Source organism: Vulpes vulpes, chromosome 6, assembly GCF_048418805.1.
Source record: "Vulpes vulpes isolate BD-2025 chromosome 6, VulVul3, whole genome shotgun sequence".
Classification (NCBI taxonomy): domain Eukaryota; kingdom Metazoa; phylum Chordata; class Mammalia; order Carnivora; family Canidae; genus Vulpes; species Vulpes vulpes.
The window spans coordinates 8,597,946-8,823,018 of NC_132785.1; the positions used below are offsets into that span (position 1 = coordinate 8,597,946).

General features: G+C 39.1%; 1 protein-coding gene and 1 long non-coding RNA gene across 7 annotated transcripts; one reads left to right on the plus strand and one right to left on the minus strand.

The window, feature by feature from the left end:
- Window positions 1-30,118: 30,118 nt before the first annotated feature.
- DGKH (diacylglycerol kinase eta) lies at window positions 30,119-207,020 on the minus strand. Of its 5 annotated transcripts, none has more exons than XM_072760621.1 (31): window positions 206,857-207,020; window positions 200,081-200,272; window positions 127,140-127,250; window positions 124,208-124,288; window positions 100,598-100,702; window positions 100,183-100,315; window positions 92,197-92,303; window positions 91,187-91,312; window positions 89,065-89,167; window positions 87,847-88,006; window positions 85,481-85,589; window positions 85,215-85,354; window positions 81,224-81,308; window positions 74,440-74,525; window positions 68,254-68,353; window positions 65,962-66,235; window positions 64,940-65,062; window positions 61,139-61,270; window positions 54,995-55,112; window positions 53,876-53,986; window positions 53,637-53,733; window positions 50,830-50,937; window positions 48,916-49,029; window positions 48,543-48,677; window positions 46,750-46,913; window positions 43,027-43,132; window positions 41,859-41,951; window positions 38,972-39,091; window positions 38,535-38,643; window positions 36,897-37,027; window positions 30,119-31,971 (listed from the first exon to the last, which is right to left on the minus strand). In XM_072760621.1, exons 1-31 carry the CDS (start codon window positions 206,914-206,916, stop codon window positions 31,882-31,884), a joined length of 3,723 nt encoding a protein of 1,240 aa, XP_072616722.1. In that variant the 5' UTR covers window positions 206,917-207,020; the 3' UTR covers window positions 30,119-31,881. The 5 variants fall into 5 exon arrangements, with proteins under 5 accessions (XP_072616722.1, XP_072616724.1, XP_072616721.1 ...); XM_072760623.1 differs by lacking the exon at window positions 206,857-207,020 and adding an exon at window positions 200,844-200,990; XM_072760620.1 differs by lacking the exon at window positions 36,897-37,027 and having other exon boundaries at window positions 206,857-206,996.
- Window positions 207,021-208,481: 1,461 nt separating this feature from the next.
- On the plus strand, window positions 208,482-224,477 carry LOC112928059 (uncharacterized). 2 transcript variants are annotated; one of them, XR_003236680.2, is made up of 4 exons: window positions 208,482-209,363; window positions 209,951-210,029; window positions 212,911-213,098; window positions 221,894-224,477. It is a non-coding gene; the product is annotated as an uncharacterized lncRNA (long non-coding RNA). The 2 variants fall into 2 exon arrangements; XR_003236678.2 differs by lacking the exon at window positions 221,894-224,477 and adding an exon at window positions 214,997-215,598.
- The last annotated feature ends 596 nt before the right edge of the window (window positions 224,478-225,073 follow it).

Below are 225,073 nucleotides of genomic sequence, written 5' to 3' on the forward strand. Positions count from 1 at the left end.
CGGGACTCCAGGACCAGGCCCTAGAATTCTAAAGAGGGGAGGGGCACCTATGCTGTACCTTTTTTGTCTCTAAAGCTCTTCCCTGCAGAGAATGGATTTTTTTTTTTTTAAGGAGGTCACAGAGGAAGCAAGGAGATCGAGACTAGTAGTCCCAACGCGGACACAAACCTGAAAGGCCTAATTTTCCAATGACCTTGACATTCCTTTATCTTAGAATCCATTAGGTCAGAGCCATGGTGCCTGGCTGCTGCCTTTTGTTAAAAGCATCTGGATACATCTTCAGTTACTGCTGTTTAATAAGAGAAATGAGTGGAAACGTTTTTGTTACTTGGGAAAATGAATGTCCCAAAAGGAAAGTCATTATTTTTTTTTCTCTCTCTCTATGGACACCACACAGATAACTACCTCTTCTATCTATTCCTAAAGTCAGTTCTATGAAAAAACAACAACAACAACAACATAAAGTCATGTTCGGTGCAGATATTTATTTCCTAATTATAATTATTTCCTACTTATAAGATGTGAAAAGAGGTTGAAGGCTTAGGATATGAAAATGTTTCACTAAAAGAAGCAGAAATCAGGAGACAGTATTGCCACCGGAAGATCTCTCATTAACTGGTAAAGCGACCAAATCAAGGTTCCTTATCATTCCTGAGTGTCAGCTTCCTTCATACATAAAACAAGACAATCTAACTAGCTTACACACAGAGTGGTTAAGCCTGAATTACACTTTGGCATGCACGCATCAGTAAGACGGAAGCTGGAAAGGGAAATGAAATTTTTGTAAAATCTAAGAGTCAGCAGCGCAAGCCAAATGAAATTGGAGGCCCCTACTCTTGCGTGTGTGCGCGCGCGCACACACACACACACACACACACACACCAGCTGAGGAACTATGAAGCTGGTTCATACAGATACCAGGAATGCTTCCCTAAGAAACCTTGGCCTTCTCAGAGTGTGAAAACGGAAGCATTGCCACCTGTTCAACTTCATATTCCCTGTAGCTATTTTGAACCCACGTAGTATTTAATAATGGTTCACATGTTCCTGATCAAGATTTAAGAAATAGAAAATCTTTTAAGAGATCCGAGGCGACATTTTAAAGTTAAGCTAACACTTTAATGTTAATGAAAATAAGATTTCAAATAAGCATTACTTTTTAAAGGGGAAAAAAATGCTAAAAGGAGAAAAGGCATTATTTTAGCAAATTAAGACTATTCTTTTAAAATGCTGAAAAAAAATGGAGCGCTCTCTTTTGCGTGCTGTTTGCAGTCCTCGTAATGATTAACTGAAACAGCTGCTTGGTACTGCTAATGTAGTTGAACAATGGACTCAACTCCACCACTCGTACATATATTAATAGAGCCATAAATCCTCCCAACTCACCCTAGCAAGACAGACCTTGGTCTCTTTTGCTAGCTACAATTATTTGGAGTACAACGAATGTGAAGTGAGAAAAAAATTGAAGATCAAGATCCATTTCTGTGGATGTCCCTAGTTCTGGATTCTTTTAAAATTATTTTCTGTCTTAACAGTTTTATTTAAATATAATCCACATACCATACAATTCACCCATTTTAAAGTGTATAGTTAAATCCGTTTTGGTATATTCCCGGAGTAGCAATCGTCACCAAGATTTAATTTTAGGACAGTTTTGTCCCCCCCCCCCCAAAAGAAACTCCATACCCATTAGCAGTCAATCCCCCACCTCATCCCCAGCCCTAAGCAACCACTAATCTACTTTATGTCTCTACATTTGCCTATTCTGGGTATTTCATATAAATGGAATTATACAATATGTGGTCGTTGGTGTCTCCATTCACTTATAATGTTTTCAAGGGTCATTCTTTGAAACCCTTGTGTTTCAAGGGTTTGTACAAACCCATCCTTTGTGTTGTAGCTTCTGTCAGCATTTCATTTCTTTTTATTGCCAAATGATGATTCCACTGTATAAACATAGCAGTTTATTTCTCATTTTATCACTTAGTAGACATGTGGATTGTTTCCCCTTTCTGGCTCTTATGAAAATAATGCTTTGAGCATTTGTGGCCAGGTTTTGTGTAGATGTTGATCATTCTCTTTCAATACTCAATAAAATTTATCCTGTTTACAAAGTCCATATTTCCTTGCCTAGCACAGTTACTTTGCTCCTACCTTTGCCCTTCTCACCTGCTGTTTGAAGTAAGTGCTCTTCTACCCTACAGGGCTGGCACTTCTACTGAGGCAGCTCACTCCTCTGCTTAAAAAGCCTACAGTGGCTTCATATGATTCCACCCATGATCTACCTTACTCTCTTCTGCTATTATTTCTCCCTCTCAGAAAGTCTTTCTTACAGGTCCTTAAAGTAGGGCCAGATCCTCAACGCTTTGGAGACTTCCCACACACTTTGCAGACTTCCTTCAGCATCAGGTGTTTTTCTCTATCCGCCCCCTTAGCCTCTGAATGCCCATGAATCCTTCAGCATTCAGCTGTACTCTCATTTCCTTAAGAACCCTTGTCCTAAAAAAAAAAAAAAAAAAAACCCTTGTCCTAACTTCCCAGATGAGGTAAACTCCTCCCTATCTGGACTCTTTTTTTTTTTTTCCCAATGCATTTAGCAACATATGATTTTTATTTGATTATTTGGTCTTTCTCCTCTAACAGACGAAGAATGTATAAGTAGGAACCACATCTGTTATTAATTACATATGCCTGGCACATAGTGTTATTAGTTACTCAATACCTATTAATTGGAAGGAAGGGGAGTAGGAAGGAAGGAAGACAGGAAAAAAAGACGAGGGAATGGGGGAAGGAAGGTATCGTCACAGCTTATTCTGTGTTCTATTTTTCTCTCCCTTATTCTGTGTTCTATTTTTCTCTCCCTTATAGTGTTGAAATAAATTTCTAGGCCCAAGATGAAACTGCTCCTGCACAAGGTGCCACCTCACCAAACCAAAACTTAAATAACTTTTCTGTCTGTGTGAAGGTTCCACTAGATCAAAACTGCAGTATATCCGGTCAGCCAGTCCCCCAAAACCAAGCCAGCTTGGGGCTCTATACTTATTTCTTTGTTCTTTCTCCCTCCAAACAAAGTTGACTATGTGGCCCCAGCCAATCAGATATTTTCTATTTTTCTTTTCCTTGTTCTTTTTTTCTTTATTCTATAAAAGCCTCCTGATTGCTGCCCCACTTTGCAATTCTCCAAAGGAGGCTTTCCACTTAATGAAATACAAAATAAAGTTCATTTGTATCCCCTAAATTGTTTAATCATTTTTTTAACACTAGGAATCTTCAGTAAAGGCTTGATAAGCGTTATAAACCAAATCTGCCCTGTGGTAAGGGGAATTAATGGAAGGCCCATTCTATGCCTGAGAGGGTGTAGGAGGGGACACAAGTATCCCCTGTCCGTCCTCCCTATAGAAAGGGGTGTGGAGAGGGGAAGACCAGTGGTGTACTAAGGAGCCAAGGCAGCAGTGTGATAAGTCAGAGAACACAAGCTCTAGGTGCACCTAAAATTGAATTGAGGAATGTCTCACATGTCCCCAGGGAACATTTTAGTGAGCTAATTTCCAGGAATCAAGTTGGTAGAGTCTCCTCTGATGTAATTTTGCGATTTAATGGAAATGTTAACTTTCATTTGTTTACATAGTCTAATGGAGCCAAGACATTTAGGTTCTATGCACATGAAAGAATTATAAGCCAAGCAAGTTGGAATGATTTGTTCTAGATCACAAAGGGGCACTAAATACCATAGTTCAGACTAAATTTAGCTGGTCGCCTGGTTCTACCTATCAATGGAACTAAGCAGACTACACAAAGCTAGCCTCTCAACTTAATCCCCCTAATGACCTTTCGACTACAAAGGCAGGCATCATCTTTCCCCAGGAGCTTTACCCTAGCAATCTCTGACAGCCAGAAGCAGATTCCATGTCGCTTCCTGTTTGAAAACTTGAGTCTCCCTTTGGCCCACTTGCTGAATTCCTGTTTCCTGCCTGAGTGATGGCCCCAGCTGGCAGTTCTTGTAAGAGACAGGAGTCCTTTTTTTCACATTGCTCAGTTTTGGGATTTTGTTTTTTTGATGATAAATTACACACTCCTTATGCAGAACACCGGAAAATACAGGAAAAGGTAATGGAGCAGGTCACCTCCTGGTGGATGCTTTACATTCATTATTTAATAAGTCAATGTAAAATATTCTGAAAGTGGAAAAGTGGGGGGCATTATAATTTCATTAGCCATTTAAACAGGTAAAAGTGCTCTTTTAATTTAAAAGATAAAGCATCTCATCATGTCTTTCTCTTAAAAGCACGTGTATTATACCACAGTCTGATATACTTCCTAACTTACATACTTTACCAAATTCTGTTGTAGTGAATCTCTTGAAGGACAGAAACACATCTCAACCATTGTAACATGATACCAAGTCATGGCTTCATAAATTGTAGGCTTTCATTAAATGCTCAATGACTTCCAAACTCATGACTGTAATTATTAACAAATAGTACAGATGATAATTCAGAAGTGCCACTCCAAATTAAAGACTTCTGAATTAGCAAAATAAATTTGAGGGCTATTATATATCATATTCAAATACAATGAGTCTTCTGATTTTTTTTTAAGATTTTATTTATTCATGATAGTCACACACAGAGAGAGAGAGAGGCAGAGACACAGGCAGAGGGAGAAGCAGGCTCCATGCACCGGGAGCCCGACGTGGGATTCGACCCCGGGTCTCCAGGATCGCGCCCGGGCCAAAGGCAGGCGCCAAACCGCTGCGCCACCCAGGGATCCCTGAGTCTTCTGATTTTTTAAAAAAGATTTTATTGTATTTATTTGACACACAGAGAGCCCGTGCACAAGCAGGGGGAGTGGCAGGCAGAGGGAGAAGCAGACTCCTCGATGAACAGAGAGCCCCACATGGGGCTCTATCCCAGGACCCCGGGACCATGACCTGAGCCCGAGGCAGATGCTGAACTGACTGAGCTACCCAGCCACCCTGAGTCTTTTGATTTAAATCATAATCACCATAGCTAAAATTACTGACTTAACTTCCAATAAATAAAATACAGATGTATTTAAGGAAAATGTAATATATAATTGTCTGAAATTCAAAAACAATCATTCATAAATGTATCCATAAGACATTCTTAATGATACCATTGCCCTTCTGGTTTTAAACGGTTGGTACAGAGTTAATTATAAAAAAGAAGCACAAAGTTTTATAAAAAGCTTATGTTTATAGAGGTACCTGGCTGAGTCAGTAAGAGGGGCATGTGACTCTTGATCTTGGGGTCATGAGTTCCAACCCCACATTAAATGTCGAGATCACTTAAATAAACTTAAAAACCTTATGTTACAGACATTTCTAATTCAGAGAAGCACACATGTAATTGAGCATTTCAAAAGCACTTAGTATAAGTAAATGGAAAAATGCTCTAACTTACAAAAGAAATATTTTACACAACTTTTCAGAAGTGTATTTTGCAAAGGCGAAAGACACTTTCTTTTTGTGTGAGCCAATAGCATGCATGCTTACTACTTAAAAAAAGATATTAGATAACTTCCCCTGGATTAGGTATCTAAAGGACAAGGGAAGTCCTTTGAATATTGTCGCAAATTTATGACCAGTAAAACAGATCCTAGAATGAGTTGTTTCCAGGTCTGTCGTTCCTTGTTGCTTGGCTGCTTTGCTTTTCAAATGAAACATTAACGTGCAGATAAAAACATCTTTATTTATTAGTTAACTCACATGAAATTCAACAGAAATGTCCTTATGTGATTAGATCTTTAAAAGTAAGTCATACTCAAGCATGACTATTGCATGCCTACTTATGGTCCGGGAAGCATTAAACATTGTGGTAAAAATCTAGGCTATGAAGTAGCAGAACTTTGAAGATACCTTTCTGCCTAGGTTTTAGGAAATCGCTCTTCCTTTTGGGATTTTAATTTGTATCACCTAAATTGTTTAATCTTTTTTTGTTGTTGTTTAACACTAGGAATCTTCAGTAAAGTCTTGATTAAGCTACCCTAGAGATGTCTAGTCTGGCCTCAGACTAATGTTGATTCCTATTTGTTTTATATTTCCTGGGATCATCGTTAAACAAATTGGCTCCCCTTCCCCACAATGGAACTTGTGACACCAGCAGGCAACCTTCTGCAGGACAGACTAGGATTCCTCAGAGCTGGTCCTCATGAACTCTGACTCACTCTGGTTGCTGCTTTCCTGGCCTACATCATTTCCCAGTTAGAACCATCCTCCTCCTCTGTAGGATGTGGCTATCAGTATAGCAAATGCAACCTTATGCCACATGAAAGCGAGGATGATACGCGGAATGAACTACGTGGTGGCCCTACTCTAAAGCTTGTTTAGTCCACGTCTGCATTAACTGAGTGAAATGTGATCAGAGGGTGACAGGACTAGAAAATAGACAATATGTAAAATTTAACCTGTCTGATTTCCCCCCAGGGAAGGGAAAACTCACAGGGCTATAGTAAACTCAAGTTGAAAGGCTACAAAAAAAAAAAAAAAAATCTTAGACTCTTCCGTTCTTCCAGAGGGAAGGGTATGGATTTGGGTTCAAGTATAAGGGAGGAAATAGTCAGCACTGTCTTAAAATGGAAAAGTTTATAAACTGTGGGTATCAAATTGCTTAGCATCTATACAATTTATTTTTAAAATACCCTTCTGAGAGCCCAAATTTATAAGGTCCTAATCTCTTACTTTTTCATATTCTCTGCTTACTTCTCAATTGATTTTGAAATTCTTCTTTTGAAAGTGTGTCCTTATCTCACATTTGATTATACAGGTTGCTATCCTTATCAGTTCCTGTAATAAGATTCTTACAAAGATCTTGTTATCTTGAAACATCATGCCTAGAGGCAGGGTATAATGGGTGTAACAAGATTCCTACAGAGCTCCTGTTTAATGGTTTGATGGCCTATAATTTTCTCTTTCTTTCAGCTGCTCAGTAGCTATTTTGAAATTGCCATATAAACTCCTGATGAAAATAGGTGTGCGATAAAATGAAGTCTGATAAATTTTTGTGTATGGCTTGAGGAAATGTCATTCTTTTATGGGAAACAGAAGTCAACATTTTACAAGGTGCTGCTTGGGCTTTAGTTTCAAACCCTGTGTCATTCAAACTTTAATATTTGCCTGCACTTTTTCATAACTTTTAAAATTATCATGAACATTTCTTGTTCCACTGTACCCTTTATGTAATTCTTAAGACTCTCAACTAAGTTCCAGGAGGAACAAAAGTCCTCAGTTGAAGGCTGCTGAAATGCCCATTATGCTATCCAATTTTTAAAGCTGATTATTATTATTATTATTATTATTATTATTATTATTATTATTTAGTAATCTCTACACTCAACTTGGGACTCAAACTTGTGACAGCAAGATCAAGAGTTGCATGCTCTTCCAACTGAGCCAGTCAGGCACCCCATTCAACTGATTCTTAATCATCCTTACTTCCCACACCAGTCAAGTGTCTGCATTTTTACCTAGTCTCCATAAGGTCACTGCTGCTTCCTGCTACAGCAGCCTCTCATTAAAACATGACTGGGCAATGCCATTTTGCAAACAGACCATTCTTTCTGCAGAAATAACACTTGCTTCTTAGATACTATTCAGAATCCAAATATCAGTCCCATCTGCTAGGACATGACAAATGCTTCCTCTGCTTGTTTTCAATAATCTGATTCAGCATCTCTGTCGGGGCCAAGGTTCTGTGACACCACAAGGTTCCATCCTGTTCCAGCTTGTATTGGACCGCTTGTCCCTCATCCTGAAATGGCAAATAATATAAGAAAAGACCAAGTAAATACTCTACTGGCCCTCAGAGAGAAAAGTCTCTTCTCAAATCACTTGCATGTCATAGAAGATTATCATGAACTTTGCCCTCTGTTCATTTGTTCACTTTGGCCAACTTAAGGTTCTATTTTCCTTGGCTCACGACTTTTTTTTTAAGATTTATTTATTTTAGAAAGAGAGAGAGAGAAGTGGGGAGAGAGTGCAGAAGGAGAGGGAGGGAGAGAATCCCAAGCAGACTCCCAACTGAGTCGGGAGCCTGACATGGGACTTAATCCTACAACTTTGAGAACAAAATCCAAACTCAAATCAAGTGTCAGACATTCAACCAACTGAGCGACCCAGGTGCCCCCCATTCCTTGACTCATGACTTTTGATAACTGTAGGTCAAAAATGGAAAGTAATGGAATATAATGATATACAAGTATATGCAGAACAAATACCTGCTACTTGTCAGAAGCCAAAGGCTTTCTGTGCCCCCTGCCAAGCATTCAGTTTCTCTGGCCACTTTCATAATGGATTTCCTCACTAAGCTCCCTGCCTTTCAGTAATATAAAACCAACTTCATGGTAGTTCCAACAACAAGTGGCTGGCTCATTTCCACCTATGCCAGGAGCCACTGGAATATTCAAGTTGGTCATCTTTTACCTCCACAAATGCATCAACAAGATTGCTCTGGACTGGAGATTCCCCTGTATTTATATTCAGGGTGACTTTATATCCTATTTTTACCTGGTATACTCATACAATTCTGGTACACTCACGCTTTTGCCTATTATTAGCACCTCTTTTCTTTCTCAAAAATATGTTTGGAAAATAAATTATAATGACACCTTACTTATAACCTGCCTTAGACAGAATCTCTTCTTCATCTGCCGAGTCAAAATGGACCTGGGCCTACATACCTCCCAGACTGTTAGTTGGACAGAAATAACCAACCAAACCCTAAAGCTATATCTTGGGCTCCACTCTTCCCACTACCAAGATAACCAGTTGGTTGTTTCTCTTTCCCACCATCTAACTCATTTCTTTAAATGTCACCCATCCTTATCTCAGAACACCAAATGGGCATGAGCTACATTTTCTGAGGAACCCAAGGACTTTTCTTGGGTTATTTCTCTTCACCAGTGTTTGTGGTTGCAGAATATGTGAAGGAATTCTAAGTCACAAAGGATAGCTGACAGGCTTTCTCAAGGAAGAAGCCAAAGTGACCCTGGAAAGACATGTCAGCCCTGGAAAGCCCCAGGAAAACCCTATAGCATGTTATTAGTCTCAATAACACCTTAGTAACTTCTCTCCTTACAACTTTCACCAAGCTGCTTAGCACCCTTCTTACCTATTCAGCATTACAGCTATCCTATTGGTGACCTATAACTGTAGGTCCTAAATGCTCTCGGATTACTGCTCTCAAATTCATAAAACTCCTTCACTTTGCCCAGTTCGACTCCTACCCTTCATACTAACAAAGGATACTTAGAAATATATAGTTCGTGTCACACTAAATTCATGGATGTGCTGGAAAAAAAAACTGGCAACCGTACTTCAGAACAATGAAATACAAGCAGAAGAACCTGCCACTTCACCCCTGCTTGACATCTGGAGATCACGGCCACTACCCAACAGAGATGATGCAGAGACTGATAATGCTGGGATTTCTACAACCATCTGGTCCCTGGAAAACTTCAGTCCACTTAAAAGAGGAAGCGTCATCCCCTATCCCCAAGGATCTGACTCCCCCTGAGAATTCTTGAAACACCATTTGGCAGGAAGCCCACATAAGATAAATTCTCTAGACTGACTCTGCCTGGCTCCTGCCTCACCTATCATTTTTGCTTCTATACAACCAATTTGACAGCTGTGCCACTTGCAGACAGGCAGGTACGACCTCTTGTTTATTGCTGCCTTTTCCCATCTGTCACAGAGAGAGTCTGTCACAGAATTGGGCAATAAGCATCAACTGGGCAACAAACACATCTCTACTGCTCCACTATATCTTTTAACTCTCTCTTTTCAAAAAACAAAACAAAACAAAACAAAAAACTCTCTCTTTTCATAAGCCTGCCTGAAAATAGGGACACGATAGTAGTAGAGATCTGGGATCAGAGTCCATAGATGGGACGATAATGGGGCTTCAGGTTGGGTGTGGTCCATTTGCTAAAGAAGCTGAAACAGATATGAGCTGTAGTTGTCTCTAAAAGGACAATAAGCAGAGGGGTCTTGGGGTGGGGGTGGAGCAAGAAGCCCACCTAAGTAGAACCAGAGGGAAATCTAACAGAACAGCCAAGCTGTTCAAGGCAGAGCTATTCAGGACACCTAAGGCAAAGGAGTGCTTACAGATATTATATTTTACAAGGTAAGTAGCTTGGAAGAACGCCTTCCTGGTGCACACTTAAAGGACTCACGATGCCCCAGTCATCTCTAAGGTAGAAGGTTATATTTCCAAGAAGTACTTTATCTCTAGGCTGAGGAGTGAGGGAAAGGGAAGAGAGACAGCTGTGCTCTAATAAATGGGTTACTATTTTGAGGGTCTGGATCTCACGAGTGTTTAATTTGATCCGTCTGACACAGGTTAGGAAGGAAGTCTGAAAGCTTAGCAAGTGCTGAGAGCTGTAAATTTTCATCACTCTTAGCTGTGCTATCCATTACACTTGTCCACTGGATTGGGACAGGTTTTAGGTGGCAGAGCTGGGTGGAAATCCAGCCTGGAGCTCAGTTTCATAGCCAAAAAAATAGTTCATGAATTCAGCAGGTGTCAATAAATCCAATGCCAAGTAGAAGAGGTGATCCAAAAAGCAGACAAAATACAGCATCAGGGAATGCAGGCTCAAGAGACACTCAACAATCCAAGCTGACAACTGGCAAGCACTAAGCAAATGTATCTAACAAATGAAATGGCCTCTATCCATATGGATGCAGAAATGGGACATCAGTTGGGGAAGAAAAATGGCCAAAACAAGGGAGACCTCCAATCCTCCCCAATACCTTAGTTACCAAGAACCTCAGGTCCAAGAAAGGAGAATTATGCCATATGAATAAGAAAACCAAGTTTTTAGATATGGGGCATAAGATCAGAGTCAACACTAGGAAGTTTTGAAGTAAGGATCAGTATGAAAGCCTGGTTCAGGGAAGTTCTGCAGAGAGGCATAGTGTGGGAACTAAGTGGAATAGAGTTTTAAACTACAAAACATATAAAACAAACTGAAAATAATATAACAGATTGTTTTTGAAGAAGCAAAATGTTCCAGTTACAGCTAAAGCTTTATCTTTTCTCCTTTCTCTCCATAGGAAACCACCATCTTGAAATTGATGCATGTCATTACTATTAGCATTTTTATACTTTTGCTATGTATATATGAATCCATAAATAATATATACTGAGTGTTTAAAGTTTTTACATAAATGGTATCATGTGGTGTATACATTTGACAACTTGCTTATTCTTTTATTCAACATTGAAAATCCAACATTCTGACTGATGCATTCATATGATCCAGTCAATTGTATTAATAAATGAGCTTATTTGTCCACTTTTCTACTATTAAATGTCTCTATTTTTATTGCTATAATCTTGCAACAAATATTCCCATATATACCTCTTTGGGCCCATATGTATATATCCAGGAGTGGAACTGTTAGATCATACATCAGATATATCTTCAACTTATTAGATATTAACAAATAGGTATCAAAGTGGTTGTACTGATTTATACCCCCACCTGTAGAGGGCACAAATTCCCATTTCCTTTCAGCCTTGCTAAAAACTATCTCATCACACAGTTTTGCCAATCTGAGAGATCAAAATGACATTTTCTGCCCCTGAATTTCTCTGGCTACACTACTGCGGAACACACATTTTTAGGCATTTATTGGCACTGATTATTCTGAAGTCCTGTGATGGAAATTGCCTGTTCATTTAATTTGCCTATTTTTCTGATGATTGTTTGGTTTTTCAAAATTGATTTGTATGAATTTATACAGATGGCCAAGAAGCACACGAAAAGATGCTTAATATCATTCGTCATTAAGGAAATTCTAAGTAAAACCATAGTAAGATAACTTGACCTACTAGAACTTACCTATTAGAATTGCCTTAAAAACTGACAATACCAAGTATGGCAAGGGTGGGAGCAACAGGAACAAATACTCATACATCAATGATGGTAATGAAAATGCCACAGCAGTTTGGAAAGGAGTTTGGCAGTTTCTTATAAAGTAAATATATAAGCCTATATCTACCATATGACCCAGCAATCCTGTGGTGTTTACCCGAAAAGAAAACACATATTTATATTAAGACCTATATGCAAATTTTTATAATAGTTGTATTCATAATACTCCAAACTGAAAACATCCCAATGTCCTTCAACTGGCAAAAGTATAAACAAACTGGAATATCCATATAGTGGAATTCTTCTCAGCAACAAAGAGGAAAAACTAGTGATATAAGCAATGGGATGGATAGTTCCACATTTTTTAATGGTAAGTGAAAGAAGCCAGACTTAAGGGATGTCTGGGTAGCTCAGTGGTTGAGTGTCTGCCTTTGGCCCTGGGGATGATCCTGGCTGGAGTCCTGGGATCGAGTCCTGCATCAGGCTCCCCACAGAGAGTCTGCTTCTCCCTCTGCCTGTGTCTCTGCCTCTCTCTCTGTATGTGTCTCTCATGAATAAATAAATAAAATCTTAAAGAAAAAAAGAAGCCAGACTTAAACATCTGTATATGTATAATCCATTTTAATGACATTTTGGAAAAGGCAAAAACAGAAATAGAAAATAGATTGATGATTGTCAAGAGCTGGGTTGTCGTGGAGAGAGGGGTTAATTAGAGAGAGGCTCTACAGAACTTTTCTTAGATAAAGTGGATATTCTATATCCTAATTGCAGTGCTGATTGCACAGCTCTATGCAGTTATCTAAATGTATAGAACTATACTAAAAGAGATGAATTTCCCTGCTCATGGATTGTGTCTCAATAAACCTGACTTTAGAAAATAAGTGATTGTATATAAGTCTATGTCAAGATAATTTATCCTGATGCAAAGAGAAACTGAATTTTACTTTTAAATATAAGAATTGCTTCAGGCCGGGCAGCCCGGGTGGCTCAGCGGTTTAACGCCTCCTTCAGCCCAGGGCGTGATCCTGGAGACCCGGGATCGAGTCCCATGTCAGGCTCCCTGCATGGAGCCTGCTCCTCCCTCTGCCTGTGTCTCTGCCCCTCTCTCTCTCTCTCTCTCTGTCTCTCATGAATAAATAAATAAAATCTTAAAAAAAAAATTGCTTCTGGCCAAAAAATGTAAAACATTGCCAGCATGCTATAATCCCTTTCAAATCAGCTGATGTGCTTTAGTAATTCGATTTCCAGCCGAAATTGTGTAGCTCATCAAATTATAATTAGGCTAATTAGAATGTTACATATTAGTGTTTCTTATTGGTTGAAAAACTGTCATCATGGAGTAATGTGCTTTTAGCCATGTATGCTTTCGGGCTGAATAAACTTTTATGGCAGCCTTGAGATGTCTGATATTCTTATTATCAGTTTAATTGGCATTGGCTTTTATCCTTTAATTGGTTATCAGTGTGGCTGGATTTCTGCAGGGATATGCACTGAACAAATTATAAGAGATACACTTTATGTCCTGTTTCAGATTTCTTATTAATTTCCCACTTAACTGCAGGGGGTGGGTCCCAGATTTATAGGACCTGGGTTCTTGAAATTTGTTGACAATTGCTTGGAGCCCAGAACTTGGCCTTCCCAGCTCCAGTTTACTTTTGTTAGATGGGCACCGTGGTGAACAGAGAGGTGGGACCAGATCGGTGATTCCTAAACTGGGTGCAGGTAAGAATCACCCATGGAGGGTGATCAGGGGGGTGCCCTGACCCCTTCCTCAGAGACTGTAGGGCTGTAGGGCTGGGGGAGGTCTGGACATGGTGTAATATGTCTTCCAGATGATTCTCAGGGCAGCTGAGCATCAGAAACTGCTGAACTAGTGCTGCATTTTAAAACTCTGGAGCCATGGGCTCAGTCTGCCCCAGTAGGGCAGGGGTTGGGCTGCTGTTTCTGTAAATAAGATTTTATTGGGACACAGCCGTGCTCATCATTTATGCGTCACCTATGGCTGCTTTCCCACTACGGGGGCAGACTCAAGTAGACCTGACCGAGACCACATGCCCCACAAAGCCAAAAATACTGCCTGACCCTTAACAGAAAAACTTTGCTTGTCCTTTCACTCATGGGTTGCAAAATCATTTCAATAGGTGGCAATCAGTATTTTAAAAAACAAAACAGAAAATATTCAAGTGCCTTGCAGGAAGATAAGTGCTGTTACATTAAGTTTACTCATGTATATGCATAAGTTTATATGTGTCTGTGTATATACATGTGTGTATATATGTAAACATAACTTTATGCATAAGGGGGAATATGTATTTCTTACTGTAGGTAGCAACCCAAAATATTTGAAAAAATTAAACTGTATGATGTGAGGTTGCTTTCATCTGCAGACTTTCTCTCAGTGGCCAGGGGGCTTTGGCCACATGGATGTGAGTGTGTGTGGGGGGGTTCTGGGTGGGACAGGAGATGTGTACAGAACATGCTTTGCCCGACTCCCTGTGCTTTTGGGGCCTGCTTCCTTCTTGGTAAGTCAGCGTCACCCCTTTGAGGAAGGGGAAAGTGCTCAAGGTCCACCTTTGTTCAAAACGTCATTGCTAGAAGTAGAACCAACTGGAGTTGTGTGCAGTGTGTAGGTATTCATCCCAGTGGGGGTGAATACTAAATTTATGGGGTTTTTGTGAGGATTAAATGCACATAGAGTCCCTCAAACTAAGAGGTACTATCCAGTGCTAGGATGTTAGTATTTTTTATCTGCAGCCTCTCATTCCTGTGGTTGGTACCCACATCCCAGCAGTAAGACTAGCTCCTCAACGTTACCAACCATAGCACTGATTGCCACATTTTGTGAAGGCACCAGGGGTGGCAGGGGGACTTAGGGAGACGAACACCAGGGCCAGAGCTAGGGAACGGAAAGATGGGGTTCAAATTCTTGGACTACCAGGACAACTTCCATTTCTGAAGTTAATGATAATACAGAAAAATATATTGTTTAGATTTCCTGGCGGAAATTCTAATTTGCTGGCACTATGCTGTGGTCTGAGCTTTGAAATCCTAACCCCCAATAGTATTAGGAGGTGGGGACTTTTGGAGGTGACTAGGTCCTGAGAGCACAGCCCTCATGAATGGGATTAGAGCTCTTAGAAAAGAGACACCAGAGCTCTCTGGCCCTTCCTGCCATGTGGCCAGAAAGTGGGCTTTCCCCAGACACAGATTCCCCAGGGCCTCAGTCTTGGCACTTCCTGGCCTCCAGAACAGTAAGAAATACATTTCTGTTGTTTAAAGTCCAAGCACTCTGTTATAGCAGCCTGGAGGGACTAAGACAGACTATAAACCATTGGCTGCCAAGAGTAGAAACAGGCTTTCTGATTAATCAAGAATTATAGGTATGTAACACATCACTTCTTTAAAAAGCATTAGTATAGGGGCCCCTTAGTCAGCTAAGGCTCAGGACCCTGGGATGGAGCCCCACCTTGAGCTCCCTGCTCAGTGGGGAGCCTGCTTCTCCCTCTCCCTTGCTACTACCCTGGTTTGTGCCCTCTCTGTCAAATAAATAAATACATAAGACAAATTGTTAAAAAAGAGAGAATGAGTATATAGTAAAATATAATTTGCATTTTATTTTTTTAAAGATTTTATTTATTTATTCATGAGAGACATGGAGAGAGAGAGAGAGAGGCAGACACACAGGCAGAGGGAGAAGCAGGCTCCCTGCAGAGATCCCAATGTGGGACTTGATCCCAGGTCTCCAGGATCATGCCCTGGGCCAAAGGCAGGCGCCAACCCCAGAGCCACCCGGGGATCCATAATTTGCATTTTAAAGTGAAAGCAATTTAGTCTGATGATTCAGAAAGCCAGTTCTTAGGATCTAGCTATGCCTCAGGGTCACCATGGAGATGCATACAAATTTGGGCTGCTTTGAAAGGGGTGCGAATAAAAAAAAAAATTAAAAAAAGGGATCCCTGGGTGGCGCAGCGGTTTGGCGCCTGCCTTTGGCCCAGGGCGTGATCCTGGAGACCCGGGATCGAATCCCACATCGGGCTCCGGTGCATGGAGCCTTCTTCTCCCTCTGCCTATGTCTCTGCCTCTCTCTCTCTCTCTGTGACTATCATAAATAAAAAAAAAAAAAAAAAAAAAAAAAAAGAAAGGGGTGCTAGATGACACGCTTTTTTGGAGTTTAGCCTCTGGTTCCTTTGTTTCCTAATTTCGTCAGGACCCTTTCTGCATAATCATTTGCAGGATTGATATTTCCCTTTCTGTAGAGTCACTTGCAGGACTGAAGGGGTCCCCACGGTGTCCCGGTCCTCTGAGCTGCTGTTTGAATTACTTCTGACTTAGTCAACCAGTAGCTGTTGTGCGCACACCACGTGCCAAGGGCTGTTCCACGCACGGAGTCACACTAGGGAAAACATTTTCTCCCTAAGTGGAGGGACCCACTCCTGGGACCTGATGTTTGAACCCTTCCCTCAAAAGGGCACACGTTCTGTGAGACGGTCCAGTGCCCCTCTAGACGTGGCAGGTTTTCCTCAATCTCACTTGCTTCTCTCATTTAGGATGAAGGCAAATCCCATCTCTCTTGCCGGGCCTTCAAAGATTTGAAGACAGTTCTTACATCCCACCTCACATCCGCCTACGTCTACCCCGCTCCCCACCCCTGAATTTTCCCTTTTTCATACTAAGAATCCTCCAGCTTCTTGTCCCACCAAATGTGGTAAGAGTTTTTTTTTTTTTTTTTAAGGTTTTATTTATTCATTTGAGAGAGAATGAGCAAGAGAGAGAGAGCATGAGAAGGGGGAAGGGGAGAAGTAGTCCCCCTTGCTGAGCAGGGAGCCCCAGGTGGGGCTTGATCCCAGGACCCCAGAACCACAACCTGAGCTGAAGGCAGCTGCTTGACCGACTGAGCCACCCAGGTGTCCCAAGAGTGTTGTTCCTGAAGAAGAGTCCCTAATAAGCTCTAGTGGCCACTCTGGGCTGTCACCTCCCAGCTCCGAATGTACCTTTGATGCCATGCCCTGTGATGCTGGTTTGGGGCCCACAATACAGACGGCACATTTGTCAGCTAGTTTCCTACCCATTCTGCCAATGGAGGTTGCAGGAGGGCAACTGAAGGCAGGAGGAAGGACCCCCTCTTCTTGTTTGACTCACTGTTGCTGCTGCTGTGGCCTGGACACTGGCCGTCTGCCAGGTGGAGGCGGCTGGCCACATTCTCCAGCTTCCTCTCCTGGCCTGCCCAGGGCCAGTTCCACCAAACCCATCTTCGAGAGGCACCATCTGAAGGACAGAGCTCCCTCCTCGGAGGCCTGAGTCCCACACCAGATGGGGGAGGCCTCTGAGTTCCTGAGGATCTTGCAGGGCATCATCTTCTCCAACAGCTTCCACCTACCTGACGAGGGCTCCGGGTCTGTATTTGCCTCCCACACCCCTCTCTAACATTGTCATGCGTCGTGATAGCCAACCTCCAGGCATCTCAAACCCATGATGTCTGAGTCTGAATCTGTCCTTGGTGCTTTCCTGTCCCATTAGTAGAAACCTGGGTTCCTTCCCTCCTTCTCCTTCATCCACAGCCAGGCTCCCAGGGCAGGCCACTGACGCATTTGTATTTCTGATATGTTCCTTCCCTTTTTAATTTTTTTCTTTTAGAAAGATTTTTATTTATTCATGAGGAACACAGAGCCACAGGCAGAGGGAGAAGGAGGCTCCCCATGGGGAGCCCAATGCAGGACTGGATCCCAGGACCCTGGGATCATGACCTGAGCTGAAGGCAGACGCTCAACCCCTGAGCCACCCAGGTGCCCAGATCTATTCCCTCCTCTCCAGCTCCACTAAAGCTGCCCTAAAGAATCCCTCACCACATCTTGCCCAGCCCTTTGCTCCAACCTCTCACTCATCTCCATCCTCAGCCCTCGGCAAGCCGGTCCCACCCACAGAGGTCGCTCATCTGTCCAGGGCATAAATTCAGTAGCATCACCCCCCTCCCTTCCTGCTCAAGTTTCATCTTCTGTCTCTTGCTATAGTTAAAACCCAACTCAATGCCACCTTTTCAAGAAGGTGCCCCGAGGCCCCCACTACACGTTCCCTTCCTCCGTGCTCCCCAAATCCTTGGTGGTGTATTTTTATTTTTTATCCGTGCACATCACTTTGTTATCATAAACCTTCTTCCTCACTAGCCCGAAATCTCAAAGGGCTATTCAGAGATCATTACCACTGGAGATAACACCCATCATGCATTTGGTTAACAAGTGCTTATGAGTGACCTTCAAGGACTCATTTGCCCTAGAAGTAAATTTTTTAAATTAATTAATTAATTAATTAATTAACTTTTAACTTAACTTTTAACTTTAATTTAGTTTTTATGAGGAGTATGTATTTATTTTATTTTTTATTTATTTTTATTCTTTTATATGTATATTTTTTATTGGAATTTGATTTGCCAACATATAGTATAACAACCCTAAGGGTACATTTAATTGTGTTTTGCCATTAAGAATTCCCACACCACATGGACATTACTCAACAACGAGAGAAATGAACTACTGTTACATGCAACTCTTTGGATGACTCTCCAGGGAATTAAGCTGAGTGAAAAAACAGTCGTATACTGCATGATTCCACTACTATGAAATGAAATGACAAAATTATAGAAGTGGAGGTAGATGAGGGGTTGCTGGGGTTAAGGAGAGGATGAAGGCTGGGAGGAAGTAGGCGTGGCTGTAAAGGGCAATGTGATGGATCCTTGTGTGGCTTTAGGGGAGAGAACTGTCCAGCAACTGCACCGTGTCAAGGTCAACATCTTGGCTGTGATATTGTACTTCATGTTTGCTGGATGTCACCGTGGGGAGGAAAGGGGTAAAAGGTGCCCATGATCTCCTTCTGTATTATTTCGTACAACTGTACGCGAATCTACGCTGATCTCAAAATAGAAAGTTCAATTAAAAACAAAAAACAAAAAAAAAGATTTCCCACCACAAAGAAAGTAGGCTTCACACATTTTTCCAAATGCATTCTTTTTATTTGAGAAGGACGATCTCAAGGCAGTGGCCTTTGGGAAAGGCATCTCTCATCATCGTGTACATCGAGATCAACCGTTACTCTCAGCAAAGTACAAAAATACACACATCAGTGACTTCCGTACAATAAATACATAATCATGCATCCCACAATAAAAGGCACGGAAAACTGGTCACTTAGTAGTCATAAAAATTACTAGCTACATTAACAAAGCCACCCAAATTATCTGTATAAGTAACTGTAACAATATATTCCAAAGGTGAAAACACATAAAACATCTTTAAAATAGTATGCAATAAATATCTCAATCGTATATATTTAAAAAATTATGCCATTGTAAACAGCATGTAAACAAACAAAACACATTTTCTTACCATTATTAAAAGGTTCGAACTAGAGCCAAAGTTATAACCTCTGCTCTGTCGGGTGTATTTCACTGGCAAGTGTGCTAAGCAGTTAAAAGTTCCACTCTTTTCTGCAGCAAACAGAGCCCATTGTGTAATAAATAGACATGATCTGCATCTTTCAGATACAAGTAAAAATTTCAAAACAGACTACCAAAATGTAGTAAATCCTCAACTATAAATAATATGGCAAAGGCTAGATTAAAACTATCTTTTGCAATGTAAGGGACGACAGGGACTATGTTGTTAGGTTTTCAACACGATGGTAAACAGGAGACAAATAATTACTGATTATCTTCACTGAAAGGTAAAATAATAAGGGCCGAGTCTTCTGAGCCTCCTTCTTTTGTGGCCCTTTTACGGAACAGAGAGTGAAGTTGCATCAAACTAAGAATTTCCTTCTGCTAGAGAACGAAGAAATGGTTGATGACTTTATACTGATGGGAAAGAAGGACTCCGAGATATGCCTACCAAAATGTAAATATACATACAAGTAAGGTTTTTTCCATACTTACTTACAGTAAAGACCTTTTTTTTCCCTTCCTATAAAGGAACCCTATTGCCTAACCATCAATAAATATTCAGAGAATTTAATTGTTTATAACTCAAATGTTTTGTTTTCTTTCCTCTACACCAGTGCATTGTGGCATACAAATACTAGCAGTGTATTTGCTATATGCTCAGATATAATGCTACCTGTTAAATATTATTACTCCCTACTCCCTATTAAAAATAACTGAGGTGGAAATATCAACCTATTACTTCAAACGGAGTCTTTGAAGTATACCAGAAAGCACGACTTCATAATTTTTCCCCTCTGCTGTGGGTTTACAACGCATACCTCATATATTTTGGTGTATGTGCCATGAATAGGGATATACGCCTTCCTCAAAAGTACTTGAAATTTAACCCTTGTTTGACAAATCTATTAGTCTCTTGGATCACACATGGCATCTACAGTTGTAGAACTGGGGCTCTATAGGACCGATGGAAGACGTACTTGACAAGTGATGGCCAAACGTTATTTGTGGCTGTACAAACACTGGACATAAAAATGGGATTAGTTCTTTATGACATAGAATTTGGTTATTTTTTTGGGGGGGTGGAACAAGACTACTCTGAAATCGCCTGAGAAATATTCAGTGAAAAACCTGTCCTCCCATATTCTTAGGCTGTAGAAAATAATTGTGAAGACAAACTATTTTATTATATTCCCAGTGTCTAATCGAGGGCCAAGTATACAGCAGGTACAAAAAATGTCTCTCGAGTAAAGGAAGAAAGCATTTAATTTAAAGACATGCATTTTTAATTTTTAATTACTATTTAATTTTAGAAATTGTTAACTATAAGGAACTTTTTGTGTTGATCTTTATCATGATTTGGGAACATGGTAGAAAGGTTTTATAGGATCATAAAAGAAAAACAGGCCATTAGGTTACAGATGTTAGTCTCTGTGTTCTAGAAGGGGTGATAATAGCAACAGACAGCTATAAATGACCTGAAATCACACAAATTCAGCCTATATCTCTGGCAGACTATTCCTTTTGAGAAAATTTCCCCTTCACTATTGGCTTTGATTCTTTCTTAAATCTTATAATTTTGCATAGATGAGCAATATATGTGTTCATATAGATTGTACACTGTGTCTGCAAAGGAGAAAGGTCATCTTTAGGGCATATTTAGGAATTACAAGCAAGAAATTGACAGTTATGGGAAAATTCTATAAGCCTCGTTTTTAGAAATAAGAATTCAGATTTGGTAAATCTTTCTGATTTAAAGCTAACAAATGATTACCCTTTTTCAAAATAATCCCTCTCCCTTCATGTTTATCGTCTGTTGGCTTGCCCAGCATGCATGCGTGCTCACCTGCTCATGAGTACTGGCACCCCTCACGTGACTCAGGGAAGTCTAAGCTTTCATTTGTCAAAGTATAAGAATAGAGAGAAGTTTGGGTTCTATATAACCTTCGCTCCTTCAAAAACAATTATTCAACCCCTATTATGTGCTAGCTCCACAGAGACTACAAAGAGAAATTCCAGGGGTCGGGGGGAGCTATATTGAAACATGATGTTATTTTAACAGAGAAAGTTTAAAGATGCTTTGGAGCATGGATGAAATACTTAACTCTGGCTGGGAAAGCCAGGTAGAGCTTCACAGAAAGTTAAAATCTGAACTGAGTCTTGAAAAGCATCGATCTCTAGCAAGTGGTTATGCCAAGGCAGTGAACTGCAAGTAGCTCCAAATTCCTGAATTACAAAAGGTCTCTAGGGGAATCAGCGGCTGAGGATGCTACAAAGGGTAGGCCGAGGCAAAGCCACAGAGCCCCTTACCTGTCACACCAAGAAGTTAGGTTGCTCTACAAAAAGGAGAACCTATGTAAGTACTTTTCGCAAAGGAATGACAAAGCAAATGTGCATTTTAGAAAGATCACTCCGTTGACCACATACAAGATGGTCATATAGAGGTAGGAGAGAATGGATGTAGGAAAACTGGTTGCTGGAAAACAATGGTAAGAGCACAGGAGAGAAGAACCACGAAGGTTTGTACTGGTAGAAGGCTGACTAATGCGATGGAACTATTGCTTTACTGCAACCAGAAATAGAACAGAAAATGCCAATTCAACTTTTGAGGTGGACAAAAACTGAAATACGCCACCGAATAAACACTGAGAAAGCTTTGATGTTTGAAAGGCTTTTGCTTATACAATCCAAAACCAAGGTTGGGGTGAAGCAATGGTTCTGTTCCATATTTTAGTTTGTGAGTTTCTTGGCAGAAGCACAAAATCACGTCATGTTGCTATGAAAACGGTGTCATCTCTCAAAAGCTTTTCAAGTGAAAGGAGGAGAGGAAACAAAAGAACTGCTCCAGTTTGCAACTCTTCCATCCTCATCATTACATATATTAAAAAGCTGCTGCACAACGGAGATGTGCAAACAGGGTAGGTTCTAAAAAAATTTATAATTACCCTTAATTATCCTAGGGTCATCTGTATACCAGGTATCGTGAGAGGCAAATACCCAGAAAAATAATTCCTTCTTGTCACTGTACCAAATCATTCTGGAATCACCATCTAAAGACCCGTCTTCTTGACAACTAGGTTGTATCACTACACAGATTAAAATCCCACGCAGAATTCTGATTCTACCTTTTCCCTCTTTCCTGTAGCTTTCACCCTCTTGTAATTTCAACATTTTTAGGAGGAGGGGAAGTAACAGGAGCTTCAAGTTATCCTATTATGCTACAATAAATACCAGATTTAGGAACAAAATTTTAAGTATCAGTTAGTGACTGAATTCAAATGTCTGGTAAAGATAGAAGTCAATATTAATTTACCCTCCCTTTCATTTAGTGATTTTAACAACAACTGAACTCAGATTTCCATTATGGTAACAATGGTAACAATCTCTAGTTTCGTTTCTTTACAGGAAGTTTCTAAGGTACTTCGCATGACGGAGCACCATCCCACAGCCAGAGAATGTAGCTAGTGCCCCAGCTTCCGAGTAAGTGGCATCACAGGATAAAACAAGATAGGAAAAGTCCCCAACAAAAATTGTATTTTTCTAACCACTGATTTAAAGAGACAGTTTCCTCTTTGGGGAGTTAATCCTTTTTTTTGGATTTTATTTATTTATTTGAGAGAGAAAGAGAGAGCACACAGAGAGAGAGAGAAGCTGCCTCCCCATGTAACAGAGAGCCTGATGCACATGGTACTCGATCCCAGGACCCTAAGATCCTGACCTGACCCAAAGGCAGACAGTTAACTGACTGAGCCACCCAGGTGCCCCTGGGGAGTTAATTTAAGAAAAGACATGAAGATATTAATTTTTTTAAAAGTATCTATCTAGGGATCCCTGGGTGGCGCAGCGGTTTAGCGCCTGCCTTTGGCCCAGGGCGCGATCCTGGAGACCCGGGATCGAATCCCACATCAGGCTCCCGGTGCATGGAGCCTGCTTCTCCCTCTGCCTGTGTCTCTGTGCCTCTCTCTCTCTCTCTCTCTCTCTCTCTCTGTGTGTGACTATAATAAAAAAATAAAAATAAAAAAAAATAAAAGTATCTATCTATATACTACTATGATGTGACTGTTTGGGGGGAGTGTAGAAAAAAATAAAATTACTAAATTTCTAAAGATTCTGAAGTGAGAGTAAATGAAAATATGGACCTGTAATACACAGGTGAAAATATCCATAACCTACTCTGGTACAGACAGTAGTCCTGCAGCTTCACCCTCATGTCAAACTGAACATCAGGGCTATTGATTTGGACTTTTAATTTTCATGCTATAGTTTTGGAAGTCTTTCTCTGTATATCAAATGGCAATGGGAAAGAATTGGTCAAACTCAGTATGATTCACACTTACATAATTTCTGCTGTAAAAGAAAAATTACCAAGTACTTATAATTGGTAATACTGCGTGCCACTTCCAAATGGGAAAACAGAAACACCAAAACATCCACAGTCTGTAGAAAAGACACAGTGAGCCAGTGCCAGAGTCAGTTATAGAACCAAATAAATCTAAACCACATTTCCAACTCCAGAATCATGTAATTCGGCTATTTACAATATTGTAAATTTTGACAATCTTTCATTGTTGCAAATGAAAGGAAAATCTATCACTGCTAACAAATCTCAAAGCTTAGCAAGTTCATGAAAATCTCTTTAGTCTGCATGGTACAGGCTGATCCACCTTTACAAGGATTTTTTTTTTTTAACGTGTTATTTATTCATGAGAGACACACAGAGAGAGGCAGAGACAGAGGCAGAGGAAGAAGAAGGCTCCCAGCAGGGAACCCAATGCAGAACTTGATCCCAGGACCCTGGGATCATGACCTGAGCCAAAGGCAGACGCTCAACCACTGAGCCACGCAGGTGACCCTATGAGGATTCTTCTGTAGGAACTGGCTAAGTCCTCGTGTCTCATTCTCCCTCAGTCAATCACTAAGTTGACAAAACACAGACATCTGCTCATGTCAAAAACACAAATGAGGTCATCCCAACTACCTGCTTACCTGACTTCGAAATTGCAACAGTAGAATGAGCTCCCTGAATTCACTGGCTATTCTGATACCAAACAGATCCAGTCTCAGACGTCACCAGTGTGACGTTTTTCTTGGGTTTTTGTGGTATTGAACATCTCACACATGTTTTGTGTTTCTATAAGGTGAAAGTTATCTATGTTCTAACTATTCATCTCCAAATCTTCACCTAATTACCAGCTCGAGCTCCTTTTTCTTTCTACTGTTTCCATATATTTCAATATATTTCTCATATATTTTCCTGCCTTCCATAATCGCTTGTGCAACAGTGAAATTAATACAAAACTCTCTTTAAAATTTTAGTAAATTAATTCTCATCTCCTACTATACTTCTTAAACAGTTCACAATTCACCTACAGCTCACACTGCAAAACAATAAAATGGTTGAATGTTGGACTTGTTAAATCGGTTTCTTCGGCATACAACATTGGCTCACATTAAGTCAGAACATTTTTTTTTTCTTCCTCAAAAACACCTAATTTTGTTCTCTGTGGTAGGTTATGCCATTATGTTTTAAATTTCTAGTTTTTTAAAGAGTTGAACAAAGAATACTTTTTTTAAACAAAGGTAACTCAAAACTCAATTAAAATCCCACTGACTTAATTGACAGAAACAAATAGAGCATTATCCATCAAGGTTACTATTTGTAAAGCAGGCCAGTCAAATGCAAACTTGTATTAAAAATACACACCCTTGAATCTAAAGCTGGCCCCCCGGAAGTATGTGATATTTTTTGGGTTCAAGAATGTCAATGTTCAGCTGAGTGTTATACTGACATACAAGCGCTGAGATCTCTTTTATAAGAAAAGCAGAAAGTTTATCACAGAGAAGAAGTCCTAACTTGAAGATAAAATACATATTGAGAAAAGACAGCACAGTGAATCCCTTGGTTACATTAAATTCTTAATATTGATGATTTCATTTTGGCTTTATGCCTTTTTCCATATTTATTTTAAATAGGCAAGTTATTTTTTTTTAACAAATTTCTATTACTGTTTACCAATAATGGTAAAAAAATACCATTTTTTAACGAGAAAAAAAACGGGCATCTGTTTGACAGAAATGAGTACTTCAAGTACATAAGTAAATCATTAACAGACCTATTACGCTCTAAGCAACAGCAGTAACAAAGCTAGAATATGCGTTTTGTAAAAAGATTAAATTTCACAACATAATAAATAAATGCACTGATTTATACAACTTGAGAAAACCTTCTACTGATGATCACAAATAATACTGTCTTATCAGCGACTTTGTTGATATCAGCACTGCCTCACATAGAGATTCAAAGGTAAAATTCTTGCCCCCAAAGCCACAAAATATACAAAGCTGGTTTGTTATTAAATATTTTATCTGCCAAAATTCCTGCAAACTAAAATACATCTTGGCAGTTTGAATTACCAGCGTGATAATTATTTTGGTATCAAAAGATAAGAAAAATTTTAATATGAAAATTAATAAAACCAGTAAAAGGAGAAACTTGTTGTATAAATAGACATTTTAACATAAAAGTGAGACTTTTATCTCACTTGAGAGGAAGAAACAAATTCCATACAACTTACTTGAAGATTTGAAAATAATTATCATATTTTCCCAGCTCTAGATAAATATATTACTCCAATTTATTAGTCATCTTCAATATACAATATATAACTCACAAAACTGGGAAGGTTACAATACCAAAATCTTTCACAGCACTAATTACCAGTTACCAGAACTGTAAGAAATCATTAGCTACATATCAGCTTAATACTTAGAATATACAAATAGATATGGCTAAGCTGTGGTAAACAATAGTGCAAACAGTAAGGACCACAAAATATATTCTTTTTTCTCTTTAGCTTGTTTATCTAATTGCATTATCCTACTTCAATAGCATCATCAACTGAATATGGAACTTATCTTAATGCATTTAAAAAGTATCCCTATGTTCTTTTAGATACGGTTAATTTACTCTTGAAATGCAGCTCCTATGAAATACCCAGACTATTTATAAATTCCTATGCAATGAATAACTTGTAGCTAAAACGAAATATTTTATGTGGAGCTTTTATAGCTTTTAAGTAGTGGCTTGGTTTCTGTTTTTCCAACTTAAACTTGGATGTGCATCAAAAATGAAGAGAGAAGATATATAAATATGTGTAAATAGACTATCTTAGTTACATGAGGGGATCGATCTGTTCATCTACAGTAGTAATATGGGTTTTTATTATCAACACTGTTACTGAGTTTAGTGCAGTTTCAGTTACCATTAAACTTATATTCCCGAAAGTAACGGAAAAAGTATACAAATAGGTACAGTCCAGCTGTCTTTTATCTCTCTGTTCTCTGTAAGGATAAACTTTTATAGTTTTTTCTGCTAACAGAAATGTCTCTAAACGAAATTTGGAGACAATAATAAAAAGAAGCAATAATAAAGGTAAAGAATGCTTTGGGTATTATAAAAACCAATAATCATTGCCTTTTTAAAATGTTGGTTGTTTCTTTAGGAAGGCCTGCTACTGCAAAGGCATCGTCTTACCATCTGACACAGAGATTGCTATACAAAAGTCACTGGAAAGATGCCATAGCAGAGATAAACAAATCCCAGGCCCCCACGGCACTCTGTGAGGGGAGGCCAAAGAGGAAGAGGCAAGGCTGCCAAGCACCATGGGAACTGCCTGGGGAGGTTATTCCATTGACCAATAGATAGTATTTGAAGAACCTTCACTGTTCACTCTTTCCAACTGATTTTTAAAACCTGGGTGTTTTAAAACTGCCACTTGTATTATTATCAAACTCTGAACCCAGTGTTCTACCCAACTTGCATCTGAAAAATGCAGGATGAGTTCATTCTGAGGGGAGAGGGCAGGAGAGATCTTAAACATCAAAGCTGAGAGATGTATCATTTATGGAGCTTAGTGAAAAACTATACCCTCGAAGAATTTGCATCTATATGACACGAAAGTCCGTTGTGTTGTCATCCTAGTCTGAGAGAATAGATAATTTACTTTAAAAATGATGTTTATAGAGGTTTCCACTGTAATGTTCTAAGCCATAGCTCTGCATGAATATTTTCTTTCTCGAATCCTGTTAAAAGTAACTTCTATTATGACTAAAGCAGTGCCCTCTTTATTTCTTAAAATTAGCTAAAGAATCTCTAGGCAGTAATGTTTTAGTTAATGATAGCAATATGTAAAAATTATTAAGTGAAGGATTATTGGCAATAAATCATTGGGAAAGATCTTAATATAGAATTAAATAATTTGTATTTTAAGGATCAAAAATATGATATATCTCAGGAACTACTTTAAGGAATTATTAACTATCTGAAAAATCAAGATAAGTTAGCATAACAAGAAAAACAAAGTCCAGCAAAACATGCCTTCTTTGAGGGCTTTAACGACACATTCGGTTTACTTGGAGTCATTTTGGTTCTTTTTTTTTTCCCCATGCCTAGTGATTCATTACATGTGCTTGCACTGTTTGTATCCTCAAGCATGAACTATGTCAACAAGATAATCTAGTGATAAGAGAAAGTGAAAAGTACAAGTTGTAGGAGACTGGCCCAGCCTTTACTTATCTCAGTACATATTCTTCTGAAATGTTCCTTGTGACTTAAGTTGTGAACAAATGAGAATGCCACATGAGCAACAAACTCAGCAAATGCGGATTGTTAGTGACTTGGACATGACGTGGGAGCTGGGAGAGGCCAGCTGCATTCGTCAGCCAATCTTGCTTTATCTTCGCTACCAAAATATAACCCCTGGGTAGGCAGGGCATATCCAGAACTAGAATTAGGGATAAGCATTGAGAAGAAATTGTGAGAGTGATGGATGGGGTTAAAGCTCATTTCTGGTTCAAGGAAGTAGTGGGTTGGGTAAGCTACTCAGAGGGTTTTTTTTTTGAGAACTCAAATCCTCAATGTCTGGGAGGGATAAAAATGTGGCTAGGCCAGTGTTAACCACTGACAAATCTTGTTTAAGAGGAAGATTGAGATTTGGTAGGTCTGGAGGGGACCTGAGAGTCTGCATTTCTATGAACTCTCTCAGGTGGCATGGATACTGTTGGTCCATGGACCACATTTGATTCATGACGATCTAGACCAATGCTGTCCGATAGAATTTTTGCCATGATGGAAATGTTCAACATCTGTAGTTTCTACTATAGTTACTGAGCACTTGAAATGTGGCTAGTGCCCTTGGGAAACTAACTTTATAATTAATTCAATGGAAATCTAAACAGCCACATGTGGCTAGTGCCTACAACATTGGACAGCACGGGTCTAGACGTTCACAGGTCGTCTCTTCTTAGCCAGAGCGATCTATATCATGGTCTCCAAATCATCGAACTCATTGATTCATTTAGATGAGCAAGTTTCCTCTTATAAAACACAAACTGTAAAACTAGTTTCTTTAAATTGTTTTCCTCCTGACACTTTGCTTAGATGACCCACAATGGACACTTAAGTGGGGAGAGGTGAAAGGAGTCATTCTGTAGTGGGAGAGTTGATGTAGAGAGGGTACATGGCAGTGAGGAATTGAGCAACGGTGACAGTAATGGGCATGTGGGAGATAGGAAGCTGGGAGGTGGGAAGGGAACTCAGAAAGAGAGGTGGAATTAACACTGAAGGGGAAAATGGAGTACTTTAAAATTTTACTTAGGTCTGTCGCCTCCCTTCTTGAAAAGCAAGTTCTGGGGGGCCTGGCTGGCTCAGTCAGTAGAGCATGGGACTCTTGGTCTTGGGATTGTAAGTTCAAGCCCCACTCTGGGTATGGAGATTGCTTAAAAATAAAATAAAAAATGTACATATAAAAGCAAGCTCTTCAGGAAAATGAAACTGGCAGGGAATGGGTGCCGGCTGGGCTGTGATTTCCCTTCACCCTTCCCATATTATCCAGGCATGGGAGAGCCTGGCAGGGAGGATAGGTGGCGATTACAGCTGGCAATCGGGAGCAGGTTTAAGCTTCTCACCTCAGCTGATAAATGGACCAAGGTACAGAGGCCCCACCTGCATTCCCCTGAGCTGTGACCAGATTTCAGAAAGAAGTTCTTCCTACTTTTTATTTGTAGCCCCATCTACTGTAAGAAGCTGGCTCCTCTGTGATGCTGTAAGGGGCTCTGAGGACACCATCTTGGCAAACGGATGTGAGTAAAAAGTCATCTGGGTCCTGTGCCATGCACAGATAAAGCATACACAAAAAGGATACCAAAAGTGTCATTTTAAGGGATTTCCCTCATCCAAAAGCCATCTGCAAGAAAATTCTAGTTAACTAAAGAGCCCATAATTGAGGTTTTACAGCATAGATAAGAGCTATCACCTACGAGTAAGAAGATCACCATCAAACAAAAAAAATTAATCATTTATATCTTACACTAGAATTTGAACATGTAATATAGCTTAAATCTTTTCTATTGGCAAATGGGTATTTTGGGTGAGAGAAAATCAATAAAGATGTTTATATCAATTCATTTTTCTCTAGGGTTCCTTGCCTCTTTGCCTCTACCTTTCTTTTTTTGGTGGAGCTGGACAGGGATCTGTGATCTCACAGCTGAGTTCAGAGACTCTGGCATCTCTATTTTAATTTCACAGGGAAATGCCTGGAAAAGCAGGACACCTTGCAAGGGGATGGGGAGATGAGCACTATAAAGGAACTGGAAGAGAAGCCCTTGAATTTCATAAGAGTGGGTAACATGACAATATTGAGCAGCTTTTGATTATTTCACACTACTTGATATAATTCCCTTTGGAAAATTAATATTTATTCACAACTTAGGTAAAATATATAGTCAGACACATTTGGTCAGGAGCCCATCAGGCTCATTTATTTTTAAGATATCCAAATTTTGTGATTTCACTAGTAGTTAAATACCTGATTTATAAATAAGAATAAAGTATCAGATATTTAAAATTCTTGGCTATCATTAAATTATATGTCTGACAGTGTTCATTTTAAATGTTTTCCCATTAATTTCTCTCATTAGGCATTTGGCAAATAATTGTCTAGAAAATATCAATGAGAGTATATTTCAAGATTATGCATATGTAAGTTGAATTTACATATAAATGTGTATGTGTATAGAAACATATATGTGTAGATGTATATATGTGTGTATGTATATTTATTGAGCACCTACTTAGAAGGCTACTTCATGAAAATTGTCACCACTGGGTCAATACCCTGTTTACTTCTCTTATATAGAAGATTTTTAAATATTATAATTAATTTTTGGTATATAACGTCTAAAGAAAGATAGTTTAAGGATATTTTTGTGACTTTTTGACACTTATGCTTTTGGCTTTCAAAGATTTGATAATTTGCAATGTTGACTCCTAGTAAGCTACACTGAAGTCTAGTGGGTTAGAAAAAGGAAAATAATATCTACTTGATATAAGAATTAAGTGAGATAATAATAATTAATAATATAAAGCCCTTAAGAAAAAATTTAAAAATTTAAATCTCTTGTTGAGAAGTTGTGTCAGTAGTCACTCTAGTCAGTGGGTAAGTCTGCGTGACCGATCAGTATACAAATCCCACTTGAGACCTTGGGGAAACTCCTGGATGTCAACAGCCCACTACATTTATAAAGGCAAAGAGTATTAAATAAATACTAAATTAACACAAAAAATAACAAAATGTGGGAATTTTGGTTTGGGAAGCTATAATAAGTTTTGTTCAACAACAGAACATGTAATTTTATGAAAATATCCAGAGATTTTCTTAATGTGCATATCTACTGTTGATAATAGAGTGACATCAAATTGGCTTGCATAAAATGTGTATCATTTGTTGATTATGGCACAGACACATGTTCACAAAATCTTAGATACAGAATATTTATCCAAAATCCCACATCAAAGAACAGAAAAGTGCCTTGAACCAACAAAAGGTTCTTCGGTAGTAATAAATTAAATTACATTAAAACTGACATTAAAGCTAAGTTTTACGATATTACATGTGACATGCAAGAAAAAGAAAAACAATTCAGGCAGGAATGTCGTGCATTAAGATTTGCATTCATTCATAACATCTGAAGGGTTTCAACCATATTCTACCACCACTGAATGCTAGGAATCTGAGGTCATACCCAATCTAACATTCAAAACACAACTTAATTTATATCTTAGTCTCCTAACCAATGATTTTAAGGAAGAAGCCAATGCCTCCAATAACGAAACCTAAGAAGTTTTAGCCACATATTGTTATGCAGTCACATAGTAAGAACATTCCATCTGACCAGGTTTGAGGAAAGTAAACATTTCCACCTTTTAGACAATGCAATTGTCTCAAATTCCTCCTACCTTCTTACTAATATGAGCATATTTGAACGTGTCAAGTTTGCACAATAAGAAAATGGCTTTGTGGAATGTATTTTTTGGCACAAAAATATTTTCTAATACCTCAAATCAAAATTTTTACCCACAGCAACATATCAAGCCATAGAGGTGCTTCCATGGTGCTTGCTTTTCTAGGCAGAAAAGTACAGAAACAGACAATTGCTTCTAAGAGCTTTGTATTACGTAGCAATTACTTCCCTTCCAAGGAATAGCACCAAAATGATTACACCTCAGACTGGGGAGTGCTCCTTCCAAACTCTTTAATTCCCTGGAGAATTCGCTTCATATGACCCACTTTCGTTATCCCCAGGTCCTAAAAACAAACAAACAAATAAATAAATAAACAAACAAATAAATAAACAAATAAAAAAAAGAAAAAAGAAGGAAAACAAGTTTATTGACAAGAGAAAACTGGGGATTAAATATTTTACTAGCTTAGAGTATAATTAGCATTTAATTCATTTACTTTAGTTTATACTCAATGATTTATGAAGTAAGAGCTATGAAATCAGTTTATAAAGTTTATAAAGCAAAACAAACCTGATATTGAAAAATTACCAACCAGTAGAAAAAAAAATCACATCCTACACAAACTCTTAAATGTAACGTTCTCAGAAATTATACACAATGGCAGTAATTCGAGTCAAAATTAGTTTCTCCTTTTTCTTCCTCTTTTTTAAAACACAGGTTCTTTTGGTATCTCTGATTAAAGTGACATGTGACATCTGGGCAGCCACAAGCAGTCTTAAGCAGCCATACACTTCCTTCCTAGAACAGGGGACTGGAAAGTAAAGCCTAATCCTAAAGAAAGATATCAGGGGCCACCAGCCTAAATTTGGAATGTAAATGTATTTACAGTCATCTTTAGAGCCTTTGATTTGAATGGATTGTTTAAATATTCTACTTTGTAACGTGGAAGTATAAAAAATTGCTTAAACTTAGCTATCTGTGGGTTGATGCTTCTCCTCACAACACTTGTGGCTCCCTTCCCTCAGAACTTTCCTGGTTTCTTACAGAACTGTCTTCTTTTAAAGAGCCAAGAATTCAATATTTAGCTTTCAGAAATGGAGGATGATTCCAGAGTGTGCAGTGCACAACAGGCACTTGACAAATAAATACTTGTTGCACGAATGAAGGAGATACATACAAGACAGCCGTGATATTCACTACCTGAAAAGCTAAAAAAAAAAAAAAAAAAAAAAAAAAGAGTGATGGCCTCCAAACCCTCTGGTTTCTCTAAGTATACTGGGCACAATCAATGTGAAGTCAAACCCATTCTGTATAAAAAACAGAAGACTTAGAAATATTTGAAAATTAGCAAAAAAGATGGCTTCCAAAGCAGCCTAGAAAACAGGATTATGAGGGACCACAAAATTATGTGTCTGAGATGATAAAGATTCCAAATATCCATTCTATTTTGTAGGCTAGGAGCACTATTTATTTTTAAGCTTTAAACGAAATAGATCAGACTACTGTAAACACGCACACACACGTGCTCTCTCTTCCATTTACTTTTTGGGCTCTTTGAATTGCATAGCAGCAATGCTACTGACAATTTTTTATCTATGGATAATTTTGAATCTTTCTGGAAAATACTCTTTTTACAGCAAGTGCTCATTTCAAGCTTGAGATAATTTCTGGGTCACATTTTTACAGTATGTAACCAACCCTGAAAAAGACATTCTCATAAGACGCCAGGTCATTCACAACCAGTCTTAAGAAACTATATGTTTTCTGAGTGTGTGCTAAAATAGCAAACTTAAAAGCAAGGCCAAATCCTAAAGGTAGATAGTTAGTGCCTGCTACCTAACTCTGAAATATAAATGCATTTACAGTTGTGTTGAGATTCTTTGGGTGGGATATTTAAATACTCTTTCTGCTTTGTGATAACATAATTATCTGATTAAGAAATACATTTAATATTAAATATTTTGGGATGCCTGGGTGGCTCAGTGGTTGAGTGTCTGCCTTTGGCTCAGGGCGTGATCCTCAGTCTAGGGGTCAAGTCCCACATCGGGCTCCCTGCGAGGATCCTGCTTCTCCCTCTGCCTGTGTCTCTGCCTCTCTCTCTGTTTCTCATGAATAAATAAATAAAATCTTTAAAAAATAATAATATTAAATATTTTATCTCAGGCCATATGCACACTGTATTCTCCAGAATAAAAACTTCTTTGAGAGAGGCAGGCTCTGCTCAGAATTACCATTTGGGTGTAATGAGATGAATGTTTCCCACAGAGTTAGACTAACTTATAGCTAAATTTTCTTTGAGTTCAATACTTTCATGTCTTCTAGGAGTTAGGCTATGATAAAGTTGTGCCATGACATCTGTTATATCTTTCTTAATTTATTTTATCACAGTCTTTATTATGGGCCTTTTCTTTCTCTGGATGAATAGGCCTAATTTTGCAGAAATATGCTTTGTATATATTCAGCGATCTCTCTAGTGATCTCTCCAGCCACACGTATGCAAACTTTCCAAATGGAAAAAAATAAAAAACCAACCATACGAATAAAACCATTGTGTCTTTACCATGGTCTCTAGTGCCCCTCACTTTTGCCTACTGTCTTCCTGGAGGGAGAATAATGGATCAGTTTATTTATCTGCTAAAGCACCTCAGAAATATTTTTCTTTTCCCATCTTTACAATGACACATTGCTATCTCTTGTCTTGCTGATAAGAAAGTAACACCTGAGCCAAGATCTGAGTGGGAGTTAGCCATGTGACGGGTAGCAGGAGAAGCATACTGTAGCAGGGTGCACCCCGAAAGGTGAGAAAGAGTTTAGTATTTTTAAGTGAATGGAATATAGCCAGGCTGGATGGGGCATAGACCAGCAAGGCCAGTGATTCACCAGCAGGTTAAATAAATGGGCAGAATAGTGTAGGCCTCACAAAAATGTGAGGCTTTATTCCAAGAGAAGTGGGAAGTCATTGAAAGGTGACCCATCTGATGTTAAGCTATCACTCAGAGTTGCTAAGAACTCTGGCCTCACACAGGCCAGTGGTGAGGTGGCATGGAGTAGGAGTGGGGGAAGCAGGAAGAGAAATGGGCCGAGTTTAGAAACCTGACTGGGTGATGCCCTTCATGAGTAAGGGGAAAACGATAAAGATGAGGAAGGTGCTGAGAATGGCGGTGGGTTTCTCCTGCTCGAGCACCTGGAGGGAGAGAGGGGTGATTCACTAAGATGTAGAGTCATAGAGCAGCACAGCAGAGTAGATGTTTGGTTTTTGACATGTTAAGACTGACCCCCCTGTGTGATAGGCGAGTATCAAGTCGAGTCGGCAATATAATCCTAAAGCTCACAAATGATGTCAGGGCTGGAGCTACAAACCCATGAACCACTCACATATTCATGGACCATATCTGAAGCAACGGGAGTGGATAAGTGGGTAATCCATTACCGACATTCAACGGCTTTACTCTGAAGAGTCTGCTCCCTCTTATAGCTACGACCAGAGAGCATGGGGAGCTCAATTTCTACCATCATGGCTTTGTACTAGAGTAGGCTCTTTCCAAAAAATTATTTTCCTTTTGTTATTCCCCCCCCCACCCTGTTTTAGAACCAAAAGAGGTAAAAAGGACTATAACAATACAAATTTCTGAAAGAAGTGTTCTGCGGGAAAGAATGTAATTTGCATTAAAAATAAAAACACAACAGAACAAAAAGTCCCATGAAAAGCTAAAGAGAGTTCATAAAAATAATTCTTAATCATTTCCTTTTTACTCATATTCCTTCTTCCAGCCAGGTCCTATCATTCTAAATTTGACTTTGTATGTGTATGAGTTCTGTTTTTCCATTCTGCAAATATCTGCTTTACTCACTGTGTGTGTATAGATGTATTTGTATGTTATAGTCACATGTACATATATATAACATATACATATATAATTATATATACAGTCTTTTCCTTAAATATATGCTTATTCATGGCAGATGAAATGTAAGCTCCTGGAGAGGCTGGCATAATATATCAATCAGTAGCTATTCGATAAATATTGCTGCCTGCCAAGAATATAAGAAGCTACATAAATATGTTGGATATAATGATCCCCTATGTTTATTTTTTTATGCACTCATTCCAAGTTTCGCAGTCAACCTTTACTCTATGGACTCTAGCTTCATATATTTTGCTATTTTCCATATTTGGGACTCTCAACTGTGGTAATTAAACTATTATTTTATTATTATTATGGTTAAAAATGTTTAAGTATATGTAGCATTCACTTTTAATGCATTAAAGCTGCTTTATAAAATCCTATATGCTACCCATTAATCGTTCAAAGGTCTCTGCTAACATGTTTGTAGATAAAGGCACGACAGTTTATGAATTTGTTAGGAATTCCCTGTATCATAATTCTATGCAATTCAGAACTTGTTCTATAGGAAAGGGATCACTGAAACATATGTTAAAAGCTTTATCACTTGTTTATTATTCAAGCTTGGAATTTTATTTTTTGTTTTTATTTTTTTCAATCTTGGAATTTTAAAATGGCAGTGTTTGGTAAGAAAATCTAACATGACAAAATTCTCCTCCTAACCTTAAGATACAACAGTCTACTTTGGCCACTTTGAATCTCCACCCCAAAAAATAAAAGGGAATTGCTGGAGACCATGAAGTAATGATTTTCTTTTCTTTGAAATAAATGACAAACAGACTTTAAGCTGCATTCTCGGAAAAGTGAAGCATAATTTTTACTTCATTTACTAAAGAAGATAATAAATTTATTTTTGAGAATAATACAATCATAACAGTAAGTCACTAAGTAGCCACTGCTGTAAGTCTCTTACCTAGTTCCAGATATTAGGAAGACTTTGTTTTTGGTATTTTGACTCATTTTTTAGTTGTTAACCTTTTATTAAGAGTTTTAAGGGTTATTTTCAGCAATAATTACCACCTTGGACGCTGATCCAATAAAATGAACTGACGGAAACATGAGCTATTTGGAAATATTAGCACAGGAACAGCCATATGAATGGATGCAGAGAAAAAAATCATTAACTTCATGCTAAGCTTTAGCTACAATAACCAGAGAATGATACCTGATAGGACAATATTGCTGACATTCTTGTTTAAAAAGCATACAAGGAACTCCAACCACAGGACAATGCATATTAGATTATTGCACATTTGCATGACATAAGCCAAGCTAGAAGCACAGAACGAAAGAGGTGCAGGAGAAAGGATTCTGTTTTGCAGGGGAAATATTCAAAAGCAGAAAAGAAGCACAAAGGAAATACCTTCAGATCTCGCCTTTCCAGATGCAAAAGTTCAGCCCCTCTGATGTCATGACGGATGAAGATTTCTTTGTACTCTCCCAAATTGAGCAGATCCAGCCAAGCAGCAACTTCCTCTGTGCCCCATTTTTGAACTACCAAAGTTAAGAGCAAAACCCCCTTAATTTCTACATGCTTAATGCAGTACAAAGCAAAGGTTGGCCAAAGAAGATGCAAGACAGAGTACAGCGGCAGTGCTAGCAAAGGGAAAGGGCAAAGGTGTCGTGTTTCGACAAAACTCCCATTTTGTTTCTCCCCCATGCAGGTTACAGACTGTCAACGAACGCAAAGATCTGACTATGCAAAGACATTCATGGCTGTGCACCGATGCCTTTAGCTTTAGCTCAATTTCCTCTCAAAGTCGCCCAAACTACACATTCTAAGTAAAAGCTGTCTTTCTCATGATTAGGATCAATAGTACAAGATCCAAATAAACTCTGATGACTCTCCTTAAGGCCATATATGAAACTAGTCAGAATTTAATTAGCTATAAGCAATTTTAATTTTCAATTAAAATTGAAAATCTGACATGGGGTTCTGATTTTTACAACAGACTTCTGCTCCACGTCTTGCTGAATTCAAGTATTGCCTTTAGTAATTCTCTTACTGTTCATAATTCTAATTATTGACAATGATAGCACTAAATGTGTTGTTAGATCGCTTAACGTCCTCTGAAAACTGTCAATACTGCTAAGATTAGTTGTATTGTTATTTTTCAACACGTATTACCATTATTTTGTGCATGTTATTCAACAGCGATTAGCTTAATTCAAGTGTATCTATTTGCCATATTTGGTTTTAAAATGCTCTTCTATAGCTGCTCTCCAATTGTCAAAAAATAAGGCCATGTATCATTTTTTAAAAGGAGATAGCTCACTTGGAAGAATTATTAAATGATTTGACTGTGATAGGCACCTACTGCCATATACACGGAACTTGAAGGTGCTTCAGCACTAATGCAGCATTAAAATTAATTTCTAGGGGAAGATGAAAGGAACCAGACAGACAACATCAAAGACAGTTTAATCTTCACTTGAGAATGTGAGTGTCACGGTAGACTGTCATCACCGAGGGATCGAAATGGTGTAGTAAGTTCTTGAAACAGGAGAAAGAGAATACATAACTTTAGATGGAAAACAGATTTAGCAAGTTAAAGGAGTGAATGTAAGTTTCCTACATTCCATTAATCAAAATATCTAAATTTTGAACTTTGAAGAAGAAAAACAAATCATACACCGATGCCTTGAATTGTTGTCATGCAAGACAAAGGGCCATCTAAACGGATGCACTGACGTCCACTGAACAGAGCATATCAGCGACCACCTCGTTTTCTCGTGTGCTTCATAGCTACAGACTCCTACCGTTTTGGGAACTTACTTTAGGTGTGATATGATTTACTGTATTGCGGTAAAAGGAACATAAAATAAAATTCACCATTTTTACCATACTAATGGTGTACAATTCGGTGGCATTTAGTACATTCATAATGTGCAATGGTCACCACAAATAGTTCCAGAACATCTTTATCGCCTGGATGGCATTGCTGTAATAAGCTATCTTTTCCATAATGTTATACTTTCCCTTCCGGTGCGGATCACCTACCAGGCTGTGAACTTGTCTTCTGCTTCTGAACTTTCTCCTTTTTAAATTTTGGCACGATACGAAATACCGTGCTTCTGCTGTTTCTCTTGGTGCAATCCATGGGGGGCTCCTGTTCGAATAGAGCAAGAAGAGAATTTTCTCAGGACATTAAGAGGAGAAGAACTCACTCCAGTATCAAAGACAACGCAGGAATAGATTATAAACACAAAACACTGTTGAAGTGATGCCTTCTTAAAAGTGTGTGATGTTATGTACTCCTGAAAATGTGCTGATTCCTTTTCTTCACATAGAAGCCTTTTCTTGCTCATTTAAGAGCAGCACATGTGAAAGTAGTATTCAAAATTTATTATCCCTTGACCATCTCTTTTTCAAAAGACGACTCCAAACTATTGTCATAAAGTCTACCTTGATAAAGAAACAGGCCAAATTTTACATACCTCATCTTCATTTGGGTGTAGGATATAATAAAGCCAAGGAATCTCAGTTAATTTCTGCAGCTCCACCTCCACAGAATGTAAGGCGTTGGATACCCGCTCTTCGTGTGGGGATTCTAACTGCTATTTACCAGCATATTAAAAAAACAAAATGAAACAAGTCTCAATGACCCATCTCAAACAGAATAAATTCATTTTATTTTGACAACGAACATTCTCATCTCTTATTAGGGTAGGCGCAGTTATTGTTGTTGGTAATAAAAAGGAATATAGGAAAAAAGGAGCCAATTATTCTATATTGAGCTCATTTTTAAAAAATCTGGATAGATATATCTGTACTTCCCAAAGATAATATAAATCGTTAGTGTGATTTTAATAATGTCACAGGAAAAAATTATCGCTTTTGGTGGTTTTCTTTTTATTTTTTTCTGAAAATTCTTTCCTCTCTCCTTCCCTCCCAATCCATGCATTCATCCACCCACTCCACTAGCTCGCTTGCTAATAAGTAATCTCACTGCTCTACTTATTTGTGGCAAAAATCCTTCTGATTTCCAGCAAAAAATCCTCTGATTTCCAGTAAGCAAGTAATACTATTCTTAAAAATTGGTCAAAAACATGTCACATAATAAGAACTGCTTGGCACAGAAATCTCCTGGAGAATTAAAATAGTAAGTTTAAGGAAAAAAAAAAAAAAACCCCTCCACGAATCTCAGAAAATTTTGTGATGAAAAGCTGTTGCAAAAATCAGGGAAAAGCAAAATGCTAAAATGGTTTGCAATTTGGAAGAGAGTTTGGAAACTTTAAAGAGAATTTAACTGGTCACTTATCCACCTATTTGAAGCAACTATTAAAAATCACTTAGAAATTCAATAGTAAAGGTGAAATAAACACTGTTATGTGTAGAACAGGAAGGGAGGTGACTGCCTTCTGGTCCTGGCTTTGTTACTAACTATGCAACCAAGGGGAGGCTGACTGATGGTAAGAGTCTTAGTTTCTTCCTTAATAAATAGTAGAAAATGACTCAATTATTTCTAAGGTCTACTCCCGCTAACCAATTCTTTCATAAATTACTTTAAAACTGTAGAGGATACACATATAGGTTCCCAGAATTTTAAACTGAAAGTTCAGCGAAACTGTTCCTGTTATTTATTACAGTCATTCTTTTTTCCTCTCGGTTATTTAAGGCATCTACCCTTTCTAGTAGTTCGTAAGAATATGGAGATTCTCCACCTTGTCATGTAAGATGTACCACTTTCGAAGAATGAACACCTTATAAAATTGATAAAATGGTATTGCATATTCATTCCAGAAGCAAAATAAAGTGTAAACCTTAGCTGAACTCAAATATGATTGATTCTGTATTTTGACATCAAGATTGCCGAAGGTTTTAAAAAAATTCACTGGTATATGTTTTAAACCAAACACCCATATTTGACAACGAGAGAGGTAGATCGAAATGATTAAAAGTCTGTGGGGTTAGTGCTTCCATATTAACATAATATAATTGATAAATATTAACCAACTAACACTCAGTGGGTGCTTGCAGTAGAGAGAGCTAAAACATAGAATAAGTTCTGCTTCTAGAGGTTGTCAGTCAAGAGTTTTCTATTTCAAATAAGACAGAAAAATACATGTCCTTCACCTAAAAATTGGGACCAAAGTCACAGCTCCCTGGATTTCACTGGGATCATTTTAGAAGAGGAGCAAGACGCCTCTGGTTAATAACAGAAGTGCCAAGAATTGGCAAAATGTTCCATTGGTTTTATCAAAAAAGATAACCAATGTGTCTTCCTAAAAGTCTTTCTTCACGGCCACTGCATAGGGAGCCATGCCTGGCCCCAAGGAAGGTGTATGTATCCCTTCCTCTAGAGGTGGGGAAGAGCAGCGGATGTCATTCATCCTTGAAGCTTCTCTTCTCACAGTAAAAGACGCTCCAAGGACGGTACTCTTCTGGACCCCAATCAAACAGAAATCCTAACCACAGTCACACAGTTAACCAGACTGTGACACACCTTCCATTTTCCCACTATGCCAGATACTATGACTTTTACTACCACTTTCCTTTAGGTATACATTTTCCAGAGCAAGAGGTAAAACTACCGTCAAGAGAAATGTTTTAAGATCATCACAGAACAGTTCATCAGAATTGTTCCAAGGAAGAAAAAATGGGCCAATGCATTAGGCTTTCTACAGTTACAACAGCATGTGTGAATAACCCACAGTCAAACACTAGGGGGCGAGAAGACCCAATATTCTAGAATATTTGAAAATGGTGAGAGTAAATAAAAGGCTGACAAGGTCAACTCTGGGGAAATCCAACAGGACATCTGTGGGCTTTCAGGACTTATGCTTGAGGTCCAGGGACCGTGGGCAGATTCAGACCTGCCCTAACCTTGGTTTCCAGCACCAATCTAAGCGAATCTAGAGACAGGGCTAGTTCCTGAAATTAGTTCTCGAAGCATCGAGTCTATAAAGTGTTACCCTTTCAGCAAATCTAAAAACCAAACCGATCATATCGCAGACGTTAATTTCGGGAACAAAACCAATGGTTTCCTCTATTTTACTGCAATAAGGAATTCATGAGTACCAAGAAATGCCTGCTACGTTTCATAAGGGCTCAAGTCTCTTCAAAACTGACTGGGGAGAGCAGTGCTGTATAAAAACATGTTGGCATATGTGAATGGAGACTTCTACTCCTGTTAGCCTGAATCATAACCCCCCGAGGTAGCCATATATTTCCTTGAAGGCAAAAGCCAGGTAAAAGGGAAGCTCTGAGGATGGAGGCCAGAGGCAGGTTCGGCATTAGAATTTGATGAATGCATGTTCCCTAATAAAGGTGAGGCCCACACATTGATCATCATTCTTGTGTTACCAGTCATCTCTTCCTTACCAAAGGAACCCTGCCCACTAGCAAAGATTCTGTTTCATTATATAGTGCCTTCACATTGATGGCTATTTCAGTGGCAGTGTCTCTCGTAAGACTCTAGAAGAAAAAACAACACATCAAACACAAGTAGTTCTATATGAAGGTGGGATTCAATCATCAGCAAATACTTTAAATTTTATTCTTCCCATAAATTCACATCACAAATATTTGGAAAAACCTACCCAAATTCTATTACAATTGAACAATTTCACCCTCGTATTTGTTCGTATGATTACTTCTTCTAATCCTTACCTCGCAGAACCAAATGAATGCACTGACTATGGTTACACTTAACACCACATCTCCTGCGTACAAACATGCGTCTGCTCGCAACATATACATCTTCCCACAAAAAAAGTTAAGTCAAAGAAAACGATGCCTTAAAGAGGTCATTATCAGATCATAATCAGTTTTATCCCCTGACTTTCACTCTCAGAAGTAGGAATCAGGTTGTTTTTTAGGCTTTTAACTTGAGGACTAGCATTTATCTGTACATCAATTTAGGTAACTTCCAAGGAATAATTAAAAGAATATGATAATGCTATCAATTTTCTCTATGCTACAACTTGTACCATGTACGGCATTCCAAGAGCACAGTATTCTTTTCCTTCTCTAACTTCTATGTTAAAAAAATGATAGAAGTTACAAATTAAAAAAAGAAGTTACAGATTCCAGCATCTACATGAAAAAGTTTACCAACTTTACCAGTTTAATGGAACAACATGAGGTGAGGACAACTTCTGCACAGAACTTCGACAATGAATGAACATCTTTAATAAAAAAATGCGCGGTATGTAGGTTTGTCCTACGCCAAAGTGCAGGGAGAAGGTGAAAGAACGAACAGGGAGGAATGACTGTAGCTCAAAGGAGAACGAGTGCAAGGAAGATGGCAAGGACAAGTGATTGAAAGAGAAATGGGGGGAAAGTGAAGGAAATTTAAGAGCAGGAATGGGAAAAATGCCAGGAAAAGAAGAATAAAAAAACGTGGCCACACATTTACCATAAGCCTCTGGCAGACAATCCTATAGACCGGCTAATACTTTTTTAAAGGGCACGGCCCATTTTCTGGCATCAGAATATATGTGTAATACATAACAATCTGTGGAATGAGAATTTACCATTAGCTCCTCACCTCTGGGAACCGTGGGTTGGCTTTATTCAGTGCATGGGAGCACGCATTTACGGCATGGGCCAGTTCTTGCTCCAAAAGACAATGGATTGTGGCTGCATCACAGATCCTGAAAGCAAAAACGAGGTAGGTGAACAAAAAAAAATTTGAGCATTGGTGATTTCTTTGAAGTTACAGAAATGGTAGATTAAGACAAGTCAAAAAAAAGAATTAGGGAATTTTTTTAAAAAGTGAGTTCAGCTCAACTATGAATAAAAAGGGTAGACTTAACAAAATTCAAACCCTACTGCAATAAGGAATATGAAACCAAAAATCTTTATGGGAAAAGTTAGGCTTAGACTCACAGACAAACACACTGAGGTATAATTTAGAAGAACAAAATATAGTAACATTTCGTTTTGAAGTATCCCTGGCAAGTGAGATAGGTCCCAAATGTAGGGAGCAAAAATTTAATCTTTTATTCATTGCAACTTCAACCAGGAACATGTAAAACAGATTAGGGGAAGAACATTGCCATATTTATCATCTATACACTAAGTGCTCTACATGCATTATCTAATTTAATATTCACAACTTAAAAAGTAGCTGTGATTAATTTTCTCCACTTTATAGATGAAGACCTGGAGGGTGTGCAGAGAGTCAGTGTGTATACAAAGCTAAAAAGTAACAGGGCCAGGACTTGAATCTATGTCTATTAGTTCCAAAGCCTGTTGTACCACAGTCCTCTGGAATCTAAACCTTCAAGAATATCCTGAACAGACAAGATCCTGGAGGGTATTAAGGCCAAAGAAAAAAGAGGAAAAGTTCAGCCAAGGGCTAGAAAGCCATATAAAGTTTGCAGATGAGCAAGAAAGCAAAACTACGCAAATCTTTTGCTTCTGGCAACTATGAGGAGAATGACCTTCACACTAGAAAGAGTAAAACAAGAGAAGACACTAGAAAGGGTACAATAAGAGAAGAGACTGGGTTTATAGAGTTGAGTCAAGAGTAAAGGAAAAGAGCTTAATTCTTAAAGATCAGACTATTGATATCCATGGCACAAAGGAATTTGCAAATGTCATCTCAATATTTCTGAGAAATCATGAAGAATGGGTTCTTTATCAGAAGCATAGAGGTGGGTAAATGTTACTCTAATTTTCGAAAAAAGGAAGAGATGAACCAATTTCAGATCAATATTTCCAACTGCCTACTCAAATTTCCTCCTAGATATTTCTTGAAAAAAATTTATTTTATTTATTTGACAGAGAGAGCACCCAAGAGAGCATGTGTGAGCGAGTGCGAGGTGATGGGGCAGAGGGAGAGAGAGAATCTTCAAGCAGACTCCCCGTTGCACATGGAGCTGGACATGGGGCACCATCTCACGACCCAAAGATCATGACCTGAGCCCAAATCAGGAGACAGACGCTTAACTGACTGAGCCATCCAAGCGCCCCTCCTTCTGGATATTTCTAATATAGTTTGAATTCTGGAAGACCCTGTCATTTTTCCCTCTCAAATCTATTTTTCCTCCTGAATCCTATGGTTCCATCAAAGGTTCCACAATCCATCCAGCCATTCGTCCTTTCTCCTAATTCAGGCCATATAGCAATTTTAGATCATAATCTATCTTAAGTCTCTCTACTTCTTTCCATCTCTAATACCTCAATCCATTGTTTCCTGTCAGGACCACTCTAAGAGTGTTCACCTTGCTCTTGCTTTGCTGTCTTGCAAACGATGCTACACATTGTTTCCAGAAACTTCCTGATAAGACCTGGCCTCTTTTCACTCCTCCATCCACATTTTCTATCTCTCACATATACCATGTCACCCTCCATTCCCTGAAATTTCCTAAAAGTACTGTTCCCTCACACTCCTCTGGGCCTCTGCCCAGGCTTGTTCCCATGTTTCGAATGTTCCTTCTCTTCCTCTTCCATCAAGACTTGGCAGAAGATCACTTCTTCTAGGCAACCCTCCCTTACTTTCTTGGCCTCCTGTGTGTATCCACAGTGCCCCACTGAGCCTGTGATAGCACTTTGGCCACACTTTTCCCTCCTGCTCTCCTGCCAGCAAATTAAGAAGAGAGGACCACAACACAGCCATTCTGGCATCCCCACTGCTTAATATGGTGGTTGGCATGCAGAAGAACAGACTCAAAACTATTTGTTGAATACTGAATGAGTAAGTTCTGAAAATAGATGAGTGGGCCTGATTTTTATCTTTTGCAAAATTTAAAAAAACATATGGGGAACCAAATTAGGTTGACCAAAAGCAAGTCTGGCCAACCTTCCTTCACTTTCCTTTTTCTGATAAGGTTATTTGGTTAGTTGACAGGAAGTTATTTCAGAAAGTATATTTGATTTCAAAGGAGATAATACAGAAAGTATATTTTGGTTTCAAGAAATTGTTTCAGTTCTATTTTTAATTTCCTGAAAGACCTCCATGCTATTAGCCATAATTTGTTAATTAGCTTAATTATGGTAATTGCTTTACAATGTATATATGTATCAAATTATCATGTGTACACCATTTATGTATAAATGATTTTTACTTGTCAATTATTCCTCAGTAAATCTGGAAAAGAAGCAAAAAAACCCTACTGTAAATTGGACTTCACAGAAGTGGTTTGTAATACCCTAAAACGAGGCTCTTTGTGGGTAAGAAACTGAGATATAGAATAACGAAGTTCTCTGTGCATTTAGCTAACTAAATACTCATTTTCTCTTACATTGCTTCTAAGCTACTCAATATCTTGCAGTTATCATACTTTATTCTAATTCTGAATGTTGGTCTCTAGCAGTAGGGAGTTCATATCTTTTCTCTTATATCTCTAGCAGCTAGTGCATTCTAGCTTTCCCACAAATATTTAAAGAGCTTTGTTTTCTTTCTTTTTTTCCACAACATTCTTATCAGTGATCAGATGAAGATGTGGTAAGAATATAATAGCTACCATTCACAGAACAGCAAATATGCCAGATATGATGTGCTAATAAGCTCTTTACTTGGTGGGTCTCAGCCTTCACATTGACCTGCAAAGTTAGCTCATATTATCCCCATTTGGTAGAGAAGAGGGGATAAGAAATTTTTCCATGGTTCCCTTCCCTTCCCCCAATAAAATTCACTCCTGGTCATAGTGATTTTTATCTCTTTTACACTCCTGGAATTTGTGCTTTCATCTCTTCCCTTTCGTCTACTAAAATTAATTCCTAGGTGGTCTCCCAATCTCTGGATACGTCTTTGGAAACTGATTCTCAGGCTTTTCCCCACTCCCCCACCCCCCACCCAAATTTCTATGGAAGCAGGGTTAATGTTTATGTTTCCTTCTACATTCCACATTCTACAATTCCTTCTACATTAAATGCTTATGCATTTAATCAATAATTGTAAAGTAATATATAAGTAAGTAGTAGAGTGTAAAGATTGTGTAAAACTGAGGAAATCAACAATAACAGAAAGAGCACCGTGTGGTAGGGTGAGTTAGGCCAGCTTTCCACTGTGTTTCAGGAAGTCCAAGGTCTGTTCTGCAGAGAACACAGGTAGCGGGGTGTGTGTGTGTGTGTGTGTGTGTGTGTGTGTGTGTGTGTGTTGGAGAGGGTTTACTTGAGGCATAAATGAGGCAGCAAATGAGAAAGGAGGGTAAATGCATTTCTTTTAGATACCCCCAAAGAGCTAAAATTATGTATCAAAACTAAAAAACAAAATTGGCCAAGCCAGAGTTCTCCTCACCTAGAGCATGCAGGACCACCATACCTAGTAATGAGCTCCTCTGCAGCCTGGGAGCATAGCTGCATCTGGGACACCTCTTCTGTGGCCAGGTCAACGGCATGCTGGATGTACAAATGGGTTCGAAGAACTGGCTTACCGGAATCACACTTCTGTTTATCTTCCCAAGATTTCAGAGTGCTTTCAAAAGCCTATTTAAGATCAATATGGAAAGGAATTGTTAGTTTGGAGCTCTGAGACCCACACAAGTGTGTATTTAGGTGTTACACGAATGACTTTGAAACTATTGCTTTTTTCCCAATCTAGAGTTTCATTAAAGGAATTGTAAATCACAAAATAGATGTTTTAAACTTTTTCAGTGTTATCATAACAGATAAGTAATGTAATCTGCGATGAGGAGTGTATCACTGAAGAGTTTCAAAAAGGACTTCCAATTGAGGCTTCAACCTGTACTTTATGTGCATAAAAGACACAGGCTGGATTTTGGCAGTCTTATTTGTTACAAGTATGACCTTAATTAAAACATATTCTAGAAAAGGTAAAACTATGAAGACGGGCTGAGGTAAGGGAGGGAGTGATGGATAGGTTGAGCACAAGGAACTTTTAGGGTAGTGAAACTATCCTGTACGATACTATGATGGTGGATAGAAGTGATCATATATTTCTCAAAAACCATAAAATGTACAACATGAAGAGTAAACTATGAACTTTAATAATCAATATTGGCTCATCAACTATAATAAATGTACCACACTGATACAAGATGTTAATAATAAGGGACTGTATGTCAGTGAGGTAAGGAGGTATGTGGGAATACAATTAGAATTCTCTACATTTTCTGCTCAATTTCTCTGTGAATCTAAAAAAATAATAAAAATATAGTCTGTTAACTTTTTTTTTGAGACAGAGAGAATGCACACATATGCACATATATGAGCCAGGGTTGGGGGAGAAGGAGAGGGAGAGAAAGAGAGAGAATCCTAGGAGGCTGAGCAGGGAGCAGTATGGGAAGCTTGATCTAACAACCCTGAGATCATGACTTAGACCAAAATCAAGAGTCAGTTGCTTAACCAAATAAGTCACCCAGGTGCCCCTAGTCATCTATTAACTTTTTTTTTTTAACATTGTATTTATTTGAGAGAGACCGAGCATGCATGCATGCACACAAGAGGGGAGAGGGTGGGTGCAGAGGGAGAGGGAGAAGCAGACTCCCCGCTGAGCTGGGAGCCCCTATGTGGGGCTCGATCTCAGGACCCTGGGACCATGACCTGAGCTGAAGGTAGATGCTTAAACAACTGAGCCACCCAGGCACCCCTCTATTCACTTTTTAAAAAAAATAAATACTTATTCATATTTAAAACCACAATGACCTAAATGTAAGGTTAAGAGACAATTTAGGGGAAGCCTGGGTGGCTCAGCTGTTGAGTGTCTGCCTTCAGCCCAGGGCATTATCCCGGGTCCAGGGATAGAGTCCCACATCAGGCTCCCTGTGAGGAGCCTGCTTCTCCCGCTGTCTACGTCTCTGCCTCTCTCTCTGTGTCTCTCAGGAATAAATAAATAAAATCTTTAAAAAGAGAGAGAGAGACAGAGACAATTTAAATATTTTTCCTTGGTTTCTATTCTTCCTAACAACTTTCTTCAAGTAGACTCCACATCCAGCATGGAGCCCAACTCCAGGTTTGAACTCATGACCCTGAGATCAAGACCTGAGCCGAGATCAAGAGTCAGACACTTAATCGACAGAGCCACCCAGGCACCCCTCACAATTTAATATTGTTAAAAGGCTTGATAAAAATCTAGAAGAATTTTTTTTTACATACCCTGTCCCTTGTTAGCATCTGAGCTCTGTTTTTGTGCACAATTTTGATAATTCCTGGAGGCTGAACCCATGCTTCACCATCCACCTGCACTGGGACGCCCTCATCACCAAATATAGTGATTTTTACTGTACGGCACTGAAATAAAACAAGTTATTTTAGAGAACAAATTGTCTTGAGAAACTGATACTCAATCTGCATTCAGCCTTCATTCCGTGGAATGGAATGTATGTTTTTCCACTTCTCATGACACAGTAACAGCTGACGTGACAAGAAAGTTAACATCTTATAGATGAACAGACAGCATAGGAGTCATTTGGAATAGCTTCCCCAGTGGCCCAAGTCATGAGGTCAGGTTTGATCAGAGAAAACCAACCTGAGCTATTCGATGATGCTGCAGTTTAATGACCCTTGAAACTGCCATTTGCATGCTATCAAATATTGCAACGACTTCCAGGATCTTGTCATCAAATGATGGTGCGGCAAATATCTGAAAGGAAAAACTACATTATTACAGTTCCCCTGATAGGTTAAGGTTTAGATGTAGTGATACATCAGCAACATAAAACTCAGCAGTATACATATTAAAAAAAAACTTATGAAAATAGTAAGGAGAAAAGTAAGTAAACATTATTAGGAAATGATAATCTAAGGACAAAAAAACCCCCACTGAAGATGATTTAATGTAAACAAACCTCATAAGAAAGGTTTAAAATCCACACGGATAAAATGTTCATGTCTCTCATAAAGCACTCTTTGAACCGGTGAACTATTATATTTCTAAATAATCCATCATGGAAAAAAAAATAAATACGTAATCCATCTTGATATAAAATATATTAAATATCTGTTCACACATAACTCAGGTGTCTTTACATTTTAAAAAATGGTGCATGTGATTTTAGGAAACCTAAAATACCCAGTTCCCTTGGTATGTTCTAAGGGGAATCTTCCAATGTGTTACAAGCAATATGTATGTATAATGTCCTTTGTATCTTAATACAACAACTTTTTTAGGGCATTTGAGAAGATGGCGACAGACATCTCAAAGAATAAAAATAACGCAGGCTTACTTTGTTTTGATGTTAAGTGCATGTTCACAAAGTTAATTTAATCAAACAATTGAAATTCTGGCTGTAATAATTTGTTCCTTTTATTCTCCCTTTGAGTATAGGATACACAATTATGCCTCTGAAAAAAATTTATTCAGCATAAAGTAGTATCCTAAGCAAAACTTCCGTTGAAAATATCAGGATATGAATTTGCAAACCTTGATGATTCCTTATCATTTTTGTTAGCAGGCTGCATGGTTTTAAATCCTGTCTCTGCTACTTCCTGTCTGAATTTAGTGTCAGTTTCTTCATTGGTAAAATTTAGATAAAAATTGTGGTTGTTAATAATGAATGTGAAGTTCTCAGAACACTATCTGATTACCTAGTGGGCGTCGTGAGCTTTATTTATCTTTATCTCACTGATTTCTTCCCTTTAAAATATTTAAGAGTAGTTACAGGCTGACAAAAAAATTAACAGCTAATGTAAATTTTATAGTTCAATAGGATTGGAATATAATCATATAATGAAAATCACAAGTACATTCCAATTTATTTTATACTTTAATCCCTGTCAGCTCATTTAAGAGCCGTGCAAAAATGGGTTAGTGAGAACTCTTATATTATAAACCTCAAATAAAAGGGGCTATCGTTCCATACATGTGATTCTTCAAAGACCGTGATGACCCCTCTTTATTGTGATGTATATCTTAATAATTGTTCTTTCTCTTTCATTTTATTATTTTTAAAACATTAATTAATTACATTTGTTAAGTGTGTTTTCTTCTTTTTACACTCTCCTGCCTAAACATAGCCCTAAACATCAAAGGCCAAATGAACCCTCTTAACATTTCTAAAAATAAAAATAATAGCCACATAAATTTAGAAAGTAAAAAGTAGAAAAGGTATTTTGGTAAGCGGAATAAGGTCCCTCCACCTTCTCATCCCCAGAATGTCCATGTTCTAACCTGGGGAAGTTGTGAATGTTACTTTACATGGCAAAACAGACTTTTATAGGAGGGACCTTGAGAAGGGAAGATTATCCTGGATGATGCAGTGGGATGATACATACTCTTCAATGTAATCACAAAAGTCATTGAAAGTGGAAGAGAAAGGCAGTAGGAGATCAGAAAGGGCAGACTCTCAGCCTGCCCCTGTGGGCTCTGGCGACCGAGGAAGGGGCCACAAGCCAAGGAATGTGGGCAGCCTCTGGAATCTGGAAGGCACAAGAAAATACTTACATCATCCTCTTTAGTTCCACCCCAAAAGTTAGTGCCTCCTGCATAGCTGGGAATGTTCAACACTGCTATTCCTTGCAGACTGGGGAGAGGAATATACTGACCATCACACTGTAAGGTAAAAGCTTAGAGGTTAGATAAAAAATGCAAACTTGGGCAGCCCCCGTGGCTCAGCAGTTTAGCGCCACCTTTGTTTGGCCCAGAGTGGGATCCTGGAGACCCAGGATCGAGTCCCACGTTGGCCTCCCTGGATGGAGCCTTCTTCTCTCTTCCTCTCTCTCTCTCTCTCTCTGTCTCTCATGAATGAATAAATAAAAAAAATTTTTTTTTTAAAAGAGCAAACCTGCTAGTTAGGAAGCCACTACAATATACCAAAGACAGAGGGTGCTGGAGGGAAGTGGTCATGCTTGCTCTCCTGTAAATATATTCCTACAGATTACCTTTATCTTATAAAATATAAATCACTATAGCAGACGTTGTTATAGAAAACTAACTTAAAATATGTTTTATCTCTTCTTCCTGCCAAAATCAGGCAGTACTTTTCTGGAGTCTTTTCCAGGTCACTTATACTATTCTCACTCGCTTTTTTTTTCTTTTAAGGTTTTATTTATCTATTCGTAAGAGACACACAGAGAGAGGCAGAGACATAGGCAGAGGGAGAAGCAGGCTCCCTATGGGGAGCCCGGTGTGGGACTCGATCCCAGGACCTCAGGATCTCATCCCGAGCCAAAGACAGATGCTCAACAACTGAGCCACCCAGGCGTCCCGCTATTCTCACTTGTATTATAGTCATCTTAGTGCTTATGTTAAGCATTTTTTTTGAAAACAGGTTCAGGGAGGGCCTCTGGGTCCTAGCCACCTTATCTACCGGTGGCTGGTCAGAGTCAAAGCTGAGTTTCTCAAGTAGTCAGAACCAAAACCAAAGAAAGAAAAACCATGCATGTCAGGAATATCAGGAAGATACTTCTTATACTCTGTGTCTTCTACTTAATCACTTAAATGGAAATTAAAATTAACTTTTAAATAGGGAAAAAATATCATACGGCTGGTGAGTAATTATACATGACATGTAAGTAAATTCTTACTGAATAGAAGGTTTAGTCCTTTGTTTTAAAAGAGAAGAGCTTGCAGATGTCATGCTTATGATAGATACTATATTTTCATTAATTCTTACAATAAAAGTAATTAATAAAACTTTATAAAACTTGCATTTACTGCCCAATCGAAATGATCTCCAATTTTTTGAACAAATGAAAATCCAATTTCAATCCACTTTTCAAACATTTTAAATAACTGAGAATATTTTATACTTGATTGCATTCCTACATGCATTTTTTACATTTTATTTTCTTTTTCATAGAAATACATTCAAGAGTATAGATAGAGTACCCCAGCATCTAGGGCCATTTCTGGTACACAGTTAGTGCTCAATGTCTATTTGTTAAAATGAGCAAACACTGAGTCCCTGGGTGGCTCAGTTGGTTGAGCATCTGCCTTCGACTTGGGTCATGATCCCAGGGTCCTAGGATCAATCGAGCCCCATGTTGAACTCCCTGTCAGTGGGAAGTCTGCTTCTCTCACTCCCCCTCCCACTCATGCTCTCTCTCAAATAAATAAAATCATTTTTAAATAAATAAATAAAATGAACAAACATTTTTAGTAGAATAATAAACTTTTTCTGAATCCAATAAATTGAATGGGTATCTTCGTGTGCTTTAGAACAAGCTGTTTAAGTCATATAACTAACTTAAAGGAGATGGGAAAAATGCCAGTAACATCCATCTTAATTTCATAGCAATGATAAATGAAACCAGCTGATCATGTGGCTGTGCTCTAGAGTGGAAGGTATAATGAGTTTATTTTTACTAGGCCATTTAGTTGATAATGAATGAGCCAGGCACTTCTGTAGCCCACATTCCAGTGTTAAGATAACACCTAAAATAATAACGTTCTGTTTAATTCTGTGAGCTATAGACTTAAGATTTGCACACTTTTCTGAACATAGGCCACACCTTAATTTAAAATATCTGGTTATAAAAAAAAATCTGGTTATATAAAGATACAAGATAGAAAGACATGTGTATTAGCATAAACTGTGAATACTGGACCAAGGGTGAAAGAAAATAAAATTCACAGAAGTTAGTAGACTTTTCAGAGCCATGTCCCCAACCTTCTTTTTCCGGTTAGTGGAAAAGATTAAATACCTTTTGCTGTCCTTAATTTCCCCTTTAAATTAGTAAAAGCTACTAAAAATGTAAATCTCTTTTAATTTTACTATTGTTAGAAATAATTGGAATAAATATACATCTAAATTAAGTTAGATGTATCTTTTTAAATTTTACTATTGTTGGAAATAATTGGAACAAATATACATCTAAATTAAGAGTCTGTTTACTATGAATGTTTTCAGGGATTTATGAAACCTCAGGCATTATAAAATTGGGTCAGAATTTGTAAACTTTAATGAGAGAATCTGAGAATTCATTCCTAATGCTCTCCTATAAATGTCCTCCCATAACTCTACCTTCTGATAGAGCACCATGATACCACAGAACCATCCAAATTTCTGGAGCTAATGATACTGCTAATGAAGTGTGTTGTTCATATCCAATGTCTATGCCATCATTTATATAAAGTTGATAATTTACCATATAAAGTTGATAATTACCATTGAGTGTTCAAACATTTAAAGAGGCATTGAGGCTCTACAAATTAGCTCTACATACAAAAAAATTATTTTTCTAAGTAAGATCATCTGAAATAAAAAAAAAAAGATCATCGGAAATATCTTGACTTCGAGATGAACTTACCTCAAGTTGAACCCTCTGTTCTAAGTTCTTATACGATCTCTGTAATAACTCCCGGGTTCCAAGGACTCCATACCACATCAAATTTTTAGTTCGGCTCCTGAAATAAATATTGTCAGACAATTCAATCAATAGCTATTATTGATTTACTCTTTAAAGGCAGAGCGAGCAAAAGAGCTAATAAATGAAATTAAAGTGAAATTACCTTCATGTAATAACATTATTACTATTACCAAAATTACCTGCATTTTTCAGGATGCTCTTCTCTCTTATTATTAAATTCTAATGAAATTTTTGCATCTAATCCAATCCCAAAGTAATTGTTCATGACACATTTTTCTGAATATCCATCTCTGTGATAATAAAGAAAAGTATATAAAAGTCAACTTCATATTCATAACAACAATTACTATTTGCACACAAAATGGCACTTAAAAGCATTTAAGCTTCTATGCCTTATAGATGAGATAAAATTTATTCCTGTTCATATGCCATGTGCACAAGCCCAGTACGTATATGTCATTTTTGGTACATATGATATAAAGCGATAGTCAGTAAGGCAAAGCGGAGACAGAGTCATGGTAATGCTTTTCTATTAATTGTAATAAAACCTCAGTCCTACTTCCTACATAAGCCCCTCACTACACACACAAATGGGAAGGCCTTACAGTCAGGTGCCAATGCTCTTTTTCTGATCACTAGAAAGTCTTCTTCACTTTTACTCTTATCAATGGATAAATATTTATTGCGCAGAAAATGACTAGGTCCAGTCCACTCCTCTGGGTGCTTTGGAAAGTACAAAGAAGTTAAAAATATGGTACTGTCTCTGAGGAGTGTCATCAGAGAGATGAGATACGAGATATAACAAAAGCAAAATTAAATATGTAAGTAAGAGTTCATATGGAACTGCCAAAAAAAAAACCCTGTAGTTTTAAGAAGGGAAGAAATCAATGTGGGCCAGAAGCTTCCTGAAATAAATAAACCTAGAAACTGGATGGGGAAAGATGAGAGATTTGGCAAGCCTGAGAAGAAAGGGGGAAAATGGAAGAGCAAAAGTATGGCTATGAAGGTGCCGATGAATACAGCATTCCAGGGGAGAGTGAACACAGCTATGCCTCATTTTGCCAGAGGGTTGTTATCACACACAATGGGCTGGACAGGGCCTAGCTCAGGAACAGATCCTGAAAACCACTGGGTTTCAAGTGCACCAATGTACTCATCATTACCAACTTTTGGAATTTTCTGATGACGCCTTTTGTATGGGGAACCGTATTTCTTGTAAGGCATTGACAATGTTACCATTAGTATAAAGTAGAAACTAGAAAAGCCAAAACAAGGTATTTAGAAAAGTATTTTCTTACACTGAATCTGGGTCTGGGTCAATAAATGGCGTTGCACCAAAAGGATCAATATTTGCTAGCAACATTTTGTTGATAATAGAACTCCCAGCAATCGAGGCAGCGAGTCCTGCTCTTAAACCTGGCCAGAAAAATAAATACACAGAGGATCACATGTTAAGAAAAAAGACGAGAAAAAGCCAGTGCATTGTTTTCAGCCCCAATCTCAGACACTTTTCCCCAAAGCATGGTTTTCAGTGTCTGCTCTTTCCATTAGTCAAAACTAAGAACTATGTCATTGGTAGTTACAAGGGTTTTGATGCTTCTTAGGATCTATATGTTGTTATAAAAAAAATGCAGCAGATAAAGACCCAAATAAGAGTCTATTTGTGACAGTTTCTCATTTACCATTCTGATGATTCTATAACTTAAACAAGTAAATATTACTTCCTTTTTTAAGCAAATAAGGTGGTAAGTCTGTAAGGAATTTATAATAAAGCCTGATTACCAAGAATGTCATGGAGTTACCACTTCTAAACTCTTGAAGCATAGATAATAACAATTAAAAATATTAACAGAAAAAAACAACAAAAAACAAACAAACAAAAAAACCCACAAAATATTAACAGAAGGGTGTCTGAGTAGCTCAGTTGGTTAAGCATCTGACTTTCATTCAGGTCATGATCTCAAGGTCCTGGGATCCAGCCCTACATTGGGCTCCCTGCTCAGCGGGGAGTCTGCTTGTCACTCTCCCTTTTTCTCTGGTCTCCCTCTCATGCTCTCTCTGTCTCTCTCTTAAATAATAAACAAAATCTTTGGAAAAAAATTTAATGGGTATACTAGGTGAAAACCCAGTGTCGGTATCAAGAATAACTATGAAAATATTAAACACAGGCATTTATGAATTTTAGAATATTGAACATAAAAAATGAAGCATTTATCTTACCTCTAAAAATGTAAAACTTCAAATTTATTTCAACAACTAGTTAGCTTTCTACTAAGTAGTTACAATATTCAAAGTTAATTAATTTTATGATCTACCCAACCGATTATTGAGGCTAGAAGCATTAAACTCTGGAAAGAAGACAAAGTAATAGGGGCCTAAGGGAACAAACAAAAAAGGAAAGAGTGAAGAAAAATGTATCATGGAATTGAGAAACACTAGGAAATTAGGAAAAAAGTCCTTCTTGAGCAAACATTCCTTTCCTCAACTGTGTGCTCTTCTTAGAAGATTATTATTTATTATTTTAGCTACAAAGTTTAGCTGGGTATCAAGTCATCAAGATGAATTTTATTCCTTCATTTAGTTTCATAGTGTTGAATAGGCTATGGCATACTTAGTTATGCCAGTTTCTTTTATGTCTGAATAAGTAAACAAAACAGCTCTTTTTAATGGCTAACAAAACCACCATTCTGGGGACACCTGGGTGGCTCAGCGGTTGAGCGTGTCTGCCTTTGGCTCAGGGCATGATCCCGGGGTCCTGGGATCGAGTCCTGTATCAGGGTCCCTGCAGGAAGCCTGCTTCTCCCTCTGCCTATGTCTCTGCCTCTCTGTGTGTCTCTCATGAATAAATAAATAAAATCTTAAAAAAACAAAAACAAAACACACAAAACAACCATTCTGGTGAGAATAAAAAGAACAGTTTGCAGAAGTGAAGAATCAGACTCCAGCTGCCCTATGGAAAAGTATACAATTTTATGTTTTAAAGCTTTTATTTTCATTTATTTTAGAAAGAGAGAGAGCACATGGGGAAGGGGCAGGGGAGAGGGAGAAAGAGTCCCAAGGAGACTCTGCACTAGGCATGGAGCCTATCCTGGGGCTCGATCCCATGACCCTGAGATCACGCCCTTAACCAAAACCAAGAGTTGGATGCCTGACTGCTCCACCCAGGTCTCCCAAAAGTATATTTTCTAAAATGTTTTAAGGTTAGCCACATTCACAGCTTTAACCCAAGAAGGTCAACCCACTATTCCAGGTTTAAATAGAGATATAACCCCTAGACATGGAGTACTCCAGACCTGTTCTAGATTTATCCTTTATTATTTTAGTATTTCATTAAGATACAATTCACATACCATAAGATTCACCTTTTAAGTGAGTGTATAATTCAGTTGTTTGTAGCATATACACAAAGTGTGCAATGATCACTATCACCTAATTTAGGACATTTTTTTTATTAGCCCCAAAAGAAATCCCATTCCCGTTAGTAATCATTTTCCTTTCCCTCCATTCCCCACATCCCCAGACCCTGGAAACCACTAACCTACTTTCTTTCTTTACAGATATGACTCCTCTGTACATTTCATATAAATCTAATCACATAATATGTGGTTTTTTTCTCAAGCTTCTTTCACTTGGCATAACATGTTCACAGGTAATCATGTTGTAGCAGTTATCGGCACTTTGCTCTTTTTATTTTTTTTTTATTTTTTTATTTTTTTACTTTGCTCTTTTTAATGGCTAAATAATAGTCCACTGTATGGATATTGCACATTTTGTTTTTCCATTCATCAACTGGTGATTATTTGGGTTGTTTCTTCTATTTTGCTATTATGAATGTGGCTATAAAGTCATGTACAAGGTTTTGTGTAGACATATATTTTTAATTCTCATGGATCTATAAACTAGCAGTTGGTTTTTGGGTTATATGTTAACCCTGTGTTTAATTCTTTGCAAAACTGCCAAACTTCTTCAAAATGGCTATACCATTTTATATTCTGATCAGCAATATATGAAAGTTGCAATTTTTCCATGCCCTTGACAATATTTGTTATTATCTGTCTTTTTTTGATCATAGCCATTCCGGTAAGGTAAAGTGGTATCTCATTGTGGTTTTGATTTGCATTACTCTGATGACGAATGATGGTGAGCATCTTTTCCTGTGCTTATTGGCCATTTGTATATCTTTCTGGAGAAGTGTCTACTCAGATCCTTTGCCCATTTTTAAGTTGAGGTATTCATCTTTTCATTAAGATGAATTTTAAGAGTTCTTTATATATTCTGAATACTAGTTCCTTATCAGGTAACTATTTACAACTATTTTCTCCTGTCCTGTGCATTGTCTTTTTCTTTCTTTTCTTTTCTTTTCTTTTCTTTTCTTTTCAAAATTTTTTCTTTCTTTCTTTCTTTCTTTCTTTCTTTCTTTCTTTCTTTCTTTCTTTCTCTCTCTCTCTCTCTCTCTCTCTCTTTCATTTTGATTTTTGAGAGAACAAAGTTTTTGTTTTTTTGCATGTTTAGACTAGAGAGAACATGTAGGGGGGGAGGGCCCATCTATGGAACCAAATGCAAGGCTCCATCTCACAACCCTAAGATCATGACCTAAGCCAAAATCAAGAGTTGGACATTCAACTGAGCCACCTAGGCACCCCAAAACAGGCACCAAAAACAAAGTTTTATAGAAAGCCACAACAACCCACAATTTGCAAAAAACTGAATGTATTTTGGATGATGGCAGATTAAAAGTTCATCAGACCAACTACCTCACCTCACTTTGAGGGCAAATAGAAAAGCTAAGCAAAATGTAAAATGAATTCATTTAAAGATCATTAAAGAGGTAGACCAATGACAGGAGCTTACCAGCCAACTATTAGAAAAGGAAAATGACTTAGGTGAGCCCAGGACTTTTGAGGTAGGGTTTTTTGTTTTGTTTTTTAACTTTTTCTTTATTTTACTGTGAAAACTTCAGAACACTTAACATGAGATCTACCCTCTTAACAAATTTTTAAGTGTACAAGGCAGTATGTTAACTATGGGAACAATGTTGGACAACAGATCTTTAGAACTTATTCCCCTTCCTTAACTGAAAATTTATGCATGTTGATTAGCAATTCCCCATTTCCTCCTCCCTCCAGATGCTGGAAACCACCATTCCACTCTATGATTTTATGAATTTGACTATTTTAGATATGTCATATAAGCAAAATCACCTAGTACTTGTTCTTTTGCAACTGGATTATTTCTCTTATCATAATGTCCTCCAGGTTCATCCACGTTATGATAAATTGCAGATTTTTTTTAAAGCTGAATAATATTCCATTGTATGTATATACCATATTTTCCTTATCCATTCATCCCTCAATGGACATTTAGGACATTTAGGTTGCTAACATGTCTTGGCTATTATGAATAATGCTGCAGTAAACATGGGAGTGGGAGTGCTAGTATCTCTTCAAAATTCTGATTTCAATTCTTTCGATAAATACCCAGAGTGGGACTGCAGGATGATACAGTAGTCCTAGTTTTAGTTTTGAGGAACCTCTGTACTGTTTTCCATGGCAGATACACCATTTTGCATTCCTACCAGCAGTATACAAGGTTTCCAATTTCTCACATCCTCCCCAACACTTGTCTTTTGATTTTTTTTTATAATAATCATCCTGAGTGGTGTAAAGTGACAGCTCATTATAGTTTTTAATTGGTATTTCCTTGATGATTAGTGACATTGAACACTTTTAACTAGTTTGGTGTCAGGGTAATATTGGCCTCATAAGTGAGGTGGGGAGTGTTCCTTCCTCTTCTAGTTTTTGGGAGAGTTTCTGAAGCATTAATGCTAATTCTTCTTTAAACAACTGGCAGAATTCATTAGTGAAGCAAACTGGAACTGGCCTTTTCTTTGTACAAAGTTTTGTTATAGGTCTAGTTGGATTTTCTATTCTTGAATCAGTTTCAGTAGTTTACATGTTTCTAGGAGTTAGTCCATTTCGTTGAAGTCATCTAATTTGTTGGCATGTAATATTTGATAGTTTCCCCTTATAATCCCTTCTCTATCTGTAAGGTGGTTAGTGATGTCTGTCTTCTTTCATTCCTGATTTCAGTAATTCAAATCTTCTCTTTTATTTTCTCAGTCACTCTAGCTAAAGGCTTGTCAATTTGTTAAACTATCCACAGAACCAACTTTTGGTTTCATTGATTTACTGTATTGTTTTCTATTCTCTATGTCATTTATTTCTGATTGCTTTGGGTATATTTGCTCTTCTTTTTCCAGCTTATTAAGGTGGAGAACTAGGTTTTGAGATCTTTCTACCTGTTTAATATAGGCATTTACAACTATAGATTTCACTCCAAGCACTTCCTTAGCTGCATCAAGTAAGTTCCAGTATGGTGTATCTTTGTTTTCATTCATACCAAAGGATTTAGAAATTCTCTTGTGATTTTTTTTTGACCCACATATTTCCAAATTATTTGTACACTTCCAAAATTTTCTTTTGCTATGGATTTCTAAATTCATTCCATTGTGGTCATATTCCTTTGTATAATTTCAATCCTTTTAAATTTACTGAGAATTATTTTATGGCCTAATATATGACCTGTCCTGGAAAACATTACATGTGCATTAGACAAGAATGTATATTCTGCTGTTGTGAGGTGGAATGTTCTATAGACACCTGTTAGGTCTACTTGTTTTATATGTTTTTCAAATTTTTTATTTCCTTGTTGATTTTTGTCTAGTTGTTCTACCCACTATTGAAAGAGCAATAATAAAGTCTCCAACTATTATTATTGAATTGTGATTTACCTTTAAAAAGAGCTTGTAGAACAAACTGGTTTTCAGGGTATAATCTGGGATTCAATCTACTCTGGAATAGATCTGGAGAGTTTTCACTAAGTCAAACAACTGGTGCTTAAGGAGACATCTGAGACATCTATATTTTCCTCTTTCCCTGCTGCACATGTTCTTTGTACTTCCACTAGTACTAACCAAATCCCAAGGGCAACTCATCTCAGCAGAGCTGGAACAGATGCCTCAGATGTTCCAAAATTAAGCAATGTTACTATCCAAAAAATGAAAGACTTGTGGCTTTCAACTAAGAGAAAAGCTGTGGAGACACTTAACAGGCAGTGAAATAGAGGATCAGTTTTAACCCTGGGTGCTTAATAAATGCAGATTCCTGGGCTGCATCCTATTCTCAGAGCAGGCCCCCAAAACATGTATTTGAGTGCTTCCTAGACAATTCTTACACACACACACATACACACACACACACACACACACACACACACACACAGAAGTCTAAAGCTGAGGAGGCTGGTTGATAAGAGTGATAAGTACATTCTCCCAAAGGGATATTTATCTCTAAGAACATATTTCTATAGTTCATGGAAATGAGTACTTAATTCGTGTTCACAGAAATACTTACAAATACACCATGTTTCAGAATCTATACTACCTGGGCAGATTATTCTGGTGTTGAGCACAGGGAGGTTTTCTTTGCCGGCTGCCACAGCTGGACCAGGGCCAGAGTCAGTCTGGAAACGAGTTGTCCGGCCATCTGGAGACCGAGGGGCAGGTGCAGTTTTAACTGTTGGCAAAATGTCCCAATTATAAAAAAAGAAAGTAATGATAAAGTTATAAAAATAAGCAAACCCTCATAAATTCAGGACACAAAATAATTTAATACACATTTAGGTCAATTAACAGAACTGAAAATATTATGTTGTGTTTACCTATTTTTTTTTTTTTTTTACCATTGTTTTCACTTCGTTGAGATTTACTGTATGGAGGGATTTGGCCACAGGTAGATGTCCTGATAACTCATTTCAAACAGACGGAGATCAGTAGAAAATACAGGCCTAGCATAATTAAAGGTCAGTAATACTCCCAATTTGAATGTGGCTAACCCACATTCAAGGATAAAAAGAAATGTTGAAGCCTGATGATTTTTTAACTTGGCATGTATGTGTTATAATGTATACCGCCAATGCAATCCTTTTGTCATAAATGTTGGGTGAATGATCGAATTTAATTAATGTAATTCCCAGAGCTAATATGTGAAACATTGTCTTCCATACATGAAAGGAAAAGTTTTTTTTTTTTCTGAATGAAGCCAATGTTTCCTGCACTTCTCAATTAATTATATATTCAAAACAAAGATTTGCCCAAAACAGTTCTATCATATTCTTATAAATGTTCAGTACATTTAAAAAATTATTCCAAAACAAAATTACTTTCAAAGCAAACAACAAAAAAAGAGATTTAATTTTGTCTAAACTAGGGCAATTTAATGGAGAGCAAATAGTATCTTTAACTAATTTAGGAACTATTGGCAGGTGTTTAAAAAAAAGTATTCCTCAAACTCAATTTAAAAATACTCAAAAATTTAATTATCTTTACTCTCCCTAAGACTAATTACAGACTAATCTTATTAATCTTACACTCTCTTCTCTCTCTTCAAAACAGTCCAGTTGCACTAAAGAAAAGCAGCAGAACAGCCATTTTTTTTTTTTTTTTGGACAGATGGGAGACCTGGGGCTAATTTCTAATAAAAACAACTTTTGATATTCATCTCTGATAAAAACCAGAGAGCGTCCTAGTGACTAAGATTGATGTAACATTGTAGGTAACTAAATTAATGTTTCATGGTTCTTTTTTAAACATAACATCTCATTGATCATATTAATATACTGTATTGTACATCTCAGGCATATGAATTATTGCATAATTTAATAATATTACGAATGCTCTTCAAAAAGTAATGATTATTTAATACAGAAGTACTTCTATTGCTACTGATTCCCACTAAATTGGATTACTAGCTAGAAAATAAGATCAAATATTGCAACATTAAGGTATCAAATGTTGTAACACGTGTAAATTTATGTCTATTTCAAGATCAATATTTATAGCTGCATACCTTTCTTTTTTAGTTTTCTTTGCAGACTACAATGGAAGTGTTCAGTTCATGAAAATATACTAAGATGGATGGTAGCTGGTTGGAAAACCATTAGCAATGAGCACTAGAAAACCAATCCTCCAAAGAGATCATTCCTTATCTTAAGGGAAATTATTAAGCAGCATACTGTAAGAATGCCATTGTCAGCTCTACTAAGTCAGCTTTATTAATGAAGGCATACAAGTCCTACTTATTAAACTCTAGATAAAGTAAATTTGAGATGATATAATCAAGCTTTGAAAGATTTTGACGGGATGCAATGATAGTTCCAAATTGAAAAGATAAAAATTCATAAGGATGAGCATGTATGACTCTAATCAGGTTTAAAAAGTCACTCGCACAAAATAGGAGACCAGGTTTATATAGTATTACAGTACAATACTTCATGCCAAGAAGAAATCCTGGGTAGCCCTTATAACATAAAAAAAATGTGCAGAAAGAGTAGTGTATGGCTATCAATTTGTTATACACTACAGAAATATTTGGAGGATTGTGTTCAAAATGGGGGATCATATTGACCAATTGAATGCAACCAGAAAAACTAAAAAGTTTGAAATCAAGTTAAAAATTGGTAAAAGAATTTAGGAGATAATGTGAAAAAGATAGAAGGTGTGGGAAGAGGATATGATGCCATGAAAGCTGTTTTCAGAATCATTTAAGGGCTGTCATGTGGCAGATTTATCTTCAATACTGTGAAGAGATATATGAAATTGCTTTGAAGCTACCCATAAAGCACCAAATGTCAGCAGTTGTTACTGTTAACATTATCATACATGAAACATTATCAATTAGTGTGCTGATGGGTAGAAATTTAAGGAAGAAAATATAAAGCCAAATATAAAGAAAAGCTTTCTAACAAATAAAAGCTGATCTTAAGAATGGGATGTATTGAAAGTGAGTGGTGGGGTGCCTGGCTGGCTCAGTCCGTAGAGCTTGCGACTCTTGATCCTGGGGTCGTGGGTTCGAGCTCCACGTTGGATGTAGAGATTACTTAAAAAAGAAAAATAAAATATTTAAAACAAACCGAAAAAAAGAAAGTGAGTAGTCCAAAGGCTCAATGCCCATCTGTCAAGACGATTATCAAGTATGTCTGTACTGGATTATATGCTGCAACAGGGACCTTTAAGGTCTATGAGGTGTAAGGTTAGAGAGCTAGGTTGTGTGCAGGAAAAGGCACATATGAAGCCTAAAAGGGCTCAGGGTTTAGAATATGCATGCATTGGTTGTATGCCAGACAGGTGAGGTCTATAAGGTCTACTTCCAAAGTTTTTAAGAGTTTTACAGACAGTAAGGAGTACTCTTTCAAAGCTAATGTAATTATAGCAGCAGCAGTGGAGGGAGTAGTTAATAATAGTGAGAAAGACAGCAAACACTCCTTCACAGCACTACGCACCACACACTATTCTAGGTGCTCCACATACATCAACTTCTCTAACCTTCACAACCAGTGGGCACGTCATTATCACTATTTTACAAACGACGAAACTACAGAGAAATTAAGCAATCTGCCCAATTGCATTTGTAACGAAAGTAAAGGAAAAGCTTAATGATTGCTGTTCTGATTTAACAGTGTTGACTTTTCACTAGGACTATGCAGTTATTTTCATATTATCTTCTCGGCCTCATTAATATTTTAATTTCTGCTTTGCTCTATTCTAGTCAATTAATAAGTATTGCCTTATACCATGTGCAATATTAAAAGTATAAATTTATCTTCAAACTTAAAAGGTAGAGGCATAATTAATCTTCTTCAAGTGACTACATGTTAATTTCCTGGCAAAAATAATTTCAGTAGAGACAGGGCTGTAATTAGATGTCCAGTGATATTGTAGATTAATTTAGCAATTAAGAATTAGCAAACTGTCCAGGCTGATCAATGGGATCCCAGGGACTGGGACTGCTAAAATTATTTAAGTGGCAAATTTTGTGCATGTGCAACCTGCAGCTTTCACGTAATTCTCAAAGGCCCTGTGGGCTAAAAACAGGTTAAAATCTGTTGATTTAGGTGTTTCTTCCTTTTTCCTCAGGAAAGTTAAGATATTTAGCCATTTTGGTACCATAATCCTTAGTTTATTATGACAATCTCCAGGTTATAAGATAAAAAGGGATGAGAGTGTACTTGACAATCACCAAAATTTTATCTTTATAATTTTAGTATTCATGAATATCTAAGCTTTAACTTCTGAAAATCCTTGTTAAAAATAAAAATACAAAGCTTATTTCAAACCAATAAGCCTTTTGAAAACTAAAAGCAGAATGGGATTCTATTTAATTGTGAAATAATTATAGTTTTCTTACCAGTTAATGACTCTTTTGCATCATCATCTTTAGATTCTTCTTTAGATTCATCTGTTTCTGTACTATCGTTATCAAATGACTGGTTAACTGGTTCACAGGGATGAACGGTCTGGTCATCCATAACTTTAAGTAGTAAGTAGGGAAATATGTTTGCACAAGTAAAAATAAAATCCATAAATATTAATATATGCTTAAAAAGTAAAATGAAACATAAAGCAAAAGAAATTCCATATTCACAAATAAACACTAATAAATCCAACTATAAGTTACAACCTGTAGTGTTTTCAAATATTAGTTTTTTATATTAAAGTTAACTTGAGCCCACTACTAAAATTCTAAGAGAAGTATATACAATATATTAATACAAAAAATTAAAATATAGGCAGAATCTTTATAGGCTCTTTTTTTTATGATTGTATTTATTTATTCATGAGAGACACAGAGAGAGAGAGAGAGAGAGAGAGAGAGAGAGGAAGAGACACAGGCAGAAGCAGGCTCCATGTAGGAAACCCAACGCGGGACTCAATCCCAGGTCTTCAGGATCCCACCCTGGGCTGAAGGCGGCACTAAACTGCTGGGCTACCCGGCAGCTTAGCAGTTTAGTGCCGCCTTCAGCCCAGGGCATGATACTGGAGTCCTGGGATCGAGTCCCATGTCAGGCTCCCTGCTTGGGGCCTGCTTCTCCCTCTGCCTGTGTCTCTCATAAATAAATAAATAAAATCTTAAAAAAAAAAAGATTCCAATTAGGTGAAAGATATTTAAAATTTTTTAATTATTAAAGTAATTTTCAATGTTTCCAGTGTATTTTTATCCTTGAGATGTTAGTTTCTATATCATTACTGTACTGATCCCACTAAAGCAAGAAATAGTATAAATTTCATTCTAATGGTTTCATCTTCTGTCCTGCTTAAAAATTGTGTGTGTGTGTGTGTGTGTGCACAGTCTGACCAACATGGAAATTCCATTGTGCTTACAATATAGGGATGATGCTAACTTCAAAAGCTAATTTTGTTCATGTGTACCTTTGCCGGCTTCTTCAATGACTTGCCTCACTGCTTTCTTTAAACTGTTTGCCCGCAACATTATTTCCTTTGGTTTGACAGCTTTCTGGGACGGAGGTTTCGCAGGGTCATCCACGAGTTGTTCTTTGCTTTCACACAAGGATTCTTCACTGGAAGATTCCACGGTATCTTCTTCTACAATGACAGAGCGGATGCCTGGGACAACGGGGGTGGCCTGGGAATCTGTGTGCAAGGCTTGAAGCAGTTGTTCAAGCTTTTCATTTAGGACTGAACACTATGAAAACAAAAATACGGTAATGAATTTTCATTTGGTGGAAATGGAAAAGGACAATTTGAGTGAATCAGTTCTGATTTTAGAGGAAAGATGCCTATATTAATATTTACCAATTAATTGGCTATCCATTATACATGATACAGCTTATAGATGAAATAATTTATCATTTAAAAACAAGAGCACAATTATGTAAATTTTTAGGTGTGCTTCTGGAATATCCCAACTCTACCGTCTTTGTATCAGTAGTTTTCCTTATAAGAAAATCTCTATCATCATTATACAGGTATTTTTCCTTGAAAAGAACAAACATTTCACTACAAAGTGACACATTTCACAAAAAAATTATGTTATCTTACAAAACACTGTGTAAGCTTTTTTTTTTTTTTAATTAATTTTTATTGGTGTTCAATTTACCAACATACAGAAAAACACCCAGTGCTCATCCCGTCAAGTGTCCACCTCAGTGCCCGTCACCCATTCCCCTCCAACACCCGCCCTCCTCCCCCCTTCCACCACCCCTAGTTCGTTTCCCCGAGTTAGGAGTCTTTATGTTCTGTCTCCCTTCCTGATATTTCCCAAAATTTCTTCTCCCTTCCTTTATATTCCCTTTCACTATTATTTATATTCCCCAAATGAATGAGAACATACACTGTTTGTCCTTCTCCGATTGTGTGTAAGCTTTTTTTAAAGTGATTGATGAATGGTACCATTTTGATCATCACAAACTGCAGGTCTGGCTGAGTCTTGGTAAGCTCTCCTTCAAAGCTTTGCTTGTGAAAAGGGTGAAAGGTGCCTATGGGATTACTGGCTCAAAAAAAAAAAAAAGAGCAAAAAGGAAAATGCACAAGGATAAAGAAGAAAAAGAAGATGGAGAAAGCAAAAACCAGCACTCTGCCCTTGTTTCTGTCTGCTTCTCTCGAGTGACGAAGGGTAAAGAAACACGAAGGCCTGAAGATGTTGCTACAACTCTCCTAATATAGCTTTTCTCACCACATAGATTCCTGTCCTTTCCTTCTCCATTTATTTGTCTTTGATGTCATGCTAAGACAAGGCTACGGCAGAAACTGTTAAGAGAAAAAAATATGGAGGCACCTGGATGGCTCAGCGGTTGAGCATCTGTCTTTGACTCAGGTCATGATCCCGGAGTCCTGGGATCGAGTCCCATATCAGGCTCCCCGCAGGGAGCCACCTTCTCCCTCTGCTTATTTGTCTGCCTCTCTTTCTCGTGTCTCTCATGAATAAATAAATAAAATCTTTCAAAAAGAGAGAGAAAAAAATACAGCCAGAGAGGTATTCTATTTTCTGAAGCTCTCCATTGAATAGAAAAACAAGAAAGAGGCTGAAAATATCAAATGTTATGCTTCTTTCTATTTCCTTTTCCTTTCACTCCATGGAATTACCATCTACAGCATAAATCTGGAGATCATTCCTTTGCAAGCCCAAGAAAGCCAAACCTTTTGTAAGAATGCCCGGCCTTGAACATATGAAAGCAAAGAGAGTAGCTTTTAATCTTCTTACTTTAGCCTCAGAAAGCTTATAAAGGGGGGAAAAATCTATAAAGAAAAAGGCAAAGCAAGAAAAAGAACCCACAAAGAGGCCAAGGACCATAATGTCTGGGGATTCCAAGGAACCATGCTAAGAGTGAGCCTGATGATCAGTTGGCCTGGAATCAGAAAGCCATCCCTCTCCACACTGGAACACCACCTGCCCAGCATTATCCCCTCTGTGACCCCACTGTGGGGCATTTCTCCTTGGGGATGCCAATCTGTGGGGCAAAGGGAGCTGAGTTACAAAATTCAGGATGTCGGATGGTCTTCAGCAATGCAGGTTCCCCACATATTCAAGGGTAACCATAAAATAGAATATGTTTTCGTCCCTCAAATCTGATTCAAAAGTAGTTTTTCTCTTGATTTAAGATGTTTTGGCAAGAAAGCCACTTAATCAATTTAGCTGTGAAACACAGTTCAATGTTAATGTTGTCAGCAAAAAACTTTCATGCCCTGAGGTGACCCGCTTACTTTATTGGCCATGGCATCGGCTGCAACGGTGTTTTCCAACGTTTTTTCATATGACTTCTCTACTTTAGCAACAAAGTCCTTTACAGTTTCACATAGTATCCTTTAAGGAAAAGAAATTGTGCAATTCAGTAAACCCTGTAGGTGGATTCAGTTTGATGTACAAACATATTTAACAACAGGCACAAACAGGTAAATTGCCAAAGCACAGGGACCGTTTGTGTATAAAACCCATACTTCTATCTGCTGTGTAACACATACTAGATAAGCTCAAGACATACTGAGTGATAAGCGGAAATGCACACGAATAAAGTGTATACATTGTAGTAAGGTCATAACAAGCCTTTCTCAAATATTTAAATTAAATTATTGAGAAGAGTATTTATAGATCTCATTTTAATAAATTAGCATTATCCCCAGCACCTTACATATTTTCATAATAGAACTTGCGATGTTAAAAAAAAAAAAAAGAGGATTAATTTGTCACTTAATGTTGTTACTGTCACTCTCCTATTCATGATCTGTTATCTCAAAAGTATATTGTTCCTGAAGAAGAGATTGTGTAACCAACCTGGCACTTGAATTGAGTTATATTCTCCTTAAATCCATTTGTTTTTTTCCCTTAAGATAACCAGCAGTCACATGCAAGACTAATTTAATTTAGAGCTTGTTAGTGTCAACAATATACGGTTTACTTGTTTGTCGCTTTTAATTACATTCAATTTCTTTGCAATAGAAGTAGATTAAAAGAAAAAAATAATATGAAACCTTAACACTAACTAAAATATGTCTTTCAAAAGTCTTTGGGACTGGTGCTGGATTAAAAACAACCCAACAGAACAGTATGTGACTAGCTTTTTGTAGCAAGAACTAATAGTGATTCTGAAAACAAAATCAGACTATTTTAAAATAATAATATTTCCCTTTATTATGGATATAGATTGAAAAATTTGAAGGGAAAAAAAGCAGGCTCTGGCAATTATTTTTTTCTATTACACTCAACAATTTTCTCTGGTATGTGAGTGACATAACGATTATGTTTCCAGATATTTTAAGTATCATGACATCAAGCCATTCCATGGATATAGTACACCCACACCCACTCCAAACCTTCACATTTATCATCTCAAAAAGAATTGAATTATTCCTAATAATTTTTGTTTTCTTTGTTTTTTGGCAACCATTTCTAGCTTTTACTTGGACAAAAAGTAATATTTCCTAACCTTACATCTCTTTGTTGGCTTTTTAAATTCACATATATTCAGAGACTCTAGCTTACTATTAGAGATGCATTCATGTGCTTCACATCAATTTTGGTCTTCTTTGTTCATGTACAGTACTTTTATGGAACATTTTGGAATGTTAAGGCAGGCTGTCATGAAATTCCTTCTATGAACCTTACTGAAAGTTTCTCCAAGATGTCCCATCCCTAAGGAGAGGAGACACTGACAGTTCTCCCTCTTTATTTAACTCCGAAATAGAGGTTTTCATTGCTGTTATTACAACTGTCTTGATTTATCAAGACAGTTTTATTTATTTATTTTCTCCTGTTAAATGTGTGAAATTGCATATGTCATAACATTACCATAGCCACTTTTGCTGGTATTTTGCTAACTCTTAGGGACAGAGCCTGTTGGTCCATCAGCCTACGAATGAAAGTGGCAACAATAGGGTCATGTTGGAGATGGAGGCTGAAGGAAGAGAGTATGACTGTGTTAGAAAATACTTGTCAAGTAAGTGGTGGTCTATCTTAGGATCCAATAAGTTTCATATTCCAGAGGCATAAAATATTTATACTTGTAATAAAAATTAACTTGCTATTACACCTAAATAATGAATGTAGAATTCTTAAAACTGAAATAAAATGGACACCTAAACATGGCATGATTCAAAATCATACCACCTGTGAACCGGCAAATTGGAGAAAAACAATTTTAAGATGTATTTGCCATAGTAACAGGAAAGACATTCTCCACATGATACAGTTTTCTATTTTGATGCATAAAGATTTCTGGAAAACGTGCAAAAATCAAATAAGTGAGAGTGGAATGTGGATTTTCCCATAGAACTATAAAATTATATCTTAAATCATCGTTAGTCATAATTTTGACAAGATAATTTCCAAGCATTTTAATTCTTTTAGTTTTGTTCTCTTCCTTCCAAGTTGAGCACAAATATGCAGTTGCTATTGCACCAAATAGTCAGTTGAAGCTAACAACAGTCCATATTTAGCATGCTGGATGATTTCCACTCTCATCACAACTATATTATTCATGAGATCTATACTTTTTATTACCAGTGTCAGTATCATCATTTATCATTTTACCACTTATTTTTTTAATAGGGATAAATGACATTATATTATGCAAACACTACAGTAAGAAAAATATGGCAATGATGCCCAAACAGATGCAAATATTGGCAGGCAGGGGTCATCCTCTGAGAATCTGAAAAATTAATTTTCCATCTTTTGTAAAAAAGTTCCAATCAGAAATTAAAGATGATTTACAAGTATCAGTGCATAATCTATAAAAACCCTTAGCTATCTCTGTGTTCCGAGGAAAGATTCTAACAACTGTGTATCTTACCTCATCTATTCAATGACAGAGGTTGCCTAAATTATCTCTAAATAGATACCAGATCTGAAATTCTGTGGTTCTATGGCAATAGTTCCAACCTTATTATTTTTTCTGGCTAATGATCCCATTTTTTTTTCTTTTCTTTTCTTTTCTTTTCTTTTTTTGATCCCATTTTCTAAGAAGTTTTGTCTACAGAGAAAATTGGATTATTATTTTTATTATTTTTTTATTAATAAATGACACCCATAATTGCTAATTAATCCTTCTGATTCTCTGAAGGTAACCCATGTTACCATACCAAACTGACAAAATTTCAAAATCAAAGAAATCTTAACATTTTGTTGGTTAACCCATAGTAACTACATTAGTTAACCTACACGCTAGCTATGTTAATGGATTATAGCTTTTCCATCAGTATTTTCAGCATTTTAAAAATAGTTCAAACAGCTTGGGCTCCTGGGAATTACCATTTCATAAAACAAATATAAATATGCACAAGATTGTTAAAACATCCTGCCTTAATATTGTATCATTTAACAAGTAGATGGCATTAACAAAGGAAGGGAATTCCATGTTATCTAGGTGGTGGTTACAAGAATGTGTATGTGAACATATGTACGTTTATTCCTCTTTCTCATCACTAAATTATACCCTTATGATTTGGGCACTTTACTGTGTATATGTCATACCTTGATAACAACAAAAAAAATTTTTTTAAGAAGGGAAAACTATTATAGACTTTATAAGTCTTAAAGGGACATACAACCCAAATGCAATATGTGAATCTTGTTTGGATTTTGATTTGAACAACTCAACTATTTAAAAATAACTTTGAAATAATTAGGGGAAATGGTATATGGGTTGAGTAATATATATGCTCTTAGAGAAGTATGACTAATTTTATTAGACTTTTTAATAAGATTATTAGGTATATACAGTGAAAGCAGAATAAAATAATTTCTGGGATTTGCTTAGAGATTGTAGCAAAGGAAAGTGGGAGTAGATGACAAAATTTTGATAAATACTGCCATATGATGGGTATGGTGGGAAACCATTATACCAGTCTCTCTACTTTTATGTTTGTTTGACGATGTTCATAACAAAAATTAAATTTAAAATATATCACTGATAAAAATTTACTACATTTTGTCCTTTCTTTTCTCTCTTGAACCTCTTTATGGAAAATCCTGTAAAATTTTAATCCGGGGTTATAAAGGCAGGTTGCTGGGCAGCCTGGGAGCACAGATGAATGACAAGAGGGGGCCAGGGTTGGAACAAAATCTGTTTAGAGGCAAATGAGCTAGTCAGAGAGAAATCCAGAGCTAAAGCTAATAGTAGAGCCTAGACAAAGAGCCAGCCCTAGGTCAAAGAAAAAATTTGAATGTAATTGATTAAAACATGAGATGACGATACTATAATTTAATATAGCACTCTGTAGTTTACAAGCTCTATATTTATTTCATTACTCAACTTAATTCTCCCAACAGTTCATGACGGAGACAGGACAGGCACTCTTTCCATTCTTATGCTTGATAAAACAGACATAGGCCACAAAGCTACCAAATGGTCAAATCTCAACTAGGACCTTAGATTTACTTCTACTTGGTCCAACCCTGTGATTTACAGTGGTTTTCAAGCTGTTTCCCAGAAATACTTCAAAGATTCTGCAAATACTTCATTCAGATTTCATTTAGAAATATAAAATATAATTTTTTACATGTTCAGTCATTGGAGATCTTAGACAAATAATATGCTAGCTTCAACATTAGAATTCATTTTTTTGTGCAAATCTTAGACTATATTTGATACAGTTTCCAGTTATTCCTATGTTTTATTTCAGTTACATGGTAATAAGGAAATTGTCTTCAATAGTCAAAATAAGATACAGAAATAACTAGAAACTGGATCAAATACAAAATTATAACTGTCATCTATAATCTTATTGTTTAATTTTTCTCATAAATGATTAATAATTTAATCCTGTCCAATTTATTAATGATAAAAATAGAATTTTAATTTTTTAAATATTGGAATTCTATGTAAGATTTTATTTAACAAAAGACAATGTTATAATAAATCATGTCTCAATTAAAAATATGTAAGATGTATAGAAGGCACTAATTAAACACATCAAACACATGAAGGCTAAAATTAATGAATGCTAACTATGAAAGATGGCCATCTAAACTATGAAATGTGGCCAGATAAAATATTTACTTGAGTGCATCAAAGAATAATCATTTTATAACTTGTTATACTTTTTCAAAGTTTCTATTTCAGCTTTCCATCTTTTCTAGCTATATCTTCTAAATGTCCTATTGAAAAAAAAAGCATTTGGTTCATAGACCAAGGGTGGCAAATGCAAATGTCTTCCTCATAGAAATAACTTAAGAAGCACTTAAGGAACAACTTTAGTATATAAATTTGTCCCAAGAGGGGGAATACAATAGGGAGTGCTGAGGCCTGGGGCAAACATGACATATCTACATTTCACCATAAGGCAATCCACTTCATCAGAAAACGCCCAACCAAATGACAGCGACAGAAATCCAGCAGCAAACACAAGAGTCTGCAGCCCACCTCTCTGCACAACCAGTGTGCTCTCCTGCCTTAAGCTGTTCAACTCCTCTTCTATCACTCAGCCCTGTTTCCTATTCCTGGGGTTTATGGCATCCACAGTAAGTGTCACTACATTTATACTGTCACACACAAATTTGTTTGAAATGATTTAGCTTATCTTCCCTTGATCCTGTGCAAAGGAAGTATATAACATACACTAAAGTTGGTGTATTTTGCCTCCACCAATTCCCTAATCCCTCACTCTCCTTCTTCTTCTTTTTCTCCTCTCTCTATGTAACAGTAGTATTTCCTAGCCCAGCCAAAATCCTAAAGTATACTTTTACCTTTGGCTTATCGGTTGAAAATTTCAGTGGGTTTCACCCTTTTCTCTAGTTGACTTTCTTGATTTCAGGACATCAGTATAGGATGCTTCAAAACTGAATTCTAAATTCCAGGCAGGCAGCATTTGGGATAATAAAATCAAGTAGCTCTGGCTCCATGTACAGAATCAACTTAACTAAAATCTGATAACTTTGAATTAAAATATAATTATGTAATTTAAACATGCTGATAAATGTCATTTTGAAAAATCTCTTCAATATCTTCCCTTTCCTGATGTAAACAGTTCCTAAAGAGTAGTGTTTATGGAAATAATAAACTGTAGTGAAATGTGTTTTCCATAGTATATTTAATCATCAATGCTTCTTTCTTATTTTTTATTTTATTTATTTAATTTTTTAATGGAAATTCTATTTAGTTTACATATGAGTGTTCTTTAAATACGAGCTTGGGCTAATTAAACTCTAAACACTTACCACACCATTCTGATAAAAAAATGTTTCAGCCTAGGCAGCCAAAAAAATCCCTCTAAATATATACTCTACTGCAAATAAGACGGTAAAGTGATTTTTTTAAAAACCAAATGCAAGTTTAGTATATCTAATTCTGTAAGCTACTTCATAGGTTTTTTGGGGGAAAAAATTACAAAGTGACATAAATGGTAGGAATGAGCGTTTTCACCATACAACTATTTCATGGCTTCATCACTCACTTGGCAGATGATATGATCACTGCATGTTCATCAGAATTGAGGATTTTTGTAAGATGAGCTGCAACTGAGTCCTCATAAATTGTCATCTGAAAACATAAAAAACCTACACTGTATTATCGTTGCTGACATTCATACAGCTCAGTTACTATTTCTTCCAAAATGGGACCACTCAGGACACACATGACACAAGGCAATGACTATAATGAAATATATAAAAGAGTCATCATATGAAATAAATACTTCCTTTCAGTATAAGGCTTTTAGTTTCTGAAATTCCTTAATCTGAATTAAGTAGTCTTTAAAAAATCCATAAAATCCATTAAATTAAAAAAATGTTGAATAGCTGAATACATAAAGAACTCCTCCGAGTCGGCACAAAAAAGCAAGCACCAGATGACCCGATGAAAAATGGGCAAAAGCCTAGAAGCTTAAAGAGGAAGGTATACCAATGGTCCACAACCGATGAAAGGTGATCAACCTCATCGAGCATCAGGCAAACACAAACTAAAACCACCATGCGGTTCCACTGTATCTGCCAGCAGAGCTAAAATGAAAACAGAAGCAGCAACCACACCTGGAAAGTGCCAAGTATTGGCATGGTTGTGGAGCAAGAGAACTCTCAGTCACTGTTGGTGGGAGAGCAGGAGTTGATACAAACACTCCAGAAAACTGCTGGGTGTCTATCAAAGCTGAACATGTGCATATACCATAGGACCCAGCAATTCAATTTCTACATATGTATATGCCCCAAAGAAATGTGATGTGCATTCAGCAAAAGACACGTGATAGAAAACATTCACACAACATTCATTCGATAGTAGCATGGATAACAGATTGTAGCACATCTGGGCAATGGGATACCAGGGGGCAATGAGAATGTGTGATTTACAGCTCTGCTGCAATATGGGTGAACGTTAGACATCATGTTGAATGGAAAGATTCAGAGAAGGGCTGCTTACAAAATGATTCATTTTATAAACACAGAAACAGACAAAAATAATCTATGCTTTTAGAAGCCAGGAGAGAAGTTCTTGGGGTGGGAGATGGGGGTGATGAATGGAAGGGGTGCTGGTGATGTTGCCTTGCCTCGTGATCTGGGTTCATTTAGCTTGTGGAAACTTACCAATGGTACATTTATGATCTGTGCACTTTCCTGTATGTATAGTTCAATAAAAAGTTTTTTAGAATGTTGAGTGCACTGTCATACAACCATGTATATAAACATATCTCTCGGGCATAATCAAAATGCTCAGGGAGCCCTATATCCCCCTTTCTGTTTGACTCAAAATTTAACATTCTATTGAAAGAACATACCTTCCCAATAAATAAAAATGTGCACAATATTTAAATAGCTTCAATTGAGAACCTTCCATACAAATTTTTGCCTCAAATATACACCACCTCATATGGTTCAAAAATTCCCAGTGTAGGGCAGCCTGGGTGGCTCCGCGGTTTAGCGCTGCCTTCAGCCCAGGGCGTGATCCTGGAGACCCGGGATCGAGTCCCACGTCGGGCTCCCTGCATGGAGCTTGCTTCTCCCTCTGCTTGTGTCTCTGCCTCTCTCTCTCTCTCTCATGAATAAATAAATAAAATCTTTTTAAAAAAATTCCCAGTGTAAATCACATGCTGTGTTCCAGCTGGTCTCCTATGCTCTTCTGCTCTACTCAAATATCCTTCCATTGCTTCTTACCCATCAGTACCAGTTTACTTAGACTTAAAGGAAGATCCAATTACCACCCCTCCCTCCGCAAAGCCTTCCTGACTAGCGTCTTCCCAAACAGATCTCATTCCCGATTTCCATTTAATTCCACCAGTGGCTAATCAGTATGTTACTCTTTTGAATTTCCACCTTACTTTTTTGACAGGCAGAAAGATGGAAGGGGAGGAGCCTCAAAGCCTCACACAATATTGTGTTCACTGGCAAATCCACTTCACTCATCTTCCAGTCTAAGCATTAAAAGCTGCAACTTGATAGTCAAGATCAGAAAAATGAAAATACGACATTTTAAAAAGCAATGAGGAAAAATATTTTTCAAAAAAGATTAGTTTTAATTTCTTTTCCCTACAGGACAGATAATCATAAAGCCTAAGAACGTAAGGGAAATATTTTAAACTCTCATTAATTCCATTTGAATGGACATGTAAAAACCCAAGCGTTTGTCTGTCAAAAATAATCAAAGGCAAAAAAGACAACCACTTCCAGGGGAAAACGAAACAACCTCTCTGTCCAAAGATAAAATTATTGATGTCACTTATTAACCTACTGTGTAGTCACTTAGAGTCAGGAAGTTAAGGTAATAATAATTATTATTTTTATTCTATATCAGGCACTGTGATTAAGTATTCTGTATGTATTTATCCCATTAATTGTCCTGTTTTACAGCCAAGGAGCTTCAGGCTCTGTTGAGTTGAGCAATTTGCCCAAGACCTATAGCTAATGGAGAAAAAACCAACTATGGGACCATGTCCATGGCTTACCTACCATATTGCCCACCCGCCTCCAAGCAAGCCTTGGTCTTTATTTAATGGCATTTACTGAACATAAATTTTGTCATTTCTTAAGTGTATTGTAACAGCATAGTTGGGATCTCTATATCTCTCCTACTCCTTTCAAACCATTCTCCACTTCATGACACAGTGATTTTTTTCTAAAGCACAAATCTGATCATGCTACATTTCTCCTTAACACGTTTGAGGGGATTAGTCAAAACTCTTCAGCTAACATGCAAGACCTTCCAGGGGCACCTGGGTGACTCAATCTGTTGGACGTCTGCCTTCAGCTCAGGTCAAGGTCCTGGAGTCCTGGGATTGAGCCCAGTGTTGGGATCCCTGCTCAGAGGGGAGTCTGCTTCTCCCTGTCCCTCTGCCCCTCCCCTCACTTGTGTTTTCTCTCTCGTTCACTCACTCAGTCTCTCTCTCTCTCTCAAATAAATAAATAAAATATTTTTTAAAAAAACATGCAAGACCTTCTATAATTCCCCGGATTCTCCATGATCCAAACCCTCCTTCCTTCCTCTGTCATGTCTTTTGATGCTCTTCCCTTGCACAACATGCTCTAACTCAATGGTATCACTTGCAGTGCCCCAAATGTACCAAGGTCCTTACTATCAGGTTCTACGTCATGCTCTTTTTCAACTGGCTAATTCCCACTTCTCTTCTTTTGTGCTGAAAATCCAGTATAGGTACAACCTCCTCTGTAGAGACTTCCCTGAACTTGCCAGACTAAGAATCCTCTCTTATGTGCAACCATTATACCCTGAAAATAACTTAAACATAGCTAATCCTTTATTGTCTGTCCCTCCCACTGGAACCGAGATTCTCCAACTTTCTGGCCTCACAGCATCTTTAAACGTCTGAACGATTTTGTCACAATATCCCTAGGCCAAGAGGAATCCCTAACAGTAGGTAAATACAAACAACTTAATAAGTTCTTATGTCCTAACAACTTACTAGCCATTTGAAAAAACAGAGAGTATAATTTAAAAGAAACAACAGTATCTCATTGCTTTCTTAAACAACTAGCTGTGAGCCTGGGGGCACTGTATACACCTTAAGCCTTGAAATCAGATTGGACAGTAACAACCTCATTTCCTACTCAACACTAATTTGTGTGGTGTTTGCTTTTTATCACAGTGACTACTAAAAACCTAAGCTTCACAAAAATATGCTGTCATCAGAAGAAAAGGAGTGCAACCTAATGTTTAAACTGTCCAGTACTTCAAGCTAGTAGTCTGTATGGTGTCTGACAGATGTTGAGTATTACAATTAAATTTTCTTTGAAATTTAAAACTATCTCACGGGAGCCCTCTGAGCTCACCGCAGTGCCCTGAGGCCACTATGGTGCACACAGTTTGGGAACTACCATTTCTAAACTAACTGAAGCAATAGGGCAAGTCTTCTATGTCCACTCCCAGATACCCACGGGCATTTAATATTGTTAAATTAATGAAAAAATAAAGTTATAATATCTTACCATGCTGTTACAAAGCAGTGAAGAAACAGAACTGGGGGAGAGAAGCTTTCAATAAGAGTAAATTTAAAAACAAATTAATAGGAAGAATTTCATTTCCAGAGAGTTGAGGAAACTCTCTCCTGTTTTAGGGGAGTCGGTGGAGATACAGCAGCTCACACCTTCTTTTTGATGACTTATCATTAATAAATAAGCATCTATTGACTAGTGTGATTGGGGTATGATACAAAACAGATTAAAACTATGACTCCTGAAAAAAAAAAAAAAACTATGACTCCTGTATCAAAAAAGGTTTTAATCCAATTGGAAAGCAATAAGAATCTGGTTTCTAAGAAATAGATGAAGCCAGAGGGCTTTGATGCCAAGATGACCATAGTTCCAAAAGTGTTTGGTATTTAGACCAAAAATTAACAATAAGAATTTTTTTTATTAACTGTCCACTTTGTGCCAGTCACGACACCAGATGACAAAACAATGGTGAATGAATAACACATTGCCTGGTCTTGACAGTACAACAGCACCAAGATAATGGAAGGTGACAATGGAAGGGGGCTTTGGAACTCGTGAGGAAGGAAGTGGTATGAGGGCATAGGGGATGAGGGATGGCTTCTTAGAGCAAGTGATACCTGAGGTGAGGATAGACATGAACTGAGCCTAATGTCACTGGGGGGATACATACTCATTCACAAAGGGGTAGAGGAGAAAAGAACATGATGGCAAGGGGACTTCACGTTAAATGTAAATAATATGTTTTCCAACATGGAGTATTAACAGAATCATTGTTATTGAAGGAAATCATGGAATTGTTGTTTTTGCTATGTTTAAAAATACAACAGCAAACAGAATTACTAAATTATGGCCATAAGGAATTAATCAATAAAACTGTCACAATTCTTTAAGCTCTGCAATTCTACGATGCCAGCGGAATGCTGAGTTAATAAGATAATTAGGAAGTTCAACCACATTTGTGCCCTTTTTAGGAAAACTGGAAAAATAATAATTTCACAATCATGCATAAAGGAATTTAAAATGAATACTTAAAAAAATATAAGCTGGGAAATTAGGTTAAGCCCAAGAAGGAAGGTTCAGCTTGCTTTTATTACAGTTTTAAGGGAAAAAAGTCACATGGTGACTAGTCGGGGGTGATATAGAACACTCATTTAACTTTAATCTTAAGGCATGCTATCCTTTTGTTATGAAATATTTTAATAAAAAAACAAAATAAGTTTCAATTAAAACCTTTTTAGACTAAAAAAAGATTTTTTCCATGTAGTTAGCAACCATATCGCATATTTAGCAACTATATATATGTAATAAAAATAAACTGTGACCTTTATTTTATGTGCTAGGAAATAGACAACTCTAAATAGAACAAAATAATTTTTCCTTTTGTCCCTTTGGGGATAAAATTAATAAGATTACAAAAATACTAAAGAAAAAAGACTGGTTTCTATAAAAACACGATCATTTTATAGTTAGATAAAATAATACTCTAAAAATGCTGCTGAAAATAAAATAGTAAACATATTAATCTTTAATGGTAATTATCTTTGAGTGTCAGGGCTATAAGTAAGGTTATTTTTTCATATATTTTTGTCTTTCTGTATTTTTTAGAGGCAATTTTTGCTACCTTTAGATCAGAAAAAGGTGTTAAATTACAACTAGCTCCTTTAAGGAACAGCTCCATGTATCTAGTTATCATTCCTTTCCTTAGTTTTGACAAGTTCATAATTTTCTTAATGAAAAAACAAAAACTTCAACTGTGAAATAAACAGATGAATTTTCCTAGGAGGAAAAGTAAATTATTATGGATTAAATGGTCTTGTCAGTCAGAAAATAATCCTTTGAAAATTGAGATCTGTTTCAATTCTCTAGTGCTTTGAGGTTTAATCAGAACCCTGAATCTTGGGATCCCTGGGTGGCGCAGCGGTTTGGCGCCTGCCTTTGGCCCAGGGCGCGATCCTGGAAACCCGGGATCGAATCCCACGTCAGGCTCCCGGTGCATGGAGCCTGCTTCTCCCTCTGCCTGTGTCTCTGCCTCTCTCTCTCTCTCTCTGTGACTATCATAAATAATAAAATAAAAATTAAAAAAAAAAAAAAAGAACCCTGAATCTTTAATAACATCTAAAACTATAGTTATTACTGATCTGTAGCAGACATGGAATGAAGGGAGCTGTCTTTCTTCTTCTGTTTTATCTTGATCAACAGGCTTAACCTGGAAACTTGTAATGGTGAACCCTCAATGAGGCAGGCAAAGAAGGAAGAGAGAAATTATATAATACCCTGCTCGCAAGTATCGGTGTGTTTGAAAATTGCTGAATTAACACCTAGTCAGATAGGTGTCCATTGCCAAAGCAGCAGATGTGTAAAAGCTAAATGGGAACCTGTCATTGGCTGGTCTTCCTGGGAGCCCTGCTGGTAAAAGGAGGCAGGCAGGTGGAATAAATACTCAGGGAAAACTATCGGGGTGTGGAAAGGGAACTTGCATGCCTGGTGCTCTACACACATTCCTTAGTTTCCTCCTCCCAACACTGGGACCTTGCTCTACAGATAAAGTAGTGGCGGCCCATGACAGTGAGTGATGTGGCTAAGTTCACAGTTCCAGGATAGTGGTCATGGAAGGATTCGATCCTAGATCATAAGGATTCCTTCTTCTGGGGCAGGGGGACTAGAAGTAGTCAACGAGCCCACACCCAAAATAATAAAAAATAAAATCAAGTAAATGTGCTACTATATCTTATAAAGTTTTCTATTTTGTTCAAGATATTTACCCGTTTCTCCAAATGATAAATAGGCAAAGGGTTAAAGTCTTACATAAAATTCTTCGGATGCTTCTGGAGGTTCTGGAAGTAGAGAAGCCTTTGGTGGCAATTTGAGTTCATAGGTCATTATACTCCACCTGAAGAGAGAAAAATCTTTGGTCTAAAATTCATTTAAAATTTCATAAACTGCCTTTGTTCTCACCTCATATGTATACATATGCACATATATGTGCGAACTATTGTCTCTGAAACAACCAAATATTTCTCCGAGACCATATAATGAAATAAGTCAATCGGAGAAGGACAAACAGTGTATGTTCTCACTCATCTGGGGAATATAAATAATAGTGAAAGGGAATAGAGGGGAAGGGAGAAGAAATGGGTAGGAAATATCAGAAAGGGAGACAGAACATGAGAGACTCCTAACTCTGGGAAACAAACTAGGGGTGGTGGAAGGGGAGGAGGGCGGGGGATGAGGGTGACTGGGTGGCGGGCACTTAGCGGAGCACTTGGCAGGATGAGCACTGGGTGTTGCTCTGTATGTTGGCAAATTGAACACCAATAAAAAATAAATTTATTATTAAAAAAATGAAACAACCAAATATTAGAAATTTGGTAATCTCATAAAATGCTGAATTCATACTTTATGATTTCCATATCTTACCAAATCTCTGATGAGTGACTTCCGAACTTTTTAAAGGCCATGACCCACAGTAAGAAATGCACATATGTAACAAAACTTCCTCTTCTTTACTAGTGCAATGCATTCTGACTTTTCTCTTCTTTTCTGTTTCACTTTTTAAATAATGTTTGCTGCAATTTACTAACTGGATCACACAAATTAGTAATGGGTCACAACCCAAAGTTTTAAAACAATGTCCCAGATTAAATAAGTGCATAGAGCAATGAAAAATAAATCATCCTCTCTGTGCCAACCAGTCTTGCCACATCTGCTTATACATACATGAAATGAAAAGTAACTAAATATCCTTTCTTAAGAAAGAAAGCATGGGGTTGAGAAGAAAATATTAATAGAAATAATAATTTCTTAATACTTGAAGCAAATTTATTTCATGAGCTGTAAATATTAATTTCAAACTCAACACTGAATCGTTTGGTATTAATGAAAAGCAATCAACTCCAGATAAATCCAGTCATCATCTAAATAATTTCAAAATTTGGGGTGTGTTATACTATATGTTGGCAAATTGGATTTAAATAAACATTTTTTTTTTTAATGTGGGAAGAACAGTAGGGTAGGCACATTACTGTTGTCAGTAACAGGATGTGAAATCAAGACTTTACAAAGACACAAAGCACTGTAAAAGCATGAATCTTAAGAGAAGCATATCATGGCTGAAGCTAGTAATAGAATGTAGAGGAAAATAATCCCAAGATTAGCATCAGTATTTAAACAGAGCTTAATACATCATTCAAACTAACAAGTCTTGGCATAAAAATCCAAATTCCCAGAAAATCCACCCCCCCCCCCAAAGACATAGTTTGTATGTTAGGATATATAAACCACATACTTGTAGCTACTCTTCATCTCTTGACATGAATATACTATCAAGGAATATATATTTGGGCACACAAAGCCATTCATTCATTCATCCATGCAACTGACATCTATTGAACATTTCAAAATGACAGACAGCATTCCTTGGTCTGGAAACACAATGCTGATTAAGACTTTCCAAATGAAGTTTATATTCAGGTGCAGAGAACACATAAAATAATTAAACTCAGTGGATATCCAAAGAGGGAAAACCACAATTGGAAACATGAAAGTCAAGTTCCCTATAGTTGGAAATACTCCTCTGGTCAAAGGGCAGTTAAAGAGATGGGAAAGAGATGGGAAATCCACCTAAATGTCTGAAGTTTGCTGCACCTTCCATGCTGTACCTTCTCCCTTGTTAGAAAATGGTTGGAGCTGAAGAAACAGGAGAAAGTGACGGTAAAGTCAGGGAAGGATGCATACTGGTACAAGCCAATCAGTTAGAGGCCAGGTCAGGCCCTATCTGGTGCATCCATGCATTAGAGAGGACAGAGTGTGATGCTGAGGAAAGATCTTGAGAACTAGAGTCTGGGTTCCAGTTTAGAATGCCACTTCTACTACTTGCTATCTATGTGACACTGATACTATGAAGACCTCCTGAGCCATTTCACCAGTAAGATGGAGATTATAATATGAGTCTTCTTTAGGTGTGTAGTGATGATTAAATGAGATAATACTTTATCAAGTAAAGCAACTAGAAGTACCAGGCAGACCAAAAAAAATATTCTTCTATCTCCACACACCTCGACTTTCAAATTTGCAAAACAGCCCTAAATAATGTTATTCTTAGCCACCTCACAGTGTTGTTTAGAGGATCAAATTTATTGAGAAAAACAAAAAGCTTGTGTAATTCGAATATTTCTCAAACAGTGGCTTTTTCCACCTGTTCTTCACCAACAGTATTCTTAAATTAGTAAAGAAAACGGGGGCAGCCCGGGTGGCTCGGCGGTTTAGTGCCTGCCTTTGGCCCCGGGCCTGATCCTGGAGTCCCGGGATCGAGTCCCATGTTGGGCATCCTGCATGGAGCCTGCTTTTCCCTCTGCCTGTGTCTCTGCCTCTCTCTGTCTCTCAAGAATGAATGAATGAATGAATGAATGAATGAATAAATAAATAAATAAATAAATAAATAAATATAATCTTTAAAAGAAAACGGAATGAAATATTCTTAAATTTCTAATAATGGTTGAAGGTTCTTGAGTCCCTTTCGATGTCTCTCTTCTTTTGTTGTCTGCAGGTCTGTATCAAAGACTTCCACCACGGGGCCACTGTTTCTCTGCAAACCACCTGGAGAAGCTAATTTTTCTAACATACGAAGGAAAAGCACACACCCAGGGTAGAGGAAATGTCTAGGAGCATTTCCTGGGATGCAGCGAGAATGGTGTTTAAATTTGCAGCAAAAAGGCATTTAAAATACCTTGTGTGGTGTGGTAAGCACAGAATTGGGAAATCACCTCCAGGTTCTTTTAAGGACTGGAGACGGAATCCACTTTACACACCCAAACTACGGGGGCATCCCTCTTGTGAATAGTTTTGGATACCCATAGACAAATGCTCTACAGCCCAGCTCTCTTTTTAAATATCCTGTCAGCAAAAGAATCAACCATTACATTACCTTATGACAGGCGAGGTTACAATTAATTAGGTTATAGCTCATTTTAGAGTAATTACATTTTAGATTGGTGGCTCCCTGATGAGATTTTGTTATTTTCGGGAACAGTTCCACAGATGGCTAATCCTATCAAAGTTGTTTTGATTCATGCTAGCTTAAGTTTATAATGATATTTTGACATTTGTCTTCTACTTAGGGTGGGGAGGGGTGGTTACTGCTTCCTGAGTCCTGTTGTTCCTAAATAATACCCAATCCTACCCACCTCCTCTGTAATACTCAGGGTACATACACTGTGATTCCTTTCTGGTACATGGGGCATTCAGAGAGAAAGAAGTTGAGATGCGATCAAGGATACTATAAACCCAGTGAAAATTCCTTGATGTGGTCTTCCTAATCTTTCCCAGTGACTGGGAAAGCATTATCTTTTTTCGTATTTGGTTTTTGGTGGTTCAATTCATTTTTGATATGCATAATTAAGAAGAGATATTATAACAAATCTCAAGTTTATATGTCTTCCTTAGCTTTAATGAAGCCACACGAGGATGGGGCCTAAACAAAATGAACTACTTAAGCTTTCTGACCTGAACAATGATGAAACATAATTGCCGTACCAACATAGCGCTCTATTTTTAAAATAGCAGGTTCATTAGACTACTTTTCTCAGTTTTTGCTACAATTCATTCATTTACTCAAAAAATAGATATACTGAGTGCCTACTCTACACGGGGCTCTGTTCTAGACCTGAGGTGTGAAAAGGGTGGGTAAGACCAGGAAGTTTCTGTCCTCATGGGGCTTGTAGTTTGTAAAATTTAAACTGCCAAAAATGATTTCAGTATGCCATTTTTAGTTTAGTTTCAGAAGAAAATTCACTTTTACCTGTCTAGCATTTTGGTACTGGCTCGTTCCAGCTTCTCTAGAATCTGTGGAAGTTGGGTGTCATCATCATAGGAACCTCCCCAGCCTAGAACCCGGGCAAGATCATTTCCTGTACCCAAAGGCAATACTCCCAGCTGACACTGAAAGAGAACACAACAGGGAGACCTCAAGCAAGCTGAGAAACAGGAGCTCTGATACTTCTGCACTTCTCTGGTCAGCAGACACTACATGCATGTTAATGACTCATGAAAAGATTGAGTACTTGCCTGTTTATTCAAGTTGAGCTTATCAATTTCTGACAAAACCCAACCTACACTTCCATCTCCTCCACACACAAGAATTCGGAAATTGTCAAACTTCTGGAATAATCTTAAACTGAAAGCAAAAAGTATTTTATTTTAATATAAATAAGTAAAAATCACATTCCCCAATTTTTTGTTATTCTATACATATATATATGTATATATATCCATGTTCAGATCAAATATAAGAACTCTTACTTACATATTAATTATGCTACAAAAATTAAGGTACAATTTTTAACTCAATAAAACTTCTTAATCATACAGAGGAAAGGGGATTATAAGTACAAATGTAGATATAATGAGGAAAAAGGAGTGTGAAATGAGAAAATAAAAAAGCAGAACCCAGGAAAGAGAATGAAAGGTAAGTGGTACAACATGGTAAAATTAGTGATTTTTTTTCCCATTACAAGGATATGTTACTTCCTGAAGAATAGCATATTACAAACCAGTGGCGGTGACTCTAGGGCACTGATGTTACTGACACTCGAGTCAGCTCCTAATTTTTTTTTAATTTTTTTATGACAGTCACACACACACACACACACACACACACACACACAGAGAGAGAGAGAGGGAGAGAGAGAGTGAGAGAGGCAGAGACACAGGCAGAGGGATAAGCAGGCTCCATGCACCGGTAGCCCGACGTGGGATTCGATCCCGGGTCTCCAGGATCGCGCCCTGGGCCAAAGGCAGGCGCCAAACCGCTGCGCCACCCAGGGATCCCCTCGAGTCAGCTCCTAAAGGGACCCACCAAACCTTAAAGACATATCACTTTTCAGACACCCACTTGCTCTTCCTCTCTCTCCCCCCCTAGTCTGGGGTCAGTCTTTTTATTTGTCTTCCTTCACCTTAACTTTTGACCCACCCCCACCTCCCAAATGGACCTATGTACCCCTAGAGTACTGTGGAAACTCTCAAATATATGTGATAGAGACAATCTCAAGAAGTTTCACAAAGGGCCTTCCTTGGAATCATAAAGGATGGGTGGGAAAAGTAAATGTTAAGAATATAAGATACTGGAAAGATGAAGGATTATAAAACAGATGTGCTAGAAAAGGAGACACACCCAACCAGCAATGGAAGGGAGACAGGTGAGCAGAGAAGCCAGTTGAGGGAATGCCAGGACCCAAATGGGTGGAAGGAACATACAAAGAGACAGTGGTGGTGGTGGTGGTGGTGGTGGTGGTGGCGGTGGCGGCGGCTGGGGACAGATGATGAAGACCAACACCTATGGGACCAGAGGGCTGGAGACTTGGCAAGACGGCAATAGAAACAAGGAGAAAGAAACCCGAAGAGGGAAGTGAACAGAGGCACATACAAAGACTAAGGCAGGAGAAAGAAAAGGCGGGAAAATGTTACATTAAAAACAGAGGGCCTTGTCAGGCTAAGATCTCCATTGCTACGTCCATGTTCATGCTTTAAGGTGACAGTGGAAGCCAGGAGAAAAGTGGAGTTGGCAGAAATAAGTCACGAAGAGGTTTCTGGAACCCTGTTTCAGGTGATATGGTATCACCTCTTCAACAAAATCACATACACCTGCTATATAAATGTATTAACAGTACCCCAAGGCATATTTTCCCTCACTGAAAATACATTTAGTTTTGTTTTCAGATTGTGAGAGGACATTCCAGAAAGTGGAGAAGGACCATCAACAACAGTGGTTTTTTGTGTCATTTACATAGGAATGGAGTCTCAAATCCTCAAGAAGCTGTCCTTGTGACCCACAGTAGTGCACTGGTTAAATAACTGATGATCTGGGATCCCTGGGTGGCACAGCGGTTTGGCACCTGCCTTTGGCCCAGGGCACAATCCTGGAGACCCGGGATCGAATCCCACATCGGGCTCCCAGTGCTTGGAGCCTGCTTCTCCCTCTGCCTATGTCTCTACCTCTCTCTCTCTCTCTCTCTCTCTCTCTGTGACTATCATAAATAAATAAATAAAAATTAAAAAAAAATTGATGATCTGTATTGCATAAAAACCAATGCTAGGCACCCATGCAGATCATTTTCTAGAGTCACTGTGTATTTCTATATTTACACAAGTTGATCTCTCTTAGAACGAAGGAAACCGTTAGTATTGTTTGTTGCAAGACATATTCTAAAATATTTTCTAAACAAATTTGGGGATTTTCAGCACATAAGGAAGTTATATAAGTATCAGAAAGGTGAAAGTAAAACTTGGAATGAGAGCTTTAAAAAAGGGAAGAGTGGGAAGATTGACACAGAGATGTCTAGATGATCGACAATCTTCACGAACTGAAAAAATCAAACATATTTCATGCTCAGTGCTATATTTCATTCTAATGAGATTTATCAATAATCGATTACCCTAAATGAGGACCTCCGTTCATTAAATCAAACACCTGAGCCGGATTTAGCAACTGTTTAAATCGACGAAGGAACTTTACTCCCTGATTATCTCCACTCTTAGAATTGACAAAAACCAATAGAGGACTAACACAGAATGAAAATGTCGCTCTACAGAAACCTGTAAAAAAACACAGTACAGGATCAATATGAACAGATGTCTCTTTTAAACTATTGATGAAACTTCAGAGAAAAGAACATAAATTCATAAAGAACCTTGTTTACTACATGAACAATAAATGATCATTTAACCCCCCAAATGGAGATAGATTATTTACATACTAAGACTATAGAACTTATCTTTCAAAATATGGTCTACAATGAAAAATCCTACCAAAGAAAGTAAAAGTATTAGTGATAATTGAAGATACACTATCTACCTTAACAACACTTAAATTATAAGACACCGATGACAATCTATAAATTCACATTTGTCAAAGAATTCATGTTCATATTCAGTATTACAAAATGTTTTAACTTCTCTTTGATGAGGCATTAGAAAATACTTTAAAATTTACCATAAATAATAGAAACTTGATTTATCAAGGCTTGTGGGGAGAGTTGTTAGCAGCAAAGGTTTAAATCTCATCTTTTGCAGGTTACAGCCTTATATGTATAATATCTATTGGCATAATTTATGCAAAAAGTAGGAAAATCATAAAGCACTTTATCAATGCAAAACATTAATAACAGTATATGGTAAAAGCCTTTTGTAATATGGTTTGCTTAGAAGGAAGACAGGTTGTTTAGCACTTACAACAAAGTTGAAAGATTCCAGAAAAACTTATAGGAATCTAAGTTCCTCCAAGGAAATTATAGGAAAACAAATTTCAGTAAGAGTCATGCTGGCAATTTCAATAATAGAAGGGAAGAAAGCACATAAAAATTAACCTTTTTGGATCTCATTTTGTTACAGAATAATGATCTTATTTTATTTGCTGAAATGTCAAATCTACAAGTTTTATATGTAATAATTTCACCAGTGTATTAATAGCTATGTTAAATTTTAATTTTAAAATGTTATTTTAAAAGTGAGATGTACTGTTCTGCAATTTTACTGGACTCCTATAAAAACTGACCAGAATAACCAATTACAGTTCCCTTTATTCTAGGAAAGTAAATGTACATATCAACATCTAATATACCAGGAACATACATATTTACACTACTGATACATACCATCAGAATCAGTGCTATTCAGTGCAATTGGAGGTATGACGGACACTTTACATTGGCCAAGGGGACACACAGGATGGTATAAATCTTTGCAGGCAGTGTGTACCTAATAACAAACAAATAAACCTTCAAGAATCATAAAAATATATCTATGTTTTATTATGGCATAAATTACATCTAAGGAACTAGTCATTGAGGATCAAGTATGTGAATTACTTTCATGGCACAGTATTTATAATTCTAAGGAATGGGCTAATTATCTTAGAGATGGGAATTTGATTTGGTCTGTGTAGCCTACTTTTGTGATTGTCTCAGGCAAAAAGCGTATAACAAGAAATTCCTGGTGAGTGGAAACTGGCTGGCTCATTGGTAGAGCATGCAACTCTTGATCTTGGGGCCGTAAGTTCGAGCTCTACATTGGGTGTAGATATTAACTAAAAAAAAAAAAAAGGAAAGAAAAGAAATGTCTGAGGAAGGCAAGAAGAGAGGAAGAGAAGAGAACAGAGTACAGGGGAAGAGAGGGGAGAGAAGAGAGCAGGAATAAATGGAAAGAGGGAGGGAGAGAAAGGAGGAAAGCTAACTACCTGTCACTATCATCGTCCATAAAAAACCTGTGACCTCTACTGTAACATTCTAAGAGAATTTAATGAAAATAAAATCTGTAATGTGTCTGCTCTTTCTACAGTGGTCCTAAAATTTTCTATTGACATGGGTTTTTTTTCTATAGAACATTTTCATGTTATTATAGGTATAAGTACATCTGCACCTATTTTCTCAGCTAGACTTCTGGCTCTGTCAAGAAAAGGAAAATGTGCTAGTATTGCACACTTATCTTGGAAAGTGATACATATCATAGGCGCTCAGTAAACATGTAAACCCTGGAGAAACAAAAAGTTTCAAGGTCAGTCAAGATATTATTGTGAACGAGAGCAGGGCTAATTTGTTAAGACGAACGCAGGGAATTTACAATAATTTATGTACTCACCTAGAGAGCCTTGAACCATTTTGAGCAGTAAAAGCAGACACTTCATAGAGTATTCATTTAATAAAGTTTATTTCATTAGTCCTTTTAGAAGACTGGTATATTAATTAAACATATTTATCAAGACTTTTGAGAAAATAACTGAAATTAAATAGTGATTCTTGTTTGCTGATGACCTAATTTTGGATAGTTCCCTATTATAATTTATAATAATTAATGTCTCAAGTGGATTTCAGAGAAAAACAAGCATGCACAGATAGTTTTAGAAGGAATTTTTTAAAGTATGATAATCATAGAGCAAAACATAAAAATATTTATGCCAATGTTAAATGAAAAGAGCAGAAGATAAAGTTGCATCTTCACTATTTTTACAAAGAAGGTAAAATTGTGTCCAGAGACTGGACAACTGAAAAAATTAGCAGTTGACTCAGAGCTGTGGAACTGTGGTCTTACTTTATTTTGTTTAAACTACATGACTGTTTTACAAACTAGATACTCCGTCAGAAACTCATTATTTTGAACACAAAATAATATGTAAAGAGGCACATGACAGTGTATAGGAAGTACAAGACCAAGGAGGAGGTAACGAGGTGATGCATGTCCACCAGTCCTCATGCAGTCTGGCATGGAAGGACCTTCCTTGCTGTTGGCTCCACGTTATGCCATGCATACTTCTCACTGCTTTCTTACTTGTGTGAGAAAGTTTTCAAATATTTATTGATATAATATAAACGTATATAACTTAAATTAAACCAGTGCATGGCTGACTGAACTTGGCGTTCTATCCGAGAACATGCACAAGGTTGTACTAGAATTGTACTTCACATGTCAATCAGAATTTGGTGGCTTTCAATGTGTAATACGTGGTACCACAGGACTGAAAATAGCAAACCATTAAATGTGGCTAAAGCATAATGAAAAACAACAAAACTGTGGGAAAGAAATCTTTGGACAAAGAAAATATACAATAGCATGACAAAAAGGATATTTAAAAAGGAACCAGACTGGAAGGAATATATCTTGAAAAAGATGAATGTTACAATGGGCATGTGTGTTACCACACGCTGTTATACTGTAAATTCTTTGCCCCTAAATCACATAGATAAAAAAAAAATTATGAAAAGAATTAAAGAGGACTCTCACCATTGTTTTACACCAAAGGCATTTCCAATCTTGTAGACGCAGAACACTCCCACACGTTTTGTCACAGACAGCACATTTAGCACTCACCGGCAAGTTGCCCTCGAGCCACTGGTGAGGCATAGCTACCTGTGCAGCAAGAAGAAAGAGCAGTCAAATTACAGACTGGAGGACACCATTCTTACCCCAGGGAAGATCTATAATTATTTCTCACTCTATGGAATCAATACATGTATCACTCGTGGCACCCTTTCATTTAGTCCACAGTTACTGAGCATCTATTATGCCCTGAGCACCGTAGGGATACAAAAATGAATAAGACTAAATCCCTGACAGTCAGGATTTGTAGTCTAATTGAGGAGCAATGAATGCAATGGCATTATTATTAAATGATTACAAAGTGCTATCAGAGATTCGTATGGAAGGTGCAATGGAGACAAGGTTTCAAAGGTGGTAGACACTGTTGAAAGGAGGCCCCGATGTCTAAGGAGTAAACATCTGATTAGACACCTGAGCTAAGCCTTAAAGAACATCTTACTTGTCAGGAAAGGGTCTACAACCCCAGTCTAGCACAGCAACGACTTCTAAGCCCTATTCACATTTCCCTCAAAATTTAAGAGCTGAGGGCAGCCCAGGTGGCTCAGCAGTTTAGCGCCACCTTTGGCCCAGGGCGTGATCCTGGAGACCCAGGATCAAGTCCCACGTCAGGCTCCCTGCATGGAGCCTGCTTTTCCCTCTGCCTCTCTCTTTCTCTCTCTCTCTCTCCTCTTTGTCTCTCTCTCTCTCTCCCCTCTCTGTGTCTCTCATGAATAAATAAATAAAATCTTTTTTAAAAAATTTAAGAGCTGAAGGAAACTATGAAGGATCTAACTGGAAATAAAACTCATAATTAATCAAAGCCTTCCATTTAATCCTACTAGAAAATACTCGCACTCAACTCTGCCATTTCCCACAGGGCAAACAATAAAAGGGAGGTGGTGCTAGGAAGAAATCAGAGACAGAACTGAACTTACTCCATCTTCGTCCTCTATGATGTCCTTCCCAATGGATGCCAGAGTTGTCCATTTGCAATTATTTGTCGCCCTCACTGCACATCTTTTGTGAGCCTTGAATTTACACACTAAAAAAAAAAAAAAAAAAAGTCAACCATTTCTAGATGAATATATACTTTTGGAACAATGATTAGAAGAAATCACAGCATGAAATTTCAAAGAGAAGTAGAAGAAACACAATAATTTTAAAAGCTTAAATTGGGGTGCTTGGGTGGGCTCAGTCGGTTAAGCATCTGCCTTCAGCTCAAATCATGATCCCAGGGTCCTGGGAAGTCCTGGGATCAGGCCCTGCGTCAGCTCCCTGCACAGCGGGGAGTCTGCTTCTCCCTCTCCCGCTCCCCCTCCTGGTGCTCTCTCTTTTTCTCTGTCAAATAAATAAATAAAATCTTTTAAAAAGATAAAAAGTTTAAATTATTCTTTAACAATAGGAAAGGTATTCTGAAAATACCTTTTCAGAAGACATTAATTTATTTATGATACATATGACTTTGTATTTAGGAAGCACTTTTATCAATCCATAGATTGCTACTTAGATTCCACTCACAAATAAAACAGAAAGGCAATAAATTCAAAAGAACTAGTTTTTTTAGGAGAAAGGAGGCAACACACACACACAAACACACAGAATGAAATAAAATTCAGTAATACAGAGATGCTGGAAACACTCTATTTCTTAATCTGGGTATTGATTACATAAATGTGTTAAATTTGTGAAAAATTCTTTGGGTTGTACTCCTCTGGCATTTGTATTTTTCTGTATATATATTTAAAATTAAAAGTTTGAAAAGATCAGTAAGATAAAGAACAGGATAATTCAGAGGAGTTTTAAAGTGCAAGTATGTAAAGAAAATATCCAGTCACGCGAAATAGGTTGATAAAGATCACAAAGACGACACCGTCTTTTAAAAGTATCATTGTTGGGGGGCATCTGGGTGGCTCAGTTGGTTAAGTGTCTGCCTTTAGCTCAGGTCATGATCCCAGGGTCCTGGGATAGAGCCCCACATCGGGTTCCCTATTCAGCAGGGAGTCTGCTTCTCCCTCTCCCTCCCTCTCCCTCTGCCGGCCGCTCCCCCTGCTTGTGCTCTCTCTCTCTCTCTCTCCCCCTCTCTCTCTCTCTCTCTGTCAAATAAATAAAATCTTTAAAAAAAATAAAAGTATTATTGTTGGGATTACTACATTATAACATAGAAGAAAATAATGATGAAGTGCACTACTTCATCAGAAGTCCATCACTCATTCTGTCCAGCCCTATTATCAAAAAGGAGCCTATACAAGAGACATGAGACACTGAAACTTACAAGACATTAATAAAAAAAAAAAATTAAAGACACAAATAAGTGGGAAAAATATCCCATGCTCATGTATTGCAAGAATTAATATTGTGAAAGTGCCCATAGTACCCAAAACAATATACAGATTCAATGCAATCCCTGTCAAAATTCCAATGGCATTTTTCAAAGAACTAAAACAAATCATTCTAAAGTTTTCATGGAACCACAAAAGACTGTGAACAGCCAACGCAGTCTTGAGAAAGAACAAAGTGGAAGGTATCCTACTCTCTGATTTGAAACTACATTATAAAGCTATAGTAATCAAAACAGCATGGTGCTGACATAGAAACAGACACATAGATCAAAGGAACAGAAGAGAGAGCCCAGAAATAAATCCACACATATATGGCCAATTAATTTATGACAAAGAGCCCAAGAACACATAATGAGGAAAGAAGTCTCTTCAATAAATGGTGCTGGGAAAACTGCACAGTTACATACAAAAGGATAAAACTGGTGCATCTCTTACATCATACACAAAAGTTGACTCAAAATGGATTAAAGACTTGAATGTAAGACCTGAAACCATAAGATTCTTAGAAGAAAACTCCCTAACAGCTAATTCCTTGACATCAATCTTGGTGATGATTTTTTTTTTTGGGGGGGGGGGGGTCTGACACCAAAAGCAAAGGCGACAAAGCAAAAATAAACAAACAGGACTACATTAAACTAAAATGTTACTATGCAGCAAAGGATGCCATCAACAAAATGAAAGGCAACATACTGAACAGGAGAAAATATTTGTAAATCATGTATCTGATAAGGGGTTAACATTCAAATTTTATAAAGAAGTTCTATAAGTCAATAGCAAAAACCAAATAATCTGCTTAAAAACTGGGCAGTGGATCTGAGTAGACATTTTTCTAAGTAAGACATACAGAGAGCCAACAGACACATGAGAAGATCATCAGTGTCACTAATTATCAGGAGAATGCAAATCAAACCCAGAATGAGATATCACCTCACACCTGTTAGGATGGCTATTATCAAAAAGACAAGAAAGTACAAGTGATTTGAAAAAAAGGGAACCCTTGTGCACTTTTGGTAGGAATGCAAATTGGTGCAGCCACTGTGGAAAACATTATCAAATATCCTCAAGAGATTAAAACTAGAACTATCATATGATCCAGCATTTCCACTTCTGGGTATTAATCCAAAGAAAATGAAATCACTAATTTGAAAAGGTATTTGCACCCTCATGTTCATTATAGTATTATCCATAATATCCAAGATATGAAACAATCGAAGTGTCCCTCAATGGATAAATGGATAAAGAAAATGCGGTATCTGTATGAGTATTTCCACAGTGGACTATCATTCAGCCACATAAATGAATCAAATCTTGCCATTTGAGACAAAATGAAAGGACTTAAAGGATATTTTGCTAAGTTGTAATAAGTCAGAGAAAGACAGATACCTTATGACTTATATGCGGATGCTAAAAACGACAACAACAAATCCACAAAAAACCAAGCTCACAGAAACAGAACACACTAGTGGTTGCCAGAGGCAGGAGAAGGGAGGTAAACTAAGTGGGTGAAGGGAGTCAAAAAGGTACAAATCTTCAGTTATAAAATAAGCAAGTCATGGGGATGTAATGAATGTACACTATGGTGAACATACTTAGATATACTGTGCTGAATATATGAAAGTTGCTGTGAGAGTAAATCTTAAAAGTTCTCATCAGAAGGAAAAAAAGTCTGTAACTACAGCTGGTGACAGATGTTCTCTAGACTTATTTGAGTAATCATTTTACAATATATACAAATATCAAGTCAAAAACACAAGAGAGAGAGAAAAAAAGAGGAAATACCCAGGGAAGAAGCAGCTCATATATGAAAAACAAGTATACCACAGATTATTTGAGAAAATAACCCTGACTTATGAAAATCAGAACTTGAGTACTACTAAACATTATTTATCCTTTTAAGGATACAAATTCTCCAAGTATTAGTGGATAAGGATGTTATGCCAGTTTCTGACTTTTCAGATAAATACTTAAAAGCAGAGATCACTTCAGTGGATATGTAATTAGGTAACTGTTGCTAAATGCTATATGAAAAGGGGCTCCTTTTCACGTGATTTTTGAATTTCTAACTGTAAACCATTAACAATTTGGAAATGATGGGTTGGATGCCATTGTTTTAAAAAATTCCTAATTTAACATAGCATGCAAATGAAAGAGTCTGGTAAAGTCACTGAGTGTCTATAACCAAATGTTCAAAATGCTTCAGGATGTCATACATAGACCATATATAAAAGGTCACTTCAGCTGAGCTGGTTTTTCCTTGAAAAATATTAGTCTAGACATTGAAATGTTTCATTTATCTGGTCTTTCGTGTACATTGACAAACACTTTCCCGGAAATCATACTCTTTTTGTTATAAAGGACTTTGTGACTCGAGCACAGACTTCCTAGAGAATAAACCAGTTTTTTAATGGTGTCTGATAAACAATAGTGTAAGGAAAGAGCACCATAGGAAGTAAGATGAATTTGAGTGACAATTTTAGCATGACCTGCTCCCTTTTGCTCCCATGCAAGTGACTATTTTAAAATTGAGGTTAATTAGTAATTCCAGGTTTTTCATCTCTTACGGTATTTCTCAAAAGTCTGGTCCCAGTTTTAGTTTTATCTGCAACATAATTCCCAGGCTGCTTTTTAAGTAAAACTAAGTATTTGATATTGACAGTCAATAACTGTTTTTTAAGAGGCAAAGAAGGAAGTAAAAGAGAGCAACAGCAAATGATTTCGTGGCTTTTTGAAAATTTTTCTATTAAAAATCAAACAGCTCATTAAAAATAAAAATCACACTTGTAACAATAAAGAACTTCACGCAATGAGCCCTGAAAATTGGAAAGTTGCTTCATGTAGTACACAATAGTAATAAAATAAACCAAACTGAGATTATAGTCACTAAGGAATGGAAATGATTAATAGGCACCTTAATTTTGTTAGGCGACAATTAGATTTCTCCAAATGAGTTATTCTGAAATAAAGCACTTTTCCCTGACCTATAAAGCCATTATTTTAAAACCACAGAATTTAAAAAAATATATACTGACATGTCACAAAATTATGGTTTTTTTATTGCAATTTTTCAGCCTACCACACTGAATCTTTGTAAATGTTCCACAGTGGCTAAGATAAAAATTCATAGGTACCTATGTTAACATATTTAATGCTGTTGATTCAAAAGAAAAAAATCACCATTTAACATTTTTTGTTTAATTACTGTTTAAATAACTGTGAAGAACAATTATGCTCTGATATTAAAATTAACATTCTCAATTGATTTAGGGAATTATTTATGAAAAGTATTTTCCATCTTCTCCATTCATATATTTTACTATGCAAGGCTTTAAAATAACAATTTTAGTAATTCTTCAACACAAACCCAGAAGACAAATCAGTACAGGCTTGTTTTACTGTGAAAAATTAGGGCAGAAAGATTAATTTAGTGATGGCTTCACACACGAAACTGAATTCCATTCCAATACCAAGTTACTCATTGTCACTGTTGAACAAATTTTTCTTGTATTTGCATCTCTGTTTTATCTTTTAAAGCCTTTTGTATCCTGTGTCTTTTGCTTTTATCAAGCAAGCAGTTTATTCAGATTTGGGGGGGCGCGTTTCTAAAGTTTAAGTCTAACTCGGATTACAAGAAAATGATCCTAAATAACCACATTCTCCTAAAGTAAAAAAGTAACTCCTTTATACATTCATAAAACCCTTGGGATTTTTAAAACCTTCTGCTACAGTTCTAACAATACCAATGGGCAAGACGCCACAGATTTAAAATTTTTATTAGCAGAGAAAGTGATAAAATTTTTATCATTTTTCTTTTAAAAGTACTGGAAAAATACTTAGTCATCCCAGTTTAAACTCAATACACAAACAATTAAATATATTTAATCCCACATAATGCTCAACTCAGAAGGGTACCACAGAGTATCTCAGACCTGACATCTTTTAGCATTCTGGGGATGAGACGCTAGGAGGCAACAGCTTAATTATCTTCAAAGTAACTCCTCAGGGGTGCCTGGGTGGCACAGTTGGTTAAGTGTCTGTTTGGCTCAGGTCATGATCCCAGGGCCCCTGCATCAGTCTTCCTGCTCAGTAAGGGGTCTGCTTCTCCCTCTGCCCCTACCCCCTGCTTGTGATCTCTCTCTCTCTCTCAAATGAATAAAGATCTTTAAACACACACACACACACACACACACACACACACACACACACACACACACAAAATAACCCCAGAATGTTACTGACCTGGTAAGAGTAACTCAGAGCAACAGAAACCCTTATAGATGACTAAAGTCATAAAGAGCAATCACACCTTGTTTGCAACCATTCTTTAAATCTTAAAAAAGAAAAAATGTGTAACGCCTCTTCCAAATGTTTGTCTTCATGAACTTTAGTGCCTCAGGCCATGATGCAATCTGCAATCATTTACTTGGTGGGTTTCTCACAAAGAACAGTTACAAATTTCCACAATTTATTTGACTAGAAAATCCACTTTCTTGTGTATATTTTTGCATTTAATTTTCATAGTGTCTGGAAGATATAAATGACTATTATCCCCGTTTTGCAGATGAGGAAACCAAAGTCAAAAAGAGTAGAGCTGGGCAGTCCAGGTGGCTCAGCGGTTTAGCGCCGCCTGTAGCCCAGTGTGTGATCCTGGAGACCTGGGATTGAGTCCCACGTCAGGCTCCCTGCATGGAGCCTGCTTCTTCCTCTGCCTGTGTCTCTGCCTGCCTCTCTCTCTCTCTCTCTCTCTCTCTGTCTCTCAGGAATAAATAAATAAAATCTTAAAAAAAAAAAAAAAAAGAGTAGAGCTACTTCCCTTGGTCACCATTTATAACACTGGGAGTGGGACTCGAACCCAGTGCCGGGTGGGGGTAGGGGCGGTGGTAACTGAGGAACTCTCTTCTTCACCTCTGTGATATATCATATTAAATAGCTGAAACTGGGACACCTGGGTGGCTCAGTGGTTGAGCGGCTGCCTTTGGCCCAGGGCATGATCCTGGAGACCCGGGATCGAGTCCCATGTCCAGCTCCCTGCATGGAGCCTGCTTCTCCTTCTGCCTGTGTCTCTGCCTCTCTCTGTCTGTGTCTCTCATGAATAAATAAGATCTTTTAAAAATAAATAAATAGGGATCCCTGGGTGGCGCAGCGGTTTGGCGCCTGCCTTTGGCCCGGGGCGTGATCCTGGAGACCCGGGATCGAATCCCACATCAGGCTCCCGGTGCATGGAGCCTGCTTCTCCCTCTGCCTGTGTCTCTGCCTCTCTCTCTCTCTCTCTCTCTGTGACTATCATAAATAAATAAATAAATATAAATAAATAAATAAATAAATAAATAGCTGAAATTATGACATATCACAGATTTGATATCTTAAAATGAATGAAAACTGTAATTCTATTTTACTATTTCATTATTTAAGTAAAATAAAGTTATGTTCAAATTAAGACGTTTTTGTATTAATCTTAGACATAGTGGGATCCCTGGGTGGCGCAGCGGTTTGGCGCCTGCCTTTGGCCCAGGGCGCGATCCTGGAGACCCGGGATCGAATCCCACGTGGGGCTCCCGGTGCATGGAGCCTGCTTCTCCCTCTGCCTGTGTCTCTGCCTCTCTCTCTCTCTCTCTCTCTCTCTCTGTGACTATCATAAATAAATAAAAAATTTAAAAAAAAATCTTAGACATAGTTCAGAAAGTAGTACACAGTAGTGTGATCACTGAAGCATGAAATTAAACAAATCTGAAGAAGTTATGAATATTCTCTTGGTAATAACTAGTGTATCTGCTTCCACTGATCACTGCTTTTTTATTTTATTTTATTTTATTTTTTAAAGATTTTATTTATTTATTCATGACAGACAGAGAGAGGCAGAGACACAGGCAGAGGGAGAAGCAGGCTCCCTGCTGGGAGCCCGACGTGGGACTCGATCCCAGGTCTCCAGGATCACACTCCAGGCTGAAGGCAGTGCCAAACCGCTGGGCCACCCAGGCTGCCCATGTTTTTTTATTAAAAAAACAAAAACAAAACACAATCCCATAATGAAAACAAAAGCATGCCCTTGTGTTGAGAAAACCTTAAAGAAATGAGAAAGGATGGCATCCATTTAAATTAAGCAGAGTGAAGGAAAAGAAAGCACTTAAAACAATGAAATATAAATAGCAATTAGAGATTCTGTAGAAGAGCCCAGTGCTGTCCTCACTGCAAGTTTTGTTCTGGGTAATCAGTCAGGACAGAAAAAGAATACTGGCAAACCAGAGAGGCAGACGAAGTGTAAAGACGTTCTTTAAACAGTAGGGGCTCCTTCCTCAGGAGTGAACGTGCTACATTTTGATTTATACTTCCTCCCCAATGATTTGCATCATCTTCCCTTTGCAAAAACGTTTTCCAAGCTAGTCCTATGTGTGCAGAGCTCCACTCCAAGCTGCAGCAGAATTTAACCCCCGCATCCCCACTGTCACTGAGGAGCTTCCCCACCCAAGGGACGTGCTCTCCTGTGCTGACGTTCCTTCGTCTGTTCCCTGCACAGAAGCACTGAGGGCAGCGGGTCTGCAGCTCAGGGCCGGGCTGGGGGAGGATGCGGGCTGAGTGCTACAGTACCTTCGCAGGACAGGCCATGGGAGGTGACTCCAGAAAGACTTTCTCTGCACACGTTACAGAAAGTGGGGCGGGCATGGGAGCAGGCGTACCAGTTATGCATCCCTGAGAAATGTTCCACGTTAAACTGGGCCACCTAGAAACGAGAGGTGAGCACAGATGGGCTGAACAAGAGAACAAGACTACAGGGACTTATTAACCCGGGGAATGCATGCAGTTAGGATTAAAATTTCAAATCTGTAATTTTTAAAATGAAAACACTTTAAGTAAAAAAACAAAAACAAAATAAAGGTCCATATCTGATTTAAGCAACTTGCTTAATGAAACTATACCTACTTTTCTTGGCAGAATATAGCTCTAGCTTTTCGGATGACAGTTCTCTAAAGGACAGGAGGTGCCGGGAAAGATGCTACTGTACCTCGTAAGGTTCTCTGGTCTGTACAGACTTCAGTGAGCTCATCCAATCCTCCATCTCCTTCCTGTTCTCAGCACACAGCATTAGTCTTCTGAATGGAGTGATTATCTGAAAGGGGTAATTCAATCTAATGATTGTTAATAACCAACAAGACAGATTACTGCAAAACCTAGCAATTGTACAAGGAAATTCCATTTTTTAGCCTTGTAGTCTTTACTTCCCTGATGAAGACAGTAAGAGTCTCTGTAACATAAATGAATTTAGTTCTCTGAGTACGATACAATGGGGTCTCGGAAAGAAAAATTCTAAGGAGGTGTTTCTTGTCTTTAATCTCGTTGCTACTTACTTGGGTCTTTTTTAGCCCCTTACCAAAGGCTAACCCAAATAAACAACGTATTCCTGTATCTTGGAATGTTTCTTGAAAATTGATTTTAAATATACTTCAGAATAATTCATCGTAAGCTTAGAATTAATACATAGTTTTCAATATGGAAATTCAGAAAGTTAAAAACCAAAGGAATGCAATACTGAATGATTCGTTATTGGCTCATGAAAACATCAGGAATATTCTGTTATTAAATAATGTTGGATTTACATATCATTTTCATTGTCTATTTTAATATGATTACAATATGAAGGGTACTTTCCCCCTTGTACAGAACTCAACTAATACTACTTTTTAATGAGAGCAGGACAGAAGAATTAACATAGAAGTCCTTTAATTGGCTTTAAGGGAAGGAAATAATTGTGACTTTTATCTTTTTTTCATGTCACTAAGGAACGCAAATTATATTAAGAGTCTTAAGGCAAGTGAAATGAAGACTTTGTACTGTTACAGCACCAAAAGCGATTCAAAGTAAGATTCTGAAATGACCTGAAAGAAGCCCCTATTTATGTGTGAATACAGCATTCTAGTTGTAATCTTGAAGTTGCTAAGTCCTAAGTGGTCACTGCAAAGAAGGGACCATTTACTTACTTGTGAAAGAAGAGCAAACTTCACACGCATTCCTCGAAACTACCTCCAAATAACAAGGTATATACTTAGATGGCCAATGAGAAATTTTCTCAAGTTAGAAGCCACTTGATCAAGTGATAATCTGCATATTGCATTAAGAAGCAGATTTCTGAAGTCATGAAAAAGCAATAATCATCTAAAAACAAAAGAAACCCTTCCCCCACGGAGTAAAACAGCAAGCCCCGGTCACTACTGTTCATCTCAGGAAATAAGTCCATTATTCAAAACTGTAGAGACGAGCCCAATCTTAGCTACTCACCACTCATTGCTTCCTTTCTTTCGTCTTTAGAGTGCACGATCCTTCCTTAAACCAAAGGCCCTTTCATGCATCTCACAGGCACTCACGCTTAAATACAGCCTTCCAGAAGTCACATGGAGGAGGAGCACCAACCATTCAGCTTTGGGTATTTGTTAATTGCATATGAAATTGAACAGAACCTCACTTCTGCATTTTCTTCTGTTTTCCACCACCCTCTATGGATAAAGCTTATTAGCAGTTGGTCACTTGTCTTCCTGAATAAATAGTTAATGAAAGAGCACTGCCTCCCTCATTACTTAGGAGCCAAATGGATGCTTTATTGCTTCAAAATGTTTTTCTAGGGCAGCTCATCAAATGCAGCAGAAAAGATACCATTAAATCATAATATTCTCCTGGCTCTGACGATTGGCCCAGCAGTCCAGAAATCTCCCAGTTTCACTGGACTGACTGAATAAATCTGATTTATCTGAATAAATATCACTGCTAGCGTATTTGTTTATTTATTTGCTATACTATACGATGTAACTCGAAGGATTCCCTCACTTTCATTATGATCTTATAGTGAGACAAATATTATTCAGATAAATAAATCTGGCTTGTTATTTTATCCTTTTTATTTTTTGCTGAAGTCGAAGTAAAGCAGGATGTCTGATGGTTTTAACTATCTTTAATGCCTTTGAATTCTTTAAAAGTCACTGTGAATTCAATAAAAAGGGAAGAAAAAAGAAAAGAGAAATAGCTTCAAATTTTTCTCTTTTTTAAAGATTTTATTTATTTATTCATGAGAGACACAGAGAGAGAGGCAGAGACACAGGAAGAAAAAGAAGCAGGCTCCCTGCAAGGAGCCCAATGTGGGAATTGATCCCAGAACCCTGGGATCACCCCCTGAGCCAAAGGCTCAACTGCTGAGCCACCCAAGTGCCCTAGCTTCAAATTTTTCTTATAGCTTTTGTAACTGTATAGAGGCCTCAATCTTTAAAAAAAAAAAATTTCAGCAACATAAATCATACATGTACCTTACATGCTAATGGAGCAAAATGTGTACTTGGGCAATTTCCCCTTTTTAACAAAAATATGTTTAAAAATGGTCAAAAAAAGCAAATAAAGATCATAACACAAAAGTTGTTTTCAAGTGCCAAAAAGAACTTACGCAATTTTGATTTATAGGCCTTGTGATTAAGAAATCTACTGATTAAAAAAAAAAAAAAAAAAGAAAAGAAATCTACTGATTATAGTTACATTATAAGATGTCTGTATGGAAAAGAAAATCCTTTGTAAATCATGTGTCATGCAGAGATGTCTGGCTTTGTGCCTTCTGTATCAAAAACATCTCCTCAAAAAAAATTAAAAATTAAAAATTAAAAAAAAAACACCTCCTCAAGCAGCCTGGAGTTGCTTGGGCCTAACTCATGACCAGCCTGGCTTCCCAAGCAAACCTGTATGGTCCCCCAGATTGGCCCTTCCTCTTCTGCTGTAACCTCTCACCAGCCCACCAAAGCTGAGTCCTCCCCCCACCTTTTATCTACATTCTTCCTCATCCTCCACCCCTGTAGGAAAGAAATGGGACAGTCACAGTTGTCTGACAGGCTTTGGTCATATCCTAACTGAACCTCATCACACTATAGTGGTCTCCCCTCTAAATCTTCACTAGGAAGTATTTAGGAAGCAGCAAACTCTGAAAATTATTTTGTTCTTACTCGGAAAGTCAACATACTCAGCCTTTTTATTATGACAGGGTGTGGAGATGGAAAGGTAGAGGTGTGGGGAGGGGGCTAACCCAGGGAGGTCTGTCTGAGACTGGGGGGGCATGGAGGGTACCCCAGGCCAGGAAGTCTAGAGGACTTTTTTACTGTTCTTGAAGGACCTGCAGCTTACCTCTCCTAAACTGTCCTCTAGTCCAGTCCTTATCTCAACTTTACTCTTTACCCTTTCTCCTCACCACCCCAACATCCCCAAATAATTCTTTTCAGGCACATCTGAACTTATTTCACTAATTGGCTTTCTGACTATAACCACCACGCCTGCCTCAGAACACTTTGCCTGTTCATCCACCCCAGCATTTACTGAGCATGTACTGCATGCCAGAGACCAGGGGCTTTGCCTTAATAATCTAGAACGGAGACAAGTAAGTAAGTCAAGGGCTATTTCTCTGAAAAATAGCTGTATAAGATGGACACAAAGGAGAGACATCTAAATCAGTCTCCTAGGGCACCTGGGCGACTCAGTGGTTGAGCGTTTGATCCTGGGTCCTGGGATCAAGTCCCACACCAGGGAGCCTGCTTGTCCCTCTGCCTGTGTCTCTACCTCTCTCTGTGTGTCACTCATGAATAAATAAATAAACATCTTTTTAAAAAATCAGTTTCCTAAATGCTACCTCAAATAATATACAAATTCTCCATTAATAGAGATATTGCTCCATTTGGAGAGTCAGTGGCCTATAAGTATTAATCCAACAACACTATTATGGGTGTGTAAGAATTGAGAATTTCTCAGTCCAATAAAGCATATAAATACATAAAACAGGAGACACTCTAGCATTAAATATATAAAATTCTATAGATGAGTAACATTTTAGTTAAGACTTTAAATACATAAACATGCACAGGAAATAAACCCCACAAATATTGTACTGGTCATCTTTCAGTGAAGGGATTACAGATGATTTAATTGTAATTTTTTTGGCTTGTCTATGGTTTCCAAAGCAAATATTTTGTACTTTTATAATAAAAGTATTATGTAATCTTTCTTTCTTTCTTTCTTTCTTTCTTTCTTTCTTTCTTTCTTTCTTTTTTACTAACGGAAGGATGGGAATTCAGAATTTAAAACTCTGCATTGTTCTTAAAGTTGGCTGGGGTTCTTAAAGGAGGAGTTCTTAAAGTTGGCTTTAAGAAACCAAGGTGTTTCCATTAGAAACACCTGGGAGAATTTTTAAAATCCCAATGTCCAGGCCACACTCCATACTAATTAACTGAGAACGTACTGAGGGTGAGGCCCAGCCACCGTTTGTTTGTGTTTTTTTTTTTTAACTTCCAAATATTTGCAAAGTTCAGGTATGTGTGAGAACCAGTGCCCTAGAGATATTTTACTATTCCCCACAACATTGTCAGAACGTAAAAAATGATAGAAGTTTGTGTAGACAAGTGAATTACAGGGAATTGCTAATCTGCAAATTCCCACCTGGAAGCCACTCATGTAACAGCAAAGTGATTCAGTGCCTACATTCTGGAGTGTGGCCCACTTTGAATAAAGACCAACAGCAACCTTTCTTACTTCTGTGGCTGTGAACAATGTTTCCTCCACTCTATGAGCTTTGGTGTGGTACCTGCTAAGGGAGGGTAAAAGCATTAACTCCCAGCTCTACAGAGTGTGGGGGGTGTTAGTGAGGCAATCCAAGTAAAGCATTCAGCACAGTGTCTGTGAGGAAGCCAAAGCTCAGTCAATATTAGCATCCCAGTTCTTGGCGTGGAGAGAAATTATGTATACACGTGCAGATTTCTTCTATTTTATATAAATATATATATATTACATATATATATATATTTCTTTTGTGTCCACAGTCAAAAATAACATGAACTGGAGGCATTTTGCCAACAAAACAGTCACTGACTAGAAACCACCAAAATGAGAATAATGACAATGAGCTGCTCTTTAGAAGATATTGGGAAAATATTAACAAACGATCAGGAAAAAACGGTCCCCCCCTTAACTGCACTGCATCTCACCTTACCCACAGCAGAAATATCAGATGGCAAAAGGCTTACCAAAGTGAGGCTCATCAGATCCCTGTACGATACTATAAGAGTTCGACATGCCATCTCTAGGGACTTAAACTATTTTAGCAGAGTTTCTTCTTTTAACTCAGATTTTTGATTCCATGATGAAGGAAACTCTGCAAACTTCTGTGGCAATTTTAAATGTCCAAAAACTTCTTTCATTAGGAAATTTGTATTTCTAATCTAAAGCTCTTTACAACAAACTGATCATATTGGCCCTATTGCAGTCCTTTTTTAAAAAAAAAAAAAAACTATATATGTTTTATTTCACTTGTTTATCTTTTAATACCAGATATATTATTGATATTTATTGAGATATAATTCACAATACCATTCAATTCATCTGCTTAAATGGTACAATTCGAAGGTTCTTAGTGTATTTAAGGTATTAACAGTAACTCCCATTTCCTCCAAAGCTGGCTCCACCCCCAGGCCTAGGCAACAACAAATCTACTTTATCTCTAGTTATGGAATGAGCAAATCATGGGAAAAAAAGGCGCAGCATAAGGAATATAGTCAATGATATTGTAATCGTGCTGTATGGTGGCAGATGGTAGCTACACTTGGGGTGAGCACAGCATAATGTTTAAACTTGTCCAATCACTAGTCTGTACACTTGAAACTATTGTAACATTGTGTGTCAACTACACCTAGATTTAAAAAATTCATCCAATTTTTTAATTAAAAAAATAAAATGAGGTCTGACATAAAAAAAATTGATGCCATGTTTGATAACTACATAATTAAATTCTTTAAATCAAATCAGTTTCATAACCCAAATTCATTTATAAAGTTAACCTGATATCCCAATTTGATATTCAAAACCAGTATCACTTTCTAGAGATATAACTGCAAAAGTAAAAAAGGAAAAATTTAAATAAACACACAGAATAAAAAAAAGACTGACAGCACTGCAACATCATTACATTAAATGAGAGGAGCCAAAAGACCCCATATTGTGTGATTCCATCTACATGAAATGCAGTGTTTATTTTCTTTTATCTTTAGTGATTAATCCTGAACTGTCTGATTGAAATAATTCATATGCAGTAAGAAACCTTTCTTGGACAGCAGAACAAAGAGAAAGTTTAATTGAACTCATAACAGTTTTTTATTGCCTGTGTTTATTATGACTTACGGGATTGAATTTGACTTTTGTCAAAGCCAGATCAGGGGTAATTATGTCTCTTCAACACTAGTTTGCTATACTTGGAAGTTGCCAACTGCTCAGTCTTAATATACCTACCTCTTCATCCTCCCTCAAATGTCTATAACTAACTCTTAAATTATGTATGTTGCATTTTTTCATTCTTCTTTTATGAAACGAAATAATTCACTCTGACAACTTAAATGTGCCAAACTATAGTGTAGTCCTTCATCTTAAGTGACTATTATGATCGTAAAGATACTCCCACATTTCAGACAGCAACCTGGGAACCTCTATATCCAAGAGCATAGATCCTCAACTACATGTGTGCACCTGAATCAAGCAAAGAGTTCTTCCAAAAGATATCCAACCACACCCCAAACCAGACTTGGTAAATCAAAATCTTATTTTGGTGGGAGGTATGGATAATTTCAGATGTAATCTGTAGTTTGACAAAGCTATACAGGTGATTTTGATGCACACCACTGTTTATCAGCCGTGAAGGGCAGTAGAAGCAACCAACTTTTCCATTAATCAAGTCAGAATCTGGTCTAAGGAATGTAAAGAAAGTGCAATCTTTGGCTCCCAATCTCCCTTTTCAGTACCCTCCTGCTCCCAAATTTCCAGTGTTCTCATCTGTCCCTAATTGCATTCCTTTGTATGGGATCAATCTGAAATAGCCTACCACCTACAGTACCCATGTGACATAACAGAGGTCCCAAAACAGTGATCTCTGATGCTTTTTTCCGGCCATTCTGTTTGAACCCTGAAGGGCTGTGTTGTAAAACAACAACAATGACAAGAAGTTAAAATCTATCATTTTAGACATGTACTTTGCTCTTCACAGTAAGAGCAGCTTAAACCTATTTTCTTCAGCTGGCCACTTCATACACTTATATTACCAAGTAGCCCCTGGAGGCATTTGAGTTTGCAAGTCTTGCAGAGATGGACTCCTCTTCCTTCTGGGGTTAATACTTCCCTATTTCATCATCCAGTTGCCTCAAGTCCCATCTGTTTTCTAAGATGACAACTGCTGACCTAAAAATAATTTTTTCTGAGGTTGTTATAGATGATAAAGGTTCAGTGCATATTTTCTCCCAGTGGTGCTTGAATTTTAATGGAAGACTAAGAAAAATACAATGTCACAACAAATGCATTTTTGGCACCAAGACCAACGAGAGAGCCAGAAAGCACAATTTAAGTCAACAAAATAACAGAATTTTAGATTAAAAAGAGACACTATCATACTGATGTAATGCCATAAACATTCATTAAATAGCTATAAACACTGTGGAATCTGCATTAAGTGCCCATGAAGAGAGTAGTTCCATAAAATCTTGGAGCACAGATTTAACAATATCTCGAATGATGTAAAATAACATATAAAGATGTAATGGACTAACGATAAGACTGAGGTTGATGGGTAATTGCCATACACTCAAGAAACTCATTAGTAACCTACCGATGGAATTTATAAAGACATTCTGCTTTGTAGTCAATGCACCATGTCAACAGGATCCTACATCATATTGCTTGGGAATTGAGCTAAGGTCTTCCTCTTTCCTTTCAGAAAGATCTACACATCTTTTCAGATGTCTATGTACAGCCATGTTTAGATTTGTGCACAAATACGCTAAACACTATTACTGAGAGTTAGAGGATCTTTGAAAGTCATTCCACCCCTCTGGTTTTGGCTGGCTGATCATCTTTCCAATGAATGAGTCATTCTAGCTGAATAACAACTTACTAATCTTTGTGGGCATTCCTATAACGTAGGCTAGGAAGTATCAAGCATCTCCATAGGCTCTCAGAATAAAGAGGGAGGCATTACTTATGAACACAGGGAAGTCCACCCCAGTGCTGCTTATTTTCCTATCAAAAGAGAAGCTGTCATCTGTAGACATAATATTGATTTCAAAAATCAAACTAGAAATCCAGTAATTACCTAAACTTTCATATAAATGATTGAGAATTCTGTACTATAATATGAAATATAACTTACTTGTGACAAGATTCTACAAAAGAAGCGCAAGTATTGACAAAATAGATACTGACGGAAGTTTTTTTGTAAAAATGTAAACTATTGTTCTGAGAAATGTACTCACTATAGAAACGAAAAAGACCTCTGGACAAGAGCAGAATCTCTTTGCCAAGAGGACGTCTGTCTTCTTATCTACAGGAATACTTGACTACAAATTTATGGCAAAAAGGCAGTATCTCATTGATTCTTCAGTCATCTCTGTAAATTACAGAATTAATTTTGTTACAACACATTGAAGGGGAAAAAAAAACAAATGTAGAAGCTAAATGAGTTGTCTACAGTAAGTTAATACATTTCTTGTAAGAGGAGTTACTAAAGTAGTAACAGCACTATTATAGCAAGTAAAATAAAAATAAAAGATTATTCCTTCACTGTAAAATACCGAATTGAATAACTACAAGCAACTCAAGAAATCTTTCTCGTTCACCAGCTTTGTTTAGGAAGAACAATGGAAAAGAAGTAGAGTTAAAAACTGGCAATGATATTTTTAGGGAAGCCCACTGAAGAATGAGGGGTCAAGTAAAATGAGGCAAAAGATTTTCTTTAAAGTACTCTGGATGAAATAGGGAAAAAAGAGACTAGATGAAGCAAGTGTTGGCAACATCTAGGTAATAGTAGGAGCTGGGCAATGGGGATGTAAGGCTTCACAACAACCCTGAGTTTGTGTGTTTTTGAAATGTTTCACAATTAAAAAAAAAAAACCTATACCCAAGCACTGGGAATAAGCAAAACTCTTCAAGGAGCTAAGGACAGAGGTGAGGGACCTGGGTGTCTTAGTCTTATGTACAGACACTATTAAATGCTTGGCCGTGAACTCAGCTTACAGACCACACCACACCTATCTAGACCCAAGTTTCTGACCTATAACTGTCTTCTCCTGTATCAGGTTCAAATTAGGTGAGTAATGTGGTCCCCTCACTCAAATGGCCTAAAATGTCCAAAGAAACTAATAAACTCTGTCTTCTGTCCCTGGGTGAGGTAGGGTGGGATGGTCTGAGCTGAAGAGAACTTTGCAAATCTTACTTCCAGAATTCTTGAGCTTCAATGACTCTGCTTAAGATTAAGTTGGCAGGCCACAAAACCTACTTCTTGACTAAGGAATAATGGCTTCATAACAAAGTCATTTTCCAAGTTAATTCGATTTCCCTCTATAACCCAATGTTGGTTTTTTTATTGCCTCAGAGTATTAAATATAAATAAAACATAAATTCTGATATATTTCCATGAAAAAAGGAACCACAGATTTCAATGCTGTCGAGTACCAATCCCCTCACTACATACACAATATTTCCATAGGATCTCACATTCTGAAAAGTAAATTTTTCCTTCATTTCAATCTAAAAATCCAAAATACTCTAAAATCAAAATTTTACTGAAAAAGCATTTAATAAAATATTAACAAAATAAAATAGAGGCATGTAAGCTAGCAGAATCCAGTTTTCAAAGAAGCAGCCGAATTCAACATCGTATAATTCATATAGTCTTAGAACCTACACAAAAAATGTTAAAGAAAGCAATCGATTTAACATCTTCTGAAACTATTTTGTCTTTGAGACTTTGTTTCAGAGTAATCGGCCTAAATGTGACTTCCCAGAGTCTCTGGTTTACTGGAGAACATAAGGTAGGAGGATATAGTGAAACCATAGAAGGTAAAGACCATCCCTCTCAAAGGTGTGCTCCCCAATCCTGCTCTCACTGGGCAAAGGACCCAGCAGAGGCCTCAGGGAGTCTACCAAGAATGGCTTTCTGTGTTGCTTACTGGGGTATCTTATAGATAAATTACATGTATGATAATAATAAACCACTGTTTCTCTGAAGACTAATGAAGTTTGGACTCAACTCAGTATTAAAAGTTTCTAAGGGGACGCCTGGGTGGCTCAGCAGCTGAATGCCTGCCTTCGGCCCAGGGCGTGATCCTCAAGTCCCACAGTGGGCTCCCTGCAGGGAGCCTGCTTCTCCCTCTGCCTATGTCTCTACCTCTCTGTGTGTGTGTCTCTCATGAATAAATAAATAAATAATCTTTTTAAAAAAATAAATAAAAGTTTCTTAAAATTCAAACAAACTGTGGTTATTAATGTTTGGTCAAGTCTCTATAGTATTAGTTTCCTATTGCTGCTACAAATCATTCTCTCATAGTTGTGGCAGTCAAAAGTTTAGGATCAAGGTGTCCAAAGGGCTGAATTCATTTTGGAGGCTATAGGGGAGAATCTATTTGCTTGCTTTTTCCCCCTACTAGACACTGCCCGCATGCCCTAGGGCTCATGGTCCCTTCCTTGCATCAAGCCAACCTTCTGCTGCCACAGTCACATCTTTCTTGATTCCTCCTGCCTCCTTCTTATAAGGGCCCCTGTGATTACACTGGGCCCATTCGATAACCCAGGATAATCTCATCCCAAGATCCTTAACATAATCAAAACAATAGGGTCCTTTTTGCCACATAAAGTAACATTCACAGCTTAGAGACATTAGGATGAAAATGTCTTTGTGGTTCATCATTCAGCCTACCACACCCATATAATAAATAATACAAAATTAGAACTTTCAATATTGTAATAGTGAACAGGTAAATCAATGATACTGTCATCTATTTTATTATACTCATAATTTCAATTCATATCCATGGATACAAACGACTTTTCTTCAAAAGAATGAATAGTTAAGGTCTTGAAAAATAGGATAGATACTTAGGAGGCTCTAATGTTGATAAATAAGCAGAATGACTGCTCCAGTGGCATCTCATGCTTTTAAAGTGCTTTGCTGTCAATAAGGTCACATATATTATCTCATTTAATCTTCCAGATAACTGGCCTACTTGATATGTAAAAAGAAATTTAACTTGTTTAAAATTGCAAAGTCATTAAGTAGGAGAATGGAAGTATACAGTCAGGTCTTTTGGATGCAAATCACACCTATCTTCCCGGTTTCTCAGCTGCCTTTATGTGGATCACAGGACCCGGTCAAAAATGAAATCGATTGTGCTATCATTTGATATGTGTAACTCTAAGAAATCAATTGGCATCAAAACAATCTGTCAAGATAAAACAAATGCATTAAGATATACAAAGTTTCAAATTAGCAATAGCAAAATAATATTTCCTATAAAAATTTTTAAAATAATTAAGCTGTAACTTCCTTTCCCTATATATGTAATAATAGTTACACCTATCCCTTCCATCCCTTATTACTAAACACATACTTGAGTCACCAAAATTGGTATTTAAAAAGAGCCTAAAAATTACTGATCATCACTCTAAGAGCAGACCAAAAACCCATGAATATTTAGAATTCTGATATAAAGCAAGTATGTTTCACAACTACCGAAGGTACATAAAAGAATTCAAAACTGAAAGGCAGGCTGCACAAAGCACCTGCATTACTCTATGCAGTGCACTCCGTGTTCACAAGGTTGCAAGCTTCTCTTCAGGTTCCGCACTCACCTATTTGAAAACCCGTTTACTGCCCTTCCCCAATTACCTCACCGAAGCTTGCCACTTTCCACTGCAACATGCTATTCGTACCTCGACAGCACTTTTGTCCACTTACACATTAGCACTGGGTCCTTTCCTGACTTCACCCGCTTCACATGTGCTTCACAACCACATTGTAAAGGGCAAGTGGGATGCTCGCCCAGAGCATGTTAGGTGATGGGCAAAGATGATGGGGTACATGAGCTATCACGTTGTGAGGAAGGTGCAGAAGGACACCTACTGTGGTAGTTTAAGACTCACACTCTTTGACTCCAATGCCAAATTTTCATTCTTTCACTAGAAAACGTAGAGTGCCTTGTTTTATGTCAGGTGACGTCGCAGCTCAGGGACAGAAAGACCCGGTCCCTGGATTCCTGGAGCTTGCCGCTCACTGAGGAGCACAGATAAGGAAACCGAATTCCAATACAGTGGGTTCCTGCCAGCTTCCAAACCACTCAGCTTAGCTTCCAAGATCCTTCAAGATCCAGACCCTTATGTGTGCTGTGAGCACCCAGGGTGCAACTAGAATACAGTGGAAGGCAGCTGACCAAGACCAAAGACTCAGGCAAAGCTTTCTTGGTGGGGGGGAGTGATAGTCAAGCAAGTAAGGGTGAGAGGCAGGTAAGCCTGGGAGCATATTTCTGTGGGGAGGGAACCAGGGGAAGGAAGGGGGGGCATGCTGCAGACCAAGGGGCATACAAACTCATAACGAAGAAAGGTCAAGATAAGGGTTGGGTATGATGAATAGTGTAAGATGGCAACCATGGGTAGAAGAATAAGGCAAAGTTAGAGAGGTCATCACAAAAAACCTTTTACGGTACTAAAGGGTGTGGATTTGAACCTTAAAGTGACAGAGCATGCCCTAACAGGCTTTAAGCCAGGAGGAACCAGGAAACATATGTTCTAGAAAGATGGCTGGCAGCCATAGAGAGGGTCAGCTTGGTGGTTGGTCACAGGGGAGAAGATTCTTTTTTTTTTTTTTTTTTTTTTTAGATTGGTTAATTTATTTGAGAGAGAGAGCAAGCTCAAGTAAGGGGAGGGGCAGAAGGAGAGGGAGAGGGAGAGAATCCCCAAGCTGACTCCCCACTGAGGTAGAACCCTTCGAGGGGCTAAATCCCAGGGACTCTCAGATGACGACCTGGGCTGAAATCAAGAGTCCAACACTTAACTGACTGGTGCCCTCGAGAAGACTCATTAACCTTTGGAAAAGGCCTGACAGGACATGAGGTCAGGGTGGCAGTGGGCTGCGGTGTAGGGGAGCATGCCATGAAGATGTGAGCACATAGGAGACAGGCGAAAGAGTTAACAGCTTTTTCGGAGACAGAATGAATGGGACTTGGTGATTAGCAGGTCGTGAGGTGTGACAATGACGGAGCAGTTTAGATGATTCCAGCTTCCACATATGAAAAGGAAATAGCTTGCAAGTCCAAAATAATCAGAATTACCACTTACGGAGTAATTCAAACAGGCCAGGACCCGTGTGTGCTAAATATAAAACATTATTTATATAAGATAAATAAGATTTAGATAAGATACTTATCTACACAACCCCAAAACTAGCATTTGAGGAATCTCAGAAAGGAGGCTTGACACTTGCCCGAGGTGACAAGTACATTTAGGATTTGAAACAAAATTCTGTCTGCCTTCCTAGCCACCTACTAGAGAATGAAAGGATAGCAAAAAATTTACTGATGGTACCCTAGAAGAATAAGCAGAAAAGACTTGACGCGCTGCTCACTTTTTCTCCTCTTAAAAATAATCAGGGAAACTGTACAGTTATATTTTAATCCTATACATACTTGCATATACTTTAAAGATGGGCAATAAAATTACTATGATGAGCTGGTAAATGAATAACAACAACAACAACAACAACAATAGTAAATGTGCTAGCATAGATAGGTCTCTGCAAACCAGGCACCTCTAGAAAAAAAAATATTAACAGGATATATAATCATATAAAGCATCTTATTTGAGAGGGGTTTTTTTAGTATTAATTGCAATAACAAGGGTCACGGTGATTTTAGAAATTATTTATGTAGGCTGTCACATACACTTCTACTGCAAATTACCAGTGAGTATTAGTTAATGGACACAGTAAAAGTTTTACCACTCATTTAATATTTTCAGAATGTACCAGAGATTGGAACAGAGCATTAGCCTCATTCCCTTGGCACAAGCTCTATTGGTTTATAACCGTAAATTGCTTTGTACGGAACACATATGTGATGGGAAAGTTCAAAGCAAAGTAATTATCTTGTTTGTACCAGTCACCACAAAACTAAAACATTTCTAAAGCCTAAATTTTCCATTACACCATAATCACACTTAAGGAATAGAGAAGACATTAGAATATGCTAGAAACTTAAAAAAAGAACCATGCCAATGATACCAAAGGAGCACTTTAAAGCCATTTCAAAGCATCTCTCAATTGCCTACTAGCAGCACCAGGATGTCTTCCCATCATTTCAAATTCATAGTGTCTAATTCACAATGTCTTCTTTTTACAACCAATAAACCTACTTGTGTTTTCATTTTCTACCCTTAATTAAAGGCATCATTTATATAGCAATCCTTCCAAACTCTACGTTAGTTTCCTCCTCTCTTGTCCCCCTTCCTGCTGGCCACAGCTCTCCAGTCTTTCCCACAAGATCGCTCATACATTGCTTCCTTCCCTCCCGTTACAGATGGTCTGATATGTACCCTTATCATGTTTCCTTGGACACTGTAGCAGCGTCCAAATTGAGCTTCCTGCAAAGCCCATCACTCTTGTCAAAGGCATCTGATAGGAAGCTGCCAGAAAGGGCTTCCATGAAGCATTTAGAATTTCCTCTGAATAAGTAAGAAGCATTTGTGAAACAAAAAAATTCAAAATGTATTGAGGATGAAAAGCCCATCTCTCTCCCAAATCTGCCCCCCCAGCCACCATGTCTCCTTCCTAAAGGCAAGTATGTCAGCTTCTATGTATCTCTCCAGAGAGATTCTCTGCATAGACAACAAATATGTGCTCTTTCAAGGTTTAAATACATGGCTGTGGGCCCATACACACAAACCCCACCTGTACAGAGTAACAAACACAGCGTAACATTTTATACACGCACATTGTTCCACATCTGGCTTTTCACACTGAATAATACTTGGAGCTCAGTGAGTATTTTTATTACATACAGAACTGATTCCTTCTTCCTCGTGGTTGCAAACATTGTACTATGGGAAATATGTCATAATTCATTTCAACCAGTCTAACTGGCACATTTGGGTTATTTCCAATCTCGTGCTATTACAATGGGTGAGTAGCCTGGTACGTATGCCTTGGCACACATAAACAGTACTTTTCTCTACCTCTGCTAATTCTGGATAATATGGGCAGTGAAGGCACTGATGAAACCAAGGACTTAAAAAAAAAAAAAAACTTTCTTTACCACCTATGCTGTAAAGTGTGAATCTTGGTCATATTATAGTTAACCTTAGGTTAAAATCTTTTAGAAATTTTTCAACAGCACTTTTGAGTATAGTCCTGTCAGTCATTGCTGGGGGACATGCTTTTATCCATCCAACCTAAAACATACTCACATAAACAACACTTTACTAAAAAAAAAAATAAAAAAAAAAAAAAACACTTTACTTGTACAAAACAGCAACTCTAAATTCCTACGAACCTTTCCAAAAGGGGACACCTGGGTGGCTCAGTGGTTTAGCACCTGCCTTCGGCTCAGGGCGTGATCCCGGGGTCCTCACATTGGGCTCCCTGCATGGACCCTGCTTCTCCCTCTGCCTATGTATGTCTCTGCCTCTCTCTCTCTCTCTCTCTCTGTGTCTCTCAAAAAAAAAAAAAAAAAAAAAAAAAAAGGTTTCCAAAGGGAGAAGGATTAGCTGATTTGTTCTCATACCTTTTCTTACATTATGAGCCTAGCAAATAGAGTACTCCAAGATTTTTTAGTCTAGCTACAAAAGGACCAACGGTTTCTTGTTTCCTGGGACTCTGGTCTGAGGAAGCTCATGATAACATTAAGAAGTATTTCTCTGGGTGAGACTCTTGGAAAAGATTCTGTATCATTAAATGAAAAGATAAACATGATACCCCTACAGAAACAATGATAAGATAATTCATTTCTAAAAGTCTGATGTCCAAGTTAGAGGAAAAAAGAATGCAAATTTCAAACTCCACTTGTAAATATTCAGCTTTCATAGAATAAAGCCCTCTACACTACAAATAAGTCCACGTTAAGAGGCAAAACAACCACTCAAATTGCATTAATGTGGTATCATTTTAGAGTGCTATAAAATAGTTCAGCCAATATAGGTATAAAAAATATGTGGTTTGCCACTATCATGCATCGAATAATCAGGAGACCACCACAATCATTAATCACAGCAAGAATCATGTTTATAAGACTTATTGTTGATAAAAAATCATCTGAGTCACGATGTAGAGTTCAACTAGAATACAAATACTTGTGGGCATATTATAATCCAACCTCACTGGGGAAATCAGGGAACTTTGCTCTCTAGCTAAATCTTGAAATGACACATTTCTCCCAAAGGAAAACTAGAGTTTACAAGTATCATTCAACATTCATTCAACAAGACACATTCTTTCATTCCTTAGGCAAATATTTATTGTCTTTCCCCTCTGTGCCAGGTCTGGTGTTAGCCCTGGGGATCCAGTGGTGAGGAAGACAGTCTTTGTTTCTGCAAGGAAATTTCAGTGTCTACCATCCCCTCTCCCTCCCTCCCACATACACATGCCATGCAAAGATCTCTCCAACAGCGCTCTTGAAGGATGGTCACTCAGCTCTTGCTGGGTGGTATAATGAGACAGTGTGTGTCAAGTGCCCGGCAATCTCTAAATCCACTCCTCCTTGTCTACTCTCAACAAACTCCACGAGCTGGGAGCTCTGAATTCCACACTAGCTGTGCATAGCTATTAGTCATCCAACCTTGAGAAATTCATTTCAGCTCTCTGAACCTGAGTCTGCTCTGAGAACTCTGTTCTTGAAGACCCCTTCCAGTTCACAGGGGATGAGAGGACTAGAGATTTCTAATAATGGACAGAGCCATTACATCACAAGAGGCCTGTTCTATCAGATGACTCAAGTTAGAAAGTTCTCTTTTAAGTAGAGTTAAAATTGTCCCTCTGTGAATTCAACTGTGAATCTTTGTCCTGCACACTGCAGTAACACAAAACCTGTCAACTGCCTCTTATGCATGATAATCCCTCGAACATTAAAAAGATGTCACATGTTCCCAAATCTTTAAGATAAAGAGTGGCCTCTAATGGCAATCCCATGATTTCCCAGACCTTTGTATAAAATTGGTCACATTCCTCTGTGAGCTCTTTATCAACATTTCTATTTAAAATACAGTGCCCAAAATAAAATGTAGTATTCTAAATTGGCAGTAGGACCAGCAAGTGCTAGCTATATAGCTGGTAATGCAATATAAGACTCTATGATTGACCTGGAGGAGAAAAGACAACTGAAACATAAAAAACAATTAGAGGAATACTATCTGAACCATACTTCTTGAAAGTTCCACAATAAAGATAGCAGAGAGGTCAAGAGTACAGAGTGACGTCAGGTGACCCAAATGGGTTCAGATTCTAGTTATTACACGTGTTAGGTGCTCACTTCTCTGTTTCAGGTGTCTCATCTAAAATGGAGAGCACAATGGCATCTACCTTACAGGATTTATTTAAAGAATTGAAAGGATTATCAGCATTTAGAAGAGGCACATAATAGTTACAAATAAATATCATCATCAGAGTAGGCAACTTATTTGTCTAAGTGATTACTTAAATGATTATTTAAACACCTGTTTTGTGATGTGTATTCACAAATGACATAAAAATAACATTTCATCCCTTCCTTTGTAACTAAAGATTGAGATACTAATGGATAAAAGTAAACTGATACTTAGGTTCAAAGGATGTGGTATCTCTCTTAAGAGAGAAGATGAACTGGATTATAATAACAGAGGAAGCTAAGGGAAAAACAAAATAAAGTACACATTAAAGAAACACATTTTCCCCCTCCCATTAAAACACAGCCTGCTCATTTCAACTACATCACGAATGTATAATTTTTGGCATTTTACGTGCCTTATATTCTCATTATTGGCTTGTTTTTCATGCATACTTTCTAAAACTTCTTTGGAGGCATCAACTCTAATCAACCTTCAGTCATGTTGGCTGTGGCAAGTGACCCCTAAACTAATAGGACTCTGTTCCAGGGCTTGGTTAGTTCTAAAAATAAGTGCTACCACATGGTATCCGTGGTTCACACAACCGAGTAAGCCAGCATGGATGTGCAGTCACCCTGACATTCCAAGCACACTCATAGATCACTCACTAGAAATGTTAAGAGTATTAAATAAATCAAATAAATTACCTCTGCATTTCTTCCTAGTTAAAAAAAAAATGTTTTCTTCATAAACTTCCAAAATAAGTTTTAACAATGTCAATACAATAATTTCTTTTAAAATGATGATTCATGTATTTAACATTTAGCCTGTCATTAAAATTGAAAGAAAATGGTCATTTGAATTGTACATTTTGAAAGTCTAATGTACAGATGCCTTGGTGGCTCAGTGGTTGAGCCTCCGCCTTTGGCCCAGGTTGTGATCCCGGGGTCCTGGGATCAAGTCTTGCATAGGTCTCCCTGCGGGGAGCCTGCTTCTTCCTCTGCCTATGTCTCTGCCTCTCTCTGTGTGTCTCTCATGAGTAAATAAATAAAATCTTAAAAAAGAAAATAAAGTCTAATGTCTTCCATGTGATCGCAATGACTCTCAAATCATTAAGAAGCTCTTCTTTAGCATATCCATATAGCTAACAAGGAATGGTTGAGATTTCATTCATTACAGAATGGTTGCTTTTCCCAATAACATCTATTAATATAAGATAAAAGTGGAAATAAATCTTCACCACACCTCTGAAAGAGAGGCAGGTGGATTTTTTTCTCCAGATAAAGTTCATCCATGTTCTCCTTCAGAATTCCCAAACTTGTTAGGAATTGGCAACACACTATTGCTTGTGAAAGGAACAGGTGGGATTGCAACTCCAGGATAATAACAGCCCCTAGCACTTAGTATACTGTATGTGCTCATCACTCTGCTGGGGATTGTAGGGCATTATCACATTTCATTTAATCCTCATAACCCCACTGCTATCCTCTGTTACAGGTGAGAACACAGATTCACAGGGGTTAAGTAATTTGTCCAAAGTCACATAACGAGAGAGGGCCAAGGCAGGACACAAACCCATGTTGTCTGACTTCACAGTCTAAGGTCTGCCACTGAGTAAGCCACCATAAGCTGGGATATACACATCATGACTAGTGAGAAAGAGACAGAGAGCAGCGGGTGTGAGAAGAGAGAAAACAGAGGCAAAGACTAACCAGATGGAAAGAACCCTATGTGAAAAGGGAGAGTCCTGGATTAAAGCTCGGGAGGGCTGGGACCCTTTCTAAGGATGCACCAGTGTGACCCAGGGTTGGCAGGGGAGTCAATTCTTCTCTCCAGTCTAGTAGAAGAACACGTTTGCTACAGTACAGAAGTGTGTGAAACATAAAAATGTTCAAATGAAAATAAAACTCCTGAATGCCATGCAGAAGTCAATAAAATCAAAAGGGAAATGAATAATTTAAAAAATGAACGAAAAAATTGGGAATGTGTTATAGATGCCATAGTCATAGAAGTGCTATGGGAGGGCACATGGGTGGCTCAGTCGATTTGAGCCTCTGCCTCCGGCTCAGGTCATGATCCTGGAGTTCTGGGATCGAGCCGTGCATCAGGCTCCCTGCTCTGTGGGGAGCCTGCTTCTCCCTCTATCTCTTCCCCCTGCTTGTGTGCTCTCTCTTTCTCTCTTTCTCTCTCTCTTTCATGCTCTCTGTCAAATAAACAGAATCTTAAAAAAAAAAGAGAGAGAGAGAGAAAATGCTATTGTAGAAGTTAAACTACACATAAATTAATGATGAACATTAATGAATCCTGAAGGCCTATGAAAGGCGAATAAGGCTGTCAGGGACTGTCCTTTTCCATTCCCTGATCACATCACTGACACCTAATGTTGTGAAAAATGCTTTCAGGGTTTTATTGTCACCATCAGTGGTGTCTATTGCAAAGACACCTGTGAAACCCAAAACTCCAACCAAGGTCAAAATGATCCAATTTAATATAATTAAATATGCGTGTGTGTGTGTGTACATATCTATATATATATATATATCTAAAAATCTCTTAATTTCAACATTGTCAGATCTGGAGGAGAGGCATCTGGCTATGCTGAGAAACAGATAAATGGATATTGCATTAAGCCACTAAGTTGGTCATTTGTCACAAAGCAATAGAAAACCAATGTGTGCCTGAGGTGACTTAGACAACCAAAAAATTTAGACAACCAAAAAAGACAATTGTTAACTCTGGGGACGGAAGCACAGGTCTGTGCAAGGATGGAAAAGGGAAAAGTAACCATTGAGGAGGTAGGTCTGAACTATGCCTACATATCCTCTCACTCTCACAGTGTCTATGTCCCCATCCCATGAAGCTCGGCCAACCTCAGTGACTCACTCATAACCGACAAAATGCTGCAGAAACGATGCTGAGTAACTTCCCACGTGAGGTCAGTTTCTGTAGAGCTCTCTAGAACAGTTGCTCTCAAACCCATTGTACTAGAGAGTTTGGCATCAGGTTTTCAGGCAAAGCACAGCTTTTCCATTTTCCATTTGCTGATCACAGATTTTCCATTTCCTATTATCCCTTGTCAATATATCATTCTTAGGGACTTCAAAGCATTGCTGCAGTGAAGCTGAATTTGGCCATTCCTGCATTCTTCAGCCGTAGCACCACCAAACTACACATTAACCTTTGACATGAACTAGCCAAAATAACATCATCAATACCAATCCATGCAATCCAGAAAGGTAGGATATTTAAATATTTAAAGATAGGGAAGACTGTCAATTACTGGTTAGAAACCTATCCCTTATTATATTTTATGCCCTAGAAAGTTCTACCAAACTCATTTGCCGTAAAACTCTAACCATTAAATGTCCACATTTCTAGCCCAACAAACTTCAGAAATAGCATTTGGTCGAGTGGATAAATCCCTTGAAAATATTTCAACAAAACGTCTTCTCATGTGTAAAATCAACTTTCATCTTATTAATTAAATCAACAAAGACTTAACGGAGAAGATACCATGAGGTAAAATGATATGACAGCCTGTCCCTGGGGAGATTATAATAAACATAAGCACCTAATTAAACATAAAGCAGAATACAGTGAGTTCCATAGTAAGAAAGGCACTAGAGGAGAGACCCAGAGGTTCAAGAAAGAGTTCTACGAAAGATAACCTCTCTCAAATCAAAGCTTTTCACTTCCTTTTACCTTTATCTAAATCAACATTCTAGACACCTTGTCTTTACCTGAGATTGTTCCATTCTTCAAATATTAAATTTTGGGACCTTCTTTCGGACTAAACTCTAGATCCCTGTTGAGGGAAAACCCTTACTGCCCACTCCCCCATGAGTATCCACAGAGGGAAGAAGACTACCGTTCACTCCCTAGGGAAGGCAAGTGGTTCATCACCTTATCCCACCTTTATTTGAGAGGAAGGAAAAAGAAGCAACAATTTATCAGAAGCTCTGAATTTAGTGGTTGTTGGATCCTGTTTGGCCGTGAATAAGCTGTCCCTCACTCCCTATGTTTTATTCTCAGGAACTAAGAACACAGGGGAAGATGGATGAGTTATTGATCCCTCAAGTATCCAACAATGCCTTTATCTTTCTGTCCAATATGCCTATAAACATCAACCCTGGACGAACCTTGTTGCTCTCTCTCCCCACCTTGAAGAAAATGTGACAGGCATAGGAGGTAGGTACATTACTTAACTTGATCTCTGTCTTCGTTAGACACTATTTACTATCTCAGAGTCTTCTCCAGGTCCCCGTTCAATTTTCAACTCTCATTTTCTACAGAAGCTTCTCCAAACCCACGTAAACTCTGACTCACAGCAGATGACCTCGTCTTCAATTTTATTGAGAGAACGGTAGTATCAGGGTCTGGAATAAACGAACTTCCTGCACACACCTACCTCCATAAGCTTTCTGTCTCCCAGTCAACGCTAGTCTCTAAGTGGGCTCTGGCTCCCACGCCCTTCCATGCACTCAGCAGGCATCCTTCCATCCATTCTCCCCTCTCTCTCCTGATGCTTCAACTTTCGAGTCCAACAATTCTCTCCTCTCTTCATACAGACACACTCAAAACCCATTTTAAAAATGAAGCAAAAGAACAAGAACAACAAAACTCTTTAAGCCTGAACAGTCTTCTAGTTATCTTTGATCTCCTTCTTACAGCCGAGCTTTTCAAAAAAGCAATCCATCCAGGCTTCTTGGCCTTGCCACCTGTTCCACAGTGCAGCCTGATGCAAGCCACCCTCTCCGGGAAGTCATTCCCATTAATGTGACCCAACGACCTCCAAGTTAACAAATTCCACAGACACTTCTCATTTCTTCTCTGACTTGACCTCCCTACAGTACTGGATGTTTAACAACTTCCATCCTAAAACGATCTTCCCCAGGCTTTTCCTAACATCATCACCTCCTAAGACTCCTTCCATACTTCAGAACGCTCTGTCTTCATTGGTCAAACTTTAAATTTTAACATTTTCCCAGGATTCTATTCTTGGCTTTCCTCTCGTCAAACTCAACTCTCCCTGGGGAGGTGGGAAGGGGGGCAGGAATATTTTACACCATGGATTATCCCACGTGCCCGTAAATCCATATGGCTGAATCTGAATGCATTTGCTTCCTCCCCCACCCCTGCCCCCACCAGGGCCTACCTCTATCATGGCACTGCTCTCTATTTGTCCATCTGTCTGTCTTCCCTGCCCTGGCAAACCCGGGAGATGGACACAGCACAACACTGTCAGTAGCGGTAGCTTCCTGAGCAGGGGCTGGGAGTGTGGATGGGGGCAACACCACAGCAAGAGCAATGCATCTCACAGGACCCAGGAATATATAGTTATAAAAACCACCCCGGAGGAGCATCACTGAGCTCTACTGTGAATATTGTGAGGGATGTAACAATATATGTATTCATCTCTGAATCTCTGTTGCTTAGCCCAAGTGCTTAACATGTGGTGTGTATTCAAGTCATGTTTTTTGCACGAAAGAAGTAGAAGGAGGAGATCTCTGAGATAAACTGGTAGAATTTTAACAGCTACAGATGGAGGAGAACTCATTCAAGCCAGGAGGAATGGGAAAAGTCCAGGCACAGATGGAAATGCCGGACCGGTGGGATGCAGGAGGACAGAGTCTCAGTAACGCTAGAATGCAGAGGTATGATTTTACAAAGCTTGAGGATGGAGCTGCAGATGAAACCTGACAGGCAACAGTGAGCCAGTGAGTTCTTTCAAGCAATGTGATTTGTAACTGGAACAGAGGATACCTCGTAAGTAGCTATCAAACGAATTACTTACATGAGAATAAATGAAGACCTGACCTATAGCAGCTGCCTGAACGACAGAAATAGAGTAAAACGCAGAAGAGAAGGGAAAAATATTATTTTTAATATCAAAGGTAAGAAACAGATTTTCTGAATATTCCAAAACAATGGAATTAGCTGAAGTATTAAATTTAAAAGGAGTGAAAAATTTAAAGCACTAAAATTAGAAGGCCTAAAATGGAAAACATTGTAAATACTTTCAAAAAACACATTTAATACATTGGTTTATTGACCCAAACAATCATGAATAGTACTGGGTACACAACGTACTTTCAACTTTATTGGGTTGGCAGGAGCTCCAACACGGGTAAGTTGACACACAGTTGGTAACGGAAGAGGACATTCTGTACATGCTCAGGAAAGTCATTCTATAACTTTTGAGAAGGAAGTCAGCAGAATATAGCCATACCGTGAAACTGTTGTTAGCATTTTTTGTGCTTGCTTCAGCTACACTGGCATCTGAGAGGTCAACTTCATCGAATATCAGAGACTGTTAATGAAAAAAAACACAAACACATTCAATGAAAACCTAACTCAATACTCGTCAATAATTTTATTTATTTATTTATTTATTTATTTATTTATTATTTTTTGCTATCAGGTCATGACTACGAAGCTATGTTAAGGATTAGGAATAGAAAATGAAAAAAAAGTCATTAGTGGTTCTTTGCAATTTCTTCTTAGAGTAAAGCCACAAAGTAAAACTAACTCATAAATCCCAAACTGAAAAGGTCTTTAAAGAACCCTGTGGCACAGAGTTTCTATGCAAAATGTTCTGTGTTTTCTAGAAGTATAATTTATGGGGAACTCAGTGTGTCATGCACTCGTTCACACATGTGCGTGTACTATCTCTCTCTCTCTCTCTCTCTCTCTCTCACACACACACACACACACACACACACACAGCAATGCCTCTTGACAGGCAACAGCCTGAAACAACTTTGCCAGGAAGGCAGAGGCAGCATTATCATTCCCACATTTGCTAAGTGAGGTGAGAACTAGTCCTGGCTTGGATCATGGTGAGTTACTGAACTTTCAGAAACTTATTTTCCTCATCCAAAAATGGGTTTGAATGAGAGGTGAATGCACTCTGCAAATATAAAATGATGTTTCTTTTGCACTTTTAAAAGTGGTTTTAATCAGAAAGTTTCAATGATAAAAACTCCACAGAAATGGAATCTTTAACAATGTTCAATTTAGAGATTAGGAAATTCTGTGAAATAAACATATCCTTCTGACTTTCAGTCAGCTGGTCATTGTTCATACTCTTTCAATGTTCTTGCAGCAAGGCAAGTATAACAGAGCACCTCCAGAATAGCAGTAAAAGGGCCCCTTCCACCTGCACCCCAATGTTGATAGCAGCATTACCCACAATAGTCAAGCTATGGAAAGAGCCCAGATGTCCATCGACAGTTGAATGGATAAAGATGTGGGATATATATACATGGAATACTACTTAGCCATCAAAAAGAATGAAATCTTGCCATTTGTAATGACGTCGATGGAACAAGCGGGTATTATGCTAAGTGAAATAAGTCAGAGAAAGACAATTATCACATACATGATTTCACTCCGACGTGGAATTTAAGAAACAAAACAGAGGATCACAGGGGAAGGGGGGAAAAAGTTGAAAACAGAGAGGGAGACAAACCATAAGAGACTCTTAACTCTAGGAAACAAACTAAGAGTTGCTGGAGGGGAGGTGGGTAGTGGATGGGGTAATTGGGTGATGGGCATTAAGGAGGGCACTGGATGGAATGAGCGCTGGGTATTATATGCAACTGATGAATCACTAAATTCTACCCCTGAAACTAATAACACAGTATGTGTTAACTGAACTGAATTTAAATTAAAAATTCAAAAAAATAAAAAAATTTCAAAAAAATAAAATTACATTTAAAAGAAAGAAAGAAGAAAAAAAAATAAAAAAAATAAAAGAAAGAAAGAAGAAAGAAAAGAAAGAAAGAAAGAAAGAAAGAAAGAAAAGAAAAGAAAGAAAGAAAGAAAGAAAGAAAGAAAGAAAGAAAGAAAAATGGCCCCTCATCTGATAGCTTCCACCATCATTCCAAGATCCCTAAAGGGTACGCAAGTCCACTTCACTCCAACCAATCTATTAGACTTGTTCCCTGACCAGAAAGAATTTATAATCTAGCACAGGAGAAGAAACAGACACAACTAATTGTAATATAAGATGGCCTATTGAAAATGCAAGAGAAGAAATAGTACAGAATGCTATGGAAGGTCACAGGTCATTTCTCCAGAAGAAAACATTTAAACTCTTGCTCTTGTGAATGGTGGAATAAAGACTATTTGAGGGGATCTTAGAGAAAACAGGGAATTTCATCAAGTGGAGACAGAGGGAAAGTCATCTGTGGGTGGTAAACATGGGGCAGGGCCAAAGGCTATCAAGTGCTCAGTGCTGCCTAGAGATGAATGTGGAAAGGCAGCATGGAGCCAAGTCAGGGACAACCTCGAACATAACGACTTTTAAAATAAGATTACTTTATTTGGTTATTACTTGTACAGCTGCATAGACTAAGAATTACATTTGTTTGCATATTTGATTTTACCTCCCAGGGTATAACTCTACTAATTATATCAGGAACATTACTTTTTTACTATGGAAATTATCAATTGTTCAACTGACTCAGTAGCAAGAAATCTCCGTATTTTCAAGGAACACTAAAAGATCAGCTTTAAATGGAAACTCCTCATTACTAAGTTTCCTCTTCCCAAACCACATCATTCTTATTTTCTTGGACTGTCATATAAAAATTATGTAAAGCCTAGATTTCATTTCACTATGGTTTTTATTCTTAACTGCTAGCATAATTGAGGGATTGTTTTGTATCAGGCACCACGTATATTATCTCATTTAAGCCTCCTCAAAACAAGGCATGCAGCCCGCAGCCACTCTATTGGAATGTGCTGGAAGTGGGACACAAACTCTTGTCTAAAACCAGAGGATGGATTCTTAGCAATTATAGCAATTTTCTCTCTCCTGGTCAAAGGTAGCAACGGAGGCAGGGGGGACCCAAAATTTTGAGCCGATTACCTTTAATAAGGTTACATTTAATGTTTTACTTTCATTTAAGGAAAGAGGATAGGAAGAAAGTAAACTATACTAGAACCTTCCCATAAGGCTGTCCTCCATAGACACGCCATGAAACTTGACTTCAATAGACTCCCTTGGGATTTGGTCCAAGACGGATCACACTCATCCGTCTGAATTCACAGAACAGTAAGGCTCTAGTGAGCACCAAGACAAAAAGTTCATAGAACCAACATTTTTAATCCATCCATAACCTCAGGTGCTTGCAAGTAATATTCTTCCAAATTACCTTGGAGTCCTTTGCGTAATAAAGCGTACGGCCTCGAAGCTTGAAGTAACGCTTTTTCCACCTTTGGAAGGAACTGGTTTGCTTCAACAGTTGTCCCTCTTTAATACTGGTCTGGGGAGAGACAGAAGCACAACAATATGATTAAAATGAAATTCCAAACCAAATAAAGTTCAGAATTAATGACACACTATCACTGATATTTTAAATATTATTTCCCAGGTCCTATAAATTAAAGGAGAGAGTAGTTTCTTCTTTCTGACCAACCAAGGGAGCCTATGTGTAAAGCCCCAAAGAGCAAAGGTAAATCTGACATGGTTCCCTGTCCTCCAAGTAGTCACAGATAATAGAGGAGACACAAGCACCAAACTAATACTTACGATTCAGTGTGATGTGCACACTGCCTCGTATATAGTAAGTGTTCAATAATGGTGGAAAACGTAAAGGGGCAATTTCAGGTAATAATTAAGAGCATGGACTCTAGAGCCAGAAACTTTCTATTTACCTCCTGATGCCAACACTTAGTGACTGGATATTCTTAGGAAAGTTATTGAACTTCTTCACACCTTTATTATTCATCTGGAAAATGGGACAACACCATGACATACCTTACAGGGTTGTTGTGAGGAATATGTTAAAAACATATGGGATCCCTGGGTGGCGCAGCGGTTTGGCGCCCTGCCTTTGGCCCAGGGCGCGATCCTGGAGACCCAGGATCGAATCCCACATCAGGCTCCCGGTGCATGGAGCCTGCTTCTTCCTCTGCCTGTCTCTGCCTCTCTCTCTCTCTCTCTGTGACTAACATAAATAAATAAAAAAATTTTTTTAAAAAAAAAGTAAAAACATATAAAGGACTTACTGCATGGCATGTAGTAAGTGCTCATTAAATGTTATCATTAACTATGTATTATTGTAACAAACAGAGTCAAAGCACTATGCGTGGTGGTCCGGCACAGTGGAAGCATCAGCTCCTTCAGAGGGAGTCGAAGAAGTCTTCCCAGAGGAGAGCCCGGGGTATGTCTTAAAGGAGTTGATCAGAATGACAAGAGATGGAGAAGCCTATTTTAAATGTGTACAAAAGTAGAAAGACTTAAAACAGCATGCATATTTGGGGAATCTTCAAAGAATTTTCGTTTATAAAGACAGAGTAGGGTTGGCGGTGAGGGAGCAACAGGAGACGTGGCTGGAGAAGGCAGGTAGGGGCTCTGTGGCTCTGAGCCAGACCCTGTGCTGAGTCTGACCCCATACTTCGTGTATGAAGTTCATTTCATTATCACCAACAAGATACTTAGAACCCTCCGGCATCCTCTAGTACCGCTCCCTCCCTTTGTCCACAATGATGGTTTGCTTTTCAGTGGCCATGCATGTTCCTCTTGGGTCTGGACACCACGTACTCTCTCCTCCTAGGCATGGGGCAGGGCCAAAGGCTATATCCTCAGATATCCATCTGACCAACTCCTCGCCTCCTTCAAGTCTCTGACCTTCTCAGTGAGACCCACAACCCTGACTTCTTATCAATACCACAATGCGATCTCCATATTTTCCCTCATCTTACTTACTCCCTCACACAAAGCCCTTACTATCCTCTTCTAATGTATGATGCAATTTGCCGATTGATTATGTTTATTGTGCTACCCCTTTTAGAATAGAATTTACCTGAGTTTATTATATCGAATAAAGTTAAATTCAATGCTTCATTTTAATTGGAAGGAAAGACGGAAGGAAGAAGGAAAATACACTTATAGCAAACTAAACTTACAGTCCTCCTCTGAGAGTGTCCTTGGGAAACATGTCATGGGACTGACTCAATAGCCCCCCATTGGGATGGGGTCCAAGAGGGGGTCAAGTTTATACCAAATTCATAAAAGAGCAGTAATGAGATACTTAGCCTCCAGGACAAAAACAGCTCATAGAACCAAAATTTTAAACCCATCCCCCTGGAGTGCCCAGTGATGCATCTCAAGTGCCAAAAATATTATCCGGCACCCACAATATGCAGATCTCTATGAATGAATAGCAGGTACTGAAGTGAAACTCATGTCTGACTCCAGAGTTTATTCCCAATCTCTACACTACATTGTTTTTTATTATCCACAAGACATAAACTATTGAGAAAAATGTGTTGTCACCAGTAAGATAGCCTAGTTCTATTAGTGTTTACTTTCAATGTCAAGGAGAGATTTTTCTCGATAGCTTGCTCTGAGATTGTCTTCCAGGAATTGTAAACTTTGGTGATAACAAAATATTTTTGAAACTTCGTACCACAGAGCTCGATTTGGAGTCAGACAGACAGACTTCAAGCCGGGCTCCACCACACACCGAAAATAGGAAGCTGGGCAAGTTGCCTTAGCAATCTGTCCCAGTCTCCTCTCCTGAAATACAGGAATAATAATAAGACCAGCTTCACAAGCTTGTTGCATCTAAGTTAATTATACGATAATGGCCGGAGAGCACTTAGCACACTGTCTGGGTTACAGAAAACATTCAATAAATGGCAGAAAGTGTTATTATTATGATATCATTATGCTATTAAGTTCGGGGAGTATTTGCCAGGCACCAAATTCTAAGAGCTTCTTGGAAGAAGAAAGAGAACAAGTGTCTGCAGGCCACGGTAAGGGCAAATAACAGCTGGAGCAGAAGGGGAGAGCGTCAAGAGATGAGGTCAAAGGAGATAAAAGCCAGGAGATGAGGCCACAGTGGGGAACTCACTTTTTATTGTACGTGCAAAAAGCTAGTGAGATGTTTGAAGCTGGAGAGCGAGAATGGGGAAGTGTCCAAGGGGGAGACACTAGGGACTTGAGTGCAAGTTGTCGCATCACTGAGATGGAGAGAAGTGGAGCTATTTGAGATGTGATTTTGGAGGCTGAATCCACTGGGTCTACTGATAGGCATAAAGGGCAAGAGAAATGAGAAGAACCAAGGAAAAGTCTAAGCCTTTGGCTTGGGCAACCATATGTGAAAGACAGAGAGAAAGGGGTGTAGGAAGAGTGATGCAGTGAGCGGTGTTACTGCACTGCTGGAGCATCTGGTGGCACCCAGGGGAGAGTCCTAACCCTTATACTCAAACACAAAGTACTGAAATACCATAAAAATATAACTCACGTGAAGAACAAATCAGTTGTTCTAGAAGTGAATGTATAGGGATTTTTGTAAAGTTTTGTTTAAGGCAATGAGGCCAAGTTTGGCCTATTTATGTTCTATAAGCACTAAGGAAAGCATCAATAACCTACTTCACTCTCCACATAGTTATCAGAGTGATTTTTTTTTTAAGATTTACTCATTTATTTACTTATTATTCATTTGTTTTGAGAGAGAGAAAGAGAGAATGAGAGCACAAGCAGGAGGAGGGGCAGAGGGAGACGAGAGAATCCTAAGCAGACTCCACCGCTGAGCCCAGAGCTTGATGCGGGGCTCGATCCCAGGACCCTGAGATCATGACCTGAGCCAAAATTCAAGAGCTGGCCACTTAACCAACTAAATTACCCAGCACCTCCCCCGGAGTGATTTGCTAAAATGAAAATCTGGTTATGTTATACCACAGCTTAATTCTATTTTGCCCACAGCATAAAGCCCAAACTTGCGTACGTACCATAGAAGACCCTGCAGCATCTCTCCAACCTCGTCACCTACTCCTGCCCACGCTCCTCCCTCTGCCCTAAATGGCTTCTCCTCAATTGGCCCATCTTGAAAACTCTTCTCCATCTCAACTCTGATCCAGTGCCACTGCCCCTGTGACGGCTTCCCTGACCCTTAGGAGGAAGTCACTAACCCCACCTTCGTCCCTCTGAAGTGCCTTACCCTACGTGTATAACAGCATCTAGGGCACCAGATGGCACCGGCTTACTTGTGTGTGGTCCAGCCACAATGTGACCTTCCTAAGAGCAAAGACAGCATCCTACACCATCTAACACACTGGCTAACACTTTAGGGCCTCTGTAAATGTTGCCCTGAACAGCTTTTAGCTAAAGTAAAATAGTATGTAGATAACTTTGTATTTTTAAAGAATGAAAGAATTAGAAAACAGGGCACAGTGGCTGGATATGATACTAGGTTTTCCAGCATTCAGCAGGCCTGAGCCCACTTCTTTTCATGCATATAAAACCAGCAGCTGCAATGCACAAAGGTATATGGATCCCTGACTGAGGGGTTGGGGACAGATGGGAAGAGGACAGGAAAATGTCCATCTATCCTGATTGCTAATTTGGAGATGATCCTTACATAGTCCCTTTCAAAGCAAATAGTTTATCTGTTTTTTTTTTTTTCTGTATCACTTTATGTTCTTTAAATGTTGCATAAGCATGGATTAATCGGCAATGTGTGAGGCTGTAGGGGGAATATGAAGATGTGTAAGACACGGTCCTTATCTTCAGGCATTTACAAACTTCTTTATGTTACACAGTTAATTTAAAATTCTTAAAAAAAAAAAAAGAAGAAAGAAAAGACATTCTGAGGCTAGCTTACTTTCTTCTAAAAGATGGGATCTAAAATATTTAACTAGAAAGTACTTATTCACATGAAAGTCAATCCTCAAAATAAACTTCTGTTTATATATGGCTAGTTAAACAAACACTTCTTATAAAAGAAGGAGTATAACAAAAAATGATTAATTTGCAACAGCTCTAGAAAATATAATCATATTATCAAGTGTGGTTCAGAGAAAAACATGTGCTGGTCCAAAAATCCCAAAACACTGCATATACTAAGTGAATAAACAAGAAATCGTTCCTTAAAATCATGTTTATTATGTTCAATGTTCATGTTCAACTAGAATAACAATTTGAAGTTAGTAGCAGATGAAAGACAGTTTATGATCAGAGAATTATAATTAAGAACCTGTTAAAATTAAGTATTAAATTTTATTTTTATTTTGCTCACAATCTCCAGGACAAGGGATACACCGTTCCTTCTCTCAAAAAAGAGCTTAGAAACATTTACATTTAACTGACATTCAGTCATATAATCTGGCAGATACTAGTTCAGTGCTATCCAACACTTATGAAAAGTCAGTAAAGCCATGTAGACTTTGCTGTAATCCAATTACCCAGTTTCCAGATGTTAAAAGCAAAGAGTTCAATGAACTTGGCCTTGGAAAAAATTATTTCAATAAAATAAACTTAAAGTTGAAAACTCTCTTATCTAGCTGGCTTTCCAAAGAAGTCTGTAGTCTCATGTCCTAAAGCTGTGGAATTGCTTATTTCATGTTCCCTGTCTAGCTCCAAAAAAAAATCATTTCTCTTTTATTTTTTTAAAGATTTTATTTATTTATTCATGAGAGACACACAAAGAGAGAGAGAGAGAGGCAGAGACATAAGCAGAAGGAGAAGCAGGCTCCACACAGGGAGCCCGATGCGGGACTCGATCCCAGGACTCCAGGATCATACCGTGGGCCAAAGGCAGGTGCTAAACCGCTGAGCCACCCAGTCGTCCCTCTCTTTTTAAAAATTTTAAAATCATTTAAATCTTTAAAAAAATTTTAGAGCACATGGTTGCTCTAAGGTTTCACCTATAATCAGAAACACCTGTGTGCCACAAGTTGAAGCTCCTTGGGTGGAATACTACTTTACTGTCCCAAGGAGAGCACAATTTTAATAGTCACTCAGTGAGCCATTTTATAAAGCAAAGAATTTTTTAAAAATCAGTTACTGCCCGATTATCTGATAAATGTACATTTTCGTATGCTGACTTTTTTTTGGCCATCAAATAGGTGTGGTGAAACGCTTCATATAGTGAAATGGAAATGTCAGCGATGATTCATCTTTTACAGATGTCTTCAAAAATTCCAGAAGAATCTATAGCTTCTCCTCATCTTGTCCCAATATGACCCCGTAACTTCTCTTCTAAGGAATGGGAATGAAATTAGTTATTATGGACTGAATGTTTGTGTGTCCTCCCAAAAGTGAAATTCTAACCCCGAATTTGTTGGTATTAGGAGGTAGGGCCTTTTAGGATTTGTGACCTTATGAAACAGACCCCAGAGAGTTCCTTCTGCCACATGAGGACACAGCAAGATGATGGACATCTATGAACCAGAAAGCAAGCCCTCACCAGACACTAAATCTGCCAGTGCCCCGATTGGGACTTCCTAGCCTCCAGAACTGTGAAAAATGAATTTGTTGGGGAGGCCCTCCAGTGTACGGTATTTTTCTTATAGGAGCCTGAACAGACTGAGACGTGGGTCGAGAGAGTTTTCACACCACTTCCTTCTCATCTCTCTCTCTCCCTTTTTAAAGATTTTATTTTTTAAGTAATCTCTACACCCGACGTGGGACTTGAACCTACAACCGAGAGAGATCAAGAGCAGCATGCTCCACTGACTAAGCCACCCAGGCACTCCTCGCCCCCATCTCTCTTAACTATTGTCAATTCTATCCCCTCAAATACGAAATTTTTCTTTGACACATACATTTCCTTATGTTTTTGTTATATAAGCTCCTGAACGCTGTCTGTGCCTTCTTGGGTGCCTGTACAGAACCTATAATATCGTTGAGCCTATTTGACTTTCTTTAATGGTAAGTCCCTTTGGTTTTATAGACTTTAATCTCTAAATTGGAATTAATACCTGTATATCAATATGTGCTATGATGACACACAAGGGAGTGGATACAAAAGAATACATAATTCTTTAAAAATGTAGTATGACAAGATATTATCTTGACTAATCTTAGTCCCTAGCATAAGTATTATTTATTATAGCAAGGTTTCATTTCTTCAGTCCATCCCTTTCCACTCCTCCTGTCATTGCTTTGGACCTCCAAGCTCCTCCAACTCCCTTGGACCCAACAGTTTCCTAAATGTCCTCCATGCCCTCCATTTTTCCCACCACTAGTCCATTCTTTCCACCATGGACAGAATTATTCCCCAGCAAGAGATTTGATCCCGTCAAACTCTGGTTTAATATGTTCAGTGGTTTCCTATCACCCACAGAATAATTCTAGCCTTATGAACTGGGCATGCAGATCCCCCTTCCACAAGTGACCCATCTTCTTGTGCGGATTCATCTTCAAGAGTCCTAAATTCACCTAATAGCAGAGTAGAAGAGAAGCACTTGCTAATCCTCAAACCTTCCATGCTTCCCCATGTCCAGTCTCTTTCTTGAGTTCTTCCTTCTGCTTACAACACGGTCCTTTGCTTCTTCTTGTAACCCCTACCCCATTCTATCATCCTTCAAGGCTCGGGCCACCAGTACATCCTAGGTATAGCCACAACACTACGCTCATACATAATTTAGAGCATTAGTCTTGCTGTACAGAGATTTTAAAAATTTTGTGTCTCTCTTAATCATAGGAAACAAATTAAGGGCCGCTGGAGGGGAAGGGGTTTGGGGGAACAAAGTAACTGGGTTATGGGCATTAAGGAAGGCATGTGATGTAATGAGCACTGGGTGTTATATAAGACTGGTGAATCACTGGACTTCTACCTTTGAGACCAATAATACATTATATGTTAATTAATGGACTTTAAAAAAAATTTTTTTAATTGTGTGTCTCTCCTATATCTTATTTACTTTTCCATCCTCCATATAGCCTATACAATTAATATATGTGAATCAATTTATTGAGTAATCAGTGAAGGTTGTTTAACCTGTTTATCCTATGAGGCCACTGTGAAGCTCAGTGGGCACTGTTTATCCTGTGAGGCCCCAGGAACAATAGACTAGAAAATCCAGAAGTAGACCCTCAATTTTATGGTCATCTAATATTCGACAAAGGAGGAAAGACTATCCACTGGAAAAAAAAGACAGTCTCTTCAATAAATGGTGCTGGGAAAACTGGACATCCACATGCAGAAGAATGAACCTAGACCACTCTCTTGCACCATACACAAAGATAAACTCAAAATGGATGAGAGATCTAAATGTGAGACAAGATTCCATCAAAATCCTAGAAGAGAACACAGGCAACACCCTTTTTGAACTTGGCCACAGTAACTTCTTGCAAGATACATCTATGAAGGCAAGAGAAACAAAAGCAAAAATGAACTATTGGGACTTCATCAAGATAAGAAGCTTTTGCACAGCAAAGGATACAGTCAACAAAACTCAAAGACAACCTACAGAATGGGAGGATATTTGCAAATGACATATCAGATAAAGGGCTAGCATCCAAGATCTATAAAGAACTTATTAAACTCAACAGCCAAGAAACAAACAATCCAATCATGAAATAGGCAAAAGACATGCACAGAAATCTCACAGAGGAAGACATGGACATGGCCAACACGCACATGAGAAAATGCTCCGCATCACTGGCCATCAGGGAAATACAAATCAAAACCACAATGAGATACCACCTCACACCAGTGAGAATGGGGAAAATTAACAAGGCAGGAAACCACAAATGTTGGAGAGGATGCGGAGAAAAGGGAACCCTCTTACACTGTTGGTGGGAATGTGACCTGGTGCAGCCACTCTGGAAAACTGTGTGGAGGTTCCTCAAAGAGTTAAAAATAGACCTGCCCTACGACCCAGCAATTGCACTGCTGGGGATTTACCCCAAAGATACAGATGCAATGAAACGCCGGGACACCTGCACCCGATGTTTATAGCACCAATGTCCACAATAGCCAAACTGTGGAAGGAGCCTCGGTGTCCATCGAAAGATGAATGGATAAAGAAGATGTGGTTTATGTATATGATGGAATATTCCTCAGCCATTAGAAACGACAAATACCCACCATTTGCTTCGACAGGGATGGGACTGGAGGGTATTATGTTGAGTGAAATAAGTCAATCAGAGAAGGACAAACATTATATGGTCTCATTCATTTGGGGAATATAAAAAATAGTGAAAGGGAATAAAGGGGAAAGGAGAAAAAATGAGTGGGAAATATCAGGGAGGGAGACAGAACATGAGAGACTCCTAACTCTGGAAAACGAACTAGGGGTGGTGGAAGGGGAGGAGGGCGGGGGGTGGGGGTTACTGGGTGATGGGCACTGAGGTGGGCACTTGATGGGATGAGCACTGGGTGTTATTCTATATGTTGGGAAATTGAACACCAATAAAAAATAAATTTATAAAAAAAATTTATTGAGTAATCAGGAAACAGAAAGTAAGAAATTGAAGTAACAACGTCTGTGAACCAAAATTCCCCATGTGTAAAGTGAGGATAAAGATCACCTGCCCTGTATTCCTCAGAGTTGTGGGGATGAAACAGAATGTGTAAATATCTTTCATAAACCCCAAAGGCTATATTAAATATCAAGTGGCGTAAGTAAGGTATTATTTTAGCAGGTCATACTACTAACCATTTAAGTGGTTAAATAAAGAGATAACACTCTTGAACAAGGGCCCAATGCTCATATAAAGGGAGATTATCACACAAAGACTGTGTGTGTGTGTGTGTGTGTGTGCACGCACATGCATGAACCATTTATTTTATTCTATGTTGTGGTGGACATAGACAATTACATTTGAGTTTTATATTTTCTGAAAACCTTAATGAAATGAATTCTAAAGATAGTAAAAAAATTAATACTCTAAGTGTTACATAAATGAGACATTTTTAAAGAGTAACATATAATAGTAAGATAATGTGTACTTCAATATGCAAATGACTATAATGGCGGACATAACAAAGGAAAGAGGGGATTACATCTACCATAAAATCTCCATTCATATACCAACCTCAAATGCCAGATGCAAAAAAAAAAAAAAAATTAAAAAAAAATGCCAGATGCAGGAGTGACTAGTATGGCCATCAGTGACATAATAATTTTCTGAAGTTGTAAAGAGCTCCTGGTAAAGTTCTGACCATAAACCAAAGTATACAGGCATCTGGGTGGCCCAGTTGGTTAAGCTTCTGACTCTTGATTTCAGCTCGAGTCATGATTTTAAGGATCGTGAGATGGAGCCTTGCATTGGGCTCTGCACTGGGCATGAAGCCTGCTTAAGACTCTCTCTCTCCCTCCCCTTCTACTCCTCCCTCCCTCCCTGTCCCTCCTCCTCTTCTCAAAACAAACTATAAGCTTCTCTTTTTACACACAGTAGTTATATACCTGGAAAATTAATACCTTGTAACAATACTTAATGATTTTGTATTCTATGAAATTAGGTTTTAAGCTCAGGTGATTATAAACAATGTTTGCCCATGATATCCTGTGGGACATTTGAAGGTCATCAATGATAGAGGACAATTCTTTGAAGTTTTCACCTGCCAGGTATGTTGTAGGGTTGCTGGCTTGGAAGGCTCACTATGCCAAAATCATTAAAAAAAAAAAAAATGGGATAATTAAAAAAAAATGCATCCACAAATTTCCAAAACACCTCTACTGAGAATCACTGTTGTAAGGGCTCCAGATCTATCTGTACTCCTAATCTTTATCTGAGCCATTTTTTTTAGTAACAATTATGATGTCATTTTGGTGATGTATCTGGCAAGCTGTGGATTTGGAACCACTTCCACGAAGACCAATTTTAATCACATGAAGTATTCAGTCCCCAAAATGCATAATTCTCTAAACATTAAACATAAGAACACAGTGCAATCACGAACTAGCATTTAATAATGGAGCAAGGTTTACAACTACTATATATCACTATCTCACGTCTTAGAACGTTGGCCTAAGAATAGTCCAGCAAGGATAGAAAGTGCCTTGGGTCCCACTGGCACTTCAAAATTTAATTAGCTGGAATAATTGAACTGATGGATCTACCTTCCCAACTAGCCTGTGAGCGAAATGAGAGAAGGATGGGATCCACTGCAGTCACCACTGTGGCCCAGCACTTATCACAGTTCTTTACACAGAAAATAGCCCCTAATCATTATATTAAGGAAACACTTGAATGAATGACGTAAGGAAATTTGAACTGCACGATATCTTAAGAGCTCTTAAAGGGAGAGCCTGGGCAGGGGCCTTGCCAGCATTCTGAGAGTTGGATCCAGAGGAACTTCCTTGGTGGCCATCTTCTCCTTGGCAAAGGCCCTTGGAGCAAATATAAGCATTTAGTTGTTGACTATTCTACTTTTTTTCCCCAAAAAATTAAAAGCCATTCTGTTTTTATCCACTAGCATGTTTTCATCATTCTTAACGGAGGCCATCTCTCTTGTCAGCATTAATATTGGCTTTGGATGGCATACGAGGCAGATATATCTGGAGAATGTATAAATCAATTATTATTCTGAACAGATTTTCTATCCTTCCATTACTTTATCCAACAGTCGAACTTACATAATTTGGCTTGAAAGGTGGCCAAACACGTCACTCATTTGATCCAATGTCTCTGAAACTACAAGTCTATCCTTATCACAAGTCTCAATGTATTGTGTCTCCTATCATAACATTGCTTTTTTTTTTCTTTTATTAGCCCTTCCAAATATCCTTTGTGTGATTATAAAACAAGAACTATTTTTCTCCACAAACATGCCAGAAGCTATGCTGAATGATTACTGCCTCTCTTCTTACAGCTTTCGAAGGTCAGTCATTGGATCTCATTCTGAGTCCGTCTGTCTACCTGTTTTATCAGCCACGGGTTCAAATGCTTCAAGCCTGGCTTTTCTATGAGCCTCCAAAATTTCCCTCAGGTGCTCTAGATTCCAGACCTTTTTGGGTTTCCTGCTTTGTGTCCTTTCCCCTTCTGAATTTTATCCAACCATAAACTTCCTACTTCCTTAAAAACAAACCTGGACCTCTTTATTAATAGGACTATACATATAGGGGGCCTTGGGTAGTATAGTTGATTAAGTGTCCGACTCTTGGTTTCCGATCAGGTCATGATTTCAGGGTCCTGAGATCCAGCCCCAGGTCAAGAGACCACTTCAGATTTTCTCTCCCTCTGCCTCCGCCCCTCCCACTCATTCTCTCACTCTCACTCTCTCTCTCTCAAATAAATAAATCAATCTAAAAATAATAAAAGGACTATACTATATTACATTAAGCTCTATTAAATACACAGTTGTTCTGAAATCTGGCCGGTGATCTGAATGACATGGAAAACTTTATGGACATTAAGAACCTCTGTTCATCTGGGAGGTTTTGATTCAATCGATCTGGGATAGGGCATAGAAACCTACACATATTAAAAGCTCTCTTGGTGATTGTAATCATCAGTCAGGCTTAATAAACCCTCACTTAAACAATATTTAAGTAATAGTTTGTAGAAACTCTACACTTAAAATGTGTCTTTCTCTAAGCGTGGAGCCCCATTAACATGCCGCTCCTGCCCTCTCTACACCCCCACTGGCTCTGCTCCAGTAGAGGTGGGGGGGGGGCAGTAATTTGGGTTTAATAACAGACCAGGCCCACTCCCATTTTCCCCTTCCTTCTCCTGAGAGCCAGATACTCACAAGAAACCATCATTCAGAGAAAACAGGTATTTGATTCGCAGAAGAAGGTAAGGAATGAAGAGTTGGGATCTGCACTGGATACCACCATGTGCTGGGTAATGGGGGGACAGAGAAGAGTCATCCAGCTGCTTATCCTGCCCTTTCCCTAATATGTCTCCAGCCTGCACCAGCACCCAAAGCCAGGGCCAGCACCAGCCTGACCCTGCCAAGAAAGCAAATGCCAGTAGAGGAACTGCAGTGACTACAAGAAGGGGATGGATGTTTCAGTGAGGAGCCAGGTGATAATGCACTAATACAGAGGTAGTCCAGCCTACAGAGGAATGGACACAGGGTGTTTTTCTGAAGCCAGTGTTTAATGACAATGGAAGAGGGTGATGCGGGTGCTTTTCCATTTACATCACAAAACAATACCCCTTTTATAAGATGCCACTTGGAGCAGCTGTCCTCCAGCAGTTTTGTGCACTAGAATAATCTGAGGAGATATGACCAGGTGCTTTGAGAAAGTGACCCAACCTGACCAGCTCAGCCTCCTCATTCTGGGGTACCTCACAGGAATTTCTACAGTTCCATGAAATCCAGTTCGAAAATTGTGAGGCAAGAGGATTACATGTGTTTCGATACAATGATATTTAATGTTCATACAATAAAACCTTGCCATTTAATATCTTAGAAGGTAAGGAATAGTTTTATTTATTTGCATTCTTAGAAAAATATACAAACTCTATTGGTTTCTGTTGATTTTACCAGAATTGTTACTTTTACATATAACACTGGCTCAGGTTGTCTAGGATACATAGGTTGAGACAAAAATGTAGCGTGGTCATCCGTCATACACTGGAAGCATACACCCTCTAGTGCTGTGCGTACATGTGGCTGTCAAGTCAAGTGAGGCATAAAACTCTAAAACGGGTCTTTGGTTCTGCAGTTTTTCATCCTGCCATGTCAATCCAATGATGGAAAAGGCTTTCCGTCACAACTCCTGTCTAAAAGGGAAAAAATCTAATGTGGCAGACAAAGGCCAGTTATGCTGCAGCATGCACAAACCCTGAGAAGTGATTACTAGGTCTGCTCCTCAAGAAACCGAGAGAACACACGCACCAGGACACAAAATGAAGAACCCATACTTCCCTGGGGCCTACTGAGGTATTCTGAAAATTTTAAATATATTCCAAATATCTTTGTTATTTTATTTGGTAGACCATGAACCCTAATATTTGGGACATTGATATTTAAGTGTTAATGAATATATTCTAAAGCAAAGTCATGGAGGTTACACAACATATTCTAATTACCCTCTTTGCCAATGAACCATCTAGTTCATACTAAAGTACTTTGTCCCTTATATTGGTTTGTAATTTTCTTGAGAAGACCTATATATATGTAAATTACCTTCCTGAGATTGTAGTTATTCTGTGAAGCTTTATTTGTTTATCCCTAAAATTAAGTTCTACCTCTACTTTCGATATATTCCTTCTTTAGGAGTTTCTGAATGCAGTTTTCCAAATAATATTTAAAAAATTAAAATATGTGATTTTATAAAGTGCTCTTACACTTTTATTTAAAGGAGAACATACAACATGCACATGTCGAGTCAACGTCAGACATACTTTCATAAAATACAATGAACTACAACGGATTACCACTGGGTGGTAGTGGTGTCATGCCTAATGCTCAGGTTTTCTTCCAGAGACAGGAACACGGGTAGGCCTCTTGTCAGAGTTCCTTGCCTATACCTGAAAGCGGCACATAACTGCATTGTAAAGGGGTTTTTAAAAAAAAAAATCTATTTTTCCAATTCTGAATTTACTTCTTCCCTTATCAAACGCCTCTACTCACTTCCAAGAATAATCCTTTGCCCACACATGATGTTCTGATGTAACCACTTTCCCACAAGGCCACAATGATACAACTATTTTGATGTACAGGCATTTTGATGTGGCCTAAAATAAACCACTAAATGCTATGTTAATTTTTTAAACTAGTAACTAATGTACAAAACAGACAACCTCACGCCAGGCCTGAGTCTCACAAGTCTGCTGCTCTCTCTGGCGTTCCCAATCTTAGACTGCTGTTTCGCTGAGGGAGAAGCTTAGAGTCAGTGGTGCGGCCAGCAATGAGATGGGAAATAAGGTGAAGCTCAGGTCTGGTAGCCTGACCACATATAACCAGGAGTCATATATTTACTACATATACTTATCTCAGAAAGGGCTATTAACCATTCTCTGCAAAAATATCTGCTTATTTTCCGGAGTTTTGATTACATCTTAGATAACCTGCCTCTCAAATTCTCTGGTTCTTCTTCAGAGATAACATGGCTCCCTAAAGCGTAAGAAATTCTCAGATCTCTGCCCATTCTCTGAACTGATAGGTAAATATGTAACATAAATTACATATATGCTATTTTCAAAAGATAAACTATTTTAATGATGGTTTCAATAAGCAGGACTCATACCCCTAAAAGAATAATCTAATTTTATCAGATTTTTTTAAAGATTTATTTATTTATGAGAGAGAGAGAAAATGAACAGGGGAGGGACAGAAGGAGAGAGAGAGAGAGAGAGAGAATCTCAAGCAGACTCCCCACTGAGTTTGGAGCCCCACTCGGGGCTTGATCTCATGATCCTGAGATCATGACCTGAGCCAAAACCCAGAGTCAGACTCAACTGACTGAGCCACCCAGAAGCCCCTCAGTTCTATCATATTTTTTTAAAAAACATCTTAACTGTTCACAGAAATGGATAAAATCAAATGTGGGTGCCCTGTGTGATCAGGATGGGGCAGAGATGTAGGCTGTGTAAGCTACTAGGTGAAACGTGGGTTCTACGCTTTGGCCATAACAGTCGGTTCCTTCATTGGGATCCATCTCCCTCTGAGATCTTCCCTGCCCTACTCTCTCCCTTGTCAGAAAAATTTAACTCTTCCCTCTTCTGTGCTCTCTAGTACATTGTTCTTCTGTCTCTCTCTACACTAGTCTAATAATTGGTTCACACAATGGGTAGTGGTGCAGCGCTATGGCCTGGTTGCAAATCCTGACTCCGCAGCTGACTGGCTGTTAAAGATGTGGGGCAAATCACTGCACCTACATTTCCTCTCCTTCCCAAGGTGGATGACGACGATGACAACCAATTCATCGGGGTGTCGTTCGGACTGCATGATTCAATATGTGTAAAGTGTGTTGCCTGACACACAGTGCTCAGTAGATCAGTGGTTCTCATGTTGTTCTTGATTCTGTCTGCTACTCCTTTAGTGTCAGTAGGCTGGCTGCCCAAAGGCAGGACCAGGTTGACTTCATCTCTATGGGGCTAGTAGCCAGCCCCATGCCCCTCGTCCCTATGCTACCCAATTGTGATCAGTTTGCTGATCAACTATTCTCTCTCTCCATACCTAATTGTTCCCCCTCATCCACTGCTCCCTTGGCATGTCTGATTTGAAAAAGTAAAAAACTTTTTTTCACCTGGTCATTACATCCGAGGTCACAATCTCTGCCTTCCTCCCCATTACTACAAACCTTCTTTTGAAAAAAAAAAAAAAAAAAGAATATTCTTGCTGTCTCTTTCACTTTTCTTCAGCCTCACCAAATACTCTCCCTTTTTCTTCAAGAAAACAGCCCTACGGCTATTTCCAATAATACCCTATATGCCAAATCTCTCTGGGTGAACTTACCCCTTGCATAGCTCCAATTATGTCTCTAAGTATACAGATAACTCCTCAAACAAATTTCTACATTTATTCTCAAGTTTTTTAATTTTTTTAAGATTTTTTAAAAATATATTCATAAGAGGCAGAGACATAGGCAAGGAGAGAAGCAGGCTCCATGCAGGGAGCCCAATGTGGGACTCGATCCTGGGACTCCAGAATCACACCCTAAGCCAAAGTCAGATGCTCAGCCGCCGAGCCACCAGGGGTCCCAATTCTCAAGTTTTTTTTACTCCAGCTCCTTTTATAGTTGCTAACTGATATCTCCACATGGAGACACTATCACCACCTGAAACCCTACAAGTACATTTTATTTCATGTAACGTGTGTCTTAGTACAATGGAAAAAAAAACATTGCTCCGGTTCAGGAAACCTAGATTCTAATTTTGAAACTTCCAGGTAATAACTACACAACACTGGGTAAAAGTCACCCATCCGGAATTCAAACTGAATGCAGCACCTTCCCACGGCAACTCTGCTCCTCTTCCTGTGACCCCATCTGTTAGCAGCAGCAGCATTTCCCTAGAAGCACACAATCCACAAACTGCCAAGCTATCCTCCATTCTCCCTTGCTCCTAAATCCTTTAGGGTGCCATTGAAATATTTTTGAAATCTGGTCTTCAGGGCACCTGGGTGGCTCAGTGGTTGAGGGTCTGCCTTTGGCTCAGGGCATGATCCTGGGGTCCTGGGATAGAGCCGCCCCGCAGGGAGCCTGCCTCTCCCTCTGCCTATGTCTCTGCCTCTCTTTTTGTGTCTCTCATGAATAAATAAACTATTTTTAAAAATCTGGTTTCCTTTCTGCTCCAACCACCACTGCCCCAATGCTAGTCACTTTGTTACTTCTCACCCAGACACGAACCATGAACTCCTACGAAGCCATCAGGACTAGCCCTGGGGGAAGAACTGCTGGAGACAGGAGCCACATCAGCTGGCCCCACTACCACCCAGGCCAACCCTTCATTCAGAAGTTACTGCTGCTCCAGTTTGAGTTTGGAAGGGTGGAAAAGAACTCTACTCTTAATAACTCATCACAGAGGAAGACAGATCACTCGAGACTTGGCCAAAGGTTGGCAGAAATAAAAGAGACAAAACCCAGAGGGCCCTGGTACACAATATGAACAAAATACCTGTGTCCTCCAGATCTGTGAGACCAAACAGGGACGCTGGGACATTTCTGTCCTGGTCTCCCCAGCAAGTGCAGACCAAGTGTTCTCTTACCATCAAGAAACACAAGCTGAGAGAAACACCACACTCAAGGTGTCCAAACCAAAACCAAGAAGCCAAACCCTCCTGCTGGCCTGGCCGGGGCTCCTTCTCATAGCTCTTACTCCTTTGAGTATAGGAACGGGGGATGCTAACTGACTGTGTGTGGCCTCAACTGAACATTACAAGCCAACCCATGTTTCCTATTGTTCATAAAAGAAAATCATATGACTTAAACTGCTCCTTCGTTCTAATTAATTAACCATACTCCTTCCATCTTCTCCTCCAGAATTGTTTCCTTAAGCTATGGCTCTCATCCTATCATTTCCCCATCTGAAGTCTTTGTTGGTTGCTCATAACCACAGAAAAAAGCAGAACATCTATATTTAGGGCCCTTGGCTATATTTAGGGCCCTAAATATATATATTTAATAATATATTATAAATATATTTATATATTTATATATAATATATATTTATTTATATATATTTATTATATATAAATATATATTTATATATATATATAATATAAATCTGTGCCTCCAACCCAGGCACAGATTCCCGCCTCACTATCCTACAGCTGATGGTCTTGGTACACCGGTCTACCTGCCACTGCCTGAACAAAACGCACATCCTCCCACCTTGAGGCCTTTCTATAAATCTTTCTGCAGACCCAGAATGCTCGACCCCAGGATCTTTCCCCTCATCGACTCACCCTTCAATGTGCGGCTTAACACACTCCTTTCCAAATGTGTCTCCCAAGGAGAGTTCACTCATTGGCACTACCATGTGCTCAGTCCTCACCGGGCCCTATTTGTAAAAGGTAATGGATTCACAGAGGAGAGCAATGTGCTAAGATGATGTTTACTCTAAAAAGCTTATCTCTTCTATTTTCAATATTGTCAGTGGCACATGAATTCTGAAAAATATATTACAGTATGAAAAGAAAATAAATCATAAAACAGGTCAAGTTACCCACTCAGTCTTTTAGGAGACTGTTTAACTCTATCTCCCTAACCCTCAAAAGTCCTTCTAGAATCCACATTATTTTATTTCTTCCGCATCTTATTCACACTCCCACTCACTTGAGAAAACCGTTGAAAAAAAAAATGTGAATGTTTTTTGTTATTGTCAGGATGGAAGGAAATATTCCTTTCCCTCTTTTCAATTCACATATCCCAGTATCTTGGATGCCTAGGTCAGGCCATATTACATGTGTTACCTTTATTATATATGATTCTCTGAATACACACAGAATCCATCTGCTGAGATTATACAGAGCCAGGGGAGACTCTCCCCTTAGAGGGTGAGGAAAATAAAGACTAGTTGACTCAGATGCCAAAGAATTCAAATTCCTGAAGTGCAAGGGTAAATTTCAGGTTTGATGGAATATATTGTATTTTATATACCTTTTCATTCATTAACACATGCTTACTGTCTACTGCAAAACAGATAACAATGCCTGCCTTCATGAAGCTAATAATATAATAAAGATCATGCTTAAGATTCTACGAAGGATTTTTAATAACATCTGATTTCATTTTAATTTGTCTACATATAAAAGGTGTAATTTAGTCATCAACTTATAAACCTTACTAAACTAGTTCATAAGTAGGACCCCCCCCAAAAAAAATCTGAAAATATCACATAAAAGGGTAAATATAAAAGTTTTAGGACATCCAATGAATACTCAAAAAATAGTTTTCTACACGAAAAAACAAGCAGCTGCCCCAGGGTAGCATAATCAAAGTACAAATGGGAAAAGTACAAAATCAAAGTACAAAAACAAAACAAAACAAAACAAAACAAACAAACAAAAAAAACTATACCACTCACTTCCAAAGAAATGCCTGTTGTTTTCTTTTTTATTTTAGACATCAAATGTACAACCTTAGGTTATTGAGTTTAAAACTACATGCATACGCATACACTTACTCACAGCCTCACAAATTGTTTCAGAAGGTCAAGATCATGCATATTTAATAAAAAGCACCTCTGGAAATTTTTCTATTCACAATGACTCCACCAATACGCTTTATTACTAATATTGGTTTTTTCCTATAACAGGAGAATGGCAAGTAACCAACCTCAGAAATGTTATGATGGGTGACTACTGGCCTTAGGCACTAAATAGAACTTTGTTCTATTTAGTAAATATTTGTAAATAGACAAGTCTCCGGATGGAATGACCCTATGCAGAACAGAGAGAAACCTTTGTGTGAGGAAACCTCTAGCAGCCTACGGTGATCCATTCTTCCCGTCCTGAATCTTGGCCTTGTAGCACCACTCCATTTCCTGGCCTCCCTTGCATGTGGCCATGTGACCAAGTTTCGGCTAACAGGGTGTGAGTAGAAGTGATAGGTGCCTCTTGTCATCCCCTTATGGATGTTTCGCCTGGGTTTGAACTCACTTTCTGCTGGTTGGCAATGGTGATGCCATGAGCAACCTTGGAAGCTGCCTGGTTAACACTACATTTGTCAGGTGTGATAGGAAAAATAGTTGTGTCCCCCCAAATTCCTATGTTGAAGCCTAATCCCCAATGTGATGGTAATTGAAGGTGGAGATGTTGGGAGGGGATTGGGTCATGAAGGCAGAGCCCTGATGAACGGGCTTTAGTGTCCTCAAGAAAGAGACTCCAGAGAGCTCCCTTACCCCTTCCGCCATGTGAGGACTCAAGGAGAAGGTGCCCATTTGTGAACTAGGAAACTGGCCCTCACCAGACACTGCATCTGCCAGCACCTGATCTTGGGCTTCCCAGCCTCCAGAACTATGAAAAATAAATGTGTTGTGCATAAGCCACCCAGTCTGTGGTCTTGCGTTACAGCAGCCTGAATGAACAAAGACATGAAGCTTTTTGCAACTGCGTGTCCCCGCGTGGTTAAGATCTTGCCAACTGAATGCGAGCAGAAGTTATGGGTGTCACTTTGGCCCAGACCTTTATACAGGGCCTACCTCCTCTATGCTCTCTTTAGCCATTTTTCTGGCCAGAACCTGGAAGTGGTGACATAGTTTTTGACCGCACAAGCAAGGATAATCCCCTAGGGAGACGCCAAAGAAACAACATGGAAGCGGGGAGCCTGAGTGGCTCAGTCAGTTAAGCGTCTGCCTTCAGCTTGGGTCATGATCCCGGAGTCCTGGGACTGAGCCCTGTACTGAGCTCCCTGCTCAGTGGGGAGTCTGCTTCTCCCTCTCCTTCTGTCCTGCCCCTGGCTTGTGCTCCCTCTCCTCCCTCTCTCTGTCATATGAATGAATGAATGAATGAATGATCTTAAAAACCAAACAAACAACATGGAAAAAACAAAGATCCTGAATGGCCCAGGGCAGCAGAGGTATCCTCTTACCTCAGAAGCTTGCCTTACACTGTGATCTATGAGTGAAACATCTTTGTTTTCCCCATCTCTGATTTTGGGAGGTTTCTTTGCTCTCCCAACTTGGCAACTCTAATAGTCAAACTATGCTGGAGCCACCCCACCAGCTCTGGACCACATGCCTCTGTACTATTAATGGTGAGAGAAATTTCTGGGGTTTCGTCCCAGCAGACTTGCTAGTCTACATATACTATGTTCCTACCATCTAATCTATAATTAGTCATTATATACAATCCTAGGAATAGATACAAGACTCTACCCAATGTCCATCTCTCTATTCCTCCTTCCTAACAGAACTCTGATTTGGTTTAGACATCTACTCTTTCTCTGCAAGTCATATGCTTAGGGGATGCTGACCTTATTCCTGGTTGTAGCAAGCACCTATTAAATAGTTTTAAAAACTGCTAGAAGGATTCCTTTTCCCTTATCAGCAGTAAATAGCTCAGAGGGAGGATGTGACCCAATTCTTGCCAATGGGATGTGAGTGGGGGTCTTCTGGGGGTGGAGGAGCTACCTTTGGTAGACTTAGAAATTCTGTTGACATCTAGAAACCATTCAGGCATTTATTTAGGATATGGCTGACACAGAGGGGAGAGCAAAACCTGGAGTATCACAGAGAGAAGGAAGTCAGAGCCTGCCGCTCCCCCAGATGCTTAAGCCAATATGGTTTAGGGTGTTTCTGTTACCTGCAGCTCATGGCATCCTGACTGGTAAAGTGTGGCAAGAGTTGTCGTTGAATAGACATAGTAAATGAACCAATGCTAAAAATAGACATAAGACACCCTTCCAGCCCAGTCCTGAGCTGAGGAAGACATACTCAATTTCTATCACCCTAACAGCATCACAGGGCACAAGGCACCACCACCCACAGAAGGAAACTGTCTGGTAAATAGCTTTCTCCATTTACTTTCCTCTTATTCCAAAATGACAACTCGCAAAACTATAAGGCTCAAAATGACCAAAACTATAAGCCCTAAAATAAATTCATAATGATCCCTTCCTTATGCCAGACAACGAAGTGCTCCAGGAAACAGAACCAAAAATTTCATTTGCCTGATCCAGTTAATTTCTGTCGTTTCTCTTCAACTGGTCATTTTGCAAGGTTATTATCCTAACACTTACTTCTCATTAATTCGCAACACAATCTCCTAGAAGCTTTTCTAAACATTCTGTGCTCTCATCAAACTCCAAATTAGTATAGCCATTTGCTCCAAATAGGCAGTGCTCTATTGAGTGCAAGAGCAAAAACCACATTCTTTCTCCCCTGTGCTTTTAATCCTTTCAGGGGCCTGTTAATTGTCGTGAGGAAATCTATTCCAAAGCTGTCCCACTCATTTATAAAAATGTAAAGTCCTCTGGTAACCCTTAGTCACAAAACCAGCTACATTTCAGTGGGTAAAATGTCCAGCCCAAACTGCAGATTTGATTCAAAGTTAAAGTTTCTCCCCCAACCCCAACCCAGGCTGTTGCAGACAGAGCAGGCTTCTCTTGAATCTGTCCTCTCCTTTCTTCAATTCACTACCCACACTGTCTGACTCCTCTGATGGGGCCTCTTTTTGGGTTCTGCAGAGATTTTCCCCTCTGGGAACATTCTTCTGCAGCTCCCAAGGCTCAAGCTAAGCCTTGATCACTCAGAATGCCTGCACACTCTCCAACCTCTGCCTCTGATAGGCACACCTCCAGCCTCTACTGTGAAGGTCACACTATCGCCGGCATGAAAGGCTCTTGGGTGGAGCCACTCTTTAAAAGATCACCAGAACCACCAAGGTCCTGGAAGACAGACCCTCTACATCGTTGCTAGTGAAAGCACAGCTGGCTCCCAGGGTAGCCCTCTTCCTCTTCTAAGACCAGGCAGGCAGGTACAGCCCCACCATTTGACCTCTATGGCTTGGGCATCACAGCCTCAGGAAGGCACAGATCATGTCGCAAGAGCCAAGTGGTCTCCTCTCCTTCCAACCCATGCACTCAGCTTGAGGGGACATGGAGGGATCCCTTTCCTTCCTGCCCTCTCAGTCCCCCCAGGCCTCTTCAACTTCAAGCACACCTTCAAGGTGTTGGGCTGAAGGGTGTAAACCTTACTTAGGAGTGTGGATATCATCACCACCTATTATTTTATATGCAACCTTTGGGAACTTCAGCCAAAACTGAAACAGTGAAACTTATGTCAACATCCTGTTTCAATTGTTCTTCACAATATCCAATATATCTGCCTCTTCCTACTGACTCTTCCTGTGATGTCCAGAACAGATTCAGTCTGTCTTTACACAATGTATTTCCACAAACCTCCTTTTACTTGGCCATTATCTTTTCTCCTATGTCTCTCCCTCTTGCCACTGTCAAATCTCTAGAACCAACTAAACTCATCACTTTTGTTCCTTTACCAAACATTTCCTTTGACCATCTGCCAATATATTCTCCTCCACAAGTCCCTGAAACAACTTTCTCAAGTCATCTATGAGCCTTTAGAACATTGCTGACCAATAGAACTTTCTGGAGTGGTGGAAATGTTCTAAATCCACACTAACAGAGTAGCCATTAGCCATTAATTTAAAGTGGCTACTGAGCCCTGAAATGCACTGAAAAACTAAATTTCTTATTGTATTTAATTTTAGTTGATTCTAATTGAAATAGCCACATGTGGATAGTGGCTATTGTATTGAAGAGCACAGTTCTAGACAAATCAAATTGTCTGTTCCCAATTCTCAATCTGTGTTAAAGTTGCATCATTTGGTACGACCAGTGTTCTTCCAGGAACTTTGCTTTGACCATCAATTCTAGAAGACTATTTTTAAAGAATGTGCCGAATTTAATTCAATGGGCTAAAGAAAGAGCCCAGTCTGGCTTGGGGAAATAGTGTGAATATACGCAGAGAGTAATTAAGCAGCAAATACTGTATACACTGGAGAAGAGAAAAGACAGGAGTGAAAAGGAAGAGCATTCTAGAGCAGAGAGGTCAAGGGCAGTATGGGAACTGGGTGGATAAGCTAGACATGGATTATAAAGGCTGAGAGCTGGGGAAAAATATCATGGAGGTAATATTTAGATGAGAAAAACAAAGATTTGCTTAGGGTCACAGAGCATTTTGATGGCAGAGCTACAGCTACTATCTGGGTTTGCTCTCCCCCACAGCAGAGTTTAGTTTCAAGCATTTAATTAAGAACTTCAGTGTTTTAAGAAAACTAATTCTGGCAATGGTACGCAAGAGTGATTAATAAGAGAAAGCCTGAAGGTGCTGAAGGCAACTATGATAACCCAAGAGTAAGGCAAATTGAATTCCTACAAGGTGGTTTTCAAATAATATTAGCAGCGGATTCTCAATACATGAAATACGTAGGTGAAATGTTTTACTAAAGTAAATTCATCTTGAGGGTTAAGTGGGTAAAATTATATATTATAAGATAATCAATCTGAACAGAAACTGTTTGAAATTCAAGTCTTTTTCCAAGCAGGAGCTACTGCAGTGGCAGAAATATATGTGTTTGTGGAATCTAAAATGTTGTACTTAATGTCAATGCTTATTGATTTCCTAATGCTTATTGATCCCCTAATGCTTATTGACCACCTGAAGCACCTCTGCAGCCCCCAGCGTTCATGAAATAGTGTGAAAATCACTCAAGCACAGTTAGGGTTCAAGATCTCCATCTTCATCATCCTGCTTTGTTTTGTTTTCCATCATAGTTGTCCCCTCTGAATAGATTACGCAACCTACTTGTTTATTATACTTCTATTTTATAGGATTACATAATTTATACTTCTGAGTTTTGAAAGTTCTGTTCACTGCTGCACCCAGTTGCAAAACGACTGCCTGGCACTTGGTTGGTGTTCAAAAAATACCTGTTGAATGAATGGATAAAATATCTTTTTGAGGGGGTGGTGCACAGAGAGAGAGAATCTTAAGCAGGCTCCATGCCCAGTGCAGAGCCCAAAGCAGGGCTCGATCTCACAACCCCCGTGGGGTGGCACATCTTCTCCCCTATGGATTCAGCATCAATCTCCATGGTGCCAGTAGGATCCTCTGCAGAACACTTTCTTACATGTTTGCTTTTCTCTTGAAATTTTCAACCCATATCTATTGCACCTGTGAGGGGTACAGCGCTTTGAGGGGCCTTTAATGAGCCCCACCATTTTGTGCACTCCCTGGCACCTATTAGGTGCTTAAATGAACATGCTGAGATGCTAGAATTGAGTAGATGAACTGGAGACATATAGCAAAGGAAGAATCAACAATACTTGATAATTGAAATAGAGAGTAGAGAGAAAGGAGAATGGAAAAATCGGTATTGCCATTACCACAGGCAGAGACATGAGTGGGCTGCCCAAGGATTGTGATGTGCAAGCAGAGGCAGGATTTAGTGAGGAAGCTGTGGGTTGGAATCAGCCAGGAAAGAGCTGGTGAACTGGGCACCTTTATAGTTACTCACAAATCTGTGGCTATACGAATCAGTGTGGACCAGAAGATGAGGAGTTTTAAATAAGCATTTGTTACAAAAGGATATCCACGCAGAGATGAAGCATCCGTCTATTGGGTCTTAGCCAAGATGGATTTCCCTCTACTGTGAACTTCCACAGCACGAAAGACTAGTATAAAATGTGTCACTGAATTATATGTATATGTGTCTGTCCGTCTATCTATCTAAGGAAATAGAAAATTCAGTGGAAGAGTTGGAAAATGAAGTTGAGAAGATATCCCAGAAAGCAGAATGAAGAGACCAAAAGATGGGAAATGAAGAGGGCGAGGAAAACAGGGAAATGGGATGAGTGGAGACGGTCCAACATCAACTTGATAATAATCCACCCCCCCCAAAAAAAAGAACAGAGAAAACAAAAGAGAAGAGATCATTCAAGCCAATTTCTCAGAACTGAAAGGGCATACAAAAACCCACACAATGGATGAAAATAAACCCATGTGAATATCGCTGTGAAGTTTCAGATTCCTGAGGAAAAGTGAACTTCCCAGAAGCTTCCAAAAATAAAGGGGATAAAAGGCATACAAAGCATCAAAGATCCAAGTTGTAAAGAATTTCTCGTTTCTGGAAACTACAGGATAGGAGAACAATGTCTTCAATGTTCCAAGGGAAAAATGGCTTCCAAAGCAAAGTTCAAAACTCAGTCAAACCACCAACCTATGTGATAGAAAAACACAACCATCTTCAGACATGAAAACCCACCTGCCCAGGATCCTCTCTTGTGTACTTAGACTCATCACGAATCCCTGAATAATCTTTGCACGTTCTCCTTTCCCGTGTGGTTCCCTCCACCTGACCTCAAATGACACCTCCCCTTTGAAACAGTCTCCAGTCAGGTATTAAGAACATTCTCTCCCAGCAGGGCAGCGATTTTATTCATCCTGCAAATCCCCCCAAACCCCACAGAATGTGCAATGCATTGCCTATAGAAAGACACTGATGGAACAGACTAGGCGAGTCTAAAATGACTTAAAAAGTTTACCACATAAATGGGATCTAAGCTGAATTTGAAGTCTCTCAAAGGTTACCTATAACCTAAAACTACTGGATTTACACAAGCCAAAACAAAATTATTCATAAAATAAAAAATGTAAACTCTATTAAGAAAAAACAACAAGGAAATGACATGATTTCTAAATGAATATTTGCGAGTACTCTGCTCTCAAATTTAGACAGAAATTTGGGTAAATCAAACATAATGGTTTTAAACCAGAGTACCAACAATGCATGGTTCCTATCAGTTAGTGAAATAAGCCAGGTTATAACCTTAACTAAATTGTGTTAATCATGACAATATTAGGTCAATGGTTATTCATAGGTATCAAATCAAATATGGTTTTATAGAAGTGCGACGTATAAATATATGTACTTCCATGTGTCGCATATGTACTGTAAATCTATTTATATATACATCCACATATAATCAGAAATGCAGTAAAATTTTAAATTCACTCTAAGAAAAATAGAATAAGCGTCTAACTTCTTCTCCGAAGTGAGAGAATATGGAAGAAAATTGGTGGTAACAGGAAAATCATCAGCATTCTAATAACGCAAAAAACACAATTCCTAACTCCAACGTTGAATCTGTTCTTCCCACAGGTATCACACACTAAGTAAAAGTAGTCAGCACTTATTGAGCGGCTACTGTATGTAAGAAAGTACCGTACTAACACCTTCCACAGTCAACAGAGAGAACAACTGTGAAGCAGGTGACGTGTCTTAGGAGAGCGGCTTGTCCTTCCATGCCCCCTCCCCATCCTTCAGTGATGTCCTGCTTCTGTCTGTATGTCAAGGGCTTTTGTAAGTCAGGGAGCCAACTGCATACTTCACATTACCTCTTTGCTCTCTGCCACCTTTCTAGGGTGTTCTGCTAAGACACAATTGCTAAAAACCTAGGACACAAGGGAGTGGTAGCTATGATCCACGAGACACACAGGTAGGGATCCGTCCTTCAGTCTGTCTTTCTGACACTGTGTAACACAACATATGGGCTTCGCAGGACCACAAGTTAGCCCTGAACTTGAAATCTGGCAGCAGTTTGTACAAAAATTTAAATCTCCTTCTTCGATAAAATTCTCACGTGGTGCACTGTTGTACATGCACCGCCCAACTCTATCCAACCGAGAGCCACTCAGCTCATTACACAGATCTAGGCCTGTGAGAAATACGAAGGAAAGATATAAACCCTTTATGGACCATGGTAATTTGGAGAAAAACCATTTACTAGAGAGAGATCTGGACAAATCCCTATGATCTTTGCAGTGCTTTTCACAGACCCACACTAAATTCTACTTCCCTAAACCAGACTCTAATCTATGATTAGAAAATGTATATTTAAAGATAAATATGGTATTCCTCTTTTGAGCCTTTTTGAGTCGAAGTCTGATTTTTAAAGCTGCTTGAAATCTAGAAGTACAATCAAATCAGAGCGGTTGTTTCTGAGCCCCGTTTTAACAATCACTGTTACGTAATTTCTGTAAGCTCTTCTAAAAAAAAAAATCATGGTAAAATACACATACCACAAAATTTACCATCTTAGTCATTTTTAAGTATACAATTTGGTCATGTTAACTACACTCACATTGTCGTGCAGAATTCTTCTCGAGCTTGCAAAACTGAAACTCTATATCCTTTAAATAATTCTCCATCTCCTCCTACCTCCAGCCCCTGGCGACCACTTTACTTTCTATGTCTAGAATTTAACTACTCCAGGTAGCTCATGTAAATAAAATCATAAAGTATTTCTCTTTTTGTGATTGGCTTATTTCACTTAACATAGCGTCCTCAAGGTTCATCCACATTGTAACATGTGTCAAAATTTCCTTATTATGGTTGAATAATATTCCGTTAAATATACATATACATACATATATATCACATTTTGTTTATCCCTTCATCTGTTGATTGACATTTGGAATGTGTCCATCTTTTGGCTATTATGAATAAACTGCTACGAATATTTTTGAGACCCTGCTTTCGATTCTTTTGGATATTTACCCAGAAGTGAAATTACTGGATCACACGGTAATTCTACTCTTAATTTTTTGAGGAACTATACTGTTTTCCATTATGGCTTCAACATGTTACATTCCCACCATCAGTGCACAAGGATTCCAATTTCTCCACATCCTCACCAACACTGGTTACCTCTTGTCTTTTTTATAATAGCCATCCTAGCAGCTGGTTTTCATTTGCATTTTCCTGATGATGAGTGATATTGAGTACACATTCATGTTGGCCATTTGTATGTTTTCTTTGGGAAAATGGTTATTCCATTCCTCTGTTCATTTCTTTTAAATATCTATTTATGTATTTGAGAGAAAGAGAGAGAGCAGGAGGGGCAAAGAGCAGAGGAAGAGGGAGAGGAGCAGACTCCCTGCTGAGCACAGAGCCCAACATGGGGCTGGTACCGTGACCCTGAGATCATGACCTGAGGCGAAACCAAGAGTCATATGCTTAATCTACTGAGCCACCCAGGCGTCCTTCCTCTGCCCATTTTTTAATCACATTGTTTGGACTTTTTTCTAATGAGTTGTATGAGTTCCATATACGTTTTGGAAATTAACCCCTTATCAGATATGATTCACAAATATTTTCTCTCATTTTGCAGATTGCCTTTTTATTGTGTTGATGGTTTCTTCTGTTGTACAGAAGCTTTTTAAGTTTGATGTAGTCCCACCTATTTATTTCTGCTTTTGTTACCCTTGCTTTCAGTGTCAAATGAAAAAAAAAATTACAGCCAAGACTGACGTCAAGGAGCTTACCACCTATTCATCCTGCAAATCCCCCCAAACCCCACAGAATGTGCAAGATTCACATCTTTATGGAGTTTTATGGTTTCACATCTTATATTCAAGTCTTTATTCCATTTTGAGTTGATTTCATGTATATAACTACCTTAAAATCACTTAATAATTGAATTTTACTGATTGCCTTCTACATGTCACCTTTAATTCTTAAAATTTATGGGGTAGGTAAATTCTTCGTGAGGCAGGTATTATTTATTCAGTTCAGAGGAGTGAAGTCACCAGCTCAAGACCAAACCATTGATAACCAGAGGAGGCTAAATTTCAACTCCAGGGCTTTTTCACCATAAAACATTAATTTGTAATTATGACTGAAGAAATTTACTGATATCCTACCATATCTTTTAGGTGCCTGCCTGTATCTTATTTTACTGGCAACTCTATCAACCATGCATTATTGGCCTAGTTTACAAATGAGCAAAACGAAGCCTGACAGTTTAAGGAACGTACGCACATAATAAGTGACAGAATTAAAAACAAACCCACTATCTTCTCACTATGCCACACTGTCTAGTGAAAGAAACAGAGAAAAAAATGACACTAATCAGAAAAACTGCAACTGCAGTTTTATAGCATTTTGCAACATCATGAACCACACGTGGAAATGTGGGAAGATAGAGAAGATTAGACAAGAACGTAAGAACCCTGCAGTTTTTTTTTTCGAAATGTAAGAGAAATAGCTGGGTCAGGTAACCTTGACTTATTGACTCTGTGCTGCTCATATTTTTCCTATGAGACTCTATGAAATGGATATTAAGGACTTAACTCTGGATGTTTTGCTTAATGGCATACATATATGCTCAAGTTCAGCAATGCAATGTACATGAAACTTTTCTGAAAATGTTCATCTTTTTCCATACCATGTTTGCAAATAAAGTGTTTTTGTTTATAAAATCTTTGATGACTGCTCTGAATTGTTTTTTTAAAATATTTCTTTTATATTTACAGAGATTTTTTTAAAAGATTTTATTTATTTATTCATGAGAGACACACACAGAGAGAGGCAGACACACAGGCAAAGGGAGAAGGAGGCTCCATGCAGGGAGCCCGATGTGGGACTCAATCCCGGGTCTCCAGGATAACGCCCTGGGCCGACGGCAGGCGCTCAACCACTGAGCCACCCAGGCATCCCTAATTTCCTTTAACTTAGCCACATGATTTAAAACAGATTTTTGGGACACCTGGGTGGCTCAGTGGTTGAGCTCTAGTTATGATCCCAGGGTCCTGGGATCGAGTGCCGCATCAGGATCCCGATGAGAAACCTGCTTCTCCCTCTACCTATGTCTCTGTCTCTCTCTGTGTGTCTCTCATGAATAAATATAAAATCTTAAAAAAAATAAAAATAAAAATAAATAAATAAATAAATAAATAAATAAATCAGACTTTTTTTTCTAGGAGTGCCTGTGGCTCAGTCAGTTAGACTCTGGATTTCAGCTCAGGTCATGATGGGGCCTTGTGTTGGACTCCATGTTCAGTGCAGAATCTGCTGTGCCTCTCCCTTTGTTCCTCCTCCCAACTCACAAACATTCTCTCTCTCTCAAATAAATAAATAAATAAAATCTTTAAAAAATTAACCAGACTTTTTCTAAAGCACACAAAGATAGCTGTTCAATGTACTGGGTTCAGGACAAGTTTATTACCTTACTAAATACTTAATATACGGGGGGATCCCTGGGTGGCGCAGCGGTTTAGCGCCTGCCTTTGGCCCAGGGCGCGATCCTGGAGACCCGGGATCGAATCCCACGTCAGGCTCCCGGTGCATGGAGCCTGCTTCTCCCTCTGCCTGTGTCTCTGCCTCTCTCTCTGTGACTATCATAAATAAATAAATAAAAATACCTTTAAAAAAAATACTTAATATACATTATTTTAACAGATACATGTTGAACTCCAGCTATGTACCAGCAATGGCCCTAGCTGCCAGGATACAGTGTGGACCTCTGAATGTGTTTTCATGAAAAAGGAAAGAAAGAAATTGTAAGAGAAACTCCTGTGGGGGCAAATCAAGTATAAAGTATTCTCAGTTATTTAAAATCATTTAAAAAATGGATTCAAACTGGATTCTCATTTGATCTAAAAGTTGAAGACAATTTTGATAGGCAGTAAAATACAATTCTTCATAAAGCTATATTAGTTATTTTTAATATAAGAATTATTATATTAAAGAATGTAAATGTATTTTAAGTATATTTGCAAGTTCTTCTCTTTTAAAATGAAGGCTTAAACCTTATACTTAATAAAACTTTATTCACATAGCATATATAATTATTTCACTAGCTATATGATTTCTTTTTCACTTGAGTTTACTCTCATTATTTCTATTCAATATCACATTGGAGATGCTATCCAATGTAGTGAGGCAAAAAAAAGAAATAAAAGGAATATAATTTGGAAAGAAAGAAAGAAAACTAGCTTCATTCAGAAACACAATGATATATAATGAAAATGTGAAGGCATCTACAAAAGTTACTAGAACTAGCAAATATGTTTAACAATACAAGATCGATATTCAAAAACCCATTTAATTCTGTGTGTTAGAAATACATACATGTTTGGCATTTGTTGCTAAACTTGATTTGGATCACCATTACGTTGATTTGTTTAAGCCACATAAGCAGTGTCAAAAGGAAGTTCTAGCCTCAATGGCCATACAAGGCAAAGCAGGAAACCCAAAGCTTCTGGGTCATAGGAAAACAAATGAATTCATATCAGTCGGATGGAGACAAAAGCCATGCCAGACCATGAGCTTATAAATTTAACAGGAGATCCAAATTCTAGAGCTCCTGTTGAGAGCATCAAGCACAGCAGAGTAATTCTACACCGTCTGCATCCCCATGAGTTTTTCTAATTGCATAGAACACAAATGGGAATGACCAACATACCAGCAGGTCGCATTGCCAGGGGCAGATACTACTTAATTTAGGTAGATAATATGATTGTTTCTCAGGTTGTGGTGGAGAAAAAAAGAATTAATTGCCGCTCTCCTTCCCTTAACCTCCGAGAGTCTAAAGATTTCCCTCCCCAGGTGCCACAACTGTTGCTCCACAAAATCAGTTGTGCCCCACTGATTTTATATATTTTATAATTTTATAAATTTATAATAAAATTTAAATAATAAAATAAATTTATAAATAAATAAATTTATTATATATTTTATAATTCCAGTTATAGCTCTACACTTTTCCCAATAAACTCCTCCAGGATTTTCCTGGTAGTTCCAAATATCTTGAAATTAGGCTTATTATTCTGCTTTGACTCACGTATTATTTAGATGTGTGTTGTTTAGTTTCCAAATATTTGGGGATTTCCCCCAAATATCATCTTGTTATTTTTTTCTAATTTAATTTCCTTGTGGTCAGAGAATATGCTTAACATGATCTCAATCATTTTAAATGTAGTAAGCAGAATAATGCTCCCCTTTAATAATTTTCACATACTAATCCCTAGCCAGAACCTGGGAATATGTTACCTCATGTGGCAAAGGGGAATTAAGATTTCATTTGGGATTAGTTTTGTTTACCGGCCGACCGTAGGATGGAGAGAACATCCCAGATTACCTAGGTAGGCCGTATATAATAACAAAAGTCCTTATAAGAGGGTAGCAGAAAACAGAGAACCAAAGAGACGTAGTGTGAGTAAAAACTCACCCAAACATTGCTGCCATTGTGGATGGCCTCTAGAAATTGGAAAAGGAAACAGATTCTCCCTTAGAGCCTCTAGAAGGAACAGAGCCTGGCCATCAGTTCTCATTTTAACCCAGTGAGACTCATTCTGGACTTCAGACCTCCAGAACTGTAAGGGAATAAATTTGTGTTGTTTTAAGCCACTACATTTTTGGTAATTTGTTACAGCAGTAAAAAACCAAGACATTACATTTATTGTGACTTGACTATTACGCTGAATATGGTCTATCCTGGGAAGTACATTTGATAAAGAATGTGTATTCTGCTGTTGTTGGATTGAGTGTTCTGCAAATTTCAGTCAGACCAGGCTGATTAACAGTGGTAGTCAAGTCTTAATATCCTTAATGATTTTCTACTTGTTCCAGTAGTTATTGGGAAAGGGGTGTTGAAATTTCTAAATAGAATTGTAAATTTGGCCATTTCTCCATTCAGATCAGTTTTTCTTTCATATATTTTAAAGCTGTTGTTAGCTACACACACATTTAGGATTTTTAGGTCTTCTTGATGAATGGACCACTTTATTATAGATAATTTGCCCTTTTTACCTTTTATAATAGTCCCTGTTCTGAAGGCTATTTTGTCTGATATTAATACAACAACTCTAGCTTTCTTTTGATTAATATTTGCATGGTATATCTTTTCCCATTCTTTTACATTTAACACATTTGTATCTATCTATCTATTTATTTATTTATTTTTAAAGATTGTTATTTTTATTTATTTGAGAGAGACAGAGACAGAGATAGCGACCAAGATAGCACAAGCAGGGAGGAGGGAAAAGCAGGCTCTTGGCAGAGCAAGGAGCCTGATGTGGGGCTTGATCCTAGGATGCTGGGATCATGACGCAAGCCCAAGGCAGACACTTAACCTACTGAGCCACTCAGGCATTCCGTATCTTTATATTTAAAGCAGGTTTCTCAGAGATAGTAAATAATCGGGCTGTGCTTATTTATCCAGCATAACAATTCATTTAAAAGAGAGTATTTAGAACATTTACATTTAATGTCATTATCAATATCATTAGTTTTAAATCTACCACCTTGCTACTGTTTTAACTGGTCTCACCTGTTCTTTATCACTTTTTGTCCTTTTTTCTTGCCTTCTTTGAAATTAAATGAATGTTTTTTAGGTTTCAACTTAATCTCCATTATTAGTCTATTGGTTATGTGTCTGTTTTTTAGTGCTTCCTATTTTTTAAAGTAGTTCCACTATTGTTCACCATATACATCTTTATCACAGTGTCCACTCAGATATTACTTTCTTTTCACGTACAATGTAAGAATCTCACAATGGCTTGGGGTGCCTGGATGGCCAATCAGTTGAGCATTTACCTCTAGATTTCGGCTCAGTTCATCTCAGGTCCTGGGATCAGGCCTGAGGCAGCCTCCCTTTCTTTTTGTCCCTCCGCCCCCCCCTTTCTCAAATAAATAAGTGAAAATCTTTAATTAAAAAAAAAAAACAAAAGAATCTCATAATGGTAAGCATCCAGTTCCCTTCAACCCCCTCTCCTTTCTGCTATTGCTATCTTACATTTTATTTCCACATTTGTTTTAAGCTCCACAACACACAATTAGTTTTGCTTTTAAAGGACTATTATCCTTTAAGTTGGTAAAAATAATATGAAAACAGAAGCCTTTTGTATTTACCCATATACTAATTCTGATCCTCTTCATTCCTTTCTGTACTTGTAAATTTTCATCAGGTCCTATTTTTCTTTTGCTTGAAGAGCTTCCTTCAATATTTCTTTCAGTGCAGGTCCCTTGGTGATGAATTTTCTGTGTTTGTCTGAAAGTCTTCATTTTACCTTCATTTTTGAAAGATATTTTTGCTGGGCATACAATTCTAAATTAACAAGTTTTTCCTTCCAGTAATTTAAAGATGTCATTCTACTGTCTTCTGGCTAGCATGGTTTCTGTTCAGGTCTGCTGTAATACTTGTCTTTGTTCCACATATAATTTATCTTTTTTTCTCTGGCTGTTTTTAGGATTTTCTCAATGCCACTGGTTTTCAGCAAGTTGATTTTGATGTGTCTGAGTGTCATTTTCTTTATTATTCTGCTTGGGGTTGACTGGGTTTTCAGTAAGTTTTCAGTAAAGTTTTCAGAAAACTTTCAATAAGTTTTCATCAAATTTGGAAAAACTGTGGTTGTTGTTTCTTCAAATACTTTCCCTGTTTCTCTTCCTTCTTGCTCTTCTACTGGGATTCCAATTATACATACATATTTTTTCAGTGTGATATTGTCCCACAGCTCATTGAAGAAAATATGAGCAAAGCATCAACTTTTTACTCTGGTTTATATTAGATATTTATGTCTTCAAATTCACTTATCTTTTCTTCTACAGTATCTAATTTGTTAATCCCACACAGGGTATTTTTTTCATTTCAGGTATGGTATTTCTTATTGCTAGAAGTTACATTTGAGTCCTTTTTTTTTTTTTTTTTTTTTTTTGTATTTTCCATCCCTCTTCTCAACATACTCATGTTTTCCTCTACCTTCTTAAACAAGTGGAGCATACTTATAATAGTTTTAATGAGTATCGGTCAACTCTATCAACTTTTTGATTTGTGATTCAGTTTCTATTACTTTTTCTCTTATTTAATGGTCCCATTTTCCTGCCTTTGTATGCCTGGAAATTTTTTATTAGATGTTGGAGATTATGAATTTTTTCACCAGGATCTGGAATTAATTGTTTTCCTTTAACTATCCTTGGGTTTTATAGTAGAATACAATTAAATTATTTTGAGGTTGACTTGTAAGCTTTATTATGAAACATTTGGAACAACCTCAGTCCTCGAGCTAATTGGTCTCCATTACTGAGGTATTATCTTACTGAAGATTCCACCTGATGTCCTGTGTCTTATAACATCTTTCCACTCTCTCCAGTGAGAAAATAAACTATTTCCAGCTCTGTATGAGCTCTGAAAATTGTTTTGTCTACTCCTTTCTGGCATTTCTTTCCTCAGATAGTATTTTTCTACACAGGTACTGACTAGTTCTTGGCCAAAGACTCAAGAGGATTCAATGGGTCTCTCTCTCTCTCTCTCTCTTTTTCTTAGATTTTATTTATGAGACACACACACACACACACACACACAGAGAGAGAGAGAGGCAGAGACACAGACAGAGAGAGAAGCAGGCTCCATGCAGGGAGCCCGATGTGGGACTCGATCCCAGGCCACCAGGATCACAACCCAAGCCAAAGGCAGACGCTCAACAGCTGAGCCACCCAGGCATCCCAGATTCAACAGATCTCTACAGCTTTCTCTTTGTGCAGCTCCCACCTCTTCATTATTTTTCCCCATAAATTCTAACCCTTCCTCAAACTCTGAGCTCTGCTTCATCAACTTGGCAAGAACAAAGAACATTCTTTGGGCTCCCCACCCCAGCACTGTGGCCTTGAAATTCTCTCTAGGCATCAAGTTGAGGCAATCATAGGGCTCACATCTTGGTTTCCATATAACCCCCTTCCTGCCTTCTCTAAGGGATCACTGTCATGCGCCATCTTCTGAAAACCATTGTTTAGAATGGTTATTTAAGACAGATACTCTCTGTTAACTCCATCATGGGTGAAGGTAAACTGTTTTCTTGTTACTTTTTAATTTTCCATCTCTTTAAACATCTGTTTGTATCAAATTGATTTTAAAGGAACATACTATAGAGGCACCTGGGTGGCTCATTTAAGCATCTGGCTCTTGATTTCAGTTCAGGTCATGGTCTCAGGATCCTGGGATCAAGCCCCACATTAGGCTCCCTGCTCAGTGGGGAGTCTGCTTCTCTCTCTCCCTTTGCCCCCTCCCCCACTTATCCTCTCTTTCTCAAATAAACAAATATTTTTTTAAAGAAAAAAACCTATCATAACTAATATTTGCTGAGGAAAAAAATTATAGTTGGGAGGATACATATTAGAACTTTTTTCTCAGTGTAGAAAAACATTAAAAAGTAAAACAACAATCTTCTTGACTGTGTAAGAACAAAGCTATTGTAGTTTTCAGGTCTATCCTTGTATTGCAATACTGTGGAGATTGCAAAGTAAGTAAAATGGCAGGAGAGATTTTCCCACTTACTCATTCATTAATAAACATTTATTGACTTTCTGAGTATATCTAAGGCAATGCTTTAGGCACTAAGGCTGATACAAAGATGCCTGAAATATCCTTGTTCTTATTGTTCTTATAAGAAGCTGAAAGTCTAATAGGTGAGATACAAATATAAACATCACACATACATAGAGTATGTAGTCAATGTCTTTGAAGGGTATTTCTGATATTTCTGAAAGTGTCACAGAAATTTATAAAGGAAAGGGATAACTCAGACTATGGACTTTAGATTTATCTGGATTTTTCAAGTGTTGAAACAATTTCGAAAAAGCTATTATTTCAATTTAAAAACTCTGGCTACACAAGCCTCAAAAAAAAAAAAAAAAGCATACAACTATGTTTCACAGTCTTAAGTCCTGCACTGTTTTATTTTCTTTGAAAATGTTGGGTTTACTTTATATTTTTCCCCAAAACATCCATTCCAACCATATAAAAGATTGCTCTGCTACAAAACTTCCATCATTGATCATTTCTTTTAACATTTCAAGATGTTTGCTGTATCATAACAACCTCATTGCTTCTATTTTGACAACACTCCAAACTTTCAGGGATCCCTGGGTGGCTCAGCGGTTTAGTGTCTGCCTTCGGCCCACGGCATGATCCTGGAGTCCCAGGATCGAGTCCCGCATCAGGCTCCCTGCATGGAGCCTGCTTCTCCCTCTGCCTGTGTCTCTGCCTCTCTCTGTGTGTTTCTCATGAATAAATGAATAAAATATTTTCAAAAAAGAGAGAGAGAGAGAACAGTCCAAACTTTCAAACTATCTATTGCGAAAAACTTCAAATCACAATCACTGTACTTTCCCTTATATCAATATATCTCAAAGTGTATTCCATGGAGCCATGGCCATCCTGGGAAGTTTATGGAGGCAGGATGGTCATTATTTTGTGGGGGAGGAGGATAGAAGAAGAGAATCCTTGAGACTATTTTGTTCATATACATTTTACAAATATGAAATGTAATACTGATTTACAAATAGTTGTCGTCTCAAAGGTTCCATATGCCCTATAAATATAATGTTGGTCAGTATACCCCAGCTATTATTCAGTTTGTGATAGAGCCTGTCTCAGCTAACACTTTCATCATTTTATCCTATCACTTCCATTTAACCTAAGTTTGTATTTTTTCTCTTATGTTGCATCATATGAGAAATTCATAAAATGGATCACTAGCTCAAAATGGATGACTGCAGGATATCTAAATGTAGGGATAAAAATAGGAGCATAAAGTACCATGAGCAAAAATAGTAAACAGAAGTCCAGGGTGCATACACAATATCCATTTATGGGATTAGAGGTTATTTTATATTAACAAAAAGCAAGCATTATGAAAATTTTTATGGGTTAATGATACAGGATTATTTTGACCACTAACATCTGTTTTCCAAATTTGCCATACTTCTCTGTTATATTCAGAATGTTGGCAAATATAAAGTCCTTGTCATTTTGCCAGAACATTGCCAACCCAAATTATTATAGGTATATTGCAGGAAACAGAAATCTAGCATGTTTAAACTACTAGTCTGAAAAAAAAAAAAATCTAATCCTCAGCTATCCCTCTACAGCCTACACAGGATATTATTAATTATAAAATTATATTCTAAGAATACATCAGTTGGGTCAAATACAACCATAAAGGTTATTTTAATGTTTGTTCAAAGTGTAAAGAATATAGGCAATGCCCTAACTATGCTAAAGCTCAAATACAGTAACATATATTTTTCAAAGTAACTACATCTTATTATGCTTATACAAAGTTAATCTTAGTATCAATTTTTTTCAATAGTAAAACTCTTTAAGATGAATGAGGCTATTGTGAATAACTTCCTGAAAAAATCCTGGTAGTTTTAAATATTTACACCTAAACTAAAAACATACAAGCACTCTTATATACAACACTGAATAGCAGATGGGATCATTTCCTACAATGTGGTAGCAAGGGAAAAAAAAGAACAGATTGTACTATTTCTGTTTGGACAGCAATAAAATGAACAGCAAAGAACTTCTAAGATATACCTGCGAATAAATAATCCAAATTTTTTTTTTCTTAAATCACTTTATGGTGCAAACATTTATAAACTTATAAAGTACATGTATGTATAAATGTCCGGTTGTTTGTATTAAATCTTTAATATAGTTACATAAATATGGGTGACAAGAAGCCCTATCACTATGGAAGATTGTTGTTAATGTTTGGGTATCAGTTTCTAATATGGCTTTGCCTTAATCTGCTCCTGTATTTGGCCCTCTGCAGTGGTCACTGCATCGATGTGGATGCCCAGGCTGCTCCTCTCTGTGTCCCTGACACTTCTTAAAGTGGGTGTAATGCTAACTCCTAAAGCTGGGTGTAATGCTAACTCTGATTTTATTTCTTACCTGGTATAATTCTTGAGAAAATATAATGGGTCTCTCGTTTGTTTTTCCTTTCGTTCACTCTCTCGCTCTCTCTTTTCTCTCTTTTTTCCCCCCTTGTTTTGTTTTCAGTATTTTCCTTAGCTTTTAAAGGCAGAGAAAGCTGTGAGTCCTACCTCAAGCACCCTTTAGAAAACAGGGAACCCCAGGCAGCAAGAGTAAAGGTTAAGTGAGGAAAGGAAATGGAATCTGCAAAAAGAGGAGGATATGGGTTAATGTGCCAGCCGTGGTGGATTCTCAATTGGTTGCTCAGGGCAGCCACAGAGACCACAGCCTATAGGGGAGCCTATAGGGGAGAGGGCTGGACACTATCCGTATCCCTGGCCACGCAGGGGAGTGGATTAATTACCCCTCCTAACCTCTCCAGGGAGTCCCTGGGCTGGGCAATACCCACTCCTACCCCCTTCCCAACACGCCCCCTGCCGGGCAGCAGCAAAAACACTAGGGGAAGTGATCATGCATAGGGGAGACTGGTCACTTAAAAAGGGCCATTGATCTGTTAAGTAAATATATTTAACATAATGGGAGCCAGGTTTCTCACTCACCTAAACAAGATGAAATGAAGAATACCCGTGTGAAACTATGGTTTTCAATATGAAGAGATACAGAAATAAATAGATGCAGATGTCCCTGTAACTCAGGTCACGGAGGGATGCTGGAACACTGCCACTGCAACAGCAATGAGCACACCTGATGCTCAGATCTTTACTTCTAAATTCTATGCCCCTTTTAAAGGAACTTAGGCCTTCTTGGAGAAAGGGCTTATTTCAAGGCTAGGGAAAGGAAAGAACAAGACGAACCTGGGATATCTCGTTATGCCAGAGAGTAGAGAAGTGCTTCAGAATGATGGGGACACATCAGAAGAACAGAGAAACTCACCTGAGAGGGCTCCCACTGTTTGACCTAAGAATTCAGGAATCGAAATAAGTAACAGTAATGGCATATAACCCACTGAGTACAATAGGAAGTCATGAGTCCATATTGACATACACAAAAATAAATTTTAAAATAAATGGAAAGAAGAGAGAGCACTTCCTTAGTAGAATGGCAACTAATAAATACAGAAAGAATGATTAAATTAGAAAAGCCATTTGGCAAATACCATAGTAGTTATTTTAAAAAATTATCTTTAGCATTTAAAGATACGTATATAAAATGACAAAGTTTTAATGAAGAATGATCTGAGCTTTTGTTTCCCAGCACTGTGTAGCTTAAGAAGCATAAAAATTAGGAGTCAGGCTCTGGCTCACAGGCTGTGCCTAATCCTTAGCTACTTCTCTGAATCTTAGTTTCCTCATGGTAAAGGGATATGAACTAGATTCATGGTTCTAAGCTGTTAAATTCAAGATAGTCTTTTTTTTTTTTTCAAATAAAATCTTACATGACACTATAATCTATAAAATTCAGATAAATAGCTTAGGCATAAAATGTCCTGAGGAAAATTTAAGGAATAAGTAAAATGTGTATACTTAATGGAAAATGCTCAGAAATCTGGAGCTTTCAGGCTTCAAAAAACAATGTAGGGTGGGTAAAAATAGTCATAAAAGATTCTGCTATAACTTAATATTGTTGTTAATGTCAACAGTCAAATTTAGTAGTCTTCCCAGAATCTAAAACTCTTAAGGGAAATTTCTGAAAGATGAGTTGATCCAGAAATTAGTTTTTAAAAGATTATCAAGAACTGGAAAGAGTTCATTTGTTTTTATTTACATCAAACATAATTACCAGAGTATTTCACCAGAATATTGCCAGTTATGGGCTGATACTAGAACTTACAAAGCACTAATTAAGGAATATCCAGGCCGGGAAGGAATGTAGTAAGGGTCACCTATATGAACCTTCTCTTCCAGAGGACAGAAACTCAGGTGATTAAACAAACGTTCATCCACCTATACGGTGGAAAACTCAGCATCTCATAAGGTGTAGGATAAATCTGGAACTAAAAAGTTAAATTCTTAACATTTTATCTGAGAAACATTAGCTGTTGTATGGGATGGACCATGTCAAAAAAAAAAAAAAAAAACATAAAGAAAAGAGGGCACCAGCAGGTGAGGATAAAGAAATCTAAATTACAGTGTTAAACAGAAATTTTTCTATTTGGGTATAGGGAAAACTAAGCCATGAATTTAACTTCAAGGATAAAGAAAGAGTTATTCAGGCATCCAGTTAGAAAAAGCAATGTGGAAAAATCAGGCTGTTCTCAGATTTTTCCACAATAAAAAAATCAGAAGACAATGGAACAAAATTTGGAGGGAAAGAAAATGGAACTCAAGAATATGATATTCAGCCAAATTCTTCATGTAGAAAGACAACAAACGGACATTCTCAAACCTCAAAGAATGGAAAAAAAAACCCATGAGCCATTCTTCAAAGTATTTGTAGGTGTGAGACAGTTGTGACAGCAACGGAGGTGTTTCCAGGTGCAGCACCGGCCTCCCGACCCCTGGATGACACCTGGAGACAGTCCACTGGTGTGGCCTCTGATTTGTACTCGCCCAACCTCTCAAGGACTTTGTAAACACCCAAGTCCCTGAATTAAATCCCTTTCCATTTAAAATACCTAGAATGTTTTGTTGACTCCACTGAAACCTTGCTGATACAGCACTTTACTGCATTCATTTTGATTCTTTACAATTGCATGTATCATATTTATTTTTGCAGAAATAATCCAGCGATTTTAGTTCAGGCAAATAAAAAAAAAAATATGGAAGCAAACATGACATGTTCATGGTGTTGAATTCTGGATGGCAGCACATGAAAGGCTACTCCCTTTTACTTTTTAAATTCCTTTTTCCAAAAATACTTCTCTTTTAAAGAAATAAATAGCTCATTTTAGCTGTAGAGTAGAAATAGGATTATAGGGAAGCAAGGCTGGAATCAGGAAAACCACTTAGGATGTTGATGCAATAATCCCAAACTACCCTTGCAACCCACACTATAGCTAGATATTTTTAACCTAATTGTATCTGGTTGAAATGGGAGTCAATAACATTTAAATCTGGATGGTCAGGAGGCCTTTCTATTTCCTTTAGCCATAACAGCAGATGAGTGTCTTGAACCAAAAGTCCAACTACCCCAAGATATTTATAAAAAGGATGACCTAAACCACCATAACATTTCCATTAGTCAGATAAAAGTTCAAGGACAGAGCCAAGGATAGTGAAAAGTTGCTTTCCAATTTCAATTCTGTTTCAAATAAACAATCTTCAAAAACTTGTGTTTGTCATTCCTTGTATGAATGCTAAAATACCTTTTTATTTCTTGAGTAAATGACTTTACTCTTTTAGTACTGCAACATTAAGCCAAGTGCCACCAGGAATAATCAGTAGTAAAGTTCCACACAAGCTTCTAAGGCCTTAATCATAGGTGTTCCCTAATGATGTATTTCTAAGATGAGGTCTGTAACATCCTCTTTTTAAATATTAATAAAGTGGTGATCTAAACTACACCAGAAAAAAATAGTCTGTTATTTTTAGAAGTGTTAAATCCATAATATGCACAGAATACTGAAGCATCTCGTCTCTCTACACACTATCCAGTTTCTCAAGGGCTATGTTACTGAATTTATTAAATGGTCAAGTGGAGGGATTATTACAAATATAAGCAATTTAGAAGCACCAGGAAGAATGTCCCCAGGGAGTGAATAAACATTGTGGAGAAAGAGAAAGTGGTGCATATTTCTACATTGTATAAAGTTAGGGAAGAAAAAACTTTGAGGACTTTTTTTGTTTTTGTTTTTGTTTTTTGTTTTTTGCTTTTTTGTTGTTGTTTTGTTTTTGAGGACTTTTAACAGAATAAAAGTCTTAAGTTACAAACCACCCAAAAGAAAAACCTATGCATACATACGACATATATACAAAAAAAAAAAAATCTGATAACCAACAATTTCTTTGTCAATACTATAGAAACTGGAGTTATATCAACTTATTTTAATTAGCAGGCTTTAGCTGTTTCCCTTGTATGAATTATACGGTCACATCCAAATAGCACATTCTTTTTTTTTTTTAAGGTTTAATTAATTAATTAATTTATTTATTTGACAGAGATTGATCACAAGCAGGCGGAGCAGCAGGCAGAGGGAGAGGGAGAAGCTGACTCCTTGCTCAGCAGGGAGCCTGACGTGGGACTCGATCCCAGGACCGTGAGATCATAACCTGAGCCCAAGGCAGATGCTTAACTGACTGAGCCACCCAGGTGCCCCCTAAGGCATATCCTTTAAACCAATATTCTATTGCTTACATGTTCTTGGAAAAGGGTCATAACTCAGGAAAAACTAATCAAATTCTCAATATTATATGTTAAAATGTTACGGTCACAGAAAATAGAAACAGAGTCACTGTCAGAGAAAGCATGGTTACCCTAAACATGAATAGTAGTAAGATTTCCAGAAAATGAGCAGTAAAAAATGTTATCGTTTTTTCTTACAAAACACTTTACTGATATAAATATTATGTCTTTCCCCTTCCAGCCTTATGTTGGAGGTTGATTTTTCTCTTCTTCCTACAACTGGCCATTGTCCAAAAGGCCAGTGCAGAAAGTTTCCATGACACAGAATAGAAAATAAAGTACTACATTAGCACAGAATACGCATCCACATCTACACATTGAATTCTTTTTACGATATAGTAATAGTCTGTTCGTACTACTATAACAAAATACCATAAACTGAGTGGCTTATAAGCAACAGAAATTTATTTCTCACAGTTCCAGAGGCTGGGAAGTCTAAAATCAAAACATTGGTAGATTCTGTGCCTGGTGAGGGCCAGCTTCCTGGTTCATAAATTGCTATCTTTTCACTGTGTCCTCACAGGACAGGGGCAAGGAGCTCTCTGGAGTCCCCCCCCCCCCTTTTTTTTTTTTGGAGTCCCTTTTATAAAGGCACTAAACCCATTCATGAAGGCTCCACCCTCCCTACCTAAGCACTTCTCAAAGACCCAATCTCCAAATACCATCAATGTGATGGGAATTAAGTTTTAATATATGAATTTGAGGGAGACATTTTCAGTCTATACATTTTCAGTAATTCTTTTATTCTACAGCCCAAAAAAGAATTGAACTCTTTTCTCTCCAACACAGCAGTCTGTTACACAGGCTATTCAATGGCATGAATTTTACTAGCCAAGCCAATTTTTTTAAGTTATGTCTTGGAGGCTAGAGACTTTTTCTTCTTCTTTTTAATCACAGACTAAATTTTGAAAAGTTTATTTATAAAAAAAAAAAAAACCATTTGTACAATATTTACAAACACCATCTGCAATTTCCAGAGAAAGGTTATAAGAGGATTACGTGCAATGATCCAAAATGAAAAGTGGAATCACACCAAACGCGGGCTCGTATTAAAAGGAAAAAGCTATTATTGTGTGAGATTCAAAGCTGACTATTTTATACGTTGTTTAAAATTGTTCAAGAGATTTAGAGCCTTCAAAAAGAAAAATAGGGAGTTTCAATTAGGAGCATAGAAATCCAAGGATGGAAATAGCTAACGTCAGTGGATCTGAGGTGACAATGAGTAAAATGTGGATTGCAGCCCAAAAATAGAAAAGAGTAGAAAGAAGCTGCAGAGATGAGTAGCAGCAAGTGCTCATGTGGCAACCACAATAATCAAATGAAGAGCCAGCACCGCAAGAAGCCTAAGAGAGTCCCCACCTTCCCCCCTCCCTAAATTTCAGTTAATGGCTCTAGCAGCCCATAGATCTCCATAAATAACATGTAAGTCGTCTACACAACAGGCAGAAGCAATGCGAACCAGTTGACAAATGTGTTAAGGGCAAAATTTCAAAGGGACTTTTGAAAGATTTGCAAATTAAGGGAAGAGAATGGGCAGGATTTTATTTCTAGATCAACAATGATGTAGAAAGAGCGAGGGTGGAAGTTTGGCCAAGTACTTACTGCGCTTTTACACTCAGATCTCATGTTCATTGATGTCCTTAGGCCCAAGAGATGCACTTTCATGATCAAGTAAATATTTTAGTTATAAAGTTCTTTCGCTTTAGAACAGTGAGAAACAATGCAGCAGCAAAACCACACAAACCTGCCAGCCTGAAAGTGAATATTCTAAATGTATTGCCAAATTGGAGGGATTGTTACACAAATACCGCTAATAAATTTAATGTCAGCTTAACAAAGTGCAGATGTACAACCTAATGCAGGAAAAAGTTCAGAAGAGACAGACCACAACTTGACGCTCACTTTTTTTTTTAAGATTTTATTTATTTATTCGTGAAAGACACAGAGAGAAAGAGAGAGGGGCCGAGACATAGGCAGAGGGAGAAGCAGGCTCCAGGCAGGGAGCCCAACGTGGGACTCGATCCTGAGACCACGGATCTCGCCCTGAGCCAGGGGCAGGTGCTCAACCGCTGAGCCACCCAGGCGTCCCTCGAAGCTCACTTTTATGTCTTATCTCATGTAATCCTCGTAACAACCTAACGGAGCAATCCACTGCTCTCAATTTTAAAATTAGAAAACCTGGGACAGACACCTGGGTGGCTCAGTGGTTGAGCATCTGCCTTCCATTCAGGGTGTGATGCCAGGGTCCGGGATCGAGTCCCACATCAGGCTCCTTGCAGGAGAGCCTGCTTCTCCCTCTGCCTGTGTCTCTGCCTCTCTCACTCTCTGTATCTCTCCTGAATAAATAAATAAAATCTTTAAGAAAAATAAAAAATAAAATTAGAAAACCAAAGCTTGCCAATGTTAACTAACTCACTATCACACAACTAGTATGTGTTAAGAAGCAGAAGGGTCCACGTGCCTTAAAAACTCAGGCCACGGGGATCCCTGGGTGGCTCAGTGGTTTGGCACCTGCCTTTGGCTCAGGCCGTGATCCTGGAGATCGGGGATCGAGTCCCACATTGGGCTCCCTGCATGGAGCCTGCTTCTCCCTCTGCCTCTCTCTCTGTCTTTCATGAATAAATAAATAAAATCTTAAAAAAAAAAAAAAACTCAGGCCACATCCATTACCACGCATTGCTGCTCTACTGTTCGGTGGGAAACGGAGCAACAGGTACTACTCCTTTCCAGTGTGGCACAGACTTTTCAATATTCAATTTTATTTTTCCAAAACTTGTTCTGTTAAATCAAACCATGCATTTAGTAGAAGGAAGTTTTGAGGTATTATTCAACATTAGAAAGCTACACCAAATAGTGAATAGTTAAAATGTACGTGTGTTTTATTCATCTTTGTAATTCTGGTACATAAATAGTATCCAAATTCAAGGTGTTAGGGGAAGAGTGGACAGATGGGTACTGGGCAGCAGCTTATTCGGAAATGTTATCTGAGTTAGGAGATACACAACGGTGTCCATACACCCAGGTAGGGCAAGGATGTTCCCCTCCCCCTTTCCATAATGTGGATTGTTTTCAAGTGTCATCTTAATAGTTATTTTAATATGTCACGATAAAGAAAGGGTCAACAAATATCTCCTTTGTTTAGTTTCCTCAAACAAGAAAGAGAAGATAAAATCTAGTGCTTTTCACAACTGATTTTTGAGTGAGATACCTGAACTTTAACCATCCTCAGGATACAGTTTTGATAAATGTGGTGACCTTATCAAAGGCCTGTAAGAATAATAGGGTTTAACAACAACAACAAAAAGAATAATAGGGTTTAATCACAACAAACATCAGATTCTGAAGAATCACTTAATATGCCTACGTTACTCTTTAAAAAACACGCTTATTTAACTCAGGAATAATTTCCTAGGTCCAAAACAGAAAAAAGCCAATGAATCAGCACCCTTCAACTGTGCTTGTTTTCTGTGTACCTTAACACCATGATGACCATAATGAAAAGAAAGATCGTTACTTCCAAAACATGTATCAGATCCTAGTAAGAGTATAAACAGAACTTTGTAAATTTTCTGATTAGTCCTTGCTGGTGTAGACAGTCTAACAAAAACATTGTGGTAATTTCTGTGAGAACGCATGAAAAAAAACTCAATGAATTCAGTGGACACACACACACAAATGTGCTTTAAAGCGAGGGTAGCAAACTACGCATAATAACAGAGGGCCAAAAAATAAAAAAATAAAAAAATAACAGAGGGCCAGGAGAAAAAGCCCTTGTGCAGTTCAAGCTTGCTAGGGTGCAGTTCTTCACTGGGGCCTGATTTCCATTACTTAATCTTCAAGACTCAGTTCTATATGGCCTTCTCCAGAAGTCTTCCCATCTGCCCATGAGCACCCTCTATGCCTGCCTCTACTATACCATGCATCCATTACCATATATTTGTATAAAAGGCTGTTTGCCTTTCCATCCCCTACAAGGGGGTTATGTTCTATAATTTTATATTCTCAGCACAGAATGAACCCTTAATAAATAGCAAAGGAAAATGTATTAATTTGCTGCATACCTTGCCATATAAAATACCAAGTGTCTATGGGGCAGGATATTGGTCTAAAATTGAGTTACTCCTGCTACTCAGATATCAAAGAGAAAGCTGAATGCTACTGTAAAACTAAAATATATTTTTAAAAAATTCTCCAAATTAGAACTATTCCCTTATTCATTCAACAAAGACTTTTTAGGTAACAGCTTTGCAAGAGGCAGTGTCCTAGGTGCCAGAGATATAGCAGGGGTAAAAAAACAAATATCCCTCCCCTGGGGTTTTTATTCTACTGTTAGAAGATGGACAATAAAGAAATAAATACACTATACAGGTATTGGATGGTGATCAGTGATGAGGGGAAAAGGAAAGAAGGAAAGAAATTGAAACAAGCCAGGCTGGGGGTGGGGAGTTGCAGTTTTGGAAAGCACTGTCAGGGCAAGTCTCCTGGAAAGGACACCTGAGAGGAGGGAGGGAATCTTATTAAAGATACCTTTTCCTTTTTTAAAAAGTCATTGGTTTATTTTTTTTTTATTTTTTTTTTAAAGTCATTGGTTTAAAACACAGTAAGAGAGGGAGACAAACCATGAGAGAGTCTTAACTATAGGAAACAAACTAAGGGTTGCTGGAGGGAAGGTTGGTGGGGATAGGGTAATTGGGCATTAAGGAGGGCATGTGATGTCATGAACACTGGATGCTATATGCAACTGATGAATTACTGAACTCTACATCTGAAACTAATGATGTACTCCGTTGGCTAATTGAATTTAAATTTAAAAAGCATTGTTCTATACGGTGTTAAAATAAATAAAACTCCAACATTGAGATTTCACAATCCAGTAAATTTAGAAATTATTTTAAAACAGAATTAATGAGTTGCCATTGTCTGATGATAATGAGAGGACCTATGATACATTATTTGCTTTGATATTAGTATAATAACTGACCTCTATCAAGAAGCAGTTCTGTTTCAACCAGTTCTAAATATTCGTATTATCTCATTTAAATCCTCACCACAACTCTATGAGGTAGATACTACTAGTCCCAATTGTCCAGGTAAGTCTGTTTTGAGAGATTAAGTACCTTTCCCAACATCACTTAGTTAAGTCAAATGGGATTTAAGACCAGGCCTTCCTCAAAAAAGAGTCCATGTTCTTAACCACAATGCTCTAATGCCTCAAAGGTAAGAGCAATTGTGTTCTATAAGCATTTCAAGATATCTGCTAATTTGTTAATTCTTCAAATATAAACTTCATATGGAAAGAAATCTCATAACAAAAGTTTTTCTTATAAGTCAGACATTAAGCAACATGAACTCCGAGAAGCAAAGTACAGCCCCTATTTTTAAAGACCACTTGGGAATCTGTTTCATAAACTCAGTGAGTGGTGATCCCAAAAGAGTCATTACGACGGGGAAAAGGAAATAAATGTAACTGATAAAAACAAAAGTAAACCACATCCTTCTGTCTCTAAGAATATCTCCAGTCTCAGAGTTGTTCCTTTTAAATTAAATCAACACAGAAGCAAGAAATGTATTATTAATTGTTGGATCAATTGCAGCAATAATTAATAATTAAACTCAAAGATTAAGAACTAATGTAAAGCGTTAGTGTTCACACACACAATGATATCTATTTGTCGTTTCAAGCTTTTATGATCTTTCTGGGATAAGAGCCATTTTTCTATCACATGAATAGATTATCTCAAAGTCAAATATGCATTTGGTGTAGAGAAAAAATGGATCATCTTAATGAAATGAGTAATTCTGTGTTCTACCATCAAAACTAGTTTTTAAAGTGATTTGAAAACCAAAACATAAACTAGTTTCTCTTCTGACAGAACTAATTTTGGGGTGTACCATTCTGATTTGATGGGTTCCAAAGTGATTGGTTTCAACTCAAATACTGACTCTGCTTTCATGAATAATAAAAAGTATTTAAAAGTCTCTGATAACTCTTTTCTCCTGTGGAATAAAAATAAGAACTAAACAAAATTAAGCTTTTTAAATAGATGTTTTCTTATAGAATCATTTCGTATACTGGATTTCATAGACCATTTTAGTCTTCTTCGAAAAGAAAAACTTAGAAATTAATGTTATTTTTCCTTTGAAATAGTTTAAAATACAGTTGATTATTGTTATTTGCAGTAGTTATGCTCTGTAAAGTCTCTGTGGGAACAAAAAATGAAACCAATAAGCCAAAGCAATCTTGAGAAAGAGTAATAAAGCTGGAGGCATCATGCTCCCTGATTACAAAATATATTACAAAGCAACAGCAAGCAAAACAGTATGCTTTTACTGAAATAAAAACAGACACACAGATCAACAGAACAGAATAGAAGAAAGCCCAGAAGTAAACCCACACATCTATGGTCAATTAATTTACAACAAAGGAGTTAGAAAACCCAATGAGGAAAGGACAGTCTCTTCAATAAATGATGATGGAAAAACATGTGAAAAAATGAAACCAGAGCATTTTCTTACATCGTACATAAAAATCAACTCAAAATGGATTAAGGACTTGAATGTAAGACCTTAAGCCATAAAACTCCTAGAAGAAAACTCCCTGACAATAAAATTCTTGACATCAGTCTTGGTGATGATTTTTGGGGGTCTGACACCAAAAACAAAGGCAACAGAAGCAAAAATAACCAAATGGGACTCCATCAAACTAAAAACTTCTACACAGCAAAGGAAATCATCAACAAAATAAAAAGGCAGAACAATGAAAATGAAAGGAAAAATGAAAAGGAAAATATTTGCAAATCATACATCTGATAAGGGGTTCATATCCAAAATATATAAAGAACTCACACAACTCAATAGCAAAACAAACAAAAAACACATTTTTCCAAATAAGACATACACATGGCCAACAGGTACCTGAAAAGGTACTCAACATCACAAATCATCAGGGAAAATCAAAACCACAATGAGATATTATCTCATATCTCTTGGAACAGCTATCACCAAAAAGACCAGAAATAAATAACATTTTTTTGGCAAAGTTGTGATGGGAATAAAACATGATGCAGTCACTATGTAAAACCGTATGGAGGTTCCTCAAAAAAATAAAAATTGAACTACCATATGATCCAGCAATTTCACTTCTTAGTATTTAATCTGAAGAAAATGAAAACCCTAGCTCAAAAAGATATACACACCCCCATGTCCATGTCAGCATTACTATCCATAGCCAAAACATGAACACAACCTAAGTGTCCATCATGGATGAACAGATAAAGAAGATGTGGTGTATGTACCACATGTAATATTATTCAGCTAGAAAAAAAGAAAGACATCTTGCCATTTGTGATAACCTGGATGGAACTTGAAGGCCTGTGCTAAATGAAATGTCAGACAGAGAAACACAAATACCATATAAGTGGAATCTAAAAAAACAACAAAATCCCAAGCTCATAGATACAGAGAAGAGACAGATGGGTGCGAGAGGCTGGGGTGAGGGGGTGGATTATAAAAGGTGTAAAAGGGGTCAAAAGGTATAAACTTCCAGTTATAAAATAAATAAAGTTACGGGGATATAATGTACAACATGGTGACTGTAGTTAATAATACTACATTGCAGGCAGCCCCAGTGGCCCAGCGGTTTGGTGCCACCTTTGGCCTGGGGTGTGATCCTGGAGACCCGGGATCGAGTCCCACGTCAGGCTCCCTGCATGGAGCCTGCTTCTCCCTCTGCCTGTGTCTCTGCCTCTCTCTCTCTCCCTGTCTGTCATGAATAAATAAATAAAATCTTAAAAATAATAATAATAATACTATATTGCATATTTGAAAGTTGCTAAGAGTAAATCTCAAAAGTCATCACAAGAATAAAATATTTGTAACTATGTCTGGTGATGGATGCCAAACAGACTTATTGTGATCACTCTGCAATACACACAAATACTGAACCATTATGTTATATATTTAAAATTAACATTTTTATGCCACTATACCTCAATAATATTTTTTAAATAAAAAAATTTTAATAGAACAACAAAAAGACACCTCAAAATTCAGGAAGCTAAAAAGTCTCTGTGAACACTGAATTAGTGAATACTGAGCCATAGCCCCTTGGGGAAATGCAGGGCTAAGTTCCTGTGAGCCTTTCCATCAACTGATCAGTAGTTAGCCCTGTTTAATATTTACTGTTGATCCATTCATACTGAACCCACGGCAAAGAGCACTTTAACTCACACTTTAAGGAAGCTTAGCTAACACACCTATCTTTTTTCCTTAAAGCACGTGCAACCTTCCTGATTTTAGGAACTCTAGACAGCATTTCAGCAATAAGCTTGGGGCCAGGTTTAAATAGCAAGATCACCAACAGAAAGCACAAAAATGTGAAAGACACCTCACTAAACAGATCACAAAAAGGTCTGTTGTTTACTATATGGGAAGGCAGACTGTCCCCTGGATCAACCCCAGCTGGTGACATGCCCATGCAGCAACTCAAATTTTCCCCCACTCTATGCATGACCACAAATGACTACAGAAGCATTTCAAATATTGATTTTGGAAAGTTACAAATAAGTTTTAGCGAGTAGGTGAATTAGGAAATATGAACCCATGAATAACGGGGATCCACTATATAGAATATTAAATACAAGCATGCAGTGGTGTTTATTGTGTGAAAAACTACTAAGTCAAGTTGCGCTGGGTTACACAGTAGCATCAGCAAGTTGCACTAAAGATTGCTGAACACGTGAGGGTATGACTTCTAACCTCACAGGTAAGCAAAAGCTGCATTTCATTATCTGTCATTGGATGTATGTCATCACCGGCCTTGGCCACATATTTTGTCTTACAATGTCAAAATACATTTCAATGGTTTCTACATGCAAAAAAATTTCTGGTAGATGTGCTTATACTGTTTTGGGACTGAAAGAACAGAATTTTTCACAGAACTGGTACATTTTATCAAACAAGTTACTATTAATATTCTATCAGGATATTACAATTTACTAAAAACATTTTGTTCAACTAAGTTTTTTTCTAAAGATTTTTATTTATTCATAAGAGACACAGAGAGAGAGAGGCAGAGACACAGGCAGAGGGAGAAGCAGGCTCCATGCAGGGAGCCTGATGTGGGACTCGATCCTGGGACTACAGGATCACACCAAAGGGGCCGAAGGCACTGAGCCACCCAGGAATCCCTCAACTAAGTTTTAGAAATGCTACCAATAATCATGGCTTTTTATTATGAAATATTTTTAAGTTAATATTTAATTTACTACAGAAACAAATTAAAATCCAAAGTCAATCTGAAGGTAAGTTCAGCTTACAAGCCATATTACTCTACTCTATTTACAAATCTGGCAAATTTTAACCATCTGTTTTGGGGGCTACTGGTTTTATTATCAATATTTAACCTTTTGTTTATTATAAAAATTAGCTTATGCAGACTTTCAGCTTCTAATATCTCAGTAACATGGTTATAAGAATCATATCAATAATTACAGAACATACTAGTAGGGATTTTTTTGTTTTTGCTTTTACAGAAATGATAAATTATTAAACTATTAATTATTCTTTTATATAAAGTCAGAAAAATTAATGCATACTCCTAGGTAGGCTATACCATCTATCTTTGATTATTCCTATGGAAATGTTTAATCCACCCCTATAAATAGAAGTATCACACCACCTAATTTTCAAGTGTTTTATTTATACAAACTGAGTGGTATTTGAATTCCTTCAGTGTATAAAAATTTAAAATTTCTCTTTACATTTTTCTGTAATGAGATACATCCAAATTTAAAAACAAATGGGTTTTTCTTATTACAAAAGCAAATGTGTAACGTGTAAAATAGAATTGCAAATAGAAATAAACAATAAAAACCCTCAACAAAGTAGATTTAGAAGGAACATGCCTCAACATAATAAAGGTTATCTATGAAAAATCCACAGCTTGCATCCTTAATGAGGACAAACTGAGAGCTTTTCCCCTATATTGAGGAATAAGACAAGGATGTCCACTCTTGCCACTTTTATTCAACATAGCACTAGAAATCCTAGCCACTGCAATCAGACAACAAAAAGAAATCAAAGGCAACCAAATTGGCAAGAAAGGAGTAAAACTTTCACTATTTGCAGATGACTGATAGTCTATATAGGAAACCTATAAGACTATACACGCGCATACACACACACACACACACACACACACACACACACAAACCCTGCTAGAACTAATAAATGAATTCAGTAAAGTTGCAGGATACAAAATCAACATACAGCAATCTGTTGCATTTCTATACACCAATAATGAAGCAAGAGAAAGAGAAATTAAGAAAACAATCCCATTTACAATACCAAAAATAATAAGACACCTAGGTAATAAACCTAACCAATGAGGTGAAAAATCTATACTCTGAAAACTATAAAATACTGATGAAAGAAATTGAAGATGACATGAAATAATGGAAAGACATTCCATGCTCATGGACTGGAAGAGAAAATATTGATAAAATGTCTACACTACCCAAAGCAATCTACACATGTAATGTAATCCCCATCAAATTACCAAGAGCATTTTTCACAGAACTAGAACAAACAATCCTAAAATTTGTATGGAACCACAAAAGACCCCAAATAGCCAAATCAATCTTGAAAAAGAAAAGCAAAGCTGGAGGCATCGTAATGCTAGACTTAAAGTTATATTACAAAGCTGTAGTCAACAAAACAGTAGGGTACTGGCACTAAAATAGACAACTAGATCAATAGAACAGAATAGAAAACCTAGAAATGAACCCACAATTATATGGTCGATTAATCTTTGACAAAGCAGGAAAGCATATCCAACGAGAAAAAGACAGTCTCTTCAACAAATGGTTTTGGGAAAACTGGATAAGATTATGCAAAAGAATAAAACTGGACCACCTTCTTAGACCACACACATAAATAAATTCAAAATGTTTTAAAGACATAAATGTGGACGGCCCAAGTGGCTCAGCGGTTTAGCGCCGCCTTCAGCCCAGGGCCTGATCCTGGAGACCTGGGATCGAGTCCCACGTCGGGCTCCCTGCTTGGAGCCTGCTTCTCCCTCTGCCTGTGTCTCTGCCTCTCTCTCTTTCTGTATATGTCTATCATTAATAAATAAAATCTTAAAAAAAAAAAAGACCTAAATGTGACACATGAAACCTTAAAAATCTTAGAAGAGAACATAGGAAGTAACTGACCGTAGAAACTTCTAGATATGTCTCCTGAGGTAAGGGAAACAAAAGCAAAAATAAATTGGGACTGCATCAAAATAAAAAGCTTTTGTACAGCAAAGGAAACAATCAACAAAACTAAAAGGCAACCTACGGATTAAGAGAAGAACCTATGGAATGGCAAATGACATATCTAATAAAAGATTAGTATCCAAGATAGATAAAGAACTTGGGCAGCCCGGGTGGCTCAGTGGTTTAGCGCCGCCTTCAGCCCAGGGCACGATCCTGGAGACCCGGGGATCGAGTCCCGCACTGGGTTCCCTGCATGGAGCCTGCTTCTCCCTCTGCCTGTGTGTGTCTCTGCCTCTCTCTCCCTCTCTGTGTCTCTCATGAATAAATAAATAAAATCTTAAAAAAAAAAAAGAACTTATACAGCTCAACACCAAAAAAACAAATAATTCAATTTAAAAATGGGCAGAAGACACGAACAGGCATTTCTGCAAAGAAGACATCCAGATGGCCAATAGACACATGAAAAGATGCTCATCATCACCCATCATCAGGGAAATACAAATCAAAACTACAATGAGATAACACCGCATACCTGTCAGAACGGCTACAATCAACAACACAAGAAGCAACAAGTATTGGCAAGGAAGTGGAAAAAAGGAACCCTCGTGCACTGTTGATAGGAATGCACACTGCTGTGGCTACTGTGGAAAACAGCATGGAGGTTCCTCAAAAAGTTAAAAATAGAAGTGCCTTATGATTCAGCAATCACACTACTATTTACCCAAAGAATACTAATTCAAAGGATATATGTACCCCTATGTTTATAGTGGTATTATTTACAATAGCCAAGATACAAAAGTAGTCCAAGTGCCCATCAATTGATGAATGGATAAAAAAAAAAGATGTGAGATATATATAATGGAATATCATTCAGCCATAAAAAAGAATAAAATTTTGCCATTTTCAGTGATGTGGATGGAGCTAGACAGTATTATGCTAAGCAAAATAAATCAGAGAAAGACAAATACCATATGATTTCACTCAAATGTGGAAGAAACAAAACAGACAAGCGAAGGGAAAAAAATAAGAGAGAGACAAATCAAGAAACAGATTTAATTATAGAGAACAAATTGATGGGTTAAATTGGTGATGGGGATTATGGAGTGCACTTGTTAAGATGAGCACAGGGTATTGTATAGGAAGTGCTGAATTACTATACTGTACACCTGAAACTAATATAACACTATGTTAATTAACTGGAATTTAAAAAAAAAAGAAGAAAGAAAGAAAGAAAGAAAGAAAGAAAGAAAGAAAGAAAGAAAGAAAGAAAGAGCAAATATCCATAATTCCATAATACAGTGAGAAACCACTATGTCTCTGTTATGTCCTTTCCTGGGGCTCAGAGTCTACATGGTATTAAAATCTCCTTTCAAAAAAAAAAATCTCCTTTCTGTGCCCTATATATCACGAGTACCTTCCATGTCAAAATGATGCAAATAATTAATTTGTTCATCTATCTACTCTCTCTTAGTATCTCCTGAGCATCTACTGCCTTCCAGGAACCATGTACCTGATGGATTTTTTGATATAGATATAGCATAATTAATTTAACCAATTTTTTATAATTGGACATTTGTATCATAAACAAAGAATGAGAAATAATCTTTCTGGCTAAACACCGAAGAGGTTTGAGAAATTATTTGCCTGGTCATTTAGTTTACGGTGAGTTTCAATATGTCAGGATTCAACAAGCTTTTACTTTCTATTTTTTTCCTTAGAGTCACATTTTAAAATTCTTTCCAAGCCTGAAACTATGCAATTACTTATCTACATTTATTCTAGTAGTTTTATGATTTGTTTATTATAAATTTGATCTTTAACCTATCTGGAAAATATGCAGTCCATAGTGTGAGGTAAGGGTTGGGCTTCCAAATTTCTTAACTAAATGGTGAGCCAGTTGCCTCAGGAGGAATTATTGAGTAATCCATTTTTCCTCACTTGAAATATTATCATTATTGTAAAGTATATTCTTATATATGTGTTTAATTACATCTGACTGGCTAAGGTCCTCTTGTTATTCTTCCTTTTCAATATGTATTATTTTATGACCTTCCAGGTCATTTTAGTAACTCAACCAAAATTCAAATAGCAAATGTATTTGGTTTTTTTGTTTGTTTGTTTGTTTGTTGTTGTTTTTTTTAGCAAATGTATTTGTAATTGTGTAAAACTTAGAGGTAAACTGTGTAAAACATATGGCATTCATTCGGATTCTTTTTGTACCTCAGCAAAGTTTCATAGTTTTCTTGATGTTTTCATAGCTTTCCTCATATTTTGCATATTTCTTAAACTTTTTTCATTTTTATCTCACTAAAAAAAAATCATGTAATCCTATTTGAGTTTATAGTGAGCCATCCCTATGAATCTTATTTTATAATTGGTTTTAATTATGGTAAAATACACTTCACATAAAACTTAACTATCTTAACCATGTGTGAATGTACAGTTCAGTAGCACAAAGTACATTCCCATGGTTGTACGACTATCACCACCATCCAACCACAGAACTCTTTCATCTTGCAAAACTAAAGCTCTGTACCCATTAAATACTAACTCCCCACTCCCCAACTTCCCCCAGCCTCTGGCAACACCATCCTGCTGTCTTTCTGAAATCTACTGCTCTAGGGGGCTCCTATGTCCTTCTGTAGTTGGTTTATTCCACTTAGCAAAATGTCCTCAAAGTTCCACCATGTCGTAGCATGCGTCAGAGTTCTTTTCCTTTTATGCCTTGAATAACATCCTATTGCATGTGTATGTGTACACCATGTTTTGGTTTTTTATTCATTTGTCAATAGACATTTGAGCTGCTTCTACTTTCTAGCTCTTGTGAATAATGCTGCTATGGACATGAGTGTACAACTGCTTTATAATTGAAATGTTTGGGGACACATCTAATACATGTATTGTATTAAAGTGTACATCAAGTTCCTAGGCCTTATCAGCCTAAAGGCATACATGGGGTCACAGTGATGACAACAATCCATATTTAAGTCCTCCTCCTTCATCTAAATATTTCCTGGGAAATGTCTCGTGTATGTTCACAGTTTGCTTTGACAGGAAAGTCAGCACATGTGACTTCCCTTGTTCATCCCAGCTTCTCAACTACACCCCACACACTGGGGCCCTGAAGGTAAGAATGCCATAGAACGAGTATTTTCCTGTCCCCTTGTTTTATCCACTATCGTGTTTGTTCTGTAACCAAGGAGAATGAAGGAGCTGAACCAACATGTTAGAATGCTCCCTCTTTGAGAAGAAGAGGGGAGGGAATCCTGGTTGGCTCAGTTGGTAGAACGTGTAACTCTTGATCTTGGGGTTTTGAGTTCAAGCCTCATTGAGGGTATAGAGATTACTTAAAAATAAAATATTAAAAAAAAAGATGAAAAAAAAGATGATGATGATGATGAGGGGAAAGACCATGAATGCTTGAATGGTAATAATTTAAAATTGTCGTGATATGTGTGGATGATGATGATAAGGTAGCCATGTTACCCTGGGAAAGTTGAATCTCCTTCAACATTCTTTCCTTCCTACTGTGAAATCTTAGCTAGATCTATGAGAACATCTCCAGCCCCTTACCAACCTACAAAAAGGTTTACAATTACACAGCTCTGACTCTGGCCTGCGAAAGGCTGGATCCACACAGGGATTTTCACTATGCCTGAAGACTTCACTAGCATGTCACTCCCTTGCACCCTTCTAAGAGCATAGGCACCCTTTGGAAAGAGTGCCCTTCACCTCAAGATTCTTGAACACGTAGCTAACATTTACTAGCACTTACTGTGTGCCAAGCACTGAGCTAAGGACTTTATCTCTTCAATCTTCACAAGAACCTTAAGAGAATTTAAACATGAAGAAACTAAAACTTGGAGAGGTTCTTGACCTAACCAATAAGAGAGAGAGCCAGGGCTCATGAGTTACTTAATGCATAGTTAAGGTTTTGTTTGTCTGTTTTTGTTGTTGTTGTTGTTGCTGTTGCTGTTTTTAATTCTAACCCAGATCCGTTTATTTTTTTTGAGGAACTATTTTCATGTTCTAGGTAAAATATTCTTTGTATTTTACTAATGAAGATACCCCAGCTATGCATACATGATTCAGAGATTTTTCCCAGCAAAAACTATTATTAATGTATCTGTAAAGCATATTTAAACTAGTTAAAACTGGGGGCGCCTGGGCAACTCAAGTAAGTGTCTGACTCTTGATTTTGGCTGAGGTCATGATCTCAGAGTTGTGAGATAGAGCCCCTAGTCATGCTCTATGCTGGGAGTGGAGCCTGCCTAAGGTTCTCTCTCTCCCTCCACTTCTGCCCGTCCCCCTCCCACTCTTACAAAAATTTAAATAAAATAATTAGAACTGTATAGTTTTTTTAACTTTCTTTCTTTTTCTTTCTTCTCCTTCTTTGAGTGACTAAAATTTAATTCTTTGCAATGATTTTTCTCTTCTACCCTTCCTTAGCTACTTGGTCCCACAGTCCCTTCCTAATATGTCTCATTCTTTACCCAACATAAATTCTTTACCCAACATAAATTCTCCCCTGTGCCCACCCTCAATCTCCCCACCCACTCTTGCTCTGCCACACTTACTTAACCAAACCACAACTCTGGCTTAACCCAGTTCTCTATCTACTCTGTGCCTATAGCCATGCAGCCGAACGTGGTCCCACAGGCAGGCTGATGATGCTTACCTTAAATGCATGGTCACTTCCAGGCATGCCTGAAATGCCCCCTGATATTCACACTGCATTTCTCTACTCCATTCCCTTTTCTACACTCCAATTCAAGTACTTCAAACCCTTTCCTCTCTCCCAGATAGATCCCGAAGATTCTCTCTCCCATCTTATTCTCAGCTGATGATCTAGCTTCCTATTCCAGGAAGAAAACTGAAACAATCAGAAAAGAACTTCCAAAAGCATCTACTGCATACTCTGGATAAACAATCCTGGTCCCAGGAAAGCCCAGGCCTGCACAAAATCCCAGCCTGCCCCACATATTGGTGAGGGGATCCTCTACTCATCCCTCAGTGATCCATACACACCAAAGACTAACAGACACATTCCCTTGGGACCTAGGAAAAAAATCTTTTCTCCTGACAATAAAATTTTATAAACGATCTTGTTGCTTTGGCTGCCAGGAAGCTTGGGGCCAAATTCACAACTGATCTTTAATAATAGATAGATGATGATAGATAGATAGAAGATAGATAGATAGATAGATAGATAGATAGATAGATAGAACACAGACACCCAATTTTAGAGACTAACCTACTAACATTCTTGGTCTCATAGTCCTATCTATATTTTACCTAAGCTTGATACACCATATTGAATATAAACTACTTCAAATATTTTCAGAAATGTTGGGAAATAATAGTACCTAAAAATACAGCAGGCAGAGAAACAGGGGGGGAAAAAGGAGAATTTCAGGTAGATGGAATATCATGTGAAAACACGTGGAGGTTCCTGCCTGACTTTGGGAATGGACAAGAGTCTGGCATGACCAGCCACAGGATGACAGTGACAGAAAACACGCCCGGAATACCACGGCACTGACTCTGCCTGGTATGTTCCAACACCAGATATCTGCATGGCTCACGTCACTTCATTCAGATCTCTGTTCAAAATCACTTCACCAAAGAGAGTCCTTCCCGGACCTGGTCAACCAAAATACTTTCCACACACACACATACTGCCCCATCATTCCCTTCCCCTTTCTCATCCCACTTCCTTCATTATGCTTATGAACATCTGATACATATTTGTATATATGTGTATTAACTTCTCCTTCAATAGGATGTAAGATCTAGTACACAGGATTTTTTTATGTTAACTTACTATTCCAGCACCTACAACAATACTCAGTAAATACTGGCTAAATGAATAAAAAGGTAGTTTTACTATCAAACTGAGAAAGATCCACTAAGCCATGCTAGGAAATTTAGTCTTTATTCCACCAGTAATGGGCAAAGTCTAAGAGTTCATGCAAAATGTGTTATGATCATACTTTCCTCTCATAAAAAGATAACTCTGGCAGTGTACCAGAGAGGAAATCCATTGCAAACATCGAAATGATAAGTTCTGCAGGTTAAATGAAGTTTGAGTAAGTAGCAATAGAAATAAAAGGAGAGGGATGAATTCACAACAGACACATACAGTGGTCGACAAAGGGACAGTATATCTTCATAGTTTTTTTTTTTTTTCTTCATAGTTTTAAACCAGGCATCAAACTGGTCACTGTCAAGCTGTGTAACCCTGGGCAAGTTACTCATCTAATTATTGGCTTCCCCATTTCTAAAATGAATATAATAGTTGCACCTACGTACTGACCAGTTTTGCTATGAAGATTAAATGAGACAATGTATAGCAAAATAGAACGGAGCATATTTTGTGAGACTATTGACTGAACTCCATGAGGAAGGGGACTGTGTCTGCTTTGTATACTGCATCATCTGCAGGACCTAGCACCCTGCCCAGCCGGAAGAGGCTCCGAATGAGTTAATGAAGATTATTAGCAAGATAAAAAGTCAAAGTTAACTACAAGTCGAATCCTGTATGATATAAAAGTAGTGAAGCAAAATGTGCCCAGTGGGTGGGGAGACTGTGAACCCAACTGTTCAGTTTGAGAATGTCAAGGCTGAGATGGCCAGGGGACCCACTAGAGTCAGCAGTGTAGGCAAAGAAAATATAGGTCCAGGTCTCAGGAAAGAGCATGAGCTAGAGGAAGACTGGTACAGCTGGTAGGGGAAATCTAATCTAATCGATCACATTAACTAAGACAGAGGCAAACAGACTTAGAATAAGAATCCTAGGAGACAAAAACATTTAGCATTAGCCAAAGGAGTCAGGGCTGGAGACAGACAGGCAGTAAAAAGCTAATAAGAAAGATAAGAGAAATTCAAGCCTTGAAAACAGTAGGGAAAGATGTAAGAAAAAGGTCAACAGCGTCAAAATTGGCACAAAATACAAATGAGTGAAAACAAAAGAGACCACCGGATTTTAGCAATTAGATTGTGGTGACCTTTGCAAAAGACATTTTCATGAAGCAGTTGGGGTAAAATCCATATTGCATGGACTGGGGAGTAAATAGGACTTGAGGAGACAGACATCTGTATTTTGACAGATGTAAGGAAAATCATTCCAGGATAAAGTAGATTTGGCCACAAAAGCACTTGGTCAATGATTCCCACCACCATCTCTAAGTGGTCACCCGTTTCCTAGTAAAGTATTTTTTCTTAAGATACTTGTAACATACATTAACCTAGGAACAAGGTTGACCCTAGCTAAAATCATCAAGTCAAGTAAATCTATCTTCATTGCTCTTGCAGTATGAGTTTTCACATGTCCAAAGGGCCCTTCACGGTAGCAAAGAAATTTTTTTTTAAGATTCTTAAAAATTTTATTCATGAGAGACACACAGAGAGAGAAAGAGAGAGAGGCAGCGACACAGGCAGAGGGAGACGCAGGCTCCATGGAGGGAGCCTGATGTGGGACTCGATCCCGGGTCTCCAGGATCACGCTCTGAGTTGAAGGCAGATGCTCAACGGCTGAGCCACTCAGGTGTCCCAGAAATTTTATTTTTAATGACAAAATAATGGTCTATAAAACCATAAGAGTTTTATCAAGTCTTTTTAGAAAAGTCAACAAAGAACTATAATCTATACACGCTACTGATTAAGTTATTTAAGAGATACATGAATAATTGAGTTACCCAGATTTTATACCAATTTTTTAAAATAATTATAAAAATCAAGGACACAGAAGCATATGGTATATTTCTTTATCCTTCATTACTTACCCACCCTATAAGGCAGAAATCACTAAGTCCATTTTGCAAATGAGAAAGCTGGAGTTCACAGAAATGAAGTGTATTCGTCAGAGTATGCTAACTGATATAGCAAACAATGCCCAAATCTCAGAGGTTAACACAATAAAGGTCTATTTCCTTCTTGTGTCACAATCGAATGTGACCGGTGAGGTTTAGGGGCAGAAGCTCCATGAAGTCATTCAGGGATCCAAGTTCCTCCCACTAGATAATGTACATCTAGCTGGCAAGTTAGAGAAGAGACAAAACAGAAAGTCCCATAAAAGGCTTTAGAAGCCAAATGGTAAACATCACTCCCATCCATATTCCCCCGGCCTGAATTCACAACCTCACCTATCTGCAAGGGGGAAATGAAGCCCAACGGTGATCCAGGAAGAACAGGAGAAACAGAAATTGATGAGCACAGCACTCTCTGTCACATTAAGTAACATGACTAAAGTCACCCAATAGTACCCTAAAGAGATGAGATGCAAACCCAACACAACTAACTCCTGAAAGGAACCCTGTTATTCTATGTTGCTGAGTAAGATTCATTTCATTGAACCCACCCCCAACTTTAGCATTTCTCCAAATGACCATGACAACAGCTGGTTATGGTGCATGTGTATTTGTTTCATCTACCATTTATTGTCTATCCTGCAATTCCCCTCTACAAATCAATGGTTTTTAGTCTTTTGAGGAGTATGCACAGATATAAAATCGGGGGAGCCCTCCGAAGCCTATCCCCCCACTATGGAATGCATGAACCCCAGGCTAAGAACCCTTCTTTAATAGTATTACCTTACTATTGACACTGTTAACCTGCTTCCAACTTCCTACCTGCTTCCCCCTGACTCCCACCACCCTTAACTTCAGTCCCACTGGTCCCCCTCCTTATCACAGCTTTTTTATCTCTTGGTCTTCGCACCTGCTGTTCCTGCTGCTTTTCCTTCAGAGGTCCATGGATCATTCCTTCAAGATATTTGCTTTTTCTCTATAGCACCTCTCACCTTCTAACATGCTACGCATTTTACATATTTATGAGTCCGTAAACTGCTCCCTGCATTAAAATGTGAACTCCATGGGCAGCCCCGGTGGCGCAGAGGTTTAGTGCCGCCTGCAGCCTGGGGTGTGATCCTGGGGACCCTGGATCGAGTCCCACGTCAGGCTCCCTGCATGGAACCTGCTTCTCCCTCTGCCTGTGCTCTGCCCCTCTCTGTTTCTATGAACAAATAAAATAAAATCTTTGAAAAAAACAAAAACAAAAACAAAAGTAAAATGTGAACTCCATGAAAGCAGAGGTTTTGTCTATTTAGTTTATTGTTCAATCCCTGGCACCTATGAGGGTGCTTGGAACACCATAAATATCTTTTTGAATGAACTGAGAAGCAACAAAGGAATGAAAAAGAGAAGCACACAGGTAGATGCATAGTACTAGAAGCGTTCTAGTTCCTCCACTGGATTCTTGGGTGCTCATTTTACTATTCTGCTTGACAAACTACAGAGATATGTTCTACATTATGTTATAATTATATATTATGTTCATATAACATATACAACACACATTATATATGTTTATATGTTAGCATACTTAATGAAAATTTGCATTTGTTACATACTAATGATATCTAACATTACATTATTTTAAAGTTATAATTTGTTTTTTAGAAAGAGAGAGAGCAAGGGCGGGGGGGGGGGGGGAAGCTTAAGCAGATTCCACACTCAGCATTGAGCCAAAAGTGGGGCTCCATCTCATGATCCTGAGATTATGATCTGAGCCGAAATCAAGAGTTGGACACTTAACTGACTGAGTCTCCCAGGCACCCCGTTGTAATTCTTAAAATGCTTTATGAGTTCGTACAAATAATCCAGCTCAAAATAGTATGTCTGCTCAGGTATATGCCCTAGCATCCTTTCTCACCTAAATAAAATAGGTAGATAGAGAATATGGCCCCCTAAATGTCCTTTTCATTCCTTAGCGAGTTAAAAATAAATTTTACTCATATTTTTTCTTCAAATATATTTTAATGGGCCACATGGAAAATTACCTTATATAACTCTTTTTAACGCTGTATCATGACCTTTTAAAAATAGCACCTTACCTTATGGAAGTGAAAGTAACAGTTTTCTTTGAAAACCTATTTGAAGAGTTAGCTACCTAAAAGCATGTCTTCTAAATTAGTCCTTCTAAAGATGTTCTTGAAGTGATTCCGTGATTTAGCTAACAGTAATTAAAATGAGTAGAACTATCAGCTGAAATTTTTATTCAGAAATTTGCTCGGCAAACACAGACTCAAACGTGTCACTAAAACACAGGATTCAAATGCAAAAAGACGTTGTAAAATCTATAACATAGGTTAGAGATATACTTACAGACTAAAATTGATAAAGGGCAAGGCAGGAAGGAGGAGGAAGGGGGAGGAAGAGCAGAGATGTAGGGGGGGAAGGGCAAGGGGGTAAGAGAAGTGGGGACTGCCTGCAACCATCTGTGCCTGCACCCTGCGGAGGGGTAAGGCTTCAAAACCCAAGAAGCTTATGGAACTCCTAAAATAAAGGAATTTGGAACCTACCACTGGGTCCACTGTGCCAGGGAATAATGTACGGTAGTTAGAAGTCTTGCTTTTGAGTTCTAGCCTCCCATTTACTCAGCAGATATTAAACTGAGTCTCAGTTTTCTCATTTGTAAAATTTCGGTAATTTCACACAACCCTTAACCAAGAGCATGTTTATTCGGTTTATTCTGTGAATAAAACCACTCTGTAAACAATAAAATGCTAAGTAGAAAGGTATTTGAAAATTCCTGACATAGATGCCCCAAGCCTATACAAAAAGGTTTATTATAGTCCATCACATGCTGGTGGTTTGAAAAAGTCGTGGTACTTAAATGGCACAGTGAGAAGGTTAGAAATTCCAGCTCCACACATGATAAAGTGAATCATATTTCTTTGGTAGAAAACAAGAGCCTAATAGTCTTCCAAATACTCTCATAACAAAGAGCAAGGGGGAGGGAATTATTGCCATATATGTTCAATTGGGAAAAATAAACGACTACTTGCAGTAGAAACAACGTGCACTGAATCCTATATTAAGGCTTTTATCAATAATGGTTATTGACCATGTTAAGCCACTTAACAAAATCAAAAATACAGACGTGCTTCAAGTGACCAACTGTTTTCAGAGGAATATACCCTATAGCCAGCAAAACCACACGAATTTGCCAAGGGAAACTAGTGCACTAACACGTTAGGGCCTTTTTCGAAGGTCTATTCTTAGATCTAAAACAAACTCTCTTTAATTAAAACCTTTGCTTATAAACACATTTCCTGAATAAGTAAAGCCTAACGAATCCAATATGAGTGAAATGCTGTGCCCTGGAAACAGAAAGGAGTCCTGGGTGGCTGACAATGGTCGTGTCATATAACCTTTTGTCACTCCCACCACAACAGCAAACATGCAACCTTAAACTAAGCGAAAGCTTTCTAAATTTAGATACTTTCAAATAAGGCATCTTAAGTTATATGTAAAGGTTTGGTAAATTATTTATTATGTCTCTTATCTTCAATAATGGAATATCATGTTTAATTTGTAATCAAAATGGAAAGAAAGCTGTTATGCCATATATTACTGTACCAAGACTCAGAGTTTCCAGTCTATATTTAGTTCACATTAAAATGGAAGCAAAGACGCAAACCAAGCTAAAAATAAAATGTTCTACAAAGATGAGATTTTTTAAATGGATTGAAATCTAGCTTTATTTGGTCCCCTTAAATGCTGATCGCATCGAGCAGCACCTTAACTCTGGAGTGCTCTGCAAACCTAACTGTACCATTTTCCATCACCTAGAACAGGGGTCGGAAAAGAGTATGGCCCACCAGCCAAGTCTATGGGCCATTTCGTCCCGGCCACCTGATTTTGCACAGCTCATCAGCTAAGAAGGTTTTTACATGTCTATATGGCTTTTTTAAAAAAGAAGATGAAGACTATTTCTTAATACCTGAAAATTCTATGAAATTCGCATTTCAGTGTCTTTAAAGTTTCATCACCCCACTTATTTAAGTATTGTCCGTGGCTGCTTTTACACTATGACAGTAGAGTAGAGTGATTTTGACCCAGACTCTATGGCTCACAAAGTCTAAAACTTTATTACTTAGACCTCTACAGAGAAAGGTCCCCAAGTTCTGCCCTAGATGAAAGTTAATTACTCTTATTCAAAATATCTTCCTTCTCATCACCTAGCAAAATGCTAAAGTTCCTGATTTCACTGAGGGGTGCCTGAGTGGCTCAGTGGTTGAGCCTCTGTCTTCGGCTGAGGTCGTGATCCTGGGGTCCTGGGATCAAGTACCGCATCGGGCTTCCTACAGGAAGCCTGCTTCTCCCTCTGCCTGTGTCTCTGCCTCTCTCTGAGTGGCTCTGATGAATAAATACATAAAAATTTTTAAAAAGCTCCTGATTCCACTCAGAACTGTAGATAAAAGTTTTAAATAATCTTTAAATTTTAAAATAAAATTTTCTAATCTATTCTCTGTTTCCAATGGGCTGCCACCTACAATTTGAAAAATGCTGAGCACGTCTTCCCTAGGCTACTCCAACTACAGTTATGGTGAAAGATAATGTTTTAAATGCACAGTGAAAAATGCAAATCAGTATTTTCAAATACTGTCTCACTGTGAAGGTACAAGAATTTATTTACACATCTTTCAGGTGAAAGTATAGCCAAGGTACTAATTAAAGACTGTGGTGACTATTTTGTTAATGTGCTTAAAGAGACGTCTTAATCCAGATATAACGTTACAAAGTTCTGAATATCTTTCCAGTGGTTAGGTATGTTTTACCTAAATTTAAAGACCCATAAAAAAAAAAACAAGACCCATAAATATTCCAAATTAACTGTAAGAAGACATAGAAATGCCAGATCAATGAGAGCACAAGAAACCTAATTAGGAGATATTTTTGACACATGAAGCTTCAAGACCTTGGCTGAGGTAAGTCATTGTCAGAAATAGTCGCTGAGATGGCTCATTTGTTGATACCATGTGGCTTATGATGGTGGAACAATCTTAGTCTACAAATCTGAGCAAGATTTCTCCAGACATTCCCTATGTTCATTGGCCACAGTCTTCACTGGCCAAAAAAAAAAAAAAAAAACAAAAAACAAAGCTTTGACATTTATGCTCAAAACCAAGTTGGTCTGAGTTTATATCAGTGCTGCTTCAGAATGTCTCGCTCTCAATAAATAGCTGTGAAATTCTCTGCAACAGTAAATGTGAATGTAAAATCAACCTCCTCCTTAAGACAGAACTAAGAATTAGGAATAAGAGCCAAGGGTAAGTAGAGAGGAAGAGGTAGGATGAATCACAGCTCCCATCGGCTTTCCCACATCAGCAACATTTCCACTTTTGTAAGTAAGGGATTTTTTTTCCCCTTGGGGAAACAGAGGCAGATGCAAAATTATCTACTGTGGATAGCTAGATGAGACTACCTGCAATTCTACTTAGCTGATATAGAGAAAGGAAAAAAAGTGAAAAACAGAGAAAAATAATACACTGAAAGGACAAAGAAAAAGGGGAAAAAATGCAAAAGAGAACAAAGAGTATACAAAATGGGGATAGGAGGAGGGTGCTAAAATGTACGTGAGAATTTTATTATTAAGTCACACTAATTTTAAAAACCTGCCAGTCTTATTTTTTAAAAGTCTGTTTTAAAAGATGACTTTAAAAGTCTGTTTAAAAGGGCACCTGGGTGGGTTAGTCAGTTAAGCGTCCGCCTTCAGCTCAGGTCATGATCCCAGGGTCCCGGGATCGACCCCACATCAGGGTCCCTGCTTAGCGGGGAGCCTGCTTCTCTCTCTCTCTCTCTCTCTCTCTCTCTAATAAATGAATAAAATCTTTTAAAAAATATGACTTTAAACGTCATCATATCCACTGCAAAAAACTGAGATTAGTGTTGTCCTAAAATAACCCATTTTCCCTTCCATTGAGAGCCGGGTATTTAAATAATGATACATCATGTTAGACTGAACCATATGAAATTTCCCACATTTGACCACTTTTTTCCAGCTTTATTGAGACATAATTGACAAACTAAATATATATATACTTAAAGTATATAATGCGATAATTTGATAGACATACATATGGTGAAACAATTAGGTAATTAACATATCCAGCACCTCACATAGTTAAATGTGTGTATTAAGAATGCTTAAAAACTAGGGCACATAGTTGGCTCAGTCAGTTGAGTGTCTTGACTGTTGATTTCAGCTCAGGTCACGATCTCAGGGTGGTAGGATCCAGCCTCCTGTTGGACTCTGTGCTCAGAGGGGAGTCTGCTTGAGATTCTCTCTCTCTCCCTCTCTCCCTTGGCCCCTTTCCCTGCTCACTCTCTCTCTCTCTCTCTCTCAAATAAATAAATAAAAGAGAATAGATCTTCTTAAGAATGCAAGAATGCAATCTTAAGCATTCTTAAGATCTATTCTCAGCAAATTTCAAGGATACAATACAGTATTAACTATAGTCACTATGCTGCACCTTAGATCCCCAGAACTTATCCTATAACTGTAAGTTTGTACCCTTTCACCAACACCTCCCCATTTCCCCCAACCTCCCAGCACCTGGCAACCACCATTCTACTCTTGGCCATTTTTGACCTACTGATCTAGCAAATTCATTTAGTTCAACCTAACATAACAGAATACTTTCCCACCATTAAAAAGAACGGGGTAGATGTGCACACGCCATTAGGGAAATGATCATTTTAGAGCTCCAAACAAGACACAGCATGTGTACAGAATGTTCTCATTTGTACTTTTTTAAAGAAACATATGTATGTTCATAGACATTTTCTGGAAGTGTACCAAGAAAAATGTCAACAATTGCCTCTGTGATGGAGACTAGAAGATCTGGAGTGAGAGGGAGATTACTTTCCACTGGATACTCTCCTGTCACAGAATAACCTCTCACACTATTGAATATCATATTATATGCATGCATTACTTATTTCAATTAAGAAAAACCTGGATATTTTCCAAATGCCACAATTAATCTAAGATTATTCAATAATCTAAAACATTAACCAGTATTTACAAAAAAGAACATTTTTAATAAGGTAATTACTTGAGTGGCCTTTTTTTTTTTTTTTTGAGTGGCCTTTTTTTAACCCAAACCTAAACTAAGCAAACAACTTTATGATCATAAGGCTCTTCAAGGAATCTAAAATAAGTACTATGCTTCAATAATAATATCCATATACATGAAACATTCTCTATAAGTATATAATGTATACATTATTCATTTAAGGTATTCATTTAAGAAGTATTTTTGATTTCTTATGATTTATTTATCTAATTTGAGAGAGAGTGTGGAAGCTGGGGGAAGGGGGTCAGGGGGAGGAGTAGCAGGAGACGGAGAGAGAGAGGATCTCAAGCAGACTCCATGCTGTGTGCAGAGCCTGACATGGTTATGACCTGAGCCAAAACTAAGAGTCTACTGTCAACCAACTGAGCCTCCCGTGTACCCCATATATTTTATTTCTATGCACAACTCACTCTGCAGTAGGCCTTCTGTATATCTACATATAAATGCTTTCTAAAGACACGACACAGTATACAAATGCATACGTGAATACATGTGTATATGTGTGTGCGTACGTATACGTATAGCACACATAACATCCCAGGCTGCTAGTCAACCAAGACCAAAGATGGCACTAGCAACCATAACCCTGTCAGATCTAATGGTCCCTTGGTATAGCTACAGTATGTACAAGCAAGAACTGCTTTCTTTCTTTTTTAAGATTTTTATTTATTTATTCATTCATTCATCTGAGGTGAGAGGAAGGGGAAGAGCAGAGGGAGAGGGACAAGCAGACTAGGTGCTGGACAATGCCGGGCTCAATCTCACAACCCTGAGATCACAACCTGAGCTGAAATCAAGAGCCAGAGGCTTAACAGACCAGCCACCCAGGTGCCCCAGAACTGCTTTCTGTCTAAAAAACCACTAGGGGGATCCCTGGGTGGCGCAGCGGTTTGGCGCCTGCCTTTGGCCCAGGGCGCGATCCTGGAGACCCTGGATCGAATCCCACGTTGGGCTCCCGGTGCGTGGAGCCTGCTTCTCCCTCTGCCTGTGTCTCTGCCTCTCTCTCTCTCTCTGTATGACTATCATAAATAAATAATAATTAAAAAAATATTTAAAAATAAAAAATAAAAAATAAAAAACCACTAGGCCTTGGGCTAGTCCTGGCCTCTCCCATCTTGCATATATGTAGAGATGATCAAGCAAGTACAGTCTTTTTCTAAAAGATCTTTTCGCTCAACTCTTACCTGGATCATAATTGAAGGCTGGGAACTAGTATTAAATTTAGCAGTTCTTATTTTATGAATCTCATTACTGCACTAGCTCTCTTCCCTGAGAATCAGTATGCGTGATAAAGAGATATAACTGCTAAAATTTGTAGCATGTATGAACAGTCTGGATTGAGGTGGGGAGGGGCAGGCAGAGAGGTTGAGGCCCACTGGTCTCAGGAGTTCTAGGCCTGGATCTCAGGTGTTCTACATGAAAATACTGATGAACTTATACACATTTGTATGAGCTAGCATAAAATGTAGAATTTCTGAAGTTCAATGCATCTCGGGAAATTTAAGAAATATTTCATTTAATGATCACTAATTCTATTCATGGGGGAAAATGCACTAAATATTTTTATTACAAAGTTAAATGGAAAACCAATAATAAATGTGCTTTTTAAATTTATTCTTAGTCGCAAAAACATGCTTTACCCCAAACCATAGATAAAATAAAATTTAAAGAATTTAAGCTTAGCTATCACCATGAATTCAGGAGACCTACAAATTTTAATTGTACCTCCCCCCCCCCGACCAGATTTATTGTTTAACTTAAGCTCAAATTAAAGTCATCTCTAAATTTTCTCTCAAGCAGTATAAATTTACTAGTTGATTTTGATGTAAGTTTGCATGGAATTTTAGCCACTTCATATGTATCTATAAAATATGCCATCTTTTAAACTTGCCATTAGTAACACAGTTTTGTGAACTTTTTAAAAATTAAGATATCAAATGTTAAAGGCACAGAAAGTCCCTATCTTATTTAGCCTTAATACATTAAACCTCATATCCTTAAGTTATCACAGATTCTATTAGATGAAGAAATATCACTATTAAAATGAGTCACGAGATGTGCAGTTAAAAAAAAAAAATAACCGAAACAATCTTTGACTCTTAGATGACTCTAAGTGCATCTTGCTAACACTGTGTGTGCTTACATGTATTTACTTTAGAAAATAAGGAGGCAGGCCAATAAAAGCATGATTTCATAAACATAAAATAAAAGCTCTACTCTCCTATAGGAGGCCACCGACCTTTAAAAAAAAAATTCTCATTAAAAACAACCACAGAATTAACTTTTGCAAGTTTATTTTTAAAGAGAGCACACAAATCCAGTGACTTCACTGGTTCTCTTCAAATACCTCAGGAAAGGCCCCCAGGGATAACCGACTTCTAAAGTAGCATGATTCTTAAAGTACAATGAAAATCTTGAAATACGAGGAATCCTCCAGTGGTTAAGCATCTGCTTGCTATGTATATGCTCGAGGTCTAATTAAAAACGCTCAACTTTGAGCCCTCGGGGGTCAAAGGCACCTGCTCCATAAACAAGAGTAACACAGCGCGTTCATGTCCATGTAACCCCGAGAAGTTCATCTTCACTAGGACAACCTTGGCGGGTAAGATCTGAACCCTGCACTGGGCGGGAGCCCGCGACTCAGAAGCCCGGCTCGCTGATGGGTCACGCGAAGGGGCGGGGGGGGGGGGGGGAGCATCACTGGGAGCATCACTGACCCTGGGAGCATCACTGACCCTGGGAGCATCACTGACCCTGGGAGCATCACTGACCCAGGCATCGCGCCTGGCCTTTCCAAATGGCAGCGGGAGGCTAGGGGGCTGCCTGCGGTCGCTTCCCCCACCCCACCCACCACCCACCCTCTCAGAGCGGACCTGAGCAGGAGGCAGGTGCGGCCCGCGGGAAGGGCAGGAGGGTGGGGGGCTTCTCGCCCCTGCGGCGGGGCGGCCTGCACTGGGCTCCCCGCGCAAGGCACATCCTCCGCCCAACCGGGGCACGCAGGGAGGCCGAGGACGTAACACAGAGCTTCTGAGTTCCCGGAGTGGGGCCTCTCAAGAGCGCTCCGGCATTTTCCCACGCTCCCGCCGAGCCTCCCCACTGCCCCGCAGCCCACCCCGGCGGCCTCCCGCGCGGGGCGCGGGACCCGGGGATCCCTCGCAGCCGCACGGCGGCCCCGCCCCCTGAACAGGCCCCGCCCCCCGGCCAGGCCAGGCCCCGCCCCCAGCCAGGCCTCGCCCCGGCTCCGCGGCTCCGCTCCTAACCAGGCCCCGCCCCCCGGCTCCGCGGCTCCGCCCCAACCAGGCCTCGCCCCCGCTCCCGCGACCCCGCCCCTAACCAGGCCCCGCCCCCGCTCCGCGGCTCCGCCCCTAACCAGGCCCCGCCCCCGGCCAGGCCCCGCCCCCGCCCCGCGCCCCCGGGCGCCCCGGCCCCTCGCCCCCGCCCCGCACGCTCCCGGCTCGGCCCGCCTCACCTTGGTCCGGATCTGCCCGGAGGTGGACACTTTGCGGATCAGTTTCTGGGGTCCCTCCTGCTCCGCTTCGCTGTCGGACGAATCGTCTGCGGGCCCCGCCGACGCAGCGGCGGGGGTGGCCGCGGCGGCCGCTCCTCCCGCGGCGCCCGGAGGGTGGTGCTGGCCGCCGGCCCCGGCCATCCGCTCCGGCTCCTGCGGGGACACAGCACCGCCCGGGGGGGCGGCGGCGGCGGTCAGGGGGCGCGCTCGGTCGGGGCCGGGCCCGCAGCCCCGCGCCCGGACGCCGCCGCCATGTTCCGCTCCGCCGGCCGCCCCCGGGGAGGGGGTCGCGGGGGCGCCAGACGCGCTCCGGCTGCGGCCGCGCAGCCCCTCGGCGCGGCTCGGGCCCCGGCGGCGGGCGCAGGGGGGCGCACCGGGCGCTCGGGACCCCTGCGCGCGCAGCCTCGGGCCGTCCGCGGGCTCCGCACCCAGAGCACGGCCTGCGCGGGTGGCGGCGGGGCAGGGTCCCGAGGCCGGGCGGGCCGGGGGGTCCCGAACCTCCGCAGCCAAGCCCCGCAGGCCGGGCGGCGGCCGAGCTCCCGCGCAGCTGCAGCTGCAGCGACAGCGGCCCCCGGAGTCGAACGGGGCCCCCGAGCTTCCCGCCGACCTCCTGGGTGCAGCCTGCCCCCCCCCCACGATTCCTCCGGAGCACAGGACGAGCCCCCCACCCCCAGCCCCAGCCCCGCCCGTCCGCGCCCCGCCGCGCATCCCGGGCCGGCCGTACCTCTCGCGCCCCCGCCTCGGGGCCCGGGCCCTCGGCGCCCTCCCGACCGCGGGGCTTAGCCGCCGGCCCACCCCCTCCTCCATCCGGCGCACACGGAAGAGCAGAGCATTTTCCGGGAGGCTCCACTCCGCTCCGAGAACTTTTCGTTCAGAGAGAGCGATCCCTCCGGCTCACAGGAAGCTGGGAAGGGCGTGGAGGGAGCGCGGGAGCCAGGGAGCACAGCGCGGCCCGAGCCCGCAGGGCGCCAGATAAAGGTCCTCAGAACCGAAGCGCCCCGCGAGGCTGCCCGGAGGCAAACAATGCACCGAAGCCGCGTGAACACCAGGGCCCGAGCACGAAAACACGGGAGGTCCTGGGAGAGCCACTCCCTAAGCCGGAGCCCGGCGGGAGGAAATGGGATCAACAGGCTGCAGGAGCGGGCGCCGGGACCTGCAGCCTCGCGGCAGGGGGTGCGCGCTCGGCGCCCAGAACCCTTCCCTGGGTGTGGGAGGCCTTGGGGGAGAAGATGCCGAGATGACAGATCCCTCTTCTTGTCACCCGCAGACAACTCTAAACTTAGCTGTATTTCTAAGTAGGGCAAAAAGTCCCCGCCAGACTCTGCAGAGACTCTTGACAATCCAGCAAAGCACATCATCCCTTCAACGTGCTCACGTCCCTCAAGTATCCACTCCTATTTTGTCAGTTGACATGACCTTTCAGGGTCCTCCAAACCGGCATCCTAGTGGAGTTTTGCTTTCTTTTCTCTTTTCTTTTCTTTTTTTTTTTTTTTCCCCCAGTTGCCATCTTATTTATGGTCAACAATAATTAGGATCGCTAGGTCTCAACTAAGAGTTCTGGGAGGTTGTAGGAAACCGGATTCCAGCCCAACACTGTCTACCCACGTTGCTGATTAAGATGTAAAATGGGCCGGTTTGAATCTTCAGAGACTGCTGCCCTGAAATGCTAAGTGATGGAAGCTACTTCTCCAGCTGAAATACTAAATGATGGAAGCTACTTCTCCAGCTGAAATACTAAATGATGGAAGCTACTTCTCCAGCTTCAGCTGTCTCCTTTAGGGAAGGGAAAAAAGAGACAGAGCCAGGCAAAATAAACTTTTAGAGGCATTATGGTTTTATACATGAGTAATTCTAGATCTACACAGAACGTACTGTTGTGAAGGGAATTCTTTAAGAGGAAAAAAAAAATGATCAAAATAATGGCCTTTAGCCCCAGCTAGCTGTTGGGCCACTGGCGAGTCCAGTGGTTTGTCAAGGCAGACAGGAACACCTAGCCAAGGGCCTTTTGCACGAATAAACCTCGTTCGGACCCCTCCTGTAATGCAACTCCTGAGGCCCCCAGATCATGAGCTAGGGCCAAAGTCAAGATCATGTGGTTACTATTCTAATGTTCTATTCGCTTTACCGCGCCATGTTAACAAAAAGTTAGTTTGTCAGTTATCATGTTTGTATTCACACTTCAGGCTTTCAGGTTTTATATAGTAACATGTTCCAGAATCTAGGCAGAGTGATTAAACTGAAACGCACTGTTGAACACCCATGCCCATTCTGTGATCTGAAGAAGAGGGCTGATTACATTTCCCATTCTGATTGAGACAGATTGCTTAAAGACACCTTAAAAGACCTTCATGTGCAAGAGCTGGCCAATTAATACCTCAGGGTGAAGTTATTTATTACTCCATAAAAACGTAACCTCAGTTGTACTTGCTCTTCAAACACTCCTGTAACAAGTTCTAAAACTTGGTTGTGACTTTGAAAGCATAGCCAGTCTTAGCCTACTCATGCTAAATAAATTATCCCTGCTCTACAGTTTCCCTAGCACATAGAATGCTCAGAGTGAAAATACTGTGTAGGCAAATGAAGGAATGTCACTTCATTTCCCACAAAAGGCAGCTCATGAAAACCCTCTTTTCTTCAATCACCTCTTCCTCAGGAGACTGTTCCAAGTAATCCCTAATGTAAGGTACTTGGTCCATTAGATTCTTCTCGGGTCTTACCCATAAATTAGAAGTTTCTAGAATGAATATCCAATCTGTATATCTGCAATGCACTTCATTTCCCTTAAAAAAAATAGAATAGCAATGTCAAGAGCTCCATATTTTCAATCATTTTAATGTAGCTCAGAATGGCAACCGAAACAGATTTCAAGTATGTGGCATATTACATTAGTTCTTTGATTTACAAGATCCCCTTGACTTTTTCCTTACTTGGTGTCTTTAGATTTTTCAAATGATTTCTTAGATGTGTCTTACATATTTCTTTTATTATTGTTACTTTGAAATCTTTGTTTGGAACGTAACATATCACAAACACACTATTAAAAACTTGGACATAAGCCATGTAGACATTGCATTCGGGATGAAATGGAAATAGAACCTACCACTAAATTAGGTCTCTACTTGATAGGGTTTTCTGCCCCCATTTAAAGAAACAAAAATTATTACACTGAAGATGATAATAAATCAGAGCCTATTCTCATTCTGATACCAACTTTGAATATTAGGCATATTCTTACTGATAGATACTTTATATTCTTACTGATCATTACTTACAACAAAAGAGATTTAATATCCATTTGCAACTTTTAAGTCCCAGGGGTTCTACGCTTTTATGTTAAACACTAAGTCACAAACATGTAGAACTCTACACTTTCATACTGAAGAACCCATGTTGGACTTTCAAACAGTAACATTCTAGGACTCATAGTCATAATATACTATGTTGTATATTTGGAATTCAACCTTCAAAACTTCATTAAAAATCTCCTTGGTTGTTACCTGAATGAAAAAAGATTTTAGATTCATCATGATAGCAACTGCATGGACATATGGTCATCCCTACACCTAAGGCAAAAACCCTTAATCATCTAGACCTAATGCGTAAATATGCTTATAACTTCTCATTTATATTTTGGCCCTTTTTCCTTTGAAACTCTTCCCTTTCTAATTTTTCATTAGTTTTCCTAATTTCATCAGAGCCTGGGAATAAAAAAACCCCACAAATTTTAGTAAATAAAATGTATCCTAGTATCACTGCCTAAGGTCTACTTTGTAAATACTACCACAATTTTTGAGTTTTGGCTGGAATTCAAGCTACCCATCTCCCCACCCCCACCCCAGGATATCATCTATGAGTAAGGATTGTCTGGCTAAATGTCTTCCCACCCGCCTATTCCCACCACCAAAATATTTTCATATTGATTAGAAATGTAGGGAATGCCTCTATTTCCACTGATTTGGTTACATTCCCAAGCTAGCATTAAAGAAAATACACAGAAACCTGAATGCTAACATTTATCTTCTTTTAGGCCTAATGCTCTAGCTGGAGTAATGATAAGGCTGTTTATTTAAATACCCTCGCTTAACTAAATAACTTCATTTTATCTCCAAATACAAAGAATGTCATGAAGTCCAGTAGCTGACTCTCAGCTGCAGACACGGGTACACTGAGAGCCAGACTATTATTACTTACTATTATTCAGCATCAATTCCTGAGATTATGTTAACTCTTTGGTCTCAAGAGTTCCACGTAGAATCATATCATCATGTTTTTAGGTTTCATCAAAAAAGAACAAGGAGAGTAAATCCTTACAGGTATGCTGTTATACACAGGGAATAATCCAGGGTCTGTGCAATGTGAATACTTCCTATTCAATATTGAATATTCTTATTATAAAAATAAATGGGTATACTTTTATGGTAAAGTATTAAAGTTGCCAATATTTGAAATCAAACAGATTTTTCAAGAACTGCAAAATGGACTCCTCATCAAAGCAGATGTTGCCCATCCTTTCCTTAGCCCAAAGTCTTTGAGGGTACACAGATAAGGCTTCAGAAATTCTGATTCACTTGAAATTTTAGTATTATTTTTATATGCATGTTGCATAGATATATTATGGAGAGAGACTCTATGGCTTTGGTTAGATCCTTAAAGAGATCATTGACCAAAGATAAGTTCAAGAAGCCAAGATTTCGATGAATTTTGTGTCCTTTCAAAGCATATTTAGACTAAGCTGATATTTCCTCCATTAGAGCCAAAGGTCTGAAATTATTAACATTCAAGTATTCTTTTTTTCCCTTAATTTATCCTCCCTGTCTCTTGTATACGCCACTTCTCAGTCATTTGGAAAACATTTTCTTAAGGAACTTAAATGAGAACTCTTAGACTTTGTGGTCATACATGTAATGACCACAGGTTTTCAAATAAAATCACTTTGCCAAAGTATCACTTTGTGCCGCACATGTGAGATCCCTGAAGTTTTGTGGGGTTTTTTTTATACCATCTGAATGTCAACTCCTAACATGTATGAAACAAGACATTCTGTTACGAATGTAGGCTCCGTGAGGATTTAAAGATTTGTGTCTGTATTAACTGCTATATCCATTAGTTCTGGAACACAGTAGGTGCCGGATAAAACATCCGTTGGGTAAGTAAACAGGCCTTCAGTGTTTAAAGAAAATAAATCCAATTTTCTAAGGAGAGTTCTGCAGTCTGGATAAAGTGTCACAGTTCATTCACACATTCCTATTAGGACGCCAGGTTTAAAGGTAAATAAATGACCATTTTCGGTTTTGTCACTTGAAGTAAAGCAACAGGAAAGTTTTCCTCTATTTTCCTAGGCACGCGGTAGCTCTGCCATCGGCACCCTAAAGGTGAAATACACCTCACAGGGGATTTCTCACCGTGATCGGTGTTGGCTTAGGGCATCCAGGTTCAAAAGGGATCTCATACAGGAAAAGTTTAAAAGTAAAAAAAAGCAGCAAAAGCAGGTCACTGAATGTAGTTCCCAATGATCTCTGATTTAAACTTCAAAACCGACTGTAGTTTTGGTTTCAAGAATAATCTACTCCCCAGTGATAACCACAATAGAAGAAATGTGAGCAGATGGGCAACCTAACAACATGTTCAAATTGACAAAAGCAAAGACAGCTGCAGATACAGATGGATCAGAGTCCAAGGACGCCTCTGAAAGGTCGGGAAGCGGGAGGCAGAGAAGTGTATTTGGGCAAAGGAGCGGAGAGGGGACTTACTAGAAAAGAAGAAGGAGGACCGAGCCTGCCACCTGACCTAGAGGCTCTCAGCAGGCAGGGGGCCAGCCTGAGCAGCCACGCCGCGTCCCTGGGAAAAAGAGCATCCCCACGCGCTGCACAGAAGCCGGGGCCAGGCCAGACACTGCAGACGAGGGCTTCCAGGCAGGTTCAAGAATTTCAAGCAAGACGGAGTAGCAGACATCGAGGCAGGGCGTGCAGAAGCCAAAACGCGGTGCCAGGGAAGCAGGCAGCCCACACAGGATTACAGAGCTCTGGGCGAGACGGGGATTCCGGGTGGAATCCCTGGAGGGATGTGAGATGGTTCTGACTGTCTGAGTTGGAAGAAAGAAGGAAGTTGGAGGAGTTGGAGGGAACGGATCCAAAGCCCCCCGGCCTCCTCCTCCTCCATCCTCGCACACACGCGCGCGCGCGCGCAAGTCGCCCCAGCTCCGGGCGGCCCGTGCAGGGAGCCGCGCGGAGCCTCCCGCTTCTCCCCGGGCCGGAGCCGGGAGCCGGGAGCCGGGAGCCGGGAGCCGGGGCGCGCAGGGCCGCCCGCCGGCGGGAGGCGTGGCCCCACTGCTCCCCGCGAACCTGCGCGCCCAGGTGCGGCCCGGGGCGGGGCGGCCCCCTCCGAGCCCGCACGCCGACCCCGCGGCCGGGGCTCTCCTCTCCCTCCACCCCGCCCCACCCCCACCCCCACCCACCAGCAATCCCGAAGTTGGCGAGTCCCTGCAGCGCAGCGGACGGCGCCCCGGGGGCCGCGGGGTGCGCTCCGCCGGGGCCCCGGGGGCGAGCCCGGCCGCCGGACAAAGGCGCTGCGGGCGGCGCGCGAGGAGGAGCCCGGGCGGCGGAGGAAGCGCTGCCCCGGCTGGGAAGCAGCTGCGGACCTCATCCCGGGCCATTTCCTGAGCGGAACCCGCCGGGCGGGGAGGCCGAGGAGAGGTGGGAGGGCGCGGGCGCGGGCGCGGGCGCGGGCGCGGTACCCACCGGTTCCTCCCAGGCCGGGCTGCGGGCGCGGGGCGCGGGGCGCACGTGCTGCGGCTCCATCGCGCCGCCCGCGCCCGCCCGTGTGCGGGGACCCGGAGCCGCCGCCGCCGCCGCCGCCGCCGCCGCTGGATGCGCGTCCCTCGCCGCGGAGCTCTCGGCGCCGCCGCCCGGCTCCTGCCCGGGGCCACCGACCGGCCCTCCCGCCGCCTCCGGCTTCCGCCGCGCCGCGCTCTCCCGCCCCCGCGCCGGGCCCTTCCTCCTCCTCCTCCTCCTCCTCCTCCCCCGCCTCCCCCTCCTCCTCCTCCCGGTCCAGCTCCGAGCGCTCCGCTCCCCGCCGCCGCCGCCTCCCACGGCCGCAGAATCCGCCCCTCGCTCCTTCCTCCGCCCCCGGCTCCCTCCCCTTTTCCTCCCCGCGCCCGCCCCTCCCCCTCCCCGCCCCCGCCCCCGCCCCCCCCGCCGCCCCCTCCTCCCCGCGGGCGGCCCGGGACGCACGTGACCCCCCCGTCAGGCCTTATAAGGCGCGGAACCGAAAGCGGCCGCCGGGCGGTCGCGGGCACCGGGCGGGCTGGGGCGCTCCGGGGGGCGGCGGCGCGGGGGGCGGGGCGGGGGTCCCTCTCCCCGGATGCCCCCCTCCGCCGGGCGCCCTGGACGGTCCCCGACTTGGGGGGCGCAGGGGGGGGCGGGGGGGTCCCGGGAGACGCGTCGGGACCTCTCACCCCGGCTGCCTCCCCCTCCCCCCGCTCCCTGCGGGCGCCTCCTCTCCACCGGGCGCCCTGGACGGTCCCCGACTTGGGGGGCGCAGGGGTGAGAAGGGGAGGGGGTCCCGGGAGACGCCTGCGGGCGCCCCTGTCCCCGGCTGCCCCCCCTTCCCTGCTCCCCTCCGCCGGGCGCCCTGGACGGTCCCCGACTTGGAGGGCGCAGGGGGGAGGCGGGGAGGGAGTCCCAGGAGACGCCTCGGGGCGCCCCTCTCCCCGGCTGCCCCTCCCCTCCGCCGGGCGCCCTGGACGGTCCCTGACTTGGGGGGCGCAGGGGGGAGGCGGGGAGGGAGTCCCAGGAGACGCCTCGGGGCGCCCCTCTCCCTGGCTGCCCCCGCCTCCGCCGGGCGCCCTGGACGGTCCCCGACTTGGGGGCCGCAGGGGTGAGGCGGAGAGGAGGTCCCGGGAGACGCCTGCGGGCGCCCCTGTCCCCGGCTGCCCCCCCCTCCGTCCGCCGGGCGCCCTGGATGGTCCCCGACTTGGAGGGCGCAGGGGTGAGGCGGGCGGCCGGGGTGGGGGGGGGGGCTGCGCCGGCGGCCGCGTCTTTGCGGTGCTGGGGCAGTGCGGGCGGCTTGGCTGTCGGGAGGCCCCCGGGCTTCCTCGATCCCCGCTGCCACTAAGGGATCCGACCCGCCCTCCACTTGCAGCCGCGCTCGCGGGGGCGCTCAGCGCAGGGCAGGTCGCCGGCGGCCCGCGGAGAACAGCGTGACCGTGACCGACGCCCTGGCCGAGCATCCCTCCGGCGTGGACCGCGGCTTCCCCAGCTCCAAGCCAAGAAGGGCTTTTCACGGCTTAGTCCCTCCCCTGGACCCGAGGCCCCTTCCACCGCGTCTTCCCGCGGCTCTTCACCACGTCAAGCACATGCACACGTTTTTTTTTTTTTTTTTTTTTTTTTTTTTTTAAAAACTGAAAAATCAAAAACGTTGACTTGATCCAGAGCGCCTGTTCTCATTATTCCCACTTGTATTAATTTCTTCATCCACTACCCCTTCTTGCCCGCAGGCGGACATCCAACCGAGGTGCCCCTAACGAAGGCCATTGGTGGCTTTAAAAATGCCCTGAACAATTAGATTGTTGTTGTTATTGTTTTTCAGTTCTCTTTTTACTTAATCTACCTGCAGCGTTTGGCATTGGGGACTAGACTTTTGTCCTTGAAACTATCCCTTCCATGGGCCCCTTTGACACCTGGGTCTCCGGAGTTCTCCAACCTTTTCTTGGTCAGCCCTCTCAGGTGTGGGAGTTCCTAAATAACCTGCCCTTGCTCTGTTTCCAATGCTGCCTGGTCTGCCCACACCCACCCACCACTTCAGCTACCAACCACCTGCTGATAACTGGTAAACCCCAGATCTCCAGTTCTGTAGAGCCAACTTGTTCCCAGAAATCTCTACCCAGATGTCCCATGGGCCTTAAATTCAGCTGGACTGAAACAGAAGTTAATTTTCCTGCCAGCTGGCTTTTCTCTCTTGTCTCATGCTCTCGGGAAAAGTCTCCGTGAATCCATCTAGTCACTCAAAGGAGAAATCCGAAAATTGTCCCTGGTTCCTCCTGTCTCCCCTTTGCCCTCTCCACACCTGAGACATTCCTGTCTATCACCTTCTCTCTGTTTCACTGTTCTTGCCTGATTTCAGGTCCCTTGTTTCAAATCCCAGAAGCACTGCATTTCTTTCCTTGGTAGTGTCACCGCCTCCGAGCCGGTGGGACCTCCATCTCTCACGTTGTGGCCAAAGTCAGCCTTCTAAAAAACAGCATCGAGTAAGTCAATCCCGGAATAAGCCCTCCCAACAGCTCCCCATTACCTGTAGGATGAAGTCCCAGTCCCAGTATCTTGGCCAGTATCTGTCTCCCCAGGCTCATCAACCAGCTCTTGAGTTCCTCCCCTGCAGTTCCCTGTAAGGCCACTTAATTTTATGCTGTGCTCTCTCATGGGATGCCCTTCCTCTTACTCAGCCTGTCCAAACATCTCATCTTTCAGGACTGAACCTAAGAGTTCCTTCGTTATGAAATCTTTTGACCCTCCTGCAGGTTCCAACTGGCCACTCACTCTAGAGAAAATGCACACCCCACCCCCCCCCACCCGGTCACAACGCCTTGGAAGACTATGTTAAACTCATTTTTTAGTAACATCCCTGCTGGCAAGTATCGTGACTGACTTATCCCCATCTTCCTAGTTCTCAGTACAGTTTCTGGTGTATCATAGGCGCTCAGTGAAGGTTGAATGAACAAATTTTGTGATAGAATTTGAGTGACCATATTTTTATGGCTGGAGAAAACCAGTTTCCCAGGTATTATCTCATTTAATGCTCACAACTCTGCAAATAAAATATTATCATCTTTTACAGTGATGGAAGTTGAAAACAGAAAAGAATAAAGCCATCGGCCCAAGGTGCCTAAAGCCAGGACTATAATCCAGTCGCCTAGGTAAATTCACTACACGTTTTTATCCGTCCATTGTTTTTTCACTTTAAACTCTGTTTTGCATGCTGCCATAGCTTTCTTTTTTGTTAGTGGTTGCCTGGTATATATCTTTTCATCTCTTTATTTTCAACCATTCTGAGTCATTATGTGTTAAGTGTGTCTTGTAAACAACAGTTGAAGTTCGGTAGTGTTAACTCATTCTGAGAGTCTGCCTTTTAGTAGTCCTATTTTAATCAGTTTTCATTTATCTTTATATCAAATAGGGTAAAAAGTTATTGTAAGAAAGAGATTCTTCTCTGGCCTCTCCCAAACACAATGTGTATTTCTCTCTCCTGAAACAGTCTCAGGATAAGTGGTCCTGGATGTTAGGGTTGTTAGGGTGGCTCCTTTGCTCCATATCGCTATTCCATCCCCTAGGGCATTGCCTTTATCTGGCGGTTTGGGGGGGAAGCTGGTGAGGGGAGTTCTAGCTCAAGAAAGGAAGAAGAGAGTGTAAGGGAGCACAAGCCTAACTCCTTCAGGCCTAGATCCAGAAGTGACACACTTCGCATGTGCTCATATCACATTGGCCAGAACTTAGTTGCATGGTCATAGCCAGCATCCAAGAGGCAGGAAAATCAAGCCATGAGCTGGGCAGCCATGATCCACCCCCAACTCTATTATTATGGAGGAGAGAAAACAGATTTTGGTGAAAACTAGCATTTTTTGTCACACCAGGAATACCATCTTTGGATTTATTACCACCTTCTCATTTCACATTTACCTAACTTTCTTTTTCATTCCTTTCTTGCCTTCTATTCCATTAACTGATTTTTTTCTTTCATTTACTCCCTCTTTCTAAACCCTCCTACTCTTTTGGAATTTAAGCCTTTTATTTCAATTCTCAGCAGTTACCTCTTAAGATATTTACATTTATACTGAACATCCAAGATTCATTCCATCAATATCTTCAACCCCTTCTTTTAAAGATAATCCTAAATAAACAAAAATAAATGAAACACTTTAGCTCGCGATTCCTTTCCTTTAAACTATGTACTGCTATCTAGTATTTTCTAATTCCCCATTTATTTTTTAGTTCTTCACTAAATTAGTCATCACCGTGACTACTTTTATAATTATTTAATTATTTTTTCCTAACATATTCTATCAGCATTTGCTTTTTGTATCCCATTCTTTCCTTCTGGTGCTCAATTTATGTCTTGGTGAAGTATGTTCTTCAATATTTTTCTTCACTGTATCTGTGAGTAAAATTCTCTGTTTTGTCTGTCACTCTTATTTTATTTTCTCTCACATTCTTGATTCATAATTTCGTCAGCTAAGGAACTCTTTAAGCTGACAACTACTGAGGCCAACACCTCGATGTTACTGTTTCATTACCTTCTGGCATCTGCTGTTTAGTGGTAGAAGTCTGGCCAGTCTCATTGTTATCCTTTATAGATTTTGTTTCATTGTAGTAACTTAATATTTTCTCTTTTTTTCCCCCAGTTGATGTTTACATTAGTGATGTGTGTCCAGGTGGGTGTTATTGCTTAGATCCCTTGTTCTGGACTCGATATGCATCTTTAGCCTGAAGACTCAGGTCCTTCTTCGGTTTTGGAGAATTTCAGCCCTTCAGTATTTCAAATATTCCTTCCCCCCATTCTGACCCCAGGCATTTTTTCCACTTTTTCTCTATTTTATCTTTTTTGGAACTCCAGTTAGATAAGAGTTTGAGTTTCTCTTTTTCTCATGTCTTAATTTTTCTTCCATATTTCTGCTCTTTTTCTCATGCAGCTCATGGTTAATTTTCTCAGATCCTTTCGATGGTCTCTAACAGATTCTCTCTGCCACTATATGATATACTCTTTAATATGGACATTGAATTTTACATTTATTTACATTTCTAAAATGTTCGTTTCTTTTCTTTTCAAATTTGCCTGTCCTGTTTTTTTTTTTTATAGGATCTTACTTTTGTCCTAGAGTCTCTTCTTTCCCTTATCCCATTAAACATTTTAAACACATTTATTTAAAAATCCTTCAGGTTGCTCTAATATAGCACGCTTACCATGACGAGCACTGAGTAACGTGTAGAATTATTGAATCACTGTATTGTACACCCGAAACTAATATAACACTGTACGTTAACCATGCTGGAATTAAAATTGAAAACTTAAGTTAAAAATTGTTCTAATATCTATAGTTAACAGAGTGTAAATTCTCCCATTTGTTGCACTTGCTGAATCACAATTGTGCTACCTTGCTTCCTTGAGTGCTTTATAATGTTTTACTGTGAGCTTCTCTTCATGGGACTTGTTTTCCATGATGGTTATGCATAGTCTGTTAATATTACATTTGACTCAGGGACCTCCGGGTTTTCCTGGCTCACTCACATGTCTGGGAGTGGATGCTGGAAGACTCAAACACGTGAAGGCTGGCACAGTCCAGGGCTCCCTAGGTCTCTCTCTGTTTCTGAGAGGCTTCTTCGAGACTCTTCTTAGTATGACAGCTTCCAGATACCTGGATTGACTCCTTATATATGTAGGCTCAGGGCTCCTAAGGTGTATGTCAAGAAAAAGCAAGCCAGATGGATGCTGTATTCTTTCATGAACTCAGTTCAGAAATCATATAGCATCACTTTCACCACATGAATTGAATGGAGTTATCACGAAACCCTGCCCAGTTTCGAGGGTATGGAACATATGGACCTCAGAGTTGTCAGTGGGAGGAGTATCAGAAACATTTTAAGAGGAACGTTTAGGAATGAGATATATATACTTGTGCAGTCCTCTTTGGAACATGCAATCTACCACAGTGGTGTATCTCAGTGTCGTGTTTCTGAGCCATCAGAGGTTCATTCTTAAATTAGATGATATTCTTAGAGGGCTATTCCTTCTCTCTGACTCAGCACCTGGAGACTGTGAGTTATCATCTATGAAGAATCCAGCCAATTAAAATGCAGGCCTAGAGTCCTCTTCACATTGAAGAAGCACAGAGCTGCAGCATCCCACTGCCCCAGCCACATCTTTTACGGAGCATATTGGAGTCTGACAAAACCTCCCATAGAAACCATCTGAGAAACACTCCCTACGTGAGGTTTGTACTTGAAGCAAGTTTACAAACAGATTGCATCTTAGTAACCATGTACCTACCTGAAGCAGAAAATAGAAATCACCTTGTTCCACTTTATAGAAGTAATGTGGGGCACACAAAAAGAAGCGCTATAGCAAACCCAACTCTGTAGATCACGTTGGCTGTTATCCCTGCTGCTTCCATAAAGAGACCCTTCATGGTTTTCCATGTAGCAGGGTGCTGGGGGTGTTTTCTAGTTATTACAGACAACTCCTTAGCTATACAAATTCTACAGATGATTTTCTCTCCCTCTTCTGCCCTTATCCCTCATAATTTCAAGAGAAAAACACTTAAAAAACAATTAATCATTTGTTGACCGTGAATATAAAGATGTCAAAAATACCATTAAGTGAAAAGGCAGGTTTTAAAACACAACATATGAAAAAATATAAATATTATGTAACTATGTAACAAGAAGTTTGGCAGGATATACCTTGAAGTGGTTAGTGATTATTGGTGGGCAGTTGGATTCCATAATCTCATGTATTTGTCCTTTATTTTGTTAGACGTCTGGTAGGATTATGCCTATTCTTTGATTTTCTTGTTTTCCCACAGTAAGTATTTATTGCTTTTGAGAGAAAATTTTAATGATTGATCATAATTAAATTAACAAAAGCCAACATATTTAGGGAAATAGAAATCCTTAAATGCATTGAGATATATAGGGACTGAGAAATAAGGCAGAGAAGAATGAAAATCTGGCCTAGGGCTATGTCTTCTAGGCCAGATAGGGTGAAGAATTGGGTCTAGAGTTCAAATAAAACGTGACAGATTTCATTGTGATCTAAACTCACAAACTGTGGGGTTCCCACTAAGTGAGCAGACCTGAGGATTGGGGCTTTTCTGATCCCTGAGAATACATGCAGTGGACTTCATCTGGGTGGTGGCAGGTGCCCAGCCGCTTTGGATTCAAAGTCAGAGTTCTAGATTCCAGGAAGAAAGCTGTCAAAAGAACCAAGTGGCAGGAATCAAGACAAAGCAAAATGCTGGGAACTGAGACAAGGGTACATGAAGAAAGCCCCAACCAGGTAGCCCAGCACCCAGTGCAGTGGTCCTCAGGAAAATGGATCAGGGGCCAACAGGCTAGAGGAGGCAATGGGAGCCAGTGGCCAGTGGTGGCCTTCAATACTGGGGAGTAGGGCCAGTGAATTTGAACAGAACTACCCCAGATTAAGGGACAAATGTTTTTACAGTGGTTTTCTCAGAGTGAGTTTAGAGTATTTTCTTTTGGAAAACCATGCAAGGAAGAGATGAAGGCAAGAAAAGTGGAGTTTGGCACCTAGTCGTTGAGGAATGCTAACATTGAGTGAAAACCACATCGGATTTGCTATTAAAGAGAACTGTATTCAAACTCCTGCTCTTCTATGTATTAACCTGGAGACCTTGGGCAAGTTGTTTCCTTCCCTGTAAAATGAGCATAACAATACCAGTTTCTCAGTACTGCGTGACTGGCAAGTGAAATACTGTACTAAAAATAGCTGGCATCATATAGGTATTTTTGTTGTTGTTGTTGTTGATGTAGGTGTTTTCTACAAACATAAAAGTTCTGAAAAGGAAAAGAAATGAAGGGACTATTACTTTTATGTCCCACAAATTAGATGAGGCACATCACCCCTCATTCCCTGTCATATAGTCTTTGAAACTAGCAGCTGCTGGATTTAGAAAACCATGCATTTGAGGAAAAAAAAAGAGAGAGAGAGAGAGAAAACCATGCATTTAAATACATACATACGTACATACCATCCATTTTTCAAAAACTTCAACACAACAGGTTTTTAAAACTCCCTTTTAGATCAGAGACACTTTGGTTTTAGTCATCACAACAGCCATATGAGAAAATTATTATTATCCTCATTTTACAGATGAGGAGACTGAGGTTCGGGGATTTGCCTGGAGTCACAGAACTTGTTGGGGATGGAGAGAGAGCCAGCATGTGGCGTTCTCACCCCATGAGCGTCCCATCCAAGAGGTGGAAGAAAAATCAGGAAAATGGACAACATACAGATCCAGACTTTTGTTGAGGGGAAGTTAGAGTCGTTTCACAGCATAGGGAAGCAAACATGTGTTTAGACGAGTGGGAAGAAACCAGTGGAGGGGGAAATGATGGAAGGCCAAAGAGATAGAGGCTAATTCGTGGGGAAAGCTCTGATGTACACGTTGAAGAAGGAGGCTCACACAACTTTGTTTCTTCAGAGCCAAGAATAAAGGAGTCAAGGAAGAAAAACACACCATAAATGTTAACTGTCATTATGACCCGACTGGCATCTAGGTCTAAGGTGTGTTTTCCTTCTTGTTACCCCAGGATATGGTAACTACCCTCAATCAGAAGGTCTTAGACTGACTGGTCCATTCTTGGTCCTCCCATTGCCCAGACTTTTTTTTTTTAATTTATTTGACAGAGAGAGGGGGAGAGAGGGAGCACAAGCAGAGGGAGAAGCAGACTCCCTTGCTGAGCAGACAGCCCGACACAGGTCTCAATCCCAGGACCCCCAGGATCATGAGCTGACCTAAAAGCTCAACCGCTGAGCCACCCCAGGCGCCCCCTTTGCCCAGACTCTTGCACACGATGCCCACTTTCCTAGATACTTTCCTTTGTTTGCTTTCCTTTGACTCTGCTTCCAGCTCTACCACCTTCCCACCTAGCTAGGGGCCTGGCCCATCTACCTAGGGGCCCCCTCCTCTCCTCCGCCTTTCCCACTCTAGCTTTGCTAGCCCCGATAGGGACCTGGAGGATCAATAATGGGACAGGACCTCAGGAACCCTTCCTGAGCCAGCTGGCACTGCCTTACGCCTGTCACAAGTGGGTCCCAGCCCAGAGCAAAGTGCATGCCATCCTGTCTGTCCAGTCCTGTTTCTCCACACGTGCACAGCCCCACTCCTGCGGACACTCACAGAAGTGCACCTGCTCCAGCTGGTGGCAGTCTGGGGATCACAAGGACGGTGGCCAAAGAGGAGAGGGGGAACACTTGGGGTGTGGGCTGTTTGCATTTCATCTTCACGGGGCGGGGGTGGGGGCCCTGCAGCAAGTCAGAGAGGATATCACAGGGCTGCCAACTTTCACCTGAAAAGCGTTGAATGATACCTCTGCTTTCCGTGTCACCAGGAAAGTGTGTCAATACCTTACGTTTTAATTTCTCTGCCGATAAGAGTTTATTGGACACCTACCTCGTGCAAATCATTAACGTTGGCTTGTTTAGGAATCGTGTTACACAGTTCTCCTTAGCTAAGTATCTCTGGTCACAAGGTGTGGAACTTGTAGAACTTTACAAACAGACTGAAGTCAAAGGAGTAGTTCATTTAATGTCATATTCACCATTTTAATATCTTTGAATGTGTTAAAGGAAAATATTTTTAAAACGTATGACTTACGAAATCATAGTTCTTCATTCATTCATTTGTTCACCAAATATGTGTTGGGCACTTACTACACTTGAGGCTTGGCACCAGGGAGACATCTGTACCTTTATAAAAAGGCACCGGTAAGTGCCACGAGGTAGGGATTGCCAGAGCGCAGAGAAGTGATGCCTCAGACAATCTTGGGTCATTATGGGAGGCTTCCAGGAGGAGGTGACATCTACAGTGAGACTTCACTTTCATGAATTAGCTAGACCACGGTGGGTGGGGAGGGACTGGGAGGAAAGGAAGCAGTCCTAGGGGGGGAAAGAGGGATTCTTTATAAAAGCCAAGAGGCATATGGGAGCTCTGCTGGTTCTTTCAAGTTCTGAAAAGAATGGTGATATTAGTGTTAACTAGAGAATGAGGTGGTGAACACGAGATGAGACTGAAGAAGCGAACAGATCGTGGATTATGAAGGGCTTAACACAGCAGCAAAGACTTTCTGCGTTCACATCTTTAACATAATAATAATAGTGAGCAGCGAGCACATCATTTGATTGATTAATTAATCCTTATAACTCCTAGAAGGCAACTGAATTTTGATTTTTAACAACTTACTATCTTCCATCTTGAATACCCTGATATTATGTCTTCAAAGCTAGAGAGCACAGGTACCATTTTAAAAGATCTACTTCTCTTTTCTAATTTTTTTTTTTTTTTTTTTTAAGTAGAGGCTGAAAGAGTAGAGAATCACAGGAATGATGATTGAAAGGGGGAGGGAGCCATTCTGAACAGGCTTAGAAATCATCTGACTAACCAGTCTGGCATCTTGAAAGATCTAGAAATTAACAGTTACCTCCAGGGTGGAGTAAGAAATTCAAGCTGGGACAGGCCTTCCCCTTTGGAGAGTGGATGGAGGATGAGGTTGGAAACCGATTTCAAACAGAAGATTCTTATAATTTCGTGTTTTAAAGCACCGCTTTGAATAAAGAAATGAAAGTGAATAAACAATCGCAAGTTCGACCGGCCTATTATTAGAAAATGATATTCTTGCCTCAGAGTCTGAAAAACACCGTATCTATGACTAGACATCAAATGAATGTACCTAAAAAAAAAAAAAAGAATGTACCTCAGAATGAACTTTCCTAAAGAGAAATTTCCTGTTGGAATCAGTCAGTGCCTAGGCCACAGAATTAGTCACGTTGTGTCATTTGTGTAAGCATATCATTAACGAGATTCAAAGCTTTCCAAAAGCTGGAAATGAAGGCAAAGGGTCATTAGCATTAGACACTTATCCTCCAAAAACTGAAGTGGTGATTTATGAAATTAATATTCTAATGTCTTCCCCTCAGTGTCCGAGATAACCGTAGGTTGGGCTTCTCAGTGAACGGAAAGAAAAACAGACCAAATATCCTGCCCCTCCGTGGCCGGCCCCCTCAAAGTTTCTTCAGAGATAAAGCGTGGAAAGGGACATTGTGCCTCCAAATTACCATGAAGCTTTGTCCCAAACCATGACGCAGTCCTTCACTGAGCTGAGGTGGGCTAAGGCAGGCGTAGAATCAAAAGCCTTCTTTCCTTACTACTCTCATAGTGAGGAAAGAGGGGTCCATAGAGAATAGTCCCCATTTCCCAACCTCTCCTTCACTCATTTATAATCCAGCTCTGTCCCTCCGCCACCACAGAAGCCAGTCTTGGCAAGCTCACCAGCATCCTCCATGTTGCCAAATCCAACTGGAACCTTTCAGTCCTCACCTCACTTAGCTCTTCAACAATACTTGACCTTTCAACACACCCGATTACTCCCTACTTTTTAAAATACTTCCTTCTCTTCATTTCTATGCTTATAAAGAACCATGGTATTACACTCATTTGGTTTTCTTCCCACCTCAGTGGGCACTCCTCAATCTCCTTTGCTGGCTCCTCCTTTTTGGCTCAAACTCTGAATGTTGATGAGTCCCAAGGCTCAGTTTTAGGGCCCTTCCTCTTCTCTGTCTACACCTTCTTCCCAGGTGCTCTTGTTGGGTCCCCTGCCTTTACATTTCAATTACATGCAGAGAACATCTATATTTATATTTCCAACTCTGACTCTTCCCCAAGTTCCATTCTCATACACCCACCTGCACACTTGACATCTCCAATTAGATATCTTATAAGCGTATCAAACTGAACATATCCAAAATAGCTTTCACCTATAACCTGCTTCCCTCTCAGTTCCCCCATACAGATAAAAAAATATCAATAGTCACACAGAAGCTCAAGGGAAAGACCTAAAAAAATGAGTTCTTCCCCCCCACCCTCAACTCTTATATCCAATCTATCAGAAAGTTCTGTTAACTTTTCTTCCAAAATTACTCTATCCATTTCTAGCTCTTCCTACTTTCTGCTTGTGTGAGCCACCAGGATCTCCTGCTGGTTATCACACTGGTCCCCTTACAAGTCTCCCTGCTTGCACTATCGCTCCTCCTGCACAATCCATGTTTGATGGGGCAGACAGAGTGGTTTTGTTAAAGTATAAATCAGAGTGCCTGGGTGGAAAAGTCATTTTAAGCTCCTGACTCTTGGTTTCAGCTGAAGTCGTAATCTCAGGGTCATGAGATCAAGCCCCATGCTGGGCTCAGCACTCCATGTGGAGTCTGCTTGAGGTTCTCTCTCTCCTCCTGCCCTGCCCCTGTCCATCCAAAAATAAATAAATAAATCTTTTTTTTTAAACGCATAATCAAATCATGTCAGTTATCTGCTTAGCCTTAATGATGGTTATGAACACTACTTTGAAGATATTTGAAATTCTAAAATTCTCAAGGTATTTTCACTGTCTCCTGCCTACATCTCTGATCTCATGTCATACCACTCTCTGTTCATTCTCTGTACTCCAGCTGCACTGTCCTTTTCTATTCCCCAAACATGTCATGCACCTCCTTGTAATTTTTTAAATTGAGGTATAATTGACATACAATACCCTTTTTGTTTCAAGTTTATGTCATAGGAACTTGATATTTTTATACATTATGCAACAGTCCCCACCGTAAGTCTAGTTACCATCTGTCACCACACAAAGTTATTACAATATTATTGACTATATTCCCTCTGCTGTACATTACATCCTGATGATTCACTTATTTTATAACTGGCAGTTTGTACCTCTCAATCCCCTTCACCTATTTCACCCATCCCCCCAAGGTCTCTCATATCTAGTAACTGATAGTTTGTTTCCCGTGTCTACGAGTCTGCTTGTGTTCTGTTTGTTCATTTGTTTTGTCTTTTTAAATTTCACATTTCGATGAAATCATATGGTATTTATTTTTCTCTGTTTGATTTATTTCACTTAGCGTAATATGCTCTAGGTCCATCCATGTTGATCCAAATGGCAAGATTTCATTATTTTTAAGATCGAGTAATATTCCTTTATATATATATATGTGACACCATATCACGCCATATATCATATCGTATATCATATATATATCACATCTTTATCTGTGCATCCATCAGTGGACACAGGATATTTCCATATCTTGGCTATTGTAAATAATTCTACAATGAACATAGGGTGTATATATATCTCTTTGAATTAATGTTTTTATTTTCTTTGGGTAAATACCCAGAAGTGGAATTGCCAGGTCATATGGTGGTTCTATTTTTAACTTTTTAAGGAAGTTCCATATATACAGGGGCTGCATCAACTTACATTCCTACCAACAGTGAATGTTTTTTTGTCTTTTTGATAATAGGCAATCTGACAGATATGAGGTGCTTATGTCATCGTGATTTTTGATTCATATTTCCCTGATAATTCATGATGTTGAACATCTTTTCACATGCCTGGTGGCTATTTGTATGTCTTCTTTGGGAAAAAAATGTCTATTCAAGTCCTCTGCCCATTTGTGACAGGATTGCTTTTTTAAAATATTAAGTAGCATAAATTCTTTATACATTTTGAATATTAGCCCCTCTTGGATGTATTGGAGATTTTGCATATGCTGTTCTTTTTGTGATGCTCCATCCCCAATTTTCACATGGTTGGCTTCTTTTCATTCAGTGACATCTACCCTAAGAGGCTATCCCTCCCATTCAAACTAAAGTAGTGTCTCAGTCTCTCTCAGGCATCCACCCTGTTTTATATTCTTCATAGCACTTATCACTGCCAAATATGTTATTTATGTGTTTACTAACTGCCTCCCTTCCAGAATGTAAGCATCATAAAAGCACATACTTGGTCTTGTTCACTGCTTTATTCCCAGTATTTAAGTACCTGATACATAGTAGATGCTCAATACATTATTTTTTTAAAAGATTTTATTTATTTATTCATGAGAGACACAGAGAGGCAGAGACACAGGCAGAAGAAGAAGCAGGCTTCCTGCGGGGAGCCTGATGTGGGACTCAATCCCAGGATCCCGGGATCACGACCTGAGCCAAAGGCAGCCGCTCAACCACTGAGCCACCAGGTGCCCATCAATAAATTATTATTGAGTGAAAACTTCATCCCAATGCCTACAAGCCAACACTTGTGTAACAGCTGCTATGAGCCAGAGACTGTAATTACACAAATGCTCTCATTTCAACCCAAAGCAACCCTAGAGCTAGGTACTACTATTTCTGTACTTCACAGTTAAGGAACATGCAGCACCAGGAGGTCACAATACCTAGTAAGGAGCAGAGCTGGGATTTCCTGCAAGCAGCCTCGCTCCACAGTCCATGCTCATCAATACTATATATGACATTGATTGGCTTAGGTTGCCCACCTGAGGCCTTCCCAGGTCAGGAAACTACCCTCCAGCCTGTCAACACTAACATGTGATGGGGAGAGAATCCTAAGGGAAAGCAGTAATTGCTGAACACTGAGTAAAAGAAAGAACATGCCACCCCAGGCTGGGACTTGATGGCTTTTCTTGTTAGAGCGGAATGCTCCAAACACTCTGTGCCTTGATACAATGTGCAGAGTGTACATGTGTATGAATATTCACCCCCACCACACCCCACTCTCAGGGCAGAGATGGGGGAGAAGGAGAACACAGGCCAGCATGCCTTTGACTTTCGTTAAGGCACAGCAATGGTAAGTCAGAGGGGAGGAGACCAGGGCAAGAGCAGAAGTCTACCTATAACTTCAAGAAGCTGCTGCCCATCAGTTATCCACCCAGAACCCATGAGATGAGGGGACTCAGTTCCTTGAGGTCCCTACGTGAGCATTCTATAACTCTCTAGCCACAGCGCTCAGAGGGCACCTTTCATCCTTCAAATGACCTGAGATGCCTCTTGGGCAGGGATTCCTGTTTCCCCTCTGAGATCTTCCCTCTGCCTTTAAAAATTCCATGGAGTCCAGTCACCAGCGCTATCTGTAGAAAAGTTAGATGTCCCCGCTTCTTCCAGGTCTCATCTTGAAAAGCAGTTAGAACTACATATGTGCTCTTTTCTCCCTTTCACAGGGAACAGCCTGACCGCTAAGATCTGGAGCCATCACCTCTCCGGATCCTTGTCTCCTTCAGCTACTGTGGTCATGTCTGAAGCTAAGACTGTTTCCTGGGCAACAGCCCTCTGGGCATTTGCAACACCCGGTGCCACTCTGCCAAAGACACCCCACTGTTTCTTTACCAACCTGGCTCCCCATAGCCAAGACGTTCAAATACAAGGTTGTTAGTTTTTTTTTTTTTAAGTAATACTGTTGATGGTTAGTCTTTTCCTGGTCTACTTTTAGTCTCGCCTCCACCCAAGAAGAAATTACTTTTGCTATGTGGCAAATGTACCTATTCTTTTTTATTCAATTAATGATGAATTTTTATCACACTGGGACCCTGAAATTCATTCCTACAATCTAGGTTTATCTAACATCCATGGGGACATCATGAGTCTTGATATCAAATCACATGGACAACCAAGACTGGCCTTGTTGCTTACTTCTCTGCCTACCTCTCTGCATGATTATAGAGAGCAAAGTCTGTAACTAGAACCATCCTGAGAGCTCATAGGTTCAGAGAGACCAGTGATAAGCCCCAGGTATTCCCACAGTTGAATACAACCCTGGCTCCTTCCTCGATCGGCTCTAAGGTGTTGGCAAAGATAGGAAAAACATTAAGAAGTATTTATAACAAGGAGCATGACCCAGAGCAACCAATCCAGAAGCATTTGGAATTAACAATTAAAAGGTCAAAATTCTCACACACCAAGACTCCATGTATCTGAGAGGGACCAACAGTGACCATATAGAATTTTACTACTGTTGCAGATGACTAGCAGTAGGTAACATGCAAGCAAGACAGACAAAATTAAATAAAAACCTGACTAGAGGACAGAATTTTAATTTAATTTTGTCCGTGGAAATACATAACACCCTCAAAAGGGAAGAGCTTTAGGCATACATATATATATTCCAGTGACATTCCTCTCTCCTTCAGTGACACCCTATTGCCTACCAAATCAAGGTCAAGCTCTTTCACATGGTGTCCAAGATCTTCAGTAATTAAGCTTCACCCATGCTCTCTTCTAAGGTTATTATTAGCTCACTAGAGTTCCCAGACTCTGGAATCTCCTAAAAAAGGGAAATTTTTGGTTGAGAGACCAATCGGAGGATGTTAAAGAGAAGAGCACTCATTCATAGCTGCCCCAAATCTTTTGAATGATCTTTCCACAGTGTGATAATTCTCCATATTGTATACCTTCCTTCCCAAAGTCCATAAAGCTCTATTTCCCAGCCTCTCTGGTCTCTAGGATTCAGACCTGGGACTGAGGATGTGCCAGCAAGATGTAACCACAAGAGACTTTGATCCAGCCTCCTTGGAAGGGATGGGTCTAGCCATAGGCAGTGTGGTCCATGTTAGCAGCGTGAGATGGCAGTGGCTTCTAACTGGATTTCTGATCCTGAGAGAAGCAGCAGGTCACTTGGGAGGCCAGTTCTGCAATGTGGTTCTGGGAGGTTCTACCTAGAGTTCATCATGTTAGCCTTTAGGACAAGCTATCTACATAATTTAATAAATCCCTTTATACTTAGATTAGCTAGAGTGGATTTTTTTGTTTGTAACCAAGAACCTGTTCAAAGAGTTTCTTATTATTTTCAGTTTGACAAACGAAAGTATTTTAAGAACAAACCGATTTCCCTACCATTCTGATGACATCATAGATTCATGCCTGCTTACGACTTTTGTTCTCTGGGGATAAAAAGGCCAAAAGGCAATTATTTTTCAGAAATAGGTAGGTTGGAGGATGCAGTGAAGTGAGATGCCATCCCCTATCAGTCCAGGGAGAGTTAATGAACGCGGCACCAGAGAACAATATTAGGTTCCTCTAGGCAGGTTCAGAAAAGGCAAACAGCACAGACATTTCACTTCCTCTCTTTCCCTTACTGCTGTCTTCTGAATAGTACCCAGCCTGACTTTTGTAACCGAGCTCCCAAAGGAAAGATCTCCACGAGGAAGACAAGTTGTCACCACCAAGTGTCTACATAATCGGTTCAAAGGCTACAGGAGTTTACCATTACAATAGTCTGAATTCATTACCTTTGATGGCTTGGAAATTTGTTTCCCATTAATGCCTTTTTCTCTAAGACCCTTGTCATAGGTAGGACAGGAAAAAAGAAGAAAGAAGCAGAGAGATCATAAGAAGATAGAACTAGGGGGGGTAAGGAGAGAAAAACACCAAGAAAGAGAAGGAAAGAACATAAGTCTAGGGAGCATCTCAGACCAATTTCTCCTTCCTTTTTGCAGAACTAACTTATAATTTCATGTTTGCCCCCAGCTTCTGGGAGATAGAACTCTCTGTTCACTACCTGGGAAAAGAAACTATCAAAAATACTGCTCACAGGGTACCATGTTGAAATACTTCCCACCACTTAGGTGGTAAATAGGCTGATTTCACAGATCCTGCCTGAATGAAGCTAGTACATGTGCCATTTGCTTGAGACTGCCTTCCCTGACCCCTGAACTCCGGTTGATCCTCTTTACAAGCTCACATGGCACCTTATATGTCTTCATTTTAGCACTGATCATTACTTTAAATAAATAACTAATTATGCAGAAAGACACTGTCTACTATTGCCATCACTTCGTAACAGAAAGGTCTTTTATATAAAAATATTTAGAAAGAGACAAACCTTATTTTGAGAAGAGAAAAATGTTTTCAAATGTAGAAAAGTCATACCTTCATTTAAAATACACATTTTATGTGCTTGTGTTTTGATACAAGTTTGCTGACTTTGGCATATCATTGGACATTGCCATAAGAAGAGCTCAATGTCCACCTTGTTTCAGTAGTGTGGTTTTTAACAGGCTCACCAAAGGATTTCGATCAACGGATGTCTCACATGATCCAAAAATACTCTGGTTGAATTGAGAAAGGCTATGGAACAATCATCCCCACAGTTTCCCTGCTGTGCCTGTCTTGTCCTCAGAGCCTCAAGCCAGGTGCCTGGCTGGCCAGGGCTGCAAGAAAAATACCTCAGAAGACTCTCTGCCTGAGGCTGCCCAGCTCAAGCTTCCCAAGACCCTAAATAGTCAGGAATCCATCTCAAGGGATACGGTAGGCCAGAAGACAAAGGGATGAATTGGCATGAGTAGGGGACAAGCTTTTACAGACCGCCTTGTTTGGTCCGTTCCCCTAATTATTGTCTATATATG

Excerpts from the sequence above, each read along its gene's own strand:
- DGKH (XM_072760621.1), bottom strand. The coding sequence starts at position 206,916 with ATGGAGCCGCAGCACGTGCGCCCCGCGCCCCGCGCCCGCAGCCCGGCC. Across the intron at positions 68,354-74,439 it reads GTGATCATATCATCTGCCAA|GATACTATGTGAAACTGTAA; the intron begins GTGAGTGATGAA and ends TTTTCCTTAAAG. Across the intron at positions 50,938-53,636 it reads AACAGAGGGTTCAACTTGAG|TGTGATGGTCAGTATATTCC; the intron begins GTAAGTTCATCT and ends TTTACCTTACAG.